A 226,967-nucleotide genomic window follows, 5' to 3' on the forward strand; every position below is an offset into this window, starting at 1 on the left:
TCGTTCGGGGTATTATGCAACTTCATATCTAACATCCCCGACCTCCAGCCTGTCGCCGCTGACACAGGGCGACCATTGGTGGTGCGAAGAAAAGCGGAGCTTCAGCCCCCTCTCACAAATGCTATCTGGACATCTGACGCATCCACGCGCTATCAATTGAACGCAAGATGTCAAGATTTTATAACCCGATATCTTGGGCGAAGTCTTATTACCCCGAACGACCCTAACATGATGCAAGTTAATCGCAAGCTTCTAGAACTAGCCTTTGTTGTAAGTTTTGAAATATGACTTCTGTTTTAGAAGACATAATGGACGCTGGATTGCCCATTATGAGTTCGCCTCGGCTAACATATGGTCTATAGTACCCTTTCCTAATGCATGCCTCTCTAGCCGTGGCGCTTACATACGACCGCCATCTGAACGGGTCCTTAAACTGTCGTCGTACTCTTGAAGAGTGTTATCACTGGTCTCAAAGCACAGTTCTTTTGAACAAGCGGCTAAGGGAACCAATTGAAACGAAAGATAAAGATCCAATATGGGGTACTGCGGCTGCTCTGGCTATCCTAACCCTCTCATCCCCTGATGCATGCACGCCGGAACAAGCATGGCCTCTCAAGTCCTCCTCCTCTGACCTGGACTGGGTGCGTATGAGCAAGGGTAAAATGTCATTGTGGAACACGGTTAACCCGCTGCGACCGGACAGCATTTTCAGTGTCATGGCAGCAACTTATGTTCAGATACATGCCCCATTGCCAGAGAGAGGTATAGAAGGTATACCAATAGCCTTGGCTGCCGTGTGTAACCTCACAGACTCTTCTACGGCTGAAACTAATCCTTATTTCCATTCCGCTCATGCGGTATCCCATATCTTGGACCTTCCAGATAGTGAGGTCACAACAGGTCCGAGTGAACTCTTTACGCGGAGTATCCATGGCTCTTTCAAAGACTTGCTCCGAAATAGAGACCCTGCAGCGCTATTGTTGATTTATCTATGGTACCGCAAAGCTAGTCGCAGTATATGGTGGATTGAACTTAGGGCGCGAGTGGAATGTCCTTCTATTTGCTTGTATTTGCGACTATATCATGGAGATAATCGTGCTGTACATGCATTTCTTCCAGGAGGAGCTCTCGCTGATAGGTGGAATTGTTAAATGAAGCACCACAGCTGTGGTCGATCCCTATTGCTGAATATATTATATCAAAGAGTTCTCTGTTATGTCCTACCATTATCAAGCCGTGATATTGAAGAAAGGGCATATTGAGCAAGTAATAGCTGTATCTATATCCCTGATTTCACCCTATACATTGGCCATCTACTATATGATTTCGAAGATTATAGCCCTTGAGATCTATAGAGTCGACGGGTAGTTATTTAAGGTTAAAGGTTCCAATAGTTCAGTAGGGTGGATCTTCCAAGGTTTGTTTCTGGATAGACAAGGCATAACATATTCTCCCCAGCTGCTATCCCTATATGAATTATTACTAGCCTGGAGCTTTTATCCTCGTGATATGACCTGTGGTCTAGGACTCGGGATTATAATTTTATCGATTAAGAATTTCCTAAATCGTTTCCAACTACAGAGATACTCCCGGGGCTCGATCTTGTTGCGTAACCTTGGGCCGAGGCCCGGCTCCAATGGTGGGATAAGGCCTCGACCAAGCTCTCTACATGGTACCGGTCCTGGGAGGGCAGCGACATGTATGAAGTTAAGCCGAGGCCGGAGCTGTTGCTCCGCCGTACAACCCTACACCGGTGGCTCGCGCTTAGGTCTGCCCACGGGGACTTTGCGTGGTACTACCGGAAGTTTGGCTATAAAGACGCAAAGGTTGTCTACGCCTGCGGACGCCTGAAGACCCCTGAACACCTCGCTATCTACTATAAGTCACGGAGGACATTCGGCAGGTAGCCCCGGCGGCCCCTAGCGCCGCCGGAGACTCAGAGGGAGGCAGTAGCCTACCTTCAGACCCTCGAACCGCAGGAGTTCGCGGAGCTCCTCCGGGTCACAGAGTTCTACTCTAAGCACTACATACGGTAGCGTTATTACCGCGCCGGGGCACCGGGGCCCCAGCCCTAGCAATCTCCTCTCACTCTTACTTTCCTCTTACTCTCACTTTCCTCTCACTCTTACTTTCCTTTCACTCTCACTTTCCTTTCACTCTCACTTTCCTCTCACTCTCACTTTCCTCTCACTCTCACTTTCCTCTCACTCTCACTTTCCTCTCACTCTCACTTTCCTCTCACTCTCACTTTCCTCTTACTCTCTTTCTCTCTCTTTTATCATCGCAGGCACTAGTGCCGCTACCACTATACGGCCACCGGCCGCCTAAGGGGGCCCTACCCCTAGGACCACCCCTAGCCGAGTCTTAAGCCAGTTACCAAGAAAACGCACGCCTATCGGCGGACATTAAGTAGGAGTTCTTCCCCCTGCCTTAAACCTACTACCCTATCTTAACTAGCGGAGAAGGACGCATAGCCAACTGATAAACCTATCACCACATTCGTTTGAACTGCCGTCTATAGCTGCACTTTATGTACATAAGATTCCATAGCTTGGCATGTCCACATGCCCCCTATGAGGCTACAGGGGCCTATGCCTCGACTGACGTTAAATACTACAACAACAACAACAACAAATTGTTGCGCAACCTACTGTAATTATGGGAGGGTATCTTAAGAAGTTGAAAGAATGTAGAATTATATGCGTAGATTACCATGCAACCCTCTTATATACGCCTTTTTCCACCTTTTTTTCCCGATATCATTTGTTTTCATCCGGAAGCGTCTAGTTTCTCCGGCCAACTATATATGATAGCATAGCAATGATGCCTACACTCGGATTTATATCGCCTACCGCCACTGTAAAGAAATTAGCATACTTATTTACGATATCTAACAAATGCTTTATATTAATAAACTAAAATTTGAAAATACTTATTCACAAGGTTTAGTAAATTTAGTAAAAAAATATTTCTAATAAAAATATTTCTTTTAGGCAATAAAGGTTCTGGAAAAGTTTATTTAATTTGAAATGCAATGAATTTAATATAAATACTCCGTACTCCGTACAAATAACATTGATGTATATTCTAATGTTGCACTCCGTATATTATTCTTTTTTTAAAATTATATTGTGTCCCAATCCGGTCAGTGGATCCTGCACCGTGTACGGAGTACCGCGGTTGAGAAAGGTCGTATGCTTGGGCCAACAGATCTTTCTTCTCCCAATCCGGTTAGTGTATTCCGCCCCCTGCACCGCGGTTGAGGAAAGTCACATGACCACAAATACCTACATACTTGCCCGGGCTAACAGGTCTTGCTCTTCTTTTCTTTCTTCTTCAGCTCTCTTTGCCTATTGGCTTAGATCAAGTGTAGTATCTGTTCTTTTCAGTTTAATCTCTGAAAGTTTCCGTCCAGGAAACACTTTGATTATTCCTATTTTTGGACCTCGTGACTTGGCCCCTGTGCTTGCGCATGCCTCGTCGCACAGTGTCATTTGGCTCACACTACCCCCGATAGACGCGACTCCCTTTTTCATCAACTGTTCGGCATGTCCGGGCGTTTGGAGAAGAAGTTTCGAATGTTTGACTTGTACTTTATATACACTGTTCCCTATGATCCTGTGTTGTTTTGAGTCACGTGTCTCCCTTCTGGTCTTGCCTAACCGGACCCGGAAGGCGGTCTGGGTTTTCTATAAAAGACACCCTATATTCATCCAGTCAATGCACATCCATGGATGTAGGCTACCTAATTACTACTCTATTACCTAATTTCCAACAGGAAAAGCCGCCTAGATATAAAATGAGACGGGGTCCATATTGTGACGCCATGATGATGCTACCAGTGTCATGAATATATAAACCACTTGCTTCTGCACTTCAGTCTCCAAGGTCCTCAGTTTTACCATACTTCTATACCATACTCCTACAAATAATCTACTACCACCCCACTTATTCCCCACATATTTCATCATGGGTTGCGGCTGCGGATCTAGTTGCAACTGCAATGGCGGTGCCCAGAGCTGCTCTTGCGGCGACAAGTGTGACTGCAAGGGATGCGGAGTATGTGATATCTGAAACCTGAAATTTGGGGATATCGCAAAGGCTAACCTCTCATTGTAGAAGTAAATCATTTCTCTACGACTCCGACTCTTGGATATGACACTCTTTGGTCAAGGATGATGAATATGGCTATAATTTGATGAGATAAATGAAGCTTTCGAGCATCAAAAATAAAATTGCATCTCTCGAATCAGAATTCAATTTCCAAATCTTTTCTGTCACATGTAGACCTCATCGTTTATCTTTCAATACTGCTTCGGAAGCTTTAAGCGCCCCCGTAATGCTAAAACATACAAAGGGCGACAACGCATACATGATCTGGATATAGTCAGCGAACTGTTATTTTCCCGTAAAAGCCATGGCTACATACCGTCAACGTTTTTGCAATAACCATCTTTTCCATCTCAGACGCCTGTGCCAGTTCTGCTAACCCAGAAATCACCAGTGCTGGTGGACCAGCAGGCATCAGCATCATACTAAACCAGAGCATCGGATCGTCACCAAGCAGATGAGTTCTCTTAGCTAGGCCATAGATGAGTGAAACACTCAACGCCGGCCAGGCCACCAAACGAACGATAAAGATAGTCGTGATAGCCTTGACTGGAATCCGGGCCGAATTCCCTTCTGCGACCATTCGCTCGAAAGTGATTCCAAGCTTACAGCCAACCATGAAGATTTGCAGCGTCGTAAACAGCTCGCCAATGTTGCGGATGCTTGCAGTCAACCACGCATTAAATACCCCACCATCTTCCTCGTCAAAGAAAAATGCTCGGTGCAACGAAGGGACTAGTCCCAGCACCGTACCGAGAATCGTGCAGATTATTGCCACGTCGGCGAATGGGGATTCGAAGGGCGCGAGGAGTTCCTGCTTGACTCGGCGGGGGAATAATGAGCCGAGCCAGTGCATCGGTCGCCGGATTAGGTTCCCGGCTGATGTTCGGGCTTGCTGAGCGCGTTGCGGGAGTAGTGAAGTTTCTTCGGTGAGTTGTTCGTCCTCTGCTAGAATGCTTGCGGTGCGATCTCGCTCCTCTGGGCTACTGAGGTTATCTCCGCGATCATATAACATCTTCGGTCCAACGATATACGCGATAGTCTTGCTGATCACGCCGCAGACAAGGAAGTAACTCTGAGCACGGTCGACTGCTGATGAGGCGGTTTCGCCATTTCGTAGGATCAATTTCAGACTTCCTACGCTCTGGAGGGAGTGGAGTAGTAACAAGGGTAGAGATGTGGTGTTGTTGAACGTGCAAGCCGGTGTTACCCATTGAGGCAGGCTGAGAAGACGCGATAAGAAATGCACAAGGCCAATCGACGCTGATGTGTAGAAGATCGACCAGACTAGTAACGACAGATAGACGCGATAAGTCAGCTATGCTGGGTGCATCAAGGGTCGCCATGATATACTTATGACTGGAATATAGTTCGTCGCCGTCTCGAGGCGAAGCTCCTCGCCCAAATGCACGATTAATAGGGCTGGTAGGAGGAGTTTCACGCCTAATCCCAACATGTCATTGATTGTCGTCTCGTGAATCAACTGGAGCCGACGAGCAGCAAAACCATAGCACATTGTCAATAGGACGGAAACACAGGCTTGTAGCGCACCCAGGAAGGGTACCACTAAACCTTCGTTGGGCATTTTGCTTCAAATGGCTGACACTTTCAGTTCCATAAGTTCTCAGTCTCAAGAAGAAATGTTTTTGATTTCAATGACCATAGCGTCATAGTGACATAGTGAAAACTACAATTTCTACGTTCTTCGCGATACTACAAGAGTTGCCCAATATCGTCAAGTATAGAGCCCGTTAAACAACGGTTATTGTTATATCTATATCATTTTCACAGAGACAAGCGAATATTCGGCCTTCGGTGGAGTCCACCACCGAGTAAACGGGGAATTCCCCGTGGGGTGCTATAAAGCAGGGGATACCAGGCCTAATTGGCTGCATCTAGTCCCAACTTCGCGTTATAGAGTAAATTTCCATAGTAGCTCAGTGCTTCACAGTCTACATGCCAGAAACACTAGAATTGAAACAAATACGACAACAATGACACTCCTCTAAGACAAATTGGCCATTCAAATGATGTGGGGGGCCTCGGGTAATCGGTCGGAGGAAGGCCGAGATGTCCCCTCTTGAGTAAACAACATAAAGAAGATGGAAACACCTTCTGTTCTTCACCTGTTACACGACTTCTTATATATCTTAAATAATGTCTTCCATCACACTCCGCTCAGCCCTGGAAACCACACCAGTGGCATACGGCTTCTGGTTGACGTATGTTTACTCCCCGCATTTGGAGAGGGGCAGCTCTATCTTGATTCCTCAAAGCTCTATCCAGGAAGGAAACCAGACTAATAGGCCTCCTACTACAGCCTTCCCAGTGCCCCCGTCGCAAAGACTATCCTCCGTCGCAGTCCCGAGTTTACAGAAGGTGGATTCAGCTGGGTCCTAGTTGACGCAGAACATGGATTGATTACCGACACCCACTATTACGAGGTTCGTCCTTCAACTAGTGAATCGAGCTGGAAAATCCAATTGTTAATAATACACCCAGCTCACTAATGCCGTTGGCCTCGAGGGCGCTAGTCCTATTATCCGTGTGCCCTGGCCCGAAGAGTGGATGATCAAGCGTGCTCTTGATGCCGGCGCCCACGGAATTATGACTCCTATGTGTCACTCTGCAGTATGTATAACCGAGATTGTTGCGTTTGCGTGTTTCTTGATTTCTTCAGCACTATACTAGATGCTAACCTCTACCTATCTACCAATAGGAGGACGCTGCCAAGGTCGTTAGCTACTGCAAGTACCCGCCTGTCGGAGTCCGTGGATACGGGCCCATGTTTACTCCCCATTCATTCCCCGGTTTGAAGCCCGCCGAGTACGATGAAAAGACGCACGACGAAGTAATGGTCATTGTGCAAATTGAGTCGCGTCCTGGTGTTGAGAATGTAGAGGAAATTGCGAAGGTCGATGGACTTGATGTGCTGTTTATTGGTGAGATTGGATATTTCGGTGGATTTAGGCAACTAGCTAATATTTCTTCTTAGGACCCTTTGATCTTGCTAAGCAGATGCGTGTCACCCGCGGTGGCGAAGAACACGAGGCTGCTATTCAACGTGTTCTGAATGCTGCCAAATCTGCAGGAAAGAAGGCTGCTATCTTCTGTATGTGTTGTGTTATTTGCTGGTCTTGCTTACCATTTTCTAACTTGGATTCCTAGGCTCCAATGGCGATGATGCTCTTCGCCGCGCACAGCAGGGCTTCGATATGGTTTCCATCACTACTGATGTTGCTGTCTTCGGTGACGGGATGCTCAATGAATTGGAGAAGGCCAAGGGAAGTTCAAAGGTCCAAGGAAAGCGGGATGGTTATTGAAACCTCTCGATATTATATTAACGATGTGTACACAGTAGTAACGCAATGAATTTAAACTATATTATGACACTGCGCTGTCGTTCACTTGCTCTCCTTCATTCTATCTCATTCAACCCTCGTATCAAACGTTGGCTTCTTCGCCACCTTCACTTTGCAAGTACCTCGTTTCACTGACTAGATAGTTTCGTTTTCCTCGATATGACAACAAAAAGTGAGGCTGCAATACCTCCCTAGATGAGCTGATCTAGTAATCCCGATCCCGTGATATGGCGCTGTCTTGGCACCTATGTCTTCCTATGGAGCATGGAAAATACAACATCCATTTACATCCTACATAGCCTGGATAATTTCCGCTTGAGAGTTATTTTTTAAATAAGTGTTATAACATGTTTCCATATGTTTCCCCTTCACTACTACTACTTAACTGACCTATATTGTGATCAATGGGAAATATTGCCTAATGCGGTTGATGCGCTAGTCCTTTTTTGTCGACAAGTGCTAATATGCCCAGGTGAATTAGCCACAAATGTGGTACGTGTTTGTTTCATCTACACATACTCTTCTTCATTCTATCACTTGTTGGTAAGATGGCCGAGTTGGTCTAAGGCGCCAGGTTAAGGTATACCTTAACTCCACAACTAGCAATAGTTTCCTGGTCTCGCAAGAGGCGTGGGTTCGAATCCCACTCTTATCATACTAGTCTTGGCACCTCCGTGTGTCTGTCATTTTTGCTTGTTTTTTTTTGGCTTTCATTGAATGATCTAATGAGCTGCATTGGTCTCTTGATAAACAAGCTTTAATGTTGGGGTGACCATCGTCGCATCCTTTGGATTTCCTTTCTGTCTCTTCGATCCATCTGTTCGATTTCTGTGTTGGGTCCTTGACAAACTGGACATTGCCGACGGCCACTTCATTGCACAGTCGATGAAAGTGAACAGCAATGTGCTTCATAATTGCGTAAAATCCGTAATCGATGCAAGAGCAATTGCTCTGTTGTTATCAGCATAAATGGGAATAGGCTTCATTAAGAAACCTTCAATGCCAAGTTCAATAAGCAATTGTGAAAGCCAGATAGCTTCCTATACCACCAAAGCCTCTGCACTGTAAATCTAGCAAACAAATTAGCAAACTAGCAGACAGCATGGCAAACAGCAGGGTTGATATCCCAACACAAGTATTACTGCCACAGACAGTGAGCCCAGTGGACATCGGCCTAATTTCCCACGTGGAGTGCACTGATGAGTTGTCGCTTGCTGCCACGGCAGTCGTTGCTCAGAGAACTGTGTCTGCTACCCAATTTGGGTACAAAGGTCATTCCGGTCAACATGGATACTGTTGACTTTACCTTCCACACTGGAGTCACCGACTCAGAATGGTGCTTCGATGCTGAGGATTCTATTTCCAAATCTAGATGGTACTTAGCCACCCCAAACAACTTGTTTGGTTTGGACGCCGAAAACGCATGGCTGGGTGTATTTGGTATCATCGAGTGGTGGTTTGAGCATGTGGATCTGGAGTACTACGAGGATGTTGATGATTACATTGAGTCAAGCTCTGATGAAGCGGAAAGTGAGGATTGACAAATGTTTGATTATCTATTTCATACCATGATGTCGGGTATCATCTTGAGGAATATCTCCGGTCGTCATATTTAGTCAGTCGCCAGATTCCTGTCTACAAGAGGTATGCTAATCGACTTAGAGAATGGGTTTTGTTCAATTTTGATTTCCAACCTGAAATAGGTGACCTGTGATTGATATTCTCCATCAGGCTAAGATATACACATGAAGTACCTAAATCAAGCTTCAACCATGAAGAGCTGCGAAGGAACCATCCTCGCCGCAAAGACAAAGCCCATACTTAAAGTGGCTACTGCGGTAAAAGCTGCCAGAAGACCTAATTGCGCCAGACTTTCAATGCCGCGTTTCTCGAATTTAGTACTTCTTCGCTGGCCCAAACGAGTAGTGCGAGTAAGAGTAGGCACATATTTAAACTCAAACAGCGACTCTTCCCCAAGTCCTGTCTTCTTATCGAGGATAAGACTGTAAAAACGCTTTCGGCGGAGCTGGTGAAGATTTTCGTTAGAAAATATGAAGATATGAAAACTTGTGGATAGTTTCACATACTGAAATCATCATCCTGTCAAGGAAATATATCTTTGGTACGATGTATGAAAAACCCATAACCCAGAAACAATATCCCCAGATCAACATCCGATAGTATAGATTAGGTCGAGGAATATCAAGCTCGTCGGAGAGTTGATCTCCATTGAGTAGTCGACTCATTGCTTCCATGAATTCCTTGGATGCAAATGCCGGCGCTGTATTCTCCAGGCCAATAATGATATTCTTCGCCAGGACCTTTCCTGTCTCAGTGGGATCGATCTCAGAAACTAGAAGGGATTCCATCATAGCACGAGCCTTCGCTGTGTTCTTCAACGGGTCAGTAGGTGTGCCCATATAATATGCAACTAGCCTCCATAGTGCGATATAGTCCTCGGTCTCTTGCTGGCTGAGGTAGATGCCCTGTCGCGGAAGACCAAGCCATACCACTGAGCTGCAGAATGTGTTGATAGTGCCGATGCAATCTAGGTCATTAACTGGCGTTCCGTATTTATTGACGTCGTAGTATTCTGGGTTCTGGTCTACCAAACTTAGGATCCTCTTGCGAACAGAGGAATGAAGCAGTCGGACACGAACACATGAGATGTGGCCGTCCCCACCTGGCTTCATGCCTTCCACTGAGTTGTTAACCTGAAGGATATGCTGAAGCGTCTCGAGTAATCGTCGGCGTACCACTTTAGCTCCGAAACCACCGGTTCGCGAAAGGGTTTCGACAACTCGTATTGCACCCCTGGATAAAGAAATGGTTAGTTCTTGTTTGGCACTATTGTCAGGAAGGGGAAATATGCTCTTACATTCCACCAAGTAAGCTTTCAAAGTTGAGCTATTGGGAGGTCAGCCCTTATCCCAACCTAGTAAACGTACTTCATGTGTTCAACTCACAACATTGAGAATCGGAAGGCCATATCGGAAAAAAACATCCTGGGCCCGTTGGATTTGATCCCAGTCAACCCACTCCGGAACTGTATTGATTTCAGTCCAGAGTTCGTTAAGCTTTGGATCCTTCTCCGCATGGTCCCTCAGTAAGCCATAAAGATCCTTCTTGAAAGGCCGTTTATCGGCGCCATCGTCTGTGGAAGGAATTCTGTTCAAGCGATCCACACATTCGTCGGCTAGGGAATCGTAGCTGTGTATCAACGGCTTGAAGTCAGCAGCAGAGGTGTGGAGGTCAGTCCAATGAAAGGAGTAACCCCAGTAGTGACATTCGGTACTATTTCCACTCTTAGCACTCTTGAAAGACATTATGGTGAACTTAGAACACAAGTGTGAATATTATATTAAGATGAATAAAAGCATTTCTATATATCCGAATCATCCAAGAGTGTTGCCGTGGTCCACGGTTAAGAGGAGAGGGGTTAGGGCAATGACATGTGAACTCCAGGGCTTCAGCCACTTACATGTCAAATGTTATGTTCACATGGCTCTTGGACTTTTTAAGATATTATTGGGGATATGCCATGCTTTCAACTTTTCACATCATACCAAGACTCTACATAACGGATCAGGTTATTATTTTAGCCACTTTTATGAGGCTGAGACTCGGGATATTATATTCTAATCCGGGCTCAGGCTGCCTAGGCTCAAGACTGTAACTGTAGACATTTGGGATGGAAGTTTGACTTATGTTATGAGTTTATCGACTCGGTGTAACTCACTTTCAATATATACCTTTATGTGCTGCCAGGCCGATAGCTAGAAAGTGGTCACTAGTCTCTATGTTTTGAATCTCGCAAAGGAGGGTTTCAGCGTGATAGTATCATCTGTCCCGAGAGTGACATAGGACAGACTATCGATTGCCTCCTGGAAGATGAGCTAGAGTATATTGAGAGGATCTCGCATTTGGTAAGAATAAGATCCCGAGTCTGGACCAATTCAAATGGATAAATACAGAGGTTACTGAGGAAATTACCTAGGGTGTTCAGATGACTAGATTAGTGCAGTCAAGCGGCAAAGCCCAGAAGGAACGCCAAGAGGAAATCAACGTGAGACTGTCTTTGAATCCAACGTGTTTTAGAATCCTGCTAATGGCTTTGTATACTGACTTTCTTTGTTCTCATTCTACATCCTTTGGTCCTTTGAGGTTTCATTCCTCAATTCAATGACTTGGTAGCTGTCTAGGCACTAGTTATAAAGACTGCGACTTTCGCTCGTAGACAATGCTTTCTGCGCAATTTCCAAACCCCTTGGACAGACCAATAGCAATGGAGCCAAGGCCAACCATCAAGTTCAAGCTGAATGGGATATCTAGATCCGGCGCTGATATCGATAGCTTGGAACTTCAAGCTTGCTATCGCGCTCTCGACAACCTGCGGTCCTTATTGTTTCAAGCACCGATGCTGGATCTTCTAAAAGACCAAATCGAGGAAGGAAACAACTATTTTGAATTGCTGATTCGAGCCTCTCGGGGAGAATTCAGAGAATGCAGAACATTCATGAAAGTAACTGGGGTCTCGGCGACAGAAATGAGTACAATCTGCAGCCGTTGGCAGCTCTCCCAGCCCCTCGACGAGATGGCAAGAAATTTCGTATTTCCAACGCACCCCGAGAACTATGTGGTCATGTATTCGCCAAAAGCCCCCGCTAGAAGTGGGCCAGACTGCGGGGTGGAGCTCATCGGGGAGCATATGGCCAAGGTTCGATTTGTTGATCTCACGGATAGCGGAGAGATTCCCAAGTGGATGGCAAAGGAGCGAGATGAGGCCTATGAAATGGTAGAGTGCTTGGTCGCAAAACTTGACAGTGGGAGTAAGTTCTTCTATATCATGAATGAATTCATGGATACCCAGGGGGGTTGTAATATCAAGCTACGGGCCTTTTTCCCTTCTGCTTCACCCTGGTCACTGATCAATGGGCATGCTGAACATCTCGCGATTGAGTTTCGAAATCTCCTCCAAATGGTGTATGGGGCCATCGAGGAACTTGAAGACAGCTATTGACCAGTTTTGCGACCGAGATATGACATCATTGAAAGCATTCTGTACTAGATAGCATGATTATTCTAGATCGTCAGTTGCGTGGCTTGAATAATTTCCTGCAATGCAAGCATTAGTGGATTGATTTTCACAGCTGTTCCAAGGTCATTATAGAGTAGATGCCGTGGAGCTCATCGAACTTGTAAGATGAACCAGGTGTGCATTGATTTAGTGGGGAGAGAACCAAATAGAAAGATTTTTTGTAAGACCGTAGAACACTACACCGTAATGTGTGTGATAGGGGAAAAAAAAGCCACAGGTATTACAAGCCAAGCTGAAAGATCGGCTTGCATGACCGCGATTCCGCGGGGAAGAGGCCGAGGATTGGACGAAGAGATCAGGGGGACTCCACGGGGGCTTAAAATCGAAATCCAGTTCAAACACCTGTTTGCAATTCAAAGCGAATGCTAGGCTTGGGAAGACCTCGATTGAGAGCGCGGGCATCGTTGTTGGATCTGATAACCACAAAGCATACGTTGACACAGCCATCACCGCCCGCCGAGCTGCCACCGCTTCCAGACTCGCCCTCCTCAACTACCTCCACCCAATCTGTGTCTCCCCATTCCACACAGGCTTCTTCCATTATGACTTCAGACGATTCTGAGAACCATGGCGCGATCTTTTCGGTCTCCGGCCCTGTCGTCGTGGCCGAGAACATGATCGGTTGTGCTATGTACGAGTTGGTAGGCAGCCCTTCGAGATCGTGGAGAACCCCAGATACTGACCCCATAGTGTCGTGTCGGTCATGACCTGCTTGTTGGTGAGGTTATTCGAATTGAGAAAGATAAGGCCACGATTCAGGTTTACGAGGAAACAGGTAGAGCTCCGCTGCCCCCCAAAGCTGTATGATTTCATACCCCCAAAGAGCTATGCTGACCGAGGTTACTGTTGAACAACAGCTGGTTTGGCTGTCGGAGACCCGGTGACAAGGACAGGAAAGCCTCTTTCAGTCGAGCTGGGCCCTGGTCTGATGGAGACGATCTACGACGGTATTCAGCGACCCCTCAAAGCCATCGCCGACCAATCGAAGAGTATCTACATCCCCCGTGGTATTTCGGTGAATGCTTTGGACCGTGAGCGGAAGTGGGAATACAAGCCTACTACCTTCAAGGTCGGTGATCACATCACTGGTGGTGATATCTGGGGTTCCGTGTTCGAGAACAGCCTGGTGAACGACCACAAGATCCTGCTGCCTCCTCGTGCACGGGGTACCATTACTCGGATTGCTCCTGCTGGAAGCTACACCGTTGACGAGAAGCTGCTCGAGGTGGAGTTCGATGGCAAGAAGTCCGAGTTCGGTATGATGCAGACCTGGCCCGTCCGTGTTCCTCGTCCGGTCAGCGACAGACTGTCTGCCGATGCGCCCTTCATCGTCGGCCAGAGAGTGTTGGATGCTCTCTTCCCCAGTGTTCAGGGTGGTACTGTCTGCATTCCTGGTGCCTTCGGATGTGGAAAGACTGTCATTTCACAGAGTGTGTCCAAGTTCTCAAACAGTGATATCATCGTTTACGTTGGCTGCGGTGAGCGTGGTAACGAGATGGCTGAAGTCTTGATGGATTTCCCCGAGGTACTACATGCTTTCCCAAACTTACTACTATACCATTTTACTAACTGCCGTTCTTTCCCAGCTCTCTATTACCGTCGACGGCCGCAAGGAGCCTATCATGAAGCGTACCTGCCTGATCGCCAACACATCCAACATGCCCGTCGCCGCCCGTGAGGCCTCCATTTATACCGGTATTACTATCGCCGAATACTTCCGTGACCAGGGCAAGGACGTGGCTATGATGGCAGACTCCAGTTCCCGTTGGGCTGAGGCTCTGCGTGAGATCTCTGGTCGTCTGGGTGAGATGCCTGCTGATCAGGGTTTCCCCGCATACCTGGGAGCCAAGCTGGCGTCTTTCTACGAGCGTGCTGGCAAGAGCAGTGCTTTGGGTAGCCCCGAGCGTGTGGGTAGTGTCAGCATCGTCGGTGCTGTCAGTCCCCCCGGTGGTGATTTCTCCGATCCTGTCACTAGCAGTACCCTAGGTATTGTCCAGGTGTTCTGGGGTCTCGATAAGAAGCTGGCGCAGCGCAAGCACTTCCCCTCCGTCAACACCTCCATCTCCTACAGCAAGTACAACGCAGTTTTGGATAAATATTATGAGAAGGATCACCCCGAGTTCCCTCGTCTCCGCGACCAGATTCGTGAACTCTTGGCCAAGTCCGAGGAACTGGACCAGGTCGTCCAGCTTGTCGGTAAGGCGGCACTGGGTGATTCGGATAAGATCACCCTGGACGTGGCCAGCTTGCTCAAGGATGATTTCCTCCAGCAGAACGGATACAGTGACTACGATCAGTTCTGCCCCTTGTGGAAGACTGAGTACATGATGAAGGCGTTTATGGGCTACCACAACGAGGCCCAAAAGGCCATTGCTCAGGGTCAGAACTGGAACAAGGTTCGTGAGGCCACTGCCGATCTTCAGAGTGCTCTGCGTGGCATGAAGTTCGAGGTTCCGCACGACGAGGCAGAGATCTCGGCCAAGTATGAGAAGATTCTCCAGTCTATGACTGAGCGATTCGCCTCTGTTTCGGACGAGTGAAAGTGACATCTTAGCTTAGCATGTATTTTCCTTTAGAAGTTTGTTTGAGCACATTCCCCTGTAGTTATTGTGTCCAACTTGATTTTTTTTTCATTTTCATTTATCCTTGACTGTATAACTTCCTGATTGTACATGTGGCCCGTACGTGTCAGGCAGCACAAGACTTTGGACACATGACCAAAGATTATAGTTATGTTATTTGACTGGTAGGAATACTTCGTTTCTTTAAAATATCTAACCTATAGTACAATTATATTCTTGTGCCTATTTTTGCCTGGAGCCTACGTAGGCAGCTCTGGAGACCGCTCTGGACGCCACTACATCACCGCCTTCCGAGACCAAACAATCCACTTAACATCGTACACCTCCCTACGGTTGTGCTTCATTTCAACTTCTCTGTTGTGTCTCGTTTTTCTTGTCTTTTAATTCCTTGCCTAGAAGCAGTTTCTCATATCTCACATCGCCAGCCATGGCAAGCCCCACGACCGGTCACTCGTGCGCAAACCCCTGTCCCTTTCCGATGCGGTCTGGCTAATCTCCGTGCAGCATAAATGTCAATGACCCCAGTTTGATTTCACTGGTCAACAAGCTTCAAGATGTCTTTTCCACAGTCGGTGTATGTATATCTACTCAGAGCACACAGATCAATTGTGATTCCAGGGGTACCACGTGTGCTAACATCGCTCGCTTTAGGTCCAAAACCCGATCGATTTGCCCCAAATTGCCGTTGTCGGATCACAGTCCAGTGGAAAGAGTTCAGTGCTAGAGAATATCGTTGGCCGCGATTTGTATGTTGGTTGTTTTCTAAGCTTGCGCAGCCCCCGTCCACATCTCCCGTGGCGGGGCATGCGACACGATGTCAACAATAATTGCTAACTAAGTTTTTGTCTTGCAGCTTGCCTCGTGGCTCAGGAATCGTGACTCGGAGACCTCTTATCCTGCAACTGATCAACAAAACCACCACGACAAATGGTGAGACCAAGTTGGAGACAACGGACAGCGAGTCCAACGTGAACGAGTATGGTGAATTCCTGCACCTCCCCGGGGAGAAGTTCTACGATTTCAACAAGATCCGGGATGAGATCGTGCGCGAAACAGAAACCAAGGTCGGAAAGAATGCCGGCATCTCGCCCTCCCCGATCAACCTGCGTATCTACTCCCCCAACGTCTTGACTTTGACCCTCGTCGATCTGCCCGGTTTGACCAAGGTGCCCGTCGGAGATCAACCGAAGGATATTGAGAGACAGATCCGTGATATGGTTCTCAAGTATATCAGCAAGCCCAACGCAATCATCCTAGCAGTCACTTCGGCCAACCAAGATCTTGCGAACTCCGATGGTCTAAAGCTGGCGCGTGAGGTGGACCCTGAGGGTCAGCGCACCATTGGTGTGTTGAGTAAGGTCGATCTGATGGACGAAGGAACTGATGTGGTGGATATTCTCGCTGGACGAATTATTCCCTTGCGCCTGGGTTATGTGCCGGTGGTCAACCGTGGTCAGCGTGACATTGAGAACAAGAAACTCATTGCTTACGCCCTAGAGAACGAGAAGAACTTCTTCGAGAACCACAAGGCATACCGTAATAAGGCCTCCTACTGCGGTACGCCGTATCTGGCACGGAAATTGAACTTGGTACGAGTTAGCCCCCAATCGTCTCGGAGACCTTTGAACTAACAGACTTCCCCTTTTTAGATCCTTATGATGCACATCAAGCAAACCCTGCCCGATATTAAGGCCCGCATTTCCGCCTCTCTCCAGAAATACACCGCAGAGCTAGGGCAACTAGGTGACTCTATGCTCGGCAATAGCGCCAACATCATCCTGAACATCATCACTGAATTCAGCAACGAGTACCGTACAGTCCTGGAGGGAAATAACCAAGAGTTGTCCAGCATCGAGCTGTCTGGTGGTGCTCGTATTTCCTTTGTGTTCCACGAACTCTACTCCAACGGTATCAAGGCTGTCGATCCCTTCGACGTCGTGAAAGACATCGACATCCGGACCATCCTTTACAACTCGTCCGGTTCCTCACCCGCACTATTTGTTGGCACCACCGCCTTCGAATTGATCGTCAAGCAACAGATCAGGCGCCTGGAAGAGCCTAGCTTGAAATGTATCTCGCTGGTTTACGACGAGTTGGTGCGCATCCTGAGCCAGCTCTTGACCAAGCAGCTGTTCCGCCGCTACCCCATGCTGAAGGAGAAGTTCCACGCCGTCGTCATTTCCTTCTTCAAGAAGTGCCTTGAGCCCACCAACAAGCTGGTCAAGGACTTGATCAACATGGAATCCACCTACGTGAACACCGGCCACCCCGATTTCCTGAACGGACACCGCGCCATGACTCTCGTCAACGAGCGTCAGGCAGCAGCCAAGCCTACACAGGTCGACCCCAAGACCGGCAAGCCTCTTCTCCCAGCCCGTGCCCAAAGCCCCTCGCTTGACACTACCGGCGAGGCCACCAACAACAGTGGATTCTTTGGCAGTTTCTGGGCTTCCAAGAACAAGAAGAAGATGGCCCTCATGGAGGCTCCTCCCCCAACTCTTAAGGCCTCAGCTAGCTTGTCTGAGCGTGAATCCACTGAAGTTGAGGTTATCAGTAAGTGAACCAGCTCATGGAAATCATTGTGCAAATTCGCTAACATTCACGCAGAACTCCTGATTACCTCCTACTTCAACATTGTCAAGCGCACAATGATCGACATGGTCCCCAAGGCGGTGATGTACACCCTGGTCCAGTATGCACCATCCATGCAAAATCCCCACCCCGATGCTTGAGTATACTAACATATCATTTCCCTAGATTCACCAAGGATGAGATGCAACGCGAACTCCTGGAGAACATGTACCGCACCAACGAGCTCGATGAACTCCTCAAGGAGAGCGATTACACGACCCGCCGACGAAAGGAATGCCAGCAGATGGTCGAGAGCTTGGGTCGCGCCAGCGAAATTGTTAGCCAAGTTCAGTGACGAAATAGTGGACTTGGTCGACAGACGATTTATCCAAGGAAAACTCATCCCCATTGACCGCTGTATGATTGAGCTATCGCGTCGGCGCAGTTGGACTCCTCGCATCTCTCTGTGATTTTTGCACTCCGAATATCTTGACTATACTCCGTTCTTGCTTTGCCGTTCCTACCCTTGGTTAGCGACTTGTTCCGTTGGTTTAGATATTGATCTCGGTGGTCTGGGTTCGGGGGTTCGGATTTCGGATTCGTGTCCTTGGTCTTTAGTTTTGATACGAGGGGGGAGTTCTTTGCTTCTTCCATGTGGTTTTTTCGTTCTTATCCCCCAATTTGAGAGCTCTATACCGTTTCTTTTTCTCATTACTTGGTCTGTTGTCTGTGTTCGCGGACCTTTCATGCCCTGGACGCCCGGATGATTGTATCAATTAATTTCTCTGCTTTATGACTTAGCTTAGAATTCAGATTTTGACTTTTCAATTTATTTGTATATCGGATGTCTACACTAAATGGACTAATTTGAAGATGAACTAAATGATTGTACCTTTTGTATGTGAAACCCTGACACGGTACCTTTCTGGATGCATACGGGTATTCCAAGGCCACCGCTTTTGATGACATAAGATCAGTTCATGTTCATCACCTCTAGGGCTCCCCCGACTTATCCTTCTAGGTATGATTCGATGGCTCTCAGCATTTCCTACCTGTTAAAATCTCTTATTGTAGATAGATTACTATACGTTTGTTACTCTTAACTTTTGTCTTACAGCATAGCCCCTCAATTGGTTGGCTATTGCAATGTTCTTGGAGATTTAACGCTAGTGCCCTTATACAGAGGGACTTTTGTCTAAAACACATGCCTCATTTTCCCCCTTTAAGTCTACTATAGATACGAGGAATCCGTAATCGTCTATCAAACTGAACTCTCTTATCATAAAAATGCCATCGCATCCACTATCTCCGCAAGTCCTCCAGGCGGACACCACGCCAGTCACGCACACCCGTGTGGTCACTGTGGTGGTACATACCCTTGGCCCAGCCCTAACACCAGCGATAACCATTGGTCGATCTACTTGCTCCATCCTGATGGGGTGTCGTCGACTCGCATCAACATGAGGGCTGAGTTTGATAATCCAACGGGGATTCTTGATTGGACCAAACATGGATACATCCAAACTACGTCGGCCGTCAGGTATTGGGATTTCCCAGTTGCTGCAGGGGTCACTGTATTATTCTTTGCACGTGTCATATAACATCTTCGCCGTGATCAATATGAGATGTCTGGGGGAGGCTCAGGCTGCCGGTGTTGGGTGTAAGTAAAAAAAAGTCTTTCGAGGGTTCCGATCTAATTTATTGAAGCAGGTACACCGTCATGTCCGACATGGCTCAGAATAATATATTTATCAGAATGCTCCAAACGTAATCTGGCCCAGCCTGTTATATCTATACCACACACGAAAGGAGCCAACGGCATTACACATGATTCAAGGGGAGTTTTTCTAGTGTGTTTCCACCATCTGACAGGATGGACTGGGATATTGATAGCTGTAATTGGACTTGGTACTATGTAATCAATATGGCGTATGACATGTCATCCATTTTGGACTTCTGCGGGTTTTAAGTGGCAGAAGTGATTTCTAAATACATAAACCGGGAGTAACTTCCAGTAGATACAAAAGAAACCCAACTCCCTAAGCAAATGTCGACACATGGAAGTTGATGATGCATGCCCATGAAAGCGAAATCTGAGCTGAGCTTTCAAAACTCAGAGTCGGTTGCAAGGTGTAATTACCAACCATTCTCCTCCATGCTTCCTGTTTCATGCATGCAAATTCATTTCTTCTTGCCCCTCCCCCGTGCGTTCCCTTTCCCCCATTCCGATTTAACATGTCCCTCTTCCCCCCCAGATGACTATGTTGGGATTTATGTTGATGGTTGTTCGAGGCGGGTGGTTGACCAGTCTGCCGATTGTCCTGAAGCTGAAGCCCGCCACGGTCAGACTGGAAGTAGTTGATTGAGATGGATGGTTAAACTTGTTGATCCGCCAGTCTGCCGATTGTCCTGAAGCCAAAAGGCCCGCCACGGTCAGACTGGGAGTGGATGGTTGAGCTCGTCGGTTGGGTTTGTCGGTTGATAGATTGTTTCGTCGACTAGTCTGCCGATTGTCCTGAAGCCAAAGGCCCGCCACGGTCAGACTAGGAGAGATTGGTTAGGGTGGATGATTGAAACGGTTGGGTTAGCTGGATCGGATCGTTCAAAGGGGATAATTGAAGCGGTTGTTCGTGCAGTCTGCCGATTGTCCTGAAGCCGTAAGGCCCGCCACGGTTAGACTGGAAATGGTTGATCGAATTTCGTCGGTTGAATTGGGTTGCTCGACCAGCCTGCCGATTGTCCTGAAGCCGTAAGGCCCGCCACGGTCAGACTGGAATTGGGTTTGGATTGGTTGATTGAATTGAGTTGACTGAGGATGGTTGTTTGAAGTGTTTGACTGTCCAGTCTACCGATTGTCCTGAAGCCGAAGCCCGCCACGGTTAGACTGGAAGTAGTTTTGATTGAGATATTTGATCGATTTGAGTTGATCGGAAGTGTTTGTTTGATTGAGGTGGATGGTTGAAGTGGTTGATTGACCAGTCTACCGATTGCCCTGAAGCCGAAGCCCGCCACGGTTAGACTGGGAGAGGTTGGTTGAGTTGGTTGATTGAATCGGGTGGTTCGACCAGTCTGCCGATTGTCCTGAAGCCGAAGCCCGCCACGGTCAGACTGGAAATGGTTGATCGAAGTTCACTGAAGTGACAGTTGCTTGATATGGATAGTATATTGAAGTGATAATTGAAGTGGTTGCTTGTTTGAAATGGATGGTTGATCGGGGATTGATCGAATCGAAGTAGATGACTGAAGTAGATGACTGAAATGGATGCTTGATCGAAGGATTGGTTGAAGCAGATGATTGAAGTGGACGCTTGTCGAATATGGTTGTAGATCTCTTTCTCTCTTTTTTTTTTTTCTTTCTTTTTTCTTTTTTCTTTCTTTTTCTTTTTCTTTTTTCCTTTCTGTTCTCTCTTTTCTCTTCTTTTTTTGTTTTTTTTTTTTTTTTTTTTTTTTTTTTGTTTTTTTTTTTTTTTTTTTTTTTCCTGTCAAATTCACCGTGCTAGCCTGCCAATGTCACGGCAAGACTACTAATTGAGGTTGATGAATGGTAATTGGTGTTGTTTTCTTTTTTGTTTTTCTTTCTTGTTTTTGCTTTTGGAAGGGGGTTTTGGGGCTTGGTATCGGGGAGTTGTCATGAGATGGTATGGTAGGCTGAATCCGAAGGTAAATCAGGTTTGTTGCACATAGGCATTGTGCCAAGTGGGTGGGATGCGTGCATGGCCTTTGACTGGAGAAGTTGCGGCAGTCACATGCAGAGAAAGTCGACAAACATGGGGGACGGTGAGAAATGGGATTCCTGTGACAGAAGGCACCGAGGTGCATCCACGTCAGCCAACGGACTAGTGAGTAAGACCTTCCACTCGTCATTGCAGAGCAGAAGGAACAGAGAGGAGGGGAGGGTTCTGATGCTGGGGTTCTTACCTGAATTGCTGCAAACCACAATATGAATTGATGTTTATGGTGGTACGTTGCTACGTTGCAAGTAGCAACATGCAGATGAATGGCCATTGAGGTCTGAGTGGAAGGCCTGTCCAAATGGGACAGATGAGTAACCTTGTCACATGTCTGATATAGTCAGCTTTGTAAAATGAAGGGCTGGAGGTATGACATAAGTGATGTTGATGTGGTGATGGAATGCTGATGATAGGGCAAGTGTGTGACAGGGTAATGGAAGGTTAAGGACCTCGTGATAAGACAAGGTTGATGATAGGGCAAGGCCCTGGCATCATGTTGGAGAGGTAGTGGATGGTCAAGGTGCGATGGAGGGGAAGATACTCACTGTGTGCAGCAGAGATGGAAGATGAAAAGCCATATTGGTGAAGGACATGTGGTTTAGGGTCTATGAGATAAGTGCATATATGTTAGTGACTGAAGGATGGTGACATGTGATGACAAATGGTCATAGGTAGTAGGCAGACTTACTATAGTAGACATGATGGACCATGTGTGTGGGGGTTGACGTGACGTGGCATGTCGCGACGACACGTTGTTGGCAGTCAAAGGTGGTGATAGGATCGATTGCAGATAAACCTTGATGCAAGATACAATGGGAGGTTTAATGATGGACTAGGTATCAATGAGACCCAAGTTGATGATGGAATGTACTTGGGATTGATAGAACCCCTAATGAAAAGGGGGGATTGATGAGGTGGTAGATGAGAAGGATGGGGAGTTGAAGAAGAAAGAAAGAAATGGGAGGAGGGGGTATGGTATTTATAGGTAGGAGATTTACCGTTTAGGAAGGTACAGCAGTGCTGTTCTGGGAAGGAACAATGGGAGACAACAGGACCCCTCGCTCCTTCCCCCATTGTCTATTGCCATAAAAGGTGAGATCCCGCCTCCCCCACACCCACCTGCCTCAACAGACTTTATGCGGGCTTGACCAGGCACATGCGAAGCCATCAACGAGTGGGCGTTATTAAAGAAGGCATGAAGAACTGTAGCTTGCAAACCAGCATTGGGGATAAATTAAAGCTATTCAGAGCACACTAAAGATGTGACCATGCTATGTTATTCTGTTTCCGATGTATTTATATCCTGTACTCTAGACTCATGTTTGCCTTCTTTCTAAGGGCTCAGTCTCCGAATCATCAGATAGAGCACCGAGACTCGTAGTGTTTCCATAGTGCAGCGCCCATCGATCAATTTTTGTAGACCGAACACCCAAACACAAGCACACTAAGCCAGAAGAAAGATACCTATAAACTTCAAAATGAGCAACACACGTTGTGAAGTAAATTTGTTCTGAGATCTATGAAGCTTTTATGTACGGATATAGAGCTGAAGATAAGCTTTTGACGCTAGACAATGTTCGGAATAGCGTATCCGCTCTTCATGCGGCCTCCTGGGGTTCCCGAGGTCTCAGGCATGAGCATCATGGGTAGAGTCCTTGGTAACGTTAAAAGCAAGAAATATTCCGTATAATTGACTAATGTCTAGTATCACCCGGCATGTTTATAAGAATAATGCCATTCCTCCTTGTTCATGTCCTGTCGCACCTTGTAATTCCTCTCCGCGGCGTCAATAATCGCCGTATCCAAATCGGCGACGATGAACCCCTCCTCGGTCCCCATCTTAGCTACCGGCCCCACAAGAGGAAGTGTAATCTGCGACAAGCCCAAGAAATCCTCCGATGGCCCGGCTGCGTTCGCAAAGACAACCCCACACGTGTTCTCGAAGCAGCGTGATATAATGGTCGATTGGACGAACAGACTTTCACAATCCGGTTTATACGCGCGGGCCTCGAGCGAGGCATCGTGGGGGGTCCCTGATAGCAGTTTCAGTTAGATCCAATAACACATACAAGTACAGGCTAGGAAGAGTTCAACATACAGTATGTAGGCACAATCACAATCTGCGCCCCGTCAAGGATCAATTCCCGGAATGGCTCGGGGAATGCTAAATCCCAGCAGATCAACATCCCCACACGGCCGATTGGAGTGTCAATTGCCACATGGCGCTCTGACCCTGAGGTGAGGTAGGGCCGTTCCGGATGCCAGAGGTTCATTTTGCGGTAGGAGCCAAGGATAGTGCCATCATTCGAGATGAAGTAGGCTGTATTGTAGAACAGGGGTGACTGGTCAGGTGCTGTAAACTTTTCAATCATTGTACCCGGTACGATGCAAATTTGCAGTTCCTTCGCCAGTCTTTGGTAGTTTTCTAGGTACTGGGCCGTTTCGCCGGCCTGAATTGCCCAGAGGGGGTCTGTGGGGACCATTCCGTTGATGTGATATCTAGTTGTCTTGAATCAGCGAGTGTTCGTCTGACTGGGGTCTATTGTGTTGGACAGGTCTGATGTCACGTTTCTTACTCTGGAAGGACGGCTAGCTCAGCGCCTTGAGCAGCGGCCTGACGGATGTAGTAGCATGCTTTCGTATGGTTGTGCTGGATATCAAGCTCCTGAGAAAATGTAAGTCAATCCGATTGGCATGAGACTACACGCGAGGAGTGGGTTGAAGCTTGGGCACGGCCCAATGCGATGCACCCACCTTGATATGCCATTGAATAACGGAAATACGATGCGTAGGAGCCATAGTATGTCAGTTTTACAGGTATGAGAACCTATTTAGAATGAAGAGAAGAAGTAAATTCCAGAATTAAGTACTATCAATGGTTATATACTGGCTACCCCAACATGATGTTGGAGAAATTGGGGTCGATGAACAATGCAACCCCAACCCCACTATGATCAGCTCGTCAGTCCAACAAGGATTAGCATACTCAATACAAGAATGGTCAGCCGTAAATGGTTGCGAGATATAGAATATGTTGGGGCGAAAAGGACATAAATTTCCTAAACTAGCCGTTCCATCTACCCACGGATGCAGAAGATATATAATGTCATGACGTCATGATGTCATCCAGTACCCTATAAGTTTATATATAGCACCCAAAACAAACATTATACGCTCGCAATGCTGTAAGATGAGAAACGTAGTTGCACAAAAACGAACAGCCTTGGGAAAATCACCAGTCTATTGCACAGTAGCAAGCAGTCAATACTTGGAGACACTACACATCAGGTACACGCTACGTAGCGAGTAGTCAGAGACCATCAACATTGTTTATAAGGTAGCACAATCACCAGTTTGCCAATTTGAAGTTGCAGACAATTACGGAGGCAGTACACGAAACGTGTTTCATTGCGCTGATTTCTTAAAACCTGGCGTTCACGGCGCTGAAGGTACGTAGTGTTTGCTGCCTGACGCAACCCCTTTGATCAACCAAGATAATCCATACACACGGGCATGCCACCGAGTCTGCGAGGCGCAGACATTCATTTTCAACTAAGCTTAGTCCCAATCTACGCAAATCAGCCTACCGTGAACCGAACCGAACCGACTCCCGGTCGCACGAATATCTCCCACTCCCCGTCCGGCTTGCGCGCACCGAGTTCCCAATACCCCTAGCTTGCATCGACAGCCTCCATAAATTGAACCAGGGGACTTCAGTAGTTCTGGCCACCAACTGAGAATTAAGCAGGGGACCCGAACTCCCCTATCCAGCCAGGGGCAGTATCTTCGAACACAGATTCATCGCTTTCGCACCCTTATCGCTGGCGATTGCACGCCTAACAGGACATTCGCTGATGAGATCCCTTCCCCTAGGCAACATCAGTTAGTGCGGCTTGGTTCTTGATGATTTCTCTAGGCCTTCTCTGCTAACACCGCATCGCCCAGTCGGGATGATATTGGAAGTACTACAGATACAGATGGGAAATAGCCAATACTGTTTCCACTATACCCCGCGTGTTGTTTTATCTAGAAGAAAAGCACATATTTAATAGGCAAAGCCTATGGAACAGCAGGGTACATGTATTTATGCCCTGTAAATGTAGCAAGCACTGTAGTAAATAACACAGATCTCAGTCTGAAATCAGACTAGTAAGCAGCAGGGATAGGATATTCCAACAAGGATTCTTCTAAGCGGATAGCGCTGACGACAACGGCTCCTCTAATCAACAATCGTGGCGACCTCCCGCGAACTCCCTCCGCCAGACCCGTGGCGCTCGGGATGTCTCCTGATCAGCACGACACCGGAACAAGTCTTGTCCCAAACACAATTGCACGGTCATGCCATCAAGAGGCTGGGTGACTCTACCAATGGCCTGGGGATAAGGTTCTCTGTTCCTAGCCAAGGCTGCTCCTCCTCAGAGGACCCGGATATCAACGTGATCATTTCTTGCCGAGTCTCCCAAGGAGTCCCCTCGAAGGAAAAGCTGAGGGGACTTCCACCTCCTCTGATTCCCTTGACAGTTCTTCCAAAGTCGCGCGTCAAACACCTCCCGCAGTGGACCGGCGTTCACTCTCGATCTCCGCCTGATGATGTCTGTTATAGCTGTTCGGTAGGGGATTGGTGTTCTTGATCGGGAGACGGGCGGCAGAGGAGAATTGGGACAAAGCGAGGAGGACGCCAAATTTGAACTAGATGGACTGCATTTTGATGGCCAGAGGGTAGTAGTATTTGGAAGAAATAGATTCAGATCGGACTGGAGGTTGAAAGGGGAATGTAAGACTGGATGGTGAACAACTTTGAAGTGAATGACGGGTGGAAGAGACCTTAGCATGGAACATTACTTGAGATTGTCGTTAGCCCGATTCAATAGGATTTTCTAGTTCTAATTTCTGCTTGGCTCGAGTTCCCGGGGATCCTTAGGTGATGTAGCGAATGATCTTATATACCGAGTCTCTACGGACTCATGAATTTTAGAAAGCAGTAGAATTTTTGTGCCGGTTCATGAATTGCTTAGGGGTCGCAATGCCTAAATGGGCCCATCTTGGGACCAAAACGAACATTTGATTATCCCAACTATATCTTATTTGTAGGCACAGTAGGCTCATAAGTTTGACGGAGCCTGGAAGGAGGAGGATTTAGCCCAAATAACTCTACAGATGATAGAGGTAGTTTCCCAGACCAAGCATTTTTAGGCTCCACTCTGGGGGCAACTTGTCGCCTACATAGGTATGTCTTGAACATCCAAGTCCAGGGGGATTCACGGGATCCACTGGGGCTGAGTGAATGTTGAGAGTTTTAATATCAGATTTATGGTACGAAATATAGCTAAACAAGTAGGTTAAATTTTTTTAAAAAATATAGGGGGTCACATTTGAGGTATTATCTGTAGCCAATTGTTGTTGGTTATCCATGCCAATGTCTGTAGAATAATGGTCCCCCTTGCGTTTCTACCATGTCCTCCACGCGAGGTTCTCAAGCTAGTCCATGCGTCGTGGGGGTATCATCGAGAAAGACTTGAGCTGTAGAATGACTACTCCGTCGTATTCCATTGTCCGCGATGGTGGCTCTTGTTGCCAGATCCACCAGAGATGATCTACTTGTGTATGATGTATTTATTAACCGACGATCACAAAGTAACCAAGCTACGGAATCAATAACTTACCTGCCGGGCCATAAAACGAGTAAAAGTTGCCCCAACCTCCATTAGGCATGGTGCTACGGGCTGCAACTGTGATGGTGATAGTGGCTTTAATGATCAAAAGATTTACAATTAGAAATTACTAAACACTTAGTTGAATGATAGTGACTGTCTCGAAGTACCAGATACACATGGTGCAAATCGAAAGGTAAAATATGTGTGTTTGATCAAATATGCAAATTCTCAGCTATTAATCCCCCTAGGCTTTTACAATTCTCTATTGAGTGAACAATTTGGTTAGTAGACAAGGTAGGCATATAGATCGGGATTTCCTTACCTACGTACGTACTATCTAGGTAGGTCTACGCGAGAGACGCTCTAACTACCGGAAATTCAGAAAATCAAAACAGAGCCAAATTGTTCGAGTCCACGGACCAGATGAAGGAAGGCACAATATGATGCTATTATATTATGTAGCTATAGAACAACGAAGAGGGAGGAAAGGGTAGAACACAGGGACAGTCATTGAGATGAGTTGAACAACGGCAGTCTCGAGTTAAACCAACGTCGAAGTCCAATTTGAAATCCAACTAGATATTACACACTGCCGGTTACTTCTAGACTCTCAAGCAGATACAGAGTGCTCAGTAGAGGCTTTTGCTAGATCCTCGCAGGATTTTAGAAAAGCGTGAGAAGGATGCTGGCCCTAGGATATTAGAAGTTCCAATTGCTAAAAAGAATACTATGCTGCTATCTTTGCTGATAGTGCCAATGGCCTAGATCACAGATTTTCAGCACATGGCTTAGTATCCGTGAAAGATCATCACTTCGAATAAAGAATGTCGAGCCGCCAGTGCCGACTAATTCTCATTTTTTGGAAAGATGAACCCCTCGCGTTCAATGGATATCTTGGCTTTCTTGAACCTCGTGTCTGTGTTTCAAGTGAAAAAAAGCAAGTACAAGTAGGAAGGAGTGAGATACGTCGATACATAATTGTCGAAGGCGCAATACCCTTCCTTTACCAAGTATAAGACGGCGATCTTATCGAAGATGGAGAAATGCCCGAGTTCTCGACGGACCAATAAGAAGGGGTATATAGCGATATCTCGGCAACCCTAACAGCGTAGGGGTAACTCAGCTAGGAACGGCCCACAACATAGCCGGGATGAAAAGTGGGTCGATCTAGAACCTTTAATCTTAAGCAATTAGGCAGTTAGGCAGCGACCTTAAAATTTTGAGATGGTGATGGGCAGTTTCAGATTTGGGAGGGATGTATCAGATGCCAAGATAAAGTACACTTCAACTTCACGTGCCAATGCACGATCCAGACTGCATCTGCACCTCAGGGATGTACACTCGGCCTTGGCCGAGTACATACTCTCCGTACTCCGTAGGGGATGCCGATTTGAATCCTACCGAGTAATGTTTCTGTAGAATAATTTTAGGAAGAATACTTAAAATCAACGAAGCTCTATACCATATGTACTATATCGTATTATTTTATACAACATATTTTATGATACATTGAAACGGGTTATATCCCAAATAAAACCTAAATAAGTCCAGTTCCAAGGTTGTGGCGAAGTAAAGCCTTGGAAAACCCGAGACGAAAAAAGATCGGCGGTCCCACGTTTTCGGCAGCTGACAATACTGTTACCCCCCCGTAATGTAATATTCCCGCATGCGTGATTTTCTTATCACAGCTTAGGTTTTTTTTTTATTTCTTTAGTCTCACATTGAGATTTTCTACATAAACCTTTTGACATTCCTCTTTTCTTAGCTTTTTTTTCCCGTTATGCTCTTGATCATCTCTACGAACAATTGTGGCTCAATGCCACGCGGCTAGCGGTAGTCTTTTCCTGCAAACTCTCCGCTTGGTAGCGATCGACAGGACCACATGTATGTCACCCCGAAAAAGAAAGTCAAGGTGTCAAAGCTAACAGTTCTAGGTTGGATAAATTCCCCTCCTTTCGGGAGCAATCCATCTCGACATCCCCTCCTCGGCCAGTGCCAGTGGTCTCCGCTCGGCAACGGTCTGGCCGCAGTCCGTTCAACATGTTCTCGGCCTCTCTTCGCCAGGTGACATCCCTCAAGCAAAAAATCCCGTTTCTAAACGAACTTCACCTCAATTTCATTCTTCTTCACTATGCCTACATCATATCCTGGGCTATCACCGGTTCCATTATCGTTTACCTCGGGGGTAACATCGACTACGTCGATGCCCTCTTCCAAGCCGCCGGCGCCGCCACTCAGAGTGGGTTGAACACCGTCAATCTCAATACACTCCGGCTATATCAACAAATCGTCCTATACATGATTACATGTTTGTGTACGCCAATCTTCATTCATGGCGCCTTGGTGTTTATTCGGCTGTACTGGTTCGAAAAGCGATTCCAACATGTGGTCCGAGACGCTCGTGCGATGCGACGGACCCGATCCCGAATGCAAACCGTGACCGATGATGGAGACAGCGAGGATATCAATATCAACCGCGCGGAGGGTGGAGTCAGTGGTCGACCCATTACAGTGATACGGAACGATTCAGGGGATGCCCGGGACGCTCGGTCGACGGATCCGACTAGCAAGGACTTCGCTCCCGGCATCAACACACCAGAACGCCGGGAGAGCAGTGTTGACTCTAGCTCGGATGGAACAAGCGCGAGCAACGAGCCCCGTTTTGGCCTCGGTAGCTTGAAGGTGCCAACCCATTTGAGCCCTGAACACCACATCGCCTTCTTGGAAAAGCAACGGAAGGACAAAGGAGCTCTGCGCATTCCAAGTCCTCGGGAGTATGACCGCGGCGGTGCGCCTGAGGCGTTAGAAGAAGTGGCAAACCAGGATGGTGAGCAGGCTCAGCATTCCAGTGACCACGATGACCAGGACGACCAAATCAGCCCCAATACACACTCCGAGGAGCTGGATCAGCTTGGTCCACTTGAAGGACCACACATCACCATCAACGAGCCAGATATTTCACGAACCCGTCCACGTGGTAACACGTTCCCTCGTCTGGACACTCGCCCCACTGTCCGGGAGACTAAAGATGGGAATGAGACTACTACCCTGGCCCCTACTAATACAAGGAACCCCGTCAGGGGACTTATCCGGTCTTTGACACAAGAGCGTGACATTTCCACTCAGCCGTATCTCAGCTGGAATGCGACAGTGGCTCGTAACTCTAATTTCGTGGATTTGACCGAGGAGCAGCGTGATGAGTTAGGCGGTATCGAGTACCGTGCGCTCAAGACGCTGGCTGTCCTTCTTATCATTTACTACCTCGGTTTCCACCTCATCGGCATGGTCAGCATGATCGGCTGGATCATGACCAATGACAAGTGGGGTGATGTTGTCCGGGCTGATGGAGTTGGGCGGCCGTGGTGGGGAATCTTCACATCTGCGTCCGCCTTCAACGATTTGGGCTTTACCTTGACACCTGACTCGATGTACTCCTTCCAAAGGGCCATTTTCCCTTTGCTGATGCTATCGTTTTTGATCATCATTGGCAATACCGCATTCCCCTGTATGCTTCGCCTGATGATTTGGGTTCTGTCCAAGCTCACTCGCCAGGGGAGCGCACTATGGGAGGAATTGAAGTTCCTTCTAGATCATCCCCGGCGATGCTTCACTCTGTTGTTCCCTCGTAATGCCACTTGGTGGCTATTTGCGATTGTCGTCGCATTGAACGGCATTGACGTGATCTTCTTTCTCATCCTAGATGTGAGTTCAATATCTCTGCTTTCGGGTGATTTTCACTGACCACGATTCTATAGCTCCACGATTCTGCCGTCACTGATCTACCAGTCGGGATTCGAATTCTGGATGGCTTCTTCCAAGCTGCTGCAACACGAACCGCCGGTTTTGGAATCATCAGTCTTTCAGAACTTCATCCGGCCGTACAAGTGTCCTATATGATTATGATGTACATCTCAGTCTTTCCCATCGCTATCTCCATGCGCCGAACCAACGTCTACGAAGAGAAGAGTTTGGGTATCTACGGTTCCAATGATGATGATGACGACGAAGAAACGAATGCACCCACCTATATCGGAGCTCATTTGCGACGCCAGCTGAGTTTCGATTTGTGGTATGTCTTTTTAGGATTGTTTATCATTGCTATTGCAGAAGGATCAAGATTACAGAATCGGGAAGACTACTCCTTCCAGCTATTCACTGTGTTATTTGAAGTTGTCTCGGCATACGGTACTGTGGGTCTGTCGTTTGGATACACAAATGTCGACACCTCCTTCTCGGGACAGTTCAATGTGGTCTCCAAGTTGGTGATTATTGCCATGCAAGTCCGTGGTCGCCACCGTGGTCTGCCTTACGCACTTGACCGCGCCGTCCTTCTCCCCTCCGACGCCCTCAACCGACACGAGGCAGAAGAGGGAGAGCGCCGCATGCGCCGCCGCACATCCAACCTCAGTGGCGGTGGATCTTTCGCCCAATCGCAATCACGTACCTTATCTCAGGCGAGGAACGATGCTGGTCTGTCTTCGGGTATGGAAACCCGCGACTGGCAAACTAATCCTGCACCGAATGGAGATTCACTGGTGCATCGTTCCTCGACTATCCGATCCAATCACTAGAAATATCACTAGAAAATGGGTGGAATTTTTTGATGTTGAATGTTTATACCCACAATGGCTTGGCTCTATCCATACATACTTGCCCTGGCGGTTCAATCTTAATTTCACTGCTACATAATTATGGAAACATTGGACTTTTGTGACTTGGTAAAATATGTAAACCCGGGTTCTTATACCTGATTCCTCAAGGGACAAATATACCCTTTCAATCTAAATACTCTAGATAATCATTGTTTTAAGGAATTGTAAATCTGCCCAAACAGGAAAGTGTACTTGGACCCTGCATAAGCTGAAATAGACTAAGCTATTTATAGCCAAGTGATCCATGGCTCGAGTTAAAATTGGCGCTAGTCCAATTTTGGACAAAATAGATGTGAGGTCGATGACGACAAACACGATAACTTCAAGGTTTTGGAATATGACAAGGTCAGATTTGACATAGAAACATCTCATCTCCAACTACACATTTTCCATTCTTTATTTCATATCAAATATCATCATGAATAACCCATATCTAGATCGTTACAGCGGGGTCTTAGTCCCCACTCTCGAAACCAAATCCCCAATCACGACCTCCACCCAACCAGAACAAGATACCCCAGTCCAAACACCCTGGTATAACCCACGAGGCTGGTCTCTACGCAAGAAACTCATCATCAGCACAACAACCATAGTAACCATCTTGGCTACAATTCTGATCCCCGTCGAAATAATCCAAAACCGTTACCCAAACTACACACCCCTCAACTACACCCTCGCAGACACATACTCAGGCCGAACCTTCTTCGACCAATTCATCTATTTCACAAACGAAGACCCAACAGACGGCTTCGTCGTCTACGTCAACAAATCAACAGCAACACATCTGAATCTCACTTATGCAACCGAATCCTCGGCAATCCTGCGCGTCGACGCATCAACCCCAAACACCCTCTCCGGTCGAAACTCAGTCCGCATAGAGTCGAGAAGTACATATGATTCAGGCCTTTTCATCTTCGATATCATCCATACGCCATTCGGTTGTGCGACATGGCCTGCTTTGTGGTTAACGGATGGTTATAATTGGCCGATGAATGGGGAGATTGATGTGCTTGAAACGACCAATCTTGGAAGTCGGGGGAATGAAATCACTATTCATACTACCAAGGGGTGTAAGATGGATGTCAAGCGGAAACAGACCGGTCAGGGTATTTTTACGAATTGTGATAATGTCACGAATGGGAATTCGGGATGTGGGGTTATCGGTGATGAGAATACGTATGGAGAGGAAATGAATAACCGTGGTGGGGGTGTTTATGCCCTTGAGCTTCGTGATGCTGGTATTCGGACTTGGTTCTTCCCGAGTGGAGCTATTCCTGCTGATATCACGAATGAAAATCCGGATCCAAGTAGCTGGGGGATTGCACTGGCGGATTTCCCGAGTACGAATTGTGATATTGCGACCCATTTCAAGAATCTGAGTATCATTGTGAATATTGATCTCTGTGGTGAGCTTGCGGCTCAGAAGCAGTTTTATGATACTCTGTATCATTGTCCGGCGACTTGTTCGGACTTTGTTGCTAGCAATCCTGGCAGTTTTGTGAATGCTTATTGGGAGTTTAGGAGTTTCAAGGTATATCGTGCTTATTGAGACAATGGTTGACAGCTAGAAATTTCTTCGTTTTCACTTTGCTATTCGCTACACGGCATGATTTGGAATGTTTCTCACGGCGTCGTCCCTTTTTGGTGGGCTTTTGCTGGAGTTTGATATTCGGATTTTATATGGGAGAAGTCAATGTAGGTAGTGTCCTAACAGACAAATTTGACCTATTATTTTTCATCATGTTTGTATTGTCTGACCCGAGCGACTCGTTATTCCCTAAGTCCAAAGTCTGGATAATGGTGTCCTGGAGTTGAACCTACAGTAAGGTATACATATCGGAATACCAGATCCTCACTCCCACATCTTGTAGGGACCACCCACAGAACTTCTCATTAGCAGAATCCAACGATCTCTCGAAGAAAACTAGAAAACTCACCTCATGCTTTCGGATCATCACTCTCCTCGCTATAACGCTCTTCTCCATTCGCCTCATACTCCATATCATCAATGTCACCCCACCACCCTTCTCCAGTGGCTTCGATTGTCTCACCGATGCAGTGAAGTAATCTTCCAGAGAAATGAATAGCTCCTCCTTGCCACCAGTAGTTGGCGTAAATCGGACCAATCAATGCCTTGAACTCTTGGCAGTGTGGTTTGTCCTCGGCGAGATCGAAGTATTCCACGTGGGCATTATTGACAATAAGATCCAGTTCAGTGTTGATAGTACCGGAGAAATAATGTCTTTCTCCATCACTGGTTTGTATCAAGGCTCGTATCTTTCCATCGTTGCAGGTGATGCTTCCTGGTGATATATGCGCCTCTCGCGCTTGGCCATATCCTTGATTCATCTTGGAAAATTGCGTAGTAACGAGTAAAATCAGAATAGTCTCCGAGGGACTGTGTTTTCCTTAAATGGATGGGATAAGGAGCGGGTAATTGGATGGATACTTCTTGGTGCGGTAATGTCACAGTAAGTCAGATGGTGCCAAACCCTTGTCAAATTCTTCACTGGAAATGTGCGAAATGTTAGACGATCCTTGGACGGCTGTGAGATGTGAAGATATGGCTTTAGAAATAATGCGGAATGAAATATGAGAGATATTCAGTTTCACTTTACTAAATACTAAACATGAAGGGTATCTCTAACAAAGATGAATCGTATAGCACAATCAGCTATCAATAAATCATCTCCAGATCAAAAGACACAGAATACGTCAACACAGAGATTGGACTCAACCTCACAGTATTGCAGTGTAGGGAGCCAGTGGCTCGAATGAAAAACCCCTAGGTATACCAAAATCCTGCGTAATAACAATCGTAATCATCGTGAAGATAAACATGAGAAAGGAAAGTAAAACAAAAGCAAAGCTATAGCTGCCGAAGCAAACTACCATCTGCAAAAGGGTTCTCTGGGGACATATCTAACAACGGCCGTGTGGCATTGCGATCACCTGTTGCGACTCCGTGTCCGCTGCGCGGATTTCGGTGACTAGCCGTGCTGGCTGAATGTGCTAGCAGGCTGTGTGGGGTAAACTGGGCGGGGAGCGCCGGTGTTCCTTCGGCAGAAGGTAAGGGCGCGTATGTGTTTGGGTGATGACGCACGCTTCGGGCGGTATTTCGTCGCTGAACTGAGGCTTCTGCGGGTGCAGCCGGCCGTCGCCACGAAGTGGAGGGTGGGATGGGGATTCCCCCGGGGGTCTGGTCTGGTCCAGTGGCACCGTCGATCAATTGCATCCCTGGTTGAACTTTGACGCCGTGGCCTTTGCCCTTGCGGCTATGTTGCGGTGGCTCGGCATAGACTGGGGTGAGATCGACCAGAGGCTTCTGCTTTAGGGATGGAGCTCGATTGGAAATGGATGAATCGGGAGCACGAGTCATGGTGTTTGTTCGGCTGTTGGGACTTGAGTCATAGCCCGGGGTGTGTGTAGATCCTCCGGCCATAAAGCCACTACCTGTAAAGGCTTCCTGTTTAGCTCTCTTATCACGATCATCCCGTTCCCGCATAGCAGCTTGGCGCTGAGTATAAGTTCGGCCTAGGAGTCCGGATGGTGCAAAAGTGGAAGTTTCTACTTCTTGGGGCGAGATGCCTGAGACTAATGCATGTTTGTCGGTAAAAGGCCCGTCCATATCAGTATCGAGCGTCAGGGCCTGTGGGTATGTAGATGGAGGGGGCCCGTGTCCACGAAGGGTCTTCTTCCGGGTAAAGATGTCTTTGGAGCTTGCCGGCCTCGGTTGGTCGGAGCTCTCACGCTTCGGGGATTCAGTTGAGGTCTCCCGTTTGAGGAGTGGAGCGTCGTTTGGTACATTTCTCGACTGATTAGTCGACCTCTTCGTCCCTGCGCGCTTCATAGATGGTTCAGTCTCTGGTTTCTGGCCTGCCCCCTTCTTATTGACAAGGTACCAGCTTCTCCACCTCTGTACTGCCCGGTACCATGTATCTGCAATGGACTTGTCGCTGGTCGAGAAAAAGTGCAAGAAGTTTTCGGTGGACAGAAACATGGATGACTTCTGCTGGCTCTTAATTGCAAAGCACAACTTCTTGGGAGGCTTGATATCCTTGTTTAGCGCTCGAGCGCTGGGGAAGTAGATGTCATAGTCGGATATATGGCAGATATTGGTTTGGTCTTTGGCGTTCTCTTTTTTTGAGACTGTCACTTGTCCGTCGGCGCGCAAAGTGACATATCGCTTATCCCACTTGTGACGACGCTGAGAATGGTAAATATGGACAGTCACCGGGGATGGTTGCCCACTGGGGGCATGCCCTGCATCGAGCTGAGTTAGGGCGTCCACACTAGAGGGGGGAATAACGATGAACTGGTTGTCCGCATCGTGTGACCAGGAATTCATGACTTCCCGCACATGCTCATAGCGTCGCAGAGGACGCTCTAGGCCAACCTGAGAGTAAGACTCCATTAGAATGAATTTCTCTGCATCAATGTCCCGAGATAGGTGTTTGGTGGCATCTAGTAATAAATCGTGGACTAGAGTTGACGGAGTGACAGTGAGATCCGCGGTAGCATCACCATATTTGACAAGGGCATGGCGCTCTCCGGCGTTAACGGCGCTGACAGGAGCATCAAGCCCTGGAACCACTCCGGTTCCGCCCACTCCAATGTAGTTCGGGAGCTCGGTCTTCTTGGCGTCCTTGGATCTTGAAAGTTTGACCTTCTGAAAGAATGATTTGCGATGGCCATCGTGTTCTGAGTGGGAACTTGGCGGTGGATGCGCCGGGGGATGCGCCGGAGCTGGTTGCGATCGGGGTAATTGCGCTTGTTTTGGAGGGAAGGATACCAGAGGCTTTCGAATGTGTTCTGAGTTATCCCCTCCAGTCAATCGTTCCATCGCACGTTGTCGATCCAGCTCGCGTGTGCGCGCTTCCTCATCTGTCAACCCGGTTGCGTTACGTTCACTTTCTCGCTCACTTTGGTCCGGCTGGGTTCGCACATGGCTAGGGATCGCGGGTAGACGTGGTACACAATTTCCATTTGACGTTGGCCGATTGCGACGATATCGAGACCTACTTCTTGCGATCGAGGGGTTCTGCTCGCTGTTGACAGGCGCAGGCGCAGGCGCGGGCATTTCAACGTCACCGGTTGTCGCACCTCGTGCACGATATCGAGAGAACTTCCGAGTAACGGACTGCGCTGTACTATTCTCAGCCATGCTGAAGTTTTGTTTTCGACCCCAAAGGGGCGTTTCGTAATTTCCACGGTCTCAGGTTCTATCGCCAGGATAAGGTTAGCGTCTCCAAGCAATTTCCTAGCCCCTTTGCGACTCGGCGACTATGCGACTCTTTAAAGATTTTGACAGGAAAACACAATGTGGGAGAAGAGTAGGAATACGATCAAACCGACCTGTTGTCAATCAACCATTCGCGCCTTTGGGGGGCAAAAAAGTGACCCGCACCGATCGTCAAATGGACCGGGCTAGGCTGAGTGTGCATGTAATTTCACTTTTCTTCGATAGATCACATATGAATTGAACTCACCGAAGTACTTAGCAAGCAGAGTCTGTTAAGACAAATTGTTAATCCCGTGGGGGCTAAACAATTTCCGGATCTGGCAGACGCGCCGTATGCGGTTTCACGCGACAAACTACGGAGTACAGAGTATACGGAGTATATAAAGAAAATATATGATCGACAGGTACTATTGACATTATTTAGATTGATCAATGCATAATGTTTCATTATTGGATGATCTGGGGTCCACAAGGCGATCACATACTATATCACTCCAAGTACAGGTCTATTGTATTGACTATTCTTCACAAATGGTCCAGATGATGTTCAGACATGGATGGAATGCTACTGACTAGAATCTCTTAAATATCCTTTCTGGTTTTCAATTTGGACCTAGGTCCTTCTATATCTCAATCCATTCTTACATAAATTTGTTTAGGTCAAGCTTATTTCCTATAAGCACCCAATTCCCGACGCCTGTGAGTGGTTAGCATAGACCTACAAGTTGTACATACAGATACACCATATGGAGAGAACTTACCACCACGCGATGAAGTCCACCGTCCGCACATCAATCCCAAGCTCAGTCAGTGCCTTGGTAGAGAGATGTGTATCATAAGGTCGCATGACACCACCGTTAGGATCATTACCCTGCTTGTTCGGGATCATTCCGGGAATGGCAACACCCATCACCTGAGCCAACTTCTGGCAAATCTCATACTTAGTCATACGGTCCTCAGACGAGAATTGTAGAATACGAGGGAAGTCCTTGCGCTTCTCCTTCTCGCGCAGGTACTTGATGACAATGTCCCGACACACGCGCGCAACGTCATCGGTGTTGGTTGGGTACCGCATGGCCCAGTCGTCCATCTTCACACCGGCATTTTCATCCGTGGCCTTCTGAACTGCGTCGACAAGGCAGTTGATCGCGCTCTCCGAATTCTCCTTCGCGTTACCGTACAGCACCGGTACGCGCAGTACAATTCCCATGCCTGAGGCACTAGTTGCTTCTAATACGGCCAGTTCGCCATCCCGCTTCAATTGTCCGTACAGGTTCGGTGGCTTGGTCTCGGAATCGGCCTCGTAAGGTGCTTCGCCTTCGGTGCCGGGGAAGACGTAGTCGGTCGAGATGTAGATGAGGAAGGCGCCACGTGATTGGCATTCTTGGGCCAGTGTTCGAGTAGCTTCGACATTGACCTTGCGGGCTTGATCTGGGTTCTTTTCACAGAGGTCTGGGGACTTGTTTGCGGCGCCTAGAAGCTGTCAGTCAATGATGAGGCGATCCAGTGGACTAATTAGCTTACAATGGATGACAATTTGAGGCCTGTCAATAGTTCAAAAATCGATTAATATCTCTCATTGAGATCTAGATTGGAAAATACATACTTGACTTCATCGAAGAGCATCCGAATGTCTTCTTCCTTCTCGAGATCGGCCTTCAAGATAGTTGGCGGGGCAGGGCGGGAGAATCCCTGACCAACAACCAACACGCCCGAGTGCTGAAAAGTGTTGAAAACAGCACGACCAAGGAAGCCACTGGCTCCAGTAACAAGAACTGTAGATGTCATTTTCGGATGTATGTTGTCAAATTGAGGAAGATGGAGGGAGGTTTTTTTTTTCTTCTGTAGACGCGGGGAGCCACTGTGACGTAACTGACTTCTGATGTGGATAGCTCCAGGTTCACTCAATTGACCTTGTGATTCTAGTTAATTCCATAGTAATTATTCGATTGGATCAATTACACTCGTTTCTGTGATTTATGTATGATCGCTAAGGATATGCATCATAATATTATGATTGAGCACTTGGAGGTTCAATGGCGTAGGTATTAAGATATATATATACAATTTTGACCAGCATACTATATTTGAACTACTTGCCAATATTGGAAAAGAAGTATAACATAGTATATATATAATAACAATTTAAACCAATAAACAATATAAAACTGTTTTTAAAGACCCTGCAAGCGTTGAATGTAAAATGCCGAAAATCTCCGAGACCGAATGAAAATCGGCCGGGACCTGGTTCGGAGGCAGATCGGAGCATCGGCGCATCTCCACTACTTGACATTCTAAAAATTGTTCTTCCAATTCCCCAGCCATGTCCGGTACTAGGAATCTCACAGCTGCCTTGCGGCGGGCCCGAGTGCCTCGTCCTCGTCTTGCTATTCGACCCCTCCAATCCATCACACCTTTGACTGTGCGCGCCTTCAGTGTCAGCTCCACTCGCGACTCCGATTCCCGCCAGATCAAGTTCACCAGTGACGCCTACCCCAACCTCAAGCGTAACCCCAACTTCGCCGAGATCTCCGCCGATGATGTTGCACACTTCAAGGAGCTTTTGGGATCCCAATCCGCCGTGATCGATGGCGTGACCACCGATGCGACGGACGATATCGAACCCTTCAACAGCGACTGGATGCGCAAGTACCGTGGCCATACCCGGCTTGTTCTGAAGCCCCAGAATGCACAGGAGGTCAGCAAAGTGCTGGAATACTGTAACGAGCGCAAATTGGCTGTCGTGCCACAGGGTGGAAACACTGGTCTCGTCGGTGGCTCGGTGCCGGTCTTCGATGAGATCGTCATCAACACTTCCCGTATGAATCAGATCCGCTCTTTCGATCCTGCTTCCGGTGTGCTGGTCGCTGATGCCGGTGTTATCCTTGAAACTGCCGACCAGTATCTCGCCGAGCGGGAACACCTCTTCCCTCTGGACCTGGGTGCTAAGGGGTCCTGCCACATCGGTGGAAATGTCTCCACCAATGCCGGTGGCCTGCGCCTCCTCCGCTACGGCAGTTTGCATGGTAGCGTGCTCGGCCTCGAGGCGGTCCTGCCGGACGGGACTATCGTGGATGCGCTGTCTACTCTACGCAAAAACAACACTGGCTACGATATCAAGCAGCTGTTCATCGGCTCTGAGGGCACTATTGGCCTCGTGACTGCTGTTTCTATTCAGTGTCCCCCCCGCCCTAAGGCGGTTAATGTGGCTTACTTCGGTCTTGAGAGCTTCGAGCAGGTTCAACAAGCTTACCTCGCTGCTAAGGGCCAGCTGTCGGAGATTCTCTCTGCGTTCGAGCTGATGGACGGTCGCAGCCAGAAATTGGTCATTGAATCTACGGGTAACAAGCACCCTCTTGAGGGTGAGTATCCTTTCTACTGTCTGGTGGAGACTAGCGGTTCCAATGCCGAGCACGACATGGCCAAGCTGGAGTCGTTCTTGGAGAACGTGATGGGCGATGGCATTGTCGCCGATGGTGTACTAGCTCAGGATGAGACCCAGTTCCAGGCCTTGTGGCGCTGGCGTGAGGGTATTACCGAGTCCCTGAGCCACTTGGGTGGCACCTACAAGTACGATGTCTCAATTCCATTGTCCGATCTGTACCTGCTTGTAGAGGACTGCAAGGCTCGCCTCACAGAGAAGGGTCTAGTCGGTGACGATGACTCTTTCCCTGTTCGTGCTGTTGTTGGTTACGGTCACATGGGTGATTCCAACCTGCACTTGAACGTTGCCGTGCGACAGTACAGCAAGGAAGTGGAGAAGGCAATCGAGCCGTGGGTGTATGAGTGGATTCAGAAGCGCCAGGGCAGTATTAGTGCTGAGCATGGACTTGGCGTTGCTAAGCGGGAGTTCATTGGCTACAGCCAGAATGAGACGATGGTGAAGTTGATGAAGCAGCTGAAGAACCTTTATGACCCGGTAAGTGGAGCATCACTGCTATGTGGAATCAATTGCTAACTTTTATTCTTAGAATGGGATCATGAACCCGTACAAGTATATTTAGAGCTATGTATAATTTTTTTAGGGATCGGAGCATAACAAAAGCCATTCACCGAGAGTTATAATCACATGTACAAGCATGTAGATGCATGAATATATGCCTATGCACCAAGTAAATAGAAAATTAAGTAAATGATAATCCTTTCCAGCCCATATTAGTGGACCCCCTTACAGATATACCCCAGTTGTTGCCTGAGGCCAACCGTTGCCATGTGAGACGGAGCTTGTTTGGGGATTCTCCACCCCTTGTCATTCCCTTTACTATCTTGACCCTTCAGTCCAAAGCTATTTCATTCAATTACTTGGATGAGCCCTGTCGACATTTTCTGTCCGACCGGAGTAGCTGGGCTGAATTACACAATGGACGACATGGCAAGCCATTACCAGGTGATGGAGGAGCTGGGGAGTGTGTTGATCAAAGCTCGTTTTTTTTTTTTCATGTCGGCTAACCGTATTCTCCGTTTGCAGGTGGTAGTTTCGGAGTTGTTTACAAGGCCATTGACAAGAGCGACGGCGAGATCGTTGCTATTAAACATGTACGCTTTCATGAGCTCCGAGTTTCAATTCCCCACCCTTTTGTCTCATAATTGACCCCCTTTTTTAAGATCGATCTCGAGTCCAGCGAGGATGATATCCAGGAGATTCAGCAAGAGATTTCTGTTCTGGCTACCTGCGCTAGCCCCTACGTTACACAATACAAGGCCAGTTTCCTTAAGGGGCACAAGTTATGGATTGTTATGGAATACCTCGGAGGTGGTTCTTGTTTGGATTTGGTGCGTCCCTTGCTGCTATCCATTTATCGCAACTATATCGCTAACTGTCCTAGTTAAAACCTGGATGTTTTAACGAAGCCCATGTAGCCATAGTCTGCAGAGAACTTCTCCTGGGCTTGGATTACTTGCACAACGAAGGCAAAATCCACCGCGATGTCAAGGCCGCCAATGTTCTCCTTTCCCAAACTGGAAAGGTGAAGCTAGCAGACTTTGGTGTCGCTGCACAGCTGGTCAACATCAAGTCACAGCGCAATACATTCGTCGGAACCCCATTCTGGATGGCACCGGAAGTCATTCAGCAGGCTGGGTACGACTTCAAGGCAGACATCTGGTCTTTAGGTATCACAGCAATCGAGATGATCAACGGAGAACCCCCACATGCCAGCACACACCCGATGAAAGTGCTCTTCCTGATTCCAAAGAACCCCGCCCCTCGCCTCGAAGGCAACGAGTACAGCAACACATTCAAGGACTTCATTGCACAATGTCTGACGAAAGACCCGGATCTTCGGCCAAGCGCAAAGGAGCTTTTGAGACACAAGTTCATCCGGAATGCGGGCAAGGTCGAGGCACTCCAAGAACTGATTCATCGTAAACAGGACTGGGATGGTGGCCGTGGTGAGTCGAGAGATGTAAAATACTATGCGGAGTCTCTCAACACCATGACCAAGCCCGGTGATCTTGATGATGACGACTGGGTCTTTGACACTATTAAGCCTCCTCCAATGTGGAAACCCAAGGGCACGGACTGGATGACATTCGATGAAGAGGACGAAAATGTCCCCGATCCAGCCAAAATGATGGAAGAACTGCACATAAGCCCACCACCACCAGCACCGCCTAAGCACCAGGCCAATTCCACCGTCCGCCGAGTTCCTACCGACCGATCTCCGTCTGTCAAACGGGCTAACACTAAGCGTCGCTCAAGTGGTGTCAAACAACCCCTTGGCCTGGACTTAAGTTATGGCAACAGCCCGTCTACAGTTCGACAGTTCCGCCGGGTGTCGGACAAAGTCCCTACCGATCTCAACACAAAGCAGGGCTTTGATGAGAACCAAAGCCCGAAGACGGTCCCCATCGACTCTTCAAGCAAGGAGGCTCAGATTGGACGACGTGCATACAGCAAGGCAGTGGGACTTTCTTGCCAGGAAGTCCTATCAACAACAGGAGATGGCGATAAACGAGAGGCAATCTCCAGACTCGCTGAAGCCTGGAGCGACCTGGAAATGGTCGATCCCGAAGGCCTCTATCACATCGTCAGGATCATGAATGAGAAGATTCAAGCAGACTCCCGCCTCTCTAGTCTTCTCCCACCCACACAGCCCGACTCCCCTTCGCGGCCACGCCTAGTGCTGGCCCAAAATAACCCACACCTCAAAAGCCACCGTCGTCGCCAATCATACGTCCCCGAATCCCAACCCCAGTCACCCTCATCCATCCCCGCCCAAGCTGCATCCGCTATGGAACACACCAAACAACTGTCCGATGTCCTCTACCAGCGATGGTCAGAGGGTCTCCGCAACCGCTGGGGAGGCGCCTAGTCTCACCCTCAACCATCCTCCCACCCTTTCCACACCAACCTCAACGCACCTTCTCACTCCTTCTTCCATTCGCTGTATAGACCCAATTTGGCGTTCTGACTCTTGTACAATTCTTTGCCATTGCCTGCATCCATGGTGTCCGTTCGTTCTGTTTACTGTCCCTTACTCTGATGGGACTGGTCCCGGAGTTTCTAATGATCTGGTGAAATCTTTTTGCGTTTTCTTCTGTACTCTCTTTCCTCTGATAGAATGCCGCCTGTGCTTCTGTCCTTGTCTATTGACCCCTGGTCTTTTGTGTGATTTTCTTTAGGTATTTTCTACGAGTACTGGAACATACTATGTCTGAAATGTGATACATGTCTTGATTTTGCTCATTGTATCGCTTCATTACTAGTTCTCCTTCTTTCAGTAGCTCACCTAACAGATTTTTCAGGCGTAAACTCCTCCAACGCTCTACAATAGGCACCAAGCTTCTCATTTTCATAGCGTGTACAACACCCCGACAGATTCTGCTAATACATCAACCCCAGCATCGAAGATGGGCTGTATCCTATGCTTTATTTATATCCGTTGCCTTTTGACTGCTGTTTCTACCAGCTGTGCTTTCGCCATGGTTCTACTCCTTGTGGTGCACCCTGAAGAGCAGGGAAGAACTTTGAATATAAAAGATAAAAAAAAAGAAAGAAAGAAAGAAAGAGGGGCCTACCCACGAACCCTGTCCCGTTAGGACCGCCACCCCCTTCAGGAGAGAGACCCGATCATAAATACCGTGCGGGTGTGGAGGGTACCTCTATAAACCTCGTCCAGCCTTAACAGGCAACGCCGAACATCCGAAGAAAGTTGACGCACCCAGCAGTCCAGGAGGTAGATTTCAGATGCTCCATCCGCTCCTAACCGGGGTGGATTAGCAAGACCTTTTGTTGCACATAGGGCTACATTGAAAAAATAAAAAAAGAAGTGCATCATCCGTGAATCGAACACGGGCCTCGTCGATGGCAACGACGAATTCTACCACTAGACCAATGATGCTGAGATACCAGGCGAATCAGAACGCTGATTCGTTGGTTATATTTGGAGACCCCTAATGGAATAGACAAGTTCAATAGTTTCTAAGTTTGATATAAGCGTTATCAGCTAACCTTGGAAAGGAGCCCAAGTGGGGTTCCACGTTCCAAGGGATCCATTTTCTTAAATGTTGTGGGTCTTCTCTACTACACATCACATTTTTTTTGCGATGGAAATAGGAAACCGATTTCAGACGGTGCAATATTTTGCGGAGGAATCTAGTTTGTCTACCCGGTCGTCCCTGGTATTGTGGTTTGAGTCCTAAAAGACGAGGATTTCTCAAAAGAGCAATTTCGTAAAGAACTTGAGATCTATAAAATCTTCTCCCAACAAACAGCCTGCCAATTTATCACGTAGTGTTTCTACTACACGGATAATGGGATCTTCCTCGAGCAGATGAGAGGTGATACTGTCGATGTCTATAGTTAGATGAATATCTTTACTGAATAGATTTTTGTTTTTCTACCCGTATTCAACAAAATAGTACGGCCGACCTCAAAACCTAGTTGATTATCAAAGTGAATAAATTGGAACCGCTGCACCTGCGACTGGAATGAATGAGTGATATTACCCAAGCCATCGCTTTCCTCGAATCACTTAATCTTGCCCATGGTGATCTCAGACGTGAGAATATTGTCCTTGACTGCAACAGAGTCAAGGTGACAGATTTTGGCAATACAGCACCATTTGGAACACCGTTCCATACTTGTCTAGAGCCGTGGGAAAAAGAGCTGAGGATGGATGAGTCGGGATATGACAGTAGAATTTTAGCTGGGCTTCTGGGACCTCGGACCGAGCAATTCGCCCTTGGACCCATATACTACTACGTCAACTACGGCGTGGCAATATATGAGGATAAGACTCTCACGGAGGTTCCGCGTGACCGTGGTGTTGTGCTCAAAAATTGATGAGGGGCATGCAGTTCCCAGACTTGGACTGTGATCCAATGATCGATGAACTGATTCACAAGTGCTGGTACAACCAATTTCCCACTATTGCAAGCTTAGCCGTGACGACAAAGGCATTTCTCAACAAGAAATCTAACAGTGAAGAAGACCAAGCTGTAAACATTGAAATCAACACCACGCTAGCGACAGATGGAGGCGAGTCACATATCGGCAACCTGACAGAAAATAGCACGTCGAAGGAAGCACTTTGTCGAGAATTTGGCGAGCATGGACTCATTGACTTCATTCGCTCGTCGAGATGTGGAGGTAACAGGTGTGAAGGCAAGATAGTTAAATAAAAAGGTCATGTCGTGCAGGAATCGAACTTTGGCCACACGCAATAGCTGCGTCCTAATTAGGAAGGAGGTTCCCTTATCTGCCAGTTAAAAGATTCCTTACAAGCCAATCCACCCCGGTTAACTGAGCGAATGGAGCATCTGAAATTTACCTCCTGACTGCTGGGTACGTCAACTTTCGAACGTTCGGCTGAACGAGGTCTATTGAGGATCCTCCACACCCGCACGGTATTTATGATCGGGTCTCTATCCTGAAGGGGGTGGCGGTCCTAACGGGACAGGGTTCGTGGGTTGGCCCCTCTCTTTTTTTGTTCTTTTTTACATCTTTTATATTCACGGTTCTTCCCTGCTCTACTGTCAAGGTCTCTATGAGTGGGATATGCTGAAGGCCTGGTTTCGATGAGAACAATTGAATTATTATGAAAAATCTCTAGTGCTGACTATGGAATTCTAATAAATACATTTTCTGGTTCAAGTTCTAGTTCAACAGATCTGTCACATTGAGTGGAGCTTCGATCCTATGTACATGTAAATATACAGAGCATGGATGGCATACGACACGGAACCACTAGTCTCGGATGCTCTTGTCAGATACATCCATACCATCCCCCTCCGAAGGCTCCGTCTTCCGGGACATCCACTCATGGCGCAAAAGTCCCAGAGCCGTTGGCCGATCTTCAGGGTCCCATTGTAGCGCTTTTCGCATCCACTGCACAAAGCCTTTCACGTCCTCGCCGTCGATATTGTTAGCTGCCAGGCTCTCCAAGCTTCGGTCTGGTATGGGAGCTTGACCCGTCCAATTCCCTTCTTTGTCCCAGAACATGGAGGATAGTCGCATCTTCTCACGGAACCCCGGTGGAGGTGGGCCAAGTAGAGCAACCAGCTCTGCGATGTGGACCCGGTCATCAAAAGCCCCGTCTGAGTTTCGTCCGTCGATGAGCCCCTGGGAACTGGTGTAATTCCATGCCTAGATAAACTGTGTAAGCTTCTTTCTTTTTTGCCTCGAAGGGGAAATACCCACAGCAACAGCAGCAACCCAGACGTCTGCCTTGTGATCCCATTTCGATTTCAGGACCTGTTCAGGAGACCTGCAGTGCTTTTCGACGATACCGGGCATGTCGTCGTCTGGAAAGTCCAGATGAAGGGGAACACCGTCGCCTGGGAGTATCATTGGGGTGATGAGCTCGATATTGCTGGGTCCCAAACCTCGTCTGTCACTGGAAGAAACGTCGAATGCTTTGTTTGGCATTATGCCTGCCTTAGAATCAGTCATTTATTCTTCGAAAACGATGGCGAGGGACGATACGGGCAGTCAAATAACAATCGGTGTGTAGGAAATCCATCAGGATCAACATTTGTTTTATTGTAGACCTCATCGCTTCGAGACCCAGCTTGTCGTCCGAATGCATCTGTTCTGGATCGATCTGGGGAGCCTCGTGAACAACACAAATATGAGGGCCGCGAGGACCCTTGATGGGAAAACGATCGGTAACTTCGTGAAGCGGACACTCGTTTTGCTGGTATTGCTTTGGTGGGTGGATCCGTCCATAAGCCTTGAGCATATGGTCCACAACATAGATCTTGAAAACAACCATTCTGGGCTGCCTATTATTGACTGAGTATTAGAGCAGTATCGTTCCCACTCGAATGAGGCACTCACAGTAAGTCAATAGCATACCAAACAGTCGCTGTTGGCCCATAGCCGATTTTGTGTAGAATTTGGTACCTGTTGTTCAGGATTTCTTCCTCCTCGGCGGGGTATGTGTATGTCTCGTTGGGCTCATGCCCCATTGCAAGCTCTTCCTCGATTTTGAGCGATGAATCCAGTAGCCCGAGATCGAAGACTGGGAAGGCTCGCGGGTTGGACGTCCATTGTGATGAATATCGACGCGACCAGGCTGTTTTTCGATCAAAGGGGGAGATCAGTCGGTAAGTAGAAATGGGAAGTTGGAAAGAGATCCCCCTGTAAATAACTCTGTTAGAGTAAATACGCAGAGTCGCTCGCCAATTCATGACGCGGTTGGCGAATACGCGCTTGGCTATGGAACAGGTGTAGTTGAACGGACGGGACCCTGCATATTACCGAGGTCTATTTATATCCCGAGGACTTTTTTTTTATCACTAGAAGGATGACTTTTTTTTTCGAGAGACTTAAAATAAACATTATGCCACTAAAAATAAGCTTAAACAAGTTCACCCGAGGTGTTCTGGGAGACCCCACAACATTTGGGGTCGCCCAGTGTATAGGTTAGACGATCTACATGAAATCATATCCTAAAGCATCTATATGTACATTAGTCTAGCTGGAAGTTGAAATCTATTTAAGGAACTACAGTCTACATGTACAATGAAAGAGGGCGGGGTTAAAAACCCCTCCTATTCATGTATTCCGTGGGATCTGTCAGTGACTATCGAACTCTTGGAGTTCAGTCACCAACTTATCAGGACTCGCACGAGAACTGGCAGTTTGATTTGTATTCGGACCTTCGAAGGCCTCAACAACTTGGTGTTGATGTCTTTCGAGGACCACCCTCTGCGCTGGCTCTGTGGGCTACGGTGAGACAGGGAGGATTGGGAAGAGGAAGAAGAGAAGAGGAAGAAAGGTGGGAGGAATCCTTTTATACTCTCACGTACCTTCCTAAAATGGACACTTGCCTACTTGTCCGACTTGCCCCTTCCTTCTTTCCACTTCTGCGACTTCTCAGCATCCCAATCCCAGTCTCATAGCCATATCATTAAGCGGTATTTTAACGTGTCCACGGGTAATTTAAGAGGTTTTACTAAATCACCGACTTAATTGAATACAGAAATATATACTTCTTTATAGAGGCTCATTCTTATACCTGACCTATAAATTTCTAAAGTAATGGATCAATCTTGAATTGGATTTGAAATAGATATCTTCAACAGCTGAGATCCATGCATTTACATACTTAATTCATTATTGAATCTGTTGCATATATCGATGTCGATAGCTAAAAAAACCATGCCAAGACCACTAAGGCTAATTAATTCCCCCTGAAACATAGGACTGTGGGGATCCGCTGTGGGCTGGACTCAGGAGACCAACAGCTATTATTTTTCCCTTTCACAACTCTCCCTTTTTTTTGTTTATATGACTTTTTAAAAATCCCTACATTCTGATCTCTCCTACTGGCTGGTCCACAATGGAGAGTCTTCCGGGAGCGGAGAGCTTAGTCCATGGTCCATTTCCGGACCAAACGGACTCTGCTTCCGAGCAGGCCTCCCATTCCAATCTCTCACGCTCATCATCTCTCGTTCAGAAAAAAGCGTTACCTCGCACCGCCCGTCATGCCAAACGACTGACCTTAAACTTCCCCATCAACTTGAACGAACCTGAAACATCCGATTCCAACGTCACCTCTCCCGGTTCCATAACCCCAGTCACACAGTCCGCAACTCGCCCCTCCCCCGCTCAGCCCCCGGGAACTCCTATGGCATTTGATGTCCCCGATGATGGCTATGATTTCCTGCGAGCCATTGCCTCGCAGGAACGGAAGGTCATGGAGCTCCGCGAGGAGCTCACACGAGCCGAGGCAGACCTAGTGACAATCAAGAGGCAATGGGCACTATCTGAGAAGTCCAGAAAGCGAGCGGAGATCAACCACGCGGAGCCATTAATGCCACTCCGATCACCTGATCCCGCAACACCCGAAGTTTCGAGTTCACATGGCCGGGAACAGAGCATGAGCTCAGTTACAAGCTCTACGGTATCACAGGAACGGGTGAGCCGAGATCTAGACAGACGGGCTAGTGTGCGTGCTGCCGCCGCACCAGGAACCAAGATTGGGAGTAGTGGTCGGCGAGTGTTTCATGGCACACATACACGGACTTTGTCTCTTTTGTCGCCAGTCTCCGGTCCCTGCACTTCTTCCCGAGAACCAGGTCTCTCAAATGAACGCGTGGGTCGCACTCCGCGGTCTGCAACATTACCATCAGTCGACCGTAATAATGCAGCCATGATGAGTGCACAACTAGATGAGAGTCAGGTACCAGAACATCTGCTCGCACAGTGGCAAAAGACTCTTCCTCCCCCTTCGCGGGAGGCCTTGGTGCGCACAGGCAAACAAATGGCATCCGATCTCCGCGAGGGTCTGTGGACATTTTTGGAAGATATCCGACAAGCTACAGTGGGCGAGGAAGGGATCAACGGCACACAAACAAGAACCTCACCATCTAATTCATTGGCACCACCAAATGGTCGCAAGCGGGATTCGTTGGCGACATCTCGAAGTCGAGAACGGTTGTTAGCGGACGGCAAGCTATCACGATCATCGTCGTCGTCTTCGCGGGGGAGGGGGCCAGCGGCCGAGACAAAAACTGGTAAAGACACCAAGCCGGCGGAAATTTCCACATCTTTCTGGAACGAATTCGGCATTGATACACCCGCTCAGAAGTCTCCGAGCGCTCCGCGCACCCCCTCCGGCAACAAAGCCGCCAACCGAAACGGGGCGAACGAAGCCGAACCGCGCGACCAGCTCTCCAGTAATTCAATCGACGCGCAAGATGAAGATCTCGACAACTGGGATAGCTGGGACACGCCCCTATCCGAGAAGAAGACGCACACGCCCTCGTCGAGCCGATCAACAGTCGCATCCAAACATGATCACTCACCCACCACACAGGGTAGCAGCCCTCGAACCAGCGCTAGGTACCGTTCGACCTTTTCTGATTTCATCTATGACAACCTCGTCATGCGCTGACCACACGCTCCTAGCTTTGGCGATCTGAACCCGGCTTCCTCTGGACTCGATCCTAGTGCCTCCGAAGGCATTCCCTGGCCTGCAATTACCAAGTTGGCCCCCTCAAAGCTTCAACGGACTGCATCCAATTTGATGGCAGAATGGGAGCGCTCACTGTCACCTTCTCCAGAGCGAAATGCCTCTCCTTCGCTCAGCCGCAAGGACAGCAAGAAGGACTAGTAGGGTTCTTTCTTTCTGCTTATGTATATACTTGCTACCTCTTCTTCGGCCCTATCTACGGAATTACGTAGGGCTACGACCTTCAACTTATACCATATGAGAGCGTTGCTTCTTCTCTTGTCGATAAATTTTCTTTCCTTTGTTACCTCTGTGAATTATCTTGCAGGCTTTGATTTGCTTTGAAGATTCTCAAATACCAGTTGATTTGGTTCACGATGATTGCTACGTATTTTTTCTTTGCTTCGATGTGTCTCTCTATCTTTATGAATACAAATGAGTTTCGAATTTTTTGCTATCATTTATTCTTGGAACGCCACTTAAACAACACCTCGCAGGTTCAGTGATGCATCCATACAGCTTCCATGGTTTGTACCGATAACGGCACGATGATTTTGCGGAGCCGGAATATCACGTGCAGGAATGCGCTTTAGGATTCTCTAGTCCCCCGTAAAATAAATTTGCGGTTCAGTTACTCGCCTCCGCAAGATCTCCGCGTTGTCTATTTTACTTGCTTACGCGAATTCTTTTCTCGCCGAGGTCCAGTGGATTGATCATTCAGGCCAGCTTGGATCCGTTCCAGCGAGTACTATCTACCACTATATTTAATCCAACGCCTACTCACGTCAACTTTCAACATGGCCTTTCCACTCACCACAGGCACCGCCGCCATGCCGATGGCCTCCCTGGGAGGTAATCCGGCCACCCAGGGAATGAATGAACAAGAACAGGCTATGGTCAAGATGGTTAGTCCTCGAGTATGATGTTGATTACGTCCAATTCTAATGAAGCTCTGTATAGATGCAACGAGGTATGGAGTCTTGTCCTATCAAGACAGTCATCTCGGGTACCATGGGATTCGGTCTTGGTGGTGCTTTCGGTCTCTTCATGGCCAGTGTAAGTCGGCAATTACATCATTGATGTCGAAATTTCCATATCTAACACCTACCCGCTATAGATGTCCTACGACTCGACCTTCACACCCCAGGGCCGCGCCATCGCCGACCTCCCCTGGCGCGAACAAGTCCGCCGCGGTTTCAAGGACATGGGAGCCCGCTCCTGGTCGTCTGCTAAGAACTTCGGTATCGTCGGTGCGCTCTACTCCGGAACCGAGTGCTGCATTGAAGGTCTCCGCGCAAAGAACGATCTTACCAACAGCGTTGCTGCTGGTTGTGTCACTGGTGGTATTCTCGGTGCAAAGGCCGGTCCCCAGGCTGCTGCCTTTGGTTGCGCTGGTTTCGCGGCGTTCAGTGCGGCTATTGATGCCTACATGAGAATGCCCTCTGAGGAGTAAATACTCCATTCGGATCCGACTTGATTGCACAACCTTGTTCCGTTGTTTGGCGCCTTCTGTTGCCAATCGGCCTTACATTGTTGCGCTTTTCGACTTGTATATTTCTACGGCATCTGGCGTTCTGGAATAGAACGGAAGCATTGCGGGCGTTTTGGTTGTTCTTATCTATTTTGCTCTGGAAGCATGGCTCTTTTGGTCTGCCTCCCTTGCGTTGCATGTCTTGTTTGACGCCTGCATTGCATGGCCTCGGCATGGTGGTTCACTCCATATTAGATTCTTTTGGGTCTGACTATTTACTCTTTTGTACAATACCAAGCGTGGACATACATGACTCACCTCTCACAATTGATACCAAGTTATTTTATGCTTATATTATTAACTAAATTTCAAAGAAACTTCAAAATCCTCTACCAATTTCACCGGGATTAGCACTAAATCACAATAGGCATGTCTCATTTATTCCTTTATAGATTCAAAACCTCGGCGAGAATACAGTTTGTTCAATTTATACACGGTCCTAAGGCAACACGATATACTTCTGCAGGTGCTTGGGAATGGAAGCACGCAGGTTCTTGCTCTCGAGCCAGGTGCTAGAGAACAAGCGATCCGCATACCGATAAGCACCATCACAGAGAATGGTCACAACGGTATTACCCTTGCCCAACTTCTCTGCGACCTCCTTGGCGGCCACCACGTTCATCGCGGAACTGGCACCAAGGTACAGACCCTCTTCATCCAGACAGCGGTAAACCATCTCAATGGTCTTCTCATCACTGATGCTCACAGACCCATCTAGCAAGTCGATATCGGGCTGCAAGTTATCGGTCACACGGCCCTGGCCGATACCTTCGGTGATACTGCTACCAGAGCGGTCGATCAATGTACCACCACTTTGGATATAACTGTGGAGAACACTGCCGGGAGGATCGGCGAGGAAGCTCTTGACACGTCCATCACTGACAGTCTTCAGATAGCGGGTGGTACCAGCAAGGGTACCTCCGGTTCCGGTAGCGCAGGTAAAGGCGTCGATCTTGCCCTGGGTCTGTGCCCAGATCTCAGGCCCGGTAGTGTCGATGTGTGCTTGACGGTTCGCAGTGTTGTCGAATTGGTTGGTCCAGACTGCGTTGTCCAATGACTCGGCGTGTCGGCGCGCCTGGTGGTTGTAATTCTGGGGGTTGTCGAAGGCCACTGCGGGGACCGGGTATACTTCCGCACCGAGCAGACGGAGCAGGTCGATCTTGCCCTGTGACTGAGTGTTGGGCATATAGATCACTAGCTTGTAGCCCTTTGATCGGCACACATGTGCCAGTCCGATGCCAGTGTTTCCGGCCGTTCCTTCGACCACGGTGCCGCCGGGCTTTAGGAGTCCCTTCTCCTCCGCATTTTTGACCACGAAGAGCGCTGCTCGGTCCTTCACGCTACCTCCGGGGTTTTGGAATTCTGCCTTGCCAAGAACATTGCAGCCGGTCTGCTCGGAGAGTTTCTTCAATCGGATAAGCGGGGTGTTGCCAATCGCTAGAGTATGCAAGTTAGATTGAGACTGTATGCAAGGGTGCGCTGGGAGCTAAACATACCCTCGGTCAGTCCATTGACAACGCCCTGGGCTGTTGACACTCGGGTGCAGTATGCAGTGGATCCCTCGGAGGCAGCACGAGTTGCCGTAGTGGCAAACCGCCGGACACTTTGACGAAACATCCTGAACTGACTTGCAATACAGGAACAAATGATCCCATCGACCCTCGGGGAATGACGAGCTCCCGCACCTCCGATGGTCGGCATTAGTCAGATCACGTGCTATGACTACCCTTATCGGCTATCGGTCTCCCGTTTTGGGCTGTTTGTTTACTGCCAAGGCCGCCTCCAGTCCTTTGATCGGTCCCGCAATCCGCGATGCTTTTCGCCTTCGAATAATCAACGCCCAACAACAACACAACAATGCCTGGCAGAGTCGCCGCCCGTTCGACATCTGCAACAACACGCAGGTCGTCAGCACAACCCTCTGCGTCTGGGCGTGCTGGCTCCGTTACTCCGTCGTTTGCGATCCCCGAAGAACCAGCAGAGCCAGAATCATCCCCCACTTTGCGTCGCGATGTGTGCTTGCTCTTTGCAGATGCCCAGCGCTCAACTACCGGTCACCGAAAGCTTGTTGTTCGACTACGCAAGCTCCAAGAGTTTTCCTGTGGTATCTTACAAAAGAAGAATAGCAAGGGAAATGGGCAGGAACCTGAGGAGGCATTGATTCCTGGCGAGGAAACGCAGGCAGAGAAGGAATTCAACACTGAAGTCGGCCGTTGCATGCTTAGGATCCTCACAATCAAGAAGAGCGAGCCTGTTGGAGACCGAGTTTTGCGTTTCTTGGGTACTTTCCTCGGTCATGCTGCGGAAAAAGATAATGAGATATTTGCTTCTGGTGAAGACGAGGACCACAGCCCCGATACACCGACTGCCCGCCTCACATCTAGTCTCGTTGCGCTAATGGGGCCCGTCATGAGTGCCAAGGATAAAATCGTGCGCTTCCGCGCAACCCAGATTACCGCCCACATTGTAAACTCGCTGGAATCGATCGACGACGAACTATACCATATGATAAGACAGAACCTTCTGAGACGACTCCGTGACAAGGAGGCCTCCATCCGAGTGCAGGCGGTTCTTGGGTTAGGACGTTTGGCAGGAGACGATGGAGAAGACGACGGCAACGACGACAATTCCGCCCTTCTCGAAAAGCTGATCGAAATTATGCAAAACGATACAAGCGCCGACGTTCGTAAGACGCTTCTCACAAATCTTCCCCTCGCTCCAGTGACTCTCCCTTATCTTCTCGAGCGCGCCCGTGATCTGGATGCCCCTACCAGACGCGCACTGTACTCGCGACTTCTGCCTACCCTGGGCGACTTCCGCCATCTGTCTCTATCTATGAGAGAAAAGCTCCTCCGGTGGGGTCTGCGTGATCGTGACGAAAGTGTTCGCAAGGCTACAGCCAAGTTGTTCTATGACAGATGGGTCGAGGATTGCGCTGGCACGAACAATGACCCGAATCAAGGACCAACTGGCCAGCGCTCTGAGCCCGATATCAACGCGCTACTTGAACTTCTAGAGAGAATTGACGTTGTTAACTCTGGAATCGAGAGCGGAATTGCACATGAGGCAATGCGCGGGTTCTGGGAGGGCCGTGCAGACTATCGTGAAGCTGTTGTCTTTGATGAGCCCTTCTGGGAGAATCTAACTGGTGAATCTGCGTTCTTGCTTCGGTCCTTCAACGACTTCTGCCGTGTGGAGAATGAAGGCAAATACGACAGCCTAGTAGAGGACAAGATGCCCGAGGTCACCGCGATGGCCCATTACCTAGGCAAATACATCACTAATCTCTTGGACCGGAAGAAGATTTCAAAAGAGTCTAGTGAAGCGAACGATGATGATGCCGTCGAGCACGAATTTGTTGTGGAACAATTGCTACACATCGCCATCACTCTAGATTACAGCGACGAGGTCGGTCGACGAAAGATGTTCTCTCTGCTGCGAGAAACTTTGGCCGTGCCAGAACTCCCGGAAGAGAGCACAAAACTTGTCGTTGAAACACTCCGCTGTGTCTGTGGACCTGATACTGCGGCTGAAGCCGAATTCTGCAGTGTTGTTCTCGAAGCTATTGCCGAGGTTCACGACACCATCACCACCGAGGACAGCTTTGTTTCTGCTAGGTCTGAAATCAGTGACGACACTAGCAGACGATCCGAAACTCCAGGGGATGAGGAGGTCACTCCCTTCAATAAGGAAGAGGCCAAGGCCAAGATCGTCCGCGAGATTGTGGTTAACATGAAATGTCTGTTTATTGCTCAGTGCATGTTGCAAAATGTCCAGGGCCACTTGCAGCAGAACATGAACTTAGTTACTATGCTCAATAACCTTGTGGTGCCCGCTGTACGCAGTCACGAAGCTCCAATCAGAGAGCGTGGTCTCGTTTGCTTGGGCCTTTGCTGTCTGCTTGACAAGGTTAGTGTCTTCTCTTTTGATCGAATACGAGCTTTTGCTAATGACTGATTTCCACAGAATTTGGCCGAAGAAAATATGACACTCTTCATTCACTGCTATAGCAAGGGTCACGAGGCATTGCAGGTCACGGCTTTGCAAATTCTCTGCGATATGATCACGACTCACTCATCCCTTCTCGCTCCTGTTACCCAGGCAGATGGCGAAACCGTCACGCCACCTGCCATGCACAAGCCTTTGCTAAAGGTTTTCGCCCGAGCTCTGCGTGCCAACTCTCCCAACAGCGTGCAGTCCGGCGCAGCCGCCGCTCTCTGCAAGTTGCTACTCACAAACACATTCACTCCCTCTGGACCGAATGTTCCACCCGCAATCCAGGAGCTCAATCAGACCGCTGTTGAATCCCTATTACTCTCCCTCGTAGTCTCCTTCTACCACCCGCGCACTCGTGAAAACCCAGCACTACGACAGTCATTGGCTTATTTCTTCCCTGTCTACTGCCATTCTCGTGTGGAAAACACACAGCACATGCGCCGAGTGGCCGTACCAGCCATCCGTGCTGTAATGAATGCTGCGGAGGAGTACTACTCACTCGAGGCCGAGGAGGACAGTGATGGTGAGATCGATCCAAGCGTCGGCGAGCGCGAGGTCAAGGCTCTTATGACTGGTGTTGTGGGTATGCTTACAGAGTGGACTGATGAGCGCCGGGTTGTTGGCCTTGGTGGTGAACGAATTTTGGCTGGTGGTACCGCAAGCTCCAATGTTTGTGGATGGGTCCACCTCGCTTTGGTTAAGGACATCCTCGAGCGTGTTCTTGGTGCCAGCGCTGCCGCTAATCGGTGCTCACGCGAGGAACGCAAGCTTCTCTTCTCCCTCCTCAGCAAGCTTTACTTTGCTGCTCCTACAGTGCCCGCACGAGCTAGCTCTCGAGCCCCCGAAGGCGATGATCAGTTCCGAACTAGCATTCGCAGTGCTACAAATGTCGAAATCGATCCTGAAAACACTGCCCTTGCGACTGAGGTCAAGGAGCTATTGGATCAAACCATTGAAGAGGGTCTTGCTGCTGAAGCCTCCAGCCGAAATGCTCTCGTTAAGGCCAAGAACGCTATCCTCAAGATCCTTGCCGTTGCACAGGATAGTCGGGCTGCTAGCGCTCGTCCTCGCGAAGGTACTGAAGACCCTGACAACGATGGAGCTAGTGTACGCTCTGGTAGTGTTCGTCGCTCTGTGGACCCTACTGGTGGTTACGGCCGTCGCCATGTCTCGGTTGAGCCGAGTATCATGGAGGAAGATGAGGGTGAGGGTGATAGCCGTCTCACCTCTGTTGCAGCCAATCGTCCCATTGTCTCTATTGAACCTAGTATTATGGAAGAAGATGAAGATGACCATGATACTAGTCGGGGGACAATAATCAAGGAAGAAACGGGTGATGAGTGATGATTCCGAGGTTTGGCGTTGTGGAGATATGATTTTGGGGTTGGGTTAGGGTTCTGTACATATTTCAGTTTCTAATTTTTCCAAATACCTTTTGCTTGAATGGCATTGAGTTCTCTATACATCCATAGAACAACTTGGATATAGAGAATGATAGGAAGAAAAGCCTCGGAGTAGGGAGACATCGTAATCGTTATCTCTAAACCTCAGAGATGAAAAGCTCGATGGAGCCAAAAGACATGGATGGGTGAGAAGAGGAAAGAATGCTATCTAGCTCGAGCGCTGATAATGCGGTGGCTTTAGGCGCCAATATATCAGTCCTACTATTATGCTGCACCTAAATAAATGCCCTATGCAGTTGCCTATACGGTGTACATCCCCAAATTGCCGAGTACCCTCTCATCCTCCTAAGATATCTAGGCGGGCAGGCATCTACCTAGGTATAGGTAGCGACGTTCAGGTTGCTAGCTAAATATCTCGATTCTCATATACTCAATACTTTCAAAACACGAACCTGCATATTGTGCTCAAAACAACCCAACTTATTTAACCTATATACTATACGATCCTAAGTATTATAGGCTTTCCTAAAACCTTATGTAAACTTATTTAAGCTTATATCTAGCGGTATAATATTGATTTCTAAGGCTCTCGAAAAAAAGCTACATAGTATCCTTCTAGTAATAAAAGAAGAGATATAAATAGTGATATGTATGTTGTACAACATAGGGTCCCGTTATCGATTTTCCGTGGGACCTCCGAAATATTGGGCCAAATCAAAGTACCCAAATATACCGCCCTTTATACCGCCTTCCCTTTAATTATTCTGCCACAGGTACGGTGTACGTACCGCCTGTCATTTTAAGTATACTGCCACAAGAATACAGGGCCGCATAAGCGGCCAAGTGATGTCTTTTCAGTGATCTTTTCAGTGGATTTTTCAGTGGTATATTGAGTAGTCTTCTCAGATATTATTCTGTTTAGATATCAAAAAAGGCGAAAAGGCTTAATTTGTACAAGTGACTTTTTTATAACTTATCTACCAGCATCACAGCCTTATATCACGTGTACAGAAGCTAACTATATTCGGAGTTTTAGACTAGTAGAACTGGCAGAATATAAATAGCAGTACACAGGGCGGTATATCTAGGTACTTTGGTTTGGCCCAATATTCGGGAGGTCCCACTGTCACTATATCTATTCTCCCCTAACCGTGTATTTGCTAGCCGTGTTAACAGAGTTATTTCTAGGGGGCTTCTTCCTAGTTTCCTATTTTCATTAAATAATCTCCCCCTTTAATCGAAAAACAGCCTAGTTATATCGATGTTCATCACAATAGACATCTAACCCGCGAGTCTTCCCAGTCTTCGATCTCGGGCTACTGGATTCATCGCTCATAATCGAGGAAGAACTTGCGATGGGGCATGAGCCCAACGAGACATATATATACTCCGCCAAGGAGGAAGAAACCCTAAACGACAGGAACCAAACTCTACACAAAATCGGCTATAGGCCAATCTATTCGCGTCGTCAGCAGAGTCATTGCAGCAAAGCCAGAACTGGGATCGTGTGATAGTGGGCTTTCTCCGGCAGTCTGTTTTCAAGGCCTTCTTTGGCTGCCTTTGCAATAACAACGGGCAAATACCCAGTCGTCCCCCGCCTGACGACAACATCGAGGTTCACGATCGCGACGAAGGGCCGACTAGAGCAGATCTTGGTCGGGCCATGATAGCGACAGATAGCATGGAGGTGGATCTTGGTAGTCTCAGGCCGAGCCCTCTAGGCTCTAGCCACCTCGGCAGCCCAGTCCCATAATGCTGCGGTTACTGCTTCACCGGCTGACATACTGCCGCCGTTCGGTGTCATGGCTGTCACAGTAGGAGCAACTACACGGAGATTGGTCCTTCCAATCCACGACTCCTTCATGATAAACTTTAATACCCAAAATCAGGCCAAGAACATTATTCCATATTTTGGACTCATTGCTTTCGCCGCCGGATAGCTGCTAGCGGAGTTAACACAAAGGCAGCCACGGCTCCAACGACAGGACCGGCAACTTATTCTTTCGAAGATTTTCCATCAGTCTTGGTGTTGCCTAAAGATCTTGCTGTGGGCGATAACATGGACGGTGGCGCGGGAGATGGCATCAAGCTGACTCCAGTACTAGTCGCAGTTGGTGTCGCAATATCAGATGGTTACTGACGAATGAAGATCTTTTCTCACAGGCAGTGAAACTCCTAATACAGTTATGTTGTATACCCAGAAAGAGGCGTAGGCATATCTTGAAGAGTCATCGCATGGTCATGACCTCGGGACTCCTTTGGTTTCTGGACGTCTGGTTTTCTTCTTTGCCTGTGTTTCTTCCATGTGTGTCTCCGTATTATTTTCTCTCGTGTGTCCTTAGCTCCATGTATTCGCAATTAGCTCCCTCATCGTTTCGCTTGCTCTCGTAGGCATTGCCCTCTCATATCTAATTCCCAGATCTTTCAAGACGTATATGCTGGTGCCGTGGGCTATATTCGTGTACTCCTAGCAGTCCCCACGTGACGAGCCTTATGTCCAATGCTCACTGTTACATCATTTATGTTATTTTATAGACTTACGTGTGAATACCTTTCCTAGTAAAAGATCAACTTGCAATAAATACTATTTCGTCGGCATCTTTGAACTCTCAGCTGTAATGGATTCGAAGGCGTTGGGATACTGCTGCGACCCAAATATTACTTGGAACTTCGGTAGAAATAGGCCGACCACTATACCAATATGCCTACTCTGCGCTCGTCCTATACTTGAGTTCCGGGCTAATGGGTCTAGACCGACACGGCGCGAAATGGATGATGAGCAAGAGCGGTGGAAGACATATGATGATAGAGCGAAGAAATATGTGCTCGTCCCGTCGACTGAGGTCGAAAAGACAATTTTCCATAAGAATCCCCGGATATGGAGCGCCCTCTATCGCGGAAGTGGGTATCTCCCAGAGAAACCCGACATGTCCATTTGGCTGAATCGGCCTAGTTGTGGTGGAACCGAATCAACGGCATTGCCTCACCGGTATCACAGTATTCGATGGAGAGTGGGGAGCTCAAAAGTTCCCGCGCAGCCGGCACCAAGCACGAATAGGGAGTCGATTGGATAGTATCTTCATGCCCAAGTATGCTGCGGATTTGCTAGAAGAGCTTGGTTCGGCACAAGTTATCAGTCCAGAAGGACCTGACCTCTACTGGCCACCAACAGAACGGCCTGGATATCTGGTCCATGCCCACTGTTGGGCGCTACTCGGCCATGTGATCGAAGGGGGCATTGTGCGTATTGAGTTAAACCTCGACACCTTTGTCCAGGCAGCGTGCCACTTTTGGAAAAAGGATAGCTCACGAGTCAGTGACTATGAAGACCGTATCATCAATGAAATTTCACCAGATTCAGATGAACTTTCATTCGATTCAGTTGAATCACCAGAATCAGATGGAATTCCCCCAGTTTTAGATGAAATTCCACCAGATTCAGATGAAATTCCACCAGATTCAGATTCTCCCAGCACACCTTATTCGGACGGAATTTCACCAGATTCATATTCTACCAGCCCATCTTCGCGTAAGAAGGAAGAGAGATTCTTTCGTACTATGCGCGCAAGGGACCTGAATCCACTGTTTGTGCCGAAGCTCGAAGAGGCTATGCAGCGAAATCGGATAAGGGGAAAAGTACATCCACACGTCGGATTCGGTAATTTTCCACTGCATCTGGCGATCCTGATAATCGACGCAGTGATCCCAGCTAAGTACACCGCGATCGATGTCCAAAATGCTCGCAATTTACTCGAGGCCTTTCGGTGGACTTTACCGGATGGCTACTGGCAAAAGCGATGCGATTCCAGCCTGCTTTTCGAGCTCACGAATTTGAAGAAAACAAAGTCACAGATGGATTGGCAGGCCCTTGGGCTGGATGTCCTGAGCCGCCTTCTTATCGAAGACAAATCTACTAATGGCCTGATGAATCGCGAGCGCGTCCTTCTGGTCATGAACCATATTAAGAAGAGATTCATCAAATTACTGTAACTGTTTTAGATGATTGTCTGGATCTCACTCCTTGCTAGTTAGTTAGATAGTTGTTTAGTAGCTTGCTTCCACCTTTCCTAATGCAACTCTCCCTATATGATTACTAACACCTGTGGACTAAACTCTTTGTTAACATTCAGGAGATAAATACTATGTAGCGAGCGCTTCTCGCTCTTTTATAATACATATATACTCATTTTACCTTTTGCTCCAAGTCATCTTCAGTACTTGTTCGACAACTTGTCTCCATTTGTCCGTGCTAGTCTATACTAGTTATTTATCTTAATTCTGGATGTGTTTCACTTGTATACATATGTCCTACATAGTAACTACTTCCTTTTTTTTTGTATACTTATATGCCTATCTGTCAGTAGAAGTCTCCAACATTGAATCCAATTAGCTATTACAAAGTCATTTATATCCTACTTGACTAAAATTATAGAGGGCGTAGTAAGACAGGGATCTGGGCCCGGGTTGGGGTTGCACGGTCAAGGCCAGTCCGAACACATAAAATTCCAGGGGAATTGAATTAAAAAGAGAGAGAATAAAGAGACATTAATCTCTTAATATCTTCAGTTTTTTTTAAAAAAAACCCATCTATATAATCTATTATTCTGTGTATAATCTCGCCCCCGTGTGAGCCCCGAAACTTTTCATTTTCTCTCAAAACTCCACCGAGTTGGCTCTTTTCTCTTCTTCTCTCCCCCCCCCCCCCTTTCCCTTCTCTCCTCCCCCGGGCTTTCTCTTATATTCTTACCACTCTTTTCTCCGGTCTTGTCTTTGTCTTCTGCTTTTCCCGCAGAGACATTTTTCCCCCTTCTTCCCCCCGGGATTCCCTTGCCGCTCCGTTGGGGACAAGTCAGCGATGGCGGCCGTTTCAGCACCAACCCCCAAGCTGGATCGATACATCGTCATCCACGTTGCAACCACCTGTGACGAGCATGGCGTATATGTCACTAAGGACTCGGCTGAGGTCATTGAGTTAGGATGGATCTTGTTGGACACCAAGACCTGCGAGGAAGTCCGTTCCCCCCATCTTCTCTACCCAACATTTACTCCCGAGGCCAACCCAAAAGCTGACACCTTTTTCTTCCCAATTGTTTAGCTGCACCGTGAAAGTGTTCTAGTCAAACCGGTCAATACTCCAATCACCCCGCTTTGCAGTAAGCTCGCCTTGAAAACAGCCTTATATCCGGGTTTGCTCAGAAATTTGTGGCTGACAATTATCTGAAGCGAGCTTAACCACTTTGACATGGGAACACGTTCGCTCCGCAGGTACTTTCCGGGATGCCATCTCTCGATTCGACGCCTTCGCCCAGGAACACCTCACCAGCAAACATCTCGAGTTTGCTTTTGTGACGTTGGACTCATGGGATCTGCGGGTGCAGCTGCCCCGCGAGGCCCGCGACAAGGCCGTCGTGCTGCCCGCATACCTCCAGCATTCCCGCACTTTCGACCTGCGAACCGAATATCAACGCTGGCAGACCCATCACCCCGAGTCGCTGCCTTTCGGTCCCAGCTCGCTCTCCAACATCTGCGCTGCCCTTGAGGTTGAGCCCGTCCAGTCGTCCGCCCCGATTAAGCACAACCTTCCCTTCCACTTGCAAGCTTTGGCCCCCGCTTCACCCCGCCGTGCCATGGAGGAATCTGTTACTCTTGCTCGTGTGCTCCGTGGTTTGATCCGCAAGTCGCAGCCGCCCCAGGACCACCCTGAGATCCTCACTCGTCCTATGGATGCTCATGCCGACGTTCGGGCCTTTTTGGCGGAACGGAGCAAGGTCCTGCACCTCAGTGGCCTGCCCCACGATACCACTCAGTCTGAGTTGGAGAGCTGGTTCACCCAGTTCGGTGGTCGTCCCATCGCCTTCTGGACTCTGCGGACCCCAGACCAACACAAGCCCACTGGCACTGGCTTTGCCGTCTTCTCTTCCCACGAAGAGGTGAGTTTTCGTGATTTTATTTTGGATGTTCTATGATACCAAACTCCCCATATTTTATCCTTTATGCTTTACCTGCTAACTGTCTACTAGGCTGCTGAAAGCTTGTGCATGAACGGCCGTGCGCTCAACGAAAAGGCGATTGAGGTCTCTCCCTCTTCCAGCCGGGTTCTGGACCGGGCCGCCGAGATCCTCACTCCTTTCCCGCCCTCCAAGAACCGCCCCCGTCCTGGTGACTGGACTTGCCCGTCTTGCGGCTTCTCTAACTTCCAGCGCCGCACAGCATGCTTCCGCTGCTCGTTCCCCGCTATGGCCGCCGCTCCTGACCCAATGAACTACGGAAACTACGGTTACGGCCCGCCATCCATGATGCCTCCTCACATGGGCCACGGTGGTCACGGTATGGGTGGCGGTCACTCGCGTGGTATGGGTGGCAATGGTGGTGTTGTCCCCTTCCGTGCTGGTGACTGGAAGTGTGGTTCTGAGGGTTGTGGTTACCACAACTTTGCGAAGAACATCAACTGTCTACGCTGTGGTGCCCCTCGCTCGGGTGCTGCCGTCGTGGCAGATTCGGCATTCCCGTCCCCGATGGATCCGCCGTCGCAATTCAATATGGGACCCAACTCTATGGCTAGCACCCCTGCCCCAGCTCCGTTCGCTTCCACCGCCGGCGGTTTCGCCGGTTTCGGCCAGCAGTTCGGTGGCCCACCCAACAACTACGCTCTGCCCTCTGGTGGTCTGGGTAACAACACCCCCGGTGCGTACCCTCCCATGGGACAGATGAACTCGGGCTACGGCTCTTCTAGCACCTCGCACTCGGCCACTTCCTTCGCCAACCCTGCCACCCAGGCTGCTTTCACCGGTGCGGACCACGGTGTGCCCTCGACCAGTGCTTCTAACGGTGCCTTCTACGGTACCGATGGTGCCAGTGACCCCTTCGCCTTCTTGTCGAGTGGCCTCGGTGGTCTGACGGTGTCTGATGACCCCCACTCTCGTCGCAATGGCTCCGGTGCCAACAAGTCGCCCGCTTAAATATGGGTATAGTTGTACCTACTTCACGCCCCACTCACGAACTGGGCGCTTACACTTATGTTGTCCATATTGCAACCCTGCATTGTGGCGGGTTTCATGCGTTGGTTGATATTCGTTGATACGCATTTGTATAAGGGATTCTGCGGTTTTGGTGCATCGGGTTGGAAGGAGCAGGCGGGTTAGCGTTGTCGAAGATTTCGGATTTCTTTTTCTCGCCTTCGCCGCCCTGTGCTTTTGTGATGCTTTATTTTTCTTTTGGTATTTGGTTTTGTTTTTCTGGTGGGAGCTGTTTTCCCCCTGTGATTTCCATCTTGCGCTATATGGTTGTTTTTATTTGAGGGAATAAGCCCCTAGGGGTGGTGCATGTATTTTTTTTTGAATGTTTCGGCCCTCTATGGTTTCTCAGGCACACACACACACGTTGGGTTTGCCCTTTGGCATTGCATTTTAGATATTTTGTGCTCCCTTTCTGCACTCTTTGGTCATGGGAAGCGTCGGAGAATTCACGGTCTTGATCTGGAGGATATACTGGGACTCCATTTGGGGTGTTGGGGGATTTACTTTGAAGCTTGGGCATCGAATCGAGGATCTCTTCGGGGTCGAAGCACTGTGAATGCAACAAAAAAAACAATATTGTGTCTATATTCTTCATATGTATTCTCGTTAGGTGCTTTGGCTAAAATTCTTTCTGTTTTTATATATATATCTCCATGTTTACATAGTATCAGCTTAGAGGTCTCAATATTTGACTTGTTTTGAATGAATTTAAGACTGATCTGAGTCTTTCTCTTTCAAGGAAATACCATTCAAAATAATGATTCACTTTCATCAGAAGCGCTCTTGGGAAAATAGGTCAACTACTAGGTACATGAAATTACTATGGTACATCCATATTTAACGGAAGTACCGAGAGGGTTGCGCTGGAGGCAGCCATAGGCTTTCGCGTCCACCGCCCGGAACCCGTCATTGCTCCAACCCAATTGACCTGAGCTACTTGACAACTCGTCTACACCCTTCTACCTCATTGCTTCCTTCGAACTTGTTATCTAAAGAAATCTTTAATCATCACTTATTCAGTTGTCCTTGATTCACAATGTCCGGATACGACCGAGCTCTTTCAGGTAAGCTAGCTCCCCACGTCCAGCTCCCTTTGCTCCTGATCAGGACGAAGCTGTATCATGCTAACTTATCGCAGTATTCAGGTATGAGGTCTTCAAGCTACACTTCAGCTCTATAGTTCGTTTTCTAACCCTCCCCCAAGTCCCGATGGACATGTCTTCCAGGTTGAATATGCCATGGAGGCTGTGAAGCGAGGTAAGACCGCCGTTATTTGCTTCTCTAGCAGCTTTTTCTGCTTCTGCTGTCGCTCCTATTTTATTTATCCAAAGACACAATTCTCTGATGACAGGTGATTCTAGGAACTTGCGCTGTTGGTGTCAAAGGCAAGGACATCGTCGTCCTTGGTTGCGAAAAGCGTTCCGCCCTCAAGCTCCAAGATACCCGCATTACTCCCTCCAAGATCGCCCTGGTCGATGACCATATCTGTCTCGCCTTTGCTGGACTGAACGCCGATGCCCGCATCCTTATCGACAAGGCCCGCCTAGAGGCTCAATCCCACCGCCTGACCGTCGAGGACCCCTCTAGCATCGAGTATATCACGAAATATATTGCTGGTGTTCAGCAGAGATACACACAGAGTGGTGGTGTGCGCCCATTTGGTATCAGTACGCTGGTAGTTGGATTTGACAAGAATGACTCCACCCCGCGACTGTACCAGACCGAGCCGTCTGGAATCTACTCTGCCTGGTAGGTGTTTTTCGAGCTTATGTTTTCATATTGAGTCCATACTAATCTCTTTTCTCTCGTTCTAGGAAAGCCAACGCTATCGGTCGTTCCAGCAAGACCGTCCGCGAATTCCTTGAGCGCAACCACCAGGACGACATGGACCGCGAGCAGACAATTCAGCTGACGATCAAGTCTCTGCTTGAGGTTGTGCAGACGGGTGCTAAGAACATCGAGGTCGCCATCATGGCGCCCGGTAAGACTCTGGAGATGCTGCCAGATGACCAGATTGAGGCGTACGTGAAGAACATCGAGACTGAGAAGCAGGAGGAAGCGGCCAAGAAGAAGACCCGGGCAGGGACCACCACGGCGGCTATCCTCACCCGGCCGGGTGGCGGTGAGTCGACCGATTAAGAGCTAGACCTCGAAGGATTCAGAGCCTGAGATGGGACTGAATCTTTGATTTGTTTCAATTTACAGTAGCGTTGGGTCTTTTCCTTGACGAGAATCCAAAATCATGAAGTTCAAAACATATCTCCCAGTTTCTTTCGTATTTTATATTGTACACCAATGCAGAAAGGGGTATTGATGCCAAGGGAATTTCCATCTGCCTTGAACTATTGCAAGAAACAGTAACCATCAAATCGTCAACATCATGAAATTGCGCCGTCCCCAATTGTATTTTCCCTCCCAAACTGCACAGCTTAGCCCATGCGGTCTGACACATCCCTAATGTTGAAGAGGGAGCGCTCCTTATCGCGCGCAACACGCTCGTCCTTGAGCATACTTGATATGGTCAGCATCCTGCCAATTAGAAGATCTTGCTCGACATACCGGTTGTCCATACGAGCATCCTCACCCTCCACGTGTAGTCGTGCCTCGGGCTCGCGTGCCTCAATGACAAAGTGATTATCACAGTGAGGGCAGTACTCGTCACTGAAAGTAAAATTAGCCCGCTGCCCCTTGACATTTGAACAGTGTCTTGCATACGTCTCATCGAACTCAGCAGCGTCTTTGCGGAAACACTTCTTGCATTTCTTGCATGCAAAGATCTACCCCATGGAATGTCAGTCTGCTAGACTTGTGCTAACCGACAAATAGGGGCGTACCATCTCGGCGCTCTTCTGGAGAGCGTGCGACTCGCTCTCTTGGTGGCATTCGGCGCAGTCAAACCATTTTCGGCCTAGATCTCTTCGGTCAATCCCCTGTGATCAAATGCGAGGTCGATTCGAGCGTACAGCAGTGCGAGCGAATGGCCACTTGGGCGTTCAAAATGTGTTTACTGCGAAGCGGGGAGATTGTTTAGCTATCAGAATTTTGGACCAAGGGGATTGAGGGAATCCCATGCACATCCAGAATATCAGAAGCAGACTTACCACATGGCTATGGAATGCGAAAGGAAGGTGACGACCAAGTGCGAGATGTTGATGCTCGAGTCCGAAGAAATGCAGACACAAAGTGATCGCCAACTCTCCCGTGATTCCCTCCACTTTCCTCCCCGCCACTCCATTTCATCGACTTTCGCCTTTCAACCCCCTTTTAACCCCTGGATATCCCTCGGAATTCCTCAAACTCTTGACGGCCAAGCTTCGTCTTCTGTTACTGGGCCTTTGCGCCGCTTACGTCGTCTCCTCCATCCCAAACGCCGAGCCCCACGATATCCCTGTACCCTCAACTCCGTACCCACGAACACCTACTCTGCCGCCGCGCTACTATTCGACCTTCAGGAGATATCTCCAAGTCTATGATTCATTCCTTCAGCTGGTCTCGGCGACGGATCTGTGATAATGGCCATGGCGGGCACAGGGAAACAGCCGGACAACAATGACGACGCTCCTCCCACTGTATGCATACATAAATTGTTTTGTGGTACACAAAAAACTAACATGAACGCAGCCACAAAGACCGGTGTCCTCTTTGCTGTCTCACTTTGAGAATCTTTCTCACCGCAGAGCTCCCTCTGCTGTAGCTGCTAGCCCGCGCACTTCCACAACCCATTTACTGGCAACTCCGGAGCCTAACGATGACCCCCGATCTTCCACTCGTGCTTCGCTCGATTTACCTCGGCCACATTCCCCATGGACCCCGGCCGAGGAGAGACCAAACCCGCTTCAGCAGTTGAACGGGGATAACTCCCGGGATCGAGGGTTCTCCGGCAGACGATATGGCCGGCCCATCTCAATGAACTTCCACCGCTCATCGCCACAGTTACCTCCAACTTTGACAGTACAGTCACCCCAATCACCGCCGCGAACACAAAGTCGAGATGAAGTTTGGACTCCACAAGGCGACAGCCGCAAGACTCGGAGTCCAGGCCATCGCTCGAGAGAATCGACGTCTGTCTCGCCGGCACCACCCCGCCCGCTCTCCCCAATACCGAAGTTCGGACCGTCCGTTAATTCAGGGGATACAATCCCTCGGCTCTCGCCTGGACCCCTCCGCGTTAACCTCACTGGGAGCCCGACGGACCGGAAGTTAAAAAGTGCTTCGTTGCCACCCCCAGCTAACCGCGCATCAAAGCCCAAGATCCCAGCGAAACCGGCTATATTTTCTCACCCTGATACAGCCTCGTTGACTCCTCGACAAGAGCGACCATTACCGGATCGAAGCACTTCACCTTTCAGCACCCCTCCTGGTAGCCCAGAGAAGGCTATGCCTAAGCCGCAGTCTACTGGGAAGAGCAATGCTAGGCCAGCACCGGCTCGGCCAGTGACGGAGCCACCGACTCGGCGTTCATTTGATGAGCGATCACCTGTTCCGTCCGAGATCGCCAGACACGACACTAGAGAGATGGGATTTTCAAGGAATCCCCGTCCTGGTCCAGAGCCTTCACGGGCCACCAAGCCTTTGATGGTGCAGATTCCATCTGCCCCTGTAGACGGTCAGATGTCTGCCGCTACTGCTACCCCTCTTTCGGCGCAGAGATTCCGAGCTAGTGATGTTCCCTACGACCGCCCAGGGCTTCCTCCTCGACCTTCTGGGGCTCCTCGCCGAACTGGAATCTCCCCCGCACGAGAGTCTTCCAGACATATAAACAACTCTGTGCAGCAGACCCCAATTGCCAGATCAGCACCTTCTTTCCCGCGTGCCAACGAATCGTCAGCCCCGAAACCAATCCAGCGGCAACCCTCTCTACCCCAAGAAGCCCACCTGTCTTCTTCTCTTCCTGAGCGACGTGTGGTGCGTACAGACACGGAGGAAGACGAACAAGCCGAAGAGCCCGCTATTTCACGGACCGACTATCCTGATGCCTCAAAAGCTAACCGTCGACCTCCACGCTTTAGAACTGGACCGAGTGATATCTTGACAAAATATGACACCCGGTTGCTGGCTGTGTGCGGCAAGTATGTGTGTACCACTGGATATCTGACTCGGGTGTGGGATCTTACGACTGGTGACCAAGTGATGAGTCTCAGCCATGGCGAGACCGTAAAAAGTTTATCTCTTGCTTTCAAGCCAGGGAAAGGTCTTGAGGACGAGGGTCAGCGTATTTGGCTTGGTACTAGCGCTGGAGATCTGCACGAAGTCGATATCCCGAGCCAATCTATCGTGGCCACCCGCGCATACCCCTCTCGTCGAGAAGTCATTCAAATCTTGCGACATAAGAAGGAAATGTGGACGTTTGATGACGAAGGTCGACTGCTTGTTTGGTTGCCAGACGAGACCGGCACACCCAACTTGCAATATAGCTACCACAGCCCCTCTGAGCGTGTAGCCCGAGGCCACACATTCTCCATGGTAGTTGATGACAAGCTATGGCTGGCAGCAGGGAAAGACGTCCATGTATATCGCCCTAACGCGCGGGATGATCTCCCATTCAAGGTCTTCAAACGACCTCTCGGTCTTCAGCACTCAGGCGATGTGACTTCCGGATCCTATACCACGCGAGAGGGAGGCCGGGTATATCTAGGACACGCAGATGGCAAGGTTACTGTGTATTCCTCAACCGACTTTTCTTGCTTGGCGGTGGTCAATGTCAGTGTGTATAAAATCAACTGCCTTGCATTTGTCGGAGACTATCTTTGGGCTGCGTATAAGACCGGTATGATCTACGTCTACGATGTGTCTACCAACCCTTGGACCGTGAAGAAAGACTGGCGTGCCCACGATAGTCCCGTATCTAGCTTTGTCTTGGACATGAGCAGCGTATGGACAATGAACCGTCTTCAAGTGACCTCACTCGGCACTGATAATTGCATTCGCCTCTGGGATGGAATGCTCGAGGACGATTGGTTGGGTAAGTGAAACGTTGTTTTCATCCCATGATGGCTTTCACTAATATAAATAATAGATGCGCGGATGCACACCAGGGACGTGGAGTTCTGCAATTTCCGAGAAATCAAGGCTGCTGTCGTGACTTGGAATGCGGGAGCTTCTACCCCCGGTAGTGTGCGAACGTCGGATTTCATCCGAAACGCAGTCACCCCCGAAGACCCGCCCGAGATCGTGATCTTTGGGTTCCAGGAATTAGTTGATCTTGAGAATAAGAAGATCACAGCTAGTAAGTCATGTCGTTTCTTTCTATGTGAATGTTCGCTGACATCCCCACAGAGAGCTTGCTGCTTGGTAGTAAAAAGAAAGAGAACGGTGAGAAGGAACACATGAGTCGTCAGTATCGAGTGTGGATCGATCATCTTACTCGCACTCTTCACGAATGTATGCCTCTCGAAGAATCCTATGTTCTTTTGCATACTGCGAACATGGTGGGATTGTTTACTTGTGTTTTCGTCAAACACAAGGAACGCCATAATATCAAAAACGTCAGTGCTTCGGAGATTAAGCGCGGAATGGGCGGTTTACATGGAAACAAGGTTTGTGATATCATTGTTCTTTACTGTGGCTGTCATCTAATTGTATTAGGGTGCCCTTGTACTCCGCTTCGTCTTGGACGACACCTCGATGTGCTTTGTGAACTGCCATTTGGCTGCGGGCCAAACCCAAACCGCACACCGAAACAACGATATTGCTGCCATCTTAGAAGCTGAGTCCCTGCCAACGGAAAATAGCATGACCTTGCGATCCGATCAGTTCGCCAGTGGTGGTGATGGCTCAATGATCATGGACCATGAGGTGTGCATTCTGAACGGAGATCTGAACTACCGAATTGACGCAATTCCTCGCAATGTGATCATCGACGCAGTTCGCCAGAATAACCTACCGAAACTTCTGGATCGAGACCAGCTACTTGCTTCCCGGCGAAAGAACCCCGGTTTCCGCCTGCGCTCCTTTACTGAGTCACCCATTACCTTCGCCCCGACCTACAAGTACGACGTCGGCACGGACGAGTATGACTCGAGTGACAAGAAACGCTCCCCTGCCTGGTGCGACCGCATCCTTTATCGTGGCCTGGGCCGCGTCAAGCAGCTCGATTATCGACGACACGAGGTCCGGGCCTCCGACCATCGGCCTGTCAGTGCGGCGTTTAAAATCCGCGTCAAGACAGTTCTAAATCCAGAACGAAACTCGACGTGGGAGTCGTGTAACAAGGAATTCCAGGATGAGAAGCGCCGCTTGGCTTCTGAGACTAGCATTGAGTATCTCATTACTGTCCTGGGCACCGATCCTCGCCAGGCCCGTGCCTTGATCTTGGGAAAGCAATAGCTTCCTCTCTTCTAGAAGTGAATACTTCTTTTTAATATGCATTTGGGTGGAAGCATGGTGTATATTGTACGACTAATGATTTTACGATAGATATGTATCATGATGGTTAGAGCTAAAAAAGTGTCCTTGAGTATTCTTTTGCCAGATTTGAATTAGTATCTGGCATTCAAACATCCTCAATTCCATAATCCTTCAAATCCCCCATTCCCGGCAAGGCATAGACAGCACTATGTGCCCCTCCAAAGTATTTGAGATGTCGTTCCCCCCGAAACTCCATCCCGATCTTCTCCAAGACTCTTCGACTGCGCATGTTATTATGATCACAGAACCCAAATACCTCATTCACACCGAGTTCTCTCTTCGCATAGGCAATCAGCCCGATCGCTGCTTCAGTGGCATATCCCTTCCCATTCTCTTCTGGTAGAGTAGTGTATCCTACATCAGGCGCTGTGTATGCGTTCTCACCAGTGCCTTTCATCAGGGTGACTATTCCAATCGGTTTGCTCTCGGCCAATGTGGCCCCCGGGTATGGTTTCAAAGACACAAGCATTTGTCCATATCCATTTTTCTTGTAGTTGGGTTGGACTTTGATAGTGATGAACTCGCCGGCCTTCTCTGGTGTATCAATGCCGAGGTTTCCCTCTGTCGCGATGAATTCATCTGTATTCCAGAGGTGGTGAAGAAATGTGCTGTGCGAATGGTTTCCTGGCTCAAAGTAGGAAATGTGGAGTCGTTCAGTTGGGATGCTAAAATTGGTTGAAATGGAGGTTGGCATAGTGGAGGTAGTGGAGGTAGTGGAGGTAGTGGAGGTAGTGGACATAGTGGACATAGTGAAGGAGAATGTACATATGGTGAGATAAGAAGTAAAAGTCTGAAATTTAATCTATGGAGGGGTATTTATACCCCTGCAACGACCTGCTCCACTAGCAAATGATGAGATAGGGCAAAGTACAGAGAATATAGACAGCACACTGATAAGGGAAATAAGAAAATAGACGAATATTAGTAAGTAAATTAGTCTGAAGCCTGAGCGTTTTAGGTCCTTTGGTGATAGCTGAAATGCTAGATCATATTTGTACATGAGCGACCTGTTTTATTCCCTAGCTAAACACATCCCAAATAGTATCTCCAGGTCTTGTCTGAGGCATTACATTGATTGCCTCTTGTTCTGTCTGGCGCACTAATTCCCACAACAAGCTCTGATCCCTGCAACGGTGCTCAACCCCTTCACCATTGATATCATCACGAAGTATGTCACCATTCTTATCGAGAATACTTTTCGGTCTTTCGAGTGTTCCGTCCGCTGAACAAAGGAGGGATTGTGCAATATATGATAGACAATGGCCTGCATGTGCCGCATCTGCATGTGAACTGTGTTCACTGTGTTCACTGTGGCTATTGTTGTGATTGGACTTGGTCTTCACAATCTCTCGTAGTAAACCAAGGCAATGTAATGAGTGAAACATGCTAACGCCCCATCCTGTTCGGTATGTGTCGTTATGACGGACCCAAAGGAACCCGCCATCGGTTGTTGTTGTCAGTTGTTGCCAGGCAGCATCTCCCGTGGTAGAAAGATCTTCCAACTCTTTGGATTTGTGGAATTGGTTTAGGTTGAGACTTGGGGCAGTGCTTGATTGGAAAGACGGTATGATAGAGGTAAGAGGAAGGTAAGGCCAGGAGAAAAGTAAGCCGAGGGAGACTATTGCTAGCACTGCAATAATGCTTAATGTTGTTGAAAGAAATGTTGAAGTCTTCACCATGATGCTAGATAGTGCTAGATAGGATACTAACTTTGTTTTTGAAAGTTCCATGTAAGAAATATACTCCGCTCAAGTCTTGGGATAAATACCGGAAAGTCCAATGTCAGATTATTCTCTGTACTAGGCTAGAAATTTGCAAAACTGTGTATAGTACTGAAACAAAAAGCCGTTTATGTTCGTATACTCCAGTTTTTGTCGATTGAGCCCCCCTCCCTCCCATGAATGCGGGGGCATGATTATCATTACTCAGAATAGGTTATGCACATAAGATAACCACGTATACAACAAGTACGTAGCAAAATATTGAGGAGCTGAACATGTGGAATTGACCAATCCACGTGATGCCCAGGCCCGAGGCTGAGAGGCTAACGGCGCCCGGACCCGAACCTTGGAAAGTGGGGAAAGTGGAGATGAGGTTGCCTTAACCATGGATCGACCTAGAGCCTATGTTATAGGTGAGCATCTATATCTTCCTTCTATACGTATTTTTTTAACTACATCTTCTTATTGGCAGAGATTATAGATTACTTACTTCAATGCCCCTCATTCAGTTTTAGCATGCTTTTTAGCCGGACAAGAGTCACACGACACATGGCAATTCAGCTTTTTGGATCTCAAAAATATCTGCTCCTTGCGCCCAAATGCCTTCCGAGTTGCGGTCTTACGAAAGCCCTACAGAATACTCCGCACTTGATTTCAATTCAGCATTGTGCGGGCATCCAAGCATTAGGCAAATGCATCTACCCGCATTGGGTTTCGATTTCCAAGTTCCCACCGCTCTTTCTCTTGAAGGAGGAACCGGTCGAAACCCTCCTTTCAGCTGCTCAGCTTTGGACCCTACTACCCTCTCTATGTACTCGGAGTATCTGATTACCACGAAGTAATTCCTACGAATTGCAAGACTATCAGCTCATGCATGGAATGTTGGCACTAGTAATAATGTATTGACTATCTACCCTAATGATCTGTTCCAACCAGAAATGCAGTCTATGTCAGATACAAGGCATTATGGAGGGGAATCCATCTCAAAAACTCCAGACGGCTTCATAGGCATCAGCGGGGTATTCTCGGGAAGCTGATGCTGCTCTGTCCATTCCAACACTTGCTCATAGTCTTTGCAAACATGTTCAGTATTGAAATTGGGCCATGGCTTCTTATGACCTTTGATCCACTACCCAGTCGAGTTAGTCTCGCAATTCACGAAATAACCATAACTCAAACTTACGTGAGAGGTGACAACGCCAACATCCACATGACACATGATGAATTGACGAAGGATTTCCACGCAGTGATCTAAATAGCTTAACATAGGTAGATTGGAGGTTTTGCATGAGTACTCACCTAAATGCATTTCAAACATTTCACGGTTCTTCGTAAAATCCGGATCAAAGGCGTCATAATAGTCAAACTTGAAACGTGTTGACTTGCGAAGAAGGTTCTAACGCTAGTTAGCACGCTCAACACATTTAGAGGATTCAACGGCCATACCAAACAATGGAAATGATGCGTTGATTGCGGGACTAAGAAGTACTGCCCGCCATGCTCTGGTGCATTTTGAACTGCTGTCTCGGCATCGCCGTCGAGGCGTAGGAATTCATCTCGTGTTAGTGGTATATCAAGTGGCCGTACTGTTCGCTGTTGTTAATTGTGATACTCCATCATCTGAGTGTTTACTGCATACTTATCGATATCCGATTCCATGCTGCATCAACTTCGGGACTTGGAGGTCCGCGGTAAGGCGACGGCCAGTCAAGAGAGCCATTGACACGGATTACTTGAGTGTCCATGTTGAATCCCTCCATAAGTGGGGCTATAATTTTAGTCAACAGATTGAACAGAAAGAATGGGAAAGAAGATTGTCTAACAGTAAGATGATAGTTGTCTCTGACAATCCAGGTTGCTGTGCTTCTCGAACCGTTGGTTAGCCACAAGGGCGACAGCGAAAAGGACGGCCAGCGCCCATCCTAGGTAGGGCGAAACAACACCCAGAACGGATCCCGAGGTAGAGTTATAATGGCGACCAAGCATTCGTGGAGGGTGTAAGTCTTGTTCTTCATCTTCCTCTATATCAACCTTATGGTATCCCCAAAGCTTTTGGTGAACTGTTGAATAAAGGGAAGACATGTTGAATATTTTGGTGAGAAGAGAGGGACGTAGAAGGGAAAAGTATAAAGGCTAGAAAGGACCCTGCAGCCAAGTATTGTAAGCTACATAATAGTTATACTGGGCTATAAGTACCTCTTAACTATAAGCAGGATAATATTGTTCTATACACTTCCCCCGCTGCATGTCGATCCCAAAATATTATAATTCTCAAATTACACACCGTCTTATTAAATTCGTAAGATTCTAGCATCGGGAATGTTGATCTTAAATTCCTGCTCTGCTACTAGATGCAAGTTGCCCCTTTAATTAATGTTGTTCTATTCTCAATTCAATATTTCAGGAAGTACGGCTGTCTTGGATAAAAATGAGTGTATTCAGTGAAAATAAATAGCCTAAAGTACCCAAAATAAAAAGCAAAAAATCTTTGTGTCTCTCCACCCAATAGACACCGTTCTTAGCTGCATCCCTCCCTCAAACTGGCACAGCCAGCTCCACTCGGAAGTTGAGATAATTCCTATAAGTAGTATACTATCTACTCGTCGAATCCGTAGCTGCCATGGACGTAAGCAGAGTTGGCGCTGGTCTCGTCACGCTTCTTTTCGTCAAAACCATAGCTACCGTGCACGTAGGCAGAGTTGGCGCTGGCGTCTTCACGCTTCTTCTTCTCATCAAAGCCGTAGCTGCCGTGCACGTAAGCAGAGTTGGCACTAGTCTCATCCCGCTTCTTCTCATCGAAGCCGTAGCTGCCGTGCACGTAAGCAGAGTTTGCACTAGACTCGTCCCGCTTCTTTTCATCAAAGCCGTAGCTACCGTGCACGTAGGCAGAGTTGGCACTGGCCTCGTCACGCTTCTTTTCATCAAAGCCGTAGCTGCCGTGCACGTAAGCAGAGTTTGCACTAGACTCGTCCCGCTTCTTTTCATCAAAGCCGTAGCTGCCATGAACGTAGGCAGAGTTGGCGCTGGCGTCTTCACGCTTCTTCTTCTCATCAAAGCCGTAGCTGCCGTGCACGTAGGCGGAGTTGGTGCCGGCATGGGCATCGCCATTCGCAGTCACTTCAACATTGTCAGCTCAATATACTATAGCCGAATTCGAGACTAAGGGAATATTACCTTCTTCGGAAGCAATAGGAGCTCCAGCCACAAGAGCGGGAACAGCAAATGCTGCGACAAAGAAGGTAGAGATTTTGAACAGCATTGTGTTGTTTGGATGTAGGTTCTGAAGGATATGGGATATCTCGAATAAGATAGAAGGGGAAATTTGAAGGTCAGACTGAAAAAGAACAGAATAAAGATAAATAGTTTGCCCTTTACGATTATATATGTCCAACCGATTTGATCCGCGCACCCGATCCTCTATTCGGAAGCTCCGACGACTATCAGAATCTGATATTTTGCCCAAGAATTTGGCGGGTTCGTATCCTAACGTCCTATCAAGGCTATGATAACTTCCTGTATGCAAAATACGCAAAACCGGGATATGAACTTGGGTACGAAAGTATTACAGCCGTTGTACCACCTATTGTTGTAGGAAGACGATGATGGGAGACTAAAGCCATGCGGGTGGTCGTAAAACACGGAGCCTTTCTCAGCCAGAAAGAGGGGAATGAGAATGCGATGTATTCGTGTCTCTCGGGCATGCATCGTTAACTGGCAATTCCTTCGTTTGACGTAAGCCTTCCGACGCCCCTACCCCCTACATGTTGATGTTGCAACATGCATATGGCGGTGGCGTAATTTTCAAGCTTTTAGGCTAGCTAGGAGCTCTTTACTCCGTATTCTGACCTCAGATCCTCGTCGCTTGCTTACCTTGCAGGTAGCGGTGGGATATCAGATCTTCGGGAATGCTAATCCTCTCCTTCGACCTAGAAATCTACACTGAATGGGTTATGATTCAGGTTATGTTATAAGTTTACCATATCTCGTCTCAGTAAATTGAAGATTTCAGGGTTCCTGGTGGTCCCTGGCGAGGTTCTATCCTGAGTTGTTGTCGTGTGGCTGAGAGAAATTAGGGTTTCCGGGGTGGTATTGCATATGCCAAGCAATTCCAACGCAAGTCTATATCTCACTTGATTTGCTTGAATCTATACGAAGGACCCTGCAGCTTATTACAGATAAGGTATAGTAGAATCTGTTTGCATTTGTAATGTCAAAATCAACGATTTTAAGGGTATCAGACTACTTCCCGCCTTGTTCACTGGGGCTATTGATTCAAACCTTTCGTGCCTTCAAACCAATTTCGGTCAATTATTCAATGGTAATCCATTAAGGGCAACTCGAAAAAAAAATGAAGTATGAAGCAGTTCCGGCCACCGATGAGGGTGAAGAGGGTAGGCCGTCTGACTATACCCCCCCAGAGGCTTGCCCCCGACACAGGTACTCAACAAAGCTATTGGCAACGATATCACTCTCTATCGTGTTACTTGTTCTGAGCAACATAGGATGGATCTGGGTCGCGCTTTCATGGCGCTCTAGCTCTAGCTCTAGCTCTACCCATACTGTGTCTACTTGTATGTTATTCTTCTCTCAACTTATTACTTCGACACACGCTTATGGATACCTAGTTCCGCACATTGACATGACCCATACCGCCTTTTATCAAGACACGCCTTTCAATGGTGAGGACGCGGAAAAATCTCACGCGGATGAGCTATGGAAGGGCCTCTTCCCGTGTAAGTCATATCACGCTACGTTGAAGAAGAGCTTATTAATGTATCCCACAACAGCGGGAAACGGGCAAGTGTCCATTTCTAAAACAGAGGCAAGCGCCAAAATGCTTCCGGACTCGATTCAAGATCCAGATGCTGGGGACAAAGTAATGTATGTCCTCGCGGGATATCATAATTTGCATTGTTTGGTAAGTCAATCCACCTAGGCTAAGAGCAATTCATAAATAATACTTGATAGACAATTCTGCGATCTGCATTCTTCCATTACCACGTTCATGGTAAGGAAATGTCACCGTGGCCTCATGTTGTTCACTGCTTGGATCAAATACGGCAAACACTTATGTGCAACTTTGACATGACCTTCGTCCCAATGACTGGACCAAAAGAGTTTAAAGATGGACAGGAGCATGTGTGCAAGGATTACTGGCAGGTTCATAACTGGACGTCGAGTTATCGGTCTGCATACGCACCAGGAGATGATGATCTTCATATTTGAGAAGTGAGATGCCTGGATATTTAGATCAATCGTGAAGTGTGATTAACCTTTGGGAATCTATACAAGCAATCAATTTTCTAGTCAAGGATTTACACGCACTTCGTATTTCAAATTGAATGGCTAGGTATGATGTACGGATTTCCACCCATCCACGCGCAATATATTAGGATATATTAAGATATGTTAAGATCGATGATATAAACCTCAATTCTTAGCTAATTTAGGATGAAGAAGCAAATTTGGATCATCGGGATTGAAAGACCGCTTTGAAGCCCATTCCTGAATATTCTCCCAATTCGCACATTCGTGAGTTCTCCGAAACAAAGGCTTGGGAGCCATATCATCATCGACCCAATGGAATGTCATCAAAGACAAATCTGCGTTGCACATCAGGTTTTGTCGGATACTATCGATGCAGTGGTCAACGTGCGTAGGAGTCCATGGCATAGTATCATTATAGTAGTCTTGGAAGATGAAGTGACGGACGTATTTCTTTTCGTTTCAGTCAGTGCTGATCAATTATCAAGACACTATCCTTATGCTTACCAGACAATGTAATTGATGAAAGACATCGAGAATGCCATAGTATCCGGAGCCATCTCCAAGGGGAACAGAATTCCCGCCTGATTTGGCCAACTCTTCGCCCGAGACACGAATATTCGCGTGGAACAGGAGTTCTTGCCATGCTTTATCAAGTTCCGACCGCGGAGGACCTTTATAAACATTGCCATGAAGGACAGAAGCATCGATTACTTTTTCCTCCTTGGTGAGAATGCCATTCGCGGGCGCTTTAGCCTTTTAGTAACATGCAGGAACAATAGAAGGGTTTGGTAAACTCACAATATACTTTTGGATGGCTTCGAGTACAGGAACTTGAGCATTCACGTTTGATAAAAGATGCTAGAGCTATTGAATACAAGGCGAAAAACAAGAGAAGTGCAGAGATAGTAGCCACTGGAATGTAGTCGAACTGAACCCTTCTTGGACGCACTTCAGGCTTTTCGGAGTGATGGTCATCGTCCATCAGAAGTTTCCTCTCGTCTCCGATCGAAATTCTAGCCTCGCTGTCCATGGTGTGTAGAAAGAAAAACCAGGGATTGCAATGAGTAGTAGAGACAATCCTCTACTACTCCGTACTAGTATCAATTATTTAAATTACGCAGATAGAATACCGAGAGCTGCAACGTCTGGCGGTCAGGGCGCATAAGCTGAGAATACGAAATGCAGTTACTGTTCGTATTTCAGTAATGTAGCAGATACACCCTGGTAATCTCAAATTCCTGTTCCTATGTTCTCATATGGAATGGATTGTATTTTTCAAATGTCCCAATGGTGAGTTCTGCTTCAACTCGCCTCCATATTCTCTTAAGATGCATCTCATCTTGAGCCTGGGGTTTCTCTACGTCTGTCTAGTACACTGCGAACTTCCATTCCGCTACAATGTACATATTGACTATAAAAGTGTCACCATATGTGAGGAGACACCTGGCGTGGAATCCTTTTCGGGCTATATTCATTTGCCTCCAGCCACGTTGAAGGAAGTCGGGCTAGACCAGTCCTACTCGATGAATATCCATTTCTGGTACTTCCAGAATCGCAAAAGAAAAGAAGATGCACCATTAACAGTTGTTTTAGGAGGTGGCCCAGGAGCCTCAACCTTGATGCAACTGTTTAGGGAGAACGGTCCGTGCAAGGTCAATGCGGATAGCAATACTACGCGTCTGAACAAGTGGTCGTGGAATTCAGAGTCTGATATGCTCTACCTCGATCAGTCTGTCCAGACTGGGTTTAGTTATGATCGTGTCGAGGAAGGGACGCAAAGCGCCTTTGGAAAAGTGTTTCTGGATGTGAATTCAGAGAGTGCTGAGAGCGAGCCAACCCCAGGCTCCCGCCGTGGCTTCTTCAGTAGCAACGACCCAAACCAAACTGTCAATAGCACACAAAGTGTGGCACAGAGCACATGGCTCTACCTGCAGATCTGGTTAAGAATGTTTGATCGACGACAATCTTCCAACCCGACGATCAATATCTGGTCGGCCTCATACGGGGGTCATTATACACCAACTCTGGTGAAATATGCGCTAGAGCAGAATGCACGACTCGAATCTGGAGCGCTGAGTTCAGATCAGTATCTGAAGATGCACATAGGGTCGGTGGGATTGACCAATGCCTGCGTCGATGTCCCTGTCCAATTACCACATTATGCGGAGATGGCACGAGCGAACACATACAACTTATCTCTTATTACCCAGGCGGATTATGACTCCGTGCAGCAGCACTTGACGAAACCACACGGTTGTCTGGAAAAGATTGCTACATGCAGAGCTGCAGCACCTGCCCAAGCAGACGACTTTGGACAGAATGAGACTGCGAATGCGATATGTCACGAAGCCAACTTCTACTGTGGAAAGCATATTGCGAATATGATATCCGCCAGTGGTAAAAGCGCGTTCGACATTGGGTACCCGGATAATGTTCTTCACACCCCCTTGATGGATACCTATTTTGGTTATCTGAATCAACGTCATATCCAGGAAGCTTTGCACGTCCCACTCAATTTCAGCGCAAACTCGCCAGTGGTTGCTCACGCCTTCTCGATGAGTGGCGACAACGTAAAAGGCGGAAGTCTGGAAGCGATAGGAAGTATCCTTGACAGCGGGATCAGTGTGACGTTAATGTATGGCGATCGCGACTTTGCTTGCAATTGTGAGTAGGATTTTACCGAAAGCACAAGACCACAATAATCGCAAGGCGTTTTCTAACCAAGGAAAATAGGGCTCGGCGGTAAAGCTCTTTCGCAGGCGATACACTGGTCCAAGGCACAAACATTTCGATCGGCAGGTATTCAAGACCTTACCGTTCCATTATATCCCAAAGCAGCGCAGTTGCAACAGGGTGGAGGTTTATCCTTCATTCGTGTTTATAGTGCTGGCCACAGTGTCGGCATGCAGCAGCCACAAATCGCACAAACGATTTACAATCGTGCGATTGCGGGTCTTGATATTGCCACTGGAAGCATTGCTACCGATGAAAGATATGCCACATTCCATGAATACCCGTCATGGGAGTGGGAGGATGAGCCTCCACCAGTCGCCGAAAGTAATCCATGTTATACTCTGAACTTGGGACTCTGCAGTGAAAGACAACAACATATGTTCCTTAATGGATCAGGCACGGTTCAAGATTTCTTTCTCATTGCTGATGAGCGAGGGGAGTGTATTACCAATCCTGTGCGGCCGTGTGTTGGAAACAAGGAGCTGTCGGCTTGGGATTTGATGGTCCAAATGGGGTCCAAAGGACAATCCAGTGGCTCCATTCTCTTAGTATCGGCAACGGCCTTAGGATATGTTGCTTGTGTGGGAATTGTGGGTGTTTTGTGTGTGAAGGGTCGTAAGCATAGGTATTCACGCGTCTAAAGGATAACTAGAAAGCTCGACACGCTAGTTATGGGTCATATGGCTGAAACATTTCCCTGGTGATCTGTAATACCCCGTGAGGTGGGAATCCGTCTGTATTGTCTTAAATTGGAAGGAAGAATTGATCAAGGGTACACATCACGTGGCTCTTTCTATCCTTCCTAAAGAAGCAGGTCGTTATATTGAACTTTGAAGATCACATTTCGCCCTTCGGGGCATATTGTGACACTGAAAATATACAGAGAAAATTAGCCTTGCCCCTGCACTTAAGGATGACGTGCTTAATCAAAGAGAAGTTACCCATTTTCTTTTTTCCTTATAGATCTATTTTTTGAGGGTATACAGAAGTGGGTCCATTTATAACGGTTTAATTGGCTATTGCGCTTTTGGGACTCCACGTGATAATATCCACTCGTGGAGGTCACTGATTCGAAATTGACCAATAGGAAAACATTATTATTTTCCGCACCATGCGATATTGAACACTCTTAGTAATTCGACTATCTTTATTTTTTTCAGATATTCAGGAAATAATCAGGAATCCTATCAGTCAAAAAAACATACAGTCAGAGCTAACAATTTTCCTTTCATGTATGCGCCCTTTCCTAGTGCCTTGCATAGCTCCACGATCCGAGCGGTCGGGCTATCAGGGAGTGGATGTGACAGTATGCAAGAATCGGAGGATTGTCCACTGGATAAACCCCGGTTAAATTAACCTGGCTCTATGTATGTACAATATAATCCATGCTACTATAGATTCAGTGCGAATGAAACCCTATCATGATCGACATTGTATGGTGACATTGACTATTCCCCGCACGAAGGGGTATAAAGATCGACAGATTCATTGCATTTTGTTGTTAATTAGTAGAGAGAAGCAAAACATAGTTTGAAACAATGCTGGTACCATTGACTCTCGCTGTCGCATTGCCTTTGCTACCAGCAGCAAATGCCCTGGTTAGGAAAAATGATGTCGTATGTTCTCCTCTTGATTTCTATGGCCGAATAAATCACAGAGATACTGATTCAAAACAGGGAAGATTGCCTGCCTTAGGATGGAATTCCTGGAATGCATTCGGATGTGATATCGATTCTAAGAAGGTCGTTACCGCGGCCAATGAGGTTGTCAATCTTGGATTGAAGGATCTGGGTTATGAATATGTAAACAGTATGAACTGATTCTTCACGAGAAAATTAGTCAGGCCACTGACCTTTTCTAGTCGATGACTGCTGGAGCATCAAGAACAAACGTGACGAGAGCACAAATCGCATGATTCCAGATCCATCTAAGTTCCCAGATGGTATTTCTGGTATTGCAAAACAAGTTCATGACTTGGGACTGAAAATTGGAATTTACAGCAGTCAGTATACCCTGCTCTTGTTTATTCTGATTGAAATATCTAATATATGCTAGGTGCTGGCGAGACTACCTGTGCTGGTTATCCTGCCAGTCTGGGATACGAGAAAGTCGATGCGCAGTCTTTTGCTGAATGGGGTATCGACTGTAAGTGTTTGCCAATATATGACTATCAAATACTAATACTCACAGACCTCAAATATGACAACTGCGGGATTCCCAGTGACTGGGAAGATACATATAATCACTGCGTCCCTGATAAGGGCAATTTCCCTAATGGCACCTGTCCTGATCTCACCAAACCCGCCCCAGAGGGATATGACTGGAAAACATCCAAGACATACAAGCGGTATACTGCAATGCGCGATGCCCTTCTCAACGTTGACCGGACGATTTTATATTCACTTTGTGACTGGGGCTATGCCGACGTCAATACCTGGGGCAATCAAACTGGAAACTCCTGGCGCATGTCGCTTGATATTACCCGTAAGCTTGACTGATATTGGGACGGAAGAATTAGTGACTGACTGTGTACTTAGCGGACTGGGCTCGTATTGCGGAGATTGCTAATGAGAACAGCTTCTTGATGAACTACGCCAATTTTTGGGGCTACCCTGACCCGGATATGTTAGAGGTGGGAAATGGAGATCTTACTATTGAGGAGAATAGGGCGCACTTTGCGCTTTGGGCTGTCATGAAGTCCCCTCTGATCATTGGTACCCCGGTATGTGATCACTTTGAATGTCCCATTCTTATGTCAACATATACTGACAAATGCATAGCTCGATTCTATCAACGATGACCACTTGGCTATTCTAAAGAACAAGTATCTTCTTGACTTCAATCAAGATCCTGTTATTGGCAGTCCTGCCCATCCGTACAAGTGGGGATACAACTCCGACTGGACGTTCGACCCAGTTCATCCAGCAGAATACTGGTCTGGTGCATCGTCCACCCTAGATGGCACTTTGGTGCTTATGCTGAACTCGGAGGATGACACTTCTACTCGCATTGCAAAATGGAGCGAGATCCCGGAGCTCAAGAGTCATGATGCATACAAGGTTGTTGACGCTTGGACTGGTAAGGATCTGGGGTGTGTGAAGACTCAGTATAGCGCTTCATTAAAGAGCCATGATGCGGCTGTGTTGGTGGTCAAGGAACAATGTTAGATAGAAATCAGTTATGACACAAATTGTGAAACCCACTACCCGTGAAACATCACTCCACGCTTAAAATAGTGAGTATAAAGAGTATTGTTCATGGTTATGGTTCAGGCGAGGACTCAAAGAGCCGAAGGCGACATTCAACAATGAATTCACATGGAAATACAATGGCCATGTTTAGACAATCTATAACTAGAACAGGGATATTATCCTATCGACTGAAACTCATTGTTTGATCCGAGTCCAAGGGCCTTGCGTCGCAGGATAGCCGAGGAACAAAGAATGTTCGTTTGAGATTCAGCCAAGTATTTATAGACTCTTTATTGACTTTGATGACTTTATTTCCATTGTGCAGATTTTAAGCAGTCAATACCTTTGTGAAGAAATAACTCACTCGAGTATTAAAGAGCCTCGATGTCCCGGCACCATCCTTATTCTTCATCACACTTCGCATCGACAATCACATTCTCAGTATTTACTACCATCAAACTCATTCAGACTAACACATTTTATTCAATTATTTACTGCAAATATGCCTGCCCATCACCATTGCAACGCTCATGCCGGTCTACCCCGGGTCTGGCTAGGTTGGGGTGAACTGGGTAACCGGAAGGCTCAACTCCAAGCTCGACAAGAAGAGTAAGTCACAAAGAACATCCCAATAAAGGACATATACTAACATTGTATTAGATACTTCGAGACCCATACCCCCGATTTCAAGCTGCGACACCCAGACAACCGCCAACGCGGTTGGGATGTGCACTTGGATGTTATTCGCAAGTCGACCCGTTGGATCGACTGGCGGATTCACAAGACTGGAGACAAGCAGAGACTTGTTCTTCCTGATTTGGTACGTCTTGAGCAGGTTGACAGCCTTCTTAATTTCTTTTATACTGGTGACTATTCCGTTGATGAAGCCGACTTGGATTGTTATTCTATCAGGCCCTGCCCTGGTGGCTGCGTGACTTGTCCTCAGATCTGTCAGCTCTTGCGCATTCACTTGTCGATGTTTCAAACTGCTCTCCTTCTTAGAATTACTGACCTCCAGGCTATTGCATTCCGCAGATTCCGTGATCTCATGGATACTGCTCCTGCTTTCGTTTTGCAGTATGCTGTTCATGCTGTGTATAGTAGAAAGCCTATCCCTGACGGGAGTAACAGTTATGAAATCACTGGGCTGAAATCCGTCACTGACTATCGCCCCGAACTGGTGCTTCCTGCAGTCCTTAGGTATTGTGGGTATTACCGTATGAATCCTCAGCAGATTACAAGACACGGGAAGAAGGTGAGAGTTTTTGGTGAGGCCGAGTTCGCTGAGCTATGCCAGAAGAGCCCCAAGTTTGGTTGTGACCTAGCCCTGGGAATTTGGCTGGATACTATTGATATCACAGTCCCGACTATTAAGTTCCCGGGCAACTCAGAGCCCATCAGGTCGATTCATCCCTATATGCAAATGTCACTACCGCCACAGGTGGCAGACCGCAAACGGTCAAACTACCAATATGTTACTTACTTGCAGCCTTTGCCCTTTAAGGATTTCAATGACCAGCGACCGTCTAACACACCTACATGGACCCCGTCCCCCTTCACTGGGTCTTTTGCTACCCCCCAGACCTCATCGCAACGAACACAGACACGCACCTCATTTACTCGGGGCAGCGAGGCTGCAGTTCAGCATACCCCAGACTTTCCCCAGTTTGCGCTTGAACAGACAGATGACTTTAGCTTCCTTGAGGATGGTCTAATTGATACTACTATGGATCATATTGCCGCGCAACTACCACAGGAATATTCCACAGGCCCAGATGACTTGAATAATATTGACTGGGCACACACGATGGATTGGAGTGGAGTGGATATTCCCGATATTGACTTCAGCGAGTTGATGAATGATGATTCTCTTGCCGAGCCAAGTGCGAATGCATTGGACGCATCGGACTTGACACAGGAAATAACAGTGGCCCAAGAGGACTTGGCTAATGAGGACTTCACTCGGCTTTTGAACGACGATACTTTAGATCTGCAGTTTATCGAGTCGTCCTGCCTAGACCCGCCCATGGATATCGACATGGAATTGGATCCACCAGAACTGAACTCTTTCGATATGACATGTCTACCTGATATCGACTTTTCTGCACTCACTTCACAGGAGTTTATTGATCCTGCAGTCTTGACTCAACCCCAGTACATGGACTCGGTCTTCCCTGGAATGGATACATGTTTCAATGTGCCCCAGGAGATTAATTTTCTTCCAGAGCAATTTAACTCACAGTTGAATACATACTCTACCGCTTCCAAGCTCCGGAACCATCAGCCAGTCCAGATAGCGGCCCCTTCTACACAATCCCTAGTTGAGCGACAGGCAATCCGGTCTGCAGCTGTTTCTGCACAAACTAAATCTCGTGCATCGATCCCGTGTCCTCGTCGAGAATCTACTCAAACCCGATACAATTTGAGGACTCGCCCGAGTGTGATTGATTTGAATGAGGAGCTCTAAATGTATCAACTCAGGTGAGTCTACTAACACTGCTATTGAGCAGTATTCATTCTTTTGTTTTTTTTTTTCTTTTGTTTGTATTATATTTAGAATGCGTGCTTTACAATGAAATTATCCCAAAATCAAGAGCATTTAATATAGTAGATGACAGATATAAAAATGAATACCACATTTCATGTTGACCCTTCGGGGGGATTTTGGCAGGACCCACCTAGATCTGTGCTATGATCTATATTACCTATTCCAGACTAGTCCTATTGTAATACCAATACTCAAATAGACTGATGGAAGAAGATAAGCTAATTTAGGGCTAAAAGTGGTATGTATTTAATTTTATTGAGTTGTATGGATTTGATAAAATACATTAATTACGTAGATCTGTCATAAAAAGTGGATCCAACGGAGGATATAAGCCGTTGGATTCATCGTGTTAGGTACATATTAATGATGATATGTATACAACATGGTAATTCAAGTTGTTTTCAGTCTTTGAAGAGATAATTCAATGATAGTATCAAGTGATATATACTACCATCCATGTAGCATGAATTATATGGAGTACATGGAGTACAGGAACTATCGGCGGGATGTCCGTTTTCAGTGTCTCAGCCCTGGAGATATTCTTTAAATAGCTGTGGATACAATGGATACCGTGGAAGAAACCGGATTTACTGTACCTATGGAGTAGTTCTTTCCATTCGTACCTTTGTAAGATTCAACTTTCCAGGGCTTATGTTGATATTTCTATGTAACCACGGAAATACGCTAAGTCCTCTACGTCAGAGTGCCTACCTTATGATATCCATCTTAAACATCTACATTCTTGTCAATTGTCTCCATTACTTGTACTTTTTTTTCTTGTCTATAAATACAAAAATGCAATGAGGTGGTTCTACTCCCCACTTCGGGATTGCGCGTCCCCCCGCGATGCTGTCTCACCACGGTCGCGGGTCTTCGTCTACCTCGGTCTAGCAGTCACATTACTACTTCTATCATATCAGCTGATTCTCGATCGAGCCCCGAGTTTAGGTACAAGCTGGACAGCAATTCAGGGTATCGTTGTGGGCGATGATCGCTTCGTTCCGGATCTTGTCCCCGCCGACAAGGAACTGGTTCTGGCAGCTATGATGGCTAGCAATATGTCCTGGGTCGAAGAACATTTGCCAGAATGGCGGGCGAATATCTATCGTGCTGATGCGAAACACGGAGACATTGGTTTGACGGTACCCGTAAATAAGGGCAATGAGGCTATGGTATATCTGACGTACGTATTGGTTGGACTCTTTCGATCCAATGTTATACTAATTGCTCTCTTCACTAGCTACATTATTGATCGCTACTGGTCCCTTCCGGAAGTATCCGTCTTCCTCCACAGTGGTCGCTACCAATGGCATGTCGATAACCCGCTTTATGACTCCGTCATCTCTGTCTCCCATCTCAATCTCGACTTTGTCCAAGAGGCCGGTTACGTGAATATGCGTTGCGCCTGGAGCGTCGGATGTCCCACCGAACTCGAGCCCGCTCGGTATCTCCGTGAGAGACCCGAAGATCTTGGACATCCTACCGCGGTCGAGTATCCCGATCGGTTCATGGAGATCTTCCCGCGCACGGAGGTTCCGGAGGTTGTCGGTACACCGTGTTGTAGCCAGTTTGCATTATCCAAGACAAAAATTCATGAGCAGAGTCTTGAACATTATGTTCGTTTGCAGCGGTGGTTGATGGATACTGATTTGGAGGCCGGCATCAGTGGCCGGATTCTGGAGTATTCATGGCATAGTGGGTCTCTCGTCACTGATCTCTAGATCTCTTGCTAACATTGACAGTGATCTTCGGAAAACCGGCTCAGTATTGTATTGACCAACGCGAGTGTTATTGCCGGACATACGGTTATTGTAATATGACCGATAGTGATATTCAGAAACAGTGGGTATGGCGCGGTTTACAGCTGCCAAAAGGATGGCCAGAACAGAGCGAAACGAATTAGCCAATGTATATCGTCCGATTGAATGAACTGAACATTCTTTAACCTATGTACTCATCATTTCATGAGGCGCATTCCTCTTAGACGCCTTTTTTTACCTCGAGCAAATTGTCCCTGTCTCAAGATCATTCCAGTGGAATTCATAAGACCCTCATCGCCATAAATCCTGTTTACTCAACCGATTGTGGTGTCCCTGACTACTCCTGGGTCGCTCTTCATCGGCCGGAACAGCTAGGAACCCACCAAAGCCGTTCCCGACGAGAACACTCTTGCGTGCATCACCGCCCCAGGACCGGTTCAGCTGAGCCTCGTGGAAACTTACGGGGCGCGTACTGGAGTCGCGGCGTCCGGGCACCGGGCTAGGGTCGTATGGTGTGAAATTCCACTCAAACTCATCCAAACCCTTGCTGTACACATTCAAAGGCTGCGAAAGACCCCCTCGCATCTGCGGGCCATTTTCACCACCGCCAAAGAGTCGTGGTGGGGGCATAAGTAACAATGTGTCGGGGAATGAAGAATCGCGGACATATAAATCTCGGAGGGCAGGTAAGGTTCGGGACATCAAGGACGAGATAAGATAGGTATAGTATGAGGATACCACTGGTGGCATTCCATGATTATCAATTTGTGATGTGAGTTCATAGTGCAGGAGATGTAGCGACTTCGATGCCATAGGAGGAATCTGCTCCATGGGAAATGAGCGAGAGACCTCCTGGATGATAGAGAGGCTCTGAAGCCGCCGGGCGGCGGAAAGAATATAATGTAGTTCCGATGGAGCAATGCCAGTAGAAGATAAGATCAAAGACTCCAAATTGGCTCGGTTCGCTGGGACGGACAGGAATGTGGCAAGCCCGCTTGCCGTAACATTGGGGGTATCGCGAAGTGTAAGAGACTGAACTGACGGGAAGGGCGGAAGAGGGACGTTCACTGCAAATGCAGAATCGTCAAGCCAATCGAGATCTTCAAGCGTGAGCTCACGAAGATGGGGGAATGAACCTAGTCCGCCGCGCAGTGTAGTAGCCTCCATTTGGACTCCCGATAGCTCGAGCACCTCCAAATTCATCCATAATTGAGATCCGGGCAGACGCGAAAAACTGCCCTCGGCACCGCGACGATAAGCCATCCGACGCAACTCGGGGCATCGGGCCATCAACTCCTGTTTCAGTGCTAGACATGATGCCTCGTCGCTGTACAAACCCACCGGCAAATCAACAAAGCGAAGATTAGGAAGGACGGAGATAGTCCGGGCCACGTTGGCTTTGTTGGCCTCGCGGGTCATATATGGCATTCGGAGCGACAATACCAGATTTCCTAACCCCTGTGACTCTCGCACTGTTCGCATAAACATTTCCAGACGCACTTGCGGGGCATCGATGGGGTCGCCATTGCGATCAAAGAACGAGCGACGTTTTCGCTTTGCGGCTAATTCGATCTCGAGTTCGCAGTAATGGACGGGGTCAATTCGGACGTTTGTATAGCTATTAATAGATTGTCAGTCTCACAGCCGTCAAAAAGGTCGGGGGATCTTACAGAAGCGCCCGCGCATCCAAAAACCACCGCTTACTCACGAGTGAGCAGTGCGCCAGGTCGCGCATGTCACATAACATACAGCCATCGCTTGCAGATTCTTCTGAGGTACCATATGTATTATCGACGGTGTGAGGACAAACAAAGGAGAAAATGCGCGCCAATACTGGCCGAGGTAGGTGTTTGGTATAATCTCGGGCGGGCACGTAAACGTTCCGGGGGGATGGCGGGTCAACCGTTCCACTTCGCCTTGAGCTTCGCCTCAACTTGGTAAAAAGGCCCATTCTGTTCGATGTGGAATGAAAATGGTAAAGAGGGGGGAGAGAGAGAGAGATAGGGACAAAGCGCGTTAATGCAGGGTTCCCATAGCCCCCCCGCCTTCAGCTCTCAGCCCCTAACATGAAACACCGGCGTTTCAGGCTAAGGGGGTTCATCTTTGTACGGAGTATATCCTGAACATCTTCAAATATTTGAAACGTGAAATGATTTTTCAGTCAAATATTATGGAGAAAGACGATTCCCAAGGTGACGTTCAAATAGAGAACGCACATGACATCACTTCATTTTTGAGAAAGAAAAATCTTGGACTTCGTGAATTTCTTAACTTGGAATTTTAGTGGAATTCATTGTTGACATCATTGTGGTTATATATAAAAGAAAAGAAAAAGCAAAGCATTCTCTTATATCCCCAACACATCATGGCTGAAATAGATCGCAACTTCATCGAACCTCTTCCCTGTCCAGCACACACCAACAGACCCACAGAGTCAACCCCCGAAGAACAATGGAAGCATCTTCCACCATATGAGGCACAATCTGAGGAAGAATTTGGTCCAATCAAGTGGCGTGGAAAGTGCTTCTGTGGAAGGATCACCTATGTCTTGAAGCGAGAGAAACCCCTTGATGCCAAATACTGCCATTGTCGTGTGTGCCAAGTTACTCACGCAGCTCCCTTTCAGTGGGCGGCTATCTTTCATAAACACGACATGGCATTCACTAGTGGCACGAAAGATTTGGTATTCTATTCTTCTACACATCAAAATCAGAAACATATGTTGCCTACCAAGGTTTCTTGTGGGAATTGCCGGACACCTATCATGGACGAAGGCCGGAATATGTGTTTGATCTTCCCTCAATTGATTGAAATCGAGGGATCCAATGAGGAGCAAAGAAAAAAGAGGGATATTTTCAAGCCAACGTATGTATATTTGCTATTATACCATGATTGAAAGCTAATGATCCTAGGTGTCACATCTTCTATAAGTCACGCACTCTAGAATTCAACGACGGTCTTCCCAAGTGGAGTGAAATGGACAATTCCAGTGATCAGATGGACAATGACGGTAATCAGATTGGAGGACAATGATTACAAAATACTTCAATGGAGCAGGAGGTATGAATCGTCATGGGACCAGAGAGGGAGCCAAATGGGTGTATAGAGGATCGATGTCGGGTGAATAGTATCACTAAGCCTTGCAAGACAATATTCTGTACATGTCTTTGAAAAAAAAAAATATGTACTCTAGCTTGGTGTTGAAAAAGATAACCTAAGGCTCCTAGGCACAGGGTAGCCCATTCGATTAAGTACACATTGTAGGCCCCCAAAAGACTTAAACTCGGTAGGGAGGGACTTGCCCTCGAATTAATGGAATTTGGTAAGTCAGAAGTTTTGGGGGTGCCTTATTAACAACTTTGCCCACAATTATCTTCCCATAGAAAGCAATCCAGAAGAGTCCCGGGGATAACTGCATCTTGGAGGTTCATTTCGCCTTTCAGCTTCTGACGGAATTCCGTTAACATTCCATCGAATAGCTCATGGCAAAAGCCCCTTTCTGTATCTTCAAATTCATCTAGGATACAAAATTGCCCTGTATTCACCAACGTATGTGTGAATTTGACCAAAACGAACCCCGAAAGGAAGAGCATAGATAGCTCCCAGTCAATTAAGCCGGTAACATTGCAGTCCTCATCGATGAGGACGTTCACTTCGTTAAGACCAGGCAGTATCAGAACCTCCTATTGTCACTATGGAAAAGTAAGCTAATAAGAATATTCGCAAATTCATCCTTAAGGCAACGTCCCCATTATTCATTTAAATAGCGCACCTGCACGTACTTGGTCCCTCCTCAACTTCTGGACATAGTAGGTTACTGTATAGCACAATTGATCTTAAGTTCCCATAACTATCCGTGACTATATTGCCATCGTCTAGGAGATATACACGGAAGGAGCGTAGGCGTAGAATCTCCATACAATTAGTTTCTCCCTTCCAAAGATCGGAACAAATTTTCTTTAATGCAACATCAACAGTCTCGCATCTCAAGGTACTTCCCAGCTCCAGGCATGTCCGCGGATTTCAGAAACAGCCACTCTCCAAAAATCCAGAACCGAACCCTCAACTTAGGCGAGGGATGCTCTAGTCGCTACCAATTAGGCCTGGCACATACCAGAGTGCACCGACACCGGGTCACTACTTGCACTGCCCCAGTCAGCAGCTCCAATCACCTTACCAGCTTCGGTACCGTCATCGGCTCGGATCTAACAAGGTATGAGTATTTCCTCCGCTTGCAAACGAATGAACTTACATAGTGCTGTGGTTCGACAAAGTGCCACCAATCATTACTCCGGAATGCATTATCTAGCGACTGACTCGCCGGGTCATTCCAGCCGGTATTGCGAGTATCGAAATGAGCATGCTTCGACCACGCTACATACACCTTGGGATGATCATTATTCCGCACACCGTTCGGCTCGTTAGCATTTCCAGCGTTGACCTCCTCGGTCGTTAAGGTGTTTTGGATATCGCCCCAGGCCAGTTTGTGGTATCCGCTATGCGCAGAGAGCAGGGCTCGCGATGGCGCCCACATGTTGCTTCCATCCCGAGAATGGATTATTATCACTCTCTCCCAGTCGCTGGAACAGATGTTAGTGGGATGGAGAAGCGTCATTTCACCGAGGAAAAGAAATAGTCACTTACTAGTCATGTCCAGTCTTGATCGCACCAAAATCTGCCCCGTCTTTCTCATAAAAGAGATTATATGCAACGCGCACCTCGGTCTCGCTACATCGCTTGTATGTATAATAAACAGGAAATTGAGGCCCCGGATTTCCGGCAGGAACGCCAGGCTGGCGGCAATTGCACCCAACATCAGGATACTCACACTGCGGTACACCCGGTGTCTTGTGGGCATCATCGTAGATGTCCGCCGTGTCCGGTGAGCCGCCATATGCCCATGTTGGATAACAAGGTGGCTGATTCAGGGCTTGCCCAAAGAACCACATGGGCGCGTAGCGGTCTGCTAACTCTAGGCCGCCTACCTCGAGGAGTGAACCCATCTCATCATCTGTTATTTGCGAGACAGCTATCACATGTCTAGCAGCCAAAACAGCCAAGGTAGCTCCTATCTTGAAGTGCATAGTTGGACTTGATCAAATGCTATGGGGTTGCGACTGTAATGTTCGAACTATTGCCGATATATCTTATATACAAATTTGGGGATAGTATAGCCGGGAATATCACAAGACCATTGAGGGGACATGATTCCTAATGGGGTGATGAGCTGCTGAGAGTCACATCGTGGCATGCGGGTCTGCATTAGCCCCGGAGATGTCCCGTGTGCTGTACATAACATTAGTCGCCAAGCTGCGTAGAAACCATGTTAGTTACTTTATCTGGGGACCAGTGGTGAGATTATATGGCACGTTGTAACAATGTATGCATTAGATCAGTATCTACCACATTACTAGCTTTGGCGAAATCTGTGTTAGAAAGACCATGGATTTCATTGCTGACAGGGTTAGCATGTACGTACGCATCAGAAAGCAGAGAGAAAAGCTGGAAATCCCATCTGACTCCTTAGCTCGAATGTGCCTTCGCCATGAACCTCACTTCATGGCTTTCTCATTCTTCGGTGCTTTCAGTCCTTGCCGCTTTTTGCTCAGCAGCATTTATGCCCAGGTGAACCCGTGGACCTGTGGACACCCCGAGAGTATTACATAATCACACTTGCTGCCCAGGTGACCTCGGGACGACCTCGAATCACCTGATCATTATATAAGCTAAAGTCTCCCTGAGGTCCAGGCGCCACCTGCACGTAAGCCCTATCTAAATGCAGTTGTTTACCACAACTCTTGACCCTTGTCCCCTCAAAGGCTGGCATTATCTATTTAGCGGTCGATTCTAGTTATTTCGTCTCTGGAAGGAAAATTGATAGTCTTTTACTATACCACTATTCAACACGAGTCTCGCATCCACGATACCGTCTGGAAATAGTTGTGTGTAATACCCAACCCTTAACTTTCGGTTCTACAATGTCTAGGAATATCTCAGAAACCCACAATCGGATCATTTGTAAATTCGCTTCATTATCTTATTCTGATTTAATTTTGTTTGAATAAGAATGGATTATCGCTCTTAGTACCTTGCTCCTAGGAATACGACTTCAAATCTAGCCATCTAGACATCTGTAAAAATATTCTAGACATATCAATCATGTCTACTAGGTGATTTAGCTGGCTATATTAGACATCTCATTTACCTAACATATTTAGCAATTATAAAATACCCCATCCTAGCTATTGTCTGATAGGACTACCCAGGAGCCCTCAGACCCCTCGTGCCACTATAATGAGTTTAGTGAGATCAAAGTAGATACCAGGAACTCACGTGCTGGTACTCATTCGCGAGAATTGTGACTGCTAATGCTATGAGTCAAACCCAGGATTGAACGTCCAAATTTGTCCACGATGTCTAAACTACAACATTTGAACACACCACAGTTGCACCATCATGATAAACCCGGAAATGGTGTTCGCCGAGGGTGCGGACCACTGCGGCCCGAAGAAGATGAAGAATGTCTTGAGGTCCGAGATTACTACCGAGTTTCAGCGACTTAACTCCGGATGTGCCGATTATTTAGTACTTACATACGGAGTAGTTCTCACAAGAATGTGGGGTGAGAGTTTGTATTTCCCCGAAGTATTGCAGAGTGGAAACCCCATGGGGGGATTGCCAAGATATATGAAATGTGGGATGGAGGGGTTCCCCAGATATAAATTTGGAATGGCTGGACTTGAATAAGTCTTTGCAAGAGCTTCGCAGTTTCAATTCCAAGATGAAAATTTCCCTCACGGCTCTGGGTCTTCTGGGGACGGCATCCGGCCTGAACTATGCCGAACCATACCGTCCTCAATACCATTTCTCCCCTGCCGAACACTGGATGAACGATCCTAGCGGACTGTTATATCATAATGGCATCTACCACCTCTTCTTTCAATATAACCCGGGTGGCATTGAATGGGGAAATATGTCGTGGGGTCATGCAACAAGCAAAGATCTGACCCATTGGGATGAACGCCCTGTTGCTTTACTTGCTCGCGGATATCCCGATACTATCACCGAGATGTATTTCACGGGAAGCGCCGTAGCAGATGTGAACAACACGAGTGGCTTTGGAGTTGACGGAAAGATTCCTTTAGTCGCCATGTATACTTCTATGGTACATATGACCATTCCACTTGATCACCTATAAAGACTGACAACATTATTTTATAAAGTATCCCGTCTCACAAGAACTGCCAAGCGGAAAACATGTTCGCGCAGAGCAGCAGTCTCAGTCAATCGCCTACAGCCTCGACGATGGCGAGACCTGGATAACATACGACGCCGAGAACCCCGTCATTCAAGACCCGCCCTCTCCTTATGAAGCAGAATTCCAAAACTTCAGGGATCCCTTCGTGTTCTGGCATGATGAAACACAGAAATGGATCTCCGTCACAGTTTTGGCATCAGTCCACAAAGTAGCCATATGGAGTTCTGACAACCTTAAAGAGTGGTCTTTCGTCAGCGAATTCGGACCCTACAATGCCGTCGGTGGCGTGTGGGAGTGCCCTAATATGTTCCAAATGCCCGTTAAAGGACACCCATCAGCCAAGAAATGGGTAATGGTTTTGGGACTCAATCCTGGTGGCCCACCTGGCACAGTCGGATCAGGCACGCAATACTTCATTGGCGACTTCAACGGAACAACTTTCACGGCTGATCCCAGTAATGTCTATCCCGAAAATGAATCTGCCAACTGGATGGACTGGGGTCCAGACTTCTATGCTGCCGCTAGTTATAACGGACTTCCTGATGGAGATGTGGTCCAGATCGGGTGGATGAGTAATTGGCAGTATGGTGCGGTTGTCCCGACAAGCCCTTGGCGAAGCGCCATGTCTGTTCCCCGTCAGTTGTCGTTGAAGATGGTGGATGAAAAAGTGACCCTCCTTCAACAACCGCACCAGAGCTGGAGGAGTGTTGTCAATAACCAGACCTTGAAACATTCCTGGAAATCTGTACCGAAAGGATCAACCAAGCTTGACTCCCCAGGCAAAGCATTCAAGATCGACTTGAGCTTTTCTGATCATGACTCCGACCAGACTCTGGCATCTACATTTGCGATATCTGTCCATGCTAGCTCTGACTTCAAGCAAGAGACACTCATTGGGTACAACTTTACCAGCAAAGAGATCTTCGTGGATCGGCGGAATTCAGGAGATGTATCTTTTGATAAGACTTTTGCAAGCTTGTATCACGCACCACTGTCAGCGAGTGCGGATAAACATATCAACCTGCAGATCTTCGTGGATTGGTCTAGCGTTGAGGTCTTGGGGGGTCAGGGAGAGGTCTCGTTGACGGCTCAGGTATTCCCCGAGGGAAGTGCAGCTGAAGCACGACTTCTCTCGGATGGAGTGACTCAGGATGTTAGACTTGGGATAATTGGGATGGGTTCAGCGCACTAGAATAGCAAGGGAGTCTGATCCTGTATAAACCCAATGAATGACTTATATTTCCGCTTTTGTAACGGCCCGGTCAAACTAAGGTTATAAGCTGGCACTCAACAAGAACTGCTCGGAAAGGGAAGTTGTCTTCATTTGATTAAGTGACAGATGCTTAAAGTGTAGACCTTCACTCATAGTACGACTTCGCGTTCATCAGCTTGTAGGCAACCTCTCTGTCATGACCGAAAATCAACGTCGCATTGTACAGTCTTTGGAGTCTGCGAATCATGTTGAGACTGCGATACCATGCATTGTGATCTCTCGCTAATCCTCCGTGAGGATGGCCCAGGTTATAATTCTCTGCAACGTGGAACTGGTCCGAGGTCCAAATAAATGGTCCATCATTTGCAAGATTGACTTGCATAATGCAGAGTCCAGGTGTATGGCCAGGTGAGTGGTGGAGTGTTATGCCTTGGAACAGGTCAAGTTGGGACTCATTGAAGGTGTTCCATTTCAACTCTTCGAGCAGCATATAGTGTCCCAGGTAGACGCCCAAGTCTGCTCCGGTTGCCACTGCCCAGCAAGCGTGTTTGAATTCTTCTTCGTGGACATAGATTGGGACATCTGTGTTCGCAAAGTGCTCAAGGCCTCCGGCATGATCAAGGTGCAGGTGACCAATAATGACCGCTTTCACATCTTTGATATCATTCCCAGTGGCTTTGATAGCATTTGGGAGCTTATGGTTTTCGGAGTATTCTGTTCGCGGAAAGAGATCCGTGACTGGCGCTGGCCATTTCTGTATTATGGTTAGTTATATGTCAGACTAAACATTGTCATAGGATCTAACAAACCACGTCTAGATCCTCGGCACAGCCTGTCTCGTAAAGAATGAGACCAACTCCCGGATACTCAATCAAAGCTGACAGGAGCACTAAATCTCGACGTTTGTTCTCTGGATTGAGATTGCTCAGGGAGCTTGCATTGCCACCTCGGAAGATCCTATGCAAGGTTAATAACAAGCTGAGGAATTAAGCGAATAACGGACCATGATTCATCTGCTTGGAGAGTGCCCAAGTTTAAAATGTGCATCTTTGTCCCAGCAGGACATTTGAATGCTGGGACTGCTGCAGATACCAGCAGGGAGGCAGGATCTGAGGAACTCATATCTGAAGAATATGCAAAGAGGTAAAAGTTGAAAAAGCAATGAGATAAACCCCGGAGTAGAATCCCGGCTTCCCCGCATTGACGGGAAACAAGGCCGATGGGTTATACCTACATATGTACTCCGTAGGTATGTAGATATGACAGAAGTACTTAAAGAGGGGGATTTTCCCTGGACTTTTGGTCTTTTTCACACGTTTTAAGAATATGGAGGATAGCTCTTTCAAGCCACTGGCTTATATGTTTGAAAATATCATTGGTATACCTATAAAAATGATTATATACCCCATGTCTCTAATATCCTAACATCTATAACTTTTTATATTTTGAAGTATAAGGTTATACCCGAACACCCGCGACAGGGGTATATGTACTCTTTGGACATAAAGTGCGTGGAAAGAAAAGAATGTACTTTCATTTGTTTATACTTGGGGGGGTTGAAAATGCTACCTAGCTTGAGACCTTGATCCTGTGCCGGTGCCTGCAGAATTTAAGCTGTTAATTTGAGGTTTTGATATTTTCTTTTACTCTTTGTCTCTTTCTTTTCTTTTCCTTTCTTTCATATTTAAAGAATTGCTGTCATTTGCGCAGATCTACTATTGACAAGTTCCCCCTATAGTGCACGAAGGAGCTAAATATTGGACCATCTTATTTACTTAGGTCTAAGTAGTCCTGCCCAATATATACACCCAATGTATACATTTAATACATTTAGTATGTTGTACATTTAATAGATTAATGTACTATGTAGAGAGCCCTAGAGTAATCCCGCAATGACATCAGAGAACCCCAACATTTCTTCCCCTCCAGATTTCCTTAGACATATTCTCACCACCCCCCCACAAACACCCACCCTAACACCCCCCACCAACAACCCCCCCACCCCCCCCCCCCCCCATTCAAATACACCATACCATGTCTTGGTCCCAGAAAACCTTTACTCTCCCCTCTCGTAGCCGTGGCTCATACCTTATCACCGACCATGTCCTCCAAGAGGTCCCCGAGATCCGCGACTACAAAGTTGGCATGTTGAATCTGTTCGTGCAACACACCAGCTGTGCACTTTCGCTGAACGAGAACTGGGATGACGATGTTCGCGCGGATATGAGCGATGCGCTAGACCGTATTGCGCCTATGGATAAGAAGGGAAATCTGTATCGTCATTCAGCTGAGGGTGAGGATGATATGCCGGTATGTCTTTGAAGTGGGGGTTTTATGATTTTATGATTTGGAATTTGAGAGAGATCGCTATGCTTGCTTCAAGAGTCTAGAGTATAGCTCTAACTAGCTTGCGCGGTTCTTTTTAAATCTCTGTTCGAGACTAGACACTAATGTCCCAATAGGCTCACATTAAATCTGCGCTCATTGGCGCTTCGGTTAATATTCCTATCACGAACGGTCGCTTGGCAACAGGAACATGGCAAGGCATTTGGTACTTGGAGTTCCGGACGAGTCGTCACAGTCGCAAGGTTGTCGCGACCATCCAGGGACAGAAGGCTTGACTGGATAGGACTGCGTGCGGGCAATTGTGATGTATCTACGGAGTAGAATGCCCCGGCTACGAATGATGCAAGATACCAAAATTGGGATTGGGTTGGCGAGAGAGTCGACATATGACCCAATTTATATGATCTCATCATATGCAGGTAGTCGAAGTAGTACACATATTTTGAGGACAATACCATCACATACGATAACACGATCGAAGGGCAGTCCATTCATCGATATTCTGTACACGGCCTCTGGCCCAAAACCAATTGAAAAACGCAAATTGTGCAACGCCGATAAAGGAAATCTCATGCTAGCCGTCTATCGCTGCTCCAGGCTACCCTCTGTCACACGCTGGGACTCGTTAACCTCGGCGGCATCACCGGTGGGCTCGAGGGGGTAGCTACTGGCAGGCAGGGACTTCAAGTAAGCGCGGTGCTGTTCATGGGCCTAGGGAGATGTTAGTAAAGATCGAATCGAAGCCAGGAAGATAGCATATAGGAATGGACGTACAAAGGGAACACCGCAGTATCCGCAGGGAACGATTTCGGGCTTGTCGGTGTTGATGAAGACCTTGGGGTGGCCAAGGGGACCACCGCCACCATCACAGCTGACAACCCGGGACTTTGTCCAACGGACGGGCTGTCTGTGAATGAGCTCGATAGCGGCATATGGTTGGGGCTACAGGCTAAGTTAGTTTTGGAACTTGATATATGCATTGCCAACAGCAATTGCAAAAGCATTGCTATTTTCAATTGATTCGTACCTGGGTCTCCATAATTGTCTGCTCAAAGCGAGGTCCAACCATGGCTTTCTCGCGTGGCTGCTGGCTGGCGGCCCAGGTGGTAGCGCGGTTCGGGGCCTGCATGCTCCGGATGCGCTCGCCAACCTCGGGAGTCTCCTGGAGAGTGCTGTCGTGACGTTGACGTCCAAACTCTTCGGTGGGCTGGGCATTGGTTGCAGAGACATTCGCCGTGGGCTTCCGCGGGGTCGGGTCGTTGACCGGGATAGGGTTCTCGCTCAGACGGGGCACGGTCGAGGAGTATGCGCGGACAACAAAGCGCGGGCGGACCGACGCAGAGGTCACAAGTCTGCGGCCACAGGACATCATACTGGGCAAATTTCCCCGGGGTGGTTGGTTATAATGGAGGACACAAAGAGCGTTGGCAAGGGACCAGGTGCAAGTCGGCACTGAATAATCCGTGAGGTGTGGTTTGGTGGATGCTGACCGCTTGCCGTTTCTAGGTAGCTCCACCCTACACTTGGGATTTTCTGCCACATCATTTTATTTTGCGCCTCGCAAGTAAAGTAGTTTGACATCTTTCTCTTGTTTTTGAATTGGATTTTCTATCCGTTGAATTTTTACCTTTCAACCCATCATGGCTGGCTCTTCCTCCCCGGCTGGAAAGCCTGAGAAGACCATGTCGTCAAATCTATTGACCATGAAGGTATGACTGACAGTTGACTGATTGACAGCCATGCAATTAACAATATATCCTAGTTTATGCGACGTGCTGCGGCTGCGAAAGAAACTCAAAGCCCATCTTCTGATTCCGGCCCCAACAATTCCAAGCGCCCCCGTCTCTCTACCGAGGCTGAGAGCCCTCGCACCTCAGATATGGATGCGATCGCGGCTGCGCTTGCTGCTGAGGAAGAAAAGCGACAGCAAGCTGTCGCACGAGCAGCTGCAGAGGCAGGTGAGACACAATGGGTCTTGGATGTCCCTTCTACACCCCAGGTCGCTCAGCAGCCTATGGTCTTGGCGGCGGACTCGTTGGATGCAGATGACGATACCTACTCCGGTGGACGGCGGGCGTATGGCAATTTCAAGCGCAAAGAGCGCAAGGTCGGCATTTTCTTCTATCAGTCTTGGCGTTTTATACTCATATCTCTCTTAGCCACAAACTACACCAAGCAAGGATGGTGAGGATGGTGAAGATGAGGATGATTACGATGAGATAATCAACCCATCGAATCCACAAGAGGTCGAGAAAATGATGGAAAAGGCCAGACTCAAGGCAGAAGCCAAAGCCAGAGGAACCTCTCGACAAAAGCTCTCTGAACTCACTAGTATCTCTGGGTCCGGCCGGGGGTCTTTGTTGGGAGCCCCGTCCTCTGACAAGAAGAAGAAGAAGAAGCGCAAGAGCTACTAAACGGATGATCTTCGATGCATCCTCAAAAATGTTTTGATTGGCGTTTTAGCATAACATGTATGGCGTCTTGGGGTTCAATCAATTCTTTCTCGATATGTTCCAAGGTTAAATACTTGGATTACTATGGTTCTTGACCAAGTTACTTCTTTGTTCATCTGTCACTGTGGAAGGTACAAGGGTGTATTAAGAAGGTGCGTAGGATACTGTTGGACAATCTCTATCTCCCATGGCCTCTTCCCCTAACAGAGTCTTGCAACTCGACTATCCTGAAACAAGATTCTATTGCCTTGAGGGCTTGCGATGGTGCAACTCTTAGGAAATCCCATACAACAATAATCTGTACATTGTATATACTAAGTCTAAGCAGACTCTGCCCTAATAAAAGCGTAAAGCCGCGGCAAACGGCTCTACATAGAAGATACATAAGGAGCGACGAGCTCTTCTCTCAAAAAAGCAAATATGAAAAACCTCAAAGCTTCGCCTTCTCCTCTTGCTTCTTCTTTTCCCATCCCTTCTGCGTCGCGAAATTTACCATCAAATTCCAAGCAGCAACCCCAACCCCAACCGGTGGCGCAATCAACAATGTCCACGCCCACCACCTCGGACTCGACGCCGCAATACTAGTCATAGCCTCCTTAACAGCAACCTCTAGCTGCGCTTTATCAGCATCATTCCAAACCACCACCCCGCGTCCAGTCTTCGTCCCCCTGAACTCCGCCTGCGTCGCTTTCATTCGTACATCCCCCTGACTCCGGACCCGGTTCTCCGCATCCTCGGCTGTAAGATGCGCATCGCGGGCTCGCAATCGCGCCATTTGGATTTCAGGATCGTGAACCCCAACCACAATCACCGTTCCACAGATGAGATCCATGCCACTCTCAAACAGGAGTGGTACATCTAGTACAACTGCCCATTGACCTCGCAGGTAGTGGTAGATTAGGGCTTTGTAGACTTCCCACCGGACGGCGGGGTGGACGATACCGTTGAGGACTTGTCGGTCGCGTTTGCGCTCTTCCGTGCTGCCAAAGACACGTCGCCCTAGCGCGGGTCGGTTCAGTGGCTTTCCATTTGAATTTGTGGGCGCATCTTCCAGTAGTAAGTCTGGTGTGGTGGGGCCGAAGTAGTTGACGATTGCTTTGTAGCCTGCGGTGCCGGGTTCAACTACTTTACGGGCGAGGAGATCGGCATCGATTATCGGGAGGGAGTAGGGTGGTGTAGATAGGATGGATGAGACAGTTGACTTGCCTGTCGCTATTGACCCGGTAAGACCGATGATCAACATTTTGGCTTAGAGAAGAGTTGTAAAAAGGTCGAAGTTATGAATGCGGGGAGATTACCCTCGGCTCCGCATCGGGAATGCTTCAATGTACGTCACTTATGTTATACATCAAGCATCAAGCAGGTACAGATATTTTTTTTTCAAATTTGGATTCGTAGATTTGCTGAATTAATTTGTTATATACTCGAATTATATCAAATTTTTGACTTTTACAGTCTCAGTTACGGATATCCTCGGCACTTATACCAAGGTACATCCTAAAGCACTGAAATCCCACGCAGAGTGCGTAAGCTAGAAAAAGGAGTTCAGCTTATGCTGATTTCTTCCAAATTCAAGTTTCCGGTAATCCGTGTGTAGTGTCTTGTGGTTGGCCCTTCCATCCAATATTCGGCCACCCCTTTGGCAGCGAGGAGAATGGTGGCAGAGAATAGCGATCATCACAGCCACCTTCCCATGGGCAGGTCAGATCACACAGTCCAAATACTTTACAGTAACATTCCTTTGCATTGGGGCAATGCACAGGGTCTTTTCCAAATATCACTAGAGAAAATGTCAGCTTTTGACCGGAATTGAAGGGTGATTGCGGGGAAACCACATACTGTGCCATGAATATTCCATAATTCGTCCACTCAAATCATCCCCTAGCGGCGTGTCCATCAGCCATGTGCGGAATCGCTCGTAGTCACTACGCGGCCGTTCCAGCACCTTGGCACGGGACACACCGAATTGTGCGCAGCATGATACGCCTACCTCCTCTGGGATTGGGACCCCAGGGAATAGCTCCATGAACCCATTCTTGAAGTATTCTCCTGCATGTACATCGCTGCGGTGCGTATCGGTGAGAGGACGGATTTCTGCCGGACATCCAAGGGTCCAAACACATCGTAGGTTGACATATCCTTGCTCTTGTAGGTATGGGATCTGGAAGTTCTGGAGTGGTGGGATACCATCGTAGTATGGGTCGTCATTGTGCCATTGGTAGCGTTTGGAGTGAATGAAGAGCATCGTGTCCGGTAGGTTATTGTAATTGTCGATGATGTATCTAGTTCAACGATCCGAGTCAGTATAAGGACCAAAACACAGATTTACTGTCGGACTCACGTCAAGTATACCATCGACTCCCGGCCTTTGTTGCGTGTAACCGTCAATGGCGCGTGCTTGTCATCCACCACGTAGATACTTTTCGTCCAGTCGGGGAAGTATTCTGATAGCCATGAGGTGTCATCATTTTTCATGCTAGCCACGATCATATCCTTTTGTTTCCGTACAGGACGAGCCAGCTCGCCTGTTTGTTTCGCCGATCCATGTTTCTGCGCATAGCTGCCTGCTTCAGTCTTCACCTTCACGGGAGATTTTGCGGTTGTCGAAAAGAATAAAAAGTACAGAGCAAAGACGATGAATATGGTAAGGAAGATGGCCTTCATCCGACTGCGACGTCGGGGGCCCTGAGGCCCACTAGGAGCGAACAACATGGTCAGGTTGGAGGGCAGTCTGCCCAGGTGGTCAAGTCATCGAGGGGAGGAGAAGTTGACGGTTAACGGGGGGGAATCAAGACCCCGATGGAGTTCGAGAAATCCTTAGAAATATACAATAGTAATCAAATACTATTCATGTAGATGAATTGTGGTGGGAGACATCTGGAGGTCAACGTGTCGCAAGTTGAAGTTCTCCACAAAAGCCAAGCAACAATTTAACGGCGAATTTACTTTTATTACAACGTAGCTATTATTGAAATATATATATAAAAACTAACTGTTTTACAGTGATTAGTGAATATTTTAGATTAATATGTAGTATGTGTTATATAGTTAGAACTTAGTTTAAAATATATACATCTGACCAGAATATATACTGTCATAGTCCGACCTGTACATACATATTCACTATATTCATCTTACTGGCATGCATCAATATGTCCCAAGTACCAATTATGTGCCTCAGTATCCGCTTTCGATGTTCCAGCATTTCCAGCCTTCGAACCAACACCTTCAATGACATCAATATCAGACGTGGTCACTGTTGCCTGGTCGTCACTAGTAATCCAGTACTCGGGACTTGAGTGGCTAAACCCAGCGAACGCAGGTGGCAGCTTAGGCACCAGATCAGCTGTATGTGTGACTCGCCAGAGACTACCCTGATCTGTCATATATTGAGCAAAAGCTTTATTGCCCAGTCGTGGGGAGGCGTAGGAGTACTATAGTATCATAAGTATACTTTATCAAGAATTTCAAAAACATGATACTTACCACCTGGGGATCAAATCCTGCATTTCGAAGAACAGTACCTCCCACAGAGGCAATAGCTGCGCCAAAGCTGTGGCCTGTCACGATGAGAGTGTGGCCCGGGTATGTTGTCTGGGCGGCTTTGATCTTGGCTGTCAGATCGTCCGCAACAGTCTTCCAAGAATCCCAGAATCCGCCGTGGACTTCGCAGCCGCTGCATATGCCAGTGGAATCGTCCAAGCCAAAGTCAATGTTCGCAAGCCAGGTGCTTAGTGAGCGACTACCTCGGAAGGAGACGACAAGTAGCTTGTTCGTTTTGTCCACTGCGAGGAAGCCGGCAACATCTCCATAGCTGCATTTCCTAATAGATGTCACCGTATTAGCGAACAGTCAATGACTTGGGAAGTTGGTCTCATACTTATCAAACTCATATAGAGTGAGGGTGTCAGCGGCCTCTACTAATGGGCAGTTGCCTTCCGCACAAGATAGCGCATTGCCGGTTGAGTTGTTGTTGTTCGTGCAGTATGAAGCCCCGGCCCATTGAGAGTATAGAGTCAATTGACCAAGCAAGTCAGCCGACACATCTGTTACTTGGATCAGTCACCGGATGGCATGAACAAAAAAAAGCATATCTCATACCTCGACGAATAGGTTGAGAAGGAGCAGCAACTGCCAACGCCGCAAGAGCAGCGGTACCCCAAAGCTGACCAAGACGAAGCATCATGAAGATATTGAACTAAGGCTTTCTCACCAAGTATGCACGCACCTAGAGATAACCATGCTGACAGGGCTTTCTTATATATCGGTGAATCTGTATTCGTATCCCAAGCCCCTTCACACATTGGCACATATTCAAGAGCGGGGTATAGACCCCATTTCTCTCGTAGAATAAATTGTTTTCCGAAATCAGCTTTTATCTCCGTTCATGGCGCATATTTCACGCGTGACCGGTGGGACTCCGGTGGGATCTACATGGAATGTAGGCAGCTATCGTATGCACGGGAATGTAACCCTGGAAAAAAGTCGGACGAACGGCTTGAATATTATAGAATACGGAGTACTCCGTCGAGGAGATTGTGACTGTAATGCGGCGCTTGATGTGCTTTGTATGTTGTAGTGCATGAGTCCACCGGTTCATCCGATTATTTCTCCATTGCGTGAAGATGAACATTTTGGGACTTTTGTATATTGAACGTTGAAGAAACTTGCAGGGTTGTGGATTGGTTTTCTGATTAGCGCCAAGTGTCCTGTTAAAGTGGCCTATATTAATTGTCCGAAGATAAAAAAATCCCAGCCACTCACTTTAGCCCATGTATGTTGTAGAATATCGAACTACGGAATTATCAAGGTACTCCGTACTCCATATGGTCATTAGAAGCGTAAAATTGATTTGACTGGCTGTGTTTCAATGGGGTTTTTGTTTTTTTGTTTTTGTTTTTGTTTTTTTTTTTTTGCAGCCTTTTCTCTTTCTCGAAAAACATCCCATTGGCGAATTCCTTCCTCAATGCCAGTCAGAGCCGTATCTTGTTCATCATCGCTAGCAATGAACCTTAGCCCCCGCCCCAACACCTTCCGGGACACACGGTGGTCAGGCCCAAAGTAGGATTGGTTAGTGCTTGTGGAATATCCACTACTGGTGAGATTCGATCTTCATACCCTCCTCAACACCAGTCATACCAGTGTCCTGTCCATCGTTTGCCCCATCGTCGTCAACAAGAACTCTGGGGGCAAGAGTAACACCAGGAGGCAACGGGGTGCCAGGTGTCACTGCCACAATATTATCATTCTCGTCAACCATCTCGAAGTTGTATCGCGAAAGAAGATGCGGGATTGCTGAGAGTTGAGGGCCATACCGAGCAGTATTATCATACAGCTCGAATAGCGGCACAGCGAGAAGTTTCATGTTTTTTGGGACCGAGAGAACCTCTAGAGGAAGTGGTTAGTATATAATCAATGTTCGTTGGAGGGACTGATGGGTTAGAACTCACTCTTCTTCGGGAGTCGGATGAAGTACAGCTTCTTGCACTCCTTTGGGCGTGTGACATGTGCAGGAAGGAAAGGGTACATGAAAGTCTCGAAGTTGGGTCGCCACCATTGCGCAAGTGTGTCGCTAATTTCCCAGTCATCATTAACACCTTCGCCGGAGAACTGAGATCCCACGGGTGCGAGGCGCTCATTCAGTCGCTTCTTAAAACCTTCAATTTCGTCGTCTTCATGGTGCAGATAATCGCCCGGCCTAAATATTATTAGCAGTGAATTTTGAATATACACAACCAAAGAGAACATACAGCTTAAAGAACGCATTGGCAATCTGCAGCATCAGCACGTGTGGATGGTTGTGCTCGTGGCACACCAGGATTCCCTCACAAGTCCGTCGCATTCCATGGAGGCCGTAGTGCTCTTCTAGACGCTTCAGTCGTGCCAGGACCGAAGGATCCTCTTCTGGCTGTGTTTCCTTGGTGCCGAAGGTATAGTTTGACAGGGGATACAGCCGAACGGTCTCCGGCTGCTGCGCGGTGAAGTCCTTGGGGACAATCGGCCTAGAAGTCATCATGTCAGATTATACCATTCAAAAGCCGCAATATGAAATGAAATGTTAACAAAGGATACTTACGGAACTCCGCTGACAGGGGCATCTTTCGTAGTAGCCATTTTGATAGGGGTTGTGTTATTGTGATCGGAAAGGGTAGAAGCTCCCCAGAGCTTCAATGACACCTGTGGACCCGTTATCGCTTATCAGTGTTGACCGCCTTCCCAAATTCGATATCTACATGTAAACAACATGGGATACAAATGGTCCAACACTATAGAAATAGAAAAAAAAAAAAAAAAAACTTCATCTGAATGTATTGTATTCCATTATTGCCCATCTCTGGAAGTTAATAATATTGATAAACACCTCGACTCTCGCATTGATGCAACCAACCCAACACCAAACCTACTCCACATGTATACCATTCAAAGCTTAGCATCAAAATCCTCATACTCGCTCAAATCCGTCACAGGAACAGGGCCAGCGCTAACAGGCAAACTGGCCTTAAAGGTCGGCACATCGGTGATAACGACAGCTTTTTGAACCACGCCGTTGCCATTGGCCGCACCCTGAATGTCACTGCTAGAACCAAGGCCCAGCTCCTTTAACTGGGAACCAAGTTTCTCATCCAACTTCTCAAGGACTGGCTCGATCTTCTGCTGTGACAGGCCCTCCTCGGTCGCCAGGAAGTTCTTCACAACAAATATAATCTGGGACTTGTCCACCACAGTCGTTTCAACCTCATCGAATGCCGTTGCGAAGCGAGCAGAATCCACGATCAAACCAGCGGCTTCGAGGTGCTTGGCAACTACTTCGATAAGACGTGTTCTCTGTTCGGCTGATTTGGGTGCCTCAACCTGCGCGCCCGACTTAGCGTTCATGTGGATGGCGAGCTTGGCGCGCGTTGGCGAAGACGGGTCGATGTATTGTTGGTAAAATGCAATGAGATCCGCCTTCGTCAAGTTGCGCACATTTGCTGCGTCAGTTTCGTGCTGCAGGAAATCAAAGTACTCAGATCCGACATGTGACCAGTACCGGCCGGTCTCAGATCCTAGGTTCTTGAGTTTCTCCAGACGCTTGTTCACCACACTACGCTTGTGACCCTCAAATTCGTCCTCGGGCATCTTCTCGAGGGTGGGACCGAACTCGCGGAGGAAAGTCTCAATGCGCGACTCGAGATACTGAGCCGTGCGCTCACTTTGAATAATGACCCGGTAGCCCAGGGTGGTGGCGTTGTAGCGTGCGCCACTCCACACCACATATCCGAGCTGTTCCTTGCTGCGCAGCTGGTCGAATGCGGGTTCGTCAGTCAGCTGTGCGAACAGCTGGAGCTTCGACCGCAGGACATCGTCGGAGAAGAGTCCGATATAGAGGTAGTACTCAATGCAATGATTGACGTTGGCCGGATCTTTAAGCGACCGGGGGTAGACATAGTTGGCGCCAGGTGGCAAGGTCATGTTGCGGCGCAAGTACCACTGCGATGGAGGCAGAGGACGGCCGCCCAAGACCTTCTCAATGGAGTCTGTCATACGTAGGGCATCCTCCTTGTACAGGTTTCCGTGGGCCAGTACTTCGATGTGGGTCTGCTCAAGCAACTGGGGGAAGAAGTTGACTACATCAGCGGACTCAACATGCGCCAGCTCCTCAAGATACTGCTCGTTGACCCAGCTGCGTTCAGCAAGGAGATAGCGAGTATAATCTCCGACCTGGTAGTAAGGCTGTTGGTACTCGGCGTTGCGGAATGCCCGGGTCAGGCGCTCTTTGATTATGTCGAACCGATCCTGGTTGACCACTAGCCCACGCATGGTATTGAGTACTTTGTCCAATAGAGCAGACATCTTATCGTTGTATCCGCTCACGGAGATATCCAAGCCCAAAATGTTCGCTGAGAGATGGTAATCCAAGCCAGCAAGCTCGGCGTCGTAGGAGTATTCATCTAGGGAATCTCGCACCAACTCACTGTACAGCTTTGTTTTGATAAGATTGGCGGGTGTAGCCCACACCAAAGGATTGCGGAGCGTTACCTCGACAGTGGCCTTGGGCACCCAGAAACGGTCATCCTTCTTGAACCACAGGCGCACCCGGTCGTCATGGCGAATTAGTTTAGGGGTGTTGGCGGGCTCGGCAACCTCCTTCTTTTCCACTGAAAGTCTGGTCGGCACAAATTCGTTCTTGTGAGGCATGTGCACGTTAGAAGTGCGGGTAGCCTCAGTCGAATCCAAGGCCTTCTGAAGGCCGCTCAAGAACTCCTGCGGAATCTTCTCGACCTTGTATTCGGTACCATACCACTTCTCCTTCTGGTCCCATGTGCCCGGGAACTCCTGGGACACAACGACTAGGCGGAAGTTGTCTGCCCGCAGATAGCTCAGCGCCTTCTTGATCAAGTCAGAGTCAAATCGTCGCAACAAAGACCCGCTCAGTAGCCATTCACTAGGCAGTGACTTTTGCATAACGCTGCTTAAACGGCTGGTGAACCGACTGGCCGGAGTCTTCTGTTTGAATCGGAAATCGACCTCGGCAAGGTTCTTCATCTCGTCGAAGATCCATTGCTCGGGCTCTCGTTGTTTGATCATAGCTATATATTCGAAGACGACGTTTGCGACCTCCTGGTATTGCTTCAGACCCTCGGGGGTCAGGCGCACCGAAATGGTGAAAAATGCGGACCCAGCGCAGATAGGCATAGCACCTGCAGACAGGCCATTGGCCCACCCCTTGGCCTTGAGGTAAGAAAGAACACTACCTGGACCCTCGTGGCCAATCAGATGGCTGATATACCGGCTAGGCTGGGTGTCATGCAAATCCTCCTCATCGAGGAAGGGGAAATACATATCCATGGATCGAGTATCCATGACCGGCTTCACGAACACCTGGGTGCACATGTCCTTCTCAGTGAAGGGCTGAACATCGTCCCAGCGGTTCTGAGCAAGGTTCTTGTTCTCGACATCAGAGAAGAGCTCGGAGACCCACTGCTCCAGCGTGTCCAGAGACTCCCGTCCTAGAACAACCAACTTGGCCCGGTTGGCTGAGTAGTGCTTCTCGTAGAACCGGATGAACTCACTGCGGACTTCCAGACCACGTTTCTGTGGATCTTCTTTCAAAGTCTGCAGATTACCAGTCGAGAAGTGGCTGTAGGGATGTTTAGGGTTTGAAAGCGACTTGTTCAGTTGCATCAAACGCCACAGGTCACTTTGAAGGTTCTTTTTATTTTCCGAATCCACCGCCTGCAACTCCCGTTCTAGGGTTGACTCTAGGAAAAGCGGAGCGACAAAGAACTGGGCAAACCGGTCCAATGCGCCATAGAGGGGCGACTTTCCATCTAAGCCATTCCCATTCGCCACGACGCCATTGGTATCACTTGTCTCGGCAGGGGTGCTATCTCCACTAGTTTTCGGGGCACTAGAGTCACCTGTGGCGGATACTTCGAAGAAGTAGTTCGTTTCCGTGGCGGCTGTGTAGGCATTGGACGAACCGGAGTGGGATGCTAAGTACTGGTTGTATGCATTTTCCTTCGGGTACTAAACAATAATTCCAGTTAGCATTGACTTCACGCAAGACGGTAGTAGGTTGTTCCATTTTACCTTTTTGGTACCCATAAACAGCAAATGCTCTACTGCATGAGCCATTCCTGGCATATCATCTTCATCGGAGAAATTGCCAACATTGACATTCACGGCGGCACTGGCCTTATCAGTGTCGGGGTCATGAACTAGGAGGGCCTCAAGCTTGTTAGGCAAACGGATGACCCGATAAGAACGATCGTCAAGTTCCGGTTTCTCCAAATTCTCTGTAATACGCTCAATTTGAGCCATGATTGGGGGTGTGGCGGTGAAGTTAGAGGAATGGGATGAGCGGGTCCAATGCACGGAGGAGAGAACCGGTAAAGTTACTGGCAGGGAACGAGAACTAGTCACGGTGATGCGTGACAACAAATCGGGATAAGGTCGGGTTGAGCTGCGAATAAGACCTTTGTGACACAGGTTTGCTGCGGAGGACCTTGGAAGCATTCAGTTGCCAAGGGGAGAGGGCAAACGTGATAAGGTCAATGCACTTAGGAATTCCAGAGCGAATAATGGGATGCAGGTTATATATGTTTGAATATATATGTGGAATTATGGACCAGATGAGGGGAGGATGTTGTAATGTCAACTGAGGGATTGATGTTGATCCCGGTCCTGGTGAGAATACTGCCCAGATGCTCTGCTGAGGCGGTGATAGGCCCTCGCAGCCCTAATAAGCGCCTTATCAACCACTGGTGGCGTATTACTATACAAGGCTCTGTACAAGGCAGACTCATATCTACCAGGATTGGAGTTTAAAAATATAACACCTTTCCCATTATCATATTAGCTACATACAATGCCAGGGGTCCTAACTGGTCCCACGTTGAAGCTCTTCCCCGCAGCTCGGCTGGTTAAACCACATGTGTAAGTGGACACTGCCCCGCCATCATATCAAACTATCACATACGGAGTTTAGAGCCGGGCGCTTAGCACTTGGCTGCACAGAGGTTCAGGTTGATGTTGGTGTTGGAGTTGCAATTCTTAGTCTGACTGCCACCAGGGTTGACACCCTCTGCCCAGCAGATGCTCGAGCAAGTCGTATCTGTGGGCCGAACAACAATAGTCTTGCCGGAGAATGGGTCGCCGAAGACATCGGACAGGTCATACCAAACTGTGCCAGGGTCGAGGGTATAGGCAAAGTTGGTTTGGGGGCTGCCGTTGTATAGACCGTTGTCGACGGTGGTGATCTTCAGCGAGATGCCACCGGATGCACTGTCGTGGCGCAGTACTTCACTATAGCTGCCACCTGCGGGGATGGTTTGTTTGGGGCCAATACTGCCACCAACAGACCATAGGTAGACTGGGAAGTTGCAGTGGTTGGTCACGATAGCGTTTCCAACGGCACTGGCAAGAGGTGCCAGGGCGGCAACGGAGGCAATAACTGCAGTAGAGAAGTGCATCTTGGTAGGAAGATTGTGTTGGTTTGAAATTCGAATTCAAGTAATCGAAACTGTTGGGAGTAATATGAAATCTCTCTCGGGTAGGATTCGAGGCTCCTTATATAGTCTCCATGGCCGGATTGAGCAAGGAATTTCCAGTCTATACCTGGTTTCCTCTGACCCAAGTATAGACTCGTCTCAAAGCAGGGCTGTCAGTGGGAAGCATGATAGTTTGCTCACCAGATCCAAGACATTTCATCCCAAATCAACCTATTGAAGCCCTAACCGCTCGGGCAGCGGTCAGGCCATCCGTCACAGGACCGAGAACAGGAATGGAGTAAGAATGGTTTGTAGGATATTACAAAATCCCCGCATCAGACAGCCAAATAGTTTTCTAGGATGTATGCTAGTGGAGACACGAGAAAGAAAGAGTCCATGAGTGCAGCGAAAAGAATACGATGTCTCAGAGCGCTCTCGATCATTGGATGTATTCTTAAGCGAGAGCCTTGGGTTAAGTAGAAGAGAAAGAGAAGAAACAAGGTTTGTTCTGGCATAAGTTATGGAAGAGAGCCGTGTTGTGCCACACCAGGGTTTTCTGGGGTAAAAGTGAGACATTTGTTAAATCCCAGGGACGGTATGCAGATCAGCGCCACACTGGGAAAGACATTATACGATGTATTTTTTATCTGCTTAGAAACTCGCTTCTCTTTGTCAATTAATACCTCGAGTTCCGGTTGGTGGTGTGTCGCACTGAAGTACCAAATGTCTCAAATGCCAAATTCAAAAACGGTGATATGACGCTTTGAGAGTGTCTGGGCTCGTGACATCTGGACATTTTTCTTCTCTGGTGGCTGCGGATAAAAAGATATTAGAGCCGACAAAAGATTGAAAAGATCTTACTATAATTTATCGACCTATTTTTATCTGCGGGGGAATTCTCACGGGCATAGTTTCATGGCATTACTAGGGTATGAAATGATAATTCTTCGACCGCATAACTCCATGCACTGGGAAATCCTATGGATTCAATCAGGAAAAAAATCAAGAACTCTCATCGGATTCCTCCCGGTCTGCACGCTCGGATATCCACTTGAACACTTCCTCCTTGTGCTCATCAAGCATCTCATTTAGATCGGATTTTGGGGAATGAACCAGCTGTCCGTAGCGTTTGGAAGGCCGTCGGTCTGGGCTAGCCCAAACACCGTGAGAATTTGAAACAAAAACAAGAGAGTTCTAAAAAAAAAATAATCATGTGAGTAAAAGGTATCACTAAGAATTTTGTAGGCTTACCTCGCGGTACCACTTCGATAGCCATGTCTGCGTGCTAGATGCGATCGCGCGGACTGGGTTCTCAGACACAAAGGAGATCACACCGTTGACACGCTTGTAAAGGTTTTCTACTCGGTCATTAGCAAAGTCACATGGCCTAATATCAATTAGCACTACCTCTGTTGATCAACAAGTTCGCCACGCCGAAGAAAGCGTTGCCAACGCCGAGCAGGAAAACTTCGGTTGCCTCATTCGCACTGTGATAACTTGTCAGCTCAATAACAACCAATTTTCTTGGGTATAGCTCACTCAATGTAGTTGTCCCACAAGTATCCGGCAAGCTCTTCAGTGGCAGACGGGCGGTCATCGTCCTCTCCCTTGTATTGACCGGCGGCCTAACCCCACCCAAATTAGCCGATGGTCTGTACAATAGTACAAATATACTTACTGCTTCCCGAGATACGTGCTTAGGGATATTGACATCAATCACTGCGTAGCCCTTACCCACGATCCATTTAACATACTCCGTGAGCGCATCAGCCTTTTGTTATGTTAGCAGAAAATCTCAGCCGATCATGTTGGATCACATACCATCCATACATTGTGTGCTTCCAATTTATTGGTCACAGGATGAGGCTGTCCCACAATCTCCGGTCTAGAGAATATCAGTTATACGTTTTGTGGCTTATTATCGGAACACTTACGGATCGTGGAAGATGACAATAAGCGGCACATGTTGATTATAGTTTGGGCTGTTAGATGGTGAGCCTTATGTCAGAATATCGAGATTCAGTGGTGCAATTTACCTTGCCAGAACTTGTCTGTCAAACGATTTGGAAATAGCGGTGCGATAAATGTGCAGTGGGGTGAGCCTGCAGCTTTCATACAGTTGATTTGACTGGTAAACGCGGAGGACATCTAGAGGATTTATCAGTTCTGTTGACGGGAAAATAATCTATAATTCTTACCGTGAAGACGATCCGCGAAGACCGGGTGAGTAGATGTCTTAGGGTACAGACGACTCCAATACTGGGATTGGATACTCCTCACCCGGCGGACTGCTGCAACCGCAGAATCAGTGGGAGAGCTGCTCAACAAACGGTCCGGGGGTTCCCCCATAAGGGTCTTGGTAACAGCCAAAGCCGACTTCGAGATAGACTTGAAGTTGTATCCACCCTGTTTCGAGGTCAGATCAAGCAAGCATGAATTTGGAGACGCAATCCACCTACCTCCAAGCAAACAGCCACTTTTCCATTGGCTAAAGTCATCAGCATGTGGGTCATTTGGGCATAGCAAGCTGGCGATACAAAGCAGCCACCTAGAACATCACCAGCGGCAGCATCGAACCCAGCGGCAACTGTTATGGTCAATGACTATGCACCAAAAAAGCAGAGGGGGTACTCTCACCAATCACCAAGTCAGGATCGAATTCTTGGGCGATGGGCATCACCACTTCCTGGAAGGCGAACATGTAGTCACCATCGCCCATACCCTGGTCGGGCCATGGAATATTGACATTTCTAAGAAGCGTGAGAATTTAGTCATTTCATGTACTTAAAGACAAACTCACTTCCCGACTCCGGCGCCTGAGCCACATTGATCCCAGTCTCCCGCAGGGCCTCCAGGGTAGAAGCGACCATCCTGATAGACATGCATAGAAATGTAAAGAACGTTAGGGTCATCGTAGAATGCTTTCTGGATGCCGTTGCCTATGATATGTGAGTCTGAATGTTTTAAAATGCTATGTTAGAGGTCAAGCGTACCATGGTGAACATCCCTAGTTCAAGTCAGTATGTAGTGGCCAAATGGTGATGTGGGGGGTACTAACCAGTCAAGAATCATGATCTTCCGACACGCATCTCCTAGTCTATTTTGACAAACGCGTGCTGCGACACACACGTTGTTAAAGAGACAGAATCCCATCGCAGCGTCATCCTCGGCATGGTGGCCAGGCGGGCGAATAACGGCTATGGCATTTCTCACCTGACGCTGGGCGACGGCCAAGCATGTCTCGATTGCACCTCCAGTAGACAAAATGGCCGAATCGAAGGTCAGGTTGTTGAAATAGATGGAATCGCGATCTTTCTCCAGCTGAATAAGCACCTCGTTAGGCATATCTATTCATCAAATCAGTGACTCCATCGAGGCCAGCTTTTCCGGTGATTGCAAAAGACATACCTGTCGTGCTTTGAACAAATGCATAGTGGGCATCACTATGGATGAGGGTTACTTCCTCCTCGGTTGCGTTGCGGGCATGGATCCGTTGCAAGGTTTTGGGTGCCAAGGGTCGAGACGATTCTGGGTCGTCAACAAGACCGGCGCGACATAGCTCCTTGTAGATGTAGTAGATACGTCTTGGATCCTCTGGATGGACGTCACTCTGTGGACGAACCTCACAGTGGTAACGCATGCGATGATCATAACAAAGCCCTGTGGCAAGCGACGCCAGTGGAAGACCCGCCTTAGCCATGACCTCGTCGTCAGACCAATCAGAGTCAGGTTCAACTAAGCTATCACGCTTTGACAACTGTTCAGCAGCGGAGCTATTGCCATCACTGGTCTTGGTCAAACGTTCAGGGGGGGCCATTCCAGTGGAGATAATGGTTTCCCGAGGTTGAGATTGCTCAGAGCCGGGTGATAGGGATGTAGAGCCAGGTTGGTGGATGGAAGGAGCAAGATTGGGGGTGTGGTGATTGCTCAGATGTGTGGGAAGGGGAACTTGTGTGAAAGATGGATTTGCAGTCAAAGCAGAGAGGCTATGGGAACCACCCATAACTGTATCCTCGTCCTCGTCCATCATGAAATGGGAAGCCACGGGAAACCCTTTGATTGATTTCAAGCTTGGCTCTTATTAGCTCATTACCGAGCACTACCACAAAAGAGGTGTTGAGCTCGTATGGCAATCTTGAGGCTTGATATCGAACTAACAGTGATTCGATTAGTGCTTCTGGTTCACGCCGTTGAATGTACCTTGCACAGTAGAGTGTGAAATAGATCAATCGGCCAAATGTTCCAGCTATTAGACAGTGCTTTGGTATTCACCAAAGATTGCAGGAATGTCTCAAGGTGTGATCTGTGCAAGCATATGAGGTGGTATACAATCGTCTCCTGCCGTAGATTGGACCGGCACTGCAATTCGCCCACAATGTTATGAAGCAAGAGTGATCTTCAAATAAATAATTTTCAAAAAGAAGTGCAATTGCAGCCCTTAATGCAGTGGGTAGAAATGAAAAATAGAATAGTCAAGTCCACCGAGTGACAAAGGGAATGGATCAATGTGCATGTTGGATCCCTTTTGGGCCAGTCTTTCTTATTGCCAGACATACTTATACTCACCGCTAAACTGACCGCTGCTAGGAATGGAATGGCGTGGTGCATTATAATTGGCGGTGTGAATTTAGTATATGCTGACGTTATCAACTTTCACGGTTTAGAGGGCTGATCATTATGTCAATGGTTTCTAAGTCCAAAGTAAGATGAACTGCTCGATTCTCTTTGTTCAAATTGCTACTCGTCATTAGGAAAGAGGTCGTTTGCTTATGTGGGTTAGCTCTGCTATTTAATCTCTCACTTGCTTTCTCTCTCTTTCCACTTCATCTCTACATAAACGTAGTTTGAATGCACTCTTTCTTTGTTGATTGACTAGCACGCAAGTGACGTAAAATCTAAGTATAAACATGTAAGATAAACTGCTCGATCGTCTCTGAAATAACTTGAAAATTTTATCCAATTGTAGTCTCAGGTGGTTATTAACAATATCCGAGAATGGATAGTTGACCGCTTATATGGCCTCTGCCTTTGACGATCTAGATGCTTCGTTAGCTCGAAATAATATTACAGGCATCGGGATGTTGGATTTAAGATACTACAATGCTTCTTAGATATACTTTAGATGTCTTTTCTATGAGTGTATATATATATATATATACATCCCTGGATTTCTTGCTTCTCAATATATAGCCAGAAAAGTATGACAGCAGACTGTAGCATGCAAATCACAATCCCCACCGACTTCTCCATGTGTAACATGTGACGTACCTACATATGCAGGTCCGCCGCCCTCGGATATGTAGTTCTGTGTTTGGCTAGACATACAGGACACAACATCAATGAGCCTTCCACTCATGTGCAAAAGTTTTATATTTATGTGAGAATGCCTTGGGATGAATAGATTGGTACTATAAATCATTCTAACCAGGAGTACATAGTACAGCTTACAGCAAAATGGAATGAATTGGAAATGTTTCGTTTCATTAAATGACATTATCATCTTGTTTTTTTCTACAAGGCGGAGCCCTCATGCACCCATATTGGTAAGCTATGCAACAAGGAACCCATCACCTTAAAGAACACTTCTGACCCCAGGACGCTGTCCTGATTCCTACTGGGAATCCACACCGGCAATGTAGGAGATGAGGTCAACAACACGGCGGGAGTAACCCCACTCGTTGTCGTACCAGGAGACAAGCTTGATGAAGTTGGCGTTAAGGGCGATACCGGCGGCGGCATCGAAGATGGAAGAGCGGTCATCACCGTTAAGATCGGTGGAGACAATCTGGTCCTCAGTGTAGCCAAGGATTCCTAGAAAAAGGTTGTTAGTATGTATAGTAAAGGCGATTCTGGGTTTAAATAGATAACTCACCCTTGAGCTCGCCGTTCTCGGAGGCAGCCTTGATGACAGCCTTAATCTCATCGTAGGAGGCACCCTTCTCGATGCGGCAGGTAAGGTCGACAACGGAGACGTTGGCGGTGGGAACACGCATGGCCATGCCGGTGAGCTTGCCGTTGAGCTCGGGGATAACCTTACCGACAGCCTTGGCGGCACCGGTGGAGGAGGGGATAATGTTCTGGGCCGCAGTACGGCCACCACGCCAGTCCTTGTTTGAAGGAGCATCGACGGTCTTCTGGGTGGCGGTGTATGAGTGGACGGTAGTCATGAGACCCTCAACGATGCCGAAGTTATCGTTGATGACCTTGGCGAGAGGAGCCAAGCAGTTGGTGGTGCAAGAGGCGTTGGAGAGGACGTTGACATCCTTGGTGTAAGACTTGTTGTTGACACCCATGACGAACATGGGGGCATCGGCGGAGGGAGCGGAGATGATGACCTTCTTGGCACCACCCTTCAAGTGGGCGGAGGCCTTCTCCTGAGTGGTGAAGACACCGGTGGACTCGACAATGTAGGCGGCACCGACCTTACCCCAGGGGATGGCAGAGGGGTCACGCTCAGCGAAGAAGGTGACCTTCTTGCCGTTGACAATGAGGCCATCATCGACGTGCTCGATAGTACCCTTGAACTGACCGTGGGTGGAGTCATACTTGAGCATGTAGGCCTATCCGTGGATGGGAGGTTAATACCAGTCTCTATAGAGCCAGGATTAGGAGGAAACATACAGCGTAGTGAGTCTCAATGAAGGGGTCGTTGACAGCGACAACCTCAACATCGGGGTTGTTGATACTAAAAGTATGGGTTAGGATGAGTTTCTCAGGTCTCTTTTGTTGTGCAACTTACGCATTGCGGAAGACCTATAATGTCGTTAGTATAAAGAAACCAAAAGTGTGTGGAAGAGTATCACTTACAATGCGGCCAATACGACCGAAACCGTTGATACCGACTTGGACAACCATGATTGCGGTTTACTAGAAGATGTTTAGCTCATGTATATGATGGAAAAGAAATGATAAACTTACTGTAATAGTGAAGTAATTGAAAAAAAGGAAGATTGAGGATGGAGAAAGAAGAGAAGAAGAAAAAAAAGAGAGATCTGGGGGAGGGGAAGGATTAATGAATGGATGACTGACGCAATGGACAGGTCACCCCTCACCGAACAGACGGACGGGGACTTAATTCTCACAGCTTCCACCCCTCCAAAAATGATCGGATTGAACTAGATTTCCCGACTGTTGCCGCTTGTACATCTGCCTAGCAACGGATTTCCGGTTTCATACACCGGGCAAAGCAGGAAGAGTCACGATATTGGGGCCTTACTCTGCCCCTCGGTAGCTCCCGTCTACCAATAGGAATGCACCAATTCAACTGCTGTTCGGGTTCTTTACTACTCTTCGGAGCTTTCTCTTGAATCTTTTGCCTATTCGGAGCGTACTCGGCTACAAGGAAGATGATCACGATAATATTAGGTACAAAATTGAGAACATTCCCGAGGTGAAACTATGACGCCGGTTTTGGAGGGGCAATGGATGATGCTACGACTGAGGGGCAAATATGTACCTTTATGTTGTACTATATGTTGTACAAGGGAAATTCACTTAAAAACTATAAGTATATAATTATAATCAGAATTATTTCACTTTTAACTGCTTCTTCCTCCACTTATGCGGGCCATCAAACCCCTGCGGTGGACGGATCGAGTATGGCTATATAGCTTGGTGGCTCCTCCGCCCTCAAAGGAGTCACCGGTAATCTCAACTGGGACCACGGGATCTAACAGACTTTTTATTATTATTATTATTATTATTTTTGTTTTTGATATATGAGCTTGGACTTTTAACTACTGGGGTCCCCAATATGGATATGGAGATTATGAATCTCCTGCTATAATCTCTGGAATCCCCTGCCTTAACTATGAGACCTCATCAGGCCATATCGACATAAGAATGCACAGCCGACAGTGGCGCAATATCAAGCCATGAACGTCCTTTTGTACAGGATTTAGATCGTACAATACAAGGGAAATGGTATGACCAGAAGATTCAAGATTAACAATATAGTCTAAAGACCTACCCAGACCGGAGGGTCCGGACTTGATAGGATGAATTATGGTTTATGGTACAATGGGGAGAATTAAACAGGGTTATAATTCAAATTGGCCATCGAATAGGGGAAAAAGTCAATTGATGGCTTAGAGCAACCAAAAGTGTTTATTCCTCCTTGACACCACCGCGCCAGTTCTTCTCAGCGGCCTCAATGGAGGCCTTATCGGTCTTGGGTCCGCCCTGGGACATGAAGCCACCGGCGGCCTTGAAGGGACGGGCGAGATCACCAGTAGCGGGCTTGCCGAAGACGTGGATCTTGGCCAGGTTGGACTCGAAGGCACCCTTGAGGGGAATAATGGACTGGATGAGGAGGGGGTTGGTGTACTGGAAGTACAGGTGCATCACACCCATCATGCCGACACCCATGAGCTGGCTGCGGAGAAGCTGGCGCAGCTGAGCCTTGTCGTAGTCCATGTTGGTGGTGGTCACGGGCTTGGGCTCCTCGGTGCTACCCATCGCGGCGGGCTCAACGTACTTAAGGGTTGCCATATCTGAAGATATCGCAAGTTAGTTTTGGGGTTGTGGGGCGCGTGATCAGGGTTGACATACCCTTCTTCTTGTTGATCTGATACTGGGTGTACAAGTGAACAGCCAGGATAAGAACATTGGAGAGCAGATAGCATCCGCGGACCAGCATCAGGACCTGAGGATCCTCAAAGGGAACCTTCTTGGACAGCTGCATCATCACCAAGATGATGGCGAGGTTGGTACTGTGTGACCATTGTCAGTTTTCGCATAGATAATAATTGAGAAATTGTCGATCAGACATACATTTGAGCAGACACCATTTTGCCGGTTACTTTTTCGATATGGAGAAATCGTTGAGTATGGGGGAGTACACGCGAACAAAACTTGAAAGGCGCGGGCCACCTGGCATTTCTGGAATGTCAGGGAGCCGGAAAATTAATTCTCCCAGTGCTATCTATCCGCCATTGGTCGCCTGAGGCAGTGGGTTTGTCGCCTAATCTATGAGGCCGCACAGTATCATGTGACCTCCCCCACTGCTAGTGCTGGTAACTGTGATGGTCCAGCTTCAAAACCAGACCAGCTTATTTTGCAAAACCTCAGCAACCACCACATCAGTGGACTTCCATTTTAGTTTGAGGTCACACAATGGTATGGTTACTGCAGCGACAGAAGTTTCATATATGAATCCTGGCCATAGATGGTGGGAAACATCCATTGCAGCCAGACAAGCTGAAGGCACACTGGCTTCCATCATGGCCTCTTCACATACCCCAACTAACTATGGCTTCTATCTATTTTTAAGAAATAGAAAAGGAGTCATAAAAACAATGCAGCAACTAATTTTTAGATCGAAATGACTTTACGGATGGCCATATAAACAGGCCAGAAAGCCAACGCCATGAGAAAGGGCAGTTCCATTTTGGGACTAGCGCCAAGTGTCTTTTTGGCACAGCCGGCGCCTGGCACATTCTGACTTCTCCATCCATCAACAACGCGCGTATCTTCCGCACTTCTGAATCGTCTCCACATCCACACCACTGCCAAATCGTCTTGATTTCTGTTTCTATCTGCTATAATCACCTCAGCGACCATCTTCGCACATTTATTTCACAATGCCTGGCGGAAAGGGAAAGTCTATCGGTGGAAAGGGCGGAAAGGGTGATGCTGCGGGGAAGGCCCAGAAGTCTCACAGCGCAAAGGCTGGTCTGCAGGTTAGTTGGATCATGACTTGTCTAATTCCTGGGATAGGAAGTGTGTGTTGTCCGAGAGTGGTCACGCGATATGGACGATGGGTTACTCGATGAAACTGCCCCTCGAAGACGCGTCGACTTGGTTCCTCGTTGCTGCTCGATAAGGGGCAGTTTCTTTCGATATGTCTGCAACTTATACCATACCGTCGCATACCCTCTCTCTCGACTATGTTTTCCTCCAGTCGCCAGATATTTTAAGATGACGCGACTGCTAACACAAATCCGCTCTCCAGTTCCCCTGTGGTCGTGTCAAGCGTTTTTTGAAGAACAACACCCAGAACAAGATGCGTGTCGGTGCTAAGGGTATGCTACCTCCCTTGAACTGATCTCCCGAACGACCCGTCGCTAACACCTTTGTTCTCTAGCTGCCGTCTACGTGACCGCTGTTCTTGAGTACCTCACTGCTGAGGTTCTCGAACTGGCGGGTAACGCCGCCAAGGATCTCAAGGTCAAGCGTATCACTCCTCGCCACCTCCAGCTCGCTATCCGTGGTGATGAAGAACTGGACACCCTCATCCGCGCAACCATCGCCTTCGGTGGTGTCCTGCCCCGCATCAACCGTGCGCTGCTCCTGAAGGTTGAGCAAAAGAAGAAGGGTGGCAAGATCGAGCTCTAAATCATCATATGAAAAGTTCCGAAAAGATGGGGCTGCCACCGCGGGAGGACCAACACCTTGACTCCTAAACATACGATCAATCCCGGCCGCCCTTTTTTCAGTCCTCTCGTCTTTATTCTTCACGGCGCTCTACTTTGATGTATTTTTTTTCTTCTGATATTCCCCGGTCTTTGCTTTCAATCGTGTTTCTTTTCATTTCGAGTTCATAGGGCGCTGTAATGGGAAAATGGGGATATCCTGGTAGTGGGAATTTTACTGATTCGATGTGCTTCATCATCCATCTATAATTGTACGAGTATTGTAGACTTTCGTGTATCGAAGTCTATGTAACTAGCATCCTGGGATGCGTTTTTTTCATATCACATTCCTGAGGGTCAAACACTTAGATTATCCACTCGAATACTGTAAAGGCCTTGCATATAAAACCAGGATGGCTCCACGGGGGATCGACAGGGACCAACATGCATAACTCCGAGAGATAAACAACGCGGTGGCACCGTGTCATTCGCTCTTGGCATCTATAGACTTTGAATTTATCCCTTACATTTAATTAACTCAATGAGGTTCGTGTTTACTGTTGGAAATCCCTGTGCTGAAGAGGTTAAAAGGTTAAAAGGTACAGAGTAGAGATGCTATTATCAATATATTTACAGCTATGATCTCGACCTACTGATAGGATAGAAAGTAGAAAGTACATAGATTGAACTGAGAGAATCTGAGTACAAAGGCAAAAGGCAATGGAAAGGAAAAAAAGATCCCTAGACTTCAAGACACCAAACATGAAGAGGAATAGAACCCTCTAGGATGGGAGTTGGGAAGTATATCAACAACACTGACACAGGAAGGCAGATGCATTCAAACTGCGCAAGGTAGATAATTGGCACAATCGAAGGCAGCGGAATCATGATATAGTGAATTCACCATCACCATTCCGCGAGACGACGTCAGGTCAATGGGGAAAGCAGTCAAAGCACGCGGAAAAGAAGGCCAAGAAAAAAAAGAGTAAAAAATAAAAAGAAGAAACATGTCACAACCGTCTTACCCGGACAGACCGAACATGAATTTCCAAGGGAAATCGGTTGTCGGCATAAGACGGGGTAGAAACATTAAAACGGATGCGAGTCACCCCATGTACAAACTAAACAGACAAGAATATGCAAGATGCTGGTATTGTCGTTTCTTTTGCCATGGGCAAAAGGTCTTTTGTGTCATTCTTCGTATGCATCCCATATCACCAGAAGGTGTTGGGGGTCGTGGAGTTCGTTCCGACACAGCGTAGAAATCCATGAATTTGCATGCAAGGCGCCCGCAATATCAGAAAGTGGAAAAAAAAAATATAAAAAGATATCACGTCCAGAACAAGTCCAGAGTCTTCTTGAAACTGTGAGTCGGGGGGAAATTTCAAAAAACATTCATCCAAACCGCGTGTTGGGCTGCCCCAAAAAAAGAAACGTCTAAAACTTGGCTAGATCAGTGAAACAAAGGATTTTCTGGTCTTTTTTTTTTGTTGTTGTCATCTCGTCATCCCTCATCGAATCGTAAGCCGGTAATTCGCAGAACAGGGCCTCGTAATACAAGTCGTATTCGTCTCGCGGCAAATCAGTCGGATGCTGGCAATAAAAAGGGGAGTCGCCATCTTCAATAAATTCGTTCTACTCCACGATGATCTCTACTCCGGAGTTGGTGCGGAGCTCATCACTTCCGCGGGCTTGGTGGCCATTCTGACGGCGAAATCCGGTGCCCTTGTCCGGGGTCGGGCCACGGGGCTGGCGGACGGGCATGCGCTCCTGTTGGCTGTCGTATCCCATACCCATGCCACGGTTGCTACCAATGGCGCCAGCGTTAGATTGTTGATCCTGTTCCCAGGAGAACATGCCTCTCAGGCGACGGGGGCTCGAGTTGGGGCCACCAATACCAGTGCCGAGGGAAAGACCTCCCAGGCTGTTGACCAGCAGGTCATCACGTTGCATACCAAGAGAAGAGCCAGACTGGGCAGGGGTGAGAGTGGGGGTGTTGGAAGTACCAGTGGGCGCACCCTCATATTGAAGGCGGGCGCCATTGGACTGCAACGCGGCGGGGAAGCTAGCGGAGGAAGGCACGGGCGAAGGAGTGTAAGATCGCAGGTCCGCAAAGGACTTGGCAGCCCGCAGGTTCTGGCCGTTGGAAAAGTTGCCAGGAGAATCCATCACACCCAAAAAGCCCGAGTTTTGTGCACGCAACGTGTTGAAAGCACCAGGTCCAGCCTCTTGGCGCGCCTCGCTAAAGTCGATGGTCGCCGCCCGGTTAAGGCCACGACGGCCACTATCCGACTGACCAGAGGGCGGAATTGAGGAGGTCGGGGGGCTAACGTTGGCGCCTGCGGCGATCTTGAAGACCTGAACCTGGCGCTGTTCGCCGCTGCCACGTGAAGCATGGCCCAAGCCCATGTTGTGGGCCAGAGTGTGAACCGTACGACGCTGGGAGGGAGTGAGGTTGTGGGGGAAGATCACAGAATCGCGAACGGTATCTTCCTTGAATAGGAGTAGTTGGGAGTAATATGAAAGGGTCTGGGTATCGTTCAAGTCCACATCTGTATAGAAATTTCATTGTTAGCGACAGGTCAAATTTTCAACCTTAAGAAACAAAAACAAGTGTGACGCACCAATCTTTTGTCCACGCTGGGACACGGGCGACGGGGAGGTTGCCGGGATGTGCGAGGTGAGTGAAGACATAGAGCTCTGCGTCTGGAGCTGAGGGCCACCTCCCATCGGGCGGTGCTGTTCTTCCAGCTGGCCACGGCGTTCCCGCTTCTCGCGCTCGATCCGTTCCCGCTCCTGCAGGGGAAGCATCTTCTTGTACTCGACTCGCAGTTTCCGACCCTGTAGCTCAAAGTGGTTGAGCACCTCGATCACAGTTGCTGTCTCCTCGGCAGAAGTGAAGTTGGCAAAAGCCAGACCACGGAATACACCGTTATCAAAGTGGTAGTTGAATGCGTATGGCAGGGGGAGATTGAGTTCTGTCATCAACTGCACCAGCTGCTCCTTCTTCACGGCAAAGGGAATATTTTTGATGACAATCGCGGTAGGGATCAATTCGTCGTCGTCGGCCGATGAGGCCGAGGGTTCCGGTCGCATAGCGCTACTCTGAATGGGACCAGGGCCCAGGTTCGAAAATGCTTGGGGCATGTTTGGTTGTTGATCTAGCCATGTCTTTAAGAAAGGTTAGCTTTTTTTTCGGAATTTTTTACCCTCTGGGAAGATAGGGGAATGCATCGAATAGGATGAAACATACAGTGGGAAGGCCAGTACGTCCACGGGCGTTAGGCTTCAAACTAGCGGAAGCCGAGCGAATTCCTCCGAGAGTTTGAGCATTGGCAAAACCGTTGGGGTTCCAAGTCTGTGAGCCGGAGATATCATATCCGTAGTTGTTCTGTAGGGATGGATTCAAACGTTCAAGTCGAGCGGACTCATAACGCATCTGATCTTGTTCATACATGTTGGTTGGCATGGGGCCATATGCGTCGAACTGTCGAGATGGTTGACGGTGTAGAGGTTGTTGATGCCTCTGGGACCCAGGGGAACGCGCAGAATGATCGTGATACATGTCTTGAAATGAAAATCCAAACCAGTTTTAAAAAAAATGACACTACTCCACCATGAGAGCGACACAAAGTTGATAAAGAAACCGTCGAGGGACGGGATTGTGCGGATGTTTTGGGGAAAAGGGAAAACTTTGGACTAAAAGCCGATCGGAGGGAGATTCTGGGCGGAGAACAAAAAAAAAAATAGAAAAAAAAAGAGAGAAAAAAAAAGGGCAAAATATCCTCAAATATCACACGAATTAGATTCGTTTTTATTTCAAGGGGGGTTTTTTTTTGCTTTTCTTTTCTCTCGTTTTTTTTTTTCTGTTGGTCTTGAAAAGGTTCGTATAAAAAAAAGGTCAGAGAGTTGACAGATTTCAAGATCAAAATCCAAAAGATTTCAAGGAAAAGCGGTCCACAAATTCGCCAAGAAAGGGAGTAAGGAGGTACTATGTAGAGAAGAGAGAGAGAGAGGAGAGAAGAAGAAAGGTAGAATGATGATTGAATATATAAATATTTATAGTAGAAAAGGAGAAAAAAAAATAGTACTTATAGCTTATATCATTTTATAACATTTATATCATTTTACATTTATATCACATATAACATTTATAGTAACTTCTTTAATATCTTCCCCCCCCTGGACTGGTGGACTCATATATCCAATGAGATTATACTATTTAATATTTAACTGCATAAGTATAGATGCTTGAAATTTATACTTTATCTTTCTCTCCTTTACCTATTCCCTAGAAATCTGAATTTCCCTAGAAGTGAATAGCTCCCTTCTATATTACTATGTTGTACAGAGTACGGAATAGTTCCTAATGGCTTAGCCTTTTACCAAGACGCCAGTGCCTCGTTAGGCTCGTCACTAGGCAATTTAGAGGACCCCGCCGTAGTGGACACTACTTATAGCTTCTCATCCCTGAACAAATTTGGAGTTTATTATTTTTGCACGAGTTCGGGTTGCCTGACGTATAGAAAGAGGGTTCGCACCCTGCCTCGTGCTTAGCAAGGGGCCCTGCACACTGTATGTGATTCTCTATATTTGATACACCACCAGTTTAGACATGCATAGGGAGTATTGAACATGAACTCCGCTCCATTTTAATTACTATATTCCCATCTTCAGGGGGGGGGGGAAGATTTTCTATAATTACTTACTCCTGAAGTTAGTCCCCCCCTATTTCCTTTCGCCCCATTCCCCCAAGGCAAGTTCGTGCCTCGCCACCTTACGAATACGTCAAATTGTTTTAAATAGCCCTGGAAATTACCCTAAAAGATTCGGCTCAACCGGATAAGGCACGTTATTCCCCCATCGGCTTTTACTAAATTGGCGGTACTCCGTACATGAAAGGTATATTGCGCCAGTCCCACTCCATGAAATTGGAACTTTCGTCTGGTCTCCACGATCCGCGCATCCCCCGTTTCTAGCGTATGCATCGAAGCTCCTCAGAGGTTCCTGTGGCCCAGCTAGAACCCGCTAGATGCTGGTTAGAACGTATTTAGATTGTCTGGTGGAGCTCACAAGAGCTCCCGGCTCATGGTTACTACTCCGGACAATCGCACCCGGGATTCACTCTTCCGTTATCCCTAAAGACGCTAGAAAAGTCTACGGAAGTTTTCGCTCTGGGGTTTAATTCATTTCGGTTGCCATACCCGTAATAGGTATGGGAGATGTCGCGCGGATGATATATTGGGCACATGACACTTCCCATCTCTCCGCCTAACCTGCGTCAGCTGGGAGTTTGTGACCAAAAAGCAAAGGGAAAAATAGTGGATTGATCTACAGAGGGTCGGGTCGGGTCGTGAGCACATGGGCGATGTTTCAGAAGAAATTGGTGGTTTTGATGGCGACTCCCTAGCGCCAGGGAGGTATCAAGTACTCTGTACGGAGTAACGAGACCTAGAAGGCTATCAGTTGGGATAAGGGTAAACAGACAGACTTCATATCTCCACAACTGGAATAATCAAAAAGCCCAGGAATTGGATAGGTGTTGAATTGCAAGGAATATCACTGGAAAGTCTCCGAGATACCAGGATCTGCGAGACAAGGGACCAAAGCGATAGATGCCACGGCTGATAAGGTCCAGGCTAGAAATGAGACATATTTCCACCAATCCATCCAACTAAGTCAAATTGTCCACATGAGCGCTGGAGCCCTGGAGTTTATAAATCATTACCCAAGATAGGCCAGAGCCCTGGAGGTACTCCAGGGCTACATGTAGTTGAGCGTGCCCAGGTGGAAACGAAATGCATTTAAGACCTGGGAAATCAGGCCAATAATGTTGGAATCTGACGCACATTAGTTAATGTCGATCGTACTCAATTGTTAGATATTAGTCTGATTCAAGTAATCGTTTCACCCGTTTTGACTCATTTGAAACGTTACATTTTAGACTTGCATGCACTAACTATGTAACTATTCAATCCTTCCAAGGTTAAATCCGCTTCAAGTCATGTATACAAATATGTACATTTTTACGGAGTACTTGATATTATATATATTATTGCTCTTGAAATATTCTAAGAAAGAAAGTCTCTTAAAAAGCGAGATGTTAGACAATACGCGTCAAGACCCACATGGAAAGATGTTGTCGCCGGATTGAGATGTGAACAGTAGTTGATGATTATTTCACTTAAATGGTGAATGATGATTCCACTTGGAAAGAAAAGTTTGGAAATATATATATATATATATATATAAGTCTGAATCTGTGCAATGTCATCTACTCCATAGGAGCGGAGAATATACGATGTACGTGTAACTCGTCTGGCAGCATTTGAGTGGACACTAATTGCTTTTAAAGTGGCTCTTTTTTTTCGCTTCGACGATCTACAAAAGGACTTCGACTTTTGTGTTCTACTCTTCGCATGCTGGACAATGCGGACTCCATCGCGAGTGGCGATAATTGCGTTTGCACTAATTATAACCATATTTTCGGTGAAATCACACCTCGATTCCATCTTGTGGGATGATCGAACTAGTTCTGGCCTCTATGTCCTAGGCGATACATATATCGAGCTGGTCTCCGCACATACTACACCCACTTCAAATACCAAACCCCGGAAATTCTTCCCCACGACCCGACCAACTTCTCCAGTGAAATCCAATAATCGTGAACCCAAGCGCGTTCCCGTTGATGTCCCTGGTGCTGAATGGGCGGGGGAGTTATTATTCGGATCGCCTGAATTCTACGAATCAGAAAGCTTACTCGACGATCCCAAAATACTTGCTCCGGTAGAGTATAATGATGTCACGGCACCTTCATCTACTGCTCCTCCTCGTCCAAAGGTCACTCCGAAATCGGATCGGGTAATTGTTATGGGGAAGATGTCGTACGAGGATACCAATTGGCTTGAAGATCAACTACCAGAGTATGTCCCCAGAAACCACTAACAAACTATGCCAATACTAATCCAAGACTCAAAATTTTAGATGGCAACACGCAGTATATCACGTCGATGACCCCGAAGCAGATCTACCAGTCGAACAAAACAAAGGCAAAGAAAGCAGTGCCTACCTGCAATACATTTTGGACAACTACGACAGATTGCCCCAGTATATGGTCTTCCTCCACGCTCATCAATTTAGCGGCCACGTCGAAGAAGTCTTGGAGAATGATGATGCGTTGACCGTTGGAAGAGACAATGCCTTGACTGTTCGAAGACTGCAACTCGACTACCTCCGACAAGTTGGATATCTCAACCTGCGTTGCCAATGGAGTCCTGGATGTCCGGATGAAGTCCAGCCATTCCGGCAAATGGCTGGTCGCACGACCGAGCTTGCCTTTGCGGGTGCTTGGATCCGTATCTTTAACAACACAAATGTGCCTGAGATTGTTGCTACACCTTGCTGTGCTCAGTTTGCTGTGACCAAGGAGCAGGTCCTCCAACGTCCGCGGAGCGATTATGAGTCGTATCATCATTGGCTTATGACAACCGAGTTAGATGATGATACGAGTGGTCGTGTCTTTGAATATCTATGGCACATTATTTTTGGGCAGGATCCCGTATTGTAAGTTATCTAACACTGTCCGGGGAATTGGTGCTAATGAGTGTGAACAGTTGTCCTGAAATAACGCAGTGTTTCAAGGATGTGTATGCCATGGATTATAAGGAGCCAGCTGCGGATTTCTTCGATGATTACTTCTGGCCCGATGGGTTTGATGAAACGGTGGATGAAATACCTGTGGTTGAATCACCCGTACATAAAACGCCTGTACATGCGACACCTACACATATGTAGTGCATGAAATACCTATGGACGAGATATGATTGTATTTATCTAATTTACATAGAGTTTACTGGACTTGAATTGATGTTTGATTTCTTCTTAGGTCTGTTATTATATATTTTTCACACCTGCTGGTGATTCCGGCTAGTTACTAGTAGATCCTGACCGAGTATACTCGACCATAACTACTTATGTATGTATCTCCCACTCGAATCATTTCCAAAAATACGAAATTGTCAATTGCATGTACTATAGACTATCTCAAAAATGAACACAACTCATCAATATCATCTGCAAATTCAAAGGGAAACATTGAACATATTCATAAAACCATGGGGCATGTCATCGATCATCTTTGACGGAGATCCGAATCCGACTTGGAATCTTACAGCCAAGCAAATGCCATCAGTCCCATGACACCTGCCATGGATGCAGCTCCGGGAACTGACATTCCAGCTGCAGCATCAGGAGTAGCAGTGGGAGAAGATGCAGAACCCGCCGAAGTACTGGAGGTAGACGAAGTCGAATCCTGGCTGGTGGTTCCGGTGGTAGAAGATTGGGTTGTGGTGGCGCTGTTTGAACCAGTGGTGCTAGTAGTTGTGCCAGTCAGAGTAGTGGCAGATGCAGAGTTGTAGGTAGTCGTGCTCAGCTGGCAAGCGCGGACAAGGCTCAGGGCCTCTAATCAATGCATTAGATTTACTCTTCATCTTCATACTGTATTCATATTATACATACCGTTATCATCATCGTCGTTATCATTGTCGTCGTCATAGTCATCATGGTCATCACGATCGTCGCCATAGTCATTACGGTCGTCATTGGTGATCTTGTTGTTGCGCCTGTCGGTTTGGTACTGGGTGATACAAGCGGAGCAGAGGGGGATCTGAGTTTTGGCAGCGTCCCAATCACAAATGCATTGGATCTCAGCTGAATCCCGTTCATGCCTAGCATCACAACTGTTGGCGATTCCAACGACGGCGCTACAGGCAGGCCAGCAGCGATTGGGGACATCATCATGGTCCAACTTAGATGCGATGGCGATGCTACTGGCAAGTAGGAGGCCATAAATGGAGAGCTGCTGAGAACGCATGATTATTGATGTAGATTGGATTGTCGAAAGTGTTTTCTTTGTTTGTGATTGAAATCAACCGTGGGACTTGGGAGATATTTATGTTGAAGTTATAACTCTGTTCTACATGTAGATTGATCTTCTTTGTCAACATTCCTGCATCATGTCAGGGTTCAATCCAAAAAATAAAAAAACTGAGCCCCCGAAAAGTGGGATGCAAGTGGATGTATCCCTGTCAATGCACCGATCAGCGGAATACCGCCAATGTTAGTTGTGCAAAAGCAGCTGCCTGGTTTATGCGATCAGCCAAGACTTCGCCAAGAGACCGAATGGAACATCTATATTGCTAATAATATCTTGCATTGGACCTTTTGTCTCCTATATTCTGTATATTTTCTATGTACTGTGGCTATGTTTGATCCTAGCTGTATATTGTAAGCTAGCAAATGTAAAAGTTCTACCTGTCATTCCCCAAGAGTATTTGAGCTTCTCCGTAGATCCTGTCTAAGCCACGATGTGGGGCCGACATTGACATTCTTTATGCGGAATCCTCTCGTACTCTCTCAGTCTCTTTGTACTCTCGTACTTCGTACTCTCTCTACTCCGTACACATCTCAAAATTCACTTCTTTCCCATATGCGGGTTGCCGATAGCCGAATTCAGTCTATCTACTATATATAAATAGCTTGATCGCCAGGCTTCAAGATTCTTTTTTAAGTTTACGAATTAATGCTTGTCGTTCTCTATTAACACTATTCGCTAATGATTTTAGAACTGAGATACAAAGTGACTTGACAAGTCCTAACTAATGCGATTATATTTTCCCACAATTTGAGTAAAAATAGTAAAAATAGTGGACTTATTCTAGTCTCCCGTGAGATATTATTTTTATATCTGGGCAGCTATAGAGATGTCTTCGGAAAGTGTGACATCGGGAGGGCTCCAGGGCTTCTACCGGAGTACTATGTACTTAGTAAGAACTTGGAAGTTCCCGAGGTCATGTCCGGGACCGCAATCATAACATCATTTAGAACGTTTCCAAGTTGCACATACTTCTGCTCTATCTACAACCTACACTCAAATCGAGTCATTTACGATCTTCTTCATCTACAAACACGGATGACTCGGATTAGCAAAATGTGGGAAAAGTACTGCCTGCGTCCAACCCAGGGCAATGTCTCCACCCTCCCAGTTTTCATCTACGGCACAGCCTGGAAGAAAGACCGCAGCGCTGATCTCGTTTATAATGCAATCAAAGCTGGTTTCCGGGGTGTGGATACGGCGGCCCAACCCCGCCATTACCAAGAGCAACTCGTTGGGGATGGCATCCGCAGGGCAATTGCCGATGGGATCGTCGGTCGTACCGACTTATACGTGAGTGCGAAGGACTATTTTTAATTTTAACTTTTTCTGAAGATTATTTAGCTAACCAGAATTAGGTGCAAACCAAATATAGTCCTGTCTCTGCACAGAATCCGGCTGATATGCCCTATGACCCGTCAGCGACAGTGACGGATCAGGTCCATGCATCTATCAAATCATCATTGCATAATCTTCGCTCAAAAGTTGACCCGGAATCTGTGCATGAGACTTACATTGACACCGTCATCATCCATTCGCCACTGTCAACTTTAGCCCAGACCCTGGAGGCCTGGCACGCCCTTGAGACTTATGTCCCCCACCATATCCGGAATCTAGGTATCTCCAATTGTACCTTGGGTATACTCCGCGAATTGGTTATTTCACCCCAGACAACCGTGAAACCATCAGTGGTACAGAATAGATTCTACGAGGATACTCTGTTTGATGTCCCCTTGCGCGCGTTCTGCCGCAAGAATCAGATCATATATCAGAGCTTTTGGACTTTAACAGCCAACCCAGACCTTGTGCGCTCTGAGCCAGTGCAGCAACTTGCTCAACATGTTAACATAACCCCAGCTGCTGCTTTCTATACGCTAGTTATGGGCTTGAAGGATGTGGCGGTGCTGAATGGGACCAAGAATGAATCGCGCATGAAGGAGGACCTGTCTGCCCCTAAACTAGTTGAGGACTTCACACAGAAGAAACCTGAGTTATGGCAACAGATTCTGACGGACTTCCGTGGTTTAATAGGGGAATCTGCATAGTTCCAAGAAGTTGAGCTGTGTTAATGCTTGGGGGAAAGTCAAGTACTGCCTAATCAACCCAGTATCTTGGAGCCTGAACCATTCTCCGATGTGACATAGTAATTTGGAGATTAGTGAAGCCATTTTGCAGGCTGGACTGGATGCATGATAGCTCTGACTGAAATTGGTGACGAGCGCGGGCATACATCCCTCCCCAGATAATTGTTGATGATATTGATGATGATAATCTCAACTAACCTGATCTATCGCACTTACCATAGATACTGCCATGTAGGGATTTCTCAGTCTAGCCATATAGACGACATCCAGAAACAAAGACTATGAAGGCAATGATGGGCGTCGAGCCCATATGAAGTGCTAAAACCACGTGAAAACGCATCCTAGTGTCCCCTAGGCCCCCTGCTTCCTCGGTGTCCTCGAAACACAGGTTCTATAGGCTGTAGCCCGTAGATAGGTGGGAGATTTTAGGGGCGACAAACGTGCGAATGTCTAACGTACTGCAAATGGCAGCGCCACGGCGACCTAGCGGCTAAAATTAAACAGTAACACTACCTCAAAAAGGCAATTCACCAGTTTACAGTTGAAACATTTATAGATCTGTCTTGGACTGTTGATGTCGATGATAAGGACGATCACATGGCAATATGAAGTCCAACCTTGGGAGTGCCCGTCACCACCTTGCTGACTCAGGCAACGCCTCCGGGGCCCCAACGAATTGATCTCGCCGCCGAGTGGCATAGGCTCACTTTATTCATCATATTAGCAGCTACTTAGGTAGGAGTATATTCATTTGACTCTCTCCACTTTCGTTCCCTTTAGAGATAATACTTGGGCTCATTCACCGCCCAGACACTTTCTGCTGGAGTCTCCCGCCTTACTCTGGATGTTGGACAATTCACGCGCCCATTGAGCGTCATCTGTCTAGTAATCACTGCTGGTCCTTGATCTGCCTGTTGTCGATTCTTGTGATCTTTCACCTACCTCGGTGTTGATATCGATAGATTCGCGCGAGTGGCCATCCACTTTTTTTTTTCTCGGTTCCCTGGTCAAAGCCTTCTTGACACAAAATTAGGCGACTTGGATGAACAACTTCCTGCATACTGAGTTCGCATCTGGTTTCTTTGTCTCCTAGGCAAATTTCCTGCGGTAAACTCAGTCTCTTATTCAGTGACCGAAAAAAAATCGAGATACAATTCTATACCGAACTCCTCCGCGATAAGATCCAACGCCTTTGCGCCTATTCCCAATGAGTTCGCAAGGAATGACCCGCAAGAGGCCTGCGCCAGGAACAGTACCTCCTGTCCATCCTCAAATGAACCCCGTACCAAACTTTCCGGCCACCGCGAACCCCGGCTCTCAGCTTTCGAACGATCAATTCTTACAATGGGGTCAGAACCCCCCCGCTAATGCCATCAATGCACCTGCCTTCTCCGACCCCTCTTACAATCCTGCAGGGTTTGTGCCACCCTCAGATGTGTCTGCACCGGCTGCAACGGCATCTAACCAACTCGCCCGCCGACAAGCGAACCAGATGGTTAGCCGAAACCGTGGCTACGAGCAACCTCCTGCTTCATATGTGGAAAACAGCGGAAACAATGGAAACGGAGAGAGCGGCGCATGGGGGGAGTCTCTAGAAGAGCTCTATCGGCGAGCTTTGACTGCCAAAAGAGATTCACAGGCAAAACGAAAGCAAATCCCGCCCTTTGTACAGAAACTGAGCAGGTATGATACATCTATCGCTTTCTTTTATTATCAATTATGGGCTAACTGAGAATCGCAGTTTCTTGGACGAATCCAAGAATACCGAACTGATTCGATGGTCCGACGATGGCAACTCCTTCGTCGTGCTAGACGAAGACGAGTTTGCTAGAACGTTGATCCCCGAGCTCTTTAAACACAATAACTACGCCTCATTCGTCCGACAACTAAATATGTACGGGTTTCACAAGAAGGTCGGACTTTCCGATAATTCAATGCGTGCCAGCGAACGGAAAAACAAGAGCCCTAGCGAATATGCCAACCCTTACTTTAAACGAGGCCACCCGGATTTGCTATGGCTGATTCAGAAGCCAAAGAACGCTGGAGGCGGTGGACATGCGAGCAAACCTAGCAAGGGCGGTACGCGTGTGAAGACGGAGGATATTGAGGATAATGACATGGACGATTATGCCGAGGAGGGTGCACCGGCTCCTCGTGATAACCGTGCTCCCCGACCACAGCAATTGTCACTAGTCACGGATAGCTCTGTACCCAGTGATCAGCTTTCTGGGGTATATCGCGAACTCCAGGCGATTCGTCAACAGCAGTCAATCATCTCAACCACAATCACGAGGCTGCGGAAAGAACACGAGCAACTCTATGCGCAGGCAGCCAACTTCCAAGAGCAACACACTCGCCATGAGAACTCCATAAATGCTATTCTAACATTCCTTGCAACCGTGTACAACCGCAGCTTGCAGGGAGAGGGTGGCCCACAAAACCTTGCAAATTCTTTTGCGGGGGCCATTTCACAGGACCAAGGAAATATTGTGGATGTTGATGATGATTACCTTAACAATGCTTTGGGGTCAATGACTAGCCCGAATTCCCAGAGAACAATGAAGAAGCAGCCGCTGCTTTTGAAAGCTCCACCCACAGCGGATGCGTATACTCGGACTTCCACGGTTTCCCCATCGACCGGCGGCTCCTATGATACTCGGTCTCGTGGTCATACTCGGCAACCTAGCGCCAGCCAACACGGCCATGTGGAGGAGGTCTTTGACCATAGCCCCCGTCCCAGTGTTCCAACCGTTGCTCCGGGACAGCCGGCAGATGAGACTATCCCTCAACGGGACATTATGTCTGTAATTCAAAACTCCAATGCACGCAACGGGCTCTCAACGAACTTCTCTGAGTTTCCCAATGTGCTCTCCTCCCTTGAAAATCATGGTGGTAATGTTCCCCTCACGGCAAATCAACGCGCCGATATGCTTCGACTCATGGCCAACGAAACAAATTCTTCAGAACCGAACACTGGCGTATCACCCAACAATGCGCTCATCTCGCCGACTCCACCACCCATGCCGCATAACTACTCGGGCAGGCTAGCCAGCACCCGGCAAGAAATCGACAATTTAGTCAAAATGCAAGCCGAGCAAGATCGTTCCGTCCAGAACTTGACTAGTCTTCTCCAGCCGCTGAGTCCAAATGGTACCATCCCTGGTATCGAGGGCGCTGATGGCAACGTGCCCCCTCCACCGCTCGATCTCGACCAAATATTCAACAACGACTACTTCACCGATATTGGAGATGCAGGTTCCGATTTGAAGAAACAGGCCGAGAATCCAATGAGCCACTTGGGCACAGGTCAGAATACACACGATCCTGTGGGGACCACCCAAGGCGATGACGGAGACACCAACGACCTGTTCGATTTCGATCACATCCCTGCCGAACCTGACCTCTTTGAGACCCCTCACCATGGGCCGAGTGATCCCACCTACCACTATGGCTTTGACGGCGTCGGCTACGATGAATCCGGGCGCGTGATCGAGCAACTGACGGATAGTGAAGCAACCAGTCCCGCAACCACGGAGCATCCAGGCGAGCCTATGGATGACGGTGGCAGTGCGACAAAACGACGCAGAAAGGCTTGAATCTTCACAAGGAATACCAGATGGAGCAGATTCATGGGCACGGCTTAGGGGTTGAAAACAAAACTTTTCGGCGTACCATTAGGCGTTTTCTTTTTTTTTCTTTTCTGTTGATATGGGGGGTTATTCACGTGCCTGGGGGAATTCGACTGTAAAAAAAACCTATGATGATCCGTGAATGGTCCAACTGTTTAATGAGATACCTTTGCTTTACTTTGACAGATATAATATGTAGCTATTATAGTATTTCTGATTCTTTGATACCCTTGTTATTACCAGTAAGATACTCTCCAAGTCCAGAGCCTCTATGTTGTAGAAGTCACTTGGGAGAAGTGGATACCGAAGTCCACGGTTACTTGTAGATCACCCGAGATCCGTGATCTACCCGACATACTCCATATGGACAAGCCCTATACATGTATCAACCGGAAGAGAGGCTGCCTACGGATAAAGATCTATTGAGACTTTCAGTGCCAGTCACTCGACGCCGAGAGGAATCTAATGCTTGAGAAGAATGGCAAAGACCATAATTTTGCTTGGCGCAATATCATCACCAACACAGGTTGGCTCTATACGATCTAGGAGCGATGCACTTGAGCATTTGTCATATCAACTATCAAACTCATTGCATAAGTCAAAACTGACTCGGTGAACCCTCGCAGTGGTAACATACTATTAGAAGATATCCTCATTATTTTTGTGACGTGAGGCATCGGTCACTTGATTCATTGTCTCATGATCGGGAACCACGTCGAACCCGTTCATATTCATTGTCCGGATAGTCTGCAGATCCAGCGGGCCATCATTTCCGGGCTCTTAGTTGCTTCAAAAGAGCAACTGCATCCGACAGATCTAGATCCGCCATTCCATCCCGCTGCGCAGCATATATCCTCCTCAATTTGCGCTCTAGAGCCCATTCGATCGGAGCCGCCAGAATCTCGAGGTCTTCTCCTATAAACAGGGTGATATCCTGTTTCCCTGATAGTTTAAACAAGGCCTCTTGGGCTTTCTTCGTGACTAAAATCGCCATTGCTTCGTTGATCCAGCCATTCGGAAAGTGTAGTTTTCTCTACCACAGAAATGATAGCTTCACGGGAGCATTCTTTATCACCTTGTCCTCGGCAAATGCCGGATCAATCAAATAATCGACATCGCCCATACTCTCGCGATTTTTGAGATACAACACCGCAAGGAACCCACCTGCACTGATCAGTCGGATGGGCGCGAGTGCAATGAGCCAATCGTTCCGACCCATTGCACTGTCAATTTCTGAAAGGCCTTGTTTTGATAGAGTTAGTTCTAATGGCAGATTCTGTATAGTAGACCTTTTAATGAGTAGCTAGGGTTAGACGATGAGATTTAGATTTAATATATTTGCTGTCAGGAACCTAACAAGGTTGGAACCCCGTGTATTCCGTATGCTGTGTTGCATTCAGTCATCATTGGTAGAATCATACAGGACATTATGTAGGGATGCTGATACAAAAGAACAAGACGGGCATAGCAACCAATCCCAGGTGTCAATGCACATGTGCGTGTCCTAGAAACTGGCTTTTTGAGACTCTGGCACTTACCCACAGGCCATGTAGCGCCTGGCTAAAGATATCCGACGAGTCAGACGTCAGTATATATATATATACAGGGTTGGAATATTGATAGGAAAGAAGTGACATTCATTAAAAAAAATAAGAACATTTAGCGCCCTTTATCCCATTCCAAATCACCAATTCGCTCCCGTTTACGTTCGCGCTCTCTATCACGCTGAAATCCCTTCTTTCGTCCAACCACCTCTTTCTCTTTTTCACGAGGATCAATCACCATGAGTGAGTCTGCCTCGCCTCCGTGTTCGCGTTTCCAGTTCAAGTCTTTGCCTAGCGTATCTTTCCCAAACCGGAGTTCGTGCGAGAGCCAATCTCCCTCTTTCTGTTCGGGGTCTTCTGCCTCTGCCTCCGGGTTGTCCCATGCCTGGCAGGATTGGCAGTTTGCAATGAAGTGTAAGTCGCAGAGTTGGGCCTCTTCATCTTCTTCTTCGTTTTGTTTTTCGGTGTTTTTGTTCGTGTGACTTTTCGTATGTGATGTTGTGGTGGTTGGTTCGGGTTTAGCACCTTCGAGCTTGGCTTTGAAGGCATTGAAGAGCTGCAATGCTTCTCGCTCAGCGGCGCTACTAGGCCCTGTCCCATTACGACTGGAGCCATTTGCTGACCCTGGAGGTGGCCGTTTCCGTCCTCGAATTGAGGTTTCGGGAATCATGGCTTCGAGAGCGGATTTCTTTCGGCCTGTGTCCTTAGGACCGACGTCGACGTCGCGGCGCATGGATGTCATCAAAGCGGCAATCTGAGCGTTTGTCCGCGACAGCTTGGACTCCTTCGCGGGTTGGGCGTCCGGGGTCGGAGACCGAACAGGCGACTCCGGGTCAGGCAGGGGGAGTTGTGTTTCAGGATCTGGTGTCTTTGGACGCTTCTTACGCTCTGTAGGCGGTGATCGATCCGGAGATGGCGACCGGGGCCGTTTGCGCGGTTGTGATGGGGCTTCTACTCGGGGTTTGGGTTGTGATGTTTCAGCTTTCGTGACTGGCGCATCCACGACCAAATTGGTATTGAATTTTGGCTTCGCTGGGCGCATGGGCATTTCTTCGTCTCCGTCGTCTCCAAAGCTCAGAAGCGTCTTCCCGCCTTTCGGTGCCTTCTTCTTTTTCTTGGGCGCGCCCTTCTCTGCCTTCCCAGCAGTTGATACTGTCTGTCTGTCCTTTAACTTGCCCTCCAATGGCCCTAGTTCTCCAACCTCGCAGGACGTCACCTTGACTGGATAAACAGGACGCTCAGTGCCCGCGATGCGCTCGGCGTCTGCAATCTTCAACACATTGTAGATGCTGTCGCCCTCCAGTCTCCCAAAAATTGTACATTTTCCATTCATCTCACGCTCCGTATTCGCGAGTGTGATGAAAAATTGACTGCCGTATGTCCCGTCCTCGCTCTTGGCCATTCCTAGCAAGCCACGTCGATTGAAACGTAACCGACTATGAAGCTCATCGCGTAGAACCACCCGCTCGTCTGGGTCCCGAGCTTCAGGGTCAAATTCGAATTCTGGGTATTCATAGATGGAGGTACCGCCGGAGCCAGTGCCCGTGGGATCACCGCCCTGGATCACAAAATCGGGGGCTACCCGATGGAAGATTGTGCCAGCATAATAGTTGTCCTTGCAGTGCTGAAGGAAGTTCTTGCAGGTGAGAGGGGTCTGGTTTGCGAAGAGCGCGATCTGGATAGGGCCAACCGTCGTGTTGAGCGTAGCCGACGCAGTGGGATTGGGCTCGCTGGTGTATTGGGAGGACATTATGGGGGAGTAAGCTACCGGCTTACTGCGCGTGCCACAATTGTGGTAGAGCGAAGATTTGGAGTGTATTTGGGGATACGGACACCCCTCTTGAGTGTTGCGATCCAATGGGTTGGGTTCTCCGATCAAAAGCTCGAAGGGAACGTCATGTCACGTGACATCGATCCAGCCCTTATTACTTGGTGTCCCAAAACCATTGTTTAGAAGGGTTAGATGAAAATGAATGAGCATCATTTCTTTGAATTCAACACTACGTGACACAGTTTGACAATCCTGACAATTCTCGCAATCTCGTAAACGCACTCAAAGCACCTGTAACAGATATGAGGTTGCGCGTTGGGCATGGGATTTTGTCGCATTTGGGAATAATCAATCGCAGTGGGGGCTAAGAAAATTTCCAGTATATTGTGTACACGCTGAGTGCTTTTACCAGGATTGATGCTTGGCGGCAGTGGATGCTGGTAGGCGGTTGAATGAGTCAACGAAGATCAACTCCCTCAGCTCACCGAATTGTCTCTGCAAGATCTTGTTTTGTGAGGAGATATTTCGCGCTGACAAGAGTTTGTCGGTTGCAGAATCAAGATGTGAGTCGGCCATTGGCAGGTCAACCTTCCAAGGGAGCACATGTTGACTGGACATGATCCAGAAAATGGAGGCTTAGGAATATCGTTGGAGTGTTGATAAAGATCGAGACATAAACAGTCGCGTGTGTGGCGCATGAGGGAGTATTCCAGTATTGTCGCGTGGGGTGAGATTACTGATCATCTTCCGGATGTGTCGAGCATGGGGTGTTTCTTGATGGAGCCTAGCGGAAGATCACCACCGAGCAACCTTCCTTCGGCTCTAGCAAGGTAGATTCACACCAATTGCTCCTCTGCCCGAGAATGTGAGACAATCATGTGCATCTGCATCTGATCCTGTTCCTGGTGCTGCTCCGGCTCCGAGACCCTGGAATGGAGTCCTAACTTACACCGTAGACGGCGCAAGGTGCGTTCAGAGATACCATAACCTTCTTGATGCAATATATCGAGCATAGCCTTATCGGTCAGCCTGTCCTGTATGAAAAGCATCTTGATGCGCGCATGCAATGCCTCATCGCCTGTGGTCGTCTGGTGTCGCTTTCGGATGCCCCACTGGCGAAGGCGGGACTGGATGGTTCGTTCCTTGACTTGGATATTATAACAACTTTCGAGTGTGCGGCTAATGGAGTCGCTACTGATGCCGTGGTGGAAGAGAGTTATGATCACATCCCGGTAGGGATCTAAATTGATTTGTTGGCGAGGCATTTTGGGATTGAGAAGAGATGAGAGAGAAAAGAAGAGGTTGAGAAGTTGGAAAGTTGTTCAAGGCGGTGAATCTTCCGGATGGCCACTATATGTTTCCGATGAAGTGATACTGAAAATATTACGCTCATCGGCTTACACAGGGACTAAACCTGCGAATTGAAGAGAATTAGATAGACAGGATCAGATAGAATGTCTGGAACATCCCGATATCGTAGCAACATACACGCAATATGCCAATTAAGCCTAGATGCCATGTTAACTCGTATAGTAGTGGTATAGTAAAATCAGATTCGAATTATTATTGCATTCATAGATTCATTATACGTCAAGACTCCTACCAAAACAATAGCCCCTTACTCAGGATTCACCCATCTGTCTGATCTTTTGAAACCAACCTAAACTTTTTTCTCCTCCACACCAGCAAGTGAGCTCATTGTTTCATGGCTTGCCTTGTTCCGCTTTGCAATGCGAAATCCACCAAGCAGGAAGAAAATGGCCTGCAGGCCAAGGATCACTGCGAGGGTAACCATAGCACCAATGACACCTGCCACAACGAGCGACATTCCCGAGCCATTAGTGCTGGAGGTGCTAACAGAGCCAGAGCCGCTGCTGCGGTCCGAACTGGCGCACTTGCCATCCGTGTTGCCACACATGGTACACCACTCCTCATCCGAAGTAACGGCGATCTCCTTGGTCTTCGAGGCAAAGTCGTCCCAGGAGAGAAGTTTGCTTGACTGTCCGTACAGTGGGTATACAGTAGGCTCAGATGATCCCGTGATGGTACCATTGTGGAACATGAAGCGCACGCTGAGGTCGGACTTGTCTGGGAAGTCGGTACCACTGGCGTTTGTCACCAGTTCGAACACCATCGATGAGGCGTAGTCTGGGATTCCAGTGAAGTCGACGGATGCAGCAGGCATCTGCATAAGACCGAAGAGAGCGAAGATGGTACCGTAAGAGCCAAATCCAATGTTCAGCTTGGACTTGCCCTTGGTAGCAATGGTCTCATTCAGTCCGGCCAGGATTTCGCCCGCCAGGACGGCACCGTCGATGGCGCGCACTTTATCGGAGGAGTTGTAAGCCAGGTTAAATTCATGGGTTCCAGCTAGAGCAATCAGCTGGTGGTAAACCTCGTCGGTCAGGTCTGACTTGTGAGGGAATTGACTGGTAGAGTTATGAATTTTGCCGACATTCAAGTAGTCGAAGATGGTATAGGCGTTTTTAAAAGTCATATCAGACGAGACAAATGCCCCATCAAGCATTGGTGAAAGCGATTGGTAGAACTCCTTGGTTGAGGATAGCAGTGAAGTGTACATTTCGGAAGAAAAGTAGTTGTCACTGCTCACAGTTGCCTTCTGGCATCCACTGGATCCCTGTAACCAGGTGGAATCCTCGGCGTTCTTGCTTGTAGTGGCTGGTGTCAGCTGAATGAGCTGATAGCCATTCAATGGAGACTCGACCGAGCTTCCATTGCCCAGAGTCTGGGAAGCCACTTTTCCCACGGGAGGATATACACCCTGTAGGAAGCCAGTGGCCGAGTTTTGCAGTACAGCATCCGAGGGAGCAGAGGCACTGATCTGTTTTGGGTTGACGATATCGGCACTAATGCCCTCGATCTGCTTAGGAGAGTCTGAGGAGATGTATCGCTCATTATAAAAAGAACCCGAATCAAAGACCTCCCGGTAGCCCAAATCAGTCAGTTGGGTACTACCAAAGATCTTTGGGGTGCGATCTCCATGGCGTGCAAAAATATATGCACCCAGCACACGTTCGGCATCAACAACAGACAAAGATGCCAGCAAAATGCCCTGAATAGCGTACCGCATATTGAAATAAGGAATCAATTGAAATGCAGCAAAGCCGGTAAATTCCTCTCTGAGGGGGGGGGGGTGGGCGGGGGTTTATTTAGATGTCAAAAGTGAGGCGGACAAGAAACATTGACTCTTCCCCCTCTTTCCCCTCGGTGTAAAAAAAACTTACGGATAAGCTGCACTTATTATGAGATTAGTCTAATAGTAGTTTAGTGAACAAATTTTACTAAATTATATTGGTCAGATATCTCAAATATATCCAAATATCTCCAAATATCAAGGATATCAAAGGATATCACAAATTAGCTAATCGAAAACATCTCCGCGGTATACCGCGGAGCTGCGATAGCGGCGAACGGCGAGCGGAGAAATGGTAGAACGGAACTGCCCAGGTTTACTTCCAAATTGAAGATGGTCATTGTATTTTAGATCCTTTCGCCTAGACTCCTCCCAAGATCATTACATTTATATGAATCAAGAGAATGTTTGCATACTTATACGGTAACACCCTTATCACCCATTAACTCACACCCATTTCGCACCACGCCGACTAGACCTCCAGTCTGAATAGCTTCCGAACCTCCTCCAGAAAGTCGCCATTCAATCTCGGCCAGTCCCTCGAGCCATGTGATACGTGTTTGAGCGGGGACTTCAAGCTGTTGGAGTTGGTCTGCTAGTGCGGAGAGGATATCGGCCAAAGCCAGACCCTTGCTAGATTTCAGAGTTTGCACCGTATTCAGACAGGAAGTGACGTCGCTGGTAGAGAGGATGGTGCTCATGATTTCTTGGATATCAGAGGGGTGAGGGGCGGCAATGCAGTCGTAAATTGTCGCATTGGTGACAGTCTCGGGTTCGGGACGAGGGGCTTTAGGGGCGTCTCTCATCGGTAGTGGGATACCTAACGGATAAAGGTTAGTCAATGAAGCCGGGTGTAAGTAGGGGGGGGGAAGGGCATGAGCTTACTGCTGGCAAAGCATGCCTGAAGCACATTTAGGGCTCGTCGCATATCACCTCTGCTCAAAGTCACTAGACTATCGACCGCATCGGGCTGTATCTTGACACCCTCCTTCTCAATCACTTTGTCGACTAAGGTCCGAATATCGACTTCCTTCAATGGACTAAACCGGAATCTGGTACACCGGGATAGGAGCGCTGGGGATAGCTTATGTGTGTAGTTGGCAATAACGCAGAATCGGGTATTGGCTGTGTAACGCTCCATGATACGACGGAGGGCCATTTGTGCGGTCGAAGTCATCGCATCGGCTTCGTCCAGAATGATAAGCTTGTAACCTGCCAGAGGAGAGCCGGCAGTGCCTTGGGGGGCCATGTTGAAGATCTGTTTAGTGCCTAGTATTCATGGTAAGCTTGTATAGTCCAACCCGAGATTTCGAGGCCACGAACTTGCAAAAGTCTTAATTTGTTCTCGAACAACATCAATACCACGATCATCACTTGCATTCAGCTCCAACACCATTTGTCGCATGTTTTTGGTACCGTAGATCCGCCGCGCCAGAGCCAGGATGGTGGAGGTTTTTCCGGTTCCTGGAGGTCCGTAGAGGAGGAGATGGGGCAGTCGCTGTATGACAGTGTTAATCAGAGGCCATTGTACATCCATAGGAATTTGTTACATTTGTCTCCACGAACCGATTGATAGTCGCGAGAATGTCTTGATGGCCAGAGACATCATCCAGGCTACTTGGACGATATTTTTCGACCCTGACAAGGCTGTTAGTAATATAACATAATGGATATAGTTCTCAAACTCACCATGGCAAATTATCTTGAGCCTCGACTGGCAGATCAGCGACAGTTCTCTTTTTTCCACTGGCGTTCTCGGAGCTAAATTGCAAGTCCTTGGGCGCATCCACGTCCATTTCATCCTCGTAGTCTGACATGATGAATGCCTGGGTAGAGATAAATTAATCAATGTCAAAGGAAATCAGGTAAAGTAGGTCAATGAAAAGTGCCTGGTGGTTTGACGCGTTGAGCGCGTAAAGAGGCTCGGGGCGGAAAATCATATGGAGCTTGGGGGACTCCACAGATGACATCCCTCTGCCTAACCTCCGACTTGTCCCCTCCCGTCTGTTTGAACTTCCTACAATTTAATTCTTTGACGCATTCAGAATGCCTGTATGTTTTGATATCTAGTGTGTTCGAAGCCCCCTTATTGACCAATGCAGGCATATCACTCCATCTTCCTGGAGGACCGCGATGTCCCCGTGATAGGTATGAGAACACTTAGTCTAGCGCAGGAGTTCCTGAGCTATGAATCGAACATTTAAAAGGATCAAATTGATTGTCTTAATAGGAAACTTCCCCATTCTTCCCCTTCGAACCCGTACTCGTGGCCCCGCATACACATTGCCCCCGCTTCCCAACATCGACGACATCGATGTGTCCCCAGAAAGTGAATCATATGATTGCGTCGATGAAATCCTATCGCTCTTCCGTGCCAATGTCTTGTTCCGCAACTTCGAGATCAATGGCCCCGCGGATCGCATGCTCATTTATGGAACTCTGTTTATTAGCGACTGCCTAGGAAAGGTCAAGCCAACAATGACTGCCCGGGAGGCAGAGAAGGTAAGTTTCAATAGATATCAAAATCCCAATATAGGAGAACCAGAACTGATACTATTCCCAGGCCCTGACCAACGCCGCCCTCGATAGCTTTGCTATTCCCGGTGATGTGTCGTTCCCGCTTAACCAGGCCTTTGAGCCCCCGCGTGACCGCCAGGATGCCGAGACTCTTCGCCAGTGAGACCCTCACTGCGATATATTACATAGCCAATTTTAGCTGACCGGCTCTTGTGATTCTAGGTACATCTCGCAGGTGCGACAGGAGATCGCCATCCGCCTACACGCTAGATTATACCCTGGTGGAGTCGGACCATCAAAGGTAAGTGGGAGCAAAGAATGAAATCTTAATTTATACTGATTAATCTTAGTTTTGGCTGAGTTTCACGAAGAGGAAGTTCATGGGAAAGAGTCTCTAGATGACGAGCGTTGCTGTATATTTGTTTGATGAAATTCAGCGCATGAATGAATTTGATACTTGATTCAACCCCAGAAGGATCGCATTGCGTAGCGACCAGAGAGACTTGGATATGAATATCTGGGAGTCAAAACTCGACCCCAGACTAACCATAACTCGATATCCAGTATGACCAAACACGGGGTAGCAGGTAAAGTAAGTGGAATCACATGAAAAACAAGAAGTCGTTGTACTTGTACATTGAAATGCTATTTGATCTATTTTGAGGGCGTTTAGGGCGTTCATTCGTGAAACCTAGGTCATTTCCACATCTCGATCACTGACCGGGGTAGATGTTGTTTCCACTTTCCGTCTCTTGCGAACGTTGCCAGCAGCCTGGATATTCTGTGTGGTGGGGAACACGCGAACACCGTGGAAGAGATATCCCTCTGCGCCACCACGTCCAGTCATGAGGGGATGGGTGCGGCCAGGCAGAACTTGCCAAGGGCGCACACGCGACGTTTGCAAGGTAGGTGGAAGGAGAATTGTCGGATCGACCACAAATTCTTCATGAAGTGAGGACAAATCAACGGCCTCCCCATCGGAACTCTGCAACTCCAATTCTCGCTTTTTGTTGATAAATGCGGTCCTCCGAGCAGTGGAGTACATGTCTGCCAATTCCACCAGAGACTCGACTGTCGGAGAATACACGACAACAGGGGCTGACCCTGCAAGGAGCGGGACCATTGTCTTTAGAACGCTTGCTGGCTCTAGTAATGTGGACACGATCAGACCGTCAAAGTTACCTGCCCGAGCCTCATCCACAACTGCCTTAACTCGCCCCCATCGATTGCGCTTGTGGTAATACGCAGTGCGCTTGCTTTGTTTAAGCTCCGCCAATTCCTCTGCGGGTATGATAGGTGGTTCGTTGGCGTAGAGCGGATCGGAATTGGGGTCAGCCAACTGCATCCAGGAAATTGATTTGAGATGGGTGTGAAGGGGATGGGATTCATCGGGATTGTTGGTGTCATAACCAAAGAATTTCAGGAGTGACAGGTTTGGTTGTGCGTATGGGTGGATAACGGTGATGGTATTGGTAGTAGCGGACATTGGCTGAGGACGTATGCGCCGGGGCCTTGAGGGGCCATTAGGAGGTTGAGATTCTGCGGCATCGTGGGCTGGAGCATCTTGCTCTTCTGTTGGGTCTTCCTCGGCATCGTGGGGATACAAAATTCCCATGCGCTCAGCCATTGCAGCGACAACAAGTCCGCCAGTCTCATCAACGATGGCATAACGTCCATGCGGCTTCATCCCCTCGCCCACCTCAATGTTTCCGCTGTGATGTACATTACCCCAGCACCCGATGAGACCGATGTGTTCGTCTCGTAGCTCCATCGACTTTTGCGCATCTCGTTCTTCGATCAAATAATTGGCCAAAAGGCCAACGTCCAGTGGGAGGACAGTAAATCGCTTCAGATACTTCTTGCGCTTGCGCAGTGTGTATTTGGCAAGAGAAAATGCGGTCTTCTGGTCTATTGCGCTGTGCGACTCCAAGAGCTTTGCGACAATGTCTTTTCCTGCGCCACCGGCCTCTCTCTTCAATTCTTCAATTTCCTCCAAAGTCAATTTCTGGGAAGAGTTCTCGTCATTGATCTGACGATTCGTTCGCATCGGTATTCCATTTTCACCAGTCTCCACGTCGTCACCCTCCCCATCCCCCTCCCCGTCCGCAAGGAGTGTCTCCGCATGCAACTCGGTTGCTGATACGACACGTAGTTGGTTGCCAGCCTCATCAGCTGCGTCCAGTATTTCAAAGGTGAAGTAGAATGGTCGTCCAATAATTTGATTGGCGGTAAAGCTGCCAAATCTACCCAAATTGACGACTCTGATCCAATGTTAGTTCTTGTGATGGAATCTTTTCCCCGCATAGAGCAGAGCGTACTTACGTATCGGGGATGATCTGGATCAGTCTTAACTGATCCGACTGTAGCCGGATACCTACGAACTGGCCCGGGCGAATGTAGGAATGCATGATGACAATGGAAACAGCTATGCCTCGAGCTCTTCCACAAAATTGTTCTGGGAACTTTTATGGCTGATAGGAATGATGGCCAATCAGAGGACGAGGATACTCACAGCCGGATGTATAGATAGTCCGGGAAATTTATGCATTACATTACTGGCCTCATTTCGTCATAGTTTTCAGAATACCATACCGTACATAGTATGTAATATCATCACCCTCCTCTCCTTACCCATATCACTCTTGCATGTGAATAATACGGTAAATACGAATACTGGCGTTCGAGCTTCCCCCAGGTTAGCAGCACTGAGTGGATCTGCGGAATCCGGGTGCCTTGCGAGAGACACTCTTTAAGATCATCCACCTTCGTCATTGCTTTTAATGCTTTCTCTTCATTTGGGGCTATTTCCGAGCAGCTAAAGGCTAAGCTGTTACCCTGTTGCCCATTATTACCTATCCGGGGCAGCTCAGCCCCTGCAGCCCCAGCGCAAGGCGTTTTCCTTATACCTAATGGCTTATTGTTATTATTTTGAGCCTACGTTCTGAATCCCTCAAATCGAAAATACAAATCTCTGTGTTTTTGATGTTAAATGCTTTATTAGCCTTTCCATCTCTAGAACTATACGCGAACTCAAACCTTCACTCTCCCTCCGTCTCCCAAGAAGGTTACGGACGTCTTCATGGGCCTGCGAAAACAGCCCCCGCCGCGTCTGGAGAACATTAGCAAGTCAAATCCTCGATCGGACGCACGCTCACCTAAATTACCCAACTCTGCATCCTCCCACCGCACTCGTTTGAACCGATTTCCTTCTGAGGACTCTATCTACTCCCCCGATCTCAACACTTCACCTGCATTTGACCTGATGCCACTTGAGGAGGCACAACGGTCGCCGATGGGGTCTCCAACCAACCAGCCGCCGAACCCATGGCCAAATAATAACGGAACGCCGGATGATAGCCGCTCCGGTCAGTGCAATCAGTATGAGAGCGCATACCGGGAACCTGAAATTATCAACGGGCACTGGGCTTCACCTACGTTGATAACAGGGCAACAACAAGGAGCGGCCGAGAATGTCTGGCGGGCAACGTCCGACGCTGGTCAGGCTACGACTGGGGAGTTACCAGTACAGCTACAGTCAAACAACCCGTTCTTGAAGCCAAGGCCGGCAGATCGTACTCAAGAACTTTTAGATTCTAATGAATGGGGCCGTGATTCACATGGAACTTTAAATAGTGATTCCTTGAGCCTAAGTATGACATTACCTGCTTCTGAAAGCTCTCTCAAAAAATGATATTTCTTACTAACAACTTACAGCCGAGGGGTATATTCCGATGACTGCACGGCTCTCTCTTTTAGATGAGCCCAACCAAGAATCCCCTTGGGCTGATACCCCTCGTGCTCATCCTAATTCTGAACAACGCGCCGTGCTAGGCGGCCAGCAACTCGATGATAACTCACCGTGGGGGTCTCAACAGTCCATCAAGGTCTCAGCCCCGCCGGAGATATACCTGCAAGGAATGCAATCTAATCCATATGCCCCGGCTGTTTCCATGCAACCTTCTGACCCGTCTGATGCCGATAACCATTCCCGCGCACATGTTAAACCTTCATACAGTTCAGGGAGACTGGGATCGGATGCTGAAATCAATACTTCATCTGTTGCTCTCTCTAGTGGGACCCCCGCTACATCCCGTGAATCGAGTGATTTGGGTGTGCTGGGTGCCACTGGCAATTCGGAGGTCAAAAAAGGATCTCATGTTGCGTCTTCGTTGTACTCAGAACCAGCCGTGAACGGAGCAAGATCTTTGTCGGATAAACAAAAACTCCCATCTTCCATAGTGCAACAGCCACAACCCCAAACAACCCCCATACTATCTGCCGCAGATGCTGCAAAGCAAAAGGAGCAGAGATCAGAAACTTATACTATTCGACACGTCCGATGGACCGATCAAAGTGGTCAGCTGGTGGAGTCTCCGGTTTTGGTCCAAAATCAAAACGGGCCCTGTCCACTGCTGGCCCTTATAAATGCATTGGTGCTGCGAGCGAAACCCAACACTCACCCGCCGATTGTGAGAGCTTTGTCCACCCGCGAGCAAATTTCTCTGGGCCTGCTAATCGAGGCGATGTTTGAAGAACTGACAATCTGCCTGGGTCCTGATGAGGAATTTCCGGACATCGAGGCGCTCGCTCAATTCCTGACAATGCTGCACACGGGAATGAATGTCAACCCACGCTTGATAATGGTGAGTACATGTGATGTTTATGTCAAGGGGCACCTATACTAACCTATTCTTAGGACTCTACTGAAGGATTTGGCACTTTCCTCGAAACTAGTGATCTTCGACTGTATAGCACGTTTGGTGTACCATTGATTCATGCCTGGTTAGCCCCTTGGTCTAGTTCTACCCATGCTGCAATGTCACGCACTGCTCAGTATTACGAGGACATTCAAATGCTGCCTTTTCGCAGACAAGAGTTTGAGGACCGAGTGGCTCGAGGCGATACTCTTCAAGCCGAGGAAGAGAATACCATGGCGGATATCCAAACCATCCAACGATTTGTGGAAATTGAGAATCCGACGCAATTAAGTCCGTTTGGCTTAACGCAACTCTCGACTAAACTTGCTCCTGGATCTTTCTCCATTCTTTTCCGCAATGACCACTTCTCGACTCTATATAAACACCCGCAATCCCATCAACTCTACACCTTAGTTACCGATGCCGGCTATGCGGGTCATGCCGAGGTAGTTTGGGAATCTCTTGTCGATGTGACAGGCTTCAACACAGAATATTACTCTGGCGACTTTCGCCCCGTGGGCGCTGGCCCTTCGACCCCCTCTGTTCCTGGCCCCGCGTCCCGAGCACCAAATGAGCGCACTCAGTCTCCAAATGCGAATGAAGTATCGAAATCTCCCGAGCCAACTCAAGAACAGAGTGATGCAGACTATGCGTATGCGCTCTCGCTACAGTTCCAAGAAGAAGAGCAACGCGAAAATGCCAGGACCGAGCAGGCTCGCGATCGTCGCACGTCTGCCCCGAGTAATCCATTCAATCGACCATCTCCTTCACCTCGCTTGAGCAATGTACCTGCTCGATCTTCAAGCATTGCAGTGGGTTCTCAACCTAGACCTCCACAACATGGGCCCGACCCCGAGGACCCAAATGCACCACCCCCTCCCTATGAACAAGCTACTGGTGGGCCACGCTATTCACCACCTGACAGAAGGTCATACGGTGGTACTCCAAGTAATCGCCCAGTAAATCAGTACCCTGGAAACCGGAATTCGCGCAATCGAAATCAGTATTCTCACCGACCCCGCCCTGTTGGTGCAGGGATAATGGAGACAGAAAAGAAAGACTGCATAGTGATGTGAATGCCTGAAATGACGAAAGGCCTTTCCGATACGAATGAATATGATGTGATGCACCTATACTGAGTACTATAGAGAAACAATATGTGTATTCCATAAGTACCTAGTTTCTTCCTCATTCTCCACGGGTTATGAAAACCAACACGGACGTACTCCGCGCTTTCTACAGGAGCGGGGCTAATAAACAGATACATACTAGTATAGAAAAATGTCTAACTATTTTCGGGGATATGCCGAATGAATCCTAGTTTGTCCTAAAAGGGAAATTAAAGGTCTCACCTTGTATCAGGGAAGGCTTTTCATTGGAGGAGTTACTTTCCTTTTAATCTTCTAAAGTTCTTCAGAAGAAAGATAAAAAATATACAATTCATAACAATCTATTGCCGAGCTATGCCGACCATAAGCACTACTCATCTTTAGGTCAAGGGTGGCGTTTTGGTATCTAAATATTGATGAAGAAAACAACGCAGATGAACGACTAAGCGGCATAGTATAAATTATAACTTGAATACTATAAATATCCTTGATATTCCCGTACTAGTCCTGTCCATCCAGCTTTATAACGGAATCAGGATCTGTAGATTCCGATAGTAGACCTTACGATGCAGATTCTCCTTTCCGGTGCCGTCCTAGCCCTCGTTGGAATAGCCCAGGCTCAGGTTCCAGGCTACGGACAATGTAGGGATCAATTTCCCTCTGGTTTAAGACTTGCCCTTGAACTAACTGGTGATATTTAGGCGGAGGCAGTGGATATACAGGAAGCACCACTTGCACGTCGGGCTTCGTCTGTACCTCGCAGAATGACTGTATGTGGAACAGCAGTTATCTTAGAACATAATTGATTTCATGCTAACTTCTCCCCAGGGTACTCTCAATGCCTTCCAGGAACACCAACTAGCAGTGTCACTACAGCAGTGACCACCTCCAAGGCCACCACTACCACGTTGACAACAACGACTAAGTCAACAACGCAGGAAGCTACTACTACCTCGAAGGGTGCTGTTTGTACTGGAACATTTAGTGCAATCTCAGCTTCCGACTTTGTGTCCAAACTTCATCCCGGTTGGAACCTGGGAAACACTCTTGATGCTGTGCCCGATGAGGGATCTTGGAATAACCCACCGGTTGTGGCGTCGACCTTTAATACCGTGAAGACTGCCGGATTCAAGAGTGTCCGACTTCCAGTCACATATGCTGACCATTTTACCGGAAGCTCACCAGATTGGACTGTTGATCCAGCATGGTTGCAGCGAGTCTCTGATGTGGTTGATATGATTGTCGCCCGTGGACTCTACGCCATCGTTGATGTGCATCATGGTATGATATATGCCCTTGTAATAATGAAATTTACTGACAAGAAACAGATTCATGGGTTTGGGCTGATGTTAGCAAGGCTGGAGCCAACATCACTATGATCGAAGAGAAATTCTACAAACTGTGGTATCAAATCGGAACCAAGTTGGCCTGCAAATCCAATCTTGTTGCTTTTGAACCTATCAATGAGCCCCCGTGCAATACTGCGGCCGATGGTGCTGAGATCAACAAATTGAACAAGATCTTCCTCCAGGCTATCAACGATGCTGGCGGGTTCAACTCGCAAAGAGTTGTTACTCTAGTCGGAGGTGGTCAGGATAGCATCAAGACTTCAGACTGGTTTGTTGCACCTTCTGGATTTTCGAATCCATATGCTATTCAGTTCCACTACTATAGCCCTTGTGAGTCATTAATGAGTTTATCCATGGATATTGTTGGGTTGAACTGACCCGGGTTGCTTTTAGACGACTTTATTTTCAGCGCTTGGTAAGAGTAATAGACCCTGCATGTTGACGCTATTTACTAACTCCAAACAGGGGAAAGACTATTTGGGGCTCTGACAGTGACAAAACTACTGTAAAGACCGACTTCCAGAACCTGCGCAACGCCTTCCCCGACGTACCTCTACTTTTGGGTGAATATGATGCTTCACCCACCAATACCGAGCCCGCTGCTCGATGGAAGTACGTTGACTTCTTGATCAAGACTGCTTCCAGTCTCGATATCTCCTGCGTGCTGTGGGATAACGGATTGGACCACTTGGATCGAACCACCGGAGTCTGGCGTGACACCAACTCGCTCTCGATCATCACAAAATCAACCGAGTCTACTGCAAATAGTTTGCCAGATAGTACTGAGGACGGTTCTACAACCACGCAGTCATCGTCAGCGTATATTTTCCATCAGTACGGAACAGCTGTGACCGCACAGACTCTTCCATTTATCTTCAACGGCAACACCCTCTCGTCAATCAGTGACTCTACTGGCGCGAAATTGGCATCAGGGACAGACTATTCTGTCTCAGGTGCAAATATAATCTTCACAGCTTCGTACTTATCCAAGCATCTTTCGTCCACCGCAGTACCAGGTGTTGTTGCCACTCTAACTCTGAAGTTCTCGGGAGGAGACTCGTCCCCTGTTATCCAAATTGTTCAATGGAAGACCCCGACTCTAGCATCCACATCAGCAGGGGCCTCGTCTGTCTCTGGCTCTGACCTATCAATTCCAATCACCTGGGGTGGACTGCCAACTATCGCTGCAGTAAAGGCTTTGACCAAGAGTGGAACATACCTGGTCGATGACTGGACGGTATATCTGGGTCCTCTCCAGCAAGCAAGAGCTGTAAGCTGAGCCCCATTTCTCTTTGTGTGCCATTTGTCAAATCCTAATATATCGATTTAGACTTACTCCAACCACTATAACTGGGACGCCTCCCATGTGATACTCACTTCATCTGTTATTAACTCTGTCATCTCCGCTGGCCAATCGACGGTGTTCACCTTTGAGTTTTTCCCGCGGGATAATGGTGCTGTGAATGCGGTCAATTTCACTTTGACTGTCTGATGAAATTTTATATCAATGATGGTGGTTTTAGTGAGGACATGGGTTGACTATATAAATATGTGAACGTTTTTTAATGGGGAATTAACAACCTCGGTATCAAATATCATATTGCCCATCAAATAGCATATGTACAAAAAAATAAAAAAAAATCAAGAAAGAAAGAAAAAACCAACCCATCGCTTTCATCAAGTCATTAAATTCCATGATAGCCAAGATCAATATAGGGTCTTCAATTCTCGTAAAGGAAGATGGGGATCATATTTATCCCATACGATCTTGTTCTTCTCATTCAAGTGCGCACCCTCATCCGTGATGCTGATTATTGAATCAGTCTCCAGAACCTCATGGTTGCTAAATCCCCATTTGTCTCGTGGAATCCACAAAGTCGGTGGCGGTGATGCTACACATGGCTCGAAATATGCTGTACGCATCTCTTCTGGGGTGTACGAAACCTCCTCGAGATTCCGGCGAACCTTTTGACGCAATGCCGCATAATCTTTGTATACGTTCGGATGGAACCATCTCCAGAAGGCCATTGCGCGTGGGCGACGCTCTTCGTTGATCGCTGCCACTTCATCTTCTTTTTCTTGGAGCATTTCCTCTTCGGCATCAAGGGATCGTGGTAAGAATGTATTCAATGGGCTGAGTGCTTCGTTGAGCGACATGTGGGCCAGGATGTTACCGACCAGGAACAGGGCCATGATGATGACTGGCCCGATAGCGCCCTTGATGGCGCAAAGTCCTATCAAACATATCTCGGCCAGGTAGAGACCCGTTAACAAATGTTGCAGGGCTCGTGGGTAGACTAACCCCTTTGTATCGACGCTGATGTCATATACGAAGAGGAAGTTGTAACGGTAGGCTTGGTATACAAGATAAAGTCCGAGGAAGGCAAATCCCAGAATCAGAGGTGCGATGCATGAATAGGTCAATGCTAAAGAATCGAGTCAGTTGATCCTCGTTAGAGCACCGAGTAGGGCATCTCTTACCAATCACAGCCATGTTGGTGAAAATGGGAAAGACATTGCCCCAGCTAAGACTGGCAAGTTCGGCCCATCCTTGAAACAGACGGCGAGGGGAATATGCAAAGAATGTTGTCACGAATTTGAACACCAAGGCGCTGACAATTTGAACCAGGGCCAAGGAACTCATGCTCAGTCCCTGCAGCATGAAGTAAGAAATGTAGAAATTCGTAGCCTTGGGTAAGTTCTGCGCCAGCAGATCTTTGACCGAGAGAGGATCTTTGATGATTTGTGCAGTAGCAGCCGAGGCAGCCGATGTCAATGTCGTGACCAAGAAGACCTGTACCACTTGAAAGACGAAGTGAGCGCTTTGTGTGAATAGCTCAACTCGTGCGGTTGATGGAACTCCAGCATGTCTAGCACATACTACGTAAAAGTCAGCATGGGTTCGAAAAACAAAGCGACCTTGGGGGAGCATACTGCGACATATGATCGGCACTAGCGACATCAACGCGGCTAGCGCTGCAGCAGGCAGAAGACCCTCAATCGCTCCTTTAATGAAATCGGGCAAGTGAAGAATGAAATTGAGGAAGGGAATGAGCGTGCAGATGTATGTGATGTTCGAGATTGCACCAACTATTGCCGCGGGGAATGACCAAAAGATGACCATCGCTGCCAGGAAACCCTGAACTGCGAATCTCCTAACAATCCTTTGCCACCAGCTAAGGTTGAGTGCCGACCATACAACCTCGTGAGGTGCAACTCCAATGAAGCGAGGGGTCATATGAAACGGCTGGTGATGCGATAGGGTTTGTAGGGCGACTTGTGCATCAGTTTGGCTATTGAATTCGACAAAGATTGCACTGAGCATTTTTGCTTGACCATTTTGGTGTTTGAATTGTAGATTTGATACTTGTTCGGTTTTCTTTGCGAGCTCAGCCCGATACCAGTGGATAGAGTCGACTCTTTCACCAAAGAGCTTCAGTCGATGCATGGGACGTTCAACCTTGTGGGACCATGCCGGGTTGCTTGACTCGCAGTCCAGACACGTATCGATATTCACTTCACCTTTTTTGATTGCTTGGATGTGGATCTTATTTGCTCGTCGAATGAGTTTGGTCTCTGCGGTTTCCAACTTCTCGGCTAATCGATCTCGTTCATTAACCATCTTTTCCAATTTTGAGCATTCGGAGGTAATCCAGGTTCGGCGAATTGATTCTCCAAATACTTGTCGTAGTTTATTCTCATTCTTGTATGCATCCGGAACTGACATGAAGAGGACTGTACGGGATGACATTCGAGATGCATAGGCCGGTGAGTTGAGGTAGGCCTGGCGGAGGTTTGCATAGTACAGGCTTTCTCTGACCACGACATAAAACACAAACGCTGTAGTTGTCAGTGGGCTATTTCTATTTCTTTTTCTCTTCTCTTTTTTCTTTTTTCTTTCTTTCTTTTTTTTTTTTTGGGGCAAGTGGATACTGAGGACTCACTGAAGTAAATACATGCCACTATAACATTGGCATAGTATCTGGTAGGATTCTTGACATTACTGAAACTGAGGATGTCGAGCTCAGTATTGCCGTTACCTCCAGTGGCATGAATAGGTAGCAGAATGGGCCATGTAATCACACAGCCCGTCAGACATGTTGCAGCCAGGACGCGCAAAAATCGCAGAAAAAGATAACCATCTAGCGATGAGTGATGGAGTACATGATTATCTTCGATTTTGAAAAATGTCCCAAGCCAGTTCACCCAGCCAGACGGCAATTCGGGAGTCCGTTGATGTTCATGTATATCGGGCAAATATGATCTTGGAGCATACCATCTGCGTTGAGTTCGCCGAAATATCAGAAATAAACTGAACCAAAACAAAGCGTATGCAAGTGCAGGCAATAAAGTCATCATCAAGGCCGAACCTGACGAACCCCCTCCGCCGGTGAGACTGCTAGCGATATCACCAGAGGTGGTCGACGCGTCGCCTCGCGACGATCCAATGTTCGAGTCATTACTCTAGAACACATTAGCAAGGAGTTTTTTTTTCTTTTTTTCTATGGAATAGGAGGGTGATTATACCGTTATACTCTCCATTGTATCTTGAAAAAAAAAACAAAGAGATATACCAAAGAAATGACAGGGAAGAGGGGACTATGAATAAACTAGAAAAGCAAAGAAAAAGGTGCCTTCACATCCCCCGTTTTCGACCTGTCACCCACAATTGGGAATAGATAATTTGGTGAATGCAAAAGCTGATAGGCTCGATGAATAGGATTTTAATTATGTCGATCCGATAGTTTGTGGGTCTACCCTTGGCGATATGTAGAGTACAAAGTACGGGGGAGTACGAAGTACAACATCTGGGATATTTAGAGAAGTAAATGTAAATGTTGAAGAAGAATAGAAAATATAGAAAAGGGAAAAAAAAAAAAGAAAAAGAAAAAAAAAAAGAAAGAGAGAGAGAGAGATCAGAATACTAAAATTCCCCGATTTACGGGTTCCAAAGAAAAATTCCAATTTGGTCGATCCTCGCTAGTTCAAAGCCCCTGAGAGAACTTTTGACTTCAAGTTCATCTCTACTTTGTCATATTAATCTTATATATAATGATTGTAGTACATCTATACAGATATCTATACAGAGTACATCTAAAAACTTTTTAGGCTTTTACCCTTAATAGGTTTCAAGGCTGAACGCAAGGGGGGAGGGGAGGGGTTTACCGGTGAAAACTTGGGGTTACAGCACAGGAATGTTAAGTCTGACCTATGAAGTATCAAGATATAGAGAAACCGGTATACAGAGTACTCCTATTTCTGTATAAATTGCGTAGGAATCTATGATCTATCAGGTTTCTACAACATATATTAAATGGTATAGAGTATACCTATAAGATGACCACCTTGAAAGAGTAGTTGTACAACGTTTATACTGCAGACTGTAGGGAGTACGACATATAAACGTGCAGCCTTGGCATCTCTGTGTAATCCATAAGGTTTCATTGTTTCAAGTTTTTCTCATTCTCCTTACTTGACTTTTGAAAAGTATATGTTGTACACTCTTTGATCTATTAAGAACTAGACGGGAATATCAACCGCAATGACAGGTGAAGCGTGTACGTCAGATATCCCGCTACAACGAAGTTTGGAATTCTCAGATGGATCTCTGTTTTTTTTTTTTTATGTGCCGTATCGATGGCAGTGGTACAATGGTGCAGTAAGCGTCATCAGCATCGCCGGCTTGAGGTACATTGGATAGGATACGCCACCATGAAGGCTACCATCATTCAGTTGACACTCAGTACACAAAATGTATGATATCCAGATATGTGGATGATCAACCGGAAATAGACATGGAAACGCGTCATGTGTAGGTTCCGATAGGGAAAAATGACCGACGCCTAGGGTGTGGCCAATGCTACACTTTTCCCGGTGACGAGGCGCACTATATCACTGAGAAGTCAAAATCATCGTCATCCTCCACCGGGAGAACATGATTGGAAATAAAAAGGAAGTATTGAACAGAAGCGCTGAAGAATCGGAACAATGCCCATGTCTATATACGGAGTACAAACGAAATGACGCTTCAGCTCTTAGGTTCACGATTTTCCTTAGAGACAGGCAGGAACTTAGTGTGTGAACCCTTTGAAACCAACGGACCGACTTCATTGTCCACAACTCGGGAGATTTTGACGGTTGTGAAGGCCATTGACTTCCCCACCCGATCAGCAACGGCAGAGATATCTAAAGTATCTCCAATCGTGGCAGTTGACAGATACGAAACGTGGATATCAATGCTTGCGCCTGTTCTCTCATATCCATGTGTAGCTATCGACATGCCCCCCGCCCAATCAATGATCGTTGCAGAGACAGCTCCATGAATAGTGCCCCGGGAATTCACATGCTCCGCTGTGAGCTTAAGTCGGGCTTGCATTTGGCCACGGGTTGCACTAATAATATCGACATCAGAGAGAAGAAGGCGATAGATGGGGCTTTCATTCTTGGTTCGTTCCCAAACCCCGCGGACATGCTCCAATTCAGGGACATTCATAGTGGGTGATCACAGGGAAGGAAATTGGGAGATTGAGGATATGGTCAAAACAAGATGCAGGGGAAAGGGACTTTGGGGATTTTGAAGTCCAAGAGGGGCCGAGACCGGAGTGTGCCGCCTTTACAACGGAGTCGATCCGAGAGGGACTAGGAGACATACAATATAGTTGGGGAACATATTTGGATATCTGTGTCAACTGAAGAACTACAACATGACCTCACAAAAGATTCAATTCTAGCCAAGATAAATCACAGAATTCATTATTGAGGATATGGTAGATATAAGAAAACCAATCGATCAATATGAATCTCAATAGTCCAAGTCCAAATGTAGGCGGTGAATCTGGTGATGGTTGCAGAAAAAGGGGAAGAGATACCATCAACAATTCTTTGTCATTTCGCAAAATGGAGAACTCGGCAAGGACGTTCAATTCGTTTGAGGCCAAGCAGCCATTCCCACCACTGCTAACTGAAGACCCTGTATCCCCGGACGAACCGCAAGAGAGTTATGAAGACGAGAGTATCACCTCCCCCGACTATGAGATTGAGGTGGAGGACGATGCGGATTTCCAGTCGCACTACTCGTTAGAGCATCAATCATTCTCCGATACAGACTCCGATGATTCTTCTAATATTGACCGAAATCATCCATTTCGCCAATCCTCCGGCTCTCTCCATGGTCCCAATGCATTTGCGCCTCCATTCTACAATCGTCCACCTACCCCTCTACCGCCGTCTCCCTCCCTCACTTCTCTTCTTCGGCCGCCCTTCTCCACTACTACATCACGTCCAACTACTCCAGACAGTTCAGATGTAGAGACTCCCAATGATACCGAGGCGGCAGTCGCCAAGTCAGCTCGTCGCGCAACCACCGTTCCGCGCGCCAGTCCTAAGGTTCCTACCTATGAATACTATGGATTCGTGTTATACCTAGCTTCATCATTGGCTTTTCGTAAGTCTCTTGGAAGATTGCTGATGCATTCTCTCGTACTCTCCCGCATACTGACCGAACCAACTCAAGTGTTTTATCTCCTATGGTCTTATCTCCCATCGCCATTCCTCCATCAGCTAGGCATTTACTATTATCCCAACCGTTGGTGGTCGCTGGCGATCCCCGCGTGGTTGGTGATGTTACTTATCTACATTTATGCCGCGCTCGCCACGTATAATACAGGCTACCTTACTCTACCCATGCACAGCATCGAGAACATTGTCGATGAGGTCGCAAATGTATCAGTGATTGATGGAAAGGCGCGGAGACGTCCCGGTGGTGCTACCAAGATGAAACCCGGTGCCACCTCCTATCAGATCATGGGCCCCCAAAATCGCAAGGTCAATTGGCGAGAAATTTGGAGTGAAGGAACCGACGCCGTTATGGACGTGCCGGTAGGAGGTGTATGTGAGGTTTTGTATGGCCAGGATCGAGAGGAAGACTTCGATTATGCAGCTGCAGACTCATAGCTTCTCGGTTTGATTTCCTTGTCAATTCAGGCTGATCACTTCATATTTATTGATTTGAGTGTTGCTGTTTACTTGATGGGATCGGCCAATGACGTCGCGTTATGAATATGAATATCACGTGATTGGTCTGGTCGCCTTCCGCCTTCCGCCTTGCTGATCATCTCACTCAAGTTGTCGACAACGAAAACAACCATTACTGTTGAGAGCCCTTGAGGATAATTTCGAAATGGCAACAGAACGGTCCTCAACCCCACCTTCGCAGCCCAAGATCTCAGGGGCAGGGCAACTTCCCCGCGCTCCTCTCACTCCCGAACAACAACGGAAGATGGTACGTTCCCCCAGGTTTGCGACATGGTCAGCCAAAACTAACCAGTCTTGCTGATAGGAAATCAATCGCATGAAAGCTAAAGCTCTTCGGGAGAAGCGTGAAGCCGAAATATCCCAAGCTGCTCCAAATACCTCTCAGCCCGCTCCAGGCACCAAGCGCTCATTCACCTCGATGGCGGTATCCAGTCAGCCTGCTAATATGCGCGATGCCTCTTCCTCAAATCGTCCCCTGGACTCGATCAAGCCAGCCCGCAACTTCACACGCTATGTCGACTATGATTTTAGCAAGATGACCGATACGAAGGGTGGATTTTTGACTCAGGAGGACGACCCATTCAATAAACAACTACACGTGCCGGATGATCAAGAAGTTCAAAAGCCAGCACATATGACGCAGAAGGAGTGGGAACGCCATCAGATAGTCCAATCACTAAAACGAAATCGGGAGGGACCCTTTGAACCAGGTCTAAGTGTTCTAGATGATAAAAGCAAGCAGAAAACATGCCGTGAATGTGGCAGTCTCGAAATAGATTGGAAATGGGAGGAAGAACTGAAGTGTTGCATCTGTCATGCTTGCAAGGAGAAGCACCCAGAGAAATACAGTTTGTTAACCAAAACGGAAGCCAAAGAAGACTATCTCTTGACAGATCGTGTGTACCTACTTGTCGCCTTTGAAAAGAGAGATGTGCTAACCAGCCTGGGAATAGCTGAACTCCGAGACGAAGAGCTCCTTCCACGTCTCGAGCGTCCGAATCCACACAAGTCTACATGGAACAGCATGATGTTGTATTTACGATATCAAGTCGAAGAATATGCGTTTTCTGAAAAGAAATGGGGCTCAACAGAGGCGCTGGATGCCGAGTTTGAGCGGCGAGAAAATGATAAGAAACGGCGGCGAGAGGCCAAATTTAAAACGAAGCTGCAGGAGCTGAAGAAACGCACACGTGTGGAGGCCTACCGACGAAATCGACAAGGTGCTTCGGGCGGAGAATTTGGCGACGATCTCGGTTCTGGGCGGAAGCATGTTCATCAATGGGGGCGATCCATTGAGAATCCAGAAACTGGAATTGGTGTCAAGACGTGTATAGAATGTGGAATGGAAGTGGAAGAGCTCGAGTTCTAGATGTACCAAGTGTATGATTGAGATTTGACACTTCCAGGGTTGAACCTATTCACTTATATAACATTATCTCCAATATTGATAGAATCAATAGAATAACGGAATAAATATTTGTGAAACTTTTGTTGAGCTGTTCAAGTATATATATAATGTTAGATATACATCTAGAGCTAAATGGATATTGTTGTATTTTCACTGACAAAAGCTGTCTAACTCGACACATACATATGTATATTCTAAATCAAGTGTTCATACACGTCAAACAATTATAATATTTTGATTTACGACGTATCTATGCTGTAACTCTTGAAGTTATACACTCAACTACCTGGAGGTAACGGCCAATCTTCTCCATCTAGGAAGGCGGTCAGAAGCCCCCAGGGCCAAGCCATCTTTACCATAACAAAAAGGTCATTGAAGGCACTTTCTCATAACTTTCCTATCATTGTCCGACCTTGCTCCTTTCCTTTGGATCTTCCTCCTTAGGACCCCTCATACACAGGCTGACTTGGCGTGGGACGTGGTTCCTTGCCATCGCCATTAGGGGACTTGGTTCGCTTACTGCGGATACGATTTACCGGGGTCAGGAGAAACTGAAGCTCGCACCCTACACCTCACTTGATTTATTTCCGGCCTGATTTCACTCTTGATACCTTTCACAGTGCCCCTGACCCCTCCGAGCCTCGACCCGTCCTGTGTTTGTTCATGTCCTGGCAATCTCCATCAGCCATGGCTGGGATCGGAGGAATGCCCGGCGGCATGGATGGTTCGAATGGCCCACAGGGGACGGAATACACATTACAGGGTGAGCATCCATCCACTTGATCTCTTGAATGCCATTGACTGATCTCTGTCTACAGGTGTAATGCGCTTCCTACAAACAGAATGGCACCGACATGAGCGCGACCGCAATGCATGGGAGATTGAACGGGCAGAGATGAAGTCTCGCATTGGTCGATTAGAAGGTGATCTACGTACAAGTAAGCGCCTGCATGAGTCTCTCGGGAAGCATGTTCGGATGATGGAGACCGCTCTGAAGAGAGAGAGGGAGAAGGTCAAGAAGCTTTCGAACAACGAAAAGCCCCAAGACTCCGAGGACCCCAAAGATGCTGCGCGTGAAAGTGTAAACTTCCTGAAAGGTATGTGGCTCGAAACCGTATGCTAGCACGCAACGTGAGAATACTAACTGGGTTATTTCAACAGCGCATCGTCCCAAGCCGAGTACCGACCATGAGAAAGACGAAGATCCCGACAACGAAAACCAGCATGGAGGTCTGATTGAAGACATGGACAAAGTCCGAGGATACCTGTCCAAAGCCTCCCACGAGATTGCGTACCATGTTATACCCGCCTCCCACCCGGCACCTGACATAAACGACTCCGACATGTCAGGCCAGATCTATGGTAATTCGCAGCTGTCGCAACAGAACCTAGAGGAGGCTTATCTTCAGCAGCAACGTCAGAAAACGAATCATATTATGGCGCGTGAAATGGCCTTACAGAATCACCAACCGATGTCCAATCACTACTCCGACAATGCCATGGCTCGTGCTCAAAACCAGTATCTTCCCCGGGATGCCATCGATCGACGGTCAATGGACCTGCAGCAAGCCCCCGTCGCACCAGTCCAAAGTCGAAACCAATCAAATGAACAGGGCACAGTGGACGATCGGCCAAACCAGGCATACGAGGGCCAAGGCCCTCGGGTGGTCGTTAAGGAGGATGTGAATCTGCCAAAATTGACCGAGGGAAGAACAGAGGATGTGGATGGGTGGAACTTTGACGAGCCGCCGGAGCAGGAACTCGTGGCCACCGATTCCATCCCGCCTCATCGCCCGGATACCGATGCTTTCCCAAATGCCAATTTTATGCCCTCCGAGTTGACCAAGAGCGGGCCCCTGTCCAATCACGGCAAGAGTTTGATATCAACACAAAAGAGCGATGGTACAATTGACACCCGGGAAGCCGTCACGACCTCCGGAAAGCACGAAGATTTCTGGCTTCAGCTTTCGCTGCGTGGCCATTTAGATGTGATCCGATCTGTCATTTTCACCGGTGGTGGTAGCCCAACATATCCCGAGATCTGCACTTGCAGCGACGACGGAACGATCAAGCGATGGATCATCCCGCCTACTTCTGGTAACTCTGGAGCTGGTTCTGGCCAGATCCCGGACATCACGAGCTCCTTTACTCACCGCGGACACGAAGGCGCTGTGATTTCTCTCGCCGCCTGCTCACCGTCTCAAAATATCTCTAGTAGCGGCCGTAGCTTGGGTGATGGATGGGTGTTTTCAGGTGGCCAAGATGCTAGCGTGCGTGTGTGGGAACGTGGGCGGGTTGACCCCAAGGCCACTTTGCAAGGAGGTCATACAGATGCAGTCTGGGGACTCTGTGTTCTTCCCGGGAACGTGGGATCTGTCTTTGGTGACTCAAGCAGCCGCTATGGTGGATCTGATCGAATCCTTCTGGCTTCCGGCGCAGCAGATGGCTACGTCCTCATTTGGGCTATCAGCGACGTTTCTCAACCATCCTCACCCCCGGTTGTAAAAACCCGTCAGCGGGCGAACTCAAAGTCAATGTCTTCCGGTTCCAACATCCAAACCGTTCCTCAACCCAATGTCGCTACAGGTACAACTCTTCAGTATACCATTGTTCATCGCATCCCCCGCATCAATTCTCCTTCCCCAACATGCATTAGCCCCTTGTCACTTGCAGGCGTCAACTTTGTCGTCTCCTACTCGGATGCCTCTATTATTGTGTACGACACGCGGACCGGCGAAGAAATTGCGGGTATGGCCAGTCTCGAGACATATGATGGCACGCCAGCTACTGGGGTGAACTCGGTCGTCGCTACCACTATCGGATTTGATGGAACAATTAATCTTGATCCCAACCGCGCGATAGCCGAAGAGGAAGCAATGGTCCACGGAGCTACTGGGTCAAGCAGCGTAGAGGGTGTGATCATCAGTGGTTACGAGGACCGATACATCCGCTTCTTTGATGCGAATAGTGGTAAGTGGCAAAAGGATCTTGCAATCCCTCATAACACGCTAACATTTACAGGTCAATGTACATACACAATGCTCGCTCACCCTGCTGCAATAGCCTCCTTGTCATTATCTCCAGACGGGCGTCAGCTCGTTTCGGCCGGCCATGATGCAAGCTTGCGAGTCTGGGACCTTGAGAAGCGCAGCTGTACCCAGGAGCTGACAAGCCACCGGATGATGCGTGATGAAGGAGTTTGTGCCGTGGCATGGAGCCCTGATGGTAAATGGGTTATTGGCGGTGGTGGAGACGGTGTGGCTAAAGCCTTTTCCCGATGATTAAACGACGGAATGAAAACCCCGTGTATGATTCTTCTTGCGTTATACCTGTGTGTGTGTATCTTTTCGCGTTTGTCCGTTTTCTGTATGATCCAATGAACTGGACGATTGGCCGGACTAGTTCGAACATTTGCAACGGTGTTCACCGACAGTCGATTATGCTCTACGCTTTGTATTGTTTTTTTGTTTTTTCTCTCTTTTTCTTTCCACATGTGTACTTTTTTTACTTCGCTGATAACATGTTCGACAAAGATTCCCTGGCGTGCGTGGATGCTTTTTCTTTCAACTGTTTCGGTGCATGCTCGACTTTCTATGGGAACTAGAACATATGTTCGAATACTGTTCCATTTGCTCTTGTGATAGGGTCTTGGATGTCAACCTGATAGGTTTTCGAATGATCTCTATATTTGTCGTATTGTTTGTTCTGATAGCTTGTGTATATCATTCATTGAGGCAAACTTGGCCTTCGATCATTGACTCGAGATGTGAAAGATTTGAAATTAGAACAAATACAGGTATCATTCAATATTGACATTATTTCGCTGTGTAGATAGAATCTACTTGGTTGAACTCCATGCCTCCTTAAACACCAATCTCAACCTTTTTGCTTCTTCCTCGTCCTTCAATCGCTGCTCGAGATAGCCTTGCAGGTCATCCCAGAAAGCATCTGTATGCAAAACCTCCTCACCACTCGGACCTATAGCAGCCTTCGGTGGTGATTCATCCCGCTTCTCTGTAATCTCAGGTTGGGCCACAGCAGACTCAACCACCTGGGCGCCACCGATGATCATCACCCCAACCTCGACCTCTTTGCCTCCCGCCAAAATTGCGGGCTCATCTGCCAATACCTCGGCCAATGTCTTCATGGTTCCAGTCACTGGCTTGCGCTTGTATAAAATCTTGATCTTGTCTAGCGGAACTTGACCTCCCTGCGAATCGGTGACGCGCATTCGCACAGCATCCCGGATGTCCTGGACCGAGGTGGTCGAGAGAGCGGCATTGGAAATCAAAAATTCCAGAGTAGGATTGCGGGCAGATTTGACGCGGACAGTGATTGATTTGGATGAGCCTGGTGCCTGTGCTGACCTCACCTTTTTGGGCATCGGAGGATGCGGGGCTGAAAGGCGGGGGAGGGTGTACTATTATCGTTTTGAAAACACATTAGAAGGATATTCAACGGTAAATAAAGCCAGGAAAATGTTGGAATTAGGACTCACGGGAACTCGTAGGCCAATTTGCTCTGGGTCAAAGACATGATCAGCGCGAAGCTTGATAGGTCGCGAGTCCAGCATGGACAGGAATGATTTGGTAAAGGTTAGCTCCGACATGATGAGCTGTTTTAATTGAATGGTAGAGATTTGTAAAGTAAAAGAAAGAGAGTAAGCAAATCTAAAGGTGGTTGGAGTACGGAGAGTAGTGGATATCTGGATAGCTATGGCTGGCACTTGATGGACAATAGACACCTGAATTATGAGGCACCAATGTAAATAAGTACACCGCCTTTTATTCTTTTGTACTGCTGACAGTCACCGCCCGAAGAAAAAAAAAAGATGGAAAGAAATTACAAGCTCCCCAGAAAGCAAACACCATTAACGTCCCCATACACACCACTTTTTCACAAAATGGGTGTTGGTCGCCGTATGAAGAAGCAGGGCCCTCCGGCCCCGCTCGATGAATCAAAAATCACAATGCTCAAGAAACGCAAGGCTGGCGGGGCTGAGGCACCTCCGAAACCTGCACCGGCAAAGCGTCGCAGATCTGATGCCGATGAGGTTGTCTCAAAGAAGGAAGCCCCCAAGAAGAAGAAGGTCAACGGTGCTGCTCCCAAGGCCGATTCTAAGGAACCGAAGAAGCAGCCTGCAGTCACAAAGAAGGCGGTCCCAGTGCCTATGTCTGATGATGATGAGGATATGGAGGATGATGATGAGTTTGGTGACCTCGATGGGGTCAGTGAAGGCTCAATGGATAGTGACGATCAGATTGAAGGACTGTCGGACCTAGAGGATGATAACTCTGTTGTCGATTCTGACGACGAGGGCCATGCCCGTGGAGCCATGTTCTCTGATGACGAGGATTCCGATGCCGAAGAGAGATTGACCGCCGCAAACATCGAGGGTCTGTCGCGGAAGTTGGACGCTGAACAACAAGAGGAAGAGGAAGCTGCTGAGCAGGAAATGCAGGAAGCCGCCATGCAGACTAATATCGCTGCGCCCGACGTGTTCACCGACCAAGCCCAGCAAGGACTGGCCCCCGATCTGCAGCTGCTTCGCCAGCGCATCACAGATACTATTCGAATCCTGGGTGACCTGAAGACCCTCGGCCTGCCCGGTAAATCGCGTACCGACTATATTGATCTCCTTCTCGACGATATCTGCACATACTACGGTTACACTCGATTCCTGGCCGAGAAGTTGTTCAACCTGTTCACTCCTAGGGAGGCATTTGCCTTCTTCGAAGCTAACGAGACTCCTCGCCCTGTCGTTATCCGTACCAACACTCTGCGAACCAATCGCCGATCCCTCGCCCAGGCCCTCATCAACCGTGGTGTTGTCCTCGAGCCCGTTGGCAAATGGTCCAAGGTTGGCCTACAAGTCTTCGAGTCTCCGGTTCCTCTGGGTGCCACCCCCGAGTACCTGGCCGGTCACTATATTCTCCAAGCTGCCTCTTCTTTCCTTCCTGTCATGGCTCTCGCTCCTCAGCCGAATGAGCGTGTCCTCGATATGGCCTCTGCCCCCGGTGGTAAGACGACATACATGTCAGCCCTGATGCGCAACACCGGCTGTGTTGTCGCAAACGATGCTAGCAAGCCTCGTGCCAAGGGTTTGATTGGTAACATCCACCGCCTCGGCTGCAAGAACACCATTGTGACGAACATGGATGCCCGCACTGCTTTCCCCAAGGCCATGGGTGGTTTCGATCGCGTTTTGCTCGATGCTCCCTGCACCGGTACTGGTGTTATCTCCAAGGATCCTAGTGTCAAGACATCCAAGAACGAACGTGATTTCCTGGCCATTCCCCACATGCAGCGCCAGCTTCTTTTGGCAGCAATTGATTCCGTTGACCACTCCTCCAAGACCGGTGGATACATTGTCTACTCTACCTGCAGTGTGACAGTCGAAGAGAACGAGGCCGTTGTGCAGTATGTTCTTCGCAAGCGCCCCAATGTCAAGATCGTGGACACCGGTCTCGGTGGCTTTGGTAGCCCTGGATTCCTCAGCTACATGGGCAAGACTTTCGATCCCAAGATGGCGCTCACCCGCCGTTACTTCCCTCACCGCGAAAACGTTGACGGTTTCTATGTCTGCAAACTTAAGAAGACTGCCGTGACCCCCCAGACCAAGTCGGACGACACTGAACCCCGTTCCAAGGGCCCCAAGAAGGCTCGTAGTGTTTCCTCGGCTGCCTCCACAGACGACGAGTCCATTGACAGAACCCCAATTGTTGACGAGAACGGACACGCCGCTGATTTCGAGGGTGGTGCTTTCAGCTCATTCGAGGATCCCGAGGACGCCGAGCGTATTGCTCGCGCTGAGCGCAACCGTATCCGTCGCAAGGGTCTCAACCCTAAGGGTGTGCTGAACAAGCCGAAGAGGACCAAGGCAGAGGTGTCAGAGAAGACAAGCGAAACGGCTACACTAAGCCAGGAAGAAGAGGCCAAGGCCGATGCCCCAAAGAAGTCTACCAACGAGCCAAAGGGCGAAAAGAAGACCGTGGTTAAGGAAGATAAGAAGCCCGCCACCAAGGCTAAGGAAGAGACGAAGTTGGTGACTACGGAAAAGGAAGAGAAGAAGACCGCAGCCAAGGGCAAGGTCGAGAAGAAGGATAAGAAGTCGGCCAAGAAGGCCAGCAAATGATCAATTTGGATCATCCCTTGTGTATAATTCTTCGTTTTTCTTTGGGCAAGTCAAAAGCATCATGTATTAGGTCCGGGACCCGGCGCATTGGATATACCTTTTGTTCAATCAAGATCAAACTGTGTTTCAAAAAATATAAAAAAATAAAAAAGCAACTTGATGATCAAAGACGTCTAAGAATATCATGTATAGGTCAAGTATAGAGGCCGTATAAGGACTGTTGATCAATCTATATCCACCAGGGTGGTATGCGTATATATAACCAAAAATGACGAGTACATAAAACCCCAATCGCACCACTCCCCATATCCCAAATCACCGCTAAATGAATGTAAGTGCTCAAAAAGTTGAAAATCAAGGGAAAATCCCGTCTATAGTCCAAGAGATACCAGATGTTAGTCTATGCACGATAAATTTTGATCACCTTCTTGACCTCTTTGCGGCACATCGGACACAGGCTCACGAGGTTCGCACAAGTCACACAGGAACAAAGGTGACCACACTCGGCGAAAACTGCATCCATTTCCTCGGTGTAGCAGATTTGGCATAGATCTAACTCTGCATCGGCCACCTCCCAGTAGCTGATACCCTTGCCATGGCGTTTACCATCCTTGAAGCCGCCGACATACTTGTTGCCTGTCGTCTTCTCAACGTAAGTACCTTGTCCATGGCATACATCCTCGACCCAATCACCGTCGTATGAGTCGCCAGTGGGGTAATTTAGCTTGCCTTGGCCGTGACGTCGGCCAAAGATAAAGTCGCCTTCGTAGATCATGCCTGTGCTCGAGATGTGTTTCCCTCTACCATGGCGATAGCCCTTGAGGAAGGAACCACTGTAGTAGTCTTGTGTGAAGGTGGCCTCGATGGTCTTAATGCCGGTGAAACCTTGGATTGGATGGCCGCGAGAATCGGCCCATAGGTACTGAACCAGACGGTCGGGACTAGTGAAACATCCGGATGAAGCAAGTTGAGTACGCCTGGGTGTATGTGTTAGAATCAAAGAGCTAACCTTGAAATCCATATACCTTTGTGTACTTACTTGTCCTTGGTCAACTTATCCCCGACGATGAAACTCGCTCCGTGCGGAGCGACAACATCGTCGAAGGTATCAGCAGGCGACACCGTGGTAACGGCAGCACCATCGACTCGTTTCCACATGAGGAAGTCTTGGCGAAGAGGCCGCTTTAAATGGCGTCGGATGCACGTTTTGACGTTGGCGTCAAGCTTGGAAAAGAATGACCCCACGGTACGAAGCACTTGACTGTCCGCATCGAACATTTGAATAAAATAGTATGTATGGCCAACAGGTAACTTGACCTCAGATTGGGTTTGTGCTTGAGGTGCAACTTCTGGTGCAGAAGACTCAGTTTCGGAAGGCGATACGGGAGAAGAGCTTGTGGCTTCTGTTGATGGGGTTGCCGTAATAGCCGCCGTGGCTTGTTGATCATGGGCGGCGACAGCAGCTAGCACCACGTCCTGTTCTTGCCTTTCAGCAGCAAAAGTAACATTCTCTGGAGCCAATGTGGCCAATGGAGGCAGTGATCCGTCATCGACGATAGAGTTCGTGATATCTGAAGTAACAGGTCCCTCATAGGAAGCATTTCCTGATGAGCTAGCCACGGCATCTCCTTCGGTCACAGATGCCACATTTTCAGAAGCTTCGTGTATCGACTCCTCGACGACAAGTTCATCCGGCTTATCCTCCGAGGTGGTAACCGCAGGAGGGTCTGGAATGGCGAAGAATCGAGCATCCTCTGCTGGGGATTAGCGGCTGATGATGGTTAGAAACAAAGATCAATGAAATTACGTACCCTCCGAGATGGTTTCCATCCAGAACCGTATGGTGTTCAATGAAGGATCTAGCGGAACATTTAGATCTGTAGTGCGATCAAACGCCAGCGATGATCCAGATTGAGCAAACGAGTTACCAATCTGCCAGAAACGAATCCGCTCGGGACCAACGGGCTCAGAGCCTGAGGACTTCCATATAGCAATTCTTTTGCGGAGTTCTACCAAACGTGATGAGCGGGGCAGTGTCATGTACATGACACTGCTTGCCGCTCTGGCCTGCGCCATGAGATCGTAGGAGTCAAACAGGCTCGGCAGCTGGTCATACTGGGGAAGCGAATAAACCTCAACTTGGACATCATCCGTAGGCTTGCCACCCGTGTGATACACGCCTGTTTCATGGTATTGCTTCAGGCTCTCAGGAACTTCCCAAGGTCCTTGCGGACCAGGCAAAAGCTCTGATACCATATCGCCACGGATATACATTACCACGACAGGTACATCATGGCCCTTCTTATGATCCACAGTTTGGGAAGGATCAAGACCAAGGTGTGGGCCCATGGCTGTTTTCTGGGTCAAGCACTCCACGCGGTTGTCACTGCCATCGTCAAAAGCTAGCCATGTGGTACCCGGACCCGCTGGGCGAAGGATGCTAAAGAACTTGCCCGAGGTGCGGCGGCCACGATGAACAATATAGCCATAAAGCACATACTTGCTACCCTGGCCATCAACCACCCACGGAGCCAGATCTACCTCCTCGTCTAGCTCCACCTTGTCATACCGCAGCTGCCAGCGATTGGCCTTGTCCAGAGTATGGCGACCAAACTCAACATGAAGCAGCGATGGAAGTGACCAACGACCGGGCTTAGCACTCAAGTATCCACTAATGGCTTCGGAAGTAGACTTGGCTTGACCAACTGGCACGTAGAGACGCGAATTGAACTCAGTCGGCAGCATGTTCACTGTGGCTTCGCCACCAGAGGACAGATTATATACAACCGGACTGTCAAAAAGATGAGCGAACTGCTTGCCGGCCTCCGTTCCTTTCAGCTCTAGTTCCAAGTTGCGACGCAGGCGTTCCCAAAATTCGGACACATCGCTCGAAAACTCGTGTAGATTGCGCAAAGTGGTAGTTACGGCGTCGGTATCGACATAGCTTGGGGACAGCGTCCGGCGGCGTAGCTGCCACATAAGCCTTTGAAGAGCGTCACATAGAGGCTTCGGCCTAGCATCGGAATTGGTGAGATGTTCAAGCACGTCAATACTCTGAATAATCTTGCAAAATGGAGCAATGTGCAGCCACGATGCAAGCCCAGCTACCTCTGGGCTATGATTGATGATCGAGTCACCCAGAGGTCGATAACCGGTCAAGGCCATGCTGTCCCAAGTTGGCTCAGAATCACTTGGGTGCCACCAGAGGGACTTGGTGGGGTCGTTTACTACACGAATGTATGCGTCAAACGAGAGCGTGTCGTTGTTTAAGAGGGCACGATGTTGACCCCGCCGGCGTGAATGGATTTGGTCCCAAGGGCCGTGGAAATATGTCCACCCCCAGTCCAGGTTGTGAGTGTTGAATTGATGACAGGAAGACTGCATCCACCCAGTGCGTGGCTCTTGCGGGTTGTATACAATGACACCGACCTGTGCCGGCACACGCCAAGAATCCGAGGTTCCATGATCAGATTGGGGGTTATTCCTGGTCGCAGGATATTGAGACTTGTAGTTCTCAAACCATGCTACCGCGTCATCTGCGGCAGTAGTCTTTATCTGAATATCCGGGATGCTATCATCCAGTGAGGCATCGGCTGCGCCTCGACGGACTGTAAATTCCGTCTCAGGTAGTTTGCCCTCTGGAACAGGCATTGTGGTAGAGCATTCGAGGTAGACGCTCAATGCATTGACATTGTTCCCCCGGGGGTAGAACTTGATGCGCCACCAATATCCTCCAACAAATGCTGGCGGGGAGCGAATGATTTTATCACGATTGGGGTTCTCGGGGGTGCCCCGAACACCTTTGAATGTCCACGTAAGACGGGCCTTTTCGGTGGGAATGTATTCAGGATCTCCCAAATCCCGGAAGAAGTTATTTTCCCAATACTTGTCTATCATGAGGTCAGTAAACATTGGATGTTCTCTGAGTGCTTGTAAGGTTGACACCTACGATCACTGGCACTGTAATCAGAATCACCGCTGTCGATCTCTTTCATCTCGTCCTCATCTGGGATGGTCGTGTCCTCCTCGTATTCTGCCCAATATGCATGTTCCAGCTCTTCAAAGGGCAGGATTGGTACAGGCTGAGGAGTTGAACGTGATGATTCGGGGGATTGGTTCTCGGTCTCTGTATTCGGTCTCACCGTATCCTCCACTTCAGTCTCTGGGACTGTTGAATTAGGTAAGGGGTCCATGGTAATTCCAAGTGAAAGCCCCCAATAGCCCCAATATGTTTAATATATAAAGCACCGGTTCCCAACCTTGGAAGGATCGCTGTATAAAGATTGATAAGGGCTTATCGGATAAGAAAGTTGCGGCCCCAGATGTGGAGGGACTCGACCTAAGGGGTCCGGGAGATTGAGAAGATAAAAAGAATGAATAGAATGTAGATACCTACTAAGGTAGGTAAGGGAAGAAGAAGAAGGGAAGAAGAGAAGAAGGTAGAGAAAAAAGAAAAAGAAAAAGAAAAACACAAAAAAAGGAAAAAAAAAAGAAAAAAGATAAGAAAAAGGGCGAATCCGGGGGGGAAAAGTGAGTGGGTCGGTATACCTAGGTAGACTAGACTGAACTGTATGGAAATTATATGGAGTGTACGGAGTGTATATGGACATATCTCGGTAGGGCTGGTACCCTTATATCAGCTGATATCTAATATTTGACCTATACAATTGTTATACAAAGTCGGTGTGTGTTGATCGACCCCCACTCAGGGGAATATCAATTTGGGAGTGGCGAACTCGGTTTATCGAATTTTTCCCCTTTCCCTTTTGCCACTGGACTTTTCAATCCCTGGCTCGGAAACTGTTCGGTTTCAGGCACGGCACATTTGTTACCCGTGGACCATTTGGTATAGACAGATTGTATGGGAATCCAATCCTGAAACAATTGAAACAATTGAAACAATTCAAACCCAAAATGGACCACTTTTTGATGTTGATGCTGATTGGCTCTTTGAAAAAGAAACCATTTCTAGACCGCGGGTTCCCGCGTTGCTTGGCAATAAGTCCCGATACCGAGACTCGAGAGTGAAATTAATTTTGGGATTCGGCACGAGCAAAGGAAGCCGCCACAATCATGGGGAATACTGCTGTAGCCTCAGCATAGACCTGATTTTTTTTTTTTTCAAGTTAGCTCGGCCCCAAATAAGACAATAGACTAACTCACCTTGACAGACTTGGCATCCGCCTTGATTTTGCCCCAGCTCACCGCTTCATCCGGCCGTGCACCCGCATCACTACCGTCGAACTCCTGTGCAGTATTCACATACACTGCGTGTTCAGCCCCATTGCGCATTAGGCATGCATTGGCAATGTGGTGCTTAACCAGCCCACCGCCCAAGATTATCATACCGGCACGTGTCGCCCGGACGGCCATGGTGTTAATACGGCGTACATCGTCCACGATATCCACCCGGAGTCGTTGCGGGGAAGACTTGAAGGTGTGAAAGTAAAGCATGTCACCCAGAGATCCATCTGTCAGGGCAGGACAGAACACGGGGATTCCGTTCCGGGCCGCCCAGTACAGAACTGAATCCTCGTGGTTGATCTCACGACCCAGTCGCTCGGTGATGAGGCTTGGCGTCCAGTGAAGCTCGTCTTCCTCCTCGCCAGTCTCCCGAGCCTTAACCTTAGCAGCCTCCTGCTCCTCCAACATCTTGTCCAAAATGGGCACTACCCAATCCTCAAAGGCACAGTAGTTATTATTGGGCACGAGAAGGTTGCCAATGCGATTGAGACCCTTAGCGCGAAGTCCAGCACCGGGAGTTGAGAACGATCCGAGATATGTTGGGGCCAGACATTTGATCAAATCCTCCTCCACACCGCCAGCAGTGGTCACGATTGCGGAAACATGATTGTGTTTCACCAAATAACGTAAGGTGTCACGAAGACCGGACGAAATCAAGTTCGATGTATAGCCGAGGAAGATGGTAGTTTTGTTTCCAGTTTCGGGATCACGGAAGGCGCGCTAAGGAGATCATTAGAATTTCAAGGATTCAAAGATTGCAATCATCTTTAGATGTACCATTTCATTAATGATTTGAGCAGCCTCCGCGACTGCACTGCCCTGGAAACCGGTATGGGCCATGCTGTCCACCATCTCCGCGACAGTGATATTTCGGCCCTGAAACTTATCGAAATCCACCCCGCTCACGACATGAGAGCCCTCTGGAACTGGTTGCGAACTTTGGAGAACGGAGTCGGTAACTGAGGAGGGGACTGCTGAAGGTTGCTGGGCGCCCATATTTGCGAGGGATTGGAATAGGGAAGGAAGGGAAAGAAAAGAAAGGGAATATGTAGTTATAGAAGGTGTAAACAAATAAATTCGCTGAAATGGGTTAGTGAGATGAGAAGATAGGAAAACAGTTCTAAATAGAAAGTAGCTTGGTTCGGAGAAGAGAGGGGCAGTTGATCAATTTTCTTTTTTTCTTTTTCTTTTTTTTTTTTTTTTGGCGGGGAACTGCATGAGTCTGGGCCTCGATGCCTTGGTGCCTTGGCACCCTAATGCCTAAGGTGTCTATCTAGATGTTAATCTACAATTTGACCTCGGGAGATTCCATGGAGATACCTAGGTAGCTTTGAATAATTGAAGCATGTGCCATAATATTGAAGCGTCAGTATTACTCTAGCACTCTATATTCTACATAGTAATTTATCTATTTTAATACATTATTCCTACATACTATAACTACATAGAGTTAGGAAGCACACCTGGGCATCCACCACACTAACATTAAATCGGGTTAGTGCCTAATACTATCCAATAGAGACTAACCCGGACCAGGTCACGGGACGTACCTTCTACCATTAATACATCATTCTTGTCACTTTCCTACTACTTGTACCAGATATCCTCTCATAATTGATTTCTCCATATTTAGTGCCAGACTCCTACAAAATGACTGAGCCCGCCCTTTGCTCTCCCGATCATAAAAATGGCTGCCTGGAGGGTCTACCTCTTAGAAAGTACCAATATCAAGGAAGGCATCATTTCTATCGTATACTAGATGATGAAATTGGCAGGCGCGAACGAGCAGTTGAAGAACCTGAACATGTACTTTTTTCTATTGACCCTGTAGACTTACAGCACGACTTCCTCGATCCAAGCAGTAGCTGCTTTTCAAAAGTTCGTTTTTCGTACGATATAGAGCACAGCTTAGTACTCGTGAAAATGCCTTCCAAAGAGCATGGGGCTGCCACAGGGACTCTTGCCAGTGAAGTGTCAAAACAACTGGGACGGATGGGACCCAACGTGGAGAACGAGATCGTGGCCTTTTCCGGATCTGGGATTCGAGCTGAGGGTAGGGGGAAGGAAGCCGACTTCGCATGGGGACCTCAAGTCCCCCCAGATGCTGTCGATGATTCAGGATCGGTGACGGTCGCTGTCGAAGTGGCTGTTTCTCAAAAACCCACCATGCTCAAACGGGACATTGACTATTGGTTGAGTCCCACAGCTGGGAACGCGAATCTAGTCATTGCCGTCAAAGTGGGAAGATCAGACCCTGAAGTCAGCATTGAATTATGGCGACAGGCCGACAGAGGCGCTCACCGCACCCAGCACACCATCATCAAAAAAGTGAACAGCAGGGTGATCATTTTGGGGGATGAGGTGACTATTCCATTCAAGGATTTGCTTGGAAGAGAAAGGTCGGCCCCAGGAGAGATCGATGTGACAATCACGAAAGAGCAATTGGAAAGGGTGGCGAGAGCAATTTGGAGTCAACAGCGCTTCTAGTGTGACAACTGATTCCAACACAACCTTCCTTCAGAGCTCCTTGAAGTCTCACGAACTCATCTTCTTACATCTTCCAACATATTACTCGGTTCTCTCCTCGGTTTCCTTCTCGGTTTCCTTCTCCATTCTTCCATATTGCATTTGTGTTGCATAACATCCGGCGCAAGGAGCTCGCATGATTTTGCCGATCTTCTAACGTGCCAGTGTTTTCTGTTTTCCACGTTAAATCCCCTTATCTCGAACCTGTCAACCTGTCAACTTGAATTATCCATTTGGAATTTAGCACTCCAATCCCACAAAAAAAACAAAAAACAAAACAAAAACACGACGTGATATTGGGTTTCCTTGAAACAGATTACACCTTACCCGATCGGGTACCCTTTAACCTTTTGTCCATAGGGTCCGTGCATTGCTTGTCACGTGCAGACCCTCCCGAGCGTTCTCCATCTCTGGGTAGGTGATGGATTCTGCATTCCAACCGCCTTGGGCTGATTTGCACTGTACATTGAACGTGCTGGAGCGCTAACCCAGACTATAGCTTCATGATAGCATGACGCAATAATGTCCTCCCGATTCCCCCCATCGTCCGGGTTCAATTCCCGTGACCGTTCTCCGCAGCGATTTGGAGACCGTCGCCCCCCGGTCGGTCCTCGTGGTCCTGACGACGGACCTGCACACTTTGGCAGAGACCCACCGCGTGGTCCAAGGGCCCTTGTTGACTCCCCTCGTGGGGGCCATTTTGGTGGTCGTGGCAGAGGTTATGGCCGTGGTGACTTTCGTGACCGCGACCCACGAGACCGTGACCGAGATCGCGACTTTCGAGATAACCGCGATGGCCCACCATTTCGCCGAGATATGGACCGGGACTGGGTTCGTCGCGACCGCGATTTCGATCCTCGGGACAACCGGATTGGTTTTGGCCGAGGCCGCTCAAGATCTCCGACACGCGACTTTCGGGACATAAGGGAGCCCCTAGGGCGCGATTTTGATCTGGTTCGGATGCGACGCAACTCGAGGGATAGTATCATGTCTGCATCTTCAGGAGGGCCAGAGGGTCCCCCTCCTAATGGTGGCCATATACACCGAGGAGGCATGCGAGGGCGTGGTCGCGGAGATTGGGAAGGAGGCCGCGGCCGTGGTCGTCCACCCTTCCTCGATGATCGTGATCTTTTCCGTCGCCGCAGTCGATCCCGCGAACAGTGGCGTGGACGTGATCGGATGGTGGATCGCGATAGAGATCGAGACATGGACCGGGATCGTGCATTAGATCGCGATCGGATGATGGACCGAGATCGTGACCGAGATCTTCCACGTCCGAGAGATCGAGATCGAGAATTAGATCGCGATTTGGACCGTCGAGATCGTTTTGACCGGCGTGAAGATTGGGACAACCGACGACCTGATCGCGAGGACCATCGCGCAGCGGACTTCTGGAAACGAGACCGCCCTCCAAGCCGTGCAGATAGCCGGGCAGCTAGCGGCTCAACCACTTCCTCGCATCCTCCTATAGCACCTGGCCCTGGACCAAGCCTAGTAGATCGCCTGCCTGACCATCCCCAAGTGGATCATGGTCGGAAACCTTCAACCGTTCCTAGCATTCCGAACCTGGAACCTACACGAGACTCCGAACGAGACGATCCTGTCGCTGTTAGAGCTAGTGCTGGTCGACCTGACGCCATCAGGCTCGATGTTATTCGCCCCGATGCTCCTCGACCGGATGTCGTTCGACCGGATACTGTTCGCCCCGATGCTCTTCGACCGGATGCTCCTCGACAGGATGATCCTCGACCGGATGCTCTTCGCCCTGATGCTCCCCGAATGGATGCAGTTCGATCCGATGCTACGAAGAACCTACCTCTCATTCGGAACTCACCACCTCCAGCCGCCCCCCAGGTGCCCGCCTTTGGCTCGGTAGCCGCACCCATCACAAGTGCTCCAAACAGAGATTCTTCAGACCAGCGCACGGCACCCAATTCTGCTTTTCCCACAGAGAGAGACCGAAGTGAAGTCCCGCAACGCCAACCAGCCCAACCTCCTACAGGGCCCAAGGCAGAAAGAACCGACATCACACAGCCTGTTGAGTCTCGCAGCCGCTTTGAAGGCCCCTGGGAGGCTGGCAAGCAGCAAGCAGCGTCTCCTCGCCCCTTTAAACCAACTACCAATCTCCCTGATGTAACACCACCCACCGGTCCAGCTGCCATGACTCGGCAAGATTCGAGTGTAGGGCCCAACGAAGCATTTGGGGCCGGGAGGTCGAACTCGCTCACCTCTTCCCCTACTTTTACAAGAATTCCACCGCCTGCCCCACGCGCATTATCCCGTGAGCCCTCCATGTCGCCTAGAATGCAATCGTCTGGCATTCCAACCGGCCCTCGAGCATTGCAATGGAATCCCTCCCCGCGTGGCCGTAAAGGCAGCAAGCAATGGGTGCGACCTGGCTATGGTCGAACACCTTCGATTCCCAATGCACTACCGAAACAAGAGCCAGTCGATGAGAGCGAAGGTGTTTCCCCTGCCAGTGAAGCCACACGGTCTCTATTACCACCTCATATAGATGAGCCTGAGAGTGGCGAGATTCTTCCCCATAAACCTGCGAGGGAACCCTCGCCTGTTTCCCCGTCATTGAACCTCCCATCACGGCGTAGTTTATCAGCCGTTGACATTCAAACAATTGATGTCAATGAACCCTCCGAGAAGCGCGGTACCGAAAAACCCTCCTTGATACCGGATTTTGAGGGTTCAAGTGACGAGGACGATGGAGAGAAGATCATTTTTACTCAGGAGTATCTTGATGAAAGGAAGCGGATCTTTGAAAAGGATATGGAGTCACTCCGAGCAGAATTGCCTCCACCACCTTTGGAAGATTCGGCTGTCGTCGCTCTGTTGCTTAAAATCCAACTACTTGGCATGGTAGCCGACGAGCAGACAATTGAACGTCCCCTCGCAGCACTCGCCGAACGAGTGTTAGAACGACCAGTGGATCCTTTGCCCTCAGTAGAGGATGAAGAGGCAACAGATCACCCAAGCACTGAGCGAGTAGTCTCTTTTGTTTCTACCCTACCCGAGCGCGAGCCAGAGCCAATTACGGAAACGATCATTCCCCCTGTGGTACGTCCGGGTGAGGTTACTGTCGAAAGCCTTCCATTCTTGCACTCAGGTCCCCCAACACCGATTTCAGATATGGTTGTATACCATGAGAACATTGCGACCCAAAATCGTCTCAGGGACGCGTTCAGCAAACAACTTTCACAGTGGCAAGCGGAAACTTTTAGGAAAAACGCAATCCTTAGGGACGAATACGTGTCTCACTATAAGCACTGGCGAATGGCTATTTGGGAGCTCGATCGTATGAAGGACAAGAAGTCTGTGACCCCTGGTCCAGCCTCTCCTCAAGTTTCCACCGTTCCAACTACACCGGCGCCCATGCCTGAAGGTCGCGAAGGACGTCGGTACAAAGGGAACAGTGAGCTCGATTTTCTCAATGCTTTGAAAGCTTCTGAAATCTCCGCGCAAGAAGAGCTTGAGCGTCGACGAATCAAGATGGCTACTGCTCGGCCCGATTTGGGCCGTGAAGCGATCATCCCCAACATGCTCGAACCGCGGGAGGTAAAGGCTCGCATCTATAAAGATGTGAACAACACCATTGAGTGCAACAGGGCTCTGGATGTTTTCGGCTTCGTGCCACCCCCCAATGACTTCACCCCGGAGGAGCATATGATTTTCACGGACGCCTTTATGGCACATCCAAAACAGTGGGGCAAGATTGCTGAATCTTTGCCCGGTCGAAATTTCCAGCAATGTATCGTACATTATTATCTCACCAAGGAAGAGATTAAGTACAAGGCCAAGCTCAGCAAGCGCTGGAGTAAGCGGAAGGGAACTAAAAAGGGCCCACGACCAAAGTCAAACGCCCTCATCGCAGACTTAAGTGTGGTGAAACCTGACTTTGTTGGCGAGGAGGAGCCACCCGCTGTCACAGACACCGGTCGTCCACGTCGTGCAGCTGCACCCACGTTTGGCGAGTCCGCCGAGGCAGAAAGCGCGCCAGTTGGCCGTCGGGCTCAGCTTGGCAAGGACGGCGAACCGGTGGAAAGACCGTCTCGGCGTGGCGGACGAGGCGGAGCTGCTCGGGCTGCACGGCGCGTGAAGACCGCTACTCAACCGGATCCGAAAGCTCAAGTGGTAGCCTCACAGGGAAATCTGCCTCCAATTGTACCCCCAGCGCCAGTTCATCCTGGAAGCGAGGTGGAATTGCCCCCTGATCAGATCTTGGAAGGGTACGAGTCCCGGGAACGAGAGCGTGCCGAGAAAGAATCTTCAACACCAATCCCGCGAGGTAGGGTGGGACGAGGAAAGGGAAAAGAAGGAGTATATATATTTGAGTCTACTGAAGTTGACCCGTCTCTGACAAGCAAACAGCTTGAGACGGGCTATGGCTCCTTGCAACCAACGAGTTATTGGTCTGTACCGGAGCAGCGCGATTTCCCTGCCTTGTTGGGACATTTTGGCCGTGATTTCGAGGGTATCTCGGGCTGGATGAAGACCAAAACAACGGTGATGGTATGTATTCGGCCCTTTCGCCCTTTGTTTGTGTTTGTCGCCTAGCCGGCTAACTTGCATGATGTAGGTCAAAAACTTCTATCAACGCCGCCTGGACTCTGGTCAGAAAGACTTCGAGTTGATTTTAACAGACGCAGAGGAGAAGAAGGCGCGCGGCGAGCCCACAGGACCGCTTCCTACTCCAAGTGTTGCGCCAAAGCGACGATACGAGGCGACTCCGTCTTCTATTATTCCTCGTCCACTTGCCCCTCATGGGGACCCTATGGCTGAGGCCGATGAAATACGATTCCCTAAAGGCAAGGCTGTTGGTCTCTCACCGCAGCCAATGTCTCTGCATGGGCGACCTCCACCCGATAAGGAGCGAAATGTCGGTCGCTACCAGCCACTCGCACAAGCTTCCGCTGCTTCACCAGTGCCCTCTACTGCAACTTTGATTGAAGAGTCGACTCGGGCCATTCGCGCGCAGGGAGGGCCATCCCACCGCATTCAGGGCCCACGCCTTGGGTATTTTACAGAGGATAGACGAGACTCTTCGGTATTGCCCCATGTCACTTCCCGGACGCAAGAACTACCAATGTCCACGCGCCACTCTGGCTCTATGCCATCAGATATGCCACGAATGGAACCTTTGTCTGCGCAAGGCTACATGCCCGCACAGCAGCAAACTTCTCTCCTTTCATCGGCCCACTCACGTCACCCCAGCCTAACACAACCCCCCGGCTCGCCAACCCAACAGCTTAGACCAGAACTCGACGTTTCGTCTGTTCACCGCGATCCTTTTGCACAAAGACCCTACTACTCACTCGCAGGGCAACCCATGGGTCTAGCCCAGTCACCACGCCCTGTGTTGTCGCCAGTGAAGGATGTCCCTCGCCCGAGTGCTACCCCTGCCCCCGACGCAACTCGTCAGGTGCCTGCTAAACGGTCTAACATTATGAGCATCCTTAATGATGAACCCGAAGAGCCTCAGCCGCGCAAACGATTTGCCAGCGAGCAGGCTCCAACTGCCCCTGGCGTAACCACAGGCTTAAACACACGGCCTGTATACCAGGCTGGCGCAACCCCTCGTCATGAAGACACTATCATGTCAGGTATGTCGCAAAAGCCCCCTGGTTATGCCCAGCAAAGCCAATATCAGCCATCTTCTCGCGGATACGAGTATCCTGGCTATGGAACCCCTCATGGCGGCTCAGGCACGTCGGCGAATAACGACTGGATGGCACGTTTTGATCCACGGGCGCAACAAACACCACCGCAGCCTCAGGCTCAATCACTTCCATCACAGCAGCAGCAAAGCGGCCGCCAGGGCTCCTATTCATCTTACACGGCAACTCCAAGCCAATCTTCGGTGCCTTTGACGAATCTTCCTGCCCCGTCCCCAGCGCCGACTCCCCCGCCAACAAATGCCTCTCAACGATCGGCTTATCCCAATGTTTTTTCGCAAGCCTCCTCCGCTCAAGCACCTATGCCCTCTGGATCCCGAGATATGACCTCGCAACCGACTTCATATCGACAAGGGTCACCTGGCCCACGTTCTAGTATTCCATATGGATCGCGACAAGATCCACCAACGCCAGGACAGTCTTCCGCTAGCTTGTATGGTATGCATTCGCGCCAGTCCGCAACGCCAACTGCAGTACAGTCACATAGCTATCAACAGCATGTGCAAACAATGGTCAGTGGGTCGCATCAGCCGCAATCCCACCGGTCCACCCCTGTCAACTTACCCGGTGCATCTTCACAGTACGGACACAATACCCCTCCTCCCCAGTCCCAGGCTGGCCGGTCAATGGCATCGCTGGCGAGCCTCGGTCGTTCATATACTCCTCCGTCGGCTCTACATCCCTCTATGAGCGGAGGCACCATGAGTAGCTATGCTCCCCCTCAGTCATCCGGGCCTGGATCGATACCGCCACTCCACCAACGACCTTCAGGATCGCTTGGTGACACTGTGTCCACCCCAACACATCACCGTGTCTACAGTCATGGGTCAGCTCAAGGTGGACTGCCCCCTTCACAACCTCGCTAGGGTACGATTGATTTGAATGAACTTCATGTGGAGTGTAAGACCGTAATGGGATCGGTTGTACATTAATTTGTGTTTTGTTTTTTTCTTTTAGCGTTCTGGTGCCAAGGATATTCATTCGATGGTTTAAATGTATAACTAGATGAATGATTTTATGTGTCAAATCTTGATCTAATGAATTCGTACTTGAATATCTAAATACCGATGGGATGAATGGATCCATGGATATGTACATAGTACAATGCTTAGTAAGGAACAGCTTCCGTGGGGAACCTTGGAAGTGCGGAATGAACATTCCGTCACTGCGCTGTGGATACAATTACCCTGTGGTGTTGATGGCCTATGAGAGACTACTTTGGATTTTGTCACTTATGACTGGCTGCCATGTCATCTTCTTGCCGATAATAGCCATGAGAGAGACACGGAAATATGCCGATCAAGGGCTATAAGAGATGCATGCGTTCTCTTTCTCTCACAGAAGCCTGCATCTCAACACCATGGCAATCCAAACAGTTGCAGTCGCCGTTATCACGGTAATTTATTTTGTCATTCGCTATTTCAACCGCACCGATATCCCTAAGATCAAAGGTATCCCGGAGATCCCTGGAGTACCTATCTTTGGCAACCTACTACAATTAGGAGATCAGCATGCAACAGTTACGGGGAAATGGGCGAAGAAATTCGGTCCAGTTTTCCAAGTCCGCATGGGAAACAAGGTCAGTGTACAAAATACTTTGATTTCGAGTTGGATTTTCTGATTTAATGCCTCTGATAGCGTATCGTGTTCGCCAACAGCTTTGAATCTGTCCGTCAATTGTGGATCAAGGACTCGTCTGCTCTGATCTCCCGCCCGACATTCCACACCTTCCACAGCGTCGTGTCTAGCTCACAAGGGTTCACTGTCGGAACCTCCCCGTGGGATGATTCCTGCAAGAAACGCCGTAAGGCAGCTGCCACTGCTTTGAATCGACCAGCGGTACAATCCTATATGCCCATCATCGACCTCGAATCCAACTCCAGTATTAAAGAGTTATACCGGGATAGCCAGAACGGCAAGCATGATGTGAATCCCACTGCATACTTCCAGCGATATGCCCTCAACACCAGTTTGACTCTGAACTATGGGTTCCGTATCGAGGGGAACGTGGATGATACACTCCTGCACGAGATTGTGGACGTGGAGCGTGGCGTGTCCAACTTCCGCAGCACTTCCAACAACTGGCAGGATTACATTCCCCTATTGCGCATCTTCCCCAAGATGAACAATGAGGCCGCCGACTTCCGGGGTCGCCGTGATAAATATCTGACCTACTTGCTTGATATGCTCAAAGATCGCATCGCTAAGGGAACTGATAAGCCTTGCATTACTGGTAATATCTTGAAGGATCCCGAAGCTAAACTGAATGACGGTGAGTTACAAAAATGATTTCGTGAATGTTCAAGTGAGTACTGATCTATCCTCTAGCTGAGGTAAAATCGATCTGTTTGACTATGGTCTCGGCAGGTCTTGACACTGTTCCGGGTAACTTGATTATGGGAATTGCTTATCTGGCATCCGAAGACGGCCAAAGAATTCAGAAAAAGGCATACGATGCGATTATGGAGGTCTACCCGGATGGGGATGCTTGGGAGAAATGTTTAGTGGAAGAGAAGGTCCCGTATGTGACTGCACTGGTCAAGGAGATCTTGCGGTTCTGGACAGTTATTCCCATTTGTCTGCCACGCGAGAGCACCAAGGATATCCAGTGGAATGGAGCCACCATTCCGGCCGGCACGACTTTCTTCATGGTATGTTGCTCTTTTCTTTCACTCTTCGGACTATGCTGACAGGGGCCTATAGAATGCTTGGGCTGCCGATTACGACGAAGACCACTTTAAGGATGCTGATAAATTTATTCCGGAGCGTTATATGGAGATCAATGAGGGTGCAGGCACTCCCCACTACGCATATGGAGCGGGATCACGTATGTGTGCAGGCTCACATCTCGCCAATCGTGAGCTGTTTACTGCTTTTATCCGTCTCATCACTGCTTTCCACATGGACACGGCAAAGGAGGTCGCCGACCGACCAATTCTTAATGCAATTGAATGCAATTCGATTGCGACAGCCTTGACAACTGAGCCAAAGCCATTCAAGGTCGGCTTTACTGCACGCGACCCTAAGAAGCTTGAGCAGTGGATTGCTGAGAGCGATGAGCGCACCAAGGATCTATAAGAGAAGAGCGTTGTCTTTCTATTTGATATGATTCCCTCTTCGTACTAAAGACAAAAAGACAAAATATAGATATATTGACTATATGTATTAATCGACCTTTTCGGGCTTTTTCGTATATTGTAGGCTTTGGAAACAGAGACTTGAGTGATTTTTGAGAAAGTCAGTGATTCAGAGATGTAGAGATACTAATTTATTGTTAAATCTTCGAACATTGTCTAACTTATTAGCCATTTCCCCATCTCTTGCTGTTTTTATATGTGCCATTGTAAATGTTCCACAACGGAATCTCCCCGCATCTTCTCCACACTCTTCTTCCTCTTCCCCTTCACATCACCCTGAAACGAATTCCGATATTTGAAATCATTTTCAGATGAATACCCCGCAGATATATCCTACCAACCACTGGGATAACCCCTCGGTGGATGAGGCGAACGATGGTCGACCGCGGAAGAAACGCCGTAAATACATCGCCAAAGCCTGGTCGGTTTGGAAATGACTGTGTTCGAGATCTGTGGCTGACAACATGAAGCACTGAATGTAAGCGCCGCAAAATTAAATGCAATGGACAATCACCATGCCAGCGTTGCGGACGCCAGCACATTGACTGCATTTACGCTGAGAACTCTCGAGACAGTCCCGGCGAACAAGAGTATGCCCACCCCAGTTCGGTGTGGTTGGAACACTACTGATCTTGCATCGAAAAGGAACTTCAAGCAGCTGTTTGACCAAATGAGAGCCATGCAGGACCATATAACCCAGTTGTCTGCTAGTATTCGGTCAATGGCCGGCAGCGAACATTCTCCTGCAGGTATTTCTGCTACCGGCACTTATCAACTTTCTACCCAACGTTCACTCAGGCACTTATCCTCAGCAAAAGAGGCGTCATTCCAAGGCCCGACAACATCTGCATTTAGTTTTGACCTTGCAAAATCTAGCTTGCAGCAGCGCGGAATTGTGGAACGTGCCGAGGCTGACGATGAGGGAGATATGACTCGAGAACCTTCACCGCTGGCATCGCCATCGGCCCCAAATGAAGAACTTGGGACGCGCCAGACCCTAGATCCACTTTGGATGATCCCTAAAGCTGAGGCACTTCGCCTTTGCCGAGTCTATGAGGAGGAAATGGGCATCATGTACCCGATTCTGGAGCTTTCGGAGCTTTTGGACCAGGTTCACCTTCTCTACAACCCGATGGACCGCGCGCTTGGACAGATCCGCCAGTCTCATGGGCACAATGAACTGGTTCAAGAAGATGTTCATATTCTGCGCGTAGTGTTTGCCTGCGCATTGACAGCCGAAGCCAGTGGCCGAAGTGAACAGGCCATTGCTCTTTTTGACAGTGTACGAGAAGTTCAGGACAATTGTGTTTGGGGTGCGCCCGACATTAAGAACATCATATTTTTGACTCTTGTAGTTCGTCATGCCCAACCAACCATGAATGTCCGACATGCTAATTTCAATAGTCGATGTTCTATTTTCAAATGGACGAGGAAATCTTGGCGTGGCGCACCGTTGGTATCGTTGAGCGCATGTGTCTCGAGAAAGGTCTTCACCGACGGGAGACTCTGAAACAACCGGCTATCATAGCTGAGGGGAAGGATCGCGTTCTGCGACTTTTCTGGTCTATATACATTCTGGATATGCGCTGGAGCTTTGGGACTGGCATGCCGTTTGCGCTAGAGGAGACAGATATCGATCCATGGCTGCCAGAGCCTGACGATAAAACACCTTACCTGCGCGTGATGATCAGATATAGCCGGATTGCAGCGAAGGTGTGGAAGTTCATATCGGCTTTTAACAACACGAACGAAATCAAAAAGGAAGAGATGAACTATTTGGATTGGCAAGTGCTGCGTTGGGTGCATGCCATTCCAGACTCGTTGCGGCTCGATCACCCGATTTCTGTGGAGTCTGAAACTGCCATGGAAGGCTCACGGAGCTTGCGCAGACTACGTGCCCTCCTTTATCTTCGGGGCAATCAGCTACGCATGCTCATACATCGTCCTGTCCTTCATACGTCAGTACATGTGATGCGGTACCCTGGCGAATCAGAGACCGTGGTGGAAATCGCAAAAGATACAATCCGCTTCATTACTCGCTTGAACGATACATCGGACATCTATCAATTACAGCAAGTGGCATTTAATTGGTTCCTCGTCTCGGCTCTTGCTGCCCTATTCCTGGCAGTAGCCCAAGCCCCAACACAATTCAGTGGGTCATGTAAGGAGGAATTTTACTGGGCTTTGGAGCTGGTCAAAGGTGTCTCAGCCCAGTCTTATATCTCTCGCCGACTATGGAAGTCTATTCGAAGCCTCCGTAAGCTTGGTCCTCAATTGGGGTTAGGGGTCCAGAAAAGGCCCATCGAACCTGGGGTTGACCATTTAGATGCCCATGGCTCTCCTGCGTTGCCCCAGTCCGCCAGTACGGAGAGTCATACACCGCAGGATGGGGTGCAAATGACACAGGAGTTGATGGAGTGGTTTGAAGCAGTAGGAAATCTGGAGGATCAAATCATGGGGATGGGAACAGGCCCTGTACCAGATGGAGGACCTTACCAGCAGATGCCCGATGGGGGCTTCGTATTTGACTACGGCGAAGAATTGTCAAGTGTGATGAAAGATTTCTTTTGATGTACATATATCGACCATACAGATATGCCACCAAGTCAATGCGCATTCTAAGGCTTCTTCGGATTTGTGGCTTCATCAAAAGGTTTGTGCTTTTTGATATCACGATGGAATGTGTAGTATATTGGGGAGAATATCCAATGGCTGGAGACAAGTAAAAAGAATTAAAACAAAACGAATGTATGTAGGAGGAGCTGAAATCCTCCCGAGGTCCTGGCATTCATCCTTGAAACGCAATCAGAATACCTCAGGAACGTTCTAGTAGATATATTTGAACTCCAATTCTGCATCACCCGTCTGGACTCGTCGAGTGTCTTCTTTTTCACCACTTATAATTTGCTCCTTCACCTTGTTCTCCCGCCGCAGGTAGAGACCATATCCAGTCACCGTGAGTTGCGCCACCACAAGGGAACCTAAGGAGAAGGAATTACCCAACACATAGGGTGATGTACGATACACTTGGCCGGCAACAATACCAGCACAGTTGCCTAGTGTCTGCTGGAGGCCAATCGCAAGAGCGCGACGGTATTGTGGGGCGATATTCACGTTCAGCCAGGCGACGTTAAGACCAACGGAGGTATATGTGGTGATGCCAATGAGGAAAGTGGCAAAGTATAGGACGGCGGTATTATCTACTGTGAGAAGTATGATATAACCGACAAGGCCGAAGACATTCGCTGTAAAAATGTACTGTGAAAAGGTTAGCGAGGAACGATGTGGGAGATAAGGGGCTATACGCACCGATGCAAATTTTGAGTATCGGTCTGAGCACCAAGCAATTGCGATGAAGATCAAGGCAGCCCAGACATAGACAGGGACAGTCAAGACGTTACTCATCAGGGAATCATAGCCCATGCCACCCAAGATAGTGGGGAGGAAAGTGCTGAACCCATACAAAAGAATATCCTGACAGAATTGGATGACACTGCTGAACATCAACTTGGGATCTCTGATTGCGATACGCATCTCTTCCCAGCTAAACTCTTCACTTCCCATGTACTTGCGACGCTGCTCATTGCGCACCCGCATCATCCATTTCTCCTCTTCGGTGAGGAAGTAGGCCTCCGCCGGGTTATTTGGTAGACCGAACCAGATGAGAACGGCACAGATGATGCTGAATAGACCTTCAATGATATAGACCCATCTGAATCATTGTAAGCAATGACCTTTTGAGTGGAAGAAAAGAAAACATACCTCCATCCTGCTTTGCCACCAATTCCATCCATCTGCAAGAGCCCGTAGGCCAAGAGACCACCTACAGCCCCTGAGATGGCAGCACAACTCATCAGGTAGGAAACACGCTTTGCTTGTTCCTCTCGACGATAGACTGTAGTCAGGTAGAGATTGAGACAAGGGAACAGGCCAGCTTCGCAAGCACCTAAGATAAGACGAGTCGCGTAAAGAGCGCCCACGGACTGGATAAATCCAGTGAAAATGGTAGTCAGGGACCAAACGATGCAGAGGCCCGTCAGGATGTTGCGAGGTGTCAACTTCTTCATCATGACCGCCCATGGTGCTTCAAAAAGAACATATGTGACATAGAAGATGGAGACAGCGGTGGAAAACTGGCCTGGTGAAGCATTGATATCCTCGGGCATATTGGCAACCTTGACATTTCCTTATTTTTGTGAGCTAGTGTTCATTTTTTTTTTTTTTTTCCCGCAACGCCAGATTCAATCAAACTCACCGATACTTGATCTATCCAGGAAACAAGTCAGATAGGTCAACATGATGATGGGTACAAAGGCTGCATCCAGTTTGGCCAGGAGCTTTGCCTCTTTCTTTGGATCGAGTACCACATCTGAAGACTCGCCAGCGGCATAGTTTACTTCAGCATCCTCCTTCATGGAATCCTTCAACTCCAAGTTATTATGTGACATGGCTGGATCAAAATGGTTTAGCAAAAACAATCAAATCCAGGATTTAAAGAACATATATCCACGTGCTGAGTGGATCATGAGATTTCCAAGATTTGGGGAGACTCCTATCTTCGGATATAAGCCAAGACCTCGCAAAGATGTAAGTGGGGAAGATATCGGGCCGATGATAAGAGGGAGATTTGAGTAGTTTGGGGCCAAAAGAGGTAAGGGGCCAATTAGGAAAGTGATGAAACGATATAGTTTCCACTTCAAGCCAATCCGATGATCCGAATAGATTCTAACCCTGAAGAGGAAAGTCAATAAACGGCAATTTAGGCGCCAAAAAGGCGTAAAAAGGGACCGTAGAAGGCAAATTACGGGGTTCCCCAACATTTTCCCCAGACCATCGGTATGTGGATCCCGAACATGATAACCGAGGCTAATATATTGTAGTCAGAACATTATGATATGATATTAATATGTTGATATGGGGGTTTAATTACCTGTGGCATCCTTTTTTTCCCTTTCTCAAAAATGGCCAATATAGAAATGGCTCAAGAGGCAAGACTGCACTGTCGCCAAAATCAACTCACCAACACCGCGGGGGTTGCACCGGGATACTTACAAGCAAATCTTCTGGTACTTCCATCAAAATATGCTGCCGATTTCCATGATTTGTGTTTGCGAAACCCAGTTCCTTGTCCCTTACTAGGGATGACTGCTGTTCCTGGGGATCCAAACTCCATTCAACCGGCCGAGTGTATTCGATCCGAAGATTTTGATATTCGGACGGATTTCCCCAAATATCGAGTATATTCAGCCGGAAAATGCATCGAGAGCCGTCGTGACTTGTTAGATGTATGGGCCAAGGATCATGTGGGATTTTTGATAGGGTGCTCGTTCTCATTTGAGGATGCCCTAACAGCGGCAGGGTTGCCACCTCGTCACCAAAGAACTGGTACGATAGTTGCAATGTACCGATCGAACATTCCTTTATTACCTGCCGGAATATTCACTGGCGGTTACTGTATTGTATCCATGAGACCGTATCGTCCGGAACACATCGAGAGAGTGAGGGGGATCACTCGGGCGTATCTATCAACGCATGGAGAGCCTGTCGCCTGGGGATGGGATGGTGCAAAGCAATTAGGGATTCTTGATGTGACAAAGCCAGACTTTGGAGAACCACAAACATTTGAGGAGGGTGAAGTTCCAGTGTTCTGGGTAAGTTCGAACATATATAATCACATCATGTGATTCACATGATCACCGTCTAACCTTTATAGGCCTGTGGTGTTACACCTCAAATTGCCGTTGAAACAGCAAGCAATAGAATTGAAGGCCTAGTCTTTTCTCATGAGCCTGGACACATGCTAGTCACCGATTGGACAGCAGAAGATTTGCAGAAACTAAAGCCAGGAAGCATTTAGAAAACCATACCCTAAGTTCAACATTCTAAGAGTATTCAACTTCGAGGCTAGTTCTTAGTTATACTCTCTTAACCCTACAGAGCATCAATCTCAAAGTCTCTAAATCCCACCTCGGTATCATCCCCAATGGCAAAAATCCCAATGACCGGACCAGTGAAGTCGTGATCTGTTAGGATTGAGGTGTCAAGGGTCGCCAAGTCATGCCAGCCTGTTTCATCTACCTGGAAGTAGAATTGCAAAGCAGTCTCCGTGTAGCCAATTTTAAAAGATATGACATCTTGGAATTCGACAGTTTGGGTCTCACTTTGCGAGAATGACTTTGCTTGATTTAGTCCGTTGAAGATGACTTGTTGTAAGTGGAAGTCGTATCCGATTGTCAAGAACCGGTGCTCGTCTTTGTAGTAAGCCAATCCTGCTCGGACTGATGGGGAATGTTGTGGCTTGTACACAGTAACTCTGGCAGCGCCTTCAAGTTTTCGTTGTCGTTGACCAACAAAAGTAGTTGACTCGTATGCACTGGTGAACTCCGCGGGATCTGCCTGTAAGGTAATGCGGTTGTCATGCATATGGTATCGATCTAGTTTGGCGTCTCTCAAATAGACCCAAGGGGCAGCCGAAAGTGAGTCTTGACCTTCATCCTTGAAATTTCCCTCAAGATTTCCATCGCATGTTATCGGTTGAATTGTCGGCCACCCATCATATGGCCAATCAACCGATGTCAGGAATGTCTCCCGTCCCATGATAGATCGTCCCTCCTTCATGCGAACCCCTAGCATGATTACCCACCATGTTCCGTTTTGATCTTGGAAAAGATCACCGTGTCCAGTGTTTTGGACATATTGATCGGTACCCCCAGCAGTATACAACGGATTCATCTCATAGGATTCGTATGGGCCCCATATGTTTCTTGATCGCGCCATGCTTAACATGTGGTATTCAAATGTGCCCCCTTCGGCACATAGAAGGTAGTACCAGCCATCCTTTTTATATATATGTGGACCCTCTGTATAGCCCTTCTTCCATCCTGTCCAGATGAGAGCGGGTTCCACAATTCTCGCCCCGGTTGTAATATCGATTTCGCTGTTGTAGATCTGGAACTCGGGCCCTGTTTTGCACAATTGGATGTACACCCGTCCATCGTCATCAAATAGCAGAGATGGATCAATCCCAGGAAATATAAAGACTATTGGGTCGGACCATTTCCCCGAGCGAATATCAGCTGTGTGGATGATAAACTGTTCACTATGCTCATCCCCCAGTACATTGGAAGTGCCGTGAATGACATTGGTACAGATTATGTAGGTGACACCGTTGTGATGCCGAATGGTTGGCGCATACAGGCCACCAGTAGCAACTAGTTCTATACCATCGTCCAACGGGCCAATAAATGTCGTAGCTCGGGACAATGACAGTTGAGACGGTCTGTTTATAGCATTCCCTAGAACATGTTAGCCTTAATATAGATTCAACTCGAAGAGAAGCATCTTACCAATATGTTTCCATGAGATAAGGTCATTCGACATATAAATAGGCAGCCCGGGATAGAGATGGAAGCTCGAGTTCACGAGATAGAATGTACCATCGATCAGGCAGATAGACGGATCAGCAGCAAATCCTGGGATAATTGGGTTATGGTGAGGAATAGCCATGTTGAGAGATATCTTGGGGATCTGAAAGATAGAAAGTCTTCGCATCGGATTATATGTGGCACCAGAATTTAGCCTGTTGGGACGAGGCATCTCACCAACACCCCGCATTTGATTTTCGTATTAGGCTGAAAGGTGCAAAATAAGCCGCTGCCTTTGTGGCTGGAGGCTTCTTGAAAAAAGAAAAACAAAAACCGACCAGACCGGTCATACGCGCCTTGTAGAGATATGGAAGATTTTCGATGGGGAAGTATTGAAACAGCGACAGATTTTATGACGGCAAAGATCAACGAGAATAGAAAAGGGATGAGGACGGTCATTCATTACGAGAAGACAAGTGCTTGAGTGAATAGAAAGTTGCGGAATGAACAGAGAGGTGGCTCGTGTGATTGTCTATATAATAGTGGAAGAAGAGTAGCTTGAAGCAGGAAGATTCCGATCACCCCAGAATGGAAATCATTCATTGTTTCTCCACTATTTTGATGTGATCCCTAAAAGTCTCAATACTCATGTCACAAGCCATCCTCTTCATCAAACACCTTCTTTCCCTTGTACCAGGTTTGGCACACTCGCGCTTCTAAAAGCGATTCTATGTCCCAGACCATGTCAAGGACGACAAAATTGGCCTTGTATCCCGGACGCAGAGTCCCTGTCCATGAGTCCGAAAAAGACGCATATGCAGCCTCCGCAGTAGCTGCTGAGATGGCGGTTGCGAGGGAAACCCCGAACTCGGGATTGACGGTATCTTGTGAAGAGGGGTTGATGGACGACCGCCGAGTAGTAGCCACGTAGAGATTGGGCAGTGCGTAATGTTCTGCAGTGGGAGCATCGGTCCCAAAGGCCAAATGAGCCCCTCCATCGATGAACTCCTGGTAAGCAAAAGCCCGCTTACAACGCTTAATCCCAAGCATCTCTGGCCAGGCGTCAAAAGTCGCCGGGTCTAGGTGAACGGGCTGGACTGAGGCCACGATTCCAAGTTGGCCAAGCCTTTTTGCATCTTCGGGGGTTGTTATCTCTAAATGTTCAATGCGATGACGGCATGCTGGCAGGTCTTCGATTTGGGATAAACAGTCAATGGCCTGCCCTACTGTTCGATCCCCAATTGCGTGAATGGCGCACTGTAGGCCCGCTTCAGTAGCACGGCGAATAGCCACTACAAGGGTATTAGCAGGCCAGATGGGATCGACAATATCGGAAAGTCCGCCATACGGCTGGTGTAATCCAGCTGTACACCCATCCACAGTTCCGTCACAAATTAGCTTGACGCCATTGACGCAAAACTCCGGGGAGATTTTACGGTTGAAGTTTTGGTGAAGTGCAATGACACGATCAATTTGACTGAAGATATCGGTATCGCATTTTGAGTAAGGCACCAACCAGTGTACTGCCACATGCATCGGAAGCTCACCACGCTGGGCTCTGTATGCATTTAATGCCACCCACTCACTCTCCTCCATAGCCATATCCACAAGCCCAGTATATCCAGCACGTCGATGTGCACTGATCGCAGCATCAATCGCAGCCAGCTTCTTCTCCATGGAGGTGACCCGACCCAGAAATGGCCAAACAATGTCGAATTGCGCCGCCTCCTCGAGCAAACCAGAGGGGGTGCCGTCAGAGTAGCGATGAATCTTTCCACCTGGAGGGTCGGGCTTTGAGTGAACTTCAAGCTCTTTGAGGGCTGAATTATTGCACCAGGTTGAGTGGAGATCCAATGCCTCGATGTAGATAGGTCGCGGATCTAGGTCGTCTAAAGCGGTTGCAAGAGCTTTACTATCGGTAACTGACTGAACCCAGCCTCGGCACAAAATTCGTGGATCCGAGGGGTGAGTTGCTGCGTAGAAAGTGATGGCATCTTGGATATCTCCGAGGGTCTTGCAAGGTAGAAGGTCGAGCTTCTGCAGTGACATACCAAAATTAAGTATGTGCACATGGCCGTCAATAAATCCCGGTAGGACCATTCGATTCTTCAAATCCACCGTTGATGCTATTGCTTGAACTTGGATAACCGCGTCGTCGTTCTCCCAGCCGATGTGTGCGACATGATCGTCCTCGATTACCAGAGTGGAGGCAAAAAGACCCGATGAGCCGCAGAAGATACGGCCATTAATGAAGACTGTTGTAACCATGATGGTATGTTGAGAAATGGGGTAAAGGGAGCGAACTATTGAAGGTGAGGGATATGGGAGTTGAAATTGGTAGAGTAAAAGTGAAGGGTAAGTGAAGAAAGATGAGGGGGGGGGGATTGTCAAAAGTTGAAGTTAACAGGGATATACCCTTTAGGAAGTTTGGACACTCCAAATACTATCCGCAATATCCTTCAGTTCTTCTATACCAATTATAATATCATTCTCGGGTGAAGACCTGGGTCGCATCATCAATTGTTCGATGGATATAACTAATGGGTTTGAAGTCGCAATCTCTCCCTCAGTGATCTGGATGCGCTGTACCATTTTGATGAATTCGTTGTCCCCGTCCCATTCATATTTGTCGAGAGTCATCTGGTGTTTTTTTAGATTCAATTTTACGATTAAGGCTATGTTAGCCTTGCCTCTCTCTGGATCTAACAAAAATGTTGCGTCGCGCTCGAGTTTTGGCTGCGATTCCGCCAGCCCAACTTCAACAACAATGGTCGCCCTACGGTCATGATCTGGTGGTCTCATTGGGCCCCATCCATTATCAGGGTGTTTTCCTTGGGCGCCAGCTCGGATTAAGGGGAATGGTTTTACGTCGGTTCGAAGCCCCATATGCAGGAGCTTTTCCATAATTGAAAAACCAATTTGTTGGGTTGCCTGCGCATGCTCGTCGGATTTCATCTTGATTAGAAGAAGATTTCTCTCTGTATCGAAAGAGTCGAAAGTAAAGGAACAATCGATATTTGGATCGAGGAAATCCTTTTCGAGGGTATCAGCGTCGATATCGAATAGGATGTACTCTGATGTGTCATGTTTTGAACGCTTGAAAAGATCTAGTTCAAGATAATAAGTGTGAAGGAAGTGTTCCTTTCCTTGATATTGATACCTCTTAATTGATAGGGGTAGGCCCTCGAGCAAGCTGCGCCCATAATCTTTGGAGTAAGGATAGTCAGCCATTATATGTGAAGGGATTGATCTGTAGAAAGGGCTTATGGTCGATATGACCATGTGCATGTAGTCCACTTATACGGTGTCTTATCTCATTATGAGCGCATTGTGCCGTGTAGTGTTCATCGGGGCTGTTTTTCAGTCGCCTTTTCAGTCAGTCACCTTTCCAGTCGTCTTTCCAGTCATCTTTCCAGTCATCTTTTCGGTGGTTCTTTCAGTAATCTTTTCTAAACCCTTTGATATTGAGAAACGGTCTAAACTCTTTTGTGCCCTGGATATCCGTTGTTTCGGATTGCTTTGTTGGCCTATATATGAACCTTAGACCCCCTATTGCATGTCGCAAGTTGCCTTTGTAGACAATTACTTATTGTTTTGATGAATGAAAATGAGCCTTAGGGTTCTGGCGTATTTGTCTTTCCTTGACAATAGCGTGAACGTTTCAGACCCCAAACCATATCAATCTTCTTTATATTGGCATGAGATCTCAAAGATTGGTGGTCTTTGATAACTCACCCTTGCTGTGACTATCCACGCAAGAACACCCTTATAACAGCCAGGTCCTGGCATTGGGGTATCCCCTGGTCAAGTCCAAGAGGTATTTATGAGATCAAGGGTGAATGCAACTTGTGGTGAGTCAAATAATATCTAACAAGACATACTCATATCCTTAACAATGGTTTATAGATGTGTCTATTAGAAGTCCTCGATCATACAGGTCCCTACGGCTGTGGCCATTTTTGGATTCTCGACCTCGATAGATGTTTTACGGCTCAATCCCTCGGGGAATTTTCCGGTTGTATTCATCCATTGGACAAAAGTATTGTTCCTCATTCAAAAGAATGGCGGAAATATGTCAATTGCTTTCGACCAGGTTATGCTAGGATTCCGGGACTTTGCAAAGGATGTCAAAATGGAAACGGTAGTTGGCAAGGTCCATATTAAAATTCCTATATACGTTCATCACTCGCATAGTGGAAATATACTAGCGAATTAAGAGACGCTGAGTAACTACAACCAGAAATAAACTGCTTGCGTTGATCACTTGAAATCTCAACTTGTTGCATTGGCTAGTCTCGGCTGCCTCATGGTTCGCAATGTAAAATTCTGGCCCATAATGGCAGTATTACATGGATATCTAGGCTATAATTTTGCTGTTGGAGGTCATCTTAGGCCTCCCAACTGTCATCAATTGAGCCACTGCGAAGGGTGGAAATCCCCGAGGTCGGCTGTTCGGCATTGTCTCCGAGGGGCACTTGAGCAATATACGTGAATTTGTCAGCCGGTGGGTTAGGTACCTACCTAGGTACCCCAAGGATATTTATATAAATGGACATTCCTACGTCCCCCAATTCCCAAATAAATCAATCAAATTTTAAATAAAAATGGAATCTAATTCCTTTCGTTTACCGTCAATCCAGCAGGCTAAGGATCTGCCCTATTTCACTCCCGCCAACAATGCCGGAGCAGCTATAAACCCCCACCTCAACACTCCAACACTTTTCCAGCCTTTACGAATTCGAGATCTCATACTCAAGAACCGCGTAATAGTGGCGCCCATGTGCACATACTCCGCCGAGTCAAACCCAACCTCTCCAGCTGTAGGCGCGCTCACCGACTTTCACATAGCGCACTTGGGTCATTTGGCCACAAAGGGTGTCGGTCTGATATTGATTGAAGCAACATCAGTTCAACCCAATGGTCGCATCTCACCCAATGATTCTGGTCTTTGGCAGAACGGGACGGAGTCTGAACAGTTCAAAGGTCTCCGCCGCGTGGTGAATTTCGCACATAGTCAAGGGGCCAAAATCGGGGTGCAGCTCGCTCACGCTGGCCGGAAGGCGAGCACGGTGGCGCCATGGCTCGCAGCCCAGGCAAAGCAACGCGGCATCAAAGCCGATGAAAGTGTTGGTGGCTGGCCATCAAATGTGGTTGGCCCCTCTGGCGGAGAAGAGCAAATTTGGGCTCCTGGTGATCAATTCTGGGCCCCTCGCGAGCTTGAAACCGCCGAAGTAGAAGAACTCGTTCAGGCTTTTGGACGAAGTGCAAAGCTCGCCGTACAAGCAGGAGTGGATGTAATTGAGATCCATGCTGCTCATGGATACCTGCTTCATCAATTCCTCAGCCCTGTCACAAATCGACGAACCGACAAATATGGTGGCAGTTTTGAGAACCGAACTCGGGTCTTGTGCGAGGTTGCCGCTGCAATCCGTGCCGTTATTCCGAATGGAATGCCCTTATTCCTTCGTATCAGTGCGACAGATTGGCTCGAGAATCAAAGCGTGGCAGAAGGTACTGGAAGCTGGGACATGCCATCCTCAATCCAACTTGCCAAAATGTTACCAGACCTAGGGATCGATTTTCTAGATGTTAGCTCAGGTGGTAATCACAAAAGCCAGCGCATTGAGCCTCATACAAACTATCAGATTGACCTTGCTGGCCAGATTCGTCAAGAAATTCACGCCGTCAACCATACGACGCTGGTCGGAGCTGTTGGCTTTATCACCGAGCCCGAGTCCGCTCGAGATATTGTTCAGGGCGCAGAAAAAGAGGCACAGGTGGCCGAAGCAATGTTGTCTGGACCAAAGCCTCAAGCTGATGCTGTGTTAATGGCCCGACAATTTTTGCGCGAGCCCGAATGGGTGCTCACGGCGGCCAAGGAACTGGATGTGAAGATATCTCTCCCGTGGCAGTTTGCCCGAGGCTTATTGTAAAGTTGATACATATATCATAGATTAATGTTTCTTATTGTAACCCTTTGATTTCCCTGTCCTCGAGTCATAGTACAGACAGTTGTACAATGCCATAATCTGCATCGCATGGCCCGAAAAGGGGGAAGATCCTCGGCGATCATTTCCTTATTGGGCTTCACCCTCACCTTTCACGGCAGATTTTGTGTTTCAACTTTTCTCCCCTAGGACTCTCCTCCGGGCCTTGTCCGGCCTTAGCGACTTTTCGTATATGAATATTGGACGAATGGTGCATCTGTTATCAGCAACGACTCCCGCACTTCCCGCCCTGTCCAGTTACAGGCCAATAGTTCATCAACGTGCAACGCCAAGTACCGGGCCAAGCCTCGGGAGCCGATGTTACAATGCATATATGTTGATCGGTACTGGATTAGCATTATTTATACGGAGAGGGGGGGGGGGGGGATGATTCGGCATAGTAGAAAAAGCCGGGGTATAAAATCCACAGGTCCAACTTGTATCGATTAGATATTTTGTATCCTACATTCTTGAATAACTGGATAACATTGGTTACTCAAGCATTCCAGTCGAAATTTTGAGGTGACAGAGAAGCATCGATCTTTTACGGAGTACAAAGCAAACAATTATGGGCATTTCACGCACAGCTTTGATTCTGGCCATCGCCTTTCAGCCTTTCTTAGGCGGAGCATTGCCTACCCCATCACCACCTGGAATTCCGTCTACATCTGATGCCAGGACTCAGCTGGCAGGGTTGACCGTCGCTCCACAGGGGTCGCAGGATGGATATGACCGTGAAAAATTTCCGCACTGGATTACTATCAGCGGGTGAGTAAATCAAGTCGCTGTCGTTCTCGAATATTGACTAAACTTGTGGACAGAAATTGTAATACACGCGAAACAGTCCTTGAACGGGATGGAACCGACGTGGTCCAAAGCGATAGCTGCGCCGCTACTAGTGGAACCTGGGTTTCTCCATACGACGGCGAGACCTGGACCGCTTCAAGTGATGTCGACATTGACCATGTTGTCCCGCTATCAAACGCATGGAAGGTGAGTGAGAACTATCCAAAAACCATGATAGCTTTAGGTACTGATAAATATTGGTAGTCTGGTGCGTCTGAGTGGACCACAGATCAGCGTGAGGCGCTCGCCAATGACCTTGAGAATCCTCAGCTCCTAGCAGTCACCGACAACCTGAACGCCTCAAAGGGTGACAAAGGCCCGGAAGATTGGAAGCCTCCACTGGGTACGTCCTCAACCGTGTATCTTATCTAATCTACTAATAGCTGACGACGAAACAGCTTCATATTACTGCACATATGCCAAAATGTGGGTGAAGGTGAAATCCGTGTATGATCTTACGATTACTTCGGATGAGAAGGCTGCTCTTGATGAGATGCTGGATACTTGTTGAAATTTGATTACAATTCCTTGAATCGCGGGCCTCGGCACGCAATGTTACTACCAGCATAGCTAGAGGTTGCGGAATTGTACGCGTAGTGAAAATGAACATGAACAGTTGACTGAAGATTGGAGACATTGCAATATCAGGGGGTTTCAGCTGTGTGATAAACTATTTGATAAACGCGGCGCAATTATACAGTAGATATCTCACTGAAACATAGACTTACACAGCCTGACTAGGATGGGTTGATAACGGCAACAAAGGTCTATTGACAGCATGTCTCCTATGGGAAAAGAACGAAAGTTCTGGGAATAGAATAGAAAAGAATCCATCCACATCATTATATAACGAGTCAAGGAATCGAAATCTGTCAATGCTGCTGGGGTCGTCTCCTGATATCGATCAACTGAATCAGAAGAACAGGAGTTAGAGAAACTATTGCGATGATACCACACATCACACCAGCAGCGCCGCTTAGCCCAAGTTTGGCATACATATCAGGGAAGTAAAATGGCCCGCACTAAAGGAGTATTCTAGTCAGCCTTCATGTTGAGCCAAAGTCAAAGCTTTTGTTGAATACTCACGAATCCATATATTTGGCGACAGAGGTTGATAAAAACACCGATGCTAGCAGAGTGTCCCTTGTGGCTATCGACTGCGAAGGATATGAGGATAGTAGTGAGTACCTGGTTTCCAAAAGCAGCGATAGCCATGCCGATGCATGGTGTAACGTTCCAACTGGTTGCCTTTTCCAACTGGAAGCCCCACACAAGCAGGCCAGCGAAGACAGTGCCATACCCGATATATGACAGCCACAAACGATCCGCGGGAATAGTGTGGCCCTTCCGACGCTGGAGGAACCTTAGGAACCAATCTGACATTGGCCCACTAACTTGTTCACCAATAACGGAGCCAATGATGACGGAGACAAACTGATAACCCACTTGCTGGGCATTGAAGTGGAATTTCTCGCCAAAGATTAGTGGGGTTTCGACGATAATGGCAATATTAGCGTAGGCAAACTCAACGCCATATGCAATTCCTGGAATTAGAATGCGAGGAAACTTTGCTAGAAAAAGAGGGGCGATAAAGTCTTGTAGCTCGAAGGGGCGAGGGTCGAGGCGACAAGGCACGAGCGGACTCCAACCATTGCTTGAGTTCTGAGAGACGTAGATATCCTTCACGTACAGAGTCTCGTCACCAAGCAGGAGGTAGGCAATAAATTGAGTTCCGTTAATGATCGCAAATATCCAGAATATCCAGGCCACTCCAAGGTGCTGCACAACAAAGCCGTTTATGAATGCACCACCCGGGATTCCGATAGTAATTAGCAAGGTCCACCATCCTAGTTTCCGGGCACGCTCTTCCGGATAGCACAACTCCGTCACCACGCCGCTACCAATTCCGAGCGGAGGTGAGATGAGCCAAGCTGCAATAGCACGTGTAGCCATCTGCGCACCGAATGTTTTGCAGAAGACGCCTCCGATGTTGCACAGCATAGTACCCAGCACCGAGAACATGAAGATGTGGTAACGGCCATAGCGCATCGTGATAGGAATCCAAAAGAATGGGGCAATCCCCAAGATGAGGATCTACGACGGATAAAGATGTGTTAGCTTATACCTGGATGCAATAATGGAAGGATACATACCTGAACAGACGTTAGATAGGTAGCCTGAGGCACTGTAATGTTGTACTCCTCCGCCATTGATTCATATCCAGGAATGAGCCCAGCAGCCATGAAAACGCATACCATCGAGTGGATGGCCACCATCAAGATTTGAGCATTTCGTTTCCATGTGGGCCAGTTGATCGGTGCCTCCAACTCTTGCGCGTTCGAACTTGCAACGGAGATGTCTTCCAAATGGGCTGGGGCTTCGAATTGATCCTTCCTTGTGGTGTCGAGGGCCATGCCGTCTGATCGGACGGCTCTCATAGGAGACAGGTCTTCGCTCATCTTTTGTTCAGATTGTGGGAGTCAATCTTGGACGAAATGGAATTTTTGATAGTCCTGAGTCGGCTGGCCCTGATAATGCAATGATTGAAGGACGAAAACCAATTAACCCAATATAAAGGGCACAGAAGGAATGGACAAATAAGTTCCTTCATATGTCTTGGGAATAACATGAAATGGGTTCTACTACGTAAAGCTTGCGGGGCCCCATGGGGAATACTTCACTGGAATAATTCCGCGCCAAGATGCTAACGCATACGTAGTATAGTGACTCCGTTTTAAAGGAATGTTGATCCTCCACATACTTAGGCACCGATGTAGACCCCGGAATTCATCCCGGCTCTAGGGTTCTGGAGCCGAGGTTCGGATGGAGATCCACCCGCAGACTCGGGATCAATTCCGGTTTCGAACCTAAAACGTTAATATGGAGGATATCTGTGTGTATATGTCCCGTTAGGGAAATAGATAACATATTCATATGCCGAGGGGCAATGCCGACACCGACTGGTCCGAAACATTTAAGCGGAAGTCTGCGTTATGTCAATGCCAAGTGTATGAAATAAAAGATCTTTACGTACTCAGTAGGAGAGAAAAGAGTTACGAAAATCATCTGCCCGGGGGAAGGCGACAGACTTGGAGGCCTCAGGCAATCACGCAACCACATCAACCCTACAGTGAGCGGACTCTTACCGTATTCCTTTCTTCCCAAAGATAATTCCAAATGACTCTAAAACAATTGTGTTAGATGGCCACGTTTAGAGATACTGCTACAAACAGATAGTTTGATAGTCCCAGAAACCTAGCCAGGAACAAATCAAACCAAACAGATCAGGATCTCCTCCCATCTAACTCTTGAATTCTAAGGAAAGCCCGGTTTTCATGTCATTTATAAAGATCTCTACCCTGTCCTAGGCTGGTCTTCAGAATTACCTGTGATGCTGATCATCCCCGTCGAGGATGGATTTCGCTAGTTCGGTATAATGATGCCACCATTTTCTCCTATCTGCTCAACATTCACCGAATACCGCGTATATTCCAGGAAGAGGAAAGATTAACGTTAAGTTGAGGTAGAGGATATTGATTCGATCTAATGGGTGGACCTTTAATTGTTTCCAGTCTAGAAGAAGGCAGTCTGAGATAGAGAAAACGCCATCGGCGAATCGGTGTTTGGTCGTAGAGGGCAAATGTTTCTGTTCAGTCTGACGTTTCGGAATCAAGTGTTTCCCGATATCTTGGGGGATTGTTTGATATTGTTTCTTTCAGATATTATTAAAATGATTTATGTCTCATTACAAGCTTTTCTATTATGAGAGGGGACAATAATACGTAGTATGTGGGTTGCTATTGTGCCGTAGTATACTACATGTGCCAGAACAAAAACCGCAAGATCTCTCAATTCTAAACCTGTAACACTACAGTTATCAATAAGGTGTCATGCCTTTTTTGATTCGAATTCAAAAAGTAAGGCAAGATAGTTTCGAAACATTCAAAATGCCTAGGAAATAATCCAGTCTATCCTACAAATACTCTTATAAGTATCATCAGGCTTTCGTTTCCATAAGTCCCAATTCTGATTCGCTGAGGTGGCAATAAAGTCATATCCAAATATCAATCACCGAGAGCACTTCTAGAATCGCGTTTCACTTCTTAGAAACAACTAGTTCTCACCGCTCTGGTTTTTGAAAACATATATAAAGCCTGAATTTTGCCTATTCAAGGTGATAATCTTTCAATCAGTTCGATTAGATTCAAATTACCCGATTAATTCCTCCAAGGTCCTCATTATCACGATGGTTTTTACTGGAGGCTGCATGTGTGGTGCCAATCGGTATCAGGCTGATGGTATGAAAAGCTAGAGCTGGTCGCCTTTAATTTTACACTTCGCAGATTCTGGCCTTGAGATATAGTTGAGCAGCCTGATGTTAAAGCGGTTTGCCATTGCCGGAATTGCCAGAGAGTATGTCTATTTATGGGGATGCAAGCTCATCGGGATAACTAACAGTTATGTAGTGGACAGGAGGATCATCCACAAAGAATGCGATCATTCCTCGAGAATCGTTCAAGCTGGTCAAAGGTAGAGTCCTGAAACTTACCCATACGAAGGCCGATGATCTAACAAATATCTTTTAATGGAGGCGAAGCTAAAACATACCCTTACACTGCGGACTCCAAAAAGACTTATCATACGTTCTTCTGCGGAACCTGTGGATCTGGCATATACGGTGAGCCTGATCTGATGCCTGACAAGCTCTCAATTAAGGCGGGTTCTTTGGACAATCCTGATTTGGGAGGGCAAATCGATTATGAACTGTATACGAAGCGTCGTGTCGCCTATCTAAAGCCTTTGGGGGGTGTCAAACAGCTCGAAGGCATGCTGATGCCCTAGCTTTGGTTTCCTAAGCCATTGTTATGCGGAAATGACTAGGTGGCTTTGATAGTCGAATGACAGCTGTCATGTGTAAAAGGTATCAAGCTACACGCACAATAACTTTGCTTTCATTTTATCTTGTTGTAGGGCATAAACCCTCCTTTTCTACTAGTCTACCAGTTAGGCCGTATTTCCAACTTGGTAAATCATCGTTCTACTGCTAGCTTGGCTACAAAAAGCCTACATTGGTTCTATGAGTATTTATACTCAATGGATAATCGCCAAATTTAGCCTCTACTTTGCGATTAATTCCGATATAGGTAGAAAGGAGGTAAACCTGACAGATCCGCTGCTTTGGAGATTACGAAGATACTGGATTTACATGAAAGTACACCAAATGGTGAGCTTGAATGGGCCAAAGCCGAGCCCAGACGAAACGCATGGAGTATATTGAATAAGACGGCATTAGCTATGTACTGACTGTTATGACAAATACTTTGACCAGGTCTAGGGAATTAACTAGAAGCCTATAGTGCGAAGGAACTGTTAACTTGGACATAAAGCGAGATATCCCTGCCTGTAAAACCAACAATGACAAGCCAGCATAAAAGGGAATTCCGGCCTTCTTCCAAATCACCTCAATCATCGAAAGTCACTTGTTGGCCGCAATCCCAACCCGCTCTTCTCATACGCCATGTCAATCATTTTCATCTGAACCCATGAATCTTGACCCCCAACCCAATATTGCGTGGAACGCCCCTTAACACGATTCACAAACTCTTCAAGCTGGTACCGATATGACATCCACCAGTCCTCACCTGGGAGGTTCTCAAACTTATCTCCGGCCTCCTTGTAACTATAAGCCTTGTGCGACTTGAACTCAGTCCAAGTGTTGACCAGTATGCGATCACGCTTGTTACGAATGGAGAAAGTATCCTTAACATCAATGCGGTGCCAGATAAAGGCGTGTATAAAACCATGCAGAGTCACAACCCGGGTGCGTAGCTTCTCCTGTGTACCCGGAAGGGACTGGTCGTCCATAAGGACTTCCTTGTGGGTGACGCGGGCCTCGGACGGCTTCCATAAGATAGACCCACGCATAGTGGTGGACGCTTCCGCGATACCGCCGTTCGGGAACCGAAATGTGGCTTTAAAGTTAGTGTCGCATTGGTCGTGGATGCCGTCGCCAAAAATGCCAGGTTCGCAGGTTAGACATTCTACAGGGTCGTCGTCGAAGATCATGCGGATGATGCTGAAGTTGTATGTACCTAGCATCATCATACTCCCGCCGGCGAGTCTGTAGTTGAAGGCGATGTTATCCTTGTCGAGGATCAACCATGGGATCATAGAGTCTGTGTGAACGTGAACAACCTCGGCAGGGGTGATGAAGGTCCGGAACTTCTGGACTGCGGGATGGAATCGGTTGTGAAAGGCCTCTAGTAATACGGGGGGATTGGACTGTGACAGTTCAGGTAAGTTGAAGAGAATCTGGGCCTCAATGGCGTTAGAGGTGGATGGCTTCTCCAGAAGGACGTGCTTGCCGGCGCGAATGGCGCGCACGGCCCACTCATAATGCAAACTGTTGGGCAAAGGGATGAAGACTGCGTCTATCTTGGGGTCTTCGAGGATTTCTATTTACAGTGAGTCGCGAATGTCTAGTAAGGCTTTGAGACTTAACGCACCATCATAGGATGTGCGAACATCGGGGATGTTGTGCTTTTTGGCGAATGTTAAGGCCCGAGAATAGTCTCTAGCAGCGACCGCTTGTACAATAACCTCGGGATGTGAGAGGGCGGGTGTGATCAATGCAAGAGGTCTATTAAATATCAAGGTTAGCAAGGTGTGGAAATTACATGTAGGCATCAAGTCCGACGCACGCAATCTGGGCCGCCCCTAGGATGCCAAAATGGATAGCATCGTTTTTCTTTTCAACTTTCGGAGGGCCGAATGCCGTGAATAATCTCATAATCATCGCCATCTTTGCTCTTGTTTTGGGCTGTAAGTCAAGAGAGGTAAAAGAATTTGAATAATGTTAAGAGAGATCTACGGAGATGTCTTAGTGTACAGGGCAGTGCCGGGGTAATAATTGGACCGACTGATAAAATATATTTCAGCCTACAACCTTAACAGTCCGTAAATCCCCTGACCTGCTTTGAGCATGGAATTACTTCTTATGCTCATATTATGGCCTCTGCTCTAGTTCCAATATCATCGTGATGAGGGCTTAAAATCCCTTAACTAGCTTGGAGGGACATTTTACCATGAAAGCGTTCAACGATCGCAGATATGCCGAGTTTGATATAATAACAAATATACCATATGTAAGTATTTCCACGTTTTTCTTATTTTACCATTGTATATTAACAATTCGATAGACCTAGATCACCTGCGGGCGTCTCTACATCCCAGGATCAGAAAAAAAGCCAGTCCCTTGCCCCCCCGGTGCCCTCTTCGGCTTTCCCAGATAGAAAAACTACAGCAATCTCAAGGTGACAATGTCGATCTTGTCACAGTCCACTCTCCCAAAACCAAAAAGTTCTTGTTCACAAAACATGATAACCCTCTCAGTTATTCATACCCTTGCAGGCTTCGTTCACGAAGGATGTCTTTTTTCCTCGATATTTTTATTGGGGGGCCGCAGTATTTTGACCTTCTGTTTTCCGCCGACTGGTAAATGGGTCAAACAATTTCATGGTGTTTTTCAACGGAGCTACTTGAAGTTTGACCAATACCCCATCTCTAGGGCCATAATGTCTAGTATAAAGCATGACCCATAACTTAGGGCGACCGTTCACAATTTGAGCGGGATAGAACATGGCGGGTGCAATTCAAGAAGAAACTGTTCTTTATGAAAACATATAATTTTCTAGGGTCTGAGATTAGGTAGAATGATGGTAAATCTTTGTAAAGTGTTTGGACCCCCGCCTATTGAGGGAATTAAATAACAGACATGGAGAATAATACAGCATCGTAAAATGTTAGCTGCCAACACCAAAGATCAACGTCACGAGAATTTGACGCCAAGAACAGCGCGTTCGTATGTCCTTCAAAGCCTTTCGTTGGAACAATCAAGCGAAGGTTGTTCCTTTGGGTCGTGCATACACGGATAGACCGTAGGCCCTATTCAAATTTGCCTTGCAGATTATCGTCGAAGCCCAAGTCTTCGCTATTATGCTAGATCAGGCCGCGAGATAGCCCACCACGAAGACTTCCTGGACAATTTAGAGTGACTGTGGTAAGATGATCGAGCATTTGTGTCACTTTTATCATTAGATCAGGATTATCAAGACGTGTATTTTCTTGGTAGGTAGTGTTGCTGTTTAGTATGCATCCAGCAAAGCCTTAAAGATGAGATCACCAACCTCCTCAACACAATCATGCATTTCAAGTCAAACTCGGGAGACAACTACGATACAGAGGAGAACAATTATAAATCCATGAATTAGATCATCTCAACATTATCCCTGACATGAGCCTGTAGCGACCTTCACGATTACGAACTCCAACTCCAATTTGCAACTTGCACCGCTCTTGCTATACCCAGCTTTAAACAAACTTAAATCTGGTATATCTTCATCGACCGGCATTGAAAATATGTGTTGCTACAAGCTACATGTATGTACGGAAGAAGTACTGTACGACCTTGTCCTACCTGTACCTACCATCGCAATTAGTAGGTATAACATATCTTACATTGATTCTTTCTTCTCGACTTGATTTCCTTTTTCTGCGGTTGGGTCCTTACTCGGTCTTTTATGTATGCAGTGGGTCTAATTGAGACCTATGTTGAGGGTGTCGCCCACGGTCAGACTCATCGTATATTGACATGAATATCAACGACTCCCTGGCTAATGTAGTAGTAAACAGATAGCACCGCTTCGTTGATTCGGTCAAACTCGCACCTATTACACTTTCAACACTAGAAATCAATATTTTTCGCATAGACAACTGGTATTATTCGGAACTATATGCCTTACATTACACGAACAGATGGCCTCCCCGAAGCAGCTCTGAGGGGTGGTCTCGTTGATCCCCGAGCTAACCAACAGCCGTCTTTCGGCAAACGTATGATCTGCCGGGACCTCAGCGACTTCCTTTCCAGCGTAACCGAGCTCTCATCTCCAGGTTCGATCCACCAGATGGCTACCTCTTGGTCCACTACTCGGGATATGCATGCCATCAACCCAGACCGCGAGTATCAGGATAGGCTCAAGAAAATCCTTGCGCGCTGTCCAGAAATTGAGCCACCTTTAGGAGAAAAGATCTCCAGCCATCCATTATCCGACCTTGTTCCAGGGCTTACCATCAGTGGTGGTCTCAGCCGCTCCCCTGCCTTCGACTGCTTGCCTGTCGTCTCCCATTGGACTGACCGTACAGATGAGCCTTCAAGAAACGACCCTGCGGCTACTATCCGTCTTTCTTCGACGTGGAATACCGCTTATGTCATTGGAGAGGGAACTACCAAGGCCTATCCTCTTGGAGCCCCGTGCTGGTCGCTCAAAACTCACGGAGTCGGCCCAGTCGAAGCCGGTTCGAGTAAATTCTATCAGGAATACCACGCTGGTACCGGCACACTAACAACAACGGTCAATTTGGCACGCCGTTTTGACAGCCCTCGGACGGGAGGGGTGATAGCCGCTGCGGCAGATATCGCTTATATACGTAACGCCCGTGTCGCAGACGCCGTGGATTGCGCTGTTGGCCTACTTACCGATGCTGCAGCTCTGTTGGCGGCTCGTGATAAGGTAATCACGACTGGGGTGACCGAGCATCTAGGGTTTGCAGAGGTAAGAGCGGCCGATATGCCCTTGTGGTGCACCGCCCGCAAGCCGCTCCCACCAAAATTGAGCGGCGTTGCGCTCTCTCCTGACCCCGCCACTGTGAAGGTCCTGGCGGAAGAAGGTTGTGATGGGCCTCTGCTTAATACCAGCATCTTTTCAATGGCGGTAGGCTATAACCGGGGCGTCTATGGTGGTTCGATATCTGGTCTATGGGCCGTCATGGACTCGAGCTTTGTGCTTGAAAACTCCATTGGAGTGGCAAACAATGACATGGCAGACAGTCTGTCTTCTGCATTCGCGGATGTGGCTGCCATAGCTGAAGCCTCTTCCTCCGCTGGTCCGCACATCACCGACATCCGGATCATCAAGGGCTGTAATTATGGATGTTTACGCCAGAAGACCGTCATTGAAGATACCCACCCTGTTACATCCCACCCATGTGTAGTCATATGGAATGATGTTGCCCGGCTCGCTCGTTACAAACTCGCTGACGCTGTCTTCTGCCACGTGTACTACGACTCGGGTGGTGGTGAGCAGATGGCTGCCATTGCAGGCCTCGGATGTGTTGTACATGACTGGATTGATCTTGGAGCTGATTTAGCGTGCGGAGAGGTGAGCAACATTATTCCCTCCCTGACGCGGGGATCTTTGGACGAGGAACCACTGGCCGAAGTCTACTCCCGATTGACCGGTGCGATGATTTGGTATCGAAACAATGATCCCTTTAACCCAGCAGCACTATGCCTTCTCTTCACGCACTGGTGGCAGCTCGCCAACTGTCGACATAGACCGATTACTCTTCTCGGCAGGACAGACCTCAGGGTCGAGATGGCCATTGCTGCCATAATCCCAGAAGAGAGACCCTCTCTGGACCATTTCAGCGCATGTGGCACTCAGGTCGTCCGTGGAGATCGCCCTCTCGCCAACTCAGAGGCTCGTCTTCAATCGGTCCTTTCCTCGAACCCTTTGCCGGAGATTCGTGCGGTTATTGACGTCTTGATTAGCCCCGTCCTCGCGTACGTGAAAGGGGGTGACAGCCTACCTTCCGAATGTGAATATGTGGGTGCCGTTCTTGCTGCTGAGGTGGCTTATCCTCAGGATGAGAAGATAGTGCAGCTGTGGGACCTTGCTATTGTAATGTGGGAGTGCGGTGCATTTTGGGCGGCTGGAGTGGCAGGTCTTTGCTATACTCATACTGGCAACGCTAACTGTGACCGGGCTCGGGATGACTTGACTGATGATGCCTGGGCTTAATGATAGTATTGGGGAACCAGTAAAAATCTCGTTATGCAGTGTAGTCACGAGAATTTCGGGATTCGACAATGAAATTTCTGTTGAACTATACTGTTATATGACGGCTGAGAGATGGCTATGTAGTGTTAGGTCATTGATTGGGAAGGAGAGAAAGAGCGCCATCTATTTTAAGAACCAAGTGATTCTCCAAGGATCCAGTCCATTCAATCTTACTTTTGTACCTACCGCTCGGTGATATTTTATCTGATAGGCTATAAGGCTAGTACAGGTGGAATGTTACCAGTTGACTAAAGATGCATGGAAGATTAATTTCGCGCTGCTCCTCAGGGCAAACCAGGTTTCGGCAATCATAACGCTGATGTATCTTGACTAAATATTCTCATTCCTCACTGTTTCAGTAAACTCTGTTCAAACCACACTTTGGAACTATTAATAGCCATATGAAGTTGATGCTTATGTAGTGCTATGGTTAATTGTATACATTAGATATAGATATCTTGAAGGTACAGCACTGTCGGCATAGTGATTCCACTATTGCACAGTGGTCTAAACCCTTTTAGTGGTAATACTGCACCAATTTTTCAACAGTGCCATTTATTATAGTATCGCCATAGTACAAAACACAGCTTTCGGACTACTATGCTACTAACAAAATATAGATTCAGTGTCCTACGTTCCTCTTTAGGGCCTAGTGGGTTAGTGGGGCCATACGCTCGTCCGACAAATCTTATTCCGAGTCAATTGGGCAACCTTCCAAGGACAAAGGGGTGACTCAACAGTCCACTGTTCAATCGACATAGTACTATGTATCGATATACGGGGTCCAATCTAGTAAAAAGGAGGAGGCCACTATCGAAATTGGGTCATGTTTATAATCCTCCCTGCGATCCACAGAAAAAAAGCAAGAAAGGTCTAGCTAGCTGCAGCAAAAGGTGGAGAACGGGAATCGTCAACGGGCTCTTGGCTTCTTCTCTGGTTCAGTCGGGCGAACTGAGTCTCCGAGTCAAATAGAATTTTGGCCATGGAACAGCTCAATCCCGACCTTTATTCACAATAAGTTGACTGTCTCGCTCGGTATCGAGTACCTTCCACTGCTCTTGTAATAGACAAGGTGCTTTCTATTAATATTTTAAAGCATACTACGCCCGATCAATATGGATTGGGCGAAGTTCCTACGCTAGCTGTGGAACAACCCACCGATATCTTAATCAAAGTCCATGCCGCGAGTATCAACCCGATAGATATCAAGAAAGCCTCCGGTATAACCAAGATGGTCCTTAAGGACAGCTGAGAAGAGTCTGATATCTCTAGACTTATCCCCTATCTAACCTATGTAGGATCTTTTCCGTATAAAATTGGTTATGATTGTACGTAAACGGTTGTCAATATCGGGTCCTAGATAACGCGTTTTAAGGCCGGTAATAAGGTCTTTGTTCGATTACCTAAATGTTATAGGGGATTATAGAGTGAGCTTGTAAGGTTGACTAAAGAATTCGTTATATTAAAACCGAAGGGTCTTTTAATTAAAGACGCTGCCTCTATTCCTTTAGCGGCTATAACGTCACCATAGGCGCTTTAGGGTTATAAAGGGGATCTCGAAGCAAAAACTGTTTTTATACCTACTAGGCGTAGGTTCTTTTTAAATTTTACTATTACCGATTTTGGATACTTACCTTGTTATAGTAGGTAGAACCGGCCTTTTCGCCTGTTAGCTAGTAAAGAATGTCTTCAAAGCTAGTAAAGTGATCACCAGGTTTCGACCGCTAAAGTGCCTAAGGCACAGGAGTTCTTAGGTGGGAGCGTTGTGGACTAAAGTTAGTATATTTTATTCTAAAGTCAAACTACTTGGTAAACTTAAATCTACTGTATTAGTTATCGACTATAAAAAGTCTGATCCTAGGACTGTAATTCCTCTGTAATCCGTTAATTTTATTTTCGATACTATAGGAAGTGCTATAGAGTATTTGCTACTTATGCGACCTAAAGGAGCTATCGTTATAGTGAGGATACTTACCTTAGGGGATGTTCTCTAAAATTCTAGTGTTAAGCGACGATCGCTAGACAAAGAAGGTAAGGTAACTGTGCTATTCGCTATCCGTATTGACTTGAACGTGATAGATCGGATCCGAGTGGCTCATATATCTCGCTATGGGGTAAAGTACTCACCTATCTTCTTAGAACCAAACGCGATCGATATGGGATTTGATTCGGTAATAGGTGGATGCCGGAAAGTTGAAAACCATTGTGGCAATAAAGGCAGACGTCAAGAATATTAAGGCAGTTCCTAATGCATGTGAAGTGGTCTTTGATGGGAAAGGGGGCGTTGGAAAGTCCGTAATTGTGTCTGTCTAGATATATTCTGCTGGATGAGTAGGTGTTACCCGCATATTTATATTTCATATGCTTTAATTCTGGCCGTCTTAAATTAGAGATTTCAACTTATTGTGTATATTAGCAATCTATTGTCATATACTTGCGAGTTTTGTCTAAATTTTAAAAGCAGTAGAAATTGTCACAACCTTGGCACTAGGAATGTTGTCGGATAATATGTTCACCCGCTCCGTGTAAGGAAGGTTTATGACAATACAATACAAGCCAGTCTTGAGGAACCTTTCAATGTTTGGTTTTTGTTATGGTCTAGTGGTAAAATACTGTGACAGTGTTGCCGGCTTCGAAAACAATTCCCTAAACAGGGCCAGGACAACTACTGCAGAAGAAGTATACCTATACTAGTATTTATGGTAAAGACTTGGAAAAACTCTCATCATTCATAATTCCAAAGGAGTGGAAGTGAATGAGGGGCATGGAGTAATCTATACCCCATGGGATTCTGCCGGGAATCCCCGCCCAGACCCGGACAAAATGATAGCACGGAAACCGGGCGGTACAACAGTGTATTCCTTCCGAGAGGTTGATTTGCGCCAAGACAGAGCTTAATTTGTGGGCCCCCACGTACAAAGTAGAAGAGCATATGAGGGAACATCACTTTGAGAACCATTATTCCACTTTAGAAAATTATCGTCGGGCGAACAATTGGCCCAGATTATTAGCTGGAATTGCAAGTAGGCTGCGTCACCATCTACAAAATCTGTAGATATTTCATACCCAAATCCGTAGTTCATAGATGTAGTATATGAATTCCCATCCGCATCCGCAATGAGAACATTTGTGGACGGTAAAGTCCTCTTTATAAGATATCCGCGGATGTTTTGAGGATTTGTAAACTGTGAAAATTTGCCTATCCTTGTAATTGTACTAGAGTGCAACAATTTTGCAATTTTTGATTATACTTTTGGGGTATTGAAAAAGTAAGCGCTGAATCCCTAACCAACAGAGCCTGCACATAGCACGACGTTCATGGACTTGGTAACAGCTCCTGATGATTAGCTTTTGAAATATCAGACATTATGTCGTAACAATCATCCGTAGAATGCTTCACTTTACTGTCACCGGTGGAAACAAGCTTGGAAAGTATCATCTATGAAGATCTATATTTGTTCTATGCTAACCATTGCACAACAGTGGGGTATAGACTACATTCAATGGTATAGAATAGAAATGAATCTATTATTCCCATATTTCTACTACGATCATCTGTTTGGGCCGATCTCATTTGAATTTGAAAGCACCATTCATGTATTACCATCTTGGTCTAGAGCGTAGACGACTGAACACCTTGCCAATAGATGGTCTGTTTGCTAACTTTTCCCACGACAACTAGACCCCAACCTTGTGGTCTCGCTGGACCGGTGATGCACAACCATATATCAGATGGAACACTTTAGATCAATGTTTGTCCGGAGGCAAGCGCGTCGTCGAGGCCCTTCCTGTTTACACTTGTCTACTTGACTATACAACTTCCCCTCAGCAATTTGCTTTGTTTACTTCTTTCTTCATCTTCTTTACCATTTCACCAACCATCTATCTTTACAATCTCCATATTCCATCCTCATTTGAATTCATCAACATATCTCAGCTTCATAGTAGACCAGAATCAATCATGGTATTCCGACCCTATTTCAGTGGGCTTGTTGCTTCTAAAGACCGGGTACTAACGCTGAATATGCTATATAGGCTGACCAATACGCGCACCTCCTTGCGCGTAAACAATTTGACTGGTGGGATGATGTAGAAAACGATATCCCCTTGACGAAGACATCGGTCCATACACCTATTGTCCCTAGTAAAGCCACAAACCCGGTATTTATCCCCGCTTCCATCTAACACACTGTGTACCTGAGATATTATTACTGACATTTGACACGCTATCTAGGATGAATATGCTTTCCTTCTTGTGAGGGAACAGTTTGATTGGTGTGAAGATGTGGAGAACGATATCGCGATGAAAGATAAATCCATCGCTATGGATACTAACGTCCCTATTGTCGATGCTCAAAACCTCGCTGCCAGTTCTGCTGGTTATACAACGACTATAGAACCGGTATGTCTCCCCACTCTACCTCGCTTATCTCTTTCAGACTTCATAGGCTGACAACCGCTATACTATAGGATGGCGAGTACCCTCAATTTCCCGTTGATTATTACTTCCAGGAGAATACCGAGGATGATGTCGCTGTCACCTTCTCTACTAATGTGAGAAAAGTATATATCCCCACTTCCAGGGAACTAATTGCTGATTCCACTGTGTAGGAAGATACATGTCTTGACCTCCCACACCACGAGTTCTTCGATTCGGCCGATACTAGAACTAATGGCCCTGTAACAGCCGTTGAACTGGTATTTATCCTTAGGCTTAGCTCCCCTGCATTTTTGAGACATAGAAAACTAATCCTGATTTCGTGTAGGGGGATTCACATACCCACATTCCGTACCCCAATGAATTCGACTTGGTCGACGATGATGTGAATGATATCTACATGGACGTTGAGGATCTCAAGATTGACTATGAACGTCACATCACAAGTGATGACCCTGGCACAGCCAGTGAATTGGTATTTACCCCCGCTCCCAGGTACCCTACCTCTTCGTCTTATATATTAACTATTGTTTTGCCATTTAGGAACATGAAACCGCTCAGCCTATTTACCCTGAGACACTTTATTTCGCCGAAGACACTGAAATGACCGATTATTTGAACCACAAGCCTGATACGAGTATCAATATGAAGTCTGCCCACGACATCAGCGACCTCACACAGTCAGTCGAGGGAAGCCAAGACCGTCACATCCAAGCTCCCGCTTTTCTCCCCGAGTCAGACCAAGACTCAGAGACAGATAATCCACCCTTTTCAGAAGAATTTGTGAGCGAGTGTGAGTACAGATTGATCGGTGGCATTCATGATGACATTGTGAATCATTGGGATTGGCTCGGATACCCCGTCTACAATCGAAGCATGTCCCCACCTGTGCTTTCCGTGGCGTTCATGCAGGCTATCCCTAAAGTCCCAAAAGACAGGGATCAGCTAGGAGTACGGTCAATAATGAGGAGGGCATCTCAATACATCGACCCTGTGTTGGTAGAGCTGGAGGCCGGCGAATTCGAGTGGATACAGTGGCAAGGTGAATTAGTTGCTACCAGCCAGGACCCTGCTGGCTTGCCCCGGAAGTTGACATGTAAGCCGACCCCGTCGAAGTTGAAGATTAAGACCATGGAATCCAAGGATCTATGCGCAGAAAACCGCCCCGACGCCAGGTACTCTTCTGTCCCCCTTGGAATTGTGAGCAAGACCACCATTACGGATTGGCTTGCTTCGAATCAAACTGCTCATACAGCCATTTCTCTCTCCGTTGGTATCATGGGCACCGTGATCAAGAAGGCTTGGCCTGGACCCAAGGTTGTTCCTATGACAACGTCCTCTTCTCGAGCTAGTATAACTCACTATCTAGTCAAAAGCGCGTGGGCTACTACCAGCACCCTTTACAGATTCTTTGCTTTCTCCCTTGAGAAAATGAAGGCAGTGACCAGGAAGGTAACTATCCTATGAAAGCTATCATTACCCCTCCCCGACTCTTACCGGAGGCGGAGGGTCTTTCTTTGGCTCTTAGCAAGATAACCCCATGTTTCGTTGCGGATCGAGTATGTCTATATGCTACTTTGGTATGGGGCAGGTGAATGTGGAAATGCTGACAAAGTGTGGAAGTGTGGTTTGCCTGAAATTTGTTTTACAATCGGCTCACTTTCAGATATGATTTCATTCACTTCCCGGAGTTTATTTGTTGTTATTTCTTTTTTTTATTTCTTTATTTCTTTTTTGGTCCTTTGTATTCGTAAATATTCTGATTTCTAGCGAGATACGTGTTGTTCTTAGAGAACCCTATCCCATAGGAGTAGTCCCATGGAACTGGACGGAATAATTACGATGGACGCTGGAATCCGTCGACTGCAACGGTGTAGACATTTCACGATATCTTGCTATGCTCGAAGGCAGTTTCATTTTAGAATTGCCTTATTTATGAGTTGCTTAACACATGTACGAATATCCTTATATATTTAATGATAGTCTAGGTTTTCTGCTCTCAAATGCTCCCCAAGCTCTGTAGCTTGACCAATTCAAAGTATCTTCCACCCAGCGCCATTAACTCCTGGTGCGTCCCTTGTTCCACGACATTTCCTTCGTGCAACACTAAGCCAAGTTAGTCCAGTTATCAATATTGGATTGAGATCTGTTCTCACCATAAATACAATCGGCCTTCTGTACCGTACTTATGCGATGCGCAACAGCGACTGTCGTTCGGCCTTGAGCTGCGGCATTCAGTGCATCCTGGACGACCTTTTCCGACTCCGAGTCGAGCGCGGAAGTGGCCTCGTCCAGGAGGAGTATGCGTGGATCACGGAGAAGCGCTCGCGCTATAGCTATGCGCTGTTGCTGCCCGCCAGAGAGCATACCGCCTCTCGCGCCTATAACCGTCGAGAAGCCATCACTAAACGGAACGTCAGTATACCTCCGTTTAAATCTAACAGATAGTAAAGGCTGTAAGGGAAGAGGTGGCTTACGGTAGCGAGAGGATGAAGTCGTAGATATTAGCATCCTTACATGCTTGGACGACTCTCTCTTCGCAAAGATTATCGTCATCAGTCCCGATGATGATATTCTCCCTAATTGTTCCTTGGTATAGTGTCGGCTCTTGACTAACTAGAGCAAGATGGCTCCTGTAGCTCTTGATGTTCAACTTTGAAATGTCTTTCCCATCCACCAAGATCGTTCCGGCTTCTGGATCGAAGAACCGCTCCAATAAGGAAATAATGGTGCTCTTCCCACATCCACTTGCTCCGACAAGACCTATATATTGTCCCGTTTGTACACTTAAGCTGAGGCCATTCAGAACCACACTCTCTGGTCGGCTAGAGTATCGGAAATAAATATTTCGTATCTCTAAACTGCCATCCATTTTATGTAACTGCTCACCAGTCTCCTGACGGGTGTCAATAGCGACAGGTTGACTTAGCAGCGTTTTGATGTCTTGGGCTGCTTGACGGGATTTGCTCATATCTGGCGCAAAGGAGAAAATCGCTCCGGCGCTGAATGCGCCGGCGATAACCGCAGCGTAAGCAATAAAGAACTGCACCATTGAATAGTCTTCGTGGATAATCAGACTTCCTCCATACCAAAAGGCTAGCGCGATGCAGAGAAAGTTGGCCGACTGGGAAGCCGCATAAAACATGGATGACTTCAGCGTTGCAATAACTGACTTTTTTCGTTGCGTTTCCAATATGGTGTGATACTCCTTTTGCACATGGGTCTCGAGATTTAGCGATGCAACCGTCTTGATAGCAGAGCTTGCCTCACAAGCATAGGCTGCTGAGGCGGCATATGCAGCCTTTGACTGTTGAGCAATTTCCCCAAGGAGCTTCAGTCTGACCAGACCACAAGTAAGAACGATGGGAATAGTTGCGGTACAGACGAGCCCCAGCTTCCAACCTATAGCAATCGACACAGCCACTCCAGCAATCAATGTCGTCGAGACAATAAATATAGAGCCCAGTGTGACACCACTTATCCCAGCAAGGTTGGTAGCATCCGTGGATAATGCCGCCGTAAGCGAACCGGCCGAGAATCCTGGTTTGTCGAACATGGAGATATCCTGATGGAGAATTGCGCGGAAAGAAGAATCTCTGGCACGGTGAACCAAGCGCTCGGAGCAGTAGGCAAAACAGAGACCTGATGCTCCCCACCCCAGAAATGCAGTACATCCCAGCATCAGGTACATCAGGCTCCAGAAGTTGACATCGTGGCGGAGCTGTCCATACATATTCGGAGGCAGCGATAATGCCGCGATAGCTTTGCCGTAGAATACAGCCTGCCTGGTGAGATAGTCAGCATCAATACTCAGCACGCCGCATGATGAAGTCTTACGTGGGGTTTCCTGCACCTGTAATAACCGAAAAGATCAGACCCCAAAGCATTGTGAATGTCTCTTGTTTGTTGAAGTTGGCGACGAACTTGATCAACTCCCATAAGGAGTATCTGCCGTCAGCCTTGCCGTACAAATCTCCGTCCTGGCCTTCAGAAATTGAGTCCTGCCCAATTTGGTACGTGTGCTTGTTGGATTCATCACCCTCATCTTTCAAACCGGGGAGTTCCACATCTATACCAAACGTGGAGTTTTCTTCACTGGGGCTAACCTCTCTCTCCGTGGACATGCGCTGCTTCTCCACCAACTCATAATACACTGATCGTTTCTCGAGTAGGTCGCTGTGGGTTCCTTGCTCGACAACACCCCCGTGAGACATAACAACGATGTTTTCTGCCGCAGTGATAGTAGATAGTCTAAAAGTAATCAGCGTGTGTCGTCAAGATTAAATGAAAAACGCATACCGATGACTGATTGTGATCGTTGTCCGACCTTTAGCAGCAACATCGAGCGCCGCCTGTACTAGCCTCTCGGCCTGGGCATCGAGAGCTGAAGTAGCCTCGTCTAGTAGCAAGACTTTTGGATTGCTAATAATAGCCCGCGCGATGGCGACTCGTTGTTTTTGTCCCCCCGAAAGCAAGGATCCTCTTTCTCCGACGCTGGTGTGGAAGCCCTTCGGCAAGTTGGCGATGAAATCAAAGCAGTTCGCTGTCTTGGCGGCATCAAAGACAAGGCTTTCTATCACCTCAGGAGGGGAATTTTCGTGCTCGGTGCCGATCAGACCAAATCTGATATTTTGGAATACAGTTGTGGCGAAGAGTGTGGGCTGCTGTGTCACGATTGCAATTTGTTGGCGATACCACTGCAAATTAAGAGATGCGATATCGTGGCCATCAAGTACTATTGTGTCAATATTAGCATGGTTCATCGCGCATAGGAAAGAACTCTCACAAATTTCGCCGTTTAATGGTTCATAAAACCTTTCAACCAAGCCTGCTAATGTACTTTTCCCACAACCAGAGGCACCAACAATGGCTGTCGTCTTGCCAGCCGGAAATCGAAGATTTACATCATCTAAAATTAGGACATCCGGTCTCGAGGGGTAAACATAGCGAATTCTCTTAAGCTCAATCGTCCCGGACACAGCTTCCAGTCTTCTTCCTGTAGTTGAGGATGGATCCAGTGGTGATTCCCTAGACACTGTTGCAAGAATCTTTCCTGTGGCTGCTATACCGGTTGAAAACGCTTGGAAGTTGGGTGCTATGTTACCGAATGTGAACGCCCCGGTCAAGGTAGCAAGGAGGATAGTGATCAGTGCCCCCAGCTCCACGTCTCCAACAACCAGATAACGAGATCCTTGCCAAAATGTTAGTCCATAGGTCCAGAAGATGACACCATTCATGACGGCCATCATGGCTGCAAGAGCAATGCGACCTCTAAGACTATATTTCTCGGCCTGGATGAGAAACTTTTGGTACCGATCGGCCAACTTGTCTTGAATCCCAAACGCAGTTACGTGCCTGATTGAACTAATAGCTTCCTCGGCAGCTGTCGATCCGTCTGCATATGCCGCCAGTGACTTGTGGGTATACTTGACCATAAATGAAGAGAAGAAAGCCATTGATCCAGTTTCTGCGATATAGGCCGATATCAGAATAAACGCCATTCGCCAACTTTCTACGAAACTGATAATGAGCGCTGCTCCAAAGTTGGAACAGGAGTATAAAGTCAGAGATAGCTTGCCGGTCAACGAATCTTGGATCAGATTCATGTCCGAGGTGATTCTGGCTGTAATCTCTCCAGCTCCTAGAACATCGAAGAATGCGATGTTTTGACGAAGGATAGCGGCGAGGTATTTCTCTCGAAGTCTTTGGGTGATTTTTTCTCCTCCGATCATGAATCCGGCTGTCGAGATGTAGACCGAAACAAATTGTCCGATGGCGATATATACATAGTAAAGGGCGAATTTCGCGACCAGGGATGAAAGGTGCGATCCTGAAGACGTTCCGATGAAGAACTCTTTGAATGCTTGAGCCAAGCCCCCCAGAAGGAGCTATATGAGGGATATCAGCTTCGGGGACAGAGTACCGGCGGAGAGCAGCTCACAAAAGACACAGGTTGAAGAGCTCCCCCTATTATGGCTGCAATTGAGCTGATGACCAGAAGAAGTATTTCATAAAATGTTGTGCATGTGTACAAAAGAGCCAACCGGCTCATCTGCGACTCTGAGGTGTCGATTTGTCGCCTAAGGACCTCTTTTTCATCGTCCTTTAACTCCAGACGGAGCGTCCCGGGAGAAAGAGACCCGCCTTTTTCTGACATACTAATTTCGTCTTCGAAAGTGGGTTTGTCAACAAACGCTTGACAGAGGAATTGCGAGAAGCAAGTGGTTAAGATGAAGTATTGATTCCAATGCAATCTCTTGATATATTGGACCAATCAAGAGCAGCCATCACTGGTCACTCATCATGACTCATATCACACTATCATGCACTTAATTGTGCCATCAGAGAAATCAGCAAATAGCTATTGGATCACAAGCTACCAAGGGAAAGGAATGGGAAATACGTCCTTTGATAATGAAGACGCTTGAGTTGTTAGTTTATGATTTTGGCTATTCTACAGACGCTCTCGAAATCAGTTTCACTATTGTGCTATCTTTCATTGTTTTTCCACACTCAACTAGGAAACACGCTAGTCCGTATTTGGCTTAGACTAATTCAAGTGTATTGTAAATTGATGGATCTGTAATTTACTGGAGATACTCATACTATGTACAATTGATACTCTCGATGTCCTAGGTAACCTGATAGCGGGGGTAACCCAGTGATACAGCCGTGCATTCGCGAGTAGTTCTTCTACAATTACCGTATTGCTGTCATGGTATCAGAGATATCATTTCACGGCAAAAACTCTGGATTTCAAGTGGGGCAGAACCATGGTTATATCACTGCTCACATGCAAATTGAAATTCTGCCCCTTTCCCTTTCTTTCAGGCTTCTCAATGCAGGGTCATATGGTTCAGAATTCATCCACACTAACCACTTCTTAATTACTGCTACCGCATTTTCGGAGGAGGTCCGAAACCATTCATGATGCTCCTGTAGGCACCCTGTACAGTCGATATGAACTTGGTGATCAACCAACTCTGCATGGCACAATTTCTCCACGCGATATGCGTTCGGGATGAGTACTGTGTCAGACGGCATAGGAAACAGCACCTTTAGTCGCCTATTGCATTCAAATTGCAGGTTTTCGAGTCGACCGGCCACGGTTTGAGTTGTATACCCAATTTTTATGAATCCTGGGACTTTTGCTGCCTCAAACGCATAGATATATCCTGGTTTCGTTTCAAGGGGAGCCAAGTCTACCTCAATCTTGCGCTGAATAAAGGCATTGAGGGTTTTCTTATCCCGTTTATTCTTTCTTGGCAAAATGTGAAAGGGAGTAGAGTCGAATGGATCTTGCAGCCAAGACAGAACTGTAAGTTTGTCGATATTGACTGAGGGCGGGGCTCCCAAAGTTGATATTTCTTGATAACTTGAATCAGGAGCTTCACGCTGACTAGTCGCTCCAAACCCTGCGGTTTGTCGTTGGGACTCGAAGAGTCCATGGGAATGGGAAGAATTCTTTGAATCTGACTTGACATTTGCCAGGATCTCCGTGATCTTTGATTTCCAAGAATCCTGTCTTTTTAAAGGTGTCGTAAGCTCGTGATCCCGGCAGTAAATATTCTTTTCCAGAACTTCGAGTAAATGGTCCATACATGAGTCCTTCGAATATGTGTTGAGCTGAAGAATATCGCCAATCTGCTTCCGGTATTCTTGAACTTTCCGTCCTCCAATCTTCTTCTCGCATAAAATTTTCTCCGTCTTTATAGCGGGACATTTGGCTGAAGCAGGCTCAAATACTTCCATGATATGCACCTCCAGATAAAGTATATTCTTTTTCTGGGCTGGAAAAGCTGCGGCCCATTTAGTCTTTCGATTGTCGTGTGGATCCTTACGTCGGTGGGATCCGCAGTGCGCAATTTGAGCTAGTATCTCCAGCTTTGGCGTTAATTCCAAGGATTGCTGACAGAGGAGAATCATGGAACTCAAAAGAGAATCAATTTTTTCTCTGTTCTTTAGGAGTATTGAGTTGGGACAAGTTGTCCCTGGCCCAGTGGAGCGACCGCATTTCCAATTACCGAGCCCAAGGCGACCCCGCAGGTTCCAATCATTGGCTAGAGGCTGGCATCTGAGTGATTCCCCTTCCTGAGCTTCTAATTGGGATGCAGTAAAGGTAGGACCTTTTGAGACAGGGCGATGTGTTAGAACAAAGTTCTGCGATGTACTGTACTCGGAGACCTACTGCGGCACTTGGCAAGGATGAAGCCCTTCCACATGGGATCAAGGCGGAGCCGGCTAAACTTCGGTATGCTCCTATAGCCGCACTGGCACACGAGCAAGAGTCATAGAGCTCTCGATGCTGTTGATGCGGTTGGTTTCTAGGAAGTCAATAAAGTGAAGATGATTTGAGTAGCAGTGGAGACCTAGGATCCGAAAGACCTATTTATATTGATGGCTTGCTCTAGGTTTGGTTATGAAATAGCTGAAATCTATCTATATATATATATGTCCATTACGTCCCGGCATCGCCATTAAGTTCTGAGAAGTTTATTGTGATATGCAATTGGCGGTTTAGTCGATGGGTTAAAATCCTGAACCGTTTTCTGAGTAGTATAGCTAGACATGAATCAATGTCTACTAGTTAAAAACCGGTGTATATGGTACCCTCTATAGAATGATATTAACTATTTTTATATTTTTCATTTATACCCCCTTTTATTCTGAACTGACATGTGAGATCTGTTTATTTTTGTCTATTTTATTAAATTTGTGGTGGGATGTTGAAGTTTTCGAACTGCATTAGATGGTTTGGTCCGAAATTCCCAATTGGGTTAGCGTTTGGTCCGAAATTCCCAATGAGGAATAGACTGAAAATAATGACTGCATTTTCGACCAAGCTCTTCTCGTGCATTTTCGACTAAGCTTTTCTCCTGCATTTCCGACCAAACCATACTTCTACCTTTTTGACAATACTAACCTCTTATTTTAATTAATAATATATCTTCTTGATAATTAAAACAGATAACCTAGCTATGATTTCTTACTTTAATTGTAGATTTAGGGTCGAAATGTAGTAGTTTCCTATAGCTTAAGAAGTTGAAGGTCCATAGTCTAAAATGCACGAGAAGGCCTTGGTCGAAAATGCACGAGAAGAGCTTGGTCGAAAATGCAGACATGTTCTCGTGCATTTCCGACCATACCCTTCTCCTGCATTTTCGACCAAACTACACTTCTACCTTTTTACCGATATTAACCTCTTCTTTTAATTAATAATATATCCTCCTGATAATTAAATCTATGAATTTTACCTTAATTGTAGATTCAGGGTCGAAATTTGTAGTAGTTTCCTATAGCTTAAGAAGTTCAAGGTCGATAGTCTAAAATGCACGAGAAGGACTTGGTCGAAAATGCACGAGAAGAGCTTGGTCAAAAATGCAGACATGTTCTCATGCATTTTCGACCATACCTTTCTCCCGCATTTTCAACCAAGGCGTTCTCCTATATTTTCGACCATATCAAACTACTATACTATATTTCTGACCGCGGTCAGAGATTATGGACAATAGGGAGGAGTAGAAATACCATATCATATACATATTATACCGCTAGTAGGTCTGATAGGCCCCCCTCCCCCCTAGTGAGATTTATGACCACGTTCAGAAATTAGTCGGAAATACAGTAGAAGAGCTTAGTCAAAAATGCACGAGAAGCGTTTGGTCGAAAATGCACGAGAAGAGCTTGGTCGAAAATGCACGAGAAGAGCTTGGTCGAAAATGCACGAGAAGAGCTTGGTCGAAAATGCAGACATGTTCTCCCGCATTTTCGACTATACCCTTCTCCTGCATTTTCGACCATACTACACTTCTACCTTTTTGACAACACTAACCTCTTATTTTAATTAATAATATATCTTCTTAATAATTAAAACAGATAACCTAGCTATGATTTCTTACTTTAATT

At 47.7% G+C, this 226,967-nt stretch overlaps 85 protein-coding genes across 85 annotated transcripts; 41 read left to right on the forward strand and 44 right to left on the reverse strand.

Moving 5' to 3' along the window:
- Positions 1-4,290: 4,290 nt before the first annotated feature.
- On the reverse strand, positions 4,291-5,695 carry PGRI_094320 (Auxin Efflux Carrier superfamily; the record flags this gene model as incomplete). Its single annotated transcript, XM_040797145.1, has 3 exons — positions 4,291-4,377; positions 4,430-5,397; positions 5,464-5,695. The coding sequence occupies 3 exons, from the start codon at positions 5,693-5,695 to the stop codon at positions 4,291-4,293; spliced, it is 1,287 nt and encodes a 428-aa protein (XP_040649956.1).
- A 572-nt stretch (positions 5,696-6,267) lies between these two features.
- Positions 6,268-7,433, forward strand: PGRI_094330 (HpcH/HpaI aldolase family protein; the record flags this gene model as incomplete). Its single annotated transcript, XM_040797146.1, has 6 exons — positions 6,268-6,332; positions 6,440-6,554; positions 6,613-6,741; positions 6,830-7,052; positions 7,106-7,222; positions 7,279-7,433. The coding sequence occupies 6 exons, from the start codon at positions 6,268-6,270 to the stop codon at positions 7,431-7,433; spliced, it is 804 nt and encodes a 267-aa protein (XP_040649957.1).
- A 1,325-nt stretch (positions 7,434-8,758) lies between these two features.
- Positions 8,759-9,013, forward strand: PGRI_094340 (uncharacterized protein; the record flags this gene model as incomplete). The annotated part of the gene is made up of 1 exon (XM_040797147.1): positions 8,759-9,013. One exon carries the CDS (start codon positions 8,759-8,761, stop codon positions 9,011-9,013), a length of 255 nt encoding a protein of 84 aa, XP_040649958.1.
- A 218-nt stretch (positions 9,014-9,231) lies between these two features.
- PGRI_094350 (oxygenase MpaB family protein) lies at positions 9,232-10,798 on the reverse strand (the record flags this gene model as incomplete). Its single annotated transcript, XM_040797148.1, has 4 exons — positions 9,232-9,498; positions 9,560-10,286; positions 10,351-10,379; positions 10,439-10,798. 4 exons carry the CDS (start codon positions 10,796-10,798, stop codon positions 9,232-9,234), a joined length of 1,383 nt encoding a protein of 460 aa, XP_040649959.1.
- Positions 10,799-11,757: 959 nt separating this feature from the next.
- PGRI_094360 (uncharacterized protein) lies at positions 11,758-12,492 on the forward strand (the record flags this gene model as incomplete). Its single annotated transcript, XM_040797149.1, has 1 exon — positions 11,758-12,492. One exon carries the CDS (start codon positions 11,758-11,760, stop codon positions 12,490-12,492), a length of 735 nt encoding a protein of 244 aa, XP_040649960.1.
- Positions 12,493-13,112: 620 nt separating this feature from the next.
- Positions 13,113-15,110, forward strand: PGRI_094370 (H(+)-transporting V1 sector ATPase subunit A; the record flags this gene model as incomplete). Its single annotated transcript, XM_040797150.1, has 4 exons — positions 13,113-13,211; positions 13,261-13,345; positions 13,428-14,095; positions 14,157-15,110. The coding sequence occupies 4 exons, from the start codon at positions 13,113-13,115 to the stop codon at positions 15,108-15,110; spliced, it is 1,806 nt and encodes a 601-aa protein (XP_040649961.1).
- Positions 15,111-15,579: 469 nt separating this feature from the next.
- Positions 15,580-18,078, forward strand: PGRI_094380 (dynamin-like GTPase vpsA; the record flags this gene model as incomplete). The annotated part of the gene is made up of 7 exons (XM_040797151.1): positions 15,580-15,605; positions 15,657-15,726; positions 15,804-15,898; positions 16,006-16,741; positions 16,802-17,705; positions 17,760-17,844; positions 17,910-18,078. 7 exons carry the CDS (start codon positions 15,580-15,582, stop codon positions 18,076-18,078), a joined length of 2,085 nt encoding a protein of 694 aa, XP_040649962.1.
- Positions 18,079-23,020: 4,942 nt separating this feature from the next.
- PGRI_094390 (carbon-nitrogen hydrolase family protein) lies at positions 23,021-24,253 on the reverse strand (the record flags this gene model as incomplete). Its single annotated transcript, XM_040797152.1, has 5 exons — positions 23,021-23,108; positions 23,166-23,487; positions 23,553-23,953; positions 24,031-24,119; positions 24,209-24,253. The coding sequence occupies 5 exons, from the start codon at positions 24,251-24,253 to the stop codon at positions 23,021-23,023; spliced, it is 945 nt and encodes a 314-aa protein (XP_040649963.1).
- Positions 24,254-29,148: 4,895 nt separating this feature from the next.
- PGRI_094400 (Potassium transport protein, high-affinity) lies at positions 29,149-33,309 on the forward strand (the record flags this gene model as incomplete). Its single annotated transcript, XM_040797153.1, has 3 exons — positions 29,149-30,810; positions 30,864-31,590; positions 32,198-33,309. The coding sequence occupies 3 exons, from the start codon at positions 29,149-29,151 to the stop codon at positions 33,307-33,309; spliced, it is 3,501 nt and encodes a 1,166-aa protein (XP_040649964.1).
- A 389-nt stretch (positions 33,310-33,698) lies between these two features.
- PGRI_094410 (uncharacterized protein) lies at positions 33,699-34,109 on the reverse strand (the record flags this gene model as incomplete). The annotated part of the gene is made up of 1 exon (XM_040797154.1): positions 33,699-34,109. The coding sequence occupies one exon, from the start codon at positions 34,107-34,109 to the stop codon at positions 33,699-33,701; it is 411 nt and encodes a 136-aa protein (XP_040649965.1).
- Positions 34,110-34,629: 520 nt separating this feature from the next.
- On the reverse strand, positions 34,630-36,924 carry PGRI_094420 (uncharacterized protein; the record flags this gene model as incomplete). The annotated part of the gene is made up of 1 exon (XM_040797155.1): positions 34,630-36,924. One exon carries the CDS (start codon positions 36,922-36,924, stop codon positions 34,630-34,632), a length of 2,295 nt encoding a protein of 764 aa, XP_040649966.1.
- A 744-nt stretch (positions 36,925-37,668) lies between these two features.
- On the reverse strand, positions 37,669-38,790 carry PGRI_094430 (dTDP-4-dehydrorhamnose reductase family protein; the record flags this gene model as incomplete). The annotated part of the gene is made up of 4 exons (XM_040797156.1): positions 37,669-37,699; positions 37,764-38,475; positions 38,527-38,546; positions 38,609-38,790. The coding sequence occupies 4 exons, from the start codon at positions 38,788-38,790 to the stop codon at positions 37,669-37,671; spliced, it is 945 nt and encodes a 314-aa protein (XP_040649967.1).
- A 535-nt stretch (positions 38,791-39,325) lies between these two features.
- On the forward strand, positions 39,326-41,006 carry PGRI_094440 (FAD-binding oxidoreductase; the record flags this gene model as incomplete). Its single annotated transcript, XM_040797157.1, has 2 exons — positions 39,326-40,921; positions 40,974-41,006. The coding sequence occupies 2 exons, from the start codon at positions 39,326-39,328 to the stop codon at positions 41,004-41,006; spliced, it is 1,629 nt and encodes a 542-aa protein (XP_040649968.1).
- Positions 41,007-41,362: 356 nt separating this feature from the next.
- PGRI_094450 (STE20 family serine/threonine-protein kinase) lies at positions 41,363-43,316 on the forward strand (the record flags this gene model as incomplete). Its single annotated transcript, XM_040797158.1, has 4 exons — positions 41,363-41,408; positions 41,471-41,538; positions 41,608-41,775; positions 41,829-43,316. 4 exons carry the CDS (start codon positions 41,363-41,365, stop codon positions 43,314-43,316), a joined length of 1,770 nt encoding a protein of 589 aa, XP_040649969.1.
- A 2,876-nt stretch (positions 43,317-46,192) lies between these two features.
- PGRI_094460 (uncharacterized protein) lies at positions 46,193-47,637 on the reverse strand (the record flags this gene model as incomplete). Its single annotated transcript, XM_040797159.1, has 4 exons — positions 46,193-46,591; positions 46,646-46,878; positions 46,946-47,229; positions 47,285-47,637. The coding sequence occupies 4 exons, from the start codon at positions 47,635-47,637 to the stop codon at positions 46,193-46,195; spliced, it is 1,269 nt and encodes a 422-aa protein (XP_040649970.1).
- A 1,154-nt stretch (positions 47,638-48,791) lies between these two features.
- PGRI_094470 (DUF4048 domain-containing protein) lies at positions 48,792-50,567 on the forward strand (the record flags this gene model as incomplete). Its single annotated transcript, XM_040797160.1, has 2 exons — positions 48,792-50,296; positions 50,363-50,567. The coding sequence occupies 2 exons, from the start codon at positions 48,792-48,794 to the stop codon at positions 50,565-50,567; spliced, it is 1,710 nt and encodes a 569-aa protein (XP_040649971.1).
- A 635-nt stretch (positions 50,568-51,202) lies between these two features.
- On the forward strand, positions 51,203-51,858 carry PGRI_094480 (translocation channel protein TIM22; the record flags this gene model as incomplete). Its single annotated transcript, XM_040797161.1, has 3 exons — positions 51,203-51,310; positions 51,366-51,461; positions 51,523-51,858. The coding sequence occupies 3 exons, from the start codon at positions 51,203-51,205 to the stop codon at positions 51,856-51,858; spliced, it is 540 nt and encodes a 179-aa protein (XP_040649972.1).
- Positions 51,859-52,375: 517 nt separating this feature from the next.
- PGRI_094490 (cysteine synthase A) lies at positions 52,376-53,553 on the reverse strand (the record flags this gene model as incomplete). Its single annotated transcript, XM_040797162.1, has 2 exons — positions 52,376-53,373; positions 53,433-53,553. The coding sequence occupies 2 exons, from the start codon at positions 53,551-53,553 to the stop codon at positions 52,376-52,378; spliced, it is 1,119 nt and encodes a 372-aa protein (XP_040649973.1).
- A 240-nt stretch (positions 53,554-53,793) lies between these two features.
- Positions 53,794-57,276, forward strand: PGRI_094500 (condensin subunit YCG1; the record flags this gene model as incomplete). The annotated part of the gene is made up of 2 exons (XM_040797163.1): positions 53,794-55,845; positions 55,903-57,276. The coding sequence occupies 2 exons, from the start codon at positions 53,794-53,796 to the stop codon at positions 57,274-57,276; spliced, it is 3,426 nt and encodes a 1,141-aa protein (XP_040649974.1).
- Positions 57,277-60,103: 2,827 nt separating this feature from the next.
- PGRI_094510 (uncharacterized protein) lies at positions 60,104-61,325 on the forward strand (the record flags this gene model as incomplete). The annotated part of the gene is made up of 2 exons (XM_040797164.1): positions 60,104-60,236; positions 60,289-61,325. The coding sequence occupies 2 exons, from the start codon at positions 60,104-60,106 to the stop codon at positions 61,323-61,325; spliced, it is 1,170 nt and encodes a 389-aa protein (XP_040649975.1).
- Positions 61,326-62,190: 865 nt separating this feature from the next.
- PGRI_094520 (putative RNA binding protein (Arp)) lies at positions 62,191-64,294 on the forward strand (the record flags this gene model as incomplete). Its single annotated transcript, XM_040797165.1, has 4 exons — positions 62,191-62,346; positions 62,431-62,488; positions 62,559-63,265; positions 63,356-64,294. 4 exons carry the CDS (start codon positions 62,191-62,193, stop codon positions 64,292-64,294), a joined length of 1,860 nt encoding a protein of 619 aa, XP_040649976.1.
- Positions 64,295-65,387: 1,093 nt separating this feature from the next.
- pre6 (proteasome core particle subunit alpha 4) lies at positions 65,388-66,490 on the forward strand (the record flags this gene model as incomplete). Its single annotated transcript, XM_040797166.1, has 5 exons — positions 65,388-65,415; positions 65,490-65,496; positions 65,556-65,608; positions 65,713-66,100; positions 66,166-66,490. 5 exons carry the CDS (start codon positions 65,388-65,390, stop codon positions 66,488-66,490), a joined length of 801 nt encoding a protein of 266 aa, XP_040649977.1.
- Positions 66,491-66,780: 290 nt separating this feature from the next.
- On the reverse strand, positions 66,781-67,457 carry PGRI_094540 (CHY zinc finger protein; the record flags this gene model as incomplete). The annotated part of the gene is made up of 6 exons (XM_040797167.1): positions 66,781-66,862; positions 66,911-67,012; positions 67,067-67,128; positions 67,186-67,259; positions 67,315-67,358; positions 67,453-67,457. 6 exons carry the CDS (start codon positions 67,455-67,457, stop codon positions 66,781-66,783), a joined length of 369 nt encoding a protein of 122 aa, XP_040649978.1.
- Positions 67,458-67,863: 406 nt separating this feature from the next.
- Positions 67,864-71,677, forward strand: PGRI_094550 (putative inositol polyphosphate phosphatase; the record flags this gene model as incomplete). The annotated part of the gene is made up of 5 exons (XM_040797168.1): positions 67,864-67,920; positions 67,973-70,313; positions 70,368-70,577; positions 70,628-70,887; positions 70,937-71,677. The coding sequence occupies 5 exons, from the start codon at positions 67,864-67,866 to the stop codon at positions 71,675-71,677; spliced, it is 3,609 nt and encodes a 1,202-aa protein (XP_040649979.1).
- Positions 71,678-71,843: 166 nt separating this feature from the next.
- PGRI_094560 (GNAT family N-acetyltransferase) lies at positions 71,844-72,497 on the reverse strand (the record flags this gene model as incomplete). Its single annotated transcript, XM_040797169.1, has 1 exon — positions 71,844-72,497. One exon carries the CDS (start codon positions 72,495-72,497, stop codon positions 71,844-71,846), a length of 654 nt encoding a protein of 217 aa, XP_040649980.1.
- A 1,946-nt stretch (positions 72,498-74,443) lies between these two features.
- PGRI_094570 (oxidase ustYa family protein) lies at positions 74,444-75,561 on the reverse strand (the record flags this gene model as incomplete). Its single annotated transcript, XM_040797170.1, has 6 exons — positions 74,444-74,608; positions 74,663-74,730; positions 74,779-74,875; positions 74,926-75,065; positions 75,119-75,247; positions 75,327-75,561. The coding sequence occupies 6 exons, from the start codon at positions 75,559-75,561 to the stop codon at positions 74,444-74,446; spliced, it is 834 nt and encodes a 277-aa protein (XP_040649981.1).
- A 514-nt stretch (positions 75,562-76,075) lies between these two features.
- On the reverse strand, positions 76,076-76,738 carry PGRI_094580 (uncharacterized protein; the record flags this gene model as incomplete). Its single annotated transcript, XM_040797171.1, has 2 exons — positions 76,076-76,596; positions 76,654-76,738. The coding sequence occupies 2 exons, from the start codon at positions 76,736-76,738 to the stop codon at positions 76,076-76,078; spliced, it is 606 nt and encodes a 201-aa protein (XP_040649982.1).
- Positions 76,739-78,909: 2,171 nt separating this feature from the next.
- Positions 78,910-79,777, reverse strand: PGRI_094590 (oxidase ustYa family protein; the record flags this gene model as incomplete). The annotated part of the gene is made up of 3 exons (XM_040797172.1): positions 78,910-79,197; positions 79,252-79,500; positions 79,697-79,777. The coding sequence occupies 3 exons, from the start codon at positions 79,775-79,777 to the stop codon at positions 78,910-78,912; spliced, it is 618 nt and encodes a 205-aa protein (XP_040649983.1).
- Positions 79,778-80,075: 298 nt separating this feature from the next.
- On the forward strand, positions 80,076-82,184 carry PGRI_094600 (Peptidase S10, serine carboxypeptidase; the record flags this gene model as incomplete). Its single annotated transcript, XM_040797173.1, has 3 exons — positions 80,076-81,411; positions 81,481-82,095; positions 82,150-82,184. 3 exons carry the CDS (start codon positions 80,076-80,078, stop codon positions 82,182-82,184), a joined length of 1,986 nt encoding a protein of 661 aa, XP_040649984.1.
- An 834-nt stretch (positions 82,185-83,018) lies between these two features.
- On the forward strand, positions 83,019-84,647 carry PGRI_094610 (glycoside hydrolase family 27 protein; the record flags this gene model as incomplete). Its single annotated transcript, XM_040797174.1, has 7 exons — positions 83,019-83,096; positions 83,157-83,289; positions 83,342-83,482; positions 83,536-83,625; positions 83,671-83,964; positions 84,018-84,202; positions 84,261-84,647. 7 exons carry the CDS (start codon positions 83,019-83,021, stop codon positions 84,645-84,647), a joined length of 1,308 nt encoding a protein of 435 aa, XP_040649985.1.
- A 526-nt stretch (positions 84,648-85,173) lies between these two features.
- PGRI_094620 (uncharacterized protein) lies at positions 85,174-87,138 on the forward strand (the record flags this gene model as incomplete). The annotated part of the gene is made up of 4 exons (XM_040797175.1): positions 85,174-85,280; positions 85,332-85,491; positions 85,618-85,748; positions 85,803-87,138. 4 exons carry the CDS (start codon positions 85,174-85,176, stop codon positions 87,136-87,138), a joined length of 1,734 nt encoding a protein of 577 aa, XP_040649986.1.
- An 881-nt stretch (positions 87,139-88,019) lies between these two features.
- On the forward strand, positions 88,020-88,940 carry PGRI_094630 (DUF3431 domain-containing protein; the record flags this gene model as incomplete). The annotated part of the gene is made up of 2 exons (XM_040797176.1): positions 88,020-88,402; positions 88,460-88,940. 2 exons carry the CDS (start codon positions 88,020-88,022, stop codon positions 88,938-88,940), a joined length of 864 nt encoding a protein of 287 aa, XP_040649987.1.
- A 330-nt stretch (positions 88,941-89,270) lies between these two features.
- On the reverse strand, positions 89,271-90,930 carry PGRI_094640 (F-box domain protein; the record flags this gene model as incomplete). Its single annotated transcript, XM_040797177.1, has 2 exons — positions 89,271-90,597; positions 90,650-90,930. The coding sequence occupies 2 exons, from the start codon at positions 90,928-90,930 to the stop codon at positions 89,271-89,273; spliced, it is 1,608 nt and encodes a 535-aa protein (XP_040649988.1).
- Positions 90,931-93,076: 2,146 nt separating this feature from the next.
- Positions 93,077-94,063, reverse strand: PGRI_094650 (uncharacterized protein; the record flags this gene model as incomplete). Its single annotated transcript, XM_040797178.1, has 3 exons — positions 93,077-93,184; positions 93,232-93,559; positions 93,624-94,063. The coding sequence occupies 3 exons, from the start codon at positions 94,061-94,063 to the stop codon at positions 93,077-93,079; spliced, it is 876 nt and encodes a 291-aa protein (XP_040649989.1).
- Positions 94,064-95,760: 1,697 nt separating this feature from the next.
- Positions 95,761-97,429, forward strand: PGRI_094660 (glycoside hydrolase family 32 protein; the record flags this gene model as incomplete). The annotated part of the gene is made up of 2 exons (XM_040797179.1): positions 95,761-96,144; positions 96,203-97,429. 2 exons carry the CDS (start codon positions 95,761-95,763, stop codon positions 97,427-97,429), a joined length of 1,611 nt encoding a protein of 536 aa, XP_040649990.1.
- Positions 97,430-97,595: 166 nt separating this feature from the next.
- On the reverse strand, positions 97,596-98,572 carry PGRI_094670 (N-acyl homoserine lactonase family protein; the record flags this gene model as incomplete). The annotated part of the gene is made up of 3 exons (XM_040797180.1): positions 97,596-98,204; positions 98,260-98,407; positions 98,454-98,572. The coding sequence occupies 3 exons, from the start codon at positions 98,570-98,572 to the stop codon at positions 97,596-97,598; spliced, it is 876 nt and encodes a 291-aa protein (XP_040649991.1).
- A 912-nt stretch (positions 98,573-99,484) lies between these two features.
- PGRI_094680 (YjbQ family protein) lies at positions 99,485-100,071 on the forward strand (the record flags this gene model as incomplete). Its single annotated transcript, XM_040797181.1, has 2 exons — positions 99,485-99,760; positions 99,913-100,071. The coding sequence occupies 2 exons, from the start codon at positions 99,485-99,487 to the stop codon at positions 100,069-100,071; spliced, it is 435 nt and encodes a 144-aa protein (XP_040649992.1).
- A 307-nt stretch (positions 100,072-100,378) lies between these two features.
- Positions 100,379-101,168, reverse strand: PGRI_094690 (zinc-finger domain-containing protein; the record flags this gene model as incomplete). The annotated part of the gene is made up of 3 exons (XM_040797182.1): positions 100,379-100,507; positions 100,571-100,738; positions 100,824-101,168. The coding sequence occupies 3 exons, from the start codon at positions 101,166-101,168 to the stop codon at positions 100,379-100,381; spliced, it is 642 nt and encodes a 213-aa protein (XP_040649993.1).
- Positions 101,169-101,436: 268 nt separating this feature from the next.
- PGRI_094700 (uncharacterized protein) lies at positions 101,437-102,210 on the forward strand (the record flags this gene model as incomplete). Its single annotated transcript, XM_040797183.1, has 3 exons — positions 101,437-101,505; positions 101,559-101,903; positions 101,956-102,210. 3 exons carry the CDS (start codon positions 101,437-101,439, stop codon positions 102,208-102,210), a joined length of 669 nt encoding a protein of 222 aa, XP_040649994.1.
- A 469-nt stretch (positions 102,211-102,679) lies between these two features.
- On the reverse strand, positions 102,680-103,492 carry PGRI_094710 (putative dephospho-CoA kinase; the record flags this gene model as incomplete). Its single annotated transcript, XM_040797184.1, has 1 exon — positions 102,680-103,492. The coding sequence occupies one exon, from the start codon at positions 103,490-103,492 to the stop codon at positions 102,680-102,682; it is 813 nt and encodes a 270-aa protein (XP_040649995.1).
- Positions 103,493-103,820: 328 nt separating this feature from the next.
- On the reverse strand, positions 103,821-106,432 carry PGRI_094720 (Lipase, class 3; the record flags this gene model as incomplete). Its single annotated transcript, XM_040797185.1, has 7 exons — positions 103,821-104,029; positions 104,089-104,531; positions 104,591-104,980; positions 105,388-105,683; positions 105,736-106,072; positions 106,130-106,295; positions 106,351-106,432. 7 exons carry the CDS (start codon positions 106,430-106,432, stop codon positions 103,821-103,823), a joined length of 1,923 nt encoding a protein of 640 aa, XP_040649996.1.
- A 909-nt stretch (positions 106,433-107,341) lies between these two features.
- Positions 107,342-108,363, reverse strand: PGRI_094730 (cleavage and polyadenylation specificity factor subunit 5; the record flags this gene model as incomplete). Its single annotated transcript, XM_040797186.1, has 4 exons — positions 107,342-107,637; positions 107,700-107,947; positions 108,000-108,251; positions 108,326-108,363. The coding sequence occupies 4 exons, from the start codon at positions 108,361-108,363 to the stop codon at positions 107,342-107,344; spliced, it is 834 nt and encodes a 277-aa protein (XP_040649997.1).
- A 306-nt stretch (positions 108,364-108,669) lies between these two features.
- On the reverse strand, positions 108,670-112,053 carry PGRI_094740 (uncharacterized protein; the record flags this gene model as incomplete). The annotated part of the gene is made up of 2 exons (XM_040797187.1): positions 108,670-111,759; positions 111,823-112,053. 2 exons carry the CDS (start codon positions 112,051-112,053, stop codon positions 108,670-108,672), a joined length of 3,321 nt encoding a protein of 1,106 aa, XP_040649998.1.
- Positions 112,054-112,730: 677 nt separating this feature from the next.
- On the reverse strand, positions 112,731-113,204 carry PGRI_094750 (putative BYS1 domain protein; the record flags this gene model as incomplete). The annotated part of the gene is made up of 1 exon (XM_040797188.1): positions 112,731-113,204. The coding sequence occupies one exon, from the start codon at positions 113,202-113,204 to the stop codon at positions 112,731-112,733; it is 474 nt and encodes a 157-aa protein (XP_040649999.1).
- A 1,020-nt stretch (positions 113,205-114,224) lies between these two features.
- On the reverse strand, positions 114,225-117,249 carry hdaA (histone deacetylase hdaA; the record flags this gene model as incomplete). The annotated part of the gene is made up of 15 exons (XM_040797189.1): positions 114,225-114,416; positions 114,474-114,580; positions 114,630-114,709; positions 114,762-114,847; positions 114,901-114,993; positions 115,044-115,107; positions 115,157-115,204; positions 115,259-115,370; positions 115,421-115,628; positions 115,682-115,809; positions 115,860-115,972; positions 116,023-116,161; positions 116,216-116,229; positions 116,281-116,569; positions 116,631-117,249. The coding sequence occupies 15 exons, from the start codon at positions 117,247-117,249 to the stop codon at positions 114,225-114,227; spliced, it is 2,292 nt and encodes a 763-aa protein (XP_040650000.1).
- A 1,584-nt stretch (positions 117,250-118,833) lies between these two features.
- On the reverse strand, positions 118,834-120,077 carry gpdA (glyceraldehyde 3-phosphate dehydrogenase GpdA; the record flags this gene model as incomplete). The annotated part of the gene is made up of 5 exons (XM_040797190.1): positions 118,834-119,033; positions 119,095-119,782; positions 119,844-119,907; positions 119,962-119,975; positions 120,030-120,077. 5 exons carry the CDS (start codon positions 120,075-120,077, stop codon positions 118,834-118,836), a joined length of 1,014 nt encoding a protein of 337 aa, XP_040650001.1.
- Positions 120,078-121,328: 1,251 nt separating this feature from the next.
- PGRI_094780 (PHO88 family protein) lies at positions 121,329-122,011 on the reverse strand (the record flags this gene model as incomplete). Its single annotated transcript, XM_040797191.1, has 3 exons — positions 121,329-121,714; positions 121,773-121,933; positions 121,995-122,011. The coding sequence occupies 3 exons, from the start codon at positions 122,009-122,011 to the stop codon at positions 121,329-121,331; spliced, it is 564 nt and encodes a 187-aa protein (XP_040650002.1).
- Positions 122,012-122,803: 792 nt separating this feature from the next.
- On the forward strand, positions 122,804-123,557 carry htz1 (histone H2AZ; the record flags this gene model as incomplete). Its single annotated transcript, XM_040797192.1, has 3 exons — positions 122,804-122,902; positions 123,175-123,244; positions 123,307-123,557. 3 exons carry the CDS (start codon positions 122,804-122,806, stop codon positions 123,555-123,557), a joined length of 420 nt encoding a protein of 139 aa, XP_040650003.1.
- A 1,652-nt stretch (positions 123,558-125,209) lies between these two features.
- On the reverse strand, positions 125,210-127,139 carry PGRI_094800 (uncharacterized protein; the record flags this gene model as incomplete). The annotated part of the gene is made up of 3 exons (XM_040797193.1): positions 125,210-126,126; positions 126,199-126,745; positions 126,828-127,139. The coding sequence occupies 3 exons, from the start codon at positions 127,137-127,139 to the stop codon at positions 125,210-125,212; spliced, it is 1,776 nt and encodes a 591-aa protein (XP_040650004.1).
- A 2,864-nt stretch (positions 127,140-130,003) lies between these two features.
- PGRI_094810 (DUF3431 domain-containing protein) lies at positions 130,004-131,368 on the forward strand (the record flags this gene model as incomplete). Its single annotated transcript, XM_040797194.1, has 3 exons — positions 130,004-130,497; positions 130,559-131,137; positions 131,188-131,368. 3 exons carry the CDS (start codon positions 130,004-130,006, stop codon positions 131,366-131,368), a joined length of 1,254 nt encoding a protein of 417 aa, XP_040650005.1.
- A 373-nt stretch (positions 131,369-131,741) lies between these two features.
- Positions 131,742-132,446, reverse strand: PGRI_094820 (putative GPI anchored protein; the record flags this gene model as incomplete). Its single annotated transcript, XM_040797195.1, has 2 exons — positions 131,742-132,034; positions 132,092-132,446. The coding sequence occupies 2 exons, from the start codon at positions 132,444-132,446 to the stop codon at positions 131,742-131,744; spliced, it is 648 nt and encodes a 215-aa protein (XP_040650006.1).
- Positions 132,447-133,544: 1,098 nt separating this feature from the next.
- PGRI_094830 (putative aldo-keto reductase (AKR)) lies at positions 133,545-134,551 on the forward strand (the record flags this gene model as incomplete). The annotated part of the gene is made up of 2 exons (XM_040797196.1): positions 133,545-133,799; positions 133,865-134,551. 2 exons carry the CDS (start codon positions 133,545-133,547, stop codon positions 134,549-134,551), a joined length of 942 nt encoding a protein of 313 aa, XP_040650007.1.
- A 1,312-nt stretch (positions 134,552-135,863) lies between these two features.
- Positions 135,864-138,186, forward strand: PGRI_094840 (heat shock factor family protein; the record flags this gene model as incomplete). Its single annotated transcript, XM_040797197.1, has 2 exons — positions 135,864-136,273; positions 136,332-138,186. 2 exons carry the CDS (start codon positions 135,864-135,866, stop codon positions 138,184-138,186), a joined length of 2,265 nt encoding a protein of 754 aa, XP_040650008.1.
- A 799-nt stretch (positions 138,187-138,985) lies between these two features.
- PGRI_094850 (uncharacterized protein) lies at positions 138,986-139,438 on the reverse strand (the record flags this gene model as incomplete). Its single annotated transcript, XM_040797198.1, has 2 exons — positions 138,986-139,252; positions 139,295-139,438. 2 exons carry the CDS (start codon positions 139,436-139,438, stop codon positions 138,986-138,988), a joined length of 411 nt encoding a protein of 136 aa, XP_040650009.1.
- A 440-nt stretch (positions 139,439-139,878) lies between these two features.
- cwc27 (putative peptidyl-prolyl cis-trans isomerase) lies at positions 139,879-141,513 on the reverse strand (the record flags this gene model as incomplete). Its single annotated transcript, XM_040797199.1, has 1 exon — positions 139,879-141,513. One exon carries the CDS (start codon positions 141,511-141,513, stop codon positions 139,879-139,881), a length of 1,635 nt encoding a protein of 544 aa, XP_040650010.1.
- Positions 141,514-142,370: 857 nt separating this feature from the next.
- On the reverse strand, positions 142,371-142,799 carry PGRI_094870 (Clr5 domain-containing protein; the record flags this gene model as incomplete). The annotated part of the gene is made up of 1 exon (XM_040797200.1): positions 142,371-142,799. One exon carries the CDS (start codon positions 142,797-142,799, stop codon positions 142,371-142,373), a length of 429 nt encoding a protein of 142 aa, XP_040650011.1.
- Positions 142,800-143,194: 395 nt separating this feature from the next.
- PGRI_094880 (ATPase, AAA-type, core) lies at positions 143,195-146,505 on the reverse strand (the record flags this gene model as incomplete). The annotated part of the gene is made up of 7 exons (XM_040797201.1): positions 143,195-144,674; positions 144,780-144,786; positions 145,140-145,508; positions 145,574-145,957; positions 146,012-146,186; positions 146,239-146,326; positions 146,378-146,505. The coding sequence occupies 7 exons, from the start codon at positions 146,503-146,505 to the stop codon at positions 143,195-143,197; spliced, it is 2,631 nt and encodes an 876-aa protein (XP_040650012.1).
- A 279-nt stretch (positions 146,506-146,784) lies between these two features.
- Positions 146,785-147,603, forward strand: PGRI_094890 (actin-related protein 2/3 complex subunit 3; the record flags this gene model as incomplete). Its single annotated transcript, XM_040797202.1, has 5 exons — positions 146,785-146,836; positions 146,919-147,190; positions 147,252-147,364; positions 147,428-147,506; positions 147,556-147,603. The coding sequence occupies 5 exons, from the start codon at positions 146,785-146,787 to the stop codon at positions 147,601-147,603; spliced, it is 564 nt and encodes a 187-aa protein (XP_040650013.1).
- A 293-nt stretch (positions 147,604-147,896) lies between these two features.
- On the reverse strand, positions 147,897-149,613 carry trm6 (tRNA 1-methyladenosine methyltransferase subunit GCD10; the record flags this gene model as incomplete). The annotated part of the gene is made up of 2 exons (XM_040797203.1): positions 147,897-149,466; positions 149,528-149,613. The coding sequence occupies 2 exons, from the start codon at positions 149,611-149,613 to the stop codon at positions 147,897-147,899; spliced, it is 1,656 nt and encodes a 551-aa protein (XP_040650014.1).
- A 671-nt stretch (positions 149,614-150,284) lies between these two features.
- On the forward strand, positions 150,285-152,978 carry PGRI_094910 (MINDY family deubiquitinase; the record flags this gene model as incomplete). Its single annotated transcript, XM_040797204.1, has 3 exons — positions 150,285-150,855; positions 150,920-151,848; positions 151,902-152,978. 3 exons carry the CDS (start codon positions 150,285-150,287, stop codon positions 152,976-152,978), a joined length of 2,577 nt encoding a protein of 858 aa, XP_040650015.1.
- Positions 152,979-153,577: 599 nt separating this feature from the next.
- PGRI_094920 (putative extracellular endoglucanase) lies at positions 153,578-155,852 on the forward strand (the record flags this gene model as incomplete). The annotated part of the gene is made up of 7 exons (XM_040797205.1): positions 153,578-153,653; positions 153,713-153,781; positions 153,840-154,292; positions 154,340-154,690; positions 154,754-154,775; positions 154,826-155,630; positions 155,691-155,852. 7 exons carry the CDS (start codon positions 153,578-153,580, stop codon positions 155,850-155,852), a joined length of 1,938 nt encoding a protein of 645 aa, XP_040650016.1.
- A 215-nt stretch (positions 155,853-156,067) lies between these two features.
- Positions 156,068-158,902, reverse strand: PGRI_094930 (uncharacterized protein; the record flags this gene model as incomplete). The annotated part of the gene is made up of 5 exons (XM_040797206.1): positions 156,068-156,786; positions 156,842-157,240; positions 157,295-158,200; positions 158,740-158,824; positions 158,888-158,902. The coding sequence occupies 5 exons, from the start codon at positions 158,900-158,902 to the stop codon at positions 156,068-156,070; spliced, it is 2,124 nt and encodes a 707-aa protein (XP_040650017.1).
- Positions 158,903-160,388: 1,486 nt separating this feature from the next.
- On the reverse strand, positions 160,389-160,853 carry PGRI_094940 (PaaI family thioesterase; the record flags this gene model as incomplete). The annotated part of the gene is made up of 1 exon (XM_040797207.1): positions 160,389-160,853. The coding sequence occupies one exon, from the start codon at positions 160,851-160,853 to the stop codon at positions 160,389-160,391; it is 465 nt and encodes a 154-aa protein (XP_040650018.1).
- Positions 160,854-161,257: 404 nt separating this feature from the next.
- PGRI_094950 (uncharacterized protein) lies at positions 161,258-162,313 on the forward strand (the record flags this gene model as incomplete). Its single annotated transcript, XM_040797208.1, has 2 exons — positions 161,258-161,804; positions 161,874-162,313. The coding sequence occupies 2 exons, from the start codon at positions 161,258-161,260 to the stop codon at positions 162,311-162,313; spliced, it is 987 nt and encodes a 328-aa protein (XP_040650019.1).
- Positions 162,314-162,539: 226 nt separating this feature from the next.
- rad14 (DNA repair protein RAD14) lies at positions 162,540-163,763 on the forward strand (the record flags this gene model as incomplete). Its single annotated transcript, XM_040797209.1, has 2 exons — positions 162,540-162,641; positions 162,699-163,763. 2 exons carry the CDS (start codon positions 162,540-162,542, stop codon positions 163,761-163,763), a joined length of 1,167 nt encoding a protein of 388 aa, XP_040650020.1.
- Positions 163,764-164,489: 726 nt separating this feature from the next.
- Positions 164,490-167,083, forward strand: PGRI_094970 (cell differentiation and development protein Fsr1; the record flags this gene model as incomplete). Its single annotated transcript, XM_040797210.1, has 4 exons — positions 164,490-164,565; positions 164,621-164,899; positions 164,964-166,772; positions 166,824-167,083. 4 exons carry the CDS (start codon positions 164,490-164,492, stop codon positions 167,081-167,083), a joined length of 2,424 nt encoding a protein of 807 aa, XP_040650021.1.
- A 557-nt stretch (positions 167,084-167,640) lies between these two features.
- Positions 167,641-168,411, reverse strand: PGRI_094980 (uncharacterized protein; the record flags this gene model as incomplete). Its single annotated transcript, XM_040797211.1, has 2 exons — positions 167,641-168,222; positions 168,301-168,411. 2 exons carry the CDS (start codon positions 168,409-168,411, stop codon positions 167,641-167,643), a joined length of 693 nt encoding a protein of 230 aa, XP_040650022.1.
- A 294-nt stretch (positions 168,412-168,705) lies between these two features.
- PGRI_094990 (rRNA (cytosine-C5-)-methyltransferase NOP2) lies at positions 168,706-170,937 on the forward strand (the record flags this gene model as incomplete). Its single annotated transcript, XM_040797212.1, has 1 exon — positions 168,706-170,937. The coding sequence occupies one exon, from the start codon at positions 168,706-168,708 to the stop codon at positions 170,935-170,937; it is 2,232 nt and encodes a 743-aa protein (XP_040650023.1).
- Positions 170,938-171,337: 400 nt separating this feature from the next.
- PGRI_095000 (putative MATH and UCH domain protein) lies at positions 171,338-175,130 on the reverse strand (the record flags this gene model as incomplete). Its single annotated transcript, XM_040797213.1, has 4 exons — positions 171,338-171,914; positions 171,977-172,691; positions 172,749-174,827; positions 174,887-175,130. The coding sequence occupies 4 exons, from the start codon at positions 175,128-175,130 to the stop codon at positions 171,338-171,340; spliced, it is 3,615 nt and encodes a 1,204-aa protein (XP_040650024.1).
- Positions 175,131-176,091: 961 nt separating this feature from the next.
- On the reverse strand, positions 176,092-177,177 carry PGRI_095010 (deoxyhypusine synthase; the record flags this gene model as incomplete). The annotated part of the gene is made up of 2 exons (XM_040797214.1): positions 176,092-176,901; positions 176,959-177,177. 2 exons carry the CDS (start codon positions 177,175-177,177, stop codon positions 176,092-176,094), a joined length of 1,029 nt encoding a protein of 342 aa, XP_040650025.1.
- A 927-nt stretch (positions 177,178-178,104) lies between these two features.
- On the forward strand, positions 178,105-178,668 carry PGRI_095020 (uncharacterized protein; the record flags this gene model as incomplete). Its single annotated transcript, XM_040797215.1, has 1 exon — positions 178,105-178,668. One exon carries the CDS (start codon positions 178,105-178,107, stop codon positions 178,666-178,668), a length of 564 nt encoding a protein of 187 aa, XP_040650026.1.
- Positions 178,669-179,229: 561 nt separating this feature from the next.
- On the forward strand, positions 179,230-185,257 carry PGRI_095030 (MYB DNA-binding domain protein; the record flags this gene model as incomplete). Its single annotated transcript, XM_040797216.1, has 2 exons — positions 179,230-183,228; positions 183,296-185,257. The coding sequence occupies 2 exons, from the start codon at positions 179,230-179,232 to the stop codon at positions 185,255-185,257; spliced, it is 5,961 nt and encodes a 1,986-aa protein (XP_040650027.1).
- A 494-nt stretch (positions 185,258-185,751) lies between these two features.
- PGRI_095040 (cytochrome P450) lies at positions 185,752-187,469 on the forward strand (the record flags this gene model as incomplete). The annotated part of the gene is made up of 4 exons (XM_040797217.1): positions 185,752-185,970; positions 186,030-186,663; positions 186,720-187,042; positions 187,095-187,469. The coding sequence occupies 4 exons, from the start codon at positions 185,752-185,754 to the stop codon at positions 187,467-187,469; spliced, it is 1,551 nt and encodes a 516-aa protein (XP_040650028.1).
- A 370-nt stretch (positions 187,470-187,839) lies between these two features.
- On the forward strand, positions 187,840-190,099 carry PGRI_095050 (putative C6 transcription factor; the record flags this gene model as incomplete). Its single annotated transcript, XM_040797218.1, has 3 exons — positions 187,840-187,949; positions 188,012-188,882; positions 188,933-190,099. The coding sequence occupies 3 exons, from the start codon at positions 187,840-187,842 to the stop codon at positions 190,097-190,099; spliced, it is 2,148 nt and encodes a 715-aa protein (XP_040650029.1).
- Positions 190,100-190,354: 255 nt separating this feature from the next.
- On the reverse strand, positions 190,355-191,976 carry PGRI_095060 (Major facilitator superfamily domain, general substrate transporter; the record flags this gene model as incomplete). Its single annotated transcript, XM_040797219.1, has 4 exons — positions 190,355-190,786; positions 190,838-191,240; positions 191,291-191,714; positions 191,784-191,976. The coding sequence occupies 4 exons, from the start codon at positions 191,974-191,976 to the stop codon at positions 190,355-190,357; spliced, it is 1,452 nt and encodes a 483-aa protein (XP_040650030.1).
- Positions 191,977-193,459: 1,483 nt separating this feature from the next.
- Positions 193,460-195,142, reverse strand: PGRI_095070 (glycoside hydrolase family 43 protein; the record flags this gene model as incomplete). Its single annotated transcript, XM_040797220.1, has 2 exons — positions 193,460-194,823; positions 194,875-195,142. The coding sequence occupies 2 exons, from the start codon at positions 195,140-195,142 to the stop codon at positions 193,460-193,462; spliced, it is 1,632 nt and encodes a 543-aa protein (XP_040650031.1).
- A 401-nt stretch (positions 195,143-195,543) lies between these two features.
- Positions 195,544-197,160, reverse strand: PGRI_095080 (amidohydrolase; the record flags this gene model as incomplete). Its single annotated transcript, XM_040797221.1, has 1 exon — positions 195,544-197,160. One exon carries the CDS (start codon positions 197,158-197,160, stop codon positions 195,544-195,546), a length of 1,617 nt encoding a protein of 538 aa, XP_040650032.1.
- A 150-nt stretch (positions 197,161-197,310) lies between these two features.
- On the reverse strand, positions 197,311-198,123 carry PGRI_095090 (uncharacterized protein; the record flags this gene model as incomplete). The annotated part of the gene is made up of 1 exon (XM_040797222.1): positions 197,311-198,123. The coding sequence occupies one exon, from the start codon at positions 198,121-198,123 to the stop codon at positions 197,311-197,313; it is 813 nt and encodes a 270-aa protein (XP_040650033.1).
- A 1,373-nt stretch (positions 198,124-199,496) lies between these two features.
- Positions 199,497-200,825, forward strand: PGRI_095100 (NADH:flavin oxidoreductase/NADH oxidase; the record flags this gene model as incomplete). Its single annotated transcript, XM_040797223.1, has 1 exon — positions 199,497-200,825. The coding sequence occupies one exon, from the start codon at positions 199,497-199,499 to the stop codon at positions 200,823-200,825; it is 1,329 nt and encodes a 442-aa protein (XP_040650034.1).
- A 622-nt stretch (positions 200,826-201,447) lies between these two features.
- On the forward strand, positions 201,448-202,236 carry PGRI_095110 (HNH endonuclease family protein; the record flags this gene model as incomplete). Its single annotated transcript, XM_040797224.1, has 4 exons — positions 201,448-201,647; positions 201,701-201,872; positions 201,930-202,068; positions 202,124-202,236. The coding sequence occupies 4 exons, from the start codon at positions 201,448-201,450 to the stop codon at positions 202,234-202,236; spliced, it is 624 nt and encodes a 207-aa protein (XP_040650035.1).
- A 361-nt stretch (positions 202,237-202,597) lies between these two features.
- On the reverse strand, positions 202,598-204,184 carry PGRI_095120 (Major facilitator superfamily domain, general substrate transporter; the record flags this gene model as incomplete). The annotated part of the gene is made up of 3 exons (XM_040797225.1): positions 202,598-202,747; positions 202,812-203,819; positions 203,879-204,184. The coding sequence occupies 3 exons, from the start codon at positions 204,182-204,184 to the stop codon at positions 202,598-202,600; spliced, it is 1,464 nt and encodes a 487-aa protein (XP_040650036.1).
- Positions 204,185-207,191: 3,007 nt separating this feature from the next.
- On the reverse strand, positions 207,192-208,527 carry PGRI_095130 (Gfo/Idh/MocA family protein; the record flags this gene model as incomplete). The annotated part of the gene is made up of 3 exons (XM_040797226.1): positions 207,192-208,180; positions 208,232-208,365; positions 208,427-208,527. The coding sequence occupies 3 exons, from the start codon at positions 208,525-208,527 to the stop codon at positions 207,192-207,194; spliced, it is 1,224 nt and encodes a 407-aa protein (XP_040650037.1).
- A 1,990-nt stretch (positions 208,528-210,517) lies between these two features.
- On the forward strand, positions 210,518-212,584 carry PGRI_095140 (uncharacterized protein; the record flags this gene model as incomplete). The annotated part of the gene is made up of 1 exon (XM_040797227.1): positions 210,518-212,584. The coding sequence occupies one exon, from the start codon at positions 210,518-210,520 to the stop codon at positions 212,582-212,584; it is 2,067 nt and encodes a 688-aa protein (XP_040650038.1).
- A 4,000-nt stretch (positions 212,585-216,584) lies between these two features.
- Positions 216,585-218,528, forward strand: PGRI_095150 (uncharacterized protein; the record flags this gene model as incomplete). The annotated part of the gene is made up of 7 exons (XM_040797228.1): positions 216,585-216,587; positions 216,659-216,784; positions 216,858-217,025; positions 217,094-217,177; positions 217,235-217,321; positions 217,390-217,536; positions 217,605-218,528. 7 exons carry the CDS (start codon positions 216,585-216,587, stop codon positions 218,526-218,528), a joined length of 1,539 nt encoding a protein of 512 aa, XP_040650039.1.
- A 532-nt stretch (positions 218,529-219,060) lies between these two features.
- Positions 219,061-223,218, reverse strand: PGRI_095160 (ABC transporter B family protein; the record flags this gene model as incomplete). The annotated part of the gene is made up of 7 exons (XM_040797229.1): positions 219,061-219,167; positions 219,218-219,465; positions 219,539-220,846; positions 220,899-221,312; positions 221,361-221,796; positions 221,848-222,949; positions 223,003-223,218. The coding sequence occupies 7 exons, from the start codon at positions 223,216-223,218 to the stop codon at positions 219,061-219,063; spliced, it is 3,831 nt and encodes a 1,276-aa protein (XP_040650040.1).
- Between the last annotated feature and the right edge of the window lie 3,749 nt (positions 223,219-226,967).

This window comes from Penicillium griseofulvum (assembly GCF_001561935.1).
Source record: "Penicillium griseofulvum strain PG3 chromosome Unknown contig_15, whole genome shotgun sequence".
In the NCBI taxonomy this organism is placed as follows: Eukaryota; Fungi; Ascomycota; class Eurotiomycetes; order Eurotiales; family Aspergillaceae; genus Penicillium; species Penicillium griseofulvum.